At 42.6% G+C, this 230,238-nt stretch overlaps 20 protein-coding genes and 4 long non-coding RNA genes across 33 annotated transcripts; 15 read left to right on the forward strand and 9 right to left on the reverse strand.

Annotated features, from left to right (window-relative positions):
- The first annotated feature begins 3,090 nt into the window (after positions 1–3,090).
- LOC148317556 (uncharacterized) lies at positions 3,091–11,662 on the forward strand. Its single transcript, XM_088285292.1, has 17 exons — positions 3,091–3,147; positions 3,423–3,471; positions 4,065–4,103; positions 4,186–4,362; positions 4,565–4,716; positions 4,846–4,935; positions 5,004–5,070; positions 5,962–6,125; positions 7,383–7,488; positions 8,012–8,041; positions 8,142–8,318; positions 8,509–8,663; positions 8,731–8,820; positions 9,631–9,675; positions 9,777–9,879; positions 10,250–10,413; positions 11,321–11,662. Exons 2-17 carry the CDS (start codon positions 3,423–3,425, stop codon positions 11,474–11,476), a joined length of 1,764 nt encoding a protein of 587 aa, XP_088141418.1. The 5' UTR covers positions 3,091–3,147; the 3' UTR covers positions 11,477–11,662.
- Positions 11,663–13,219: 1,557 nt separating this feature from the next.
- LOC148317557 (carbonic anhydrase 4-like) lies at positions 13,220–16,358 on the forward strand. Its single transcript, XM_088284833.1, has 9 exons — positions 13,220–13,278; positions 13,506–13,578; positions 13,884–13,910; positions 13,990–14,160; positions 14,649–14,797; positions 14,868–14,963; positions 15,047–15,122; positions 15,204–15,367; positions 15,711–16,358. The coding sequence occupies exons 1-9, from the start codon at positions 13,228–13,230 to the stop codon at positions 15,909–15,911; spliced, it is 1,008 nt and encodes a 335-aa protein (XP_088140959.1). The 5' UTR covers positions 13,220–13,227; the 3' UTR covers positions 15,912–16,358.
- Positions 16,359–16,422: 64 nt separating this feature from the next.
- Positions 16,423–22,522, reverse strand: mmp25b (matrix metallopeptidase 25b). Its single transcript, XM_088283884.1, has 11 exons — positions 22,395–22,522; positions 22,214–22,296; positions 21,451–21,583; positions 21,133–21,277; positions 20,434–20,732; positions 20,031–20,213; positions 19,341–19,425; positions 18,911–18,993; positions 18,670–18,822; positions 18,263–18,556; positions 16,423–17,413 (listed from the first exon to the last, which is right to left on the reverse strand). Exons 2-11 carry the CDS (start codon positions 22,286–22,288, stop codon positions 17,151–17,153), a joined length of 1,713 nt encoding a protein of 570 aa, XP_088140010.1. The 5' UTR covers positions 22,289–22,296; positions 22,395–22,522; the 3' UTR covers positions 16,423–17,150.
- On the forward strand, positions 18,263–20,902 carry LOC148317559 (uncharacterized). 2 transcript variants are annotated; one of them, XR_015840004.1, is made up of 5 exons: positions 18,263–18,410; positions 18,499–18,655; positions 18,739–19,094; positions 19,533–19,609; positions 20,479–20,902. It is a non-coding gene; the product is annotated as an uncharacterized LOC148317559 (long non-coding RNA). The 2 variants fall into 2 exon arrangements; XR_015840005.1 differs by lacking the exons at positions 19,533–19,609; positions 20,479–20,902 and adding an exon at positions 19,674–20,223.
- Positions 22,523–23,704: 1,182 nt separating the features above from the next.
- pax10 (paired box 10) lies at positions 23,705–31,029 on the reverse strand. Its single transcript, XM_088283893.1, has 8 exons — positions 30,862–31,029; positions 29,842–30,068; positions 29,560–29,775; positions 26,763–26,845; positions 26,318–26,474; positions 26,125–26,198; positions 25,858–25,990; positions 23,705–24,858 (listed from the first exon to the last, which is right to left on the reverse strand). Exons 2-8 carry the CDS (start codon positions 29,945–29,947, stop codon positions 24,758–24,760), a joined length of 870 nt encoding a protein of 289 aa, XP_088140019.1. The 5' UTR covers positions 29,948–30,068; positions 30,862–31,029; the 3' UTR covers positions 23,705–24,757.
- Positions 25,088–30,941, forward strand: LOC148317561 (uncharacterized). The gene is made up of 5 exons (XR_015840003.1): positions 25,088–25,239; positions 25,808–25,998; positions 26,100–26,222; positions 29,548–29,780; positions 30,676–30,941. It is a non-coding gene; the product is annotated as an uncharacterized LOC148317561 (long non-coding RNA).
- Positions 31,030–35,181: 4,152 nt separating the features above from the next.
- LOC148317562 (serine protease 33-like) lies at positions 35,182–38,033 on the forward strand. The gene is made up of 6 exons (XM_088283891.1): positions 35,182–35,567; positions 36,024–36,136; positions 36,337–36,413; positions 36,772–37,043; positions 37,214–37,365; positions 37,534–38,033. The coding sequence occupies exons 1-6, from the start codon at positions 35,522–35,524 to the stop codon at positions 37,789–37,791; spliced, it is 918 nt and encodes a 305-aa protein (XP_088140017.1). The 5' UTR covers positions 35,182–35,521; the 3' UTR covers positions 37,792–38,033.
- A 212-nt stretch (positions 38,034–38,245) lies between these two features.
- On the reverse strand, positions 38,246–43,540 carry mapk7 (mitogen-activated protein kinase 7). The gene is made up of 7 exons (XM_088283875.1): positions 43,175–43,540; positions 42,373–42,645; positions 41,811–41,976; positions 40,217–41,655; positions 39,015–40,084; positions 38,677–38,807; positions 38,246–38,552 (listed from the first exon to the last, which is right to left on the reverse strand). Exons 2-7 carry the CDS (start codon positions 42,641–42,643, stop codon positions 38,405–38,407), a joined length of 3,225 nt encoding a protein of 1,074 aa, XP_088140001.1. The 5' UTR covers positions 42,644–42,645; positions 43,175–43,540; the 3' UTR covers positions 38,246–38,404.
- Positions 43,541–44,211: 671 nt separating this feature from the next.
- Positions 44,212–45,953, forward strand: vkorc1 (vitamin K epoxide reductase complex, subunit 1). Its single transcript, XM_088283895.1, has 3 exons — positions 44,212–44,489; positions 45,056–45,165; positions 45,513–45,953. Exons 1-3 carry the CDS (start codon positions 44,308–44,310, stop codon positions 45,722–45,724), a joined length of 504 nt encoding a protein of 167 aa, XP_088140021.1. The 5' UTR covers positions 44,212–44,307; the 3' UTR covers positions 45,725–45,953.
- Positions 45,954–47,295: 1,342 nt separating this feature from the next.
- Positions 47,296–62,734, forward strand: LOC148317565 (uncharacterized). The gene is given in 46 exon segments (XM_088285245.1): positions 47,296–47,350; positions 47,961–47,981; positions 48,057–48,219; positions 48,305–48,573; positions 48,680–48,825; positions 48,904–49,198; positions 49,462–49,624; positions 49,699–49,967; positions 50,053–50,198; positions 50,280–50,535; positions 50,609–50,771; positions 50,846–51,114; positions 51,211–51,356; positions 51,435–51,889; positions 51,965–52,257; positions 52,339–52,484; positions 52,564–52,882; positions 53,270–53,432; positions 53,518–53,786; positions 53,893–54,038; positions 54,115–54,409; positions 54,673–54,835; positions 54,910–55,178; positions 55,264–55,409; positions 55,491–55,746; positions 55,820–55,851; positions 55,893–55,981; positions 56,084–56,325; positions 56,422–56,567; positions 56,646–56,868; positions 57,283–57,447; positions 57,553–57,698; positions 57,778–58,096; positions 58,484–58,646; positions 58,726–59,000; positions 59,107–59,252; positions 59,326–59,641; positions 59,998–60,160; positions 60,235–60,503; positions 60,596–60,741; positions 60,819–61,122; positions 61,215–61,386; positions 61,552–61,817; positions 61,902–62,008; positions 62,396–62,579; positions 62,697–62,734. Coding segments are annotated over 46 exon segments (9,192 nt in total).
- A 90-nt stretch (positions 62,735–62,824) lies between these two features.
- LOC148317566 (integrin alpha-M-like) lies at positions 62,825–71,603 on the reverse strand. The gene is made up of 30 exons (XM_088283874.1): positions 71,495–71,603; positions 71,032–71,134; positions 70,855–70,952; positions 69,955–70,025; positions 69,764–69,878; positions 68,702–68,829; positions 68,486–68,628; positions 68,235–68,385; positions 68,003–68,153; positions 67,667–67,740; positions 67,484–67,598; positions 67,136–67,272; positions 66,843–66,989; positions 66,543–66,752; positions 66,291–66,424; positions 65,871–66,013; positions 65,640–65,794; positions 65,429–65,554; positions 65,271–65,344; positions 65,070–65,211; positions 64,593–64,691; positions 64,402–64,481; positions 64,243–64,329; positions 64,112–64,181; positions 63,937–64,035; positions 63,763–63,843; positions 63,581–63,691; positions 63,386–63,499; positions 63,202–63,312; positions 62,825–63,118 (listed from the first exon to the last, which is right to left on the reverse strand). The coding sequence occupies exons 1-30, from the start codon at positions 71,529–71,531 to the stop codon at positions 63,017–63,019; spliced, it is 3,408 nt and encodes a 1,135-aa protein (XP_088140000.1). The 5' UTR covers positions 71,532–71,603; the 3' UTR covers positions 62,825–63,016.
- A 2,163-nt stretch (positions 71,604–73,766) lies between these two features.
- On the forward strand, positions 73,767–76,550 carry aldoab (aldolase, fructose-bisphosphate A b). Its single transcript, XM_088283889.1, has 7 exons — positions 73,767–73,877; positions 74,619–74,737; positions 74,933–75,199; positions 75,306–75,466; positions 75,528–75,786; positions 75,992–76,191; positions 76,396–76,550. The coding sequence occupies exons 2-7, from the start codon at positions 74,626–74,628 to the stop codon at positions 76,486–76,488; spliced, it is 1,092 nt and encodes a 363-aa protein (XP_088140015.1). The 5' UTR covers positions 73,767–73,877; positions 74,619–74,625; the 3' UTR covers positions 76,489–76,550.
- A 1,534-nt stretch (positions 76,551–78,084) lies between these two features.
- Positions 78,085–81,245, reverse strand: LOC148317568 (chymotrypsin-like protease CTRL-1). Its single transcript, XM_088283890.1, has 6 exons — positions 81,096–81,245; positions 80,310–80,327; positions 80,057–80,219; positions 79,395–79,663; positions 78,763–78,911; positions 78,085–78,688 (listed from the first exon to the last, which is right to left on the reverse strand). Exons 1-6 carry the CDS (start codon positions 81,148–81,150, stop codon positions 78,389–78,391), a joined length of 954 nt encoding a protein of 317 aa, XP_088140016.1. The 5' UTR covers positions 81,151–81,245; the 3' UTR covers positions 78,085–78,388.
- Positions 81,246–83,905: 2,660 nt separating this feature from the next.
- LOC148317569 (uncharacterized) lies at positions 83,906–93,488 on the forward strand. 3 transcript variants are annotated; one of them, XM_088283878.1, is made up of 14 exons: positions 83,906–83,929; positions 84,871–85,054; positions 86,327–86,641; positions 87,385–87,678; positions 88,340–88,645; positions 89,172–89,282; positions 89,680–89,841; positions 90,099–90,413; positions 90,491–90,541; positions 90,726–90,980; positions 91,186–91,530; positions 92,130–92,390; positions 92,470–92,745; positions 92,903–93,488. In XM_088283878.1, the coding sequence occupies exons 2-14, from the start codon at positions 85,003–85,005 to the stop codon at positions 92,929–92,931; spliced, it is 2,772 nt and encodes a 923-aa protein (XP_088140004.1). In that variant the 5' UTR covers positions 83,906–83,929; positions 84,871–85,002; the 3' UTR covers positions 92,932–93,488. The 3 variants fall into 3 exon arrangements, with proteins under 3 accessions (XP_088140004.1, XP_088140003.1, XP_088140005.1); XM_088283877.1 differs by lacking the exon at positions 83,906–83,929 and having other exon boundaries at positions 84,828–85,054; XM_088283879.1 differs by lacking the exon at positions 83,906–83,929 and having other exon boundaries at positions 84,828–85,054; positions 90,183–90,413.
- On the reverse strand, positions 84,146–87,680 carry LOC148317570 (uncharacterized). Its single transcript, XR_015840007.1, has 3 exons — positions 87,581–87,680; positions 87,406–87,487; positions 84,146–85,141 (listed from the first exon to the last, which is right to left on the reverse strand). It is a non-coding gene; the product is annotated as an uncharacterized LOC148317570 (long non-coding RNA).
- A 324-nt stretch (positions 93,489–93,812) lies between the features above and the next one.
- LOC148317571 (uncharacterized) lies at positions 93,813–97,910 on the forward strand. Its single transcript, XM_088283882.1, has 6 exons — positions 93,813–94,041; positions 94,997–96,655; positions 96,935–97,130; positions 97,226–97,269; positions 97,357–97,448; positions 97,523–97,910. Exons 1-6 carry the CDS (start codon positions 93,997–93,999, stop codon positions 97,581–97,583), a joined length of 2,097 nt encoding a protein of 698 aa, XP_088140008.1. The 5' UTR covers positions 93,813–93,996; the 3' UTR covers positions 97,584–97,910.
- A 1,041-nt stretch (positions 97,911–98,951) lies between these two features.
- LOC148317572 (protein pop-1-like) lies at positions 98,952–101,457 on the forward strand. The gene is made up of 8 exons (XM_088283894.1): positions 98,952–99,236; positions 99,326–99,370; positions 99,856–99,917; positions 100,007–100,078; positions 100,333–100,492; positions 100,569–100,676; positions 101,008–101,056; positions 101,330–101,457. Exons 1-8 carry the CDS (start codon positions 98,952–98,954, stop codon positions 101,455–101,457), a joined length of 909 nt encoding a protein of 302 aa, XP_088140020.1.
- Positions 101,458–101,765: 308 nt separating this feature from the next.
- Positions 101,766–105,458, forward strand: LOC148317573 (uncharacterized). 2 transcript variants are annotated; one of them, XM_088283880.1, is made up of 9 exons: positions 101,766–101,962; positions 102,050–103,999; positions 104,075–104,120; positions 104,195–104,341; positions 104,635–104,724; positions 104,823–104,948; positions 105,040–105,144; positions 105,268–105,318; positions 105,395–105,458. In XM_088283880.1, exons 2-9 carry the CDS (start codon positions 102,140–102,142, stop codon positions 105,436–105,438), a joined length of 2,469 nt encoding a protein of 822 aa, XP_088140006.1. In that variant the 5' UTR covers positions 101,766–101,962; positions 102,050–102,139; the 3' UTR covers positions 105,439–105,458. The 2 variants fall into 2 exon arrangements, with proteins under 2 accessions (XP_088140006.1, XP_088140007.1); XM_088283881.1 differs by having other exon boundaries at positions 105,040–105,132.
- Positions 105,459–105,987: 529 nt separating this feature from the next.
- On the forward strand, positions 105,988–112,188 carry eif3c (eukaryotic translation initiation factor 3, subunit C). The gene is made up of 23 exons (XM_088283876.1): positions 105,988–106,140; positions 106,782–106,899; positions 106,972–107,037; positions 107,128–107,317; positions 107,527–107,652; positions 107,797–107,848; positions 107,985–108,100; positions 108,330–108,460; positions 108,563–108,713; positions 108,806–108,909; positions 108,984–109,125; positions 109,205–109,330; positions 109,441–109,534; positions 109,614–109,801; positions 109,891–110,115; positions 110,206–110,397; positions 110,558–110,729; positions 110,940–111,099; positions 111,200–111,265; positions 111,379–111,466; positions 111,573–111,738; positions 111,929–111,970; positions 112,041–112,188. The coding sequence occupies exons 2-23, from the start codon at positions 106,802–106,804 to the stop codon at positions 112,118–112,120; spliced, it is 2,775 nt and encodes a 924-aa protein (XP_088140002.1). The 5' UTR covers positions 105,988–106,140; positions 106,782–106,801; the 3' UTR covers positions 112,121–112,188.
- A 3-nt stretch (positions 112,189–112,191) lies between these two features.
- On the reverse strand, positions 112,192–115,616 carry prodh2 (proline dehydrogenase 2). The gene is made up of 9 exons (XM_088283897.1): positions 115,242–115,616; positions 114,524–114,714; positions 114,275–114,401; positions 114,018–114,170; positions 113,807–113,950; positions 113,564–113,730; positions 113,012–113,122; positions 112,826–112,914; positions 112,192–112,742 (listed from the first exon to the last, which is right to left on the reverse strand). The coding sequence occupies exons 1-9, from the start codon at positions 115,482–115,484 to the stop codon at positions 112,570–112,572; spliced, it is 1,398 nt and encodes a 465-aa protein (XP_088140023.1). The 5' UTR covers positions 115,485–115,616; the 3' UTR covers positions 112,192–112,569.
- LOC148317576 (uncharacterized) lies at positions 113,810–115,945 on the forward strand. Its single transcript, XR_015840006.1, has 3 exons — positions 113,810–113,902; positions 114,014–114,741; positions 115,252–115,945. It is a non-coding gene; the product is annotated as an uncharacterized LOC148317576 (long non-coding RNA).
- Positions 115,946–116,878: 933 nt separating this feature from the next.
- On the reverse strand, positions 116,879–120,288 carry tbx6 (T-box transcription factor 6). Its single transcript, XM_088283883.1, has 8 exons — positions 119,952–120,288; positions 119,637–119,856; positions 118,865–119,132; positions 118,612–118,755; positions 118,439–118,509; positions 118,306–118,364; positions 117,927–118,224; positions 116,879–117,844 (listed from the first exon to the last, which is right to left on the reverse strand). The coding sequence occupies exons 1-8, from the start codon at positions 120,019–120,021 to the stop codon at positions 116,896–116,898; spliced, it is 2,079 nt and encodes a 692-aa protein (XP_088140009.1). The 5' UTR covers positions 120,022–120,288; the 3' UTR covers positions 116,879–116,895.
- Positions 120,289–122,142: 1,854 nt separating this feature from the next.
- fbxl15 (F-box and leucine-rich repeat protein 15) lies at positions 122,143–158,257 on the forward strand. 4 transcript variants are annotated; one of them, XR_015840001.1, is made up of 7 exons: positions 122,143–122,275; positions 122,828–122,981; positions 123,215–123,717; positions 124,258–124,435; positions 138,699–138,863; positions 156,927–157,112; positions 158,174–158,257. XR_015840001.1 is itself a non-coding variant. In XM_088283892.1 (4 exons), exons 1-4 carry the CDS (start codon positions 122,253–122,255, stop codon positions 124,439–124,441), a joined length of 867 nt encoding a protein of 288 aa, XP_088140018.1. In that variant the 5' UTR covers positions 122,180–122,252; the 3' UTR covers positions 124,442–125,176. The 4 variants fall into 4 exon arrangements, 1 of the variants encoding a protein (XP_088140018.1); XR_015840000.1 differs by having other exon boundaries at positions 122,180–122,275; positions 122,825–122,981; XR_015840002.1 differs by having other exon boundaries at positions 122,180–122,275; positions 122,825–122,981; positions 123,236–123,717.
- LOC148317579 (paired box protein Pax-2a-like) lies at positions 146,291–168,977 on the reverse strand. 3 transcript variants are annotated; one of them, XM_088283887.1, is made up of 10 exons: positions 168,521–168,977; positions 167,425–167,590; positions 166,414–166,611; positions 163,687–163,766; positions 163,433–163,552; positions 156,898–157,073; positions 154,111–154,225; positions 149,301–149,402; positions 148,080–148,166; positions 146,291–147,558 (listed from the first exon to the last, which is right to left on the reverse strand). In XM_088283887.1, exons 1-10 carry the CDS (start codon positions 168,561–168,563, stop codon positions 147,446–147,448), a joined length of 1,200 nt encoding a protein of 399 aa, XP_088140013.1. In that variant the 5' UTR covers positions 168,564–168,977; the 3' UTR covers positions 146,291–147,445. The 3 variants fall into 3 exon arrangements, with proteins under 3 accessions (XP_088140013.1, XP_088140014.1, XP_088140012.1); XM_088283888.1 differs by having other exon boundaries at positions 146,291–147,577; XM_088283886.1 differs by lacking the exon at positions 168,521–168,977 and having other exon boundaries at positions 167,425–167,636.
- Between the last annotated feature and the right edge of the window lie 61,261 nt (positions 168,978–230,238).

Genomic DNA, 230,238 nt, shown 5'->3' on the forward strand with positions numbered 1-230,238 from the left:
TAAAAATATCCTGTCATAAAAAGTACAAGAAAATAAACTTTTCTCAAATTTTCAGATGGAGCAATGCTGATATTGCGAATATTTATAAATATTTCCTGAATAGATGCTTTTAAATTTGTCTGATTCGTAACTTTATGAAATGATGACTTTATTTTACTTGAAAAAAAAAACAAACATTTTCATGACAAATTTATAATTTCACTTTATTGCTGTAATATGAAAAAAAAACTTTCTAAAACTCCTTTGTAAGCACCTGCTGAATCTCCACCTGTTTTATTTTTAACAGTAAAGAAAATAGAAAAAAAAGGAAATCGTTTGCATTTAAAATGTAAACATGCTTTCCTTTGCACACAACAACGATCCGCTTTTCGTGCGCCTCGCAAGATTCCAACTTCTGATGACGGGCATGAAGTAGTTTCTGCTGCAAAAAGTGCTTAATGACGGGACTTTTTGAGTTGAAAATATGTTGTGCTGGCTGAGACGTTTTTATGAACCGGTTTTGATGTTCGCGTGTCTAGAGCTTCACTTAATTCTTGACGTAAGAGGAATGTGTCACACAATAGAAATTAGTAACCTGCCCAATCACAACGCCCTCAATTTGTGACCTCATGAGGTATTTGAGGTCCAGGTGGTTCAAAAAATTTTTTTTTTAATTTTTTTTAGCGAGTCTGTAGCTCTCGCGACCAATCGGCTGCTTGGATCTTTAAACTCATCCAAACACGCCTGGTAAAAACTCCTTCTTTCCTCTTTCCTGGCGTGATGATGAGCAGATTTCTCAATTTAATGCATTAAGCGCTGAGGACTTTGTGGAGATCTTGAGTTGAAAATGAGGTAAGCCAAATAAGGACAGGTTGGAACCGGTTTGCCCTTGGCAGCGTACAAAAGGACACTGGCACCAAGTTTTGAGTTAATCCGCACCATGAACAAGATGTCATTAAAAGGAAGGTGGAGCACATAAAAGATTATCCTCCTGTCCAATTGACAACAACCTCTATTTGTATGCGTGTTGTGATCCTTGTTATATTTTATTTTTTTTATTTTGTTTTTTTTTTGCTCCATTGGCAATTCTTCCAGCATGTCTGTAAACATCAGCACCCGATTGCGGTCTTCTTCATCAGATTTAATCAAAACATTTTAATTGAACTCATTTCACATTAGTTTTGGGATTCGTTCAAATAAGTCTGAACGTTTCCAAGTGGGAGGGGAAGTACACTATGTGTTCCATGAAACATTGAGAACATTTTAATGAACAAGGAACTGTGACGTCTTGATTCATTGACTTCCAAGTTCCAAAATAAATGCGACAGTTTTTATTTATGAGACGTCTGCCCCAATTGGTTCTCTCTGGATGAATGTGACATTCGTGAAAAAAATATCATTGGGCTTTTGTTGTCTTGTTTTCTCGGAACGCGTCGCTTTTTCTCAAATAGCGCCGGTTTAAGTTGTGGAGTTGTAGTCCCGAGAGTATCATTTTGCTTCTCGGGTGTCAGTTTACGAAAGAACTTAAAAAAGTAGTCTTGTGTTCAAACACGGTCGAGTGCGCCGGAAGACTCGGCTTTAGCGGGATTTCACTGTTGTTTATGTGGCCCATTGTGGCCGCTCGCCTCAAAAGATACCACTTGCTTTATTGTGGTGTCAGAATTCTTTGTTGTCATTCTTGTAGACCACCAAAGCGGAACCGGTCAAGTGAGTTGTTAATGCTTATCATTGGGTAAACATGCATGGCCTTTTTGTGCAACTATGGAACTTCAGGGTGAATTGCGAAAAGTGGCATTAAAAGGATGAGGGGAATGGTAATGAAATAAAAAAAATAAATCAAAACTCCAATGATGTCTTTTTCTACCTATAATATGCACTTTCTCGACAATAAGCAGCTTCTTTTTTCCTCGATTTTGAACCACGGTGTGGCTTTTCTGCAGATTTTCATTTCACCAGTAGGGGCGCTATATAGTTCAGAAAATACGCAAAATAAATCTCGATTTTTTTTTTTTTCTCTCTCTTGGGTCTGTTCTGTTTTAATTAGCAAAGTTTTTGCCGTGTTAAAAGGCACTGTTTCAACAATCTGTTTATGGACCTTGATGTGCATTTACAGAACAAAATCGTTCTGTACATGCAGTGAACAACATTTTTTTTTTCAACACAGAAAACTGCGGCTTATAGCCAGGGCATGCATATTATTTTTTTTTATATTTTTAAAAAAAATTATTTTTACAAAAAAATAGTTGCTACGGCTTATATACAGTTGGGCCTTATTCCTGAAAATACGGTCCTCATAATGCACCGAAAATTCTCTTGTGTGCTCTCTGACAAAGTGTTAAAGTCTTTCACTCTGCGTGTTACAAATTTCAGGTATAATTTTTTTTCTTTCTTCCTTTTTTTTAATTTTTTTTTTACTGTAAATAAACCCATCGCAACGAGAAGGTGAGAATGGAAAGGGAGAAGGGCAGCGAAGAGCGAAAGAGTGGCTGGGCGTTCTCTTCCAACCTAATTAGGCTTCATTAAAACTAGCTTTTTTATTTTCTGTACATTCTGTTTCATTATATTATATTATAAATATAATATAATGATAATTTTATACATTATATTTGAATTAATTAATCAGTTGCATTCATTTAAGTGTGGAAATGAGGCTTGGTCTTTATAGTGCTATTTAAAAAAACAAACAAATATGTGTGTGAGTGCAGGATCAATTAATATTAAGGACGTCGCGTTCCATTGTATGCATAAAAAACACTCTCCAAATAGATTTTGCTTGAAATGAGCATTGTTATCATATCAGATGTTAGAATTTTGGCTACTCAGTGTCATTTCAATTTGGGTGACTGACTAACATAAAAAAAAAACACTTTATTGTGATAACACAGCTCTGACTGAAAGAAACAAAATAATTCAAATCCGTGGTCGGGTTTCATGTCTCCCCGATGCAGGTTAAATGTTGTCATTGTACACAGCTAGGGGGGGGGGGGGCCCTCCTCTCCCCTCCCTCAAGCATCCGTCCCACTCTTCATCACCACCTGTATTGAGACACATTTGCCATTTGGATGTGTTTTAGTGTTCATGAATATACTCAGATAAGGTGAATATATATATATATATATATATATTTTTTTTCTTAACAAAGTAGGGACTGGAGGCCCGATTTCTAAGGTAGGATGCTCCTCTCTCAAAGCTTCCACGTTTGATTTGTTTGCAACTATATCAATCGGCGTAAGACGTCTGATGCAGATTGAGTGTTTCGTGGCGTTTTACTGGCAGATTGTGTGAAATTAGATGACGAGTCGCTGCTCAGACCGCGGAGGAAGAAAAAATGAGTTACCGAAGGTGTCATTATTTATGTTGCGACCAAGAGTTAGGCATGGTGATAATAAATATACGTAACTTGAATGTCATTTATCGTTCTCTCTCTCCCTTTCTCTGTAAAGATGCTTTTCTCCTTTATTGTGCTGTGCCTGAGTGTGATGATAAAAAATGGTGAGTGAAATCAGTCAACATTTTTTTTTTTGCTAGGGGTTGGGGTTGTCATTTCAATTATCCGGAGGTCAAATAAAAATATGATGCGAGAACTGAACGCATGTTGTCTTTATCATTAGGTACGATCTTGAGGGATTTTTTTATAACGGTTCCGATGTTTGCAATTGTCGGGTTAGGCGGTAGATGTGGAATTTGATTAGATTCAAGTTTCTTGATGTTACAGTACAAGGCAAAAAAATAAAGAACGAACAAACAATATTGGTAATACCTATAGACAGAATATGAGAACTCGCTCGTGTTTTGTTTTGACCAAATATCGTTCCAAAATTTTGAACACGTTTTCTTGAACATGGCATACTTTTAAATTGAATTTCCGTTTGGCTAAAAAAAAAGTTGTAACCTGTATCTCCACACAACTGACACATTAGCTCTTCCTAATCACAAGCTTTCTGCTATGCCTGTCAAAGTATCGATGCCATAGTATCGGTATCATTTTCAAAAGTACGCACTTGGCAATGCAAATAAAACCAAGATGAAGGCTGAAGAAGCCACATTTATGCTCATTTGTATTTTCCATCTTTTTTTTTTGTCAGCTGCTCCCAGCGCAGATACATGGTGCTACACAGGCTGTGGTGAGTAAGTGCTCATTTGTGACTGAGTGTTTAAAAAAGTAAAGCTTGATGGTTTGGAATGCCCCCCCCCCTCCTTAAACAGAACACACGCCCAACCAGTGGCAAGAGCTGGACGGCTCTTTCTGCGGGGGTCGAAGGCAATCCCCCGTCAACATACTGAGCAGCCACGTTGAGAGCGATGAAAAACTGGTCCGCTTCTCGTTTGTCAACTTCTCGTCTGAGAATTCCCTCAAGGCCATCATAAACACAGGACATACAGGTACAAAAAAAGGTCAAATGTCGGCCACCGTTTAAACTAACATATAGTTGATTACAGACAATGAATGTCGTTATTAATTCTTTGAGGTTCTATTACAGCTCATATTTTCGACAATTCCCATGAAGTCCTTGAAGCGACATAAAAACAAAAGCGACTAGCCTACAATGATCTTCTCTGTCTCACCTCTGCTTCTCTTGCCAAGCCAAATTCTTACTGAAGGACAACGAGGTTGAACTGAGCGGAGGAGGCCTCAACGGCACGTATTCCACCATCCAACTCCATTTCCACTGGGGCGACACAGAGCACCATCCCGGGTCAGAGCACACCGTCGACGGGCACAGATACCCAATGGAGGTACACTGTGTGTGTGTGTGTGTGTGGAGCAGTATTTTTATCGAGTTGACTAGCTTGTTTTAATAAAAAAAAAAATAAAAAAAAGAGAAAATACACTTCCGTGAAGTTAAAAGGCGTCCTCCTTTGCAGATGCACATTGTGAGTCTGAAGAAAGGCCTGTCGGTGGCGCAAGCCCTTGAAGATTCCGCCGGCATCGCCGTTCTTGGTTTCTTTATCAACGTATGTGCAGTTGAACAGCAAAGTTGTGTTTCTGGCTCACTAAACTTTCTGATGATTGTCCCTCCTAGGCAACTGAAGAAGAAAATTTGTCTGGTCCGTGGAGTGCCTTGACTTCTTACCTTCTGAAAAACACAGGTACAGCTTGAACAACTTGCTCGTCCGTCCTTGAATTTATTCCCAGCTGCTCATCTCTGCTATTATGATTTAATTCAAATTCAGCTATAAATAATTCCAGAATAGCGCAATGAATAAGAAAAATATGGCATTAAATAAGATAATGGATGAGAACTTGGACACACATCAAGCATAGAATATATAAAAAAATACAGAATATTCTTATTCTTCTTATTATTATTATTAATAATAATAATAATAATAGGGCGGCAGAGCGGCACGGTGGCCTCACAGTGAGAGACAGCATCGGGCGTGGGTTCGATCCCGGCTCCGGCCATCCTGTGTGGAGTTTGCATGTTCTCCCCGTGCCTGCGTGGGTTTCCTCCGGGTACTCCGGTTTCCTCCCACATTCCAAAAACATGCATGGCAGGCCGATTGAACACTCTAAATTGCCCCTAGGTATGAGTGTGAGCGCGGGTGGTTGTTCGTCTCTGTGTGCCCTGCAATTGGCTGGCAACCAGTTCAGGGTGTCCCCCGCCTACTGCCCGAAGATAGCTGGGATAGGGTCCAGCACCCCCCCCGACCCTAGAGAGGAGAAGCGGGACAGAAGATGGATGCATGCATAATAATAATAATAATAATAATAATAATAATACATTTAATATAATAAATTTGATAATTTACAAAAATTAAAAATAAAACATTTTTGCCTCTGTCACGTGGAAGCCCTGTCCAAATATGGTCATATATTCTTTTTGGGGTAAGTCCCCATGTCATCTGTTATTTTCTTTTATGCATTATTAATCAATTTCAAATGTTGCAAGTTGCTTCAGAACAAACCTATTAACTAACTCTCTTGGAAACTCCAATTATCTGACATTGTGTATTTATGTATTTTGCCTTTGGCCACAGGCTCTGAAGTCAATGTGACACACGCCATCTCCATCGATGACCTCATTGGGGATGTGAACCTCACCAAATACTACCGCTACATGGGCTCGCTGACTACACCTTCTTGTAATGAAGTGGTAGCCTGGACGGTGTTTCAGGAGCCCATCAGCGTGAATAAAATTCTGGTGAGTCACGAAGACTGAAAAGTTCAAGTTGTAGCCTCACTTCACTCATCTTTTGTTCGAGTATCTAAAACAGGGGTGGGCAATTAATTTTTTTTTAAATTTGGCGGGCCGGATTAACGTTTAACGGTCCGCATGTGGCCCTGGGGCCGTAGTTTGCCCACACCTGTATTAACTGGTTCCAATAATATTTTTTTGTCTAGTCAGATTTCAGCCTTAGTGTTGCCATGTCAATTTATGTAAAAAAACAAAATGAAATGCTCTGACACACAAAAAAAATGCCAGCTAAAAAGAAATATATTGTCAAACAAACTATTTTGTTTTTTCATATCGGTTGCACTTAAGTTGCTGCAGTTTAATGGCATTTTCTTTGCTTACTGATGCTGATCACTACACGTCATTCGCAGCACGTACAACCACTCGTTTTATTTGCTGTCAGAAACGCACCATTGTAAAGCTTAATTCACTACTAGCCCAGTAAAAAAAAAAAGGATTTTGACGTATTTAGCCGTCAATGGTATTGAATGAGTTTTAAACAAACAAAAAAAAAAAAATCCTTGCCCGTGAAGCCATTGTGCTCAGAATTCTCCAAATATTTTCTACCCGTCTTGATTTGATCCTCACATTGTAAAAGTACGGCACAGCTGCCAAGTTCACGTCACCCTCGACAATTTCTCATAAGTATCTCGACGGATTGACTCCCCTCTGAAGGCTCAGAACTAAAAGATCCCATCGTTTGTTGAACGCGTTGCCAAATGCCATTCATCTCCTCGTCATCTGATGGTGACGGCTCCCTTGGCGTTCACAATGCTGTCCTCGCACGCTTATGGGGGCTCGACTGGGCGGAGCCCGGTGACCTCGACCGGTTTGACGACTTCTGTGGCACTTTGAAAACATGTCTGTATTCTGTAAACAACTCAAGTCATAGACAAACAGACGATTTACACATCAAGGCGCTGACATTTGTCTTGAATTCTTTGTTGCAATATTGGTTTGCATAGATTCAATTAAGCTTGAAGGCCGGCACGGCGGCGGATTTAGCGCATCCGCTTCACAGTTCAGAGATTACATTTTTTGGATTAAATGAAATCGTCAATTAATCAGAGCGTTATTCTGTCCCAGCCAGACACATAACCGAAAGAAAAACGCCACAAAAGTCAAATCGTAACAGTGTGTGTGAGTGACAGCTGTTATGCAACGACATCATCAACAATTACCACTCGTTTAATTACACCCTACTTCCTCCTTATCTGCTTTCAGCTTCATCAGTTTCCCTTCAAGACGGGCCTTTCCAACGTCTATCGCCCCATACAAGACCTCCATGGACGCCAAGTGTTTTCTTCTCCGGGTGTTCTTCTACCGCCCAGTGAGTTGGCGCATGTGGATATAAAAAAGACATTTTAAAGCAGTAATATTTTAGAATTAATTAATTTTTATAATATTGTATAATTAGAGTGCCTCGTTGTTAACCACGGAGAGAGAGAGAGTTAAAAATAAATAAATAAATAATTTATTCATGTCTAGCGCAACAGCAGGTGGGATGGACATTGTTTTTTTGCACTGGTTTGGCCACGTTAGAGCGCCTCGTTGTTATGTTGAGGAAAAGCGACCTGCTTGTCAATTTGTGGTTTCTTTCTTTCTTTCTTTTTTTTTAACCATTTCAACTTGGCAGGGTTGTTACCGAAACATTTTTCTGCGGTTTGTCAAATTTGGATTTAGATTTAGATTTAGATATTTTCACCAACAGGGACTTTTAACTTTTTTATTTTCCGATACTTTATTGAGACCAAACTTCCATTTTCAATTCATGCAAATTTATCCATTATTTGCTGAATAATTTAAACAATTTTAAATATTTGAATTTGTTGCATTGCTTTCTCCCACCTTAGGTCATATTTGGTGCTATGATGACGATTGTGGTAAGTCGTTATCCAAGCTAAATCTTAGAATAGCGACGTACGTGGAAAATAAAATTCGCCAAACTGCGGAACGCTTATCATCCTCGAATCTTCTTCGTAGACTTCAATCCTACCAAGTGGCACCTTCTGCCCAATTCCCACTGCGACGGCGAGCGCCAGTCACCGGTCAACATCGAGCTGAAGAAAGCCGTGAAGGACGAGCGCCTTGACGGCTTCTCGTTCACAAAGTTTGACGACAAACATGTCATCAAGTACATTACAAATACCGGACACACAGGTTTGGAAATGCCTACTGACTTGAAAGTTAACGGAGTATGAAAAACTTATTAGCGACAGTGCGGGAATAGCATTTTTGTTTTATTGTTATTTTAATGGGAAATTGAGGATTTTGCCCCTCACATTTGACGATCAAATAATTAAAAAGTGACATCTCTAATCAATTGTGTGTGTGTGGTGTCCCTTTTCAGTGAAGTTTGTACTCAAGGACGGGGCTGTGGAGGTTTCCGGGGGTGGCCTGGGTCACGTCTACTCCACTCTCCAGTTCCACTTCCACTGGGGTTCCTTATCCCAAAACTCCAAAGGCTCCGAGCACACGGTGGATTCCAAAAGATTCCCGATGGAGGTGCTCGGAAATCTCATCATAAACTGTTATTTATTGTTTTCTGAGATTTTATTTTTGTATTTTTGAGGTACACATAGTGAACAAGAGGAAGGATTTAACTCTGGAGGAGGCGGTGAACACCACAACTGGCCTGGCAGTTTTGGGATTCTTTATTGAGGTAATGTGAGTGCCATTATTGGGGGAAATAATGATATACAAGCGATTAGCTATTATTGATTTAAAATGTCCCGAAAAACTACATTTTGGAATCACACTCGGTATCTTAAACGCACATTATTTGACAAATTGTTTATGGCATGACTTGTCTAAATGGTTCATTCCTTGCACGCGCAAATTTTTTTACCCTCGTGGGGAGAAGCAGGTTGGATTTTGTAATTCCGAACCAGACAAACTGCATTTTTCAGATTGTTTGTCGTTGTTTTGTTTTCATTGAAATATTTTTTTAGATATAATTGTATTTTTTTTTTTTTTTAGCTTTGAAGTTCAAAAGGAGGAGCTCAACTTCCTCATCTAAATTCCTTATCTGAATATTTTCCAAATGGCCCGAAACATTTTTTAAAAAAAGGAATGGCTTATTAAGCAACAAAAAAAATTTTAAACGGCAGAGCTATGTTGAGACAAATTGCGTTCCATGATACCAGACAATTTACGAGTTATTAAATTTATTCATATATATATATATATATATATATATATTATTTTTTTAATTTTATTTTTATTTTTTTATTTTATTGAGTACACTTTGCTTTCATGTGCTGGTGCTTATAACGTTACAATATAGCAACAGATATTTGAACACAAAAGGTGTAGCTACACAAACTAAAATGAATTAATCGTGATATTGGTTGTTTCGGTTTAATTAACATTCTGATCATTTATGTTCCTATGTTATGTGTTTTCTATAGTGCTATTTTTCTTCTTTGCATTTCAAAAGTTTTGTGACTTAAATGGTGCAATTTCTTTATAGGCTGCAACTAAGAAAAGTGGCGGCGCTGCTGGGCAACATGAAGACGTGAGTGCAGAAAAAAAATGTTGCCTAATAGGAAAGGTTCAAATAATGTGATGTCTTGGATTAAAAAAAAACTAGCCAATAAATAACAATTTTCAATATAGTCACATGACTCCTCTGATGACTCCACTGATGACTCCTCTGGTGATTCAATGACTGGCACCTGGAAAGCACTGAGCAGCTATCTGGCAGAGATAAAAAACATTGGTGTGTGCAAGTATATCTTTGTATGATTTTGCATGTGCAGACCCGGATTAAAAACACCCCCTTTACAATTTAGTTCTCCAATACTCTGGGGCATATTTGGCATATTTGGCAATTTTTTAATTTTTTTTTAATTTAATTTTATTTAATTTTTTTTTATTTTATTTTATGGCAATCTTTCTTATTTTTTTAATTTTTTTTTTTATTTTATTTTATTTTATTTTATTTTGTTTTATTTTATTTTATTTTATTTTATTTTATTTTATTTTATTTTATTTTTTCTGTTCTAATATTCCCTATCTAAAAAAATGTAAAAGTATTTTAATAAAACAAAAAAATTTTATTTTTTATTTTTTATTTTTTTGGAATACAGGCTCACAGGTGGAGGTCACGGAGGAGCTGTCTCTTGCTGAGCTTCTCGGCGATGTGGACCTCACCTCTTACTACCGCTACAATGGCTCATTAACCACGCCCTCGTGCAACGAAGCGGTGATTTGGACCGTCTTTAAAGATTCAATCAAGGTGGACCACAACCTGGTAGGCGCCTCATGAAGGGTGTGAATGTGGGCGTGTGAGGAACAAGTAGCGCAATTATCAGATTAAAATAAAATGATAGGGCTTTTAACATGCCTTACAGAACGTGTATTTATATCGACCGTCACATGTAAAATATTTCTTGATCCGCAATCATGAAAGTGAAAAGATTAAGACTTGTAATTCATTAATTCATTTTAGTTAGATTTTAGGTTGTTGGATTATTTCAGGAGTGGGCAAACTTTTTGATTGGTGGGCCACAGTGGGTTCAAAACTTTGACACAGGGGCCGGACCAGTGGCAGATGGAGTGTTTTGGTAACCTCACCTCATCAGACGGAAAAAGAAATTTGTGTTTGACACACCCGAGTATTTAGAAAATAAAACATTAACAAGGTTTCTTCATTTAATTTTTTTCTCAAATTTGGCGGGCCGGATTAAAACGTTTAATGGACCACTTGTGGCCCCCGGGCCATAGTTTGCCCACACCTGGATTATATGATCGATAAATCTAAATTTTAAATGATGTCCAGTACAGCAAATATGGACTCAAATCACCTCCTGTGATGCTCGTTAGCACATATCAGCTCGATACTGATCAACTGCGTGTGTGACTGAGGTGAGTCGAAGACATTCTGTTGCGCGCTCGGCTGATCAGTATCTGAACGACATGTTACAGGACATAAGTCAAAAGATCTCATTTTGTTGATTACATAAAAGTGTCCATGGAGTTGCTTGCACGTGACAAACTTTTGTAAAAAAAAAAAAAAAAAAAAAAAAAAAGGCAAATGTTCTGTTCTGTCTGTAAATATTGATAGAAATAGAAACCCCAAAAAATGGAAACTTGAGTTTTTTTTAAGAAAAATAGACCAGAGGTGTGTTGACAGACTCTCACGCTTTGTCGTCCTCCAGCTGATGATGTTCCCGAACCGGACCGGCTTGGGCGACGTCTTCCGGCCCACGCAGAATCTTCATGGCCGGAAAATCTACACCACGGCTGCGGGCATTGCTCTTAAACCCGCTGTTTTCTTTGTGTTTCTGGTTCAGTTCTGTCGCCTTCTCCTGTGATTGCTATTTCTGGTGTATTTCATCTTTAAATCTTGTTGTCAGGATATAGTGTCAATTTTGTTGACTGTTTGAGCACTTTATCAGTCAAACATTTCAAGACCTCCTACCTGTAATTGTTATTGGTACTTATCCATGTGTGTGTGTGTGTGTGTGTGTGAAATAAAGTACATGTAACGGCAGGACATAGCCATGTTTAATTTTTAGTGGTTTTATTTGTTTTCATTTTGTCAAGTTTCTCTTAACTCAGGGGAGGGCAAACCTTTTTGATTGGCGGGCCACAATGGGTTCTAAAATTTGACAGAGGGGCCGGACCAGATGGAGTGTTTTGGTAACCTCACCTCATCTGAGAAAGAAAAATAATTAATTTTAAATGAAAATGAATAAAAGCATTACAACAAAATATCCGTGTTTGACACACCAGAGTATTTAGAAAATAATTAATTTAATTATTTTCAAGTTTGGCGGGCCGGATTAAAACGGCCGTAGTTTGCCCACGCCTGTGACTGGTTCCAATAATAATTTTTTGTCTAGTCAGATTTTAGCCCTTTTCAAGTAACATCAAAATTGTTCAGCTTTTGGTTGCACAGCCCTCATCTATTCTTTTCCGGATGAATCTCTACACACCGGAAATGTTGTGAATGCAAATAAAGATGAACTAGGAAAACCACAACCACATTTCAGCGACTTGCACCGTACGGGTTATTGTGATTGTTGTAACAATTATTGTTGGCAAAGGTCCAGATTGATGTAACATGAGCATGCATTGTGTGACAGAGCGTCGAAAGCTATCACCTGTCAAAATGAACTGAAAACGAGTGAACCCACCAAGGTCGGTTCACACCGGAGAACCCAAGTTTCCGTCTTGGAAAGCTGGCACTTTTTGGGGAGGTGACTTGAAACTTCCAAATCCTTTAGTGGTAATAGTCAAGAGCAGTAATGACATAATGAATGGTATCTCTGTAGGCTATACAATTAAGCCAACTAGGTCACCGCTGATTGCCAATTACGATGACAGTCTCACGAAACCTGCCTGGTGACCTTCTGTAGCGATAATGATAATTATATCAAAACATGCAGACGTTGGTTCACGGTATATGCACACTGAGTAGTGTAATGTCTCTTGTGTGTAATTTACGTTTTTAAAACGGCTTGCATGAAAATAAAAGTTTTCCTCCCAAAAACGTAATCGTGTCAATCATCTAGTTTGCAATCTGTAACTATGATGCATCTATAAATATGTGGACGGAGTGTATGAGCAAAGCCGTTAAAATATATTAAAATTAAAATATATATGATTTTGCAAGTCATGGTGTCCCTATGTTTGATTACCCTGTCAGAATTTAGCTTGTATTTTTACATTACAGTTATTTGATTTTCGTCGCAGTATGTACATTTTTAAAAGAGGAAAGTTATTGTAATAATGAATAGAATGTAACTGTAAAATAATTTAAAAAATGAAATTAAAAAAATTAGGCTACATATATACTTTTTTCACCTAAACTTCCCAGGTTGACAGGTTAATTTGCTAATCAATAACATTTTAATAGTGACATTCACAGCAAAACTCAGATTTATATCTCTTGCTCTGGAATCTACATGTGATGTCTGACGTCTAGGAAAACAAAATAAAAGCCAGAAAAGAATGCGCTCGTATCGAAAAGAAACTTGTGGGTTGGGCTAGGTGGAGGATAGATGATAATAGAGACTTTTTTTTCCGCCGACGAGCCGAGCATATAAAAGCCGAGGAAGGAATGATGCCAAGGTGGCACACACACACACACACACACACCGCTGCACGAAAGGTGAGACGCGACGATGGATTGTTCGAAATTTTACGCATTACATGGTCCGATTTCTTTGAGATGATTTATTTTCTTCTTCTTCTTCATTTATTTTTTTTTTTCTATTTCGCGGCACCGCTTTTTTTTCGTAGAGTAAAAAAAAAAAAAAAAAAGAAGCGGTTGATTGACACTGACTGGATAACGCTCCCCCTGTGTGTTCATTTATTACACTTTCATGATCGTTTTAGATGAGGTGCTTCTTCATTATCGTTGCTGCTTGCAGCCTTGTAGCGGATGTCGACTGTGCCGGAGCCTCAGTTGGTAAGAATTTCTCAACTTTTTTTTGTAGCCATCGGAGGTCACAACACTTCATCAATGTTGTAAACACAGCAATGAATTTACCCGTTACATTTCTTTTCCAAAAGTCGTATGGCCCTCTGGTGGCTTGCTTAAAATCGCACTGATGCCAATTTAGCACTTTTTAGCATCAAAGTAAAACCTTCCACAGCCTTCCATTATTGCCACTTCTCGCTCTCGAAATGACTCAAAATGATCAGAACAACACACGAGCTGGAGAATGAGACACTAATTTTCGTCTGCCTGGTTCCTTTTCACCTTTATCCCAGCTTGGTGTTATCACAGCCCAACGTGCAGTAAGTAGTCACCTTGTCTTATCTCAGCTTCCTCATTGCCGTTTATTGCTCACCCTCAACCGCTTGGTTCTCCTTCCAGATGACGCCCAATGGCCAACCATTGTGCCAGAGTTTTGCAATGGAAGCAGACAGTCGCCCATTAACATCGTGTCCTCGACGGCCACCATGGATGACAGCCTGACTGAATTCAGTTTCGTGAACTACAACAATAATAACATACTAGATAATATAACCAACACTGGCAAAACTGGTGAGTAGCTGAACCTCATTTACATCCGAAATGTGACTATTTCCTCCATGAGATTGCGTTATTTTATTCCTGATAGTCTATTCGTTTTATTTCTCCGTGTTTTATTGCTTCCCGTATGTGTATGTTGGATTTTTCGGGTTGATCAGATTCCTGCCTCTGTGCTGCAGTTGCAATCTAATCTGCTCAGCTTGCCGGTAGATGTCATTTGACTCATTCACTACCAGACGAGTAAAAAAAAAAAAAAAAAATAGATCTTTGACGTCTTTAGCCGTCAATGGCAGTGAATGAGTTAATCAATATTTTTAACAATAAATTATTATGGAATGCTACTGGTCTCCGTGAGAATTATGTATTTTACTCAAATTTTTCATGTTTTCGTCATTTTATTTCACTGTTGGATTAAGGTGAGCAAGCCCGACATTTTTTTGTGTTCGGCTGCAAACCCGTTTGGACTTATCGATCCGTTTTCCATCCCATCTCCTTTTCAGTCAAAGTCAACTTCAAATCCGGGGTGCAGGTTTCCGGAGGAGGTCTCCCCGAGGTCTACGATGGCCTTCAGTTCCACTTGCACTGGGGCAACCGCAGCGGCGTGCCCGGTTCAGAGCACACCGTGAATGGCGTTCGCTCCCCCATGGAGGTGAGCTCTGAATTTACCGCACCCGTCTCCGACCGTGCAAATGTGCTCACTTTTTTATTCTGGCACACAGCTGCACATCGTTAACATCAAGTCCAGCTTTAACGGGAACACGACTTTGGCCGTCAATGATCCCATGGGAGTTGCGGCTCTTGGCTTCCTCATCGAGGTTAGACATTGTCATGTGATACGCCAATGTACATACTTTAGAATTTAATTTGATGTCATTACATTTTTTTTTTTTAAATGTAGGTTCGGCCGAACACTTCTGGTATGCCTGCCAGCTGGAATACCCTCACCCAATACCTAATGAACATCACATTGGCCGGTAAGGCCACACCCGACCCAAACATGCCTTAAATTACGAGCATTGCCTGTCAAATTGGAACAATTTATCATTTGTCATCAGATCAAATCGTCAGTATTGGAGAAGAACTCTCACTGGATGATTTGCTGGATGGAGTGGATCGCTCCCAATATTACCGCTATCTCGGCTCGCTCACCACACCCGCCTGCTTTGAAGCCGTGGTCTGGACTGTTTTTAAAGATACCATTAAAGTCAGCGAAGACTTGGTGAGTTTTTGTGGGATGAGAGAGAGAGAAAGAGAGAGAGAGAGAGAGAGACAGAGAGAGAGAGAGAAAGAGAGAGATAGAGAGAGAAAGAGAGAGAGCAAGAGAGAAAGAGAGAGAGAGTGAGAGAGAGAGAGAAAGAGTGAAAGAGAGAGCAAGAGAGAAAGAGTGTGAGAGAGGGAGAGAGAGGGAGAGAGAGAGTGAGAGAGAAAGAGTGAGTGAGAGAGAGAGACAGAGAGAGAGAGAAAGAGAGAGAGAGAGAGAGTGAGAGAGAGAGAGAGAAAGAGTCAGAAAAACAAACCAATCAACGCTCCTAACTTGCCAATGCCTCTCCCTTCCTCCCCAGATCGACAAGTTCAGCACAATGCTGCACATCGGAAACGAAACATCACCAATCATGGTGGACGTGTTCAGGGGCATCCAGCCGGACCTGCCCGTCACCACTCGCTCTACGCAATCGGGCTCGGGCGGCACCAGCATTGCTTCCGTCACTTGCGTTTCCCTGGGCTTGTTGACACTCAGCCTGTTACTGGGGAGTAGTTACTAACGCAATGTTGATCTCTCGCAGTGAAACCAGTTTGCGAAAGTGGCCTGCCTTCGCTGGCACGTAATTATCCCAACTGTTTTTTTTTTTTGTTTTTCCATCAATGTGTCTGTGAACTGAATCGACCATTTGAATGATACTGTACTGAATGCAACATACTGTCTTATTAATTCCGCATGTTTTGATGCGGGATGTCTTATATATAAGGTCAATGTAAGCCAAGAGATAAGATATGATTCTTTTGTTTATTTTTTTTTTATCGTTTTAGCGGCAGCGGCCACCAGCCCGAACATGCTATGTGAAGATATTTATGATCTTCAGTTGATTTGGATCAAGTTTGTCCTCTAATGCGCTACTTGCATACGTATCACAATTATTACTGTACGTGAATTTGTGTGCGTTCACTGAAACAGGAAAAGAGGAAATGATGAAGGTTGATTAAAACAAAAACAACTTGATGAATGAGTCAGCTGCACTCTTGTTAATAAAGTCAAATCACAATGTACACTACGGCTTTTTATTTTCTGCCCGGTTGATCATATCTCAGATGTCAATAAAGAATTGTGTGCCTACATTTTGTGAATAAAAAAAATTGGATTTGTTCCTGAAATCAAGGGTGGAACTTAAGTGAACTTTCCCATGCCAATAAATCATTTCTAGGAGGGAGGAACCAGCCCATTAACTTTCAGTTTCATCTTTTTCCTGTTTCATCAACCCAATACTGTGCCAGTTATGAGTTCCCGTAGGAGATATTAATTAACTCGTTCATTACCAGCTGAGTAAAAAAACAAACAAAAAAAAAACGTATCTTTGACGTCTTTAGCCGTCAATGGCAGTTAACGAGTGTTGTGCTGCCACAGGCAAGTGAGATTCCTTTCACAATGTCCTGCACGATGAATTCTTCTGCACATGTGACCCGATATGAGCCAATTTAAAACCTTTTCCATTCCCCTTTTAATGATAACGTTCACAAGCCGACTTACATAACTGACTGACATCCAAAAATAATCGCTGAACAAATCCATTCATCACAAAGACAACATTTTCCACTTTTGATTGACACGGTCATACAGCTATTGAACAATACTGAATATACAAAATATTTTAAAATACAAAGAGGGGCGAATATTTTTGTTATGGATCATTGTGATCAAAATACAATAAAAAAAAAATCAAATCAAATAGTTCACACTGGGGTGATTCAGAGAACGATTGAACACGCAGCGCAAACTGCACCACAGCTCATATTCCTATTTTATTCACAAATTCCTTAACGGCCAGTAAAGCAGACACCAGGAGGAAGTTGCTGGTTAGAGAGGAAGACGAGCCTGTGAGGTCGCAGCGGCATCTGTTTGGCCCGTCGGGATGGACCGGGACCGAGGTCGAAGGGGCGGCGGGACAACGGAGCCAGTCCACGGCAATGGATTTGGGCTCGACGACATCTTGGTTCATGCCACCGCTCTTCAGCACCCAATAGTGGTTGTCTTTAAAGAAATAGGCATCACCTAAGGAGAAGGAGAAGCCTTGTGATTGGCTGTACAAAAATGGATGCATGTGAACAAACAAATATCAGTGAATATTCCTCTTAAAGGGGAAGTCAAGTGAAAAAAATTTTTTGTCTTGGCAATTATATGTTCCATGAGGCCTCACTCGTCGTCGAAACACATTATTCTGATTAATAATGCATTTATGGAATATTAATTAAGCAGCAAAATCCACCTGTTTCAAATCAGGGGTGGCCATTTTGACATTATTGCGCCCTCTGCTGTTGACTGAAAATAACATCACAGTGCCCAAGCGCTCAACGTCACATGACCAAATGCAGGAAATAAGCGAGGCGTGATTGAGAGAGTCACTGGGAAGTCATTTTCAGTCGACAGCAGGGGGCGGTATAATGTCAAAATGGTCACCCACTCAGCTGGATAAAAACTGGTGGATTTTGCGGCTTAATTCACGCTCCACAAACGCAATATTAATCAGAATACTGAGTTTAGGCCGCATTGAAAATCTAAAAAAAAAAAATAAATTCACTTGATTTAGATTGCTTTGTTGAACTGTATCGGCGTTCTTCCCCATGACATCCGGAGTATGTGACGTGTTAGTTATGTGGTTATCAGTTGATAGGAATGCGACGTTGCAGACCAGCCTGTCTCGTTGCAAAATTCCACAGTGCGGGACCAATAAAGGTTATTGTTTCTTATCTCGCACCACTGTCAGATAGAAAGATTCTATCTCGACACTGGTCACGTCTTGGCAATCGTGGCATCTGAATGTCACACAGTCCCGAGAGGAGAATTCTGCGACGCTAAGAAAGATGGGAACCACCGGTTTAGCCGGGCTGTCAGTGATGTTACCTTCGCCCCAGCTGATGATGTCATCCATGAGGGTGGGAACTCCGGTCCAGAGGCTGTTGTCACGTGGATAGCCCGACTCCGGCTGCCTGGTACCCTGCTGGACTTTTCGACTCTCATCGAACCTCCAGAACTCGCCTTGGCTGAAGAGGTAGGTCTTGCCGTTATGAGCCCAGATAAAGGCGGCATCCACTCTGTCCACTAACGCTCCGCTCTTCCTCTTCATCCCCCATTCGGAGAGGGGGCGAGGATAGCCGCTCATGGCCACCGTGTCCTTGAAGACCCAGTACTGAGATCCTGATTGAGAGTGGAGCGCAAGTAAACACTTATCGAACCCTAACCATTCACAATGGCAGGGAGTGACCCCGGACCTGGACTTCACAATCTTTAACTCTGGTCAGATTTCTCACCAATAAAAAATAGGATGCTATTGTCGCTCTTCCGCTCATACACAGCGTCAATCTTTTTCGTCCCCGCAGGAAGTCCGATCCAAAAGTTTTTGATCTGAGCCGGATTGAGCGACACCAGAGAGCCGTCTCGTGAGGTCCTCCAGAATTGATCACCTTTTCTCAGAAGAACACAGAATGGGAGTTCAAGTCAGACTTGAGTGATACGTGAGGAGATTTGTGGAATTCATGAGATTATTTTTACCTTTAAAGAAGAAGACCTCCCCCCTGATGTTGGCCACCGCGTCGAATCCCCCCTGACAACGGTCATGGACTGAGGGGTCAGACCTGAGACAGCAGAGGCAAAAACAAGTTACGCATGTTGCATTGGAAGAAGTTTGAAAGTCATCCACAAGAGGGCGCCAGAGCGACACTCGGAGCCACTCCAGGTTTTTTCCGACCGATTTATTGACTTACTGACCTACTTATTTCACATTCACACTACTAAAGCATACTGCATTTGATTGTATTCATTTTACTTTCATTATTGATTTGATTTTTAACTCCTCATGAAATAATTTATGGCGTTCAGACCTGATTTGGGCAAAATAGCACCTTATCTATATATATATATATTTTGTTTTCATCTTTTTATGCTTGTTTGTTCGCTAGTTTGCAAATGTAGTTTAACTCACGGCTTTGTTGGTTTGGTTGGAGGAGGGCTGGGCAAACGAGGGAGGTTAGGGTCAACACCTCCTGGTCGTTCACCCTTCTTGCTGCCTGTAAAAGAGCAAAGTTGGCAAGCGTGTTATCACACAGGATGCCGGCACCTTGTCATTTCAAAACTAAAACCGTCCTATAATTGTATGCGGTTTGTACATTTTCAGAAATGCACCTGAACAAACAAATGTTTCCAAGCAGTACAACATACGAAGTTAGATTACCTATATGTTTTACAGATCTGGTGAGTCTGATAATTAATTCCACATATATGATAATTGCATCTGGTTTATGTCGACTTTTCAAAGGAGGCCAGTGAGTCATCATGATGAGAGGCGGCAGTAACACATGATCAAGATGACATTTGTGGTTACAAAACAGTGATTCAGCAAGATTCCATACTTTGCAACACAATTCACAAAAGGGCCTCGAGGCCTTTGTCTGTACGAAAAAAGGCAAAACGGCAACACAAAGGGGAACTACGGACGGTTTCGCGGCATTGGACTGCCTAACACCTGCGGCACCTGCGACAACGTGCTTGTCTTGCCTCCTCATCATGGAATGACTCATGGGAAGTAACTGGAGACCATCATGCTCAAATCAAGACAGAGTCAAGAGAGAGTTTTAGTTTTTTTTTTAAGTGGAAATCCGTAATAGTGACTAACCATAAAGCTGCTGAATGGCAAGTCTGTCATCCAGGGCCAGCTGGTAGTGGATAATGTCTCCCACGGGACCCTGGTAATACGGCCTCATAATGGAGGGGTCCGAGGAAGAATGCGACAGGCCCAGCGCGTGGCCAAACTCATGCACGGCCACTGTGAACAAATCTGTGGTGCCGCTGGTCTCCCCTGTAGGCAAAATTATACATGCAATGAATATATACATATATATATATATATATATATATATATATAAAAAAAAAAATATATTTTTTTTTAATTATTATATATATATATAATATTTTCTTTAATTATATATATATATATAGATATAGATATAGATATAGATATAGATATAGATATAGATATAGATATATATAAATATATATATTGGGGAGGAACACTGTACCTCCATAGCTCCACCTCTCATGGTCATCAAAATGTGTATCTCCAGACACGTCGTCCCTGCCAGGGAAGAAGGCGTGGGCCAAGGTGCCCCCGAGCCCGTCAAAGGGGTACCCGTCATCGTGCAGCAAGCGGTTGAAGGACACTCGGATGTCGCCGCCGCTTGGCGCGCTTCCGCTGGCCAACTGACGGAAAGTCAAAGGGGCCGCGTCGCTCCAGGCTTTGAAGGCGTGCGTCAGGATGTTGTCCACCAAGGTGGAGGGCAGGCTGGGGGAGAGGGACGGCGACGGGTAGCTGTGGATGCTGCAATGGGGAAATTGGCGAAATATATATTGATGGTGAAACATCTTTATTTTTTTCCTTGTATCGTTTCTCTATCAGATGTAAGAATTTTTACGCACTTTTTATGTCACTCTAATTAGCCCCAAGATGGTGCCAAAGCCCTAAAAGTATTCATTGGTGTCAAGGACGTATGTTAAAATTATATCAAATTAAAGGACCTGTGCACCTTTCTATGTCCAAAATTTTATTTCCGTTGTCTGTTTGAAACTAAAGGCCGACAGCCCACAAGCAACGGAGGTCACGCAGACACATCACCAAATGAGACATACTGACCGGTGCGTATTGATTTTGCAATTGAATCTCGACTCTGTATTAACTATGAAGCCCACATTGGGAAACAGTCGTCTCACGTCAAACACACCTCCATGTCAGATCGTTCTTGTGCCACTTAAGTCCTGACAGTGCATATCTTCTTCTCCTCCTCCTCTTCTTTAACATGTCCTCACTCCCGACAATATCGGGAAGGGAGCATCGTGGCGTCGACATGAGCTGAAGTGTTTCACCGTCTACAGGTGGGGTAGATTTGGTCGGAATAAGAACAGATGTAAGAAGTATTTTCCCTTCACAGGGACATGAAGTCACTGGTTTTCATAAACCTAGTTTCCCGAGGGGGAAGTGTGATTCTTTTGACTCCCATTGAAGTGAAACTGGAGACGACACAAAGTCAAAGGCCGTTTACCGAGAACGCCGGTTTCGCGCACGCCGCCGAATCGCTGCATGACCCGTATGGCTTTCTCGATGCCCTCCTTGGTCTGCAGCTTACTCGTCCGGGGGTCGGGCGGAGGGAGATAGCCATACCGGCTCAACCAATCCTGCAGCGTGCAAAACCAAGAAGAACAAAAGAGGAACTGCGGTCATGTGTGGTTTCCTCCCAACATGATTACCACAGCAAAATATTGCGATACGGAAAAACAATAATATGTGATTCCATCCCTGGTGCATTATTTCACTTCCTCTCCCATATGTGATTCTCTCACGTAATTTAATGATGTTATCGGATGGGTTGCCTCATGGTTAATATTGCATGATTGTGTCCCTGTGGAGGGAGTTGCGCAATGATGTGACGGTTTGGGCCGTCACTATAAGTGATTAGAGGGTGCGGATGCCAGGTGACATAAACAGACTTGTGTGATGTGTTCATGAATCTATGTCAAAACAGGAAAGATGTGCATCTCTTAGAAGTGATTTCGAAACAAGCCCTTCCCCATGCGGTGCCACTGCCAAGCGCAAAATTCAAAGGAAGCCACCAACCACATTAGTATCGTTACAATTTGCGCTTCTTTTCGTATATATATATATATATATATATATATATTGGTTAGCATATTTAACAAAGTTTTAGACAGCGTTTGCAAGTTTCCAAAGTAATTCTAAGTGTGCAGCAATGAACAAACAAAATTTATGCTACATCTCAGTTCCAAAGTATTTTTATCATCACTCACCACTGCTCTGCTGTATTGCTCCGGCTCAGCTGATGCGCATGCAGCCAAAGTCAAAACCATCCAAATCAGTTCCATCACAGTGGCTGCAAACCAATAACACATTGTATATACTTTTTTTTTTTTTTTTGTACATCTTTGATTGTTCCCAAAAAGCCAACAAGAAGAAAACAACAATGCTCACCGTGGGGTCTCTTCAGAAGCAGTCTGTTCTCCTGAGACTAGGATGGGCTGATCAATGAAGCATCAGTCTCTCTCTCTCTCTCTCTCTCTCTCGCTCTTTCTCTTGCTCACTCTCTGTCTCGCTTGTTCTCTCTGACTCAAATTCATATGGGCTGTGATAATCCACCCCAGCCAAGTGTCTACAACCACAATGATACCCACAAGGAATAATGCATGAAGATAATACTAATAATGTTTATAATAATAATAATAATAATAATAATAATAATAATAATAATAATAATAATAATAACAATACCACTACTACTACTACTACTAATAATAATAATAATAATAATAATAATAATAATAATACATGATGTGGTGATTTTGGTTGAAATTTATATTTATTTTCTTTTTTAATTCAGGACCTCCGCAGTGTTTTGTACCAAACGGTCACACCTGCAGTTCCACCAGTGGCCTGTTGGTGGTCTCAAGTTATACGCAATTGTGGTCAGGTTCTCCTGAAAAGGGAGCGAAGAAGAGCTTACGGTACTTTACATTGGATTCAAACAATTAAATTAAGTCCAATTATCGTTTTACTTTGTCATACTGCCTTTTTCCACCTTTTCTTCCTCATGAATCATAATTATTCTCTCAGAAAACCTCACTTAAATTCTGTTGTTACATTTTGACTTGTGTTCTTGAAAAACACAGTTAAGTTGTTTTGAATATTTTTGAAAATACAATTAAACTTTTTAACATAATCCCCATACCCCTAAAAACAGCATAAATTCGATTTTATTTTTATTTTTTTTGGCGAATTCATGTTAGTGTATTGAATGTATTTCTGTCCATACATTGGCTAACATAAATTGATGACGCTGCATTAAGACCGCTCAAGCCTCTCACATTCACATCTCAGAAGGCCATTACTGCACCATAGCGTTCCCCAGTGCGGTGTTATCTTTCTTCTCAACCCCCCCCCCAACCGACTTCCTCTTCATCTTTAATTCCTCCTCATCCTCAGCGGCCCGTGCAGAGTCAGTGAGTCATGCATGCCATTAGCACATGACGTTGTCCTATTAATGGTGCACCAGTTTACGTCATGTCTACGCCGGGTGGTGGTCCACCCTGTGTGAGCCCCCCCCCCCAGCTGCTTATTTGAAAAAAAAAAATGAGCAAGTTAAGGGGAGGCTACTAAATAGGTGCAAAGTTAATGTCCAAAATTGTGAGTCACACCACGCCTCTAATATTAAAATTTTTTGCCCCAATAAAGTCCTAAATCCCACATTTCATCATCCGTCGTGTCAAAAATGAAGAGCGCAGAACTTGCATGGATGACGCACAGTTTTATTTTCATTAAAGGGATCCAAGGCCTTCACGAAAGGGTTGACTCTTGGCAGCTAAACAGTACTAACACAACACAAACAGCAACGGAAACTACACCGAGGACCCGTGAAGTGAAAAGACAAATAAATAATTGCAAAGACAATGGCGCCAGAGCTCAAACTGAGTTGCATCCCCGAAAACCAGCAGTCAGAGGAGAGTGAGCAGCACATTTTGCACAGAAACATTTCCCAATGTGGCTGATTGTCTCATGGTTACGTTTGGTCATGCACGGTTTCTAATGTTGCCATCGCAGTGTTGCGGTATCATTTCACAGGATTTCCTCTCTGCCCAACTTTGATTGTCAGCCTGAAGTTCACGCAGGCAACCTTGATTGTCAGCAGCTCAGAGAAGCTTCACTAGTGATATAAAACTTTTTTTTTTTTTTTCATTCAACTGAATTTTTTTTTTTTGGTATAGAAATCCCTGTAACGTGTTACATCTGCATATTTTGCCATATAGTTCATTTTGGATGAAAGAATGAGCACATAAATGCTACATTCATCCCTCCGGTAACATTTGACAAAAGTCCACACGTCATCATACACGGATGTATGTACAGAAACACGCACTCGGAGCAAAGTGTTGGGATGGAACCTTCATTTTTGAACGGTTTTCAATTGACCTGAAACCAAATGGATATGTAGTTAGTTGTTACCACTGAGCTGCTCGTGGAACAAGGAACTGTGATTGTACTTTACAATACACTACAGACATTTGATGACATTTACTTGCATCCTTCGGTCAAGTAGTCCACACCTTGATTTAATTTTAATCCTAAACTAGTTTTAATCCCACTCTGCAGAGCAAGTAAATTCAAAGCAAATTGCAGTAGTGTATCATCAAGTGTAACCAAAGCTGCTCTTGGATGCGTTTTGTAAACATTAGATGCATATCAGGGCCTTCGTCTTATTTTGGAAAGCTCAGTCCTGTGTTATCCCTTATTTTTCTTCTGTCTTCTTTTGTGTTCTTCTTCTTTTTATGATGGTTTTTCAATCACTGTAATCTGGCCCAGTACTGGCCCAGGTTCTGGCTCATGCCCTGCGGCTCAGTTCCTGGAACCTGCACTGGCACCGAGACGCCGGGTGATATCAGGCCTGGGGGGAAAAGGGGCACAGGAAGAAGACGTCAGTGTGTGTGACGTCATGTGCGCGTACGTGTGTAAACCACTAATATTAATTCAAAAGAGCCGGTCCAAGGCATAAACCACCGAAAAATCTCTAAAACCTGTAACACGTATCATAGGCCACCAGGGGGCGCCCAAGAACAATCAGTCGTCAACAGAGTATGAAACAAAGGCAGAGTAAAAAAAAAAATAAAGGTACATATAGTTTGTCTGTTTAGCTTTTCTGGAACTATTTTGGAATAACTACTTGTGGAAAATAAATACGAATGTGCATTAATTGTTTAGAACTGTGTATAAGACCAGCAAACAGAAGTCGAGTAAATGCGGAATTAGCAACACTTCTTATCGAGAGGTAAGTTTATCGCCTCTTTTTAAATTTAATTGATCGTACATTCCCAAGAATAAACCTCCCAACTGGTAATTTTAATGCTATAGCCTGTCTTAATGATGATACCAACGTAGCGACCATGGCTAACGTTGACTTGTCTACAACGCTAATGCTGTTGTTTTTGGTTAATTTCCTTTTTCGATTTTTGTAAAAAAAAAAAAAAAAAAACAATTATTCAACTTTATATGAAAACATTTTTGTCACCTTTTAGGTACGACTGTTCACATCAAGATTTCACTACTTGCTTTGCATGTCTTTGTATATTCACTCCATCATTCCAATTGATTTTTACAATTTGCTGCTCCAGTCTTTTAAACCAACAACAGAGGACACTTCTACGGTGAATATTTAATGTTCTGCTTTATTTATTTTTGGTCAGTACCTAAAGGGTTGCAGTTATTCTTATGTTTGCCACTAGAGGGAGACTGCGTACCAAAACTGTACAGTTGAGTTTATGGCAGGTGTATGGCTGGTCAATAATCAATTATTATTGACAGGAGTAGAGTGTCCCAATGATTTAATTTTTGCTTAGGGCCCCATGAAGGCCTAGGACATCTCTGTCAATCGATCATCAGCACTCACCAGTGTTGGAGTTGGCCGAGGGCGCAGTCTGCAGGTGAGGGGAGGAGTATGCTGATGAGTCAAAGCTGCGTGGGGCAGATGGAGATGGAGGCAACATGCAAGAGTACGAGGAGGCCGACTGCGGAGGGATGGACTGAGAAGGTAAACAGCAAAAATGGAGGAAAGAAGATGCACTGAAATGATTGTATTCTAAATATATTTTTTCAAATACATTATTTTGTTGATGTCGTGCTTTGCAAAAGTGCTGATGCAGGACTAAGGACTAACCTGAACTCCAGATGAGAAGACTGACAGCGAGCTGTAGCTGGGTAGCGACGACTCAGCCTGACTCAACATGGACCCTGCAGGAGAAGAGATGCCATCGAGTGAGCACACACACATACACACACTCAGGATTCTTTGAAAATACGGACAGTTGGGCAGGTGGGGGTGAGGGGGGCAGGTGGTCATGTTGACCTACCCGAACTGCTGCCGTGCTGTTGGTGGTAGACAGACGTGTTAAAGGAAGTGGTCAGGGGGGCTTGACTCTGCGAACAGGAAGTAACTCCTCCCGACCTCCTTTGGTTGCGCAGCTTCTCCTCCCGCCTCCACTTGGCTCTTCGGTTGGAGAACCACACCTTGGCAGAGCAGAGCGTTGATGATCATGATCATAAAACAACGACAGACCGCTGTCTTTTTTTTTTAATTAATATTTGACATGACCGACAACGCTATTAAAAAAATAATAATGGGGCAGTCATAATAATGTTAATAATAAATAGTATACATAAATCTGTGATTCCTAACCATAGTGCCATTTTTTTTTAATTTCCTAAAAATAATGCAAGTCATTAGACAAGCAGGATACTTTTTATGTCGGTAATGATGATGTTTTGTAAATAAAGTGAAGGTTCCAATCCGCTCACCTGTATCCTGGCCTCAGGTAAATCAATCTTATTGGCCAGTCGCTCCCTCGCAAAGACATCTGGGTAATGTGTCCTTTCAAATTCTGTGGGGGAAGTAAACATCACATGGTGAGGTTCAGATAAAACTGCAGATGCTAAAAAAAAAAAAAATAAACAAAATGAAATTCTAATTACTTAGCATCCATTCGGACTGCATTTTTTTTCAATTCCCTGCGTCAGATCGGTGTTGACTAATTCAACTTTCCGTGGGAAACACAAATCAAGGATGCTGAGAGATGTATCCTTACAACCATTTTTGAAATATTTATCTGTTGCACTTTATATGAATTATTGATGGTGATGGAGCACGCCGAAAGTTCAAACGAAAAGGATTCGTGTTGAGAAGCTGCCTAAGCATTTTTATTTCAAAGTAGGGCGACTTGGAAATCCCCGCAGGTTTGAGTTTTGTCGTCAACTTTTATTTACCAAAGTCAGGGTCCCGGATACCAGCATTTGTTGCTAAAAATATATATTCAGACCCACAGACGTTGCCAAGAAAAATTGGATTGGATCGGCTCTTATTTGTGTACCCAATTGTGAGAATTAAAAAAAGAAAAAGTTAGATTGTGGAACGTTCCCGCCATTTTGGTTAAGCTGTATCTGTGGTTAACGTAATCAAGGTTGTGCAGCCACGTGAGTAGAGACAGCATTTTAAAAAAAGCAAGAAAAAGAAGCAGTTTCTTCTTCTCAGTTTACACTCGTAGGTTGTGCTGGCTAGCCGCCACAAATTTACCAGCTACTCTTTCGATCAAGTGTTTTTTCTTTTTTTTTTTTTTGTGCTCGTCTCTTAAGCATCTTGGCGTGTTGTGAAAAGTGTTATACACGTCCGATTTTTGCCAAGCCAAACGATGCAGCGAGACCTCGAACGCCATTCTCATATTTAGCTATTTCCTTCTTTTATTTCAACAGTAATACATTTCGGCTACGCTATTCCTAGCAGTTTTCTTATTTTATTACGCTTATCAGAAAGCTGTCCAGCCAAAAAAAAAAAGAAAAAAAATGTTTTCACAGTGCCATTAAAAACAAAACTGTGCCTTCCATGGTCATGCCTGTTCATAAACCAAAAATAGCCTAAACCCCCCCAAAAAAATAATTAATTAAAAGTCACTTGCTAACCGAGCTTGCACTGTTTTGCTTGATTAATACCTCATAATCTGTGATATTTAATAACAATACTTGATAAATAAAACACGGCCACGATCAATTACTTGAATGTTGCCCCTTGATAAATTGGACGTTTAACACGTCCGTAACGCATCCATATTGTACAAGATTGCAACACAAACCTGATGAATTAAACCTGTCTGGCAAATTGCTCTAATTGGCTTGGTTATAATTGGCGTGTGTGTCAACACATGATTGTTATTGTGCCTTGGCCGTGCACTGAGGTCAGTGTACCTCATTAATGTCATTTGCACAGAGTGACCACAGTGATACACTTCCACTCGGCTGAGCAGTGGACATTGCGTCCTTATTTCGCTCAAGGGCCCGCTGCAGCCATATCCAGTCAAGGGTGGCGTTCTGATGCCTCTATATATGTGTGTGTGTGTGTGTGTGTGTGTGTGTGTGTGTGTGCATCGCAGACTTATCTTACTGCATAATGCATGCACAGTAATGATGCATTATCAAAACTCCACTGTTTATGCAGCCAGAGGCCTTTTTTGGGGGGGATATAGTTGTGGTCTTAATTTGATTTCATCATCCGTGTGTAAGCAATCAGGGCTCATCGGCGCAAAATAAGGGAAAACACACTCGCTGGCCACTTTATTAGGTACACCTGTGCAGTCTAATGACGTGAAATTCAGGGGCTCGTCGGGATTGAGGGTGTTAGTGATCACTTTTGCAATAGTTTTAGGAGCACTCAAATATTTTTGGGGAAATAAATGTTTCATCAAAAGTCAGAAATTAACTAATTTGACATGTTAGTAAATAAGTAGTAAAATGCTTTAGTCTTTTGTAGTTTTTTTTGTATAAAGGTCTATTTGAAAATTGATGGATAATGATATTTTGGCATTTTTAAAAAATAATAATTTGAGTTCAAGCATTTTTGCACACTGGCGTGTTAACCATTCTAGAAACAGGATTTTGGTAATTGCGAATGTTTTTTAATTGAGCATTCGTAGCATAACGCTAATATTATTTGGTGCTCTAATATGTGTTTTGCACGATTTTCTATTATGTATCATCACAAAACAACAAGGTGGTTGCATTTGGGCCTTCATGTAAACGACCTTTCATCACTTTTAAATTTTATATATTTTTTTATGCAATAGTGGATTGATGCTTATTAATGTGCACTGTAAAAAAAAAAGTTGTGGGAACTAAAAATTTCAAGGCCACAAACTGCGATACAATTTGAAGTTGTGCAATCCGACAAAATATTTTTAGTTTTGCTGTTGTAAAAAATGGCTTCCCGCAAGAAATACGAGTTTGCAAAACTGATTGGTCCTTTTATAGCAAAAACAACTCGGCAAATTGCTTACTTTGTTGTGCTAAGACTGGTCTCATAAATGTTGAGAATTTATACTTGAAAGATGTTCCAATTTAAATGATTGTTTTAGTCCCCCAAAAATACAAGTTGTATTTTTTATTTTCGATTTTATTTTTTACAATGTGGCCTAGCTAATTAAATGTTTCTAATTGTACTGCCCCTGCCATTGCCCTCAAACCAACCCAGCGGTCAGTCAGCCCTGTGTGATGTCATGTGACTGGCCGTAAAGCATGCCAGCGTTTGATTTGCGTGCAGGCGTGCCCTGACCTTTCTCCAGCGCCTCGATCTGCTCCTGCGTGAAGCTGGTGCGGTTCCTCTGCAGCTTCCTCTTGAGCTGCAGCCTCAGCTGAGACTCCTCGCCCTCGTCCCTATCCACGGGCACACCACCCCCTCGACCCGCGCCTCCTCCTCCGCCTCCTCCTCCTCCGACTACCGCATCTCCTCCCATGCCGCCTTCCGCGTCCAGCAGGCAGCCCTCGGACACTGAGGTGAGCCGAGAGTCATGAAAAGGAACTTGAACGTGCATTTTTTTTTTTTTTCAACTCTCACCTGTGCTGTGTTGCGTCTGTACACCCGTGGGGTCATGGTACCAGTTGTTAGGCCCGCTCCAATTGGAACCACTCTGCAGGTTCAGCATGGTTAACTTCTCATACATACTCCAAGTGTCCCAACCACCATGAAGACCAAGGCAGCAGTCCTGCTGTGTGCGTGCTCGCCCCTGTTTACTGTCACTTTGGGCTCCTCGCGCCGTCTCTTCGATCCTCCACCTCTCCCTCCTAAGGGAAGGAGCAAGGAGGAGGAGGAAAAGAAGGAGGGGTTCATATCGCATGAGTTCACACATGGCCGGCATTGTGGCGAATTAGCCTCATGATGACAGACAGAAATGGAGTTAGTTACATGCCGGCTGTCGTAGTGTGTGTGTGTTATACATTGGAATGCTGGTATACCTTTGGGAGCCCAGATACATTAGAAGCCACTCTGAGCGCCGTGGCATTTATTATGCTACTCGCTTTTAGCTTCGCTGATAACGCCGAACATGCACGCACACACACACACACAAATATACTGAATTTGGATGCTGATGCACACGCACACGCGCGGAGGTTCACTCTAAGCACATTAAAGGACAACAAAGTTTGTCTTTTAACAATTTATGCCTGAATGAATGCAGTTCGCTCCGTAATGTAGCGTATTCAATGTACACTGACTGCAATTCATGAATAAATGACATTTTTGAAGAGACCTCCGAAAGTAAAGCGGAAAGCTCCAAATACAATGCGAGAGACAAAAATGATAACAATTCTATCATGGTACCTCGGAGCAAATTTTTTGTCCTAATTTTGAGACGAATCCTCCTATTTCTTTCTTTCCTCACGTTTTTAGGAGACGTTGCAAGAGAGAATTTTCCACCCACAACGGCAAAAGGTCACAGGTCACCCATCTCAGCGCCTGACCCCTTCGAGAGCCGCCGTTCGTTATATTTTCAACGCATCGTCCTTCTCTCCAAACGGCAGCGACACGGACGGAAAAAAAAACAAAGAAAAAAAGTAAGTAAAGTTTTCAACTTACAGAGTGTCAAGGTGTGTCGACGCCGGGGGTCCCGTGTACCTCGATTCCCCTGTTCCCCCCTCGTCCCTTGTTCTCCAGCTTTGTTGACAATACCGTGTGTGTAAAGGCGAGTATGGAGGAGAGAGATGGAGGGAAGCGATGGAGAGAAAGAGGTGGTGTGGGTGGGATGGGATGGGGGGGTAGTGCTCTGGAGAGAAATGCGTCTGCGGGCGCTCTTGTCCTCGGAGCGATGGCGAGAGAGAGGGAGAGAGAGAGAGGAGGGGAAGGGAGGTAGAGGGCCACCGAGGGGTGACAAAGTGAGTCAACATCAGTGTCAAGTTTGAACTTAATGCCAGGGAGAGGAGGAGGGGAGGCGCACACATACAGAGTCCAGCATGAGGCGCGCATAATGGAGAGACGGAGACGATGAGAAATACATGCAGGAATCCCATTTTGAACATTAAAAGGCACGTCAATATTGACCGAGGAGACGACGCTGTTTGTTTCACGTAAACTTGCACGCGTGTATTTGAGCCACAATCAAGTACCTGACTGAAAAACTAATCCAACGGGGGTCCATCGATTTCATTAAAAGCATAAATAAATTAAAAACTATTAAATGAACTGACTGTTATATTCAAGTCTATGGGATTAATAAAATGTATTCTTAGTTCGTGTAAGCTGAATTTCATTTTAGCCAATTCACAAAAATGTGATGAAAATTATATACCATTAATGTGATGATGATAATAAAATTACACTGTCCCCAAAATGTAATGTAACCCCAATATTTGAAATATTTTGATAAATTCACCAATAAGTGGTTTGTTCAAGTAGAACCAAACAATGATGTAAATTCCTCTTAAAATTAATTCATTGCATAATAACAACAAACACATGCAGTACACTGATTGCCCTTCTGTCTGTTCTGTTTCGGCCTTCGATGTGTCGTGTGAATTCATTCAAATGACAAAAAGAGACAATGAACGATAGCTTGGACATGCAGGTAAAATTTACATTAATATAATAATGTAAAAAAAATTAATAATAATTTTTAAAAAAAGTAAATGAAGCCGTTTACAGAATACAGTGACAATGAACAAAGAAACTGTGGCTTGTAGTCCCGAAAAACAGGTAGGAAGTGCTGCCGACTGAAACTTGGCCACACACACAAACACGTTTACTAGGCAATTAGTGGACTGTCGTCCCGCTCCAATTAAAAGGAGACTTGGGTTTATATTTATTTTGAAACGGGGGGGGGGAATTGAAATTTCATTTTAAAAAGACTTTTTTTTTAGTTCAATTTCACACACGCAAGCACAAAACACAAACACACACACACACACACACACACAAAGCCCCACGTGAAGGCCTGACACGAGGTGGAACTAATGACGCAGGTATGACGGTACGTATGCGGCAGGAAGCGGCGTGGAAGCGTGGTTTAAATATATCTCTTAGCTGGAAGATGGAGGCAGAGGCTGGAGATGGAGGGAGTGAAGAGGAAGTATGTGACTTTGGGGTGGGTGCAGGGGCTCGGGGATGGGGAGGGTGCCAGCTTGTTTTATTTCCGGTTGACAAGACTTTGCGCTCCCTTTCTCTCTGTCGCTCCCTCTCTCTTTCATACTCGCCTATTCTTTCGCCGCTTACGCCCACCCACCCCCAAATCATTGCCCTCTTCCACCTCTTTCTCACTTACTTACTTAAATCATTTACAAATTATAGAACCTTTACCAAAACAATGATTTTAAGAAATGAAGCCTGTCAGCGTTGAATTATTTTTAACGTACAGTATTTTGCGCTTTATTATAACATATAGGATTGAGTCATGTGATCTATGTGAATTCCGACTGCACAGTAGGCCAGTGGTTCTCCAAACTTTTTGCACCAAGCAATGGCTTAAAAATATTGAACTCTCCAAGTGCCAGCATCATCACATTAAAATACAGTGACATTATTTTATTCTTAAAGTGTTTTGTAAACCACTGTCATATTATGCACTTTGGACCTCAGCGCTGCGCTTAACTATCGGAAAATAAACAAAATGACTTATTTCATGATTTAAATCAAATCAAGTGCACGTAAACAAAAATGTTCTTGATTGTTTGCAAATAAACACTTCTTAGAAAACATTTACTAAACACTCATGAACACTTTTTCACCTTCAATATTTCTTCATATCAGAGTACAGCTAATTTGAAAATTTAAGTAAAAAAATAATCTATACGTCTGGAGTTGTGGGTTTAGTGATTAAAATACAAACATTTGCACAAATGGAGATAGCAAAACTTTTCCACAGCAGTTGAATAAATACACCTTTTTTTTTTTTTTTTTTTAAGTAAAGAGAGGTTGAGTCGCGAAAGCCTTTCTTTTATTCTACATGTAAAATCATTGCTGCATCCTATTGTGTTGCAGTTGTTGGAATGTGGCCTAACCTATGTGATCCCTATGTGCTGAGTGCAATAATGTGTGAGCGTGTGAGTGTGTGTGACGGCGCGTGCTTCGCTGCAAAGATTCATGTAGCTCCGGGACATGCTTTTTTTTTTTAGTGCATCTTGTTAGTTCATTCCTGTCACCTCTCTCTCTCTCTCTCTCTCTCCCTCACCATCCCTTGCTTTTTTGGCACTGAAGGGGGGATGTGGAAAGTGGGGGGGGGGGGCGGACACAAGGAGGGGAGGGCGATGTGTGCGTGTGGAGGCAGTCGCCATGGTTACAATGCCACGACAAATATTCATCAAGACGTTAAAATAAAAACAAACGGGAGTGCATTATAATTGCTCTTACTGACTGGCTCCTGTAATGCATTCATATATAATGAGTTAGAGGAGACGAGTCGGGACGACCACGTGTGTTCGGCCGCGACCAGCTCACCTGTGGCCACCTGGCACACTAATTCCAACTTGTTGTGTTTTTTACCTGTTTATGGAATCCCCTATGAGGACTCTCTTTTCCTTTGGTCCCCCACCTCCATCCCACCCACCTCCATCCCTTGCTCTTCCGCTACTGTTGTGTAGCCGCAGGCCACAGTATGATGTGTCCTCCCTCTGTCCCTCTCTCCCTCTCCCTCTCTCTCTGTCCCTGTCACCTTCAATTGCTCTGTGAAACTAGACACACTGCCTGGGGGCACGAGAGAGCCGGCGAGCGAGGGAGCGGGGCAGGAGAGCAAAAGAGAGGGAGAGAAAGGGAGAGACAGACAGCTTTTAAGACAGACAGAAGGAATACGCATTTGGTGTCATGTGAATAAAGGAAGTGACCCACAGACCAATGTGGAGCAAAATCGGCAATATGTTGTTTTTCTTCGCCAAAGTCCACCGAGAGAGGTTTAGGATGCGACAGTGGCGCGATGGCTCACAAGCTTGAAGTGCCATGAATGCAATCCAGATCAAACGGATCATTATTGATCATTTATTTTGTCTTGATCAAAAATTACCATCAAGAAAAATTGCTTTATTCTTTAAAAGCAGAATAAAACATGGGTTGAACCAAAACGTACCTGTATATGAATCGGTAAATGAGTTGCGATCGAAATGAATTGTTACACTTGAAAATGTACCATCCTTGTATCATATCGCACCATATTAAGCTACTTTTTTTTTTTTATATTAATTTCACGAATACGAAGCTCACAAAGGAACAAATTGTAACTAAAAAAAACTCGAAAGTTTGGATGCACGTAAATCAAAGCACAGTTTTGGAATTTCTTCCTTAGGCGCCCGTTCTGTGGTCAAAATACATGCTTAGCAGGTTTTCACCACTATGGGACTTGGGAAACATGAGAAGGGTATTACTCCATCGTGGGAGGTTAACTTTTAACAATAGTCATGTAACTAAATTGGCTGTTGGTTTTTTTTTGTCATAGATGAGATAAAAAAATATATGTCTTTGTATAAATAGGAAAAAAGCTCCCCCTTTTTTCATGAACAAATTGTGAGGTTGCAGGACATTTTTTGTCAATGTTAGCAACTTTTCTTCGCACATGGTGGACATGATTCGGTTTGCAAGGTGACTTTATGTTCAACCCAATCTAGTTAAAATTTCTAATCTGTTTTTACATCAATTGATATTTAACTATGACCTGGTGCATAACTTGGAAACACACAACTATGCACAAAATATGATGACAAATGAATTATAAAACATAATTCAGCGTTATTCTATAACTAGCAACTGTTTCAAAAAGACAAAATACTGGTTGTGCTTTCACCCAAACATTATGAAAGTTTTTTTTTCGTCATTTTACAAACAGTTTCGGGTCCTGTGGGTTCATTTCGTGGGAGGGGCTTCCGCTTGCATTCCTCGAATTCTATTGGCTCAGGTGGCTTTTCAAGGCGCTTTTTTGATTGGTCCGTAGCTCAAACAGGTAGCTTGACGACTGAGGGCTAGCGTTTCACTTTGGAATGTGGCCGAAACTGCTTCGGTCTGGACCCGTTAGTCGATGTTACTACACGACGAGTCCACACGAACGAAACCGGGAGTTATTAATCTTTTATTTTTCCCTTTTAAAAAAAAAAACACATTTGCTGAATTTCTCGTTGAAAGGCCACCCGGGCGGGAAGGTCGTACGCGAACGCCATTTACTACGGATTTTTTAAAACAAATTTCAACACCTGTCCTGGTTTAATTTTGCTCCCGTTTGGACTGTCCTACGACTTCTGACGGACACTGAAAAAACAGGAGCGAAATGTCGCAAAAGTCTCAGTTTATTGCCACTTTGTTGGGCTTAACAGGTGAGTGCACATCTTTGCATCTTCCTGGTCGTCGCCATGTCAGTTTCTTTGTCCCACTTCCAATATATGCTGTTTAAAAACATAAACGGACCTTTGTTAATTTGGGATGACAAATATTACGTTTAATTGTCATTTGTGTAAAATTTAACACGGTAAGACTATTACTATTACTAACACCAAACTAGCCCACTAAAAGCACTTTATGAAGTAAATCCAAGCTTACTGTATTATTACTTGCTCTGATATGAATGAACCCATTATATGTTCCAATGTCCTTTAAATGCTAAGTCATTGTTTCAGAAAAACAATCATAAAATACATTGGCAATGTGACGTCAATGACTAACATAGCTACAATGCAGATAGCGTCTATCTCTTGATCGTTTTCGCTTTTACGGAGAGAAATAAAAGTTCTTCCTTTTCCCAATAAAAGATTCTCCTTGATATCATCCTGTAGGTTTTTTGGTCTCGTACGCCCAAGATTGCGGGAGACCGGCACTGCAGGAGAACAGGATTGTCGGTGGGATGGACGCCTCAGATGGGGCGTGGCCGTGGCAGGTGTCTGTACAGGTGAGTCCCAGAAGACTATCCACGAATGTTCCTCTTCCACCTGTCCCCCTCAGTCTTATCTAGTGTGTTTCCAAGCGGTGTTAAAGTATCTTGTTTATCAAGCTGACCTGAGGGAGAGATATCTGCTTGTGATGCTGAGGTGACTCATTGTGTGGGTGTGTGTGTGAGTGAGTTTTTACAATTTCCTCTGTGGCCTTCAGAAAGATAATGGTCATGTCTGCGGAGGCTCCATTATCACAGAGAACTGGATCCTATCAGCAGCTCACTGTTTCCCCAAGTAAGAACACATACACAGTCTCACATATACCATGTTTAGGGTTCCTATGCAAGTATGGAATTTTATTTAATTAATTTCCCCTCTAAGACAGTTTACTAGTTTGAATAGGTTCATGTACTTGGTGTCAATAAGATTTAAGGCCTCATTTCTTTGTATGTGCTGTATTATCTACAAATAGTTTTCTGGAAATTATTTTGTGTCATAATCGCATACATATTCAAAATAATGAAAACGAGACTTTAACCTCTTTTGTCACAAAGAAATCAGATTCCCCCCCCCCCCCCCCAAATTATTATGAATTACATTTTAAGAGTTGCTCATTGTGAACATTGAGTGCACATTGCTAATCTTCTTTCAGTCCATCCGATGTGAGCTCGTACACTATTTATGCCGGCTGGTACTTCTTGAACAACTTAAACCTATACCAGTCGGCACACCGTGTCAACTACGTGGTGATCCCGTCCGGATATGTGGAGCCTCACAGCGGTAAGGATGTTGCCCTGGTGCGCCTCTCCAGCCCCCTGACCTGGTCTGATTGGATCCGTCCCATTTGCCTGCCTGCCTCTGGCATGCTTTTTTCGGGCGGCATGGAGTGCTCCGTCACCGGCTGGGGGGACATCCGCAATGGTGGTGAGGCTCCCTTCATATTTAATATACATTTTTAGAAAATAAATATATGTTAAAGAACAAATATGGTAAAGGTACTTCGGTTCATACTCCATATTTGTTGTTGAAAACAAGGAACAGATCTGTAATTTGAAAAGCGATTTTAAAAGTTCCTCTTTTGCCTCTCTGCCCAGTACCGCTGCCAGGGGCGGGGCCTCTGCAGGAGGTGCGAGTGCCAATCATCTCGCAGGATTCGTGTCGTGAGATGTACCAGATAGAGCAGGTGGACATCTTGTATGACATGATCTGTGCCGGCTACCAGGAGGGCGGCAAGGATTCCTGCCAGGTACTGTTAGATCAGCTCTTTCGGTTTACACAAATCATTGCACGTACACGATAGGCTACAATGGTACGTTGAATTACAATTGCGTGTAAATATTTCCCGTTACTGCACAAGGTACCCATTGGTTGGTATATATTTGTTTGAACTTGTACCACCACCCTGTCCCATCAGGGCGATTCGGGAGGGCCCCTTGTCTGCCAGATGGTAAACGGGACCTGGGTGCAGGCAGGAGTGGTGAGTTTCGGGCTGGGTTGCGCCGAGGCCAATCAGCCAGGTGTGTACGCCAGGCTCACCAGCTACTCCAGTTTCATCAGCGACAACATACCGGAGGTCGGACTGTACGGGCGCGCTCATCGGCACCGGTTCGATGGGGCTGCAATGGCGGTGCTCGGCTGTTTGTCCGCCATGCTGGTCCTGCATTGGCTATAAGTAAGCTTTGACAAATTGACTTTTGGGTAGGTAAAACCGGGCCAAATGAAGAATCTCTCGTAACTTGCAACTCATATGAACATGAAGCAATATGCACCAAGAAATGTAATATAATTTTTAAATTTGTAGTAGTGAATCAAGTGTGATTCAAAATGTTTTGATACATTTGTACTTTAAATGGGAACTGTGAGCTGTATTCATTTTGATTTTGTAATAAATGTGATTCAATACTGTGAGCCCTACAGCTTGTGGGCTGAAAAACTGATTTTCAAAGGAAGAGCGATCCGAAGTTTAAAAAAAAATCCACAAATGATCATATTTTTGATCATAACATTTTTCAAATATTGTTTGTTGCTCGGAGGACTAGTAATGCTTTATATTGGAGGCAAACAACTATAGTGTGTGGGTGGTGCGTCAAAAAAAAACTAACACTTTTTGTTTGTATAAAATACAAAACAAATTCGAATCATTTATTAACATTCACAGGCTGACAGTTGATTTTGTGGTTTTAGGTCTAGAAGACCAACATAAAAAGAAACTGCAACGTAAAGCTACTTTTAAATTAATTCATTCAGTCAGAAAATTCCTACATTCAAACATGTGCGGCACTCAGTCAGGCGTCAGGTGGAATGGAATCAGTGAGGATCATGGGAGACCCGAGCTGGAGCTCCTGCTGCAGCGACTCCAAGTCGGCCGGAGTCATTCTGTGAACTTCGCTCCAATCGGATAAAAGCGAGGCGGAGAGCGGAGCAGAATCGTAACTGTTGAAGGCAAACGAAAAGTCGCAGTTGTACTGGCATGTGCATAACGTACACTACGCGACTTTTTCTGTTAAACCTGCAATTTTACCCGAAAGCCAAATATCCCGAATAGTTTATGACTCACCTGTCTCGGTCGCAGTGCTGCAGTTCCGTAAGCGACTGCGTAAGAAGATCGTCCAGGTCGAAGCCCACCCCATATCCTGCCCCGCTGCCTTTGGGAGTGACAGAAAACACCGGGGGCAACACGTCCTCAACCTGAGATGGAAGAACACAAAGTTGAAGCCACTTTTGCCATTCTGAGCTGCTACCCCATTGAAACCTTCTACGTAGGACTTCAACCAATTGGCCCCGACATTAGGTACAACTGTACAAAACATCACCAACTGTCAGACCTTGTAAAAAGGTGCAGTACCCCACCAACCCCTTCGCTGCCTATCCCCGTCCTCCCGGAATGAGACGCACCTGAGACTTGGAGAGCTGCAGTGTTACTGTGTGGATGTCAGGAGCGATGGAGGGGCCCTGCTCTGCCGTCTCTGTGAACCCCAAACTGGGATGAGCTTGCGTGGGGAGCCCTAAGGCCCCGCAGATTTGGTTTGCAGCCCGTGGCCCCAATTTGTCCCCACTGGAAGAACACAGCTTCTCCCCGGTCCCGGCATTAGCAACCAAGAGAGAGACGTGATGGTGATTGTGGCCGCCGATTTCTCCGTTGGCTTCGCTGGTGTTTAGTGTGGTCGGGCCTTTGGTCAAAAAAGTCTCCAGTGGTAGCAGCTGCGTCTGAGAGTCGGCTAAGGCTTGACTTTGCATCGGGAGAAAGTTCTGCTGTGGCGGTGTCCTGTGCGATTTTGCGTGTTGTGATGATCTGGTCTCTAATTGCTGTCCGCTCCAATTACCGAAGCAGTTGAACCCACTTGGGCCGCCGCTGTCGTTGTGAGGTTTGAGCGTGTTGTTCTTAACAAAGCCGCCGGAGACGGCCATCAGGTCCACGCAGCCGCTTACAGCAAGGACGATATCTGCTGGTTTCTTCTGGCTCATTGAAAAGAGGAGTTGCTGGTTTTTGCCTTGAGGCGGGTGCAAACTGGACTGACTGGCTCGGACTTGAGAGATTAGCTGCTCGTGAGATGGAAACTTTGTTGTTCCCTTTTCAGGTTTGTTGTTGGGTGAACCTTGAGCGTTGTCACCCACAACACAATTCACATTAAAGTCTTTATTCTTGCCTCCCTCACTGTTAGACGTGTGGGATTTGTCATTGCGGCTGTCCATCATCTTTGTCCAGCGCTGCAAGAGGCTCTTATCGTTGTCGCTCAGCAGGACCCCGCCCAGCGAGTCCCCACGCCTTCCCTCTCGTCTCTCCTTCTCCTTCAGTTTCTTCTCCCTCTCCCTGGCTCGTTCCTGCCTCTTCCTCCTCTTCTCCTCACGCTCTCGCTGGCGCTCCTGAGCAGTGACCGGGCGTCGCGACTCTGGATTGGAAACCACCGAGGATGATCCTCCTCCCCCAGTGGCGACCTCTGTCCCCAGTGCAGCGACACCTCCATCTGAAATGGAAATTAGAAAGATTAATTAGAGATCCAAGCCGGGTTCCGTTTATAGCCTGCTACGTATTTTAAATCGAAAATTAAATCAAGCCTGCATTAAAAAGTTATGAGTTACGGGGGGAAGCAACATACCAACCCTGGCTTTATTTCGGAATAAAGCTGCTTTCAGAGCTGCTTTGGTGTCTTCTGATATGGCCCCATCTTTCCTGGGCCCCTCCGAGGCACCTTGGGGAGGCTTCTGGTTCATTGCCAGGGACTGTGAGAGGCTGTGGGACAGTGACTGAGCTTGGGCAGCGGACAGCGAAAGAGAAGGCACAGTACTGGCTAAAGGTGTCATGGAGGAAGAAGGCTGGTTCTGGTTCTGGTTGGGCACAGGCCGCCTTTCCTGCCCTTCATTGTCCCGCATCGCATCAGCGTCGTGACTGGACACGGGTGTGGTCAAATCGATGGTCTCCGGCTGGCCGCTATCCGAGTTGGCGCTGGGCATGTCCACGTCGACCGGGCCGCTTTCGCGTTTTGTGAGGCACGGTAAATTGATGGCATCTTTGTTACACGTGTCCATTTGATTTGTGAACGTCCGGTTCATTTCGGCTGGTCCTCGTTGCTGCGCTAATGCCATCTCTCTCGATTGTGAGGTTTTCTCGTGTTTGCCGAGAACCTGTGCGGACTCGCTCAGGCTAGTCGAGGAAATCTCAGCGACACACTGACTGCTTTGCGTGGCGGCGGCTCCTCCTCCGCTTCCGCCATTCGCCCGAACCAAGGGCCGAAACTGAAGCCTCTGCCGCGAGCCCTGCTTGTTCCTATGAAAGTCCTGGATCTCCACGAGAATTTCCTCTTTGATCTGCTCCTTGCTCATGGGAAGCTTGTCAAATTCAAAGTCGAACGCCGGCACGCAGATGGGCTCGTCGTCGGGATCGTGGTACTTGGCCAGGTACGGATGTTCCAGTGCCTGAGTCACACTGATTCGCTCACGTGGGTCAAAGCGGAGCATGGACGCAAGCAGATCCAAAGCCCCCGGCTCAGCTTGGGGGTACAATTTGGCTAAGGACACGGGAGATTGGGACGGAAGACTCTGAACGTAGGAGCGCACCCTGTCGGCTCTGATAGCACCGATCAACCCCTTGGGAGGGGTGCCCAACACGGACAAAATAAGCTGGAGCTGGTGGACGTAGTGCTTGCCAGGAAAAAGCTGCTTTCTCCCCAACATTTCCGCAAAGATGCAGCCCACGGACCACATGTCGATGGCCAAAGTGTAGTGATTCAGGGACAGGAGCAGCTCGGGAGCTCGATACCATCTTGTCGCCACGTATTCGGTCATGAACGAATGCGATTCCTCAGGGTGGGAGCTCAGACCCCTGGCCATGCCAAAGTCGCCGATTTTTAACTCGCAGTTCTCGTTCACCAGCAGGTTGGAGGGCTTGAGATCCCGGTGGATAACGTTGGCAGAGTGCACGTACTTAAGGCCGCGGAGGAGCTGGTACAGGAAGTAGCGCGTGTGCTCCGGGGTGAGCGCTTGGGCCGAGTGGATGATCTGGTGCAAGTCACTCTCCATGAGGTCCAGCACCACATACCTGCAAACACAATCGGAATAAGAGAAAGTGAACCAGAGAAAAATGCCCCCTTTTGTACTCGGGTAAAGGATTTAAATCAGTATTAATAATTGTTATACGAACAGAGGAATGCTTCTTGTCACATTATGCATTTGTGTCATAACTTGAGTACATACACAGACTTGAATGCTGAGTGAGGAAGTTTCGGCTGCAGGATGTCTTTGATGGCGATGATGTTGTCGTGTTTGAAGTGCTTGAGAATTTTCAGCTCCCTCAAGGTGCGCTTGGCATTTGTCACCACTTCGAAGGCGTTGGAGATCTTCTTTATCGCCACCTGCTGGCCTAAGGTACGTCAAGCATGTGAAAGTTTGAGTACAGTATTGCACATCTTGTCTGACTGCACAAATTAGTTTTTGGTCAAGTTGAACCCCAGCTAATTTTTAATTGGTGGATTTTTATGTATAAAGGCAAGTGTGAATTTTGAGTTGCATGCATTCAGAGTACACGTTGGGCGGCAACATACAATAAGAGGCAGAGAAGGTCCCTTACTAAGTGCCAGTAATAGTAATTGTTTCCACAGAGTAGAGAGAATATATGCAAGTGGTTAATTTTGTACAGTATGGTTTAGGAATCAAACTTGGGTTATTTCACAGGTGGGTCTGGAAGTTCATTTATCTGCCATAAATTGTCTCTTTTCTATGCATACAAAATGTTGATTTCAAGTCAATTAATCCGTACCGTTATCTCGTCTCCTGGCAGATGACACGACGCCATAGGCACCGGTGCCGATGGTTTCAATGACATCATACTCCTCGCCCACATCAAACTTCACATCCAACGAGTGCTTCTTGAGCAAAGCCAAGTTTTTGGCAGTTGTGCTGGTGTCTGTGTTGCCGCTCATCGACTTGACCGCATGCTGGTTCTCGTCGCCTTTTACGTCTGTCATTCTTTCTGGCGCCACGGCCACAGCTTGACAGTTTTGACCATCCCCATGCTCATCAGATGACATCTCTGTGGAAATGAGAGGGACACGTTATGATCAAAGGTAATATACAGATTTTGTTTGACTTAATTGTGAATGTGGGCAGAGATTCTTTATTGGGTAAATTGAGACTATATCGTCACTATTTCAGGATAAAGATGCAGTGTGACATTTTGGTTTGGTGGTGTGCAGTGAACGTAAACTATGTGCTTCTAGTTCCACTTTGGCCCATTCAATAACAAACTAAGCAACTTTGTTCAGTTAAATGACCGACAGATGACGCTGAGGAAATAACCATTTATTCTTTGACAGCAATGAAGGAAGCACCTTCACATACAACACGCTCTCTAAATTGAAATCTCCTTGTAAGTTAAATAAAATAGTAATGCTTAGCAACAAGCCAAAGATTGCAACGTCAGAAAGACAGTACAGTATCTCCCCATCTCTCATGGCAGGGGCGTAGCCTTGTCAACGACAAATAATGGAAGTCACTGTCATTTTTGACTAAATGTAACCAATCGTGGAGCTGTGTTTCAGCGTAACAGAACAGTCGTTCACCTTTCGAGCTCACCCAAGCGTCCGTTAATTGAGCCTTTTTAATCCTTCGGTAGCATAGCAGCGTATTGTTTTTGTCTGCCGTTTCCTTGTCTTTATCTTCTTCTTCTGTGACCTCTCAAGGCGGTCGCCAGGAAACAACTTGCACGACCGCCATCTGGTGGACAGAAAAATACACCCGCGAGTTTGAAAAGCGTTCGCTTTCACCCCGTTTTGCGACACGGGCCGTTTTATGACTTGAAATACAACAGCACAGCCTGGTTTATAATCACGTCGATGTTACTGCAGCAAATCTTAAAAAAAAATTGAGGAATTATTTTTGGAGGAATAGCATCTAGTCCAAGGCAGAAGTTGTGCGTGTCCGGGAGGTCTCATAACGGAAAAATACCCCACGTGACATTATGATTGGCCTGTGTGGAACCAATCAATGTTAAGTGACGTCATGCTGCACGCTCCAATCGAAATAGAGAAGGCAGGATACAACCCTCATACGCTACATTTGCTTTTACGATCTTTTTATTTTGCAATTACATTTTTATATTAATTTAATCAATTATTCACAATCAAACTATCTGTATTAGCAAATAATTGAATAATCAAACTTTGGTTTAAGCAAAACGCAATGATAAAGTATATGTAGCGAGATCATTACATGTCAAATGACAGTAATCATTGGAAAGATATGGAAATTAAAAACCACATAACTTTATCTTTGACTGATATTTTTTATCACGTGAACTAAATCCGCAATGTAAACTTAAAGTGCATTTATTGAACCATGTGCAGTATTTTTGTGTTCCCATATTGGCTAGTAGTTGCATTGATGAGGTAAATTTACTGGACATAGCGAGTATTTGTACTTGAGTGTGTGGATATAACTAGGAACTTGCTAAATAAATAGAATTACGCCACTGCTGTTCCCGGTCTGGGCCAAAATCTGGCAAACCAATGAAAAGGAGGGGCTAGAACTCTACGGCCAATCAACAAACGAAAAGGCGGATTTAGAACCGACGAGCCAATCAACTTTTGAAATACGTGGACGCACACGTTCCAGCCTACATTTGCTGCTTGCAATTTTATTCCTTGCTGGCGAAGGATTGGACGTCATTTTATTTTTATTTTGCGTGGATTTAGACATGGCAGCAGCAGAAGGCATGCCCAAGTGGGATAGAACAGCGCGCGTGTTTTTGTGCGTCTTTGGTTTGATTTTGTCAGTTTACGCGCTTCACGTGGAATTGTCCCGCGAGCACGACCCTGCATACAGAGCGATGTGCGACCTGGGAGAGTCAGTCAGCTGCTCCAAAGTTTTCACATCCAGGTGTTGTTTATTTTTACCGCACTTTATCGAGTATTGAAAGAATGCGCCCGCTGTCCACGGTGATGCCGTCTTGGAGGTTTGACTTGCCCGTTTTGGTCGAAATCCGCGCCCCCCCCCCTCTCTTCGCCCTTTAGTGCCACGTTTTAAAGCCCCCACTCTCACGGAGGACTTCTCACCTAAATCGAAATCTAGCGTCCTTATCTTGTATCACCTCCCACCTAAATTCCATGATTTGCATCAGCAAGATTTTTGTGGGCGCAATCATGCCATAATTACATTTTTACATTAGGTGACAGAGCATTGGAGTCCGTTGACCCCAAATTGTGTAATGCACTTACCTTGGAGGTAAAAGCTTGTTTGAGTTGTTAAAATCTATGTCTGAATTTGACGTATGTAAAGCACTTGGTGAGTCCTCGTTGTGAAAACACTTTGCACTCATAATACAATATACAAAATGTCTTTATGTGCTTATCCCTTTAGTTAATGTTCTATAGCAATATATTCATTTTTATACAATTTATTTTTCAGTATACGTTGCTCATATGTTTTCATTTATCTTTTTACAGATGGGGACGTGGTTTTGGCTTGGTCCAGTTCTTTGTTGCCCAAGATAGCCCTCTGAACCAGCCCAACAGTGTTCTTGGAATCATATTTTACACTCTGCAGTTTGGCCTGGGTTAGTTTGCTATTTCCAAATGACAGAGTACGGTTACTCGATACTATGTGTGGTTGTAAGCAGCAACAACAACAAAAAGCGGAAACAGGAATGTTGGTCTGCATTCCAGCTGAATTCGCTGTACGCTAGTTTGCATGGAAGTGAATGTTATACTCTGCAAAAATTGTTTTTTATTTTTAGTCATTTTCTTTGTACTGTAATTGTTAAAGGGAAAAACTATTTTTTTCGTACCTCGCCAATCTATATATATATATATATATATATATATATATATATATATATATATATATATATATATATATATATATATATATATGTGTGTTTTCTAATTCTTGTTTTTGTCACAGGTCTTTCCCTGTCCAAAAAGGCCGCTCTGTTTTTGGTGTTCTCCTCCTGGGTGTCTGTGGCGGGCTCCCTCTACCTCGCTTCTATTCTAGCTTTTGTCCTGGGAGATTTCTGCATGGTGTGCGTGTCTACATACATCGTCAACTTTGCCTTGCTCTACACCAACCTCAAGCGAAGGAGCACGATCGAAGGGAAGAAGGAGAAAGCAGGCTAATCCTCATTCCAAAAAAGGTGTTATATTCAACACCCTTTTCTCTCTCCTGGTCCAAAGTAACGTTTCCGGTGTTACTGCCTTGTTTACCCCTGCTGAGACTTTTTTACAAAAACAGGATTCATCTCATTTATTTTTTTTTCAGTTTACAGTCAATGATTTTAAACATGTTTGTTGTCTGTTCTTATGCATTTGATAATACTGTGTTGAAAAATAAAGTTGACAGAGGTTACTGTGTTTTGTGGAACTCAAATAAGATTAAAAACTAATCATAAAATCGTAGCAGCTGAAACAAAATTAAAATTATGCTAAGGGCCTCCTTTGGCTGTTGTTGTAGTACTCCAAAAAGCCACAAGATGGCGACAAAGCACGGAAGGTAATACGTCTATTGTACAAAGCCTTAAAAATGTCAATCAGATTTAAAAAAAAAAAAGAAAAGAAGAAATTACTGTTTTATGTTACGTGGGTTGTTTTTGGGCTTCTTCTTTGTTGTATTTGTTACCAGAATTGCTTGCCAGGCCGGATCAAAGGCTCTCATGGCTCCACAGCTTTCCCACCACTATTTGAAAGAATGCAAATGTCCCTTGATGACCGTCTGACATTCTTCAGCACACCTTGCCTTGGCGGAAAAGTAACTTGGTCTGTCTGCATTTTCGTCTCAGCTTTTAGTAGTTTTTACACAAAACCGGTTGTTTCCGCCCATGCAATTTGCACATCAACATACCGGTAGTTGCTTTCACAGCGAGGCCGCCCCTGTATTGGGGAAGGCTAAAAAAAAAAAAAAGTGAAATTTAAAGAGAAAATTCTAGCATGCTTGTAAAATCAGTTTGAGCCATAATCAAATGCATTTGCAGATAATGGTGAGTATTCAATTGGTTTTCATTTTATTTTTAGCGAAAACAGTGGCCGGTGATCCAGTTTGGTTGCTGGGTATGCCTACACAAAAAACTTTACACAAATAAGGTTTTGAGTTTTTCCATTGCATGATTGGCGGGTTTAAATCAGGGCGTGTCACCGATCTTTTTTTTTGTGATTAAAGCCTATACAAACCATTTTAACTTGTCTTTAAAGTGCCTAGTTGTAGTTATCGCCTTGTGAAAGAGCCCTGCCGAGAAAGATGGAAGTGCGTGAGGAGGGAAGAAATGAAAATGAAAATCCAACTTGACCTTCAGTGTCAGCATCGGTGCTTCAGACTGGCAAGGTGACAAGAGTGCCACGTTGTTGGCCGCGAGTTGAAGCACATCATGAAAAAAAGGTGGAATAACGAGGTTAGATTGTCTGGGACGATGCAGATTTGATTGACATGTCAGTAGCAAATAGTCAACGACTGCAATTTACAAAGAGCCGGAAGGATGCACATTTCTTGGTCGAAAATGTTGTTTGTCGACTCTTTGAGATGTCAAGTATTTGTAGTATTTACCACAAACATCGTAAGCTAACTGATGATCGCAATGGAAGTGATGAGAATCGCGTTGTGGGTGATTGTGCGTGTGGGAGGGGCTCGACTCATAGCAGGTGACTATCCCACTCAAACTTAAATACGGCGAAGCATGCCAGATTTGTGCATTTACACAATGGCTTGGAGGGAATGGCTCAATATATTGGTTCTGGTCAGCTTTTTAACTGCAAGTAAGTCGCACTGAAATTCTGTTCGGGTTTGAGAATTAACAAGTCACCCAAATATGATGTAGTCATGCTTTGGTGATCATTTGGCAAACCTGAGCGGTGGTTAGATGTGGTGTAATTAATTGTTTATATGTAAGTGATTATTCTCCTCATACACTATAATAGAATCCTTTGTTTAACGTTTTTTAAATATTTTTTTTATGATTCCTACAAATGATTTGTATTTTGTGATGCATACGATATTAGATTAAAAAAAAAAACATTTCGACGCAACTTTTGTTTAGTTTCTGTGTCATAAAATATAAGTTTATAATATATAGTATTATTGAGAAAATGTAAATTTAGGGTTATGAAGGTCAATTTAAATCTAAAAAAATATATATATCATAAACCAATTTATATATGTGCTTAGTTTAATAATTGCCACGTCTAAGTTTTTCAACATTAAAGTCAAAGTTAGAAAAATTTTTTGGAAGGAGCTAACTGCTTTAAATATGCTGTATATTTTTCAGAAAATGAAGTCACTAATAGGTGTGTTTAGCTATTTAATGTCAACCAACCTGTTTTGAACAAGAAATGTTTTGTGTGTGCGTGCGTGTGCTTGTTTCCTCAGTGTCACATGCTCAGCTGGATGGTAAGTTCACATTTATATTTATAAGAATTTCTCTGAGTGAATCAACGAGAATTCATCATAACCTGCCTTTCCTAGTGTGTGGCATTCCTCTCCTGAACACAAAGATTGTTGGCGGCGGTGATGCTCGAGAAGGAAGTTGGCCCTGGCAGGCCAGTCTGCAGAATTCCGGCGTCCATATTTGTGGTGGTTCGCTCATCAACAACGAGTGGGTATTATCTGCTGCCCACTGTTTTTCCAGGTAGGTCACTTTAACATGAAGACATTTCGTCTGTATCGCTTTTGTTTGGGCCGTCTAACATTTGACACTTTCTTTGCAGCTTAAGTACAAGTACCCCCGGGTGGGAAATTTCTCTCGGTCGTCACAACCTGCAGGAAAAAAACTCAAATGAAGTGACCCAAACTGTGGACGCAATCATTTTGCATCCCGGCTTTGACATTTTCAGCTTCGACAATGACATTGCTCTTCTCAGACTCTCCTCACCAGTCACATTCACGGATTACATCAGACCTGTGTGTCTGGCAGCCAATGGCAGTGTGTTCAACAATGGTACTGATAGCTGGGTCACTGGTTGGGGAAGAGTCCAGGGAGGAGGTAAGGCACAGCAGCCTTTCGGTAAAGTCGGAGTAGAAATTCTGTCGGAATAAAACATTGTAATGAAATGTGTTTTTTCCTAATCCACTGCCGGTGTCTTTTTTAGAGTTACTTCCCTCTCCTCAAACTCTACAAGAAGTAGAAGTCCCAGTTTTGGGAAACAGACAGTGTAACTGCTTAAATGGCGTGGGTTTGATCACAGATAATATGATCTGCGCTGGTTTTCTAGAAGGAGGAAAAGACGCTTGTAAGGTGGGTCACGGCTGGTTATTTATTTATTTTTTTTAGGTAAAAGATGTAATGACAGACAATTCCCGTTTGCATCCTCAGGGTGACGCAGGAGGTCCAATAGTGAGTGAGCAGGATTCTATCTGGATCCAGTCTGGAATCGTCAGTTTTGGATTCGGCTGCGCTCTGCCCAATAAAGCAGGAGTTTATACAAGAGTGTCCCGCTACCAGTCTTGGATCAGCTCCCACATCTCCTCTGATGAACCGGGCTTTGTGCCGTTCAACTCCAATGGACTGGATGCTGACAGAAACTACGCTTGTCCTGGTCTGCCGCCTCCTCCAACTGAAGAACCGGCTACAATTGAAGATCTAGTGCCGAGCCTGTCAAGTGCTGAATGTGAGTCATAATCACCGTCGCCTTGGCAAAATACTCTCCATTCTCATGACACAATGTGATATCCAGCATAAATATATTTTTGGCCACTTTAGAAATGATAACCACTTCAGTTCCACCCCCAAGGGTAGGGAAGCAAAAGTGGTGCAGCAACTTAGAAAAATGACAGAAGCACTTTGAGTTCTTGATCAAGTTGGTTTGCTGTTGGTCAGCATTTTGATTTTGCGTGAGTATCCCCGGGCTATAATGTGCCGGAATGTTTGCAGTGTGTGGAATACCATCGCGGAAGAACAAGGTAGTTGGAGGAAAAGTTACCTTCGAAGGAAGTTGGCCGTGGCAAGCTAGTCTGCAGACTTTTGGTAACCATGTTTGTGGCGGCACTCTCATAAACAGCGAGTGGGTACTCTCTGCTGCCCACTGCTTCGCCAGGTGGGTCAGCCCAACATAAAGCAATACACCTTTTTTCTGCTCTGACCATCTAACCGTTGGTATTCTCCCCATAGCATTAATACCACTGGGTGGTCAGTTTCTCTCGGTCGTAGGAACCTTGAGGGCATCGAACCAAACGAAGTGACCCGGAGTGTTGCCGCCATCATTTTGCATCCATTATTTGACAATTCAATTTTCGACAATGACGTCGCTCTGCTGCAACTCTCATCTGCAGTCGAGTTCAATGCCTATGTTAGACCCGTGTGTTTGGCGGCCAATACCAGCGTGTTCAACAATGGGACTAAAAGCACGGTCACCGGTTGGGGATCAGTCCAGGAAGGCGGTAAGGGACTTCTTCGGTTTTACGTAGCATGTAACTAAAAAAAATAACTAACTCTTCATCATATTTGTTGACTATACTTCATTAGTGCCTCTCCCGTCCCCTCAAACGCTTCAAGAAGTAGAAGTCCCAGTTCTGGGAAACAGACAGTGTAACTGCCTAATTGGAGACGACTTAGTCACAGAAAATATGATCTGTGCTGGTTTTCTAGAAGGAACCAAAGATGCTTGTCAGGTAGACTACTTCTCATTTCCGACTTGGTTTTAAAACCTCAAAAGATATCTCAACACACGATTTTTCTCTCCACTCCCTCAGGGAGACTCAGGTGGTCCAATGATGAGTGAGCAAGAGTCTATCTGGATCCAGTCTGGAATAATCAGTTTTGGATATGGCTGTGCTCGACAAAATAAACCAGGAGTTTACTCCCGAGTGTCCCGCTACCAGTCGTGGATCGACTCCCACATCGGTTCTGATAAACCGGGTTTTGTGCAGTTCAACTCCAGGGGACTGGATGCTGATCGCAACTACACGTGTTCTCGAGCAGCTCCTAATGATCTGCCCAGTGCTGAATGTATGTTCCACTGCACATACATTGCATGTGAGACTGGATTCTTCTTGCATTTTAGTGATTTATTTTTTGGCAGTGTGTGGCAGCCCAACACTGAAGACAAAAATTGTGGGTGGTGAAGATGCTCAAGAGGGAAGTTGGCCCTGGCAGGCCAGTCTGCAGATTTCCGGTCGCCACGTTTGTGGTGGTTCGCTCATAAACAGAGAGTGGGTGATGTCCGCTGCCCACTGCTTCTCTAGGTGGGTCAGCCTCACATGAAGACATCTGCATTTCTTCTCCTTTGACCAACTAACCGTTGGCATTTTCTCTTTAGCTCAAATACCTTCGGATGGGAAATTTCTCTCGGCCGTCAGAACTTGCTAGGAAACAACCCAAATGAAGTGACCAAAACTGTGGCCGCAATCATTTTGCATCCAGGCTTCAGCATTTTCAGCTTGGACAATGACATCTCTCTGCTGAGACTTTCCTCACCAGTCACATTGTCAGAGTACATCAGACCCGTGTGTCTGGTTGACGGTGGTAGTGTGTTCAACAAGGGTACTGACAGCTGGGTCACTGGATGGGGAAGAGTCCTGGAAGGAGGTGAGGCTCTGAACCTGCAATAAAATGGACTTTTCCTTCATAAAACTTTGGAATAAAATGAGTGTGTACCTGATACACTGCCAATGTTTTGTTTAGTACCTCTCCCCTTCCCCGCAATGCTACAAGAAGTGAACGTCCCAGTAGTGGGAAATCGACAGTGTAACTGCCTACTTGGAGTGGGTCTCGTCACAGACAACATGATCTGTGCTGGTTTTCTAGAAGGAGGGAAAGATGCTTGTCAGGTAGACTGATTCTAATTTCCTACTTTTTGTTTTTAAGTACAATATATTTTGACCGACAATTCCTCTTTACATCCTCAGGGTGACTCAGGAGGTCCAATGGTGAGCAAGCAGGGTTCTATTTGGATGCAATCTGGCATCGTGAGTTTTGGATTTGGCTGTGCTCGGCCAAATAATCCAGGAGTTTACGTACGAGTGTCCCGCTACCAGTCGTGGATCAACTCCCACATCAGCTTTGATAAACCGGGCTTTGTGCATTTCAACTCCAGTGGGCTGGATGTCGATAGCAGCTACACTTGCCCTGGTTTGCCTCCTCCTCCTACTGAAGGATCAGCTACAATTGAAGATCTAGTGCCGAGCGTATCAAGTGCAGTATGTGGCATCACACCACTGAACACAAAAATTGTTGGGGGTGGAGATGCTCAAGAAGGAAGTTGGCCCTGGCAGGCGAGTGTGCAGAATTTTGGGATCCATGTTTGTGGTGGTTCGCTCATTAACAGAGAGTGGGTGATGACCGCTGCCCAGTGCTTCTCCAGGTGGGTCACCCAAACATGAAGACGCATAAAATTCTTCTGCTTTGCCTATCTAACCACCGGCATTCTCTCTGTTAGCACAAGTATCCTTGGATGGTCGGTTTCTCTTGGTCTGCGGAACCTACAGGGCAACAATCCAAAAAGAGTGTCCAGAAATGTTGCCGCAATTATTTTGCATCCAGGATTCAACATTTTTAGCTTGGACAATGACATCGCTCTGCTCAGACTCTCTTCACCGGTCTCGTTCACAGACTACATTAGACCTGTGTGTCTGGCATCCAGTGACAGCGTTTTCAACAATGGCACTCACAGCTGGGTCACCGGTTGGGGAACGATTGAGGAAGCAGGTGAGGTACTTTACGAGTAATACGGTAAACTTTCATAACGATTTTGTAGTAATTGCACATGTCATTTATGAATCAGACCTGATGTAGTGATATTGTATGATTTAGTGTCCCTGCCCTTCCCTGGAACATTGCAAGAAGTGGAAGTCCCAGTAGTGGGAAACAGACAGTGTAACTGCCTGAACGGAGTTGGTGAAGTAACGGATAACATGATCTGTGCTGGTTTTCTAGAAGGAGGGAAAGATGCTTGCCTGGTAGAGTACTTTTTTTCTGCCTCTTGGTGATTAAGTGTTGAAATAAGTTCTGACTGACATTTCCTCTTCATATTCCCAGGGTGACTCGGGAGGTCCAATGGTGAGCAAGCAGGACGCCATCTGGATCCAGTCTGGAATCGTCAGTTTTGGATTTGGATGTGCTCGACCCAATCTGCCCGGAGTCTACTCCAGAGTGTCCCGCTACCAGTCGTGGATCAACACTCACATCAGCTCTGATAAGCCGGGCTTTGTGCAGTTCAACTCCAGTGGGATGGATGCTGATAGCAACTACGCTTGTCCTGGTCTGCCTCTTCCTGTCACTGAAGGACCACATACCACTTTCACAACAGCTGCAGCGGAAACCGAAGTTCCAGTGCCCAGCATGTCAAGTGCTGAATGTGCGTCACAATCGCCACTACGTTGTCAAAATGCAATTCATGTGAATTAATATGAATCTTGATTTTGAATCCTTTCAATTTAGCTCCCGTGTTATGGCTGAGAGTGTTAAAGTGATCGGATTGTGGTTCTGCTTTGGCACACCCATCAAAATTGTGTTCTAGTTGCAATTTAGGTGTGTGGTCCCATTGTGGTTTTTCCCAAAGAGTATAGTGTCAAAAGTGGTGCCATAAAGCAGTCATTTGTCAAGTTTGAAAAATGGAAACAGGCGAAAATGGTGAAATAGTGTGTATATCATCAGTATTGTGTAACAATTACAAATAATTGACATTTTCTGGATATTACATATAAAATATCACTGGGATGTAATGAGGTCATCTGTTTTGCAGCGTGTGGCATTCCTCTCCTGAACACAAAGATTGTTGGCGGCGGTGATGCTCGAGAAGGAAGTTGGCCCTGGCAGGCCAGTCTGCAGAATTCCGGCGTCCATATTTGTGGTGGTTCGCTCATCAACAACGAGTGGGTATTATCCGCTGCCCACTGTTTTTCCAGGTAGGTCACTTTAACATGAAGACATTTCGTCTGTATCGCTTTTGTTTGGGCCGTCTAACATTTGACACTTTCTTTGCAGCTTAAGTACAAGTACCCCCGGGTGGGAAATTTCTCTCGGTCGTCACAACCTGCAGGAAAAAAACTCAAATGAAGTGACCCAAACTGTGGACGCAATCATTTTGCATCCCGGCTTTGACATTTTCAGCTTCGACAATGACATTGCTCTTCTCAGACTCTCCTCACCAGTCACATTCACGGATTACATCAGACCTGTGTGTCTGGCAGCCAATGGCAGTGTGTTCAACAATGGTACTGATAGCTGGGTCACTGGTTGGGGAAGAGTCCAGGGAGGAGGTAAGGCACAGCAGCCTTTCGGTAAAGTCGTAGTAGAAATTTTGTCGGAATAAAACATTGTAATGAAATGTGTTTTTTCCTAATCCACTGCCGGTGTCTTTTTTAGAGTTACTTCCCTCTCCTCAAACACTACAAGAAGTAGAAGTCCCAGTTTTGGGAAACAGACAGTGTAACTGCTTAAATGGCGTGGGTTTGATCACAGATAATATGATCTGCGCTGGTTTTCTAGAAGGAGGAAAAGACGCTTGTAAGGTGGGTTACGGCTGGTTATTTATTTTTTTTTTAGGTAAAAGATGTAATGACAGACAATTCCCGTTTGCATCCTCAGGGTGACGCAGGAGGTCCAATAGTGAGTGAGCAGGATTCTATTTGGATCCAGTCTGGAATCGTCAGTTTTGGATTCGGCTGCGCTCGGCCCAATAAAGCAGGAGTTTATACAAGAGTGTCCCGCTACCAGTCTTGGATCAGCTCCCACATCTCCTCTGATGAACCGGGCTTTGTGCAGTTCAACTCCAATGGACTGGATGCTGACAGAAACTACGCTTGTCCTGGTCTGCCGCCTCCTCCAACTGAAGAACCGGCTACAATTGAAGATCTAGTGCCGAGCCTGTCAAGTGCTGAATGTGAGTCATAATCGCCGTCGCCTTGGCAAAATACTCTCCATTCTCATGACACAATGCGATATCCAGCATAAATATATTTTTGGCCACTTTAGAAATGATAACCACTTCAGTTCCCACCCCAAGGGTAGGGAAGCAAAAGTGGTGCAGCAACTTAGAAAAATGACAGAAGCACTTTGAGTTCTTGATCAAGTTGGTTTGCTGTTGGTCAGCATTTTGATTTTGCGTGAGTATCCCCGGGCTATAATGTGCCGGCATGTTTGCAGTGTGTGGAATACCATCGCGGAAGAACAAGGTAGTTGGAGGAAAAGTTACCTTCGAAGGAAGTTGGCCGTGGCAAGCTAGTCTGCAGACTTTTGGTAACCATGTTTGTGGCGGCACTCTCATAAACAGCGAGTGGGTACTCTCTGCTGCCCACTGCTTCGCCAGGTGGGTCAGCCCAACATAAAGCAATACACCTTTTTTCTGCTCTGACCATCTAACCGTTGGTATTCTCCCCATAGCATTAATACCACTGGGTGGTCAGTTTCTCTCGGCCGTAGGAACCTTGAGGGCATCGAACCAAACGAAGTGACCCGGAGTGTTGCCGCCATCATTTTGCATCCATTATTTGACAATTCAATTTTCGACAATGACGTCGCTCTGCTGCAACTCTCATCTGCAGTCGAGTTCAATGCCTATGTTAGACCCGTGTGTTTGGCGGCCAATACCAGCGTGTTCAACAATGGGACTAAAAGCACGGTCACCGGTTGGGGATCAGTCCAGGAAGGCGGTAAGGGACTTCTTCGGTTTTACGTAGCATGTAACTAAAAAAAATAACTAACTCTTCATCATATTTGTTGACTATACTTCATTAGTGCCTCTCCCGTCCCCTCAAACGCTTCAAGAAGTAGAAGTCCCAGTTCTGGGAAACAGACAGTGTAACTGCCTAATTGGAGACGACTTAGTCACAGAAAATATGATCTGTGCTGGTTTTCTAGAAGGAACCAAAGATGCTTGTCAGGTAGACTACTTCTCATTTCCGACTTGGTTTTAAAACCTCAAAAGATATCTCAACACACGATTTTTCTCTCCACTCCCTCAGGGAGACTCAGGTGGTCCAATGATGAGTGAGCAAGAGTCTATCTGGATCCAGTCTGGAATAATCAGTTTTGGATATGGCTGTGCTCGACAAAATAAACCAGGAGTTTACTCCCGAGTGTCCCGCTACCAGTCGTGGATCGACTCCCACATCGGTTCTGATAAACCGGGTTTTGTGCAGTTCAACTCCAGGGGACTGGATGCTGATCGCAACTACACGTGTTCTCGAGCAGCTCCTAATGATCTGCCCAGTGCTGAATGTATGTTCCACTGCACATACATTGCATGTGAGACTGGATTCTTCTTGCATTTTAGTGATTTATTTTTTGGCAGTGTGTGGCAGCCCAACACTGAAGACAAAAATTGTGGGTGGTGAAGATGCTCAAGAGGGAAGTTGGCCCTGGCAGGCCAGTCTGCAGATTTCCGGTCGCCACGTTTGTGGTGGTTCGCTCATAAACAGAGAGTGGGTGATGTCCGCTGCCCACTGCTTCTCTAGGTGGGTCAGCCTCACATGAAGACATCTGCATTTCTTCTCCTTTGACCAACTAACCGTTGGCATTTTCTCTTTAGCTCAAATACCTTCGGATGGGAAATTTCTCTCGGCCGTCAGAACTTGCTAGGAAACAACCCAAATGAAGTGACCAAAACTGTGGCCGCAATCATTTTGCATCCAGGCTTCAGCATTTTCAGCTTGGACAATGACATCTCTCTGCTGAGACTTTCCTCACCAGTCACATTGTCAGAGTACATCAGACCCGTGTGTCTGGTTGACGGTGGTAGTGTGTTCAACAAGGGTACTGACAGCTGGGTCACTGGATGGGGAAGAGTCCTGGAAGGAGGTGAGGCTCTGAACCTGCAATAAAATGGACTTTTCCTTCATAAAACTTTGGAATAAAATGAGTGTGTACCTGATACACTGCCAATGTTTTGTTTAGTACCTCTCCCCTTCCCCGCAATGCTACAAGAAGTGAACGTCCCAGTAGTGGGAAATCGACAGTGTAACTGCCTACTTGGAGTGGGTCTCGTCACAGACAACATGATCTGTGCTGGTTTTCTAGAAGGAGGGAAAGATGCTTGTCAGGTAGACTGATTCTAATTTCCTACTTTTTGTTTTTAAGTACAATATATTTTGACCGACAATTCCTCTTTACATCCTCAGGGTGACTCAGGAGGTCCAATGGTGAGCAAGCAGGGTTCTATTTGGATGCAATCTGGCATCGTGAGTTTTGGATTTGGCTGTGCTCGGCCAAATAATCCAGGAGTTTACGTACGAGTGTCCCGCTACCAGTCGTGGATCAACTCCCACATCAGCTTTGATAAACCGGGCTTTGTGCATTTCAACTCCAGTGGGCTGGATGTCGATAGCAGCTACACTTGCCCTGGTTTGCCTCCTCCTCCTCCTACTGAAGGATCAGCTACAATTGAAGATCTAGTGCCGAGCGTATCAAGTGCAGTATGTGGCATCACACCACTGAACACAAAAATTGTTGGGGGTGGAGATGCTCAAGAAGGAAGTTGGCCCTGGCAGGCGAGTGTGCAGAATTTTGGGATCCATGTTTGTGGTGGTTCGCTCATTAATAGAGAGTGGGTGATGACCGCTGCCCAGTGCTTCTCCAGGTGGGTCACCCAAACATGAAGACGCATAAAATTCTTCTGCTTTGCCTATCTAACCACCGGCATTCTCTCTGTTAGCACAAGTATCCTTGGATGGTCGGTTTCTCTTGGTCTGCGGAACCTACAGGGCAACAATCCAAAAAGAGTGTCCAGAAATGTTGCCGCAATTATTTTGCATCCAGGATTCAACATTTTTAGCTTGGACAATGACATCGCTCTGCTCAGACTCTCTTCACCGGTCTCGTTCACAGACTACATTAGACCTGTGTGTCTGGCATCCAGTGACAGCGTTTTCAACAATGGCACTCACAGCTGGGTCACCGGTTGGGGAACGATTGAGGAAGCAGGTGAGGTACTTTACGAGTAATACGGTAAACTTTCATAACGATTTTGTAGTAATTGCACATGTCATTTATGAATCAGACCTGATGTAGTGATATTGTATGATTTAGTGTCCCTGCCCTTCCCTGGAACATTGCAAGAAGTGGAAGTCCCAGTAGTGGGAAACAGACAGTGTAACTGCCTGAACGGAGTTGGTGAAGTAACGGATAACATGATCTGTGCTGGTTTTCTAGAAGGAGGGAAAGATGCTTGCCTGGTAGAGTACTTTTTTTCTGCCTCTTGGTGATTAAGTGTTGAAATAAGTTCTGACTGACATTTCCTCTTCATATTCCCAGGGTGACTCGGGAGGTCCAATGGTGAGCAAGCAGGACGCCATCTGGATCCAGTCTGGAATCGTCAGTTTTGGATTTGGATGTGCTCGACCCAATCTGCCCGGAGTCTACTCCAGAGTGTCCCGCTACCAGTCGTGGATCAACACTCACATCAGCTCTGATAAGCCGGGCTTTGTGCAGTTCAACTCCAGTGGGATGGATGCTGATAGCAACTACGCTTGTCCTGGTCTGCCTCTTCCTGTCACTGAAGGACCACATACCACTTTCACAACAGCTGCAGCGGAAACCGAAGTTCCAGTGCCCAGCATGTCAAGTGCTGAATGTGCGTCACAATCGCCACTACGTTGTCAAAATACAATTCATGTGAATTAATTTGAATCTTGATGTTGAATCCTTTCAATTTAGCTCCCGTGGTATGGCTGAGAGTGTTAAAGTGATCGGATTGTGGTTCTGCTTTGGCACACCCATCATAATTGTGTTCTAGTTGCAATTTACGTGTGTGGTCCCATTGTGGTTTTTCCCAAAGAGTATAGTGTCAAAAGTGGTGCCATAAAGCAGTCATTTGTCAAGTTTGAAAAATGGAAACAGGTGAAAATGGTGAAATAGTGTGTATATCATCAGTATTGTGTAACAATTACAAATAATTGACATTTTCTGGATATTACATATAAAATATCACTGGGATGTAATGAGGTCATCTGTTTTGCAGCGTGTGGCATTCCTCTCCTGAACACAAAGATTGTTGGCGGCGGTGATGCTCGAGAAGGAAGTTGGCCCTGGCAGGCCAGTCTGCAGAATTCCGGCGTCCATATTTGTGGTGGTTCGCTCATCAACAACGAGTGGGTATTATCTGCTGCCCACTGTTTTTCCAGGTAGGTCACTTTAACATGAAGACATTTCGTCTGTATCGCTTTTGTTTGGGCCGTCTAACATTTGACACTTTCTTTGCAGCTTAAGTACAAGTACCCCCGGGTGGGAAATTTCTCTCGGTCGTCACAACCTGCAGGAAAAAAACTCAAATGAAGTGACCCAAACTGTGGACGCAATCATTTTGCATCCCGGCTTTGACATTTTCAGCTTCGACAATGACATTGCTCTTCTCAGACTCTCCTCACCAGTCACATTCACGGATTACATCAGACCTGTGTGTCTGGCAGCCAATGGCAGTGTGTTCAACAATGGTACTGATAGCTGGGTCACTGGTTGGGGAAGAGTCCAGGGAGGAGGTAAGGCACAGCAGCCTTTCGGTAAAGTCGGAGTAGAAATTCTGTCGGAATAAAACATTGTAATGAAATGTGTTTTTTCCTAATCCACTGCCGGTGTCTTTTTTAGAGTTACTTCCCTCTCCTCAAACTCTACAAGAAGTAGAAGTCCCAGTTTTGGGAAACAGACAGTGTAACTGCTTAAATGGCGTGGGTTTGATCACAGATAATATGATCTGCGCTGGTTTTCTAGAAGGAGGAAAAGACGCTTGTAAGGTGGGTCACGGCTGGTTATTTATTTTTTTAGGTAAAAGATGTAATGACAGACAATTCCTGTTTGCATCCTCAGGGTGACGCAGGAGGTCCAATAGTGAGTGAGCAGGATTCTATTTGGATCCAGTCTGGAATCGTCAGTTTTGGATTCGGCTGCGCTCTGCCCAATAAACCAGGAGTTTATACAAGAGTGTCCCGCTACCAGTCTTGGATCAGCTCCCACATCTCCTCTGATGAACCGGGCTTTGTGCAGTTCAACTCCAATGGACTGGATGCTGACAGAAACTACGCTTGTCCTGGTCTGCCTCTTCCTTTCATTAAAGGACTGCGTAACACTATCAGAACTGCAGCGTTAACCGAAGATCCAGTGCCCAGCATGTCAAGTGCTGAATGTGCGTCACAAAATCACCACTATGTTGTCAAAATGCAATTTATGTGAATTCATATGAATCTTGAATTTGAATGCTTTCAACTTAACTCCCGTGGTATGGCTGAGAGTGTTAAAGTGATGGGATTATGGTTCTGCTTTGGCACACCCATCATAATTGTGTTCTAGTTGCAACTTAGGTGTGCGGTACCATTGTGGTTTTTCCCAAAGAGGTTGGTGTCAAATGTGGTGCCGTAAACCACTGAGTTCTCACGTTTAAAAAATGGAAATATTCATTTCTTTCTTTCCCTTCTTTCTTTCATTTTCTGGATATTACACATTCAATATCAATGGGTTCTAATGAATGAATCTGTTTTGCAGTGTGTGGCTTCCCACCCTTGAACACAACAATTGTGAGTGGTGAAGATGCTCAAGAGGGAAGTTGGCCCTGGCAGGCGAGTGTGCAGATTTTTGGTAGCCACGTTTGTGGTGGTTCGCTCATAAACAGAGAGTGGGTGATGTCCGCTGCCCACTGCTTCCCCAGGTGGGTCAGCCCAACATAAAGCAATACACCTTTTTTCTGCTCTGACCATCTAACCGTTGGTATTCTCAATGTAGCACGAGTATCTTTGGATGGTCGGTTTCGCTTGGTCGCCAGAACATACAGGGAAACAACGCGAACGAAGTGTCGAGAAATGTTGCCGCAATTATTTTGCATCCAGGCTACAGCGTTTTAGACTCCGACGATGACATCGCTTTGCTCAGACTCTCGTTCCCAGTCACATTCACAGATTATATCAGACCTGTGTGTCTGGCATCCACTAGTAGCGTGTTCAACAATGGTACCGATGGCTGGATCACTGGTTGGGGAAAAGTCAAGGAAGGAGGTGAGGCATTGAACCGTCGTGAAAAATAGTGTTTTCCTTTTATAAAACTGTAAAATGCGGATTATTTGATACACTAACATTGTCTTGTTTAGTGCCTGTTCCTTTCCCCGGAGCGTTACAAGAAGTGGAAGTCCCAGTTCTGGGAAACAGACAGTGTAGCTGCCTAATTGGAGTGGATTTAGTCACAGACAAAAAGATCTGCGCTGGTTTTCTAGATGGACGGAAAGACACTTGTCGGGTAGACCACTTATTATACTTTCCTCCTTTTTGTAATATGAAAATATTTTTTTAGACACTTTTTCTCCACACCCTCAGGGAGACTCAGGAGGTCCAATGGTGAGCAAGCAGAATTCAATCTGGATCCAGTCTGGAATCGTCACTTTTGGATTTGGCTGTGCTGGGACAAATAATCCTGGCGTTTACCCAAGAGTGTCCCGCTACCAGTCGTGGATCGACTCCCACATCAGTTCTGATAAGCCGGGTTTTGTGCAATTCAACTCCAGTGGGATGGATGCTGAGAGCAACTACACTTGCCCTCCACCTCCTCCTGACGTTACTCCGACAGAAGAACCAGATGCCAGCTCAACACCACCAAGCACATCACTATCAAGTCCCACTGGTTACCATGTTTTACATGCTTCGAATGTGAACTATCTGTTTCATTAACTCACCCTTCTCTTGCATTTTGTTATTTTTCCTCCCCTCATTTAGATCAAGTGTGCGGCACTGCGCCTTTGAACAATCGCATGCAAGGTGACCGTGGATTTGTAGCGAGCGGAACTTGGCCTTGGGTTCTAAGTCTCTACAAAAACGGGGCTTACACTTGTGCAGGAACTCTCATCACCTCTCGGTTCATCCTCTCTTCTGCCGAGTGCTTCTCAAAGTATGTCCGCCGTTTCAGTTCTATATCTTATCAAGGTATCAGACTCTCTTTTGATGTTTTTTTTAACTTGAAATTAATTTGAGGTTAAGTATTTAGCCATCGGTTCCAATTCAGAGGGTTTGTGTAAGAATGATTTTATTCTAAGGCTGTACATGCTCTACACAGCTCCGCTCCAACTGCCAGTGACTGGACTGCATACCTGGGACAGAAACTCGTCAACGGCGTGGAGGAGTTCGAAATGTCTTCAGCTATTGACAATATTACTATAAGCAAACTGCAAGGTTCTAACATTGCAGTGCTGCATCTAACAAAAGACGTCAGACGGAGTGATTATCTCCAGCCTGTGTGTTTGGACATCACCGATGCAAGATTTTTCCCTGTTGGAACCCGGTGCTGGACGGCTGGCTGGGGACAGGGCAACCAAAGTCGAAGTGAGGACTTTTGGATTTTGTCTATACAAATGACTTAAAATATATTCACATTTTGTTCACATGAGTTTTGTCTTCTCTCTGCAGGCGTTGAGAAATCAGAACGTCTAAGAGAACTTGAAACTGTTATAGTCAGTTGCGGGAGTGCCGGTTCTCAGGAGAGCATTTGTTCTTCTGCCTTGGACCTTCAACAGGTGCATTGCTTTTACTCATGTTTGCAGTTTGTCTTCTTCCCCTTTGGGCTTCACCTTATCCAGGGATCGTAACGACGAATCATCCTCTTCCAGCCGTCCTTGTCCTCTGCATCTTCTGTTTCAAGTCAAATTCATGCCTTTACATAATCTCCTCTTTGCTTCCCAACCTGGTGGCTCAATTTCTAGCAAGCTTCATATCAATTTACTCCTCTGAACATACCAAATCTTCTCAACCTGGCCTCTCGAGCTTTATCTTCAAACCCTCCAGTCTGGGCTTTCCTTCTGATGAGCTCATTCCTCCATCAAGTGCCGTTTGTGAAAAAACGCCGGACTTACCTTCTTTGTGCAAATTTGGATGCTTCATCATTGCCGTAATTCTCTTTGTAGGGGGATGTTGGTGGCCCTCTGATTTGCAAGTCAGACTCAACGTGGTTCCAGGCAGCCGTCGTTACGGCAGGTACTCGATCCCCCCTCGCCAACATAGAGGTCTTTTCCAAAATGTCGCATTTTGGATCATTCTTGAAGGAAACAGTTGGCGACATGCCGTCTCCTGCGGCTACCTCCTCAGCTGGTGCTCGAGGTTTCTGCACATCCTGGTTGCATTCTTTCTTTGTAGCATCGACTTGTGTCTACCTGGTCTCATTCACGTATCTTTAAGAAACTTGAAACTCTGCATTGACGCTCGTAGAATACAGTGGTGATACACCACTCAACCCCTTACGATGATGCACTTACTTCTTATAAGGGCGTGGATTTTGTTTATGATTATTATCATCATCATTGTGAAGAATTTAAACAATACAACGAAATGCATAATCACATATGAAAAATGATAGATATTTTAATGACATTGTTATTGATGTCATACAAATGCAGCCGTTGTTTAAGCTTATACACACAAAATAATAGTGCAAAAATGTCATTCTGTATGTTCTCATCAATCGGACAATGACCTCAGTGTTTTGGGCACTTTCAAGCAAAAGGCTGAAGTTAACTGAAGCAATCGTATTACGAATGCGTGAGTGTGACCTCGTCATGCACCGGGCCATCTGTTTCTGTGCCGTCGGCATCGTTCATCATCTCCTTGTATTTACTCTTGAAAAATCCAGCCTGTGAATACAAAAATGTTGGAATATTATCAAGATGCATTTGTGTGATATATCCATTTATTTCGTGTGTACTTATTTTCTCACCTTATAAAGAACAGCTGAAAGTATAACCAATATAGCCAGCCCCCCTAAGGAACCACCAACTATCTCTTTGGTAAAGTCCGGTTGAGGATACACTTCCACCTCGGTTTCAATCTAAAATGATAATTAAAGTCGAATATCATTTGAATCGACACATCCGAGCCATTCCAGCTTGATGCAAAATTACCTTGTGCACGGGAGGATTGTTATTAGATGATGTCGAAAAGAAGATGTACTTGTTCTTGTCATACTCCAGATTGGCCGTGGTGGTCAAGATGAACTTGGCTTTGTCGAGTCCAATCTGTTTGAGAATAACAGCAGAAAGGAGGTCAGTGCAATTGAAGAGCTTCGAATCCGTTTACACACACGCTTGAGGCACTACCTGCTGGAGCCACGTGGAGCTCATATTGGCTGATATTTTGTACTGTTTGCCCTCTAGCCTTCCCATAAACCGATGGCACTTGAATACCCGGCATGTGGCCACCGAGCAGTCCTGTGGGACGTCCGAGCACATTTTATGCAGTCGAGTCGAATGATGTGCCCGAAAACAAACGGTTGTCTTACCACTCGCTTGTATTTTTGCATCTGACCGACCAAATCAGAGACATTTGCCGTTTCATCATTGCTGTATTGACAGTCTGGAATCTGAAATGGAGACAGTTCACGTCACTTCAGCAGCGATGCTCTCCATGAACGTGTTCAAACAGCGATCGTAAGAGTGGCAATACGATGCGCAACCTGCAAAGAGCTCAGGTTCGCCCAGATGTCCTTTTCGCCAAGTTTCACGGGCACCCTGATCACCACTGTGACGTTAAATGCTCGAATGTTGTTGGAAACCTAAATCAAAGTCAACAGTTGCGTTTCAACAAAATAATCAATCAACCCGAGGCTCTCCTCCTAATAATGACTTTACCAGAACGGACTGCTGGACTGATTTCTGCTCGTCATTATTTCCAAAGGTGAAATTGACGTGGCTGAGGGAACTGAAAAGAAATGTCTGATGAAAGTTACGCTCACATTGTCGTTGACTGTCCAAAGACATACCTTGCCATCGTAACAAAAATGCTGTACTTCACACCAATGTCTTTCACTTGGTAAAGTTGGCTTAAATCCGAGTGTTGCTCGTTCCCACTAAAAATGAGACAACAGTTGAATTGTGCCAACTAATAATAGCGGCGTTCACGTTGGTTTGAAGAATTCGACCTTGTTGCATTTGCTGTGACAAAAATGCTGCTGTCCAGTCGGCTGTTGCTTTCGATGCCGTAGGAAACCACAAAGACAACCTGAAATGTCAGCATTTGTTTTGGGTCTCCGGAGCATTAGAATACAAATCTCTCTCAGAGGTGGCAAAAGTACTAAGTACTCGGTGGTTTTTACATAGCAACAAAACAAACCGTTGAGTTACTCCTGAAAATAGGCTTGTCAATGGTACAGTCCGTCTTCCCCCGAGAGAGGCCACCTTCACTGTCCAAGGAGTTGCACTCAATTCGTCCCTTTATGGGGGAAAAAAAAATATCCAGAATCATTTCTCAAAGGTTGAAGAGAGTCAACTGGACTCTTCTTGTTTGTTGATGATTTGATTTTACCCTTGATCCAAAAGACTTCTTCAGTTCTAGAGTTTAAGAGTCTAATGAAGAGGCATTCCTTTGAAGACAATAACATCCAAATTACGGATATTCGGCAAGACCACTTAACAGAGGATGAGGTTTGCCTTAACCGGGCAGAGGTCTCGTCCACACTTAAAATTTAGAACCGAAGACGCCTTTTGGATTAAAGTTCAAACATTTTCCACAAACAAAAAGAGTCCACTAGCCACCATTTAACCCAAATGGTGGTAGCAAGAGCGGAAGAAGTTTTGTTCATGTTCTTACCTGCAGTATACTAAACCTCCTGTAGGAGAACTCGGCTGGGTACGTGAGAACAACAAGGGTGTTGTACGAGTTTTCCCCCAGGTTCTCCACGGATACGGTGACATCCAAGAGTTCATCGATGCCCACTTTGACCTCCAACGATCTGCTCCATGATGAGAGAGGTCAAACATTGCCGAAGCGGAACTAAAAAAAATGTTTTACCTGCTAAAATTGAAATGCAGCTTGAGGTTATCTACGCATTTTTTGTCAAGGCCACAGTCAATCTCAAAGGCCAACTGTGGAGAGCAGATGACGGGTGAACAGTTGGAAGCGCCGCATGAGATCTTTGACGGTTACAAAGGCACAGAAAGCTGCCTCACCGGATGAATCGTGGCCATCTGGGCCTGTCTGTCCAGACTCGGGCTCAGGTTATTGGCGGCGGGCAAACCGTCAAATGTGAATCTGAGCTCATTGTAAATCGGATTCGCAGCGTCTTCTGGGCAGGGCTGTGAACATCGACATGGTGATGCAAGAGACACTTGAGAAGCACGGGAGCCTTAAACGGGCCGTCGGCGCCCTCCCACAACTCACTTCGATCAAGAAGTTGACACTGAAGCATTGTGTCACGGCTAAATCGAGAATCATGCTCCCACTCTTTTCTCGGTTTTTGCCGCTGATGTACGCTCGGTTGTTGGGCACCTTGCGGGTTGCGTCCAGCGTTAAAGTGTAATTAACTCTCGCTGACGCTGTGACATGTTCAAGTGTCGGCGTTAACATGATGCAGACGCGAGTGGTTGAATGAAGAATTTGAGAATCGGGCACCTCTTTGGACGCTTGAGTGTCTGTTCATCACAAAGCAGATATCGGCCACAAAATTCTTTGCGTTGTTGCAGTCGGCGTTTTTCGTTGAGACTTGCTTTGGTGTGTAGGACAGCATGCTTTCTACCCGCACGACGGGTTTGGATCTGGAAACGCACAGAGGGTGATACAAATGATGCTTTGCCCGGCTAAAACAACGGGGATCGCCAAGTATCAAAGCGCAAGGCTGAGAGGTCTCGTTTCGATTTAGTTTGCAGGAATACGCAAAATTGGCCGTGCAGTGACAATGTTCTGGGGTTGATTCTCAGCTCAGACTTCCCGCATATTAATTAAAGGCTACAATTGGTCGAGTAAAGCGAGCAAGTCTTAACATCTGAATTGGCTGCCGTAAAGCAATGACGCAACAATTGAGAATCCCTTTACCTGAGTAAGACGACTGTTCCTTTTGAACCCACCGCAAAGTCAGGCAGGTTGTCCCCACTCAGGTCCCCAGAGGACTGGCTTATGGACGTGCCGAAGAACCTGAGTCCTGACTTCAATTCTGAGCCTGCAATCCTCTATTGGAACGAATCAGTGGAAAGGAATCATTCATTCATTTATTTTTTAATCAGTCAAAAGACGATGTACAGACTGTGTGTACTTTTGCCACTGCTATGTGTCCGTTTTGTAATTCACCTGCGAGAATGTAGTAGAGATCCCTGTTCGCTCGCCATGAAATATGTAGACGCCGCCTTGTCCGTCGTCCTCCATCGGCGCACCGACCGCCAAGTCATTGAGTCCGTCCGCGTTGAGGTCAGGCAGTATGGCAAGGGAAGAGCCAAAACGCCCTCTGGGGGATTGGACTCCTCTGAGGACTACCGGAGAGTCGAACCGACACTCCACTTTCTGGTCGATACGTGAAGATGCGCCAGTGTTGATTGGATTGATTTGTCAGGGGGAAGTAAAAAAATCAAATCAATTCTCGAGGTGGCTCACCATGCCAATCATGGTGCAAGCGTAAACCCTCCCCTCTCGATCCACCTCCACAAACATGGGGGAAGATATGAGGATGATATCCGTGCTGGCGTCCCGATTCACATCCATGGCGCAGACCTCCGCCCCGAAATATTGGCCGATCTGATACTGCATCAACAAAAAACTGTTGTCATACAGAACATCTCTATTGGACCATTGTTGCTGTCAGGCGTCCCGTAGCCTTGTCATCTTATGTCCGTCAGACACTTGATATCAGGAATGAATACGTAACGTGTAACAGTGAGAGAGCGTACCCGCCACTTGAAGGGATCTATTGTTTGTTCCAGCCTATTTTGGGAAATCACCATCACAACTCCTCTATGTCGATATCTCGGAGCACCAAGTACCGTCAACCTTGCATAGCGCGTTTCGGCGACTGTCATGGAATAACCTGGAATAGAACGAGAAATGATGTGCAATGTGGCTACAGATCCAGCAGATGGTGCTGTTTGACTGGTGACTTGGTGAAGATAATTAAACAGCGCTCAAATCCTTATTACACAAGCTTGCCATTTTTTTTTTTTTTAATTCAGTTGTGATTGAGCACAATAAAGCGAAACAACGCAATCAATCCATTTCCCAAAATATCCTCACATTCGTACCCAGATAGCTATCAGGTTCAATGTTCATCGGCAAATAGGAACTTGCGCCCTGGCCTGTGTATGTTTGGAAGCCTCCCCTCCATTCGTTTGCCCCGACAGATGCCATCTGCATTCCCTGGAATGACCACAGAAATAGAAGGAAACACAACGATTGTGCTTTGCCTGTGTGCTGTGTTTTAGTACCCCAGGCACGTAGGCGGCACTGAAGCCCCGCTGAGCCATCTCCAATTTGAGGGTCTCGCCGCTCGATTGAGAGCCTGCCATCATGATGGAAACATGCATTACATTTTAACAATGTCAATTCTTTCTACTACAAAGAAGTTACACTGTTATGAGAATGCAATCTCCTGAAATATATTAAAAAAAAAATATGGTAATTTTTTTACTTAATCCTATAAAGAATCCAATAAATTGATTGACTATTTTTCTTAACATGGCATTGTAAAAGGCCGTTCATGGATTTCTTTGCGGAAGAAAAACAACACAACGCGGAACGTTATGCGGAATTTCTGTCAGTACCTTCGATAGCAAAGATGCTGTCCTGCAAAGTCTGCCGTATTGCATCGAGCGCGATGAAGTTCTCCACCCGAAACACGTGCTTTGTTGAGGGAGAAGACGCAATGTTGTCCAGCTCCTGCTTCGCCGCCGCCTTGTTAAATGCACGGCCCACCTGACCCCCAACAAAAATCAAATAAACATGGCAACATTTAAGAATGTGAACTTCCAACTTCCAGTGTGAAGTCCAACTCACCCCAATAGCAAATCGAACAATTTTTTTGGCTTCAGCTGCAGCTACTGCTGATGGCAAGTTTTTCTTGTCACTAGATTCTCCGTCTGTGATGACTATTAGAATCTTCTTCACTTTGGGCCTGGAACCTCTGCTTTCCACAAATACATTATCCCTAAACCAACACAAATAGCACTTTTTGAGAAAGAGTTTGTCATATTTGCTTTGTATTCCGATTGCATAAGAGGGTAGCGGAAAAAAAAACAACAACTTACACAACACTTCTGATGGCTCTGGCTGTTTTTGTCCCTCCACTTTGCTGTCTTATTCCAGCAATGTCATTTCTCCAGGTGTTAGTGTTGAAGTTAAAAAAATAATTATGGATGGCGGCATTGTTGGAGAATTGGATTACGGAAAACTTGGGGATACAGAAAAAAAAGATGTGTAATAGAATATATGCAAAAATACAAAATAGTCTTACAATTTTTCACCTTGGAATCTTTGCCCAAAAAGGACCCGATGAGATTAATGACAAACGTCTTCATTTTTACAAAGTCTGCCGCGGCCACGCTCCCCGAGCCATCCAGCAGAAATGCGATGTCTGCTTGACTTGGGCACTCTTGTCAAGAAAAAGAAGAAGAGGTTTTTTTTTTTTTTTTTTTCTTTTCATCACACTGAAACGATACCATTGGAGTCTGCGCTAAAACGATCTGGTGGCCGTTTGGGAGTGATAATAGCTCTCTGGCACCATCTAGTGGCTTTAATTGGATTTGCAAGAAACCACCTCACCAAAGGAAAAACGACCAATCATGAGAGAGCAGGTGTGTGGGACGAGGTGTCACTCATAGCAGACTGACCCGTTTGGGATGCAGGAGCTTTGCTGAAACTACTGTGGAATATCTTCCACAAAACAAGTCTCCCTCAGTTTCCAACAAGACTAGTCAGGTAAGTCCTTGACATCTATTTAAAAGTATTTTGTTTGTTAAATGTGTATTTCACTATTCTATAGCCTCTGCGGATTTGTGGAAACCAAATTTGTACGCACCTTGATGTTGATGTCATAAACATTTCTGGCGGACGAAGGACTTGAAAGGACTTTAGACAAAGGACTTTATAAGTCGATCGTTGGTGCACGACAAGTTAGTTACCAAATTAGCTGGCATGCCAAAGCATTTTTTTTAATACTTGGCTTAATAAAGATACGATAATTTTCTAACCAGTGTTAACAGATCGCCATTCTCAACATCCCGCTGTCATCTTTTTCAGGAAGAAGATCAAATTCACACCTCTAGCAAATCGGAACACAAAAGGGAGTTGATTCAGAAGCAACGTGGACTTATCTCAACGGGTACGTTTATCACCTTTTTTTGCTTTTTAAATAAAACGGATTATATTTGGCGTTAATGCTTACTCCATTACGAATAAGTTATGCTACCAATGTAGCAACCATGGCTAATGTTGGCTTGTTCGCATTGCTAATGCTATTTTAGTTTTGCTCGCACTACAATTGTTTAAGTGTATTGTTAGACATGCTAAAATAAAAAGTGCAGCACCGTCAATAGAAGAAGGCACAGGAGGTCCGATGTGGTCATAACGGTCTATCTGCAAGCACATGCCGTTGTACATGGTGATGCTTCCACAGTCATTTGGGATGGTTGGACCACATGCCTGCAAGGGGCCCGTTCAGTGGCGTGATGAGAAACGATGCACACGGCACTGACGTGCAAAACCACTTGTGACTCACGATGGTGGCTCGCGTGGATGGATCAATTGTCATGGCCAAACCAAGAGACATGTTGATGGCAAACGAGGGCACTGTGAGGGAGAGAGTCGGTGCACATATCTGATGAGACATATCTGAAGAGCTTATAATGTTAGGGAATTAGTGAAAAGTAAACGCTCCACTTTTTCAGAATATTACTGTTGCAAGAAGTTTACAGTAGTAGTAGTATAATATGAATGATTCATATCTACTATGGTCTAATTTTGCCTTGGGCCCAATGGAGTCATAGCTCCGCCTATGCCTCACTCACCCGAGACGTATAATAATAGATGCCTGAGGGAAAAAAAAAAAGAAAAAGCAGGTAGTGACTGTTAATTACTAGTTTATGGTTTTGTTCACAGGCAGACAATCAAGCTCCCCTCTCCAGTGCAATACAACAATAATTTAATTAAATATATCAAATAGATTAATTAAAAGATTAAATAGAAAATAAATATAAAGTAAAATGAATATTAAAAATTAAATTAATTATTAATAAATTAAAATGTAATTTATTAAAAATGTAATATATTTATATAATTTATATATATATATATATAATATATATGAATAAAATTGATTAAAAATTAATTTACAAAAAATAAAAATATTATAAAAATAATAAATAAAACCCACTTGAGGTAGTTCGCAACCCAAAAAAAACGGTCCGCCTATCAAAGCACATTATTTCACGTGCAACCTTCAGCTGCTGCAGCCAACGCGAGTGACGTCATGCATGTTGTCAAAGTGCTCTCGGAATAGTCGAGTTGAGCTGAGTCAACCAAGTTTATAATGGCTACCGTCATTGAAAAGCAACAATAATATCGTGGCCTTATGACTGATCCGTGAAGCGTGAAGGATTATACAAAGCCTGTCGCTCACCTGAAATTGGCAACACATTGCAGGACTCTGTGGAGCATTTAAAGATTTGCCCTCTTCTGTCTTCGGAATACTGATCAAGCGGTGCGCTGATCAGCAAGCTGTTCAAATACAACCAGACGAGCGATATTGTAATAAATCCCAACAAGACGACAATTTTAATTCAATTCTTTGACTCACTCGGCTTGTCTTTGCACTATCTGGTATCCAAAACTTTTTGCGGGGTTCCTCAAGGTCTTCCAAGCCACAGGGTCAATATTGAAAGCGACTGTCGTTTTAAATACTGAGAAGAAGCACAAAAAAAAAAAAAACTAACTAAAACCACTTGTGAAGTCGTGCTGATGCTGATATCCTACGTTGACCTACAGTAAGACCATATATGGTGTAGTGAACACTATCACCAGGAAGAGATGGTGTTTAAAAGATAATAATAATGAATGGAATCACAGATTTAAAGTCACTGAATTAATCCAATTGCGAGTAATGCTGTTTTAAAAATCATGAAATAAAGGAAATGACTTCTGCTTGATTATATCTACATCATTTCCAATAATTAAAGACCAACGTGTGCCCAATGAGAAAAAAATATGGACATTTATGTGATCATTGTCCGCCCGTTCAAATCAAGAGCCTTTTATCTTACCTGTCAGGAAAAGTGTCGTTGAAGTGAGCCAGTCCATTGTGTGACTGCACTGAAATGCTGCAAACGCTGCAAGGCAATAACACAGGAAGGCGTTGAAGGCGAAAATGACACAATCAATAACGTGACTGCTAAAAGAGGCGGTAAGAGGAACTCGGATGTAGACGGCCATGTCACCCACACTGCCTCTTAGCGAGTATCGAACGGCGTCAAATAATCTTTTTTTTTTTTTTTTTTTTTTCAATCTTGACAACTTGACAATTGGAACTGGAGTGATGTCCATTGCCGCTCTTTTGTTTTCATTGATGTTTTTTCACAGTCTTGCTGACAGATCATTGCCACAAATAAGGAATGAAACTGACTTGTTGTTTCATTCATCACCAAAGAAACCAAAATAACTCCTTTTGCTTTTACTTCCTCTGCGGCGTCTCATGCCATTGTTGGAGCAGGAAGTTACACATTGCGGCAGCTGTGCAAAATTCAGACATTTGTGCAATATCCCCCTTTTTCACCTTCTCATTTACTTAGTCACACACTTAAATTGCTTGCGTGTCGGCATATTGATGATTGAATATTATGTGCAGTGACACGAAGCGAGCATTCACAGCCATTAGTATATATATATATTTTTTATTTTTTTAATTATTTTTTTTTTTTAATCCTATTTGAAAGTCACAGAACGATGGGACAAAAATGACTCGTTATGACGTTCCATCTCTGATCTGTTTGGTTGTGAAAGTTCAGTCAAACTGTGGTGGCCTAAACAGATGTGCAGTAGGAGGTCACATCATGGAAAATGTCATGTGAAATTATATTCGGTGTCGGGGCGGAACTTGGCTCGAAACGATCAAAACTGTGCACGTTGATTTGTCATGACCACAAGCTACATTTTGGGAAGTTGAATTTTTTTTGTCTTTTCTGCTAACGTGACTTGCACATCACTTTTTTTCCCCCCACCCTTAGAATCGGTCAAAATAACGATATTAAAAAATAAAACTATTACTACTTTTTCTACCGCTTGTGTGTATAAGGGCGTATACATGAACAGGTTAAGTCAGTCGGAAGTAAAAAAAAAAAATGATAAAAAAAAAAATGGCCGTGTCAGTGTTACAAATCTTGACGCCCACGTGCAACTTTCTGCACGACGACTGGCCGATCAAAGCTTGTGCATGTGTGACCTTTACGGTGCGTGCCAACTGACCCTGACTTCCTCCCACCGAGAAAGGATGACAGGGAAAGGTCATGGAAAGGTCAAGGATCAGCTCGCGCTGCCTTACTGCAAGCAGGTTGGATTACTAAAAAGACATTTAGTGTCTCGCAGTTGATGCATTTGCAAGCTCGTCGTGTGTTTGCGCTAAAGTGCAGTGGTTCTCAGAATAGGGTCCGAGGACCAAAGTGAGGTCCGCCAGTCGTAGCTTGGGGATCCTCAATATAATGTCAATTTTTTGGCCAATTGAAAGCTCTGATCTGATTGTGACATCAACTCCCCGCCACTTTTTTCAAATTGCACTTTATTTCACATCGCTGCAAAGATCGTCTTTTTTTTTTTTAAAGAAAATGGTTGTATTACAACACAGGAACAGTCTTTTTTTTTTCAAGAATGAAAGGTGTATTTTATATAGTGTTTCGTCCCCCCCCCCCCAAAATAAATTGTGTAATATCACTTCAATAAAGTTGTGTGATCAAAATTGTTTTTTTTCCTTTAAAAGTAGGCAATTTTGAACTTTCTTTGGCAGTGAATCTCAAAATTTTCACACCAAGTACAAACTTGAAAAAAGTTTCTGCTCTCCAATTTATTATTATAAGCACATACAGTCAAGTATTTTTTTTTTAAAGTGCTTTAATAATGATTCCATTAAAGCTGTATTACACGTTAATATCATTGAAAATTGTACCTAAATAAATGTCAGTAAACACAAACCGTCTGGAGAGATTAAATGCAAATGTATTGAGCTTTAAAGTTAAATACAACTGAACTGAGCTTGGACAATGATTCTTTCTCACACCACTAGAGGGAGCCCGTATACCGCTAACAGTGCCTCTAACGCACTTTGTCCTTAGACTCCAAAAGTGAGAACCGTTTTTTTTTTTTTCTTTCTTTTTCTTTTTTATTTTCTTGCTTTCCTTCTGCGCCGTTTTGCCGTCTCACTAGACCGTTTGCCCTTTCGCTGGTCACCCGCCACCGCACCACTCCAGCCTGAGACGTGCTGAATGTCACGAGCCATCTCTGGTTGCGTCCTGTTCTTTTTATAGCCGAGCAGCTGAAATGTGAAGGGTCACAATGGGAGGATAAATACGCGGGCCAGCCAGCCCAGAGGGTGTCGCAGACGAAGGCCACTTCTCTACCTCCCTCTTTATTCTCCCAGCTCTCTTTCTGATCTCAAAGGTAAAAAGGACAAGTGTGATTTTAGTCACTTTTCTGTATTTCGCGTGTATTCAAAACATGCGCATGCACTTTTCCGTTCCACTCTGATGCAATAATTGACATTTACGCCTTATTCATCTCTCACTACCTTAAAAGTACCAATATCCGCCTTCTTTAAAGTAATGACGTTAAAATAAATGTATATAAGAGTTAATCTGTTGCGGCATGTTACGACATAGTTGTTAAATGTCCGAGCATGCCGTGTCACCTACTACCATAAATATTTAGCAGTTAAACCGTGATTGAAATAAGATGTTCAAATAATTCATAATTAATTCAGAAATCTTATGCTATGATTGTTTGCAGGCGTGACTTTTCCTTGTTTGTGCTAAGTTAGAGTGCATGCATTGCTTCGTTGTGTAAATTTAGTTCAGTCTCGTGTTGTCGGTCGGGGGGGGGGCGGTGAGGCGAGGCATGCAATGGAAGACCCGGAAAGGTCACGGATAAGAGGGAAGAAAATGGAATAGGTCAGACACATGCTTGTGGGCGTCGCCCAAATGTAAGTTGGTGGTGGGGGGCGGGGGGGGTTATTAAAAGAGTGACCAACCAGACCACCACTTGTCAGCCATCCGGCAGGATGTGCCGCAAACGTGCACATTGATGAGGTTTTTTTTTTTCTTTGAATCACAAATTCAGCAGATACTCTTCGATTTAACCTCGTTTTGCTCAATGTTCCTCTTTCTTTCTTCTCTCCGTGAACAGAGTCAAGATGCCTCACGCATACCCCTTCCTCACTCCTGAGCAGAAGAAGGAGCTCAGCGATATCGCTCACAAGATCGTCGCCCCCGGCAAGGGAATCCTCGCCGCCGATGAGTCTACCGGTAAAGATGACCCTTGCGCTACTCTTCCCCGTACACGTTTATTCTTTCAAATCAGACACTAAGCTTATTGTCTTAAAAAAAAAAACATTTTTTTTAAATAGTCCGAATAGTGATGAAGTATCCAAGAGAGTGAAGAGAATAGATTTCGTTGTCTGGCTCGGGTGCTCTCTAATTCCCCCCGGTTGCCCCCTCCAGGAAGCGTTGCCAAGCGCTTCCAGAGCATCAACGCTGAGAACACCGAGGAGAACAGGAGGCTGTACCGCCAGCTCCTCTTCACCGCAGACGAGCGCGCCACCCCCTGCATCGGCGGCGTCATCCTCTTCCACGAGACCATGTACCAGAAGAGCGACAGCGGCGTGCTCTTCCCCCAGCACCTCAAAGAGAGAGGCATGGTGGTGGGCATCAAGGTCGACAAAGGCGTCGTCCCTCTGGCCGGAACCAACGGCGAGACCACGACTCAGGGTGAGCTCAGACGACACCCGGGGTGCTTTCACACGGCAAGCGTGCGCTAACTTAGTGCCAGTTTGTGAATTTTGAAATGGCGAGATCTTTTTTTTTTTTGCACCAGGTCTCGATGGACTGTATGAGCGCTGCGCCCAGTACAAGAAGGACGGTGCCGACTTCGCCAAATGGCGTTGCGTGCTGAAGATCACGCCCACCACTCCCTCAAGACTGGCCATCATCGAGAACGCCAACGTCCTGGCCCGCTATGCCAGCATCTGCCAGATGGTACGCCGAGAGTGCGCTTCCATCTTTAATGACCTTACATAACGCTCCATAATCTCCTCAGCACGGCATCGTGCCCATCGTGGAGCCCGAGATCCTCCCCGATGGCGACCATGACCTGAAGCGCTGCCAGTACGTCACCGAGAAGGTCCTGGCTGCCGTTTACAAGGCTCTGTCCGACCACCACGTCTACCTGGAGGGCACTCTGCTCAAGCCCAACATGGTTACCGCCGGCCACTCCTGCTCCATGAAGTACAGCAACCAGGAGATTGCCATGGCAACCGTTACCGCCCTCCGCCGCACCGTGCCCCCCGCAGTCCCCGGTGCGACAAACCGCCAGGGGGTTCTCAGACTTTGGGTTTACAAACTCCTCCCCGCACTTGCTTTCGGGCCAATTATGAGCTCTGATGATTATTGATACTCATACACGATTTTTGTTCTTGCAACCAAACTTTTTTTCCCAGGCATGTCATGCCATGTTTAATTAGCGTTGGGCTCAAAAACGGTTCTTTTACTCTTCCTGCGTAGGCATCACCTTCTTGTCCGGTGGCCAGAGTGAGGAGGAGGCCTCGGTCAACCTGAACGCCATGAACCAGTGCCCTCTGCACAGACCCTGGGCCCTGACCTTCTCGTACGGACGTGCCCTGCAGGCGTCGGCCCTCAAGGCCTGGGGCGGCAAAAAGGAGAACGGAAAGGCATGCCAGGAGGAGTTCATCAAGAGAGCTCTGGTGCGTGTTGGCCGAAATCCTCGCACTGTGTATGCGAAAAGTACAAAATACTTGTGTAAAAAAAAAAAAAAAAAATGTATTCAGGTAAACGAACAGTAGAAGATTCAACTCCCTTTAAATGAAAAGGTTTCGTCTGAGATGTGCTTAAGTACAAATTTTTCTTTTTTATCGATTTTTACAGATTTCTTTTTTTTCCTCTTGCAGGCCAACAGTCAGGCATGCCAGGGAAAATACGCTTCCTCTGGATCCAGCGCTGCCGGCGGAGAGTCCCTGTTTGTGGCTAATCACGCTTATTAAAGCAAATCACCACATTCAACACCCTCTCACACTCGCGACGCCAGTCGCTCGGCTCTCTTAGTCACCTCTCCGCTAAAGTCAAGCGTCTCGCTTGAACGTGAGCGTGGGAAAAGCTCCTCGTCTAGGTTGCCGCAACCGTAAGATTTGCCTCCATTCCCTTGACCTTTACGCCGATGCACACCTTTTCTCAGGTGAATATTCCCGCACTGTTTTTACACAGGTTGTACCACTTTTCGTTGAATCGATTCCATCCGGCACAGTGATGTCATTTTTACCGGTTCAATGGAATAAAGTCTTTACCCTTCTTTCTTGTTTGACTTCTTTCTTGAATAATTATTCAACATTCTATGTTAAGGTCGCAATCATGTTATGCATATATTGGACATTATTTATTTATTTAAAGGGGAAGTGAAAAAAAATCTTACCAATATTATGTTCGAAACGCCTTCGCTAGTCTTCTGATTAATATTGCGATTGTGGAATATGACTTAAGCGGCAAAATCCATTTTCAGCCACCCTCGGGGGTCGGCCATTTTGTCACTTTCTGTCCCCTGAAAATGATATCGCAGTTACTCAGGGCTCAGGTGACGACCAATCACGGTTCACCTAGTTCCTGAAGCTGAGCCATGATTGGTTGTTATCTGAGCCTTGAGCCTTTAGTGACGTTGTGTTCAGTCCAAATCACATTTTGATTCTAATTTTGTTCCAGTTGCCCATCCCTGGCGGAAATAGATGATAGCATGATACATTAGTTCCTAAATGCACATTTTGGACCATTTAAGTGAAATGTGATCAGTTCCATCAGGTGGATTACTACTACCGTTTAGTTTTTTGGCATCTCTGTGGCAACACTCGAAAATGACAAGGAAGGTCATTTAACACTGGAAACGTGTTAAATAACCTCGCCTTGATGTTTCTCTCTTTTTTTTTTTTTTAATCTTTTTAACTTGAATGGGCTTTGAGCTTTGTTACGCGTTTGGTGAGAGAGGAACATTGGAATGCTGTCCGACAGTTTTTCACTGCGTTGAGTGTGACAATGGCATAAGCCTGAATTCATTCATGTTTGCATTTCCTTGACGCAACAACGGAGCTGATCAAAGGACACTTATTTCAGGACTCTTATTTCCCACGATGACGCCGTATTTTATGTAATTTTATTAAATGATGTGAAGAAAAATAAGCTTTGTCAGATGTTTTTTTTTTTTTTTAAACAGATACCACTACTGTTTTTAAAAAGTTGAATTGAATCATTACATAATGACAATGGTGAACAAATTTTTCTTTGTGACTTACAGGGTGATTCACAAAAGTGTCTAACTGCTGCAGTGCTTTGCAAACTACTGGCAAGGAGGACTTTTTAACTAAGGTCAGATTTTTTTTTTTTTCCCCTTAATTGTTTGACTGATTGCCATCGCACGTGCACGAGTACAGAGCAACAGATAAAAGTAACAACCCATCCAAGAAACTCTTGAAAAACAATAACCAACAGAAGCAGACAGAACGAAAAGCCCGGCGAGACTCATCCTTTGTTTTCAGCGTAATTGCTCATAATTTGCAATAATTTCCCCACAATTGACCAAATTAATATTCAAGTCATTGAGTAATCACTTGTTCTTTATTTTTAAGCATAGTAATCAACACATGGCAACATAATCAGTGCAATCGCCGGCTTTTTTCTTTTTTTTTTTTTAAACAAGGTCTCATATTTAATGGAGTCAATGCTAATTAGGAATAAAATAAGAAATGTAAAACAGTAAAATCAGGGAACTGCATAAACCTTCACAGTGTTCTTAAGGTAATTATCATACTTTGGTGGTGGGTGTGGAACGGAATCATTGGATGCAAAGTACCGGTAAGAATTAAGAATATAAATTAAAAAAAAAACAAACAAATCAGTCAGTTACAAAACCTGAATGGCCAGCAGGAAGAGCAAAACGCTGAGGCTCGAAAGCGTCGCTGTGGCCGACGAGTTATCAAACGGGCACACAAAGCTGTCGTCTTGGTCTACACCCGTCGAGGTGTAGGTGACAAAACTAATGGTGGCCCCGGCCACTTGCGACGTAATCCAGTCCTGGTAGTATGACACACGAGCGAAGACTTCCGGGAAAAGCCCGGTGGCGCAGGGTATGCCGAAACTGGCCAGGCCCGCCTGAATCCACACCGAGCCTTGCTTACACTGCACAGGTCCCCCTGAATCACCCTGAAAAGACAAATTGATAACGACTGCTGAAGCTCAGAAGGTTTGACGTAAAGATAACACAATGAGACAAAAACCTGGCATATTCCTTTGCCCTCCTCCCCTGCGCATATCATATTGCTGGTGACGTTTGCGTTTTCCACCAGGCTGTAGGCGCAGCTGCATTCCCGGTTTCCGATTATTGGAATTTCGACCTCTTGCAGTCTTTCAAAGGCCACATTTGGCTCTGCAGGAGAAGCAAAAGTCAACAATGATGAAGTGGAACCTCACTGGACATTGCAATTATGGTCCGGCAATTTTTATTTTTTGGGGTACAATTTGTGACGTTTATTTTGTAATTGTGTGTAATTCCACGGTCCACCACAAGGTGAATGTATTTTTTTTTTTTACACCAGATTTGAAAGCATGAATATAAACGAAAGTACTTCAGATCATTTCATCTCATCTTAATTTTTATTGAGGATTATTAAATGTCAAATCCTCTTCTTTGACCTACAGAACGCAAAGCAAACACTAACCCTGGAAACTTATTTTATATTGTTCCTGTTTGGCCGTGATGGCTGCTTTAGAGTGCCTCATTGTAGCTGTGAGTGTGCAAATGTTATAGAAAGTGACAGCGAAATTTTAATTAATTAATTAATTAATTTTTTGTTTTGTTTTTTTTTTAACTGTCGTGACCTACTCAAGACAAGTGTGACAAAATACTCACCATCAGCCCCCAGTCTTCCCCATCCACTACCCCAGCAGGTGGTGCCGTTGTGGAATTGGCTGGAGTTACTCGCCATGCAGATGGGTCTGATGTAGTTATTGTAAGTGACGGGGCTGCTCAGCCTCATGAGCGAGATGTCATTTTGAAAGTTCTGGTCATTGTAGTCGGGATGGACGATGATTTGGGCCAACGTGCGGTTGACCTCATTCGGACTGGTGGTACTTTGATTCTGTTTTCCAAAGTAGAGGAGCCAAACACTAAGGTCAGTGCTAGAGAAGAAAGAAAAAAAGGATGAATTCACAATTAATGATGCTTTTAAACATGTTTTTTCTCATTTCATACATTATTTTTTTAGTGGTAATTAAAGTGCCATTGACGGCTAAAGACGTCACAGATCCATTTTTTTTTTTGTTGTGTTTTTTGTACTCGGTTGGTAGTGAGTTAAAAGACACGTGAAGATCATGACGATTGACTCTTAACTACTTATGGATATAATTCATGCTCTACTCATTGTTGTAAATGGGTGTGTTATTTGAACCTTGACCCCAATAAGGCAAGAGCTGGAAACCCATGACGGCATTTCATCTACCAGTACATCTATTCTGTTATTAGGTTGCATATTTTTATTTTGCCACCTGCAAGAATGGACGGACAGTAATTACCTGGCGATGCAGTGGGCCGCCGTGAGCACCCATTGCTCGCTGATGACGGTCCCGCCACAAATGTGACTCCCGTTCACATGCAAGCTGACTTGCCAGGGCCACGAGCCCTCCGGAGCATCTTCACCGCCGACGATCCTTGGGTTGAGCGGTGCCGTTCCACAATCTAAGCCAGGCGGCAACAAAGCGTTACTGGTGCTAAAATGCTGTCATGTGGCATCGTCGTCATGGCAATGAAGCATAATGCGGAACCTACCCTGAGCTTTTGAGCCACCTATTGGAAAGAGATGAACAAAATAATTGGTATTATTAACTTTCCAGTGTCAGTGTTTGAACTTAAAACTGGTCATCGTAAAATAAACAGATTAATTCATTTTCATTCATTCAAAAATGACTTGGGCAAATGTGCTCTTACGCGAATGAAATGTAATATTTCCGTGAATATTCTGATCGAGTCGGATGGGCCAAAAATGACAATTTAATTTTTTAATTTTTCACCGGATGGTCATGTTCGGCTAATCCGTTTTCTTATGCTTATTAGTTGACTTTAACTCGATTAACTAAATCATTAAAACAAGTGATGTGACTTTATTTTGACCTCCCGATCACGATAACTGATCGAAAATGGTTGGCGATGATAGCGATAAATTCATGACATTCATAATGTTTGACTGTGTAATAATTTACATTTTCATTTCGATTTCACTTCATCAATGTGGGAATATAAAAACGTCGATTCATTTCTTTGGCAGGGGGAACCGACTAATCACGGATTTTATTAAAAAATGAAAACATCCAAAATACAAAAGTCAAAGCTGACCATTAAAATCCGACCAGGTTTTTCTTTCAACCCAAGAATGAATACAAATTCCCATTCAAGCTGCATTTTTGCTACTGTCGGACACGCTGATCCCTGCGGCGAATCATTGTTAGAAGAGTTTTGTGTCATACAATATTTCCAAGGCAACCAACCGACCTGGCCTTCAACAATTTAGATTTAAACGGAAAGCGAGCGTAACCGAACAGCCGCGTGCGCACCCACCTTGAATTATGAGTAATACCCCCAAAAGGAGAATGCACGTCGTCCGCAGCATCATGTCGTCCCAGTACGAAACAAAGATTGATGCTTTGTCTTCCTGTGCTTGTGTGTCTTTTATTTATACACCAAGCCACTCCTATAAAACCAGTTTGTGTCATGCTCGATTGTATTGTGATTGCGTACAATGTTCGTTTCAGGTACGATGGCATCTTATCTGGACTGCTTGTCTTTTTTTTAATTTTTTTTTTTCCCGGAGATGTTTATGAAAAGTAATCACATTTTAATACGCCAACTTTGGAATGCGCTCCAACTGGTTTTGATGGTCTGTCGTGAATGACATTGCTCCCATATGCACTTTGACCATCGCACGTTGTTGTTAATAGAAGGTGTCTAAACTCTGGTGAAAGTAGTTAAAGTAAAAAAAAAAGCAGACTTATGTACAGGAGTAAAAATGACTTTTATTGGGGAGGCTCAGTTGGTAGAGCGGATTGTTCGGTGTCTAAAGCAGGTGTGGGCAAACTACGGCCCGGGGGCCACATGCGGCCCGTTAAACATTTTAATCCGGCCCGTTGAACTTGGAAAAAAATGAACTGAATAAACCTTGTGCATGTTTTATTTTCTAAATACTGCAATTTTTCAAAGACATATAATTTGTAATGATTTTGTTCACTTTCATTTCAAATTGAATGTTTTTTTTTTTTTCTCCGATAAGGTGAGGTTACCAAAACACTCCATCCATCTGCTCCTGGTCCTCTGTCAAAATTTTACAACCCATTGTGACCCACCAATCAAAACGTTTGCCCCCCCCACCACCACCACCAAAATATGAGGCCGGACAAGTCTTACCTCAAATACAACAAAACCATAAGCGAAACATAGTACAACGTCGACATTCTTTTTCAATAGCTTGGCAACGATAACACACCATGCTATAGAACGCAGTTGGAGACAGGCCAGCTCAGTCTGAGAAAAAAAGAGTCAGAGTGATGCTGAGTTGTATCTTTAAGAATGTATTTTCATTCGTGTTCATTGAAATATGTTTACATGGTGCCAAAAAAAAAAAATGTTGGGGAGCGGTGCGCTGCGCGGAGAAAATACCTGAAGTCTGCTCAACTACAGGAAATCTTTTAAGTCATTTAACCCCTGGCTCGTGCTGAGGAGAAAAAAAAATCGGACTCACGTTTCAATAGCTTTGCGAACAGAGAAAAAAAAGGGGAATGATTTGGAAATTTTAAACATTTACAAGGTTACACACAAATATACAACATATAGAGAGTTATTATGTAACATGTATACTGCTCAAAATGCTCTTATGAAAGATTAACAAAGCGACAATAATGACGCCGCAGAAATTGTTCTTGATGAAAAGGATTGGACTCACCCCACCCTTAAAAGGTGGGGTGAGGTGAGGTGCGGTGAGTCCAAGAGAATTGGACTCACCTCTCCCGGGAACCGCCTATTCCAACTCCTTTCACCGACATCCACGGCGCCGACTTTTGAGCACATGATTAATATGAACATTATGTGTAATTTGTTATGTGTTATAAATGATGCAATTGGACAAGCCCGCCTTATAAGAGCAATTGTTCAAACAAATTTATCTAATCCTATATTTGCACAACTACTTCTGTGCTCCATCACATTCTGATCGGGTCATTTGACTGTCTTCCTGGATCATTTGCAAGTGGGCAGATGTGAATATCGGGCGCTGACACACTCTTTCCCAGACAGTCTTGGGACGTAACTGAGTATAAATACGTTGTTACGATACTTAAGTAGAAATAGGATTACACTTTGATATTTATATTTCTCACAATTTTCATATTGCAACAAAATGTAAACTAAGCGCCTTTCCTCAGCACTTTCTTTTCTTTTCCCTTTCTTTTCATCTTTCTCTTTTCTGGATCTCCTTTCTAGCACCCTCTTTCTCAGAGTTAATGCTCAATGAAGTTTAGGAAAAGGTCCTAGCGGGAATGAGCAAAATACAGGATGTGTTCGTCACGCTCGACCTCCCGTTTGTGGCCAGCAGAGGGCAGTGTTGTGTGACGCCAGGCTAACGTCGCCCATTAGCCAACATGCAAATCTTTAATTGAGGTGCAGCCATACAGTAAACCAAATAAATTAAAATACAATCAAAACAGAATACAAACATAATCAATATTCGAAGCACTCTGAACTGTACGATTGTCGAGTTAAACCCACCTAAAAAAAAGATTAGAACATAACAGTTAGTCAGTATTAGAGACTAGTGAAAATAGGAAATTGTGATTTCTGGCTTCACCTGCATTTATCTGCCAGTGTCAATTAAAAGTGAGAAATATTATCTTTGTAAAGGCACATTTTATTGGGCCTTGTGAAATAATCTTATCTTGGTTTTCGAAGTCGGACACTCAACAGTATTATGTATTGACTATAGTTTTTGTAATGTGTGTGTGTGTGTGTGTGTGTGTGTTTTCCCACGTTGCTTGTGGAAAATATTTATAATATTTATCAAAATTTTGGGGGGGTCGCTGAAACTATATATATTACTATTTTTTTCAGTGCTTTTGAATGGCTGTTAATTAAACGCAGATTTTCGCGACTCGCATCCCGTCGACTGCGAATAGCTGGTATATCAACATCTTGACAAGAGACAAAATGCAGTTAATCAGTTCTCCTCTATCTGTCCCTCTCTTTGTTGACTCTTTATCAAGCAACCGACTTGATGAAAGGAACAAGATTGTCGAAAGAAGAAAGAAAAGAAAACAATACATCGCGTCGCGACCTGACATGCAGGCTCAAGATAGCCAAGGCAAACAGTCGAGCGAAACACAAGTGCCTCTTGAAACTGCTCTCAGGTGCGTGCCTTCAAAGTTAAGTGGAACAAGTGAAAGCAAAACGCTCTCATTGCACACACCCCAAAACAAACTGAGCTTGGACTAATTAGACTTGGAAAGATGATTAGTGTTTCTGTACAGCATTTAGTTCCACCTGCGTGTTTTTTTTAACTGTTTTGAATGAAGCTGAGGTGTTTTTTTTTTGTTTTTTTTTACAAAAATGCCAACTAACTAAAATTACATTTTATGTTTAGAAACAGGGCTCTCTTCAAGATTTTTTTTTTGTCTACCGGGTCTAAAGTGTGGCTTGACTAATATGTAGGGGGGCAGAGAAAATAATATAGTTTAAAATATCAAATAAAATAAAAAAAAAAGTCCATTGTTTTCATCTTTGTTGATTAATTTCACACATGAGCATTCAGAGTTTATTTTAATATTACGGTATGGCTGTAATTTGACAGTAATTTGGGAATATACCACACCATACTCCATTAAAAAAAAAAAAAAAACTAAAACTAATAAAAACTAAATATTTTCCAAAAAAATAATTTAAAAAAAGACAAGCCCGCTCTAGAATTACTTACTCAATTTAACAAAAAACAAAAGGCAAAACGAAACTATATTAAAAAATCCCAAACAATTCTCTGTACGGGACTGATCCAATCCAAAAGAGAATGTATCCTTTTTTTTTTCTCTGTGGAGCCCAAAAGTAACACCAGATACAAAGGAGTTGCAGTCTCGCAAGAGTGTTTGCCCACATAAGCTCAGCGGGATTACGTTTTGTTCACGGCAACACTGCACCAATGTAAAGTAGTCCCAAAACGTTGGCCGGACGCCATTGTGAATTTTAAGTAAGCGCTTTTCTGCACTTGACTTGTCCCTGCACATCTCACTTCTTCTTCACGCTGCATCACTCCAACGGGGGACATCCACACATATCACCGGCCTCCTTTTTTTTTTAGTGGCCAGGGGACTCTATTTCTTATTTCCCATGCGGCACGTCAAGCCCACCCCACCCACTGTCACCTCACTGCTCTATATAAGACAGCAAGAGGGCCTGATGATAAGAAGCTGTTCTCAAGACAAGCCCGGCCATGCGGTGTAAAGTCCTCGTCTATGTGGTCTTGTTGCACCTCATAAACAATGGTGAGTATTGTGTCCTCGCACAAAGGCTGCCTTGTCGCTTTGCTCTCCTGCACTGTACTGGACTCCATTGAAGTGAACAGGTGACATCTGAAATCATAAGGAGTTTTTCTTGATGTTAATTCTCTTGGATTTCTTTTTTCTGATGGCTTTAAATGGCGAGATGTCTTTTTTGTGCCGATTGTTTTGGGATGAATAGTGGTTGAAAAAAGGTAGTTCCGTATTGTGCTAATCCATATTGATGTACTGAAGTGGAGCGACATGGTTTTGGTTCCTCTTGCAAATTGTCGCTTGATGATTAATGTTGAACTGCATAGTACATTATTTCGCAAAAAAAATCTTCCTCAGTGTGCTTTAATAAGAAACTAAATATCTCATTCACTGGCAGCCCAGGTAAAATAAAAGTACTTTTTGGCGTCTATATCCGTCAATGGCAGTGAATGAGTTAATGTAGTTGATTTTTATAGTACAATATGTTTTGGCTGACAATATATTAACCGTAATCGTCTGAGGATGAAGCGATGCACTCGCTTGACTTGTGTAACGTTCCCACTCGGTGATGGTGACTATGTCTCCCTTGTGACTGGCTGGCGACCAGTTCGCCCAGTCAAATATATATATATATATATATATATATATATATTCATTTATTATTTTATTTTATTTTATTTTATTATTTATATTTATTTATTTTTAATATATCTATAAAAATGTAGAATTTTCTTCCACTTGGAGTGGCTTTAAACAGCTCAGAATCGAGTCACCCGCATCTCAACATAAGCACTGTAAAAGTTGACTATAATAATTTCTCTGATGTGATGCGACAAATGACTGTAATTAGAAAGCCTCATTTAACTGCATCCAGCAAAGCCGTGTGTTTAATAACTCGTAAAAAGCATCTCTTTGATTGTCATCGTTCTCACGTCAAGTGTTTGTGGACACGTGCGGTCCTTTTTAAAAGCCAAACGGCATTCGTCTTGGAAGTGTCAGCTGTCACTTGGTTGTTATTGGCAAACAATTAGGTCACGGGATGTACAAACTTTTCCACTGCACGCTTTTATGTTTACTGACAGGTATTTATTGTGCTGGTTACTAATTAAGCTCATCGCTGTGAAGGGTTGACTGAACGGCTTTATATTCACTCAAGAACTTAAAAGCAAGGATCAAAAGAAAGAACGTGGAAATTGTAAGAAATTACAAAAGCTTTTCTTTAGATTGATTCACGAGCCACTTCACTGGGTACACCTAAGTACGTCTTCTTTTATCTTTGAACAGCGTCCTCTCTTGACGTCCAAGCCCGACCAAATACAAATGCCAGCCTCCCTTGCAACGTGACCCTGAAGTTGGACCGAGTGGATGAGGCGCTGGTGGAAGTCAGCTGGGTGAGCAACGGCTCAGGCGTCGCCTCGTTCAAGAATGCCACCGCCTGGATAAAAGATGGCTTCTTTTGGACCACGGGCCATTTCCTCAACGGAGACTTTTCAGTGACCGTTCTCGGCGTCGGCTTGAGCCTGCAGGGCGTGTATGAATGCACCGTCCGCTACAACGCCTCAAAGCTGCACTCAAGCACCGTTGCACTCAGCGTCATTGGTATGTCGGTGGCGGGGTTTTTTTTTTTGGGGGGGGGGGTTATTTTACACTCAACAACCCAAACTCCTGTTCGAATGAGACCAACAGCATTAGAGGGTTCTCTTAGTTCGTAAGGATCAGTCAAAAAAAGGGTATAAAATAATTCCCAAGGGTAAAATTGATGAACAGACGAGAAGTAAACTGGTGAGCGTGGCTGACAGGGAAATTGAAGGAGCTGCAGGAATTTCTGGAAAGTACTGGCTGTCTGGGCTGTGGGCTTGGGTAGCAAGATGGAATCATTATCTTACAAAGAAAACCATCCAAACCTGGCTGAAGTTTGCAAACACACTCTCCAAATGTGTTATTGTTTGATGAAACCAAGGTTAAACTTTTTAGCGCATCGTTCCAAAAGTTATATTTGCTGCAGACGCAACTCTGCTCATGAGCAAAAACCTAAAACATTTTTCTTCAGCTAGAACTGGGGCTGTCGTCAAGGAGGACAGTAGAGATCAGTCAATGCTGATAGACAACATGAATGATGGAAAACATTTGGAAATGAATCTTCTGGATCTAGTTTGTCTGTATGAAAAAAAAACAGTCATTTAAACGGGGGTGTGTAGACTTTTTATAATCATTGTGGCCACTGACCACCCAATGCAATTTGCTCTCCTATAATCTAACTCCCATGTGTTACAATTCGCTTTTAAAGACGACAAATTTTCCGTTGCGTGAACCAACTCTGTGCCTTCTGTTCCCCTCCGAAGCCCCCCCATTTGTGTCAGTACCTCAACAGTGGATGTTGTTGGGGGCAGAGAGCCAGCTGGTATGCCGCGCAGATGACTTCTACCCTCCACCTGTGGCGTTCACCTGGACCAGAGACGGCCAAGTCATTCAGTCCAGCATGCAGCTCGACGGGGAGAAGACCCCCGATGGCTTCTACCGAGCCGCTGCCAACCTTACCTACTTCCCGACTCCATGGGACCAGAACACCACTTTTGGCTGCAAAGTGACCCACAATGGCACCAAGCAAGAGCTCAAGTTTCAACTCAACATCACCTGTGAGTGCAGTTTTTGATTTTGGACACAAAAAAAGGGTCTTTAAGCAGAAATGTATGTCGTCGTCTTTGCCCTGTGTTTCTTACCTGTCGCTAAAAAGCAAAGTGTGGAGAGTCTCTGTCGCCAAAATGGACAGGTGCAGTCAGTGAATGGGTTGATCACTTATTGCCAACCCACACGCTTTCTATTATAATTCCTGTCATCTTTACTTTTGGAAATGTGTTTCTTCTTTGACAATCACCCCATGTTTTTCTGGTTCAATGAAAACTCATATGCAGAGTACAGTATATTTTATGGGGAGCTTCAAAACCAAAGGCTTGAAAAGCCGTGCGGTGCCTTTGTGGCAAAAAATGTACCTACCAAGGATTATATCCAGTTTGGTAGCTTTCACATGAGCAGTCTTAAAAAATGCCAAGATGCAATCAACAAAATATTCTGAGTCATAAAGTTTCAATTCCTTTGCTTTGTTTTTCTGTTTCCACTTCACGGATGTAACAAAAGATGCTAATCATGCCACGACAATAGAACCGGTTTCCAATGGAAACAGTTTTGGAGCAAATAGCAATTGATTCCAAGATTAAAATGTTAAATGGGTGTCAGATGGCTAGTGTGGTTGAGATCCAGATGTTACATTCCAGGATGATTTATCCGTGCCCTCCTCAGACTCCCCCACTGTCAGACTCTCAGCCGTAAAGTCGCCTTCCGCCGACAGTCCTCTCACCCTCTCCTGCCACCTGGAGAGCTTCTATCCGGAGGAGATGTCCGTCTCCTGGCTGCAAAACGGCACCGTCCTCCCCGAGCCGCCCGGCACCGAGCAGAATCCGGACGGGACTTTCCGAACCACACGCTACTTCACGCTGAGCCAAGAGCAGCGGCGGAGAGGCGGGGAGGTGGAGTGTGCGGTCGACCAGCCCGGTGTGGTGCAGCCGGCCCGAGCCTCAGCATACCTGGAAGAACTGGATCCGCAAGGTGACATTTTGTATTGTAAATCCTGGACCATCCCATCATGCCTTTCACAAGCTCACAATACAATATGTGGTCATTACAATGTCGTTTTGAATTGTATTCATTGTTTAGTCCAAGACTAATTTACTCAAAACAATTTTTGGATGTGCATCTTTGGGTGACAATTTTCTGTACAGCTTACCAAAAAATGCACTCTAACCTCAAATAATAAATTTAATTGAAACTTCTCCAAACATTTGAATACACAGGTGCCACTATTCAATGGTTCAGTGTTTTTTTTTTTTCACAACATTTCGTCCAAGGGAAAGGCAAGGTCAAATTTACAACAGGTTTTTGAACAAACAAAATAAACAGACACGGTCACACCTGCGTGTCTTCATTACTGTAAGTGTCCAACAAACTGTGTAATTATCTCAACTCATCTCACATTATGAAAATATCATGAAAGCATCTTGTTTGGTTTGTCAGTTCACACCTGAAGTACCAGTGGAATATTTTTCATTATCATTTCCTGTTTTTTTTTCCTCAGATGAGGCACCGGTGCTCACAAAATCTGCAAAGGCATCCGTGGCAATGATGTGTATCTCCCTGGTGCTTGTCTTCCTGTTGTGCTTTGGCTTTTCTTGGAGGCGAAGAGATGGTGAGGGAGGCCTTTATAATATAAATATATAGAGAGAAATATTTATTTTATTTTATTTTATTTTATTTTATTTTATTTTATTTTATTTTATTTTATTTTATTTTATTTTATTTTATTTTATTTTATTTTATTTTATTTTATTTTATTTTATTTTATTTTATTTTATTTTATTTTATTTTATTTTATTTTATTGGGACTTTCATTTTCACATCCTCAAAAAACATTCCACTCTTTTTTTTCCCCCATTTTATTTTTCAAAAAGGCATATTTTTCAAACCTATTCCCAACACAAGCCATGTGAATATCGATTATTGGAAAATGTAATCGGCCAATATAAAACCGAAGAGTTGACTAAACTGTCGTATGTCATGTCTCCATTTTCTCCGCTGCCATTCAGAGAAACAGAAGTCTCTGGCGGTGTCGGGAATCATCCTCCCTCCTCGCATAGTTGTGGGCCAAAAGGGCCGGGTGAGCGTGAGCATTGAAGGCAGGAGGGTGGACCGAGTCCAAACGGCGTGGTTCCTCAACGACATGCCCATCTCCGACACCTCCCTCACAGGTAGGATTGTCACGCGATCCGAATTGACTCTTTGTATTGTCTCAAAGCGGAACACAATTCAAACAAACATCAGATCGTCACACCGCATTGCACACCAAAGTTCTTGCGTACCTCCACCGACACTCTCCATTCCAACGGGTTTATTTTGGGTCGATGGTCTTTTGAATTCATGTTTTGTATTGCTTAACATAAATAACTGACATGCTATGTGCTCTCTTGCTATTCACCTTCATTCCGCTAACAACGTCCAACTGTAGGGACCTCCAGAGCAAACTTTAACTGCCTCTATAACCCTCTAACCACCATCCATCTGCCCTACGGCCTAACTCTCACTTCACCAGCGCCGGAGAAAGGCCCTTTGCTGCCCTCCAGAGGAGAGATGGGTTACTACAAGCTGCATTCCCAGGGCCCTCTGCACTCGACAGCGAGTGGAGTCCAGCAGCTGGTCTCGTCGCTGACGTTCATCCCGCAGATCTCCATCCACAAGGGGGCCGTGTTTAAGTGCCAGGTGTCCTACATGGGCAAAGACAAGATTGTGATGGAGAGAGCGTCCGAGAGGTTCACAGTTCTATGTGAGGAGTTTCTATTCATTGGCGTGTGAATGCTGAAAGATGCAACTGTCGTATAACATTTTTTTTTTTAATTTTAGCTGCACCAGAGGTTTCTGAAATTCAGCTGGCAGAAACACCAAACAACTCAGGTGAGGCAGACGTTTAACAAAATGTATTCATGTGACCCCTGTGATTGACTTCCAATGCCATTACCATTGAAAATTTGGGATATATAAATGTCCCAATTATATTTTGAATATGCATTGGCAATCAAAAAAAAAAAAAAAAAAATGTTCCTGAATGTAAATTTCAGAGGCAATTCCTGTTTTGCAGAGGTCATCAGCATGACCGTGCGAGCGTCCCATTTCCACCCGGACGTCATCACCTTTCGCTGGTTCTGCCAGGGGGGAGAGCTGAGCCCGGTGGCTTCCCAAGCCTCCACCTCCCCCCGACCCAATTCCGAAGGTTTCTTTTCAGCCTCCAGTCAGTGCAAACTGCCCCGAACTGAATTGGAACAGGGAGGCACCAGAGTGTGGGTCAGCGTCCATCACATCGCCCTCAAGCAGCCGGTCACTCGGGAGACCAGAGGTCAGAAGGGCTCGGTGTTAAACAGAAATATATTTTGGTCACATATGTGCGAGTTGTGAGTAAGTCGCAAGTTTTAATCTTCCAGTTACGGCAGTGAAAATCAAGCAAGTCAAACCGAGTCCTAAAATGACCAACATAAATTTGACTCAAGTCATGTGACTTGTCAGCCACTTCTGAATAACACGTCCCACTTTCTTCCACGCAGGCTTCATCAAGCAGCCACGCGTGTCCGACATTTCGTCCGCCACCTCAGCACCCGACCAGATGCTAACCTTGGGGTGCGAGATCACAGATTTCTACCCGCCCGACATTACGGTCACTTGGCTGAAAGTGAGAGGGGGCGAGCGAGATGACAGCGAGGACGAGGTGATGGAGGGCGGCGAGCTGTGGGGCCCCGTGGAGGTTCACCCCAGACTCTTCAGGACCACGGCCACTTTGAGGACCGCCAACAACCGTGAGAAAACACAGCGAGGGGGAGGGATTAAATGCAGAGTCGAGCACCTTTCCCTGCAAGAACCTATTGAGAGACTTTGGAGAAATGTTGACATTGGTAAGAATGAATCACTCCCTCTTTGCTTTTTCTTTATACCGTTATTTATCCAAGGACGGGCGGTGACGTTCTGATTACCAACAATTCATGAATACAATATACGTGCAAAATGTCAACATGGAGCAGAATTATTTCAAAAGGTACATTCAGTATTATACCTTTTCAAATATGAGTCACGTGCATATGGAGTGGGACAAAAGATTATTCTATTTAAATGGTGCACAAACGGGACAACTGAAAAAAATAAAATAAAAAAATAAAAAATAAAAATATATATATATATATATCATATAAATATATATTTTTTATTATTTTATCACCTCCTGTAAGTCATTTATTTTTTGTGTATTTTTGTAACATAAGTTAAATATTTTGAGGTGTAAACATGTAAAACAATAATATAAGGAATTAAAATCATTTTTAAGATGTTATCATCTATCACTATAAATTAAATTCAATTCAATTAAAATTTCACACTTAATTCACTGCCGACTTCATTATGAAGAAACAGCACCATCTAGTGGACCGAGTGTGGAATCATCTCTCTTGGCGTTTAATGGCAAACCTTTTCTGTGTCAACGTTTGTGTGCCCCGCTCAGTTGCTCCCAGCATCCCTTCATCCATTTCGGTGTGTTGGAGCAGCGAAGGAGTGGGCGTATTCTCTCTCCTGCTGAAGGGGGGTCACCCCAAGGTCAAGTTACTGTGGACGGCCGGGGGGACCACACTCTCGCCGCTCGAGTCCAATGAGACGGAGGAGATGGGAGATGACGGGCAGAGGGAGCTGAAAAGTGTGTGTGCCCTCGAGAGGTCCACACAGGCGCCCAGGCGGAGTGACAAGCGGCGGAACGGGCGTGGAATAGGTCATACATCCATCGAGCCAATTCCATACGTCATGTAGTGTCCAGTCCGTAATGTCCTATCTTGATTTTTCCATTCCAGAAACCAAAGCAGCTGTCACATACCCGGACACTGAAGGGATAGCATACATTGACGAGAAAGTGGACGGAGAGAACAACAACAATGAGGAAACCAAGTCGTCAGATGGGGACGAGGGCAATGACGACGATGACGAACGAGAGGAAGACTCCGGAGCATTATACATCAACCGAGTTAATTTGACGGATGGGAGCAGGGAAAGTGAGAGATCTCGCCTGAGAGTTATTGTGGAGCTCACACACCCTGCGCTTCAAATTCCTGTTTACAGAAGCTGGACAGGTAAGACAACACAGGCCCGTGGTTTGTTGTTGGATGAAGATAATTTTAGAGCAGTGTTATATTAAATTACAAGATTTTCTCACATTTTTTGCTCTATTAAGAAAATTTTACTATAATGGAGGTGTTCTTATTTTCTTCATTTTATCCTGTCTTTCAGAGCCCAATGAGGAAATATCGTCCATGTGAAAATCTTGACGGGAACAAGAAGCATTATCCGATTCAAATATTTGATACACTTTTTAGTAAATAATATATAAATGTTTAGTTTTGGTATTTGTCGCTGGCAAAGGTGTTGTTTCCAGTAGTTTAGGTGTTTATTTATTATATTTCTTTCACCTGCTTGATTATTTGCAAATGTCTGTATTTTTTTACAAATATATTTTACGATAAAATCCCATCATGTGAATTACTATCGAATTCAGCAAATAAATCTTGACTTCAATTTGGGGCTGGAGTGAGTCGACGGTTGTTTTCCGTTGTGTGTTTGGAAAGAATTGGAAATAAGTCGTCATGCAAACTGTTGATAAGTTACTTCCCATTTCAAATTAAACTTCTCTTTTTGTTTATTTATGTTATTCGGACACATCACCGCAGCACAGCTGTCAAAACACAGGTTGTTGTTTTTTTAAGTTCCTCTTGCCAAGAATGGCTGTGCAATGCTAATAGTTACACACAAGGATGTGGTATGTTGGTGTTCTTTTGAAACTCGCTGGCCCCCCCCCACCTTGCCTATTTTTCTTGTTCCTTATTTTTACAAGTTGATTTTATATATACATATATATATATATATATATATATATATATATACATACAGTTTTTCATGGCTTGTTGCCTTCTAGTTTTGTTACTTTTAATGGGCCACATAAAAGCTGATCCGGCCCCCAAGCCTTCAGTTTGACACCATGCCAAACAATAAGCAATGATAATAAATGTGAAGTCTTTGAATTAAATCTGAATTTCTTTTCGCCCATAAAGGCTTGATTCTTATATAAAAGACATGTGAATGGCGAATAAAAGAAAATACGTCTCGATCAAATGTTTTCTTCTCAGCTGTGTTTAATCACGCTCCTCATTGACCGGAAGAAGCGTTTGTATTATGAGGAACTGGGGCCAGGCTGATGAGAACAAACTTTTTGTCGCCGTTTGATCTGGATGCAAACCTCTGGCTAGGCAGGAGGACATTTGTGCTTTTATTACGAAACGAGCAAAAAAAAAAAAAGTTGAATTCGGATGCAACGTGTCATTTTTTGAATGATGGATTCGGCCAGGATCGCAGGGACGCTGTGGAATGTTTTGGTGAGCGGACACGATGATTTCTTGTGTGTCTGTTTGGATTAATGTGGCGCTAGTTGAAAGGATGAAAACGTTTGGTCTAAAATTTGTAATCTCTGATTACTCCAACATAAACAGTTACGTAAGAGCGAGAAAAAAATTGGTAGTTGACGTTCTAGCATTTTGCTCCAAAATAAAATGGTTTCATGAATTAAACATATACACATGTTTTTTTAACTTTAACACTTCTCTAATCATTCATCTTTAAACTTTGGTTTATTTTCCGGTCTTTCGCGTTGTCAATTTTACGCGAAGTCAAGTTTTTGTTGTCCACATCCCTCCGGAATGCAACTTCCGCCTCTACCGGAAGTGCCAAAATAAAGTTACTTCGATGTGCTCATTGTAACTTCGTTTTTGACACCTTTCGCCTCTCTTTGCGTGTTGACGTCCGTCCTCGACGGTGCGCGTCTGTCATTTGTGCGTCACAGCGCTTGGCGCAGGTGCTGCCCGTCATCCATGCATCACTGTGCGTTGAATAATATTACTAGTTTTTTTCTTTTTTTTTTTTGTCCCTTCTCACACTTTCTTCTCCCGCTTCGCCGTATTTGTTACATCATCACCGCTTGTTCCCGGATTTCCATGCAAATGTCCAATGTATGCGGCAAACAACTTTCGGTTCTGAAATACGGGACCGTTTCCGCAAGGCCAAAGGTGAGGTTTAACAGGGAAGCAATTATGTCATCATGACATCAATGTCAATTCGACAAAACGTCAGTTTAAAATATTGCTCACTCACAGGCACAAGGTGATATTTTTTTATGCATGCTGTCAGTGGGATTGTTATTTTTTCCCCCCCCGGATAATTTGTAATTCTGAGTTTATAAAAGCACTAATTGCCATACTCTAAAAAAATAGTCTTGAGCAAATGACCATTTATGAATCAGCGCATTAATGTTTAATCTGTGTGCCTCTTTGTCAGTACTATTTAGCCGGAGCTGTCAACAGATTCCTCAGGCCGGAACCTTCAAACATCAGTGATGATAAGCTCCAAGAATCCATCGCTCAAAGTGGTTCTGGTGGAGATGGTCACATTGCCGGCGTTCATAAGGATCAGTCTGACAAGGCGGCGTGTCAGCTGAATGCATCGCTGCCTGCTTGGGCCGGAGAAAAAAAACTAAATTCTGAAATCAAAGTACCTGAGCAAGTGAATTATTCTCCAGAAGAATCCGTGGCAACATTTTGCAGTGTCGCGCATTTGAGTCCGACCATGGGCATCGAAAATTCAAGAAGGCCGAAGCCTCAGGAGAAGATGAAAAACGCTGAGGATTTGTTACTGCTGGCCTCTGATAGAACTGAAGATCAGTTGGAGGTTGGATCACAGCCTGAAGGATATGAGGACGATGAAAACTTGTCTGCAGGCAATCACCGAACGGATGAGGTAGAAGAGCAGGGCACCAAAATAACAACAACAGACGCCAACAGTGACGACGACGTCGGAACTCTTAAAATCGAGATGCACTCAAATGTCAACGGACAGTCCGATGCAAAGACGGGTGAATCCGAACAAGTGAGGAAAGTTGAGGGGGCGCTTTTTAGTCTGGACAGCAATGACAGATTTGAGGAAGAAGTAACTTCTGCGCTAGCGGTAAACCCCGAGGCCAATACGGCACAGGAAAACCGTCCCTTAAATTTACGTGATGCGTCAGAGCAGCTCCATACGCCAACATGTGAGGGGTCACTTCGGCGAGCGGAGAGCCTTCAAAACGGCATCGGGGCCAAATGCCAAATGAATTTTGCGGTTAAAACAAAAACCACTTGCGCGAGTCCAAACATGGGAGTCAAACTCCCGGAGCGGGAATTCGGTCCACCTTGCAGCCTAACTGACGACGACATGGAACAACTTCAAGTGGCGACTGAAGCAGTTGAACGGGAACACGTATTACGGTTGAACGATGCGGCAGGCGACAACAACGAAACCCGAAGAGAATTAGTCGGTGCCAAAGAGTGGATGGTGGATGTGGAAAGCGCCCTCACGGGATCGTCATTGGACAAAGGTGAGATGAAACCTGAGAGGTGTGCTGGAGAAGACGCAAGGAATGATGTACAAGACCAGAGGTCAGAGGAGGCCAAAAAACGTGAAACTGATGACATTGTGGGGACGGTCAATGAGGGTTTAAAAGACACAAGAACCACTTTGCATCTCATGACAACTCCGACAAGTAACACCGAGGAAACAACACCCACCTCGGCCGGTCCGCATCAAGATGTGTTTCTCGATACGGAGATACAAACTGCTTCACCGGCAGCGAACTATGACGCCGAACAAGAAGAGTTCTCAAATGAGTCTCTTGAAAAGCGGTACCACTTGGAAAGCTTCACGGTGATATCATCGCCCGAGTCGGGCTTCTCGGACCAGTCCTTTGGCGAATCCCAGACAGCCGCTTGCGCCAGGAAAGCGGCAAAAGCCGTCGCTGCTTTTGCAGTTGATCAAGACGTTCTTGAAATCAGTTCATTGGAAATCCTAAAGACGGATTCAGAGGAGTCTCCAGAGGAACTGTCGAAGTTTGCGCTCGAGCCTTTAAAGATGACGATTCCGCAATCATTGGACACGGTGGACAAGCCCAAGGGTGAACTTGAGGTATGGTTCCCTTTCGTTTGGTTCTTCATCACTGAATGGCGCCCGACGGCAGACCACCTTCCAGAATATTTATCGATTATCATGAAAGCGATATGGAAACGGTACTGTTAACTTATTGCGTATTGCAAACACAACTTAAGATGCTTATTTTGGCTCTCAATTGCTTCTTCACACAGTCTCTCTCTCTCTCTCTCTCTCTCTCGCTCTCTCTTGTCACCCCCCACCACCCCCTCATCTCTGGCAACCACCTAACCCTCATTCTCATTATTTACATTGCAGGTGAGCAGCTTTGTGTTGAACTTTGCCCCTCAAAGGTCACGAATGGCCGTGAAAAACCCTCGCGCCAGGCCACCAAAAGATCGGCACTCCCTTCTCCAAAGGCCCTCGGTGGATCCTGTAAGCGCTCCACCCCCGCCAGCATCCAAAATTCCTGTCGGTGTTCATGTATTGGGAGGCTTGGGATTCAAACTGCCTGGTGGGTTTCTTGCAATTAATAACACACGACCGGCTTGGTTGATTTATTATGATTATTTAGTTGGCAAATAAAATCACGTTGTTGATCTTTTAAAGGGCTTGGAGCGGGTTTTCCTGTTGTAAAAAAGTTACCAAAAATGGTAAGTGAAGATCAGGCTCATTTTTGGAAGCATTGTCATTGGTTTAAACGTTTGACTTTTCCACATTTGAACGCTCGATACCGACAGGAAGCTGAGCTGAAACCCGTGCCGACGGCCGATGCCACCAAACAAGCTGAGGTGCCGCCTAAAGCAAAATGGATGCCGCCAAAACAAGCCGGGTGAATACCGAGTACTTTGATTTCATTCAAGGCTTTAATAGCAGCGCGTTGTTTACTTTTGGTGTTGTTTTTAGATTTGGAAATCCATTCATGTCAGAGCTCAAGACCAAATTGAAGAAAGCCACCAAAAACTGAGACAAACTGTACTTTTTTTTTTTTTTTGTGAATATCGGGGTATGTTGTAAAAGATTGTTTGTGCAATGATGAATATAACGGCACCATTTTGTGGACATTTTGTAATAAACTAAATCGAAAGCACCCGTTATTTTTGCCATAAATGTTGCGTGAAGTTGTAAATTTTTCAACTTGTTATAAGTTGCCGTTGTATATAATTTTTTTTGTATCTCGAGGCTGTGATAAGCATCGGGGGTTGTGTTTAACCATCAAAGAAATGTAACTGACTAACTGGTCCCTTAAAGTCCAGAGTTCCCCCCCAAAAAAATAAAAAAATGTTGTTGTTGCCATGGTGATTGCAGTGATGACATCACAAAGAGACCAAAGGGATGAAAGACACGAGCAGGTGGGTTGGTTCTGCGTGCGCTAACAAAGTCTTCAAGATTTGAGACAACTCATTAACAGCTCAACTTTTGTCGGTAGGTCTGGGGGGGAAAAAGGTCTGGAAAGCCCACTTTGTTTTTTGTTATAAATTAACAATTTATATGCTCTGAAACATTTAAGAGAACCATTTTATTTGCGTCAAGTTTAGAAATAAATAATATATAATTAAAAACATTAGTTGTTTTTTTTAGAGTGAAAATGCATTTTTCAAATGCTCATTTTGAGCTGTGATCCTGACAACTTCCTGTGTTCCTAAGATTTGCTGTGATATCAAATAAAGTCCAATAATGTGTGTACAGGGTCAACTTGAACAACCACAAAAAAAATCCAAAATATTTGATTAAATCTTTTTGTATTCGTTAAAAATATCTGTCATTTAAATGGAATGAAAAGCACGAGCTGCTTTGTAGTTCATCAAGTTCATTTAATATTCAATAGACATTGGATTTAAGACTTTGCAGATGGATACCTAAAAAATCGATAAATTTCAATATTTTTTTCAAATAGTGTGACTTATTGGTTAGCTACCCACAGTGAAATATTTCAAGCTTTTATTTGTAAAATTAATGGAAGACAAATCCAATATTTGGCAAAATGAGATTGTGACACTCAATATTCCTTGAGTACTTTTGTCGAGTCTCCTTTTGCATCGAGGCGCGATGTGACACTCAATATTCCTTGAGTACTTTTGTCGAGTCTCCTTTTGCATCGAGGCGGCGAGGCATTGAGGTGGTCAACCTTTGACACAGTTCAAGTGTTGACCAAGTTGCTTTGATATCAGTCTTCAGTCTCGGATAAGGGGCGATTTTCAGACTGAGGAAAACCTCTGAAGGTTTTTGGGGGTTTCTTAGCTGACAAGACTGGCACACCGATAGTGTTCATTTGTGTTATTTTTTTTTCTCTCCTTGAATCATGCTTGCTGTCTTATCACATCAGCGCCATCCAATGGATCACGATGAGCTCTCAGACGAGCTGGGCACTTTTTGCCATCAGGACATTCTGGCTGACGCAGCCCACTTCTCTTCATCCTCAAATCTTCCTTCGCTCCGAGAACCGTCGGGAGAAAGCATCTACACGGAGCTTCGGACTGTAGAAGGCGAGGTGGACGGCTCAGGCGTGTGGTTCCCCCTTGGGAAGATGCTGGAGGTTCCGCCGCCGATGATGACAATGACTCCCGTTTTCGAGCCGCCGCACTGTCCTGGTTTGATGTTGCCTTGCAGCCATGGCCTGGTAGGATACAAATGTCGATACAAAATGATATCGCTTAGAAATAAGAAAAAAAAAATATGTGCTTTGTCGGATTTGCTTTTCTTCCCCAGTCTCTTCCCTATGAATGGTGTCCAAATCCCTTTGATTCTCAATTGGTAAGACACTTTCTTTTTTAAAAAACAATATACATGCAGATATTTTTTTAATTGAAAATTTTGATTATAAGTGGTTTTATTGAAATTACTATTAGCATTTTGAATGTTACCATAATCATATTGAATTTAAAATTGTATTATAAAATGGTATAGCCTCGCGGGCCAAATATAATTACACTGCGGGCCAACTTTGGCCCGCGGACCAGAGTTTCGACACCTATAATTATAAGATGATTTTTGACAAGAGTTGGTGTGTAAACGCTGGACTGGTTACCAGGCAATCACAAAAATCACAACCACAGATCATTGTTTTCCCCCTATGGAAAGAATGCGGCTCCCTAAAACCTTTCACCACTTGTCAAAAACATCCTTAACGGCCACCTAATGATCCTCGAGGGCAGCACTGCAGACTTTATGAGAGTGGTGCATGCTCGCCTTCTCGTGTGAACGCGGTACTCTGCAATTCTGCATGTTTTGACTTCCAGGAGGAAGAACCAGCAACGATGACGCAACCTGTGGGGGTGAGCTTGACTCCGATCGGGCATGTGTAGGTGAAAAGAGGCACATGTCCAAATCCGGTGCCACGACTTTGCTTTTTTTGTGTTGCCTGTTGACACACATGTCTCATCAAAATAGGAGCAAAAATATGGCACTAAGAAGTCACGTTCCATGTGTGGCTGCCTCTTCAGCAAACACCTCCAGAGCGCTGTAAGTATTTTTTTTTTATTTAAAATAATAACATTAGAAAAAATAATTGACACTCCCCCAAAGAAACTCAACTATAGTGAATGGCGAAAGTCCTTTTATTGTCGAAAACTGAGGACTTTTGAGAGAATTGCAGCTAACTTTTGGTTCTTTTCTAAAAGCAAGGGATTATGACTTGCGGTATATGCATATTTCAATGAAGATGCTGCAATTCCTTCAGACATCACCCATGTTGAAATGTGCCGTTCCAGTAGGAGAGGGGAAGGTGACGACGTACGGGATGAAAAGAAAAGTGAAAAGTACATCAAGAAGCCGCTAAACGCCTTCATGCTGTTCCGGCAGGAGCAGAGGCCTAAGGTTGTCGCTCTGCTCAACATTCGAAACAGCGCTGATGTCAACAAAGTGGTCGGGCAGATGGTAAGCGTGTCACACAAGCGTCTCAATACTGTACCTGCGACCGTGTGTGTCACTGAGTGATGTCATATTTGCGCAGTGGAAGTCACTGACAAAAAAACAGCAGAGGAAATACTATGAGCTCGCCGACGCTGCAAAACTACTCCACACTCAGCAGCATCCCGATTGGTCCTTCACCGATAACTATGTAAGTCTTCACGGAAAAAAAAACAGCAGTCCGCGATATTTATTATTAACAGCCAGAGCTGGGCACTTGACCCTTTTTTTGACGGTCAGCCCCCCCGCCCGCCGGCTGTGAGCTATGTATCGTTCCATCCTCGGAAGAGATGCTAACGGCAGAGATTCATTTAAACATCCTTTTCTTAAAGATTTGTCCCCCCCACACGTCCAAAAATGGGCATCCGGCCGGGCTGGAGGCCGGACTGAACTGCCCAGCTCTGTCACCATTTTATATTTATTAATTACAGTAACACTCGTGACCTCCGCTCGAAACTGAGGGAAATGTTTGTGGGTTTCAGGGTAAGAAGCGGAAGAGGCAAAGGGTTAAAGTTCATGACAACGTTCAAGGTAGTGTGGAATCTCATCCAACAATTCCGATGTATTTATCCCTTTCTGCATTTTTTGACACTACACGTACACAATTATTGTTTTATATTTAGTTTGGACAGTCAAATAAACTGGGAGCGGTAATGAACAGTCTGAAAGGTGAAGTCAAGCCTTTGCCATATGTCCTGTATGCCCCCACCACTAATGGTCATTATCAATATCAAGATGTTACATTGCGCCACAGGTGAATCCTTATTCCAGTTGTTTTCGTTTCCCTTTTTTTGTTTATCACAGAGGACTCCCACCAGGCTGCGAGGCAGGAGGTAGAAAGCGGCGACACTCGTGCAATAAAGCAGGACAATCATCACACGGCGGCCAAATCTCAAAAGCAGCTGCGGGTGATGCTGGAGTTGATGCTTTAACCTGGTGGCCTTTCTGTTTCTTCAAGGTTCAATAAAACACTTTGGAATAACGCATTTGGAATGATTGTGTGCTTATTTGATTTAAATTTTTTCCTGTTGTGTTGATGCAAAAAAAGTAATTCACCAGTCATACCTGAGGGGTATTGTACGAAAAATAATTTAAGCGAATGTTGTCGAAAACGTGTGAACTCAAACATGCTCCACATCAATGCACCAGGGGACGCTGTTGTCAGATTTTCGCCGCGTGTGTGCAGTTCCCCAAAAAAGGCAAATGGGGGCAGTGTAGGCAAGTGTTATCACACACACGAAGAAGATACTCCCTTTTGTGATTGGTTGGGATATTCTTCAGAAAAGTTTTAAAACACGAGAAGTGTCGTTGATCTTGTATTTATTTTAGCGTCTAAAATCACGTGATTTTTTTTCTTTCGTGGATGCTGTCAAGACTTTACGAATACATATGAAGTTAACGCGACGGAGATCAACTTCGAAGAGGAAGTCGAGTCGGGTACGTTTATTACGCTTGTCAACGGACAGAAAACATCTCGGTAGTTATGCCTGCTAGGCTATCATGCATTGCACTTTTCATCCTCAGGCTGCAGATATTTGAGGAGATGTATCTGCCGGAGTCACGTCAGGGCCAATTCAGGTCTATTTAGTATCCACCAACAGCAAAAAGTCCACTATGGCTGACTTAACAATGGGATGTTCTTCTGTTGTGGACAATCTGGAAGCGGATGAAACAAAACAAAAAAACATTCCCTCAGGAGTAACAACATCAGAGAAGAAGCAGTACTTGGATGAGAACTACTTCCCAGATATCAGTCTTCTTGATGTCACACAAAATGTCGACATGAATCACACCAAGGATGAGTTATCTCTCCTTAACATGCCAACAACGCCTCTAACTGCAAGGAAATTGGGTACAAAATCTGGTAAGATCGTGGAAATAATGAAGAACAACTCTAAATTGGCTTCCTTTCACACGCCAAGGATGGAGGTCAAACCAAACGGCATCCAAACTCTCAACTTGGACACAAATGCTACTATGATTTGGTTGCGTGATGAGAGCTTACCGAACATTACTGATTACTCATTTGATTCCACAATGCACCAGAGTATAAACTTTACTATAAATATATCTCCTTCTGACATGCAATTACTTAACAACAGTGCACAGGAGCCATCCGTTGAGTCTAATTTGGAAGGCGCTCATGAATCGACCAACAAAACTTCCCAGCCTACCCCTTTAATTGCATCTCAAATGAACCTCCTTCAGTGCAAAGAAGAGGATCCGTCAACACCAACTAATAAACATTCCACCTTGGGGGGTGAACCTACAGAACAGGATGGCCTGCTCTCTGCGAACACAGCTGACTGCAAAACCAGCGTGATGAGTAATAACAGCACAATGAACCCGTCGACAGAAACGACTCTTAATGACGGTCGCCGCAACACGTTTGAAGCCAAACCTCCACCCAACACCACCATGTCGGAGAGCAACCACAACACCTTTGATGCAAATCCTCCCCCTCAAACGAATGGAACAATATCTGAAAGCAATTCGAGTGGCAGTCAGCACAACACATTTGATACTCAACCTCCCTGTTGGTCTAACGGAACGATAACTTTGTCAGACAGCACTTCGAGTGAGCGTCATCACGACACTTTTGATGCTAAACCTCCGGCTCACTCCAGCGGAACAGCAACGACGTCCGAAAGCAGTTCGCGTGACCATCACCACAATACCTTCGATGCAAATCCGCCCTCTCGGACAAATAGCGCACTCGCCATGTCGGAAAACGGCTCGAATGACAGTCATCACAACACCTTTGATGTTAAAACGCCATCCAAGTCCAACGGGGAGAAAACAACACCGGAAAGCAGCTCTGGTGACCGTCACCACAATACCTTCGATGCAAATCCACCTCCTCGGTCCAATAGCAGTTTATCGATGTCAGAACATGTCTCCAGTGACAGTCACGCCAACACCGTTGACTCGAAACCTCCCTCTCACGCCGGCCGCAGCGCCGACGCCGATGCGGTTGAGCCGCCTCAAGGCACGTTTAATGCCAATCTCGGCGAAACATTGGCGCCCGAAGCGAGCCGCTGTGAGGCTGAGCATCATTCTCTGACCTCGAAGCAAAGCTCGGATCCAGAGAACAGCAGCAAAACCTTTAATTTCAACGACACCCTCGATTTGAGGCATGGAAATTTTGTCACGTCAACGCCGTTGACAGATAGTAAAATGGCCCCCTTCTCCGCCCGCCAATGTGACAGCAAATTGCTGCTGTTTGTGGAAAAACCCAACGAGGATACGGTCAGTAAGCCGGAAGTTCAGCCGACGCCCGACGTTGCGTCCAACATCTGTGGTCCAAAAATATTAGCGGCTCAACCGGCTGCTAAATCACTGCTGCCTTCCTTGAAAGCCACATCACTGCTGCTCAAGTTCAAGCCGGCCACGTTGCTTCCAAGACGAGGCGAGAATCTGGCATCGGGTCTCCACTTGCCCAAACAAATTTTGTCCACTCGCACACTTCACGAGGTAAGTAAAAAGAATACATTGGAAGAATCCAATTCAAGAAGGACTTTTTTTTTTTTTTTGTGTGTCTTTTTTAAGAGTTCAGCAGTGCCCAGCTCTTATAACCCGCGACCAACAAACACAGGTAAGTATAGACTCAATTCTCATCGTTGCGTGCTTGGTTTCGTTTTGACACAAACTCATCTTCTGCGCCACCAGCGTTGCGGCCAAACGCACACCCGCCAAAGACTGGAGTAGAGAAGCCGCAGTTGGCTGGAAGACCATCAAGCATCCCGAAAGGACCCCCACTTCTCAGGCCGCCGTCAATACGAAGCAGCTCACTGGCTTCAAGTGCTGATAAGAAACGTAATTACGATGATGTTGTGATACACACGCTGCACCATAGACACTCGCATAATTCATAAGGTGATATACACATATACGATAGTCGCCACAAGTTGGGGAGATAACCCACTTTTTTGGAATGAATTGTGCTCTTTGTTCGAAAAGAGGTGACATTAAACTGTTGGACTTTAAAAAAAAAAAAAAGTGTTCACCTGTACAGGATCTTGCACATTTTTGGTTTATTCTGAAATTCCAAACCAAAGACAAATATGAATGGAATTTTTAATAAAAAAAAATATTGTCTTCCTCCTTAGCGTCTAATACTGCAGTTCACGTTGCCCAACCCAGGAAGCGTGACTTGAGCAGAGATGCGCCGTTCGGAGTGAAAAAGAAGACAAAGTCGGGTAAAAATGGAAGGGGGAAAAAAAAAAAGTAAATTCCCCGAAGAATATATTAGACGGCTATGACAATGACTGCGTGGTTGCTCTTTGTGCACTTTCAGATGTCCCCACACCTTCCAGTAACATTGTCGCACCAGGGCCAGCCGTTGATGCGTCAAGTGCCATGAGAAGCTCGAGGCAGGCTTCACAATGTCAGCGAGCGCCAACGGCTAAAACCGCAAAAGATGGTTCGTTGAAATTGATCGAAATGGCGAATCATCGCCTGGCGGAACCCGTCATGTGATTTCAATTTATTTTTTTTTTTTTTCCTTTCTTCAGATGCAGCAGTGTCCTCAGTGGCTGCTGAGTCTGTCAGCAGGACCAAAAATCTAAAACCACCTGTGAGGAGTCAGAAAACTCAGCTAGCTAAAGGTTCAAAAGGCGGTACAGTAGTTTGAATCTGTTGATGAAATTTACTGGACATGACATGATCCAAGCCCCCCCCCCCCCCAGCCTAAAGTCAAGATTGTCATTGTATTTACAATATGTTGACTCATTTTTTTACAGGTTGTGCTAATTGCGTTGTGCTAAAAGCTGAAATAGAGCGACTGAAAGAAGGTATGGCTGGCAATGCTCCAGTTAGTACAATTTTATTCTGTATGTCCTGTTAATGATAGTCTTTTTGTTTCCACAGAACTAAAGAAAAGGATATCTGAAACTGCACTGAAATCAACTTGAAAATGTTTATGTATTTTTCAAATTATACTTGTATTAATAAAATTGGTGTGACATTGCTCGCTCTGGTCAGTTCTTTGAGGAAAAAACTTTGGCCAAAAACGTCTACCTTGGTTTTATTGGACCATATAGGCCACATTAATAGTATAAAAACGTTTTCATTTTTAACAAAGGTGTTTAGACTTTTTATATCCACCATGCGTTTGCGCTGAGGTTATTTTAGTTAACGAAAACTAAGAGAACAATAATTTGAAAAGAACATTTTAATTTATTAACTAAATTATGACAATTCCATTTTCTCAATGTTCCAGAGTACTTTTTCTCACTTAAAAAAAACATGTAACAACTGTGAATGTCGTTTAAGAGTTACAACTGTTGATAACTTGACATTAAACTAAAGTGTGGCCCAAAGGATCATATTAGTGGAAATATGTTTTGTTTCAATAGGTGCTGTTTATACTGGATAATTGTTTTTTTTGGTTTGTTTTATTTTGTTATTTTTATAAATAAATTGACCTTCGCCGATAGGGGGCGCTGTAGCAATGGCTTGACCAAAACGTCGATCTCCGTCACTTCCTTCCCCGGCGCGAGTGACCCGCACGCAACGTCGCACGTTTTCTCCGTGCCAACGCAACAGCAAAACTGGATTTTATAAACGCCCAAACAACACAAAAGCACCACATAGCCCATTTCACAAGGACATAGGTGAGTTTCTGTTAGGAAATTAGCTTCTCACTAGTCGACTCCTGTTCGCTTTCGCACTGTGAGGCCCGAGTGCTAGCGGAAGCTTATCTTAGCATTAGCCCGCCACAAGAGCGAGCAATTACTTTGGAAGGTAAACATGTCGTTGAATCACACGGTTGTAGTTAAATTACAAACGACCTGATGACAAATAACCTGTTGAGGCGTTTATTTACTATTGTCATTTGAATAGCTTTATTGATTATTTGTAAACGTCTTAATTCGAGACTAAGCATCTGCTAACGCCATTTTAAGTTACCTCACTACAGTTACCGGTCTTGTGGAAATGAAATTCTAAATGGAACTTTTCGCTGCGGGGACTCAGAAAGTGCCTCAGACGGTGAATGTTTTATCAGGCGTAGATTTCATGGAAACCACAATGTGTTTTCTCAAGTGCAAGTTGGAGTTCTTGTAGTCTGAAATGTGTGCATTTTCAAGCAGACCGAGACATTGCATCTCGTAGCTGTTCAGATAGTATATTAATGGTGAAATTCTTTTTTACAACTGCATATTTTGCATCGAACAAGGCAGTGCAAATTTTTTAGTGAATGCAATTTTAGCCAGGCTGGTGCGATTACTTACAATCTTCTGTATTTATTTTGCAGATTGAGCCCTTTCTTCAGCAATGTCTCGTTTCTTTGCAACCGGGTCTGACAGTGAGTCAGAGGAGTCCTCGTCGGCAGATGAGATCGCTCCCAAAGCACCCGGGACCACGCTCAAGCAGTCAGTGCACTTATTGGGTCTCGCCAGTGTTGCGATTTCAAGCCAGCTCATAATGTGTGTTTGACCCCACAGGTCGCTGCTGCTCAGTGATGATGAGGAGGACACCAAGAGAGTCGTGCGCAGTGCCAAAGACAAAAGGTAGCATTTTATTTTATTTTTCCGGAGCTTAACTCGACTTTTATCCTATGTGCTTTAACCGTGTGACTTGAATGTGCTCCTGTGTCTTAGGTTTGAGGAGTTGACCAATTACATCAAGACTATCCGCAATGCCATGAAGATCCGTGACATGGCCAAGTGTTTGGAGGAATTTGAGCAGTTGTGTCGAGCGTTCCTCAAAAGCAAGAACATAGTAGACAAAGAGGGTGTTCCACCTTTCTACATCCGTCTTTTGGCAGACCTGGAAGACTACCTGAATCAGGTCAGTCCTTTAGTTTCCCACCGTTTGAAATTCTCTAGTACTTGAATCAGTTTTGAATTTTCAGTTTGAAATGTGATAGTCGGAGTGAATAGTCTGTACTGTAATTTCTACTCCTGCTGCTATTGTGAAAAATAATATTTTTTAACACCCTGTTAATTAAAAAAAAAAAAAAAAAAATTCATGTCAAGTTTTAAAATGGATTGTTTCAGCTTTGGGAGGACAAAGAGGGAAAGAAGAAGATGAACAAGAACAACGCAAAAGCCCTCAGTACATTGCGCCAGAAGATCCGCAAGTACAACCGGGATTACGAGACGGAAATCACGGCTTACAAGGAGGTGATAACATGACACACATGGCATATTCACCAACAAATGATGACATACCACTCAAATTTGTTATTTTATCCGAATTGCATCAGCTGTGATTGTCGTTTCGTCTTACTGGGGAAGGAGATTAATCTCTCAATAAACTTGTCGCAGAATCCTCAAGAGTCCGCAGATGAAGACGACGACAAGGGCCAAGATGATTCAGGTCAGCCTCCTTTTAAACGTCTTCCTCTTCATATTTTGGACAATGTATCACTGTTCATGTGAACGCTTGTATTCCTGTGAGAAAGTCACACTCAAATAGACAGAGATTAATTATTCGTGTTGTTTTTGTTCATCAGGTTCATCCTCTGATAGCGATGGCGATGATGGCGTGTCTGCTAAAGCCTTCCTGAAGAAAAAACCTGAGGCCACACCAGACGCTAGCAAGTTCCTCAAGTCCGCCAAAGGATCCGGGGTAAGGAGTTGGAATCTTGCTTGATTGGCTGTTAGTAATTGCGTCAATGGCTGTTGAGTCTATTTTAAACAGTACATCAGCATTTTTGTTTTTGTAAAACCACACAAACCCGAGTTGCCCCGTCTGATGTGTGTTGATGGATGTCAACGCGTAGGCAGAGGCTTACGGTCCAAACTTTGCGGCAGCTTTTAAACAATTTGTTTGACTTCAATGTTGTGGTTATTGACAGGATGAGTCATCCTCCAGTGATGATGATGAAGATGACGAAGACTGGGGCTCCGACACCGTAGACACGGGCAGTGAGAGCTCTGACGACGGAGAGGGCAAGAGTGCGTCTCTTGCCATGGTCTTCCTCAAGAAGTGAGTCCCCCCCCAGTTCACGGTTCATTCCGTAGTTGAATGTTACATGTGATGACACAAGTCGGGCGCATTCCGTCCTAAACCGTGCCACAATGCGTTCAGGGCCCATGCACCTGAAAAGAGCACCGAAAAGGTGGGGAAGAAGAAGAAGCTGAAGAAGAAAGAGAAACTGGAGGAAGAGGCTGAGGAAGAGGGAGGTGAGGAGGTCGAGGGAGGCTGGGAGAAAGTGAGGGGAGGCGTCCCTCTCGTTAAGGTGAGGCTAAAATTTCTAACCGGCGCGTTTTGTTCTGGAATCATTCACACAAAACACAGGCTTTGACGTTTACGTTTGATTCAAAACATCAGGAGAAGCCCAAGATGTTTGCCAAGGGGACTGAGATCAACACAACTGTGGTGGTGAAGAAGCTCAATGAGATCCTGCAAGCCAGAGGCAAAAAGGGCACCGACCGGTAATTACTCAGTGCACGTCATCCTCATCAAGTAACACGTCAAATTGTACCTAAATGCGCGCTCCTTCTTGCAGAACTGACCAGGTTGAACTACTCACTGCCCTCGCTGGGATCTCCGCAGAACACAACCTGGGTCAGGGCGTCCTGGTTAAAATTAAATTCAACGTCATTGCGTCGCTGTATGATTACAACCCCAACATGGGAACTTTTATGAAGGTAGGAAACTCTAAGACACTCTAGATTGATGTATGCATCAATTGACACTTGGCTCTTTTTTTTTTTTTAAATCCATCAGCCGGAAATGTGGAAGCAATGTCTGGACTGCATAGATGATCTGCTGAACGTCCTGTATGACAACAGTAACATGTTCATCGGGGAGAACATTGCAGAGGACAGTGAGAACTTGAACGTCTCAGATCAGGTATGAGCAATCTTGCTTCTGTTAAAAAAAAAAACGCTTGCGTTGTTTACGTTGTTGTAATAACGTGTTAGTTGCATGATTTTCTTTTTATCTGGTGTTTTTTTTTTTAGCCTTTCAGAGTCCGTGGCTGCATTTTAACTTTGGTGGAGAGGATGGACGAGGAGTTCACGAAGATCATGCAGAACACGGATCCTCATTCACAAGGTAAGCGACACAGTTTCAGAAGATTTTATCGTTGAAACATGAAACAGACGAGCGATGATGGTTAAACCTCTGCCCGTAGAATACGTGGATAATCTCAAATACGAAGGCCGTGTGTGTAACATCATGGACCGCCTGCTTAGCTACTTGGAGAACAGGGGCACCACGGAGGACATTTGCCGCATCTACTTGCGTAGAATCATGCACACCTACTACAAGTTTGATTACAAGGCTCACCGGCGCAGCCTGGGCATCCAGGCTGAAAGCAAGGTGAGAAAAGTAGCATGTTCATCGCTGTAAAGTGTCGGACAAGCTTGACAGTCGCTCTTAAAAGCGCTTGCACGTCCGCTGTCACGTAGTCCCAGCAAGACCAGGAGGAGAGCGAGGGCGAGGACAGCGCCATCATCATGGACCGTCTCTGCAAGTTCATCTACGCCAAGGACCGAACCGACCGCATCCGTACGTGCGCCATCCTCTGCCACATCTACCACCACGCGCTGCACTCGCGTTGGTACCAGGCCCGCGACCTGATGCTCATGAGCCACCTGCAGGACAACATCCAGCACGCCGACCCTCCCGTTCAGGTGCGCACGCGAGCCCTTCAGAACCTCGATTCCGACCGCCCTCGTCATGACATGACATGACGTTGAACCATTTGCTTTCTCTCATCATAGATCCTGTACAACAGAACCATGGTCCAACTGGGCATCTGTGCCTTCCGCCAAGGCATGATTAAAGACGCCCACAACGCCTTGCTGGACATCCAGTCCTCGGGCCGTGCCAAGGAGCTCCTGGGTCAGGGTTTACTCATGAGGAACATGCAGGAGAGGAACGCTGAGCAGGAGAAGATTGAGAAGAGAAGACAAGTCAGTCAAATCACAGTGCACACACACACGAAAACTTACAAAATAACTACAATTAAACAGATAAAAAAATCAGCAATGTAATAAAAGAATTGCACATTTTTTTTATAAAAAAAAAGAAAAATCTCCTTCGTGCTCATCATCAGTTGTGTGTCCATCACAGGTGCCCTTCCACATGCACATCAATCTCGAGCTTCTGGAGTGCGTGTACCTGGTGTCGGCCATGTTGCTGGAAATCCCCTACATGGCCGCCCACGAGTTTGACGCCCGCCGCCGCATGATCAGCAAGCAGTTCCACCATCAGCTGCGTGTTGGCGAGAGGCAGCCGCTACTCGGTGAGTCGAGAATCATTTACTTGTTATATTCTATCTCGTCAAAGAGCATTTAATTGTTCTGCCTGGCGCTGTACGTTGCTGGCATGAATAAAGGAACAAAGATATGTTATTTGTGTTAAATCATTTAAAATTAACGCTAAATAAATTGAGTAATAATCTGGCAATATCGTGGAAGGCTACTTAAATTTTGCGTCTTTGCATTCCGCCCAGGCCCCCCGGAGAGCATGCGCGAGCACGTGGTGGCGGCCAGCAAGGCCATGAAGATGGGCGACTGGCGCACCTGCCACTCCTTCATCATCAACGAGAAGATGAACAGCAAAGTTTGGGACCTGTTCCCCGAGACGCAGCGAGTGCGCGAGATGCTCGTCAGGTTCGCAGTTTTTAATATCCGTCGTCGTCGGACAGTTTGTGAATCGCCATGTTGGACTTTCATTGTTTGCTTGACGACTGCGATGCGTTGGTTTGTGTAGGAAGATTCAAGAGGAGTCGTTGAGGACGTACCTCTTCACGTACAGCAGCGTCTATGACTCCATCAGGTCAGTTTCTTTATTAATATAGCCTTTGGGGTTTTCATGGTTTAGAATTAAGAAGAGAAATTCTTGGACTATATACATCCAAATGCTAAAATTCTGTGTGTTTTTTTTCTTAGCATGGCAACACTATCAGACATGTTTCAGCTGGAGATTGCAACAGTTCACAGCATCATCAGCAAAATGATAATCAACGAGGAGCTCATGGTAACGTTACATAGCCTCTACTGACATGGATGCCTCCATTTAAAAAAAAAAAAAAAAACAATTTTTTTTAATTGAATTATTTCCTGTATCATTCGCCTGCTGTCAGGCCTCTCTGGACCAGCCCACGCAAACTGTGGTGATGCACCGCACGGAGCCCACCTCCCTGCAGAACATGGCGCTGCAGCTGGCCGAGAAACTTGGCAGCTTGGTGGAGAACAACGAGCGCGTCTTCGACCTCAAGCAGGGCGTCTACGGAGGATACTTCAACAGAGGTCAGCGCGGTCACACTCGAGTTGCCTGAAAAAATCAGGCTACTTGATTTTTTTTAATTTTAGATGTGATCTATTGTTTTTCTAAAATGATGCATTGCCCATGGTAAGAAATAGCTTGGCGTATTGTGCCTTCATTTTAGATCTATTGCGATGTCACTGCTCGACTAATTGTTTGCGCCTTGCTTTGCAGATCAGAAAGGCGGATATCAACAAAAACAGTCGTACCAGAGAGGTATGTAGAGCAAATGTGCTTTTTATTAATCATTTTGGTCGTGAATAATTATTATGTGCCCGTTCCACAGACGGAGGGAAGGGCGGTTACCAGTCCAAACAAGGGGGCTACCAGCGAGGCTACAGGAATCAGAACCAAGGCAACTATTGATTTTGGAAAGGTTACATTCCGTTTTGACATTAAGCACCATCTGGCTGCAAGAAGCTGTTTTGGCTGATCCTGAAAACAAGTGCAGTTTGTTTGAAGTGATCAGTTCTAAGAATAAACCACCTTCAATAGTACTTACTCTTGTTACTTCCTTGCTTTTTTTTAAGCACTCTTGGACGTGCTGGTGAGTTATGACACTTAAAAAAAAAAGTCACGCAAAGTACAATTAAATGAAACTAGATCATTTCTCCTGACACTGTTGGGCACATCGTTTGGGAATTACTAGCTTGAGGTGAGTGTTGTCATTGTAATGAAGCTCAGAAAATAAAATATTTACATATTAAAATTAAAGTGCTCTCACGGCCAGCATGTGTCCCAGAAATAGAAACATTTGCTGGCCATTGCTTCGAAAGTAATTAACCTCACTAGTTGTGCCTTATTTAAAACACTTTTTAGTGCGCTCTCATCATGAGTCTCCTGTGGAGCTCCTGCCTGAGCAGGTCTCGCTCCTTGCGGATCCCCTTCAGCACCGTTTGGTTCTCCTGGGCCCGGCGCACCAGGTAAGGCAGGGTGTCGTCCACTGAACCGTACGGGACCGACTTGTACACGGCGTATCCCTCCTTGGCTGTGGGGAAGAGGAGAGGGGTGTCAGTTGCTATGACAACCGCAGGTGAATGGAATGAAGAGAATTTGATGGTGATGTCTCACTTAAAGTGAGGGAAACGTGGTCACACATCCCCAGAAGCTGACCGAAACACACAGACCCGCTTGGTTTGTCGATGCCCAGTTCCTCAATCCTGACGGTGATCAAATAAGGGCTTAATGACGTCTCACATTCTAAAATTCGTAAATCCAACTCCTTCCACAGAATTTCAGATGTCCACATGGACTCACCATTTGGCCGCCCGCCTCACGGACTCCTCGTTGTGTGTGGCGACGATGATCCTGTAGCGTTGCGGGTCCTCGGCGATGAGCCTCAGCATCACCTCCAGCAAGCTGTTATAACTGTCAAAGAAGGAGGAATTATGAGATATTATGTACACGTAGCAACTGCTACAAAAAAGTACCGTATATTAAAATGTGAGAATTATTTGAATCTCAGAATCTTCATATCATATCGTGTCACTCTTTATTTACTTATTTTTATTTTAATTTTTCAGGCCAATCAGATTTTAGTCTCACTGTTGCTATCCCAGTCTAATCTGCCCATGCCGCGTCTCAATTTTGTCGTTCTCTGATTGGCTGGTTTGAGTAAAGTTTTCCTGATATATTATTTACATGTTTTTCAAGTTTTGTCATGTTATTAGATAAATATTGTCTACATCAGTGTTTTGTTACAGTTTGGATGATTAAGCTCCTGTATTAAAAAGGCAATTCGTCAAAACCAATGAAAATGTCAAATTTGATTCAAATAAGCTCCCTGGCGGAGGTAACCATTGTCTTAACTTGTCGTTTGTGTCCTCCCAGCAGTCTTGGACCGGGTCTGGTCGACCCTCCTTCACCGCCAGCTTCCTCTCTTTGTCCATGTAGGCTCCTCGTACCAACTTGACCCCCAAACAGAACCCGCCTTCCTGGGACTGACGGATCGCCTGCAGCAGGTCCGTCCTGGTCTCCTGAGAGCGAGTATTTCCAAACCAATTTATTTTCTTTTGTGGACCACGTAAAGTAATCCAGGTCTTGAATTTTTACCTTCAGGTAACACTGGAATGTGTACCAGATCCAGGCACCGTCTTTGTTGAACTTCTTCATCATCGCCATGGAGACAAGGGACAGGGCGGGGTTCATGTAGGTGTACTCCGCATCGACCAGGACCCGCACTTTGTTCACGCTAGCCTGAGGGACACAAGCCAACATGTTGATCACGTTTTCTTGTTACTATTCCGACCTTCGCCAAAGGCACCTCGGCTATCCTGTTGAGTCTCCGCAAGCTGCAGTGGAAGTGCGCTGCCTCGCTCTGCTCCAATCCGGGGAACTTGACCTCCTCGCCATCCATGGCTCTGACCAGGAGATCCAAGTCGTACGCTTTTTTAGAAATGACTTTGGTGAGTTTGACCTTGTGGACACAACGAATCACATCTTTGAATATTTTTTTTTCCTCCCATTTAGTGAGCAATGTCTCAACATTTTTGTAGGTTTCTATAATGATGCCATACTTACGCAGAGCTCGGGACTGAGCAGGGCCGTGACCTTCAGTTGCATCATGGGATCTTTGCTCCATGCGTTGCTGTGCGACATTCGCACACATTCCAACATGGCGTCCATGTTCTCGTTATATCTCTTCTCTCTAGGTGGCACAAACGTATTGGTTGAGAATTATTGGGGTCAGCTCTGAATAGCTGAGGAAATGAATTCGGCCCGGTCGTAGTTTCTTCTGGGCGCTGATCATATTTAATTTTTGCTCCTGACCCTGTGCTCTCGCCGAGGTCCTCCTCGATGGGAACCGCCAGCATGGGCCTCAGCCCCAGCATGCTCATCTTCTCCATGGACTCAGAAATCTCCTTCTCGTTCTCGCCGGCCACAAACTGAGCGTACACTGTGGATCTCATCAACGAGGAGAACACACGCCTGCCCAGAATGATGCGGGCCGCTGACATCAGCTGCCAAAGAGGCATTTACAAGGCCAGGTTATGCTCTTCTTAGAGTTTTTGAATCTGATACAAGATGTTTTTTTTTAGTTAGATTTGGAGAATTGGAACAGAAGGATTGTGACCAGGGACAGTTCGCGATTGACATTTGTATCATTTGCTGACTCCCATTTAACATTAGTTTGACGATGACTGGTTCATTCTGAGCACAGGTATATGAGGGTGTGCAGACTTATGCATAAAAAAAAAAATCAGTCAGAAATTAAAAATCAATTGAATTATGTTATTCACATGAATTGAGAAAAAGTTTTGAAACATTAACTTTGTCTCATGTTTTAAAATCAGCAAAAAAAAAAAAAAAAGATGCGTAATGCGTAAGCCAAGTGGCATGCCACTCAATGTGTAAACAAAATAGCAGAGACCTTGGAATGTTGCCACCAGTTAGTTGCACGTCTGATATCGTCATGAACTGCTCTAAAAAAATATCAACATTTATTTATTTAGTTTTTTTTTAAATCCATCGTGATCATGTGCCTCACCTTGTTGCAGTTATTGACAAGCACCGGGAAGGAGCAGAATCGGAATACAGTCAACGCACGAAACAGCTCTCTCAGGCTCTTCACCCGGAACGCGCTGGGATCCTCGAAGGCCAAAGAGGCGACCTGGAAGTTTGGCGGCTTGTCTGCAGCAGCAGTAGCCTGAACCATCCTGGGGGAGGCCGTCGACATGAGTCGCGTGGAGAGCAGGTAGAAGCGCGAGGAGCACAGGCGAGTGCACATCATCTTCCCTGTGTGGAGTTCACTTCAGGATTGCAAAAGTTGGCGTCGGGTGTTCCTTGTTTACCAGACTTTAGGCATGTTCCAACGTCAACACGCTTGCCGGCTGAGAAAAAAAAAGTATGCGGCTTGTCAAAACCGGTCCTGTCAGAAAACAGAGATTATTTACATGTCGTTGAGTCTGACTGGTTAATTAATATTCGCTTCGCCTTGGGCCACCTTACCTCAGGTTCATGCGAAGTTGGACATCTGCGCAAATTTTTGGAGAATTAGCCCCAATTTTTTATTTTTTTTAATCTTTCCGCCCACCTACTGGTTAATGAATGACTGTGGAAATTAGAGCAAACACCAAGTTGACCCTTGGCATCCACGGAAAAAAGCGTACCCTCGGTCACATTATCTCAAGATATAGACGGGCGTCTGTAAAATAGTTGCAAATTTCACATTTTAGCCCTTAAGAAACTGGGTCTTCTGCTCAAAGACGTTCATTACTATGATCATGCACAATGTTTGAAAATTGTATTAGATCAATTATTTTGTACTGGAATATTGTTTTTTGTTTCTTTTCATTTCATGTTGAAAAAAAAATAGAATCCCAAAACCACCGTTTTTGTGAGAGATCATCAAGTGTGCGACGGGAAAGTCTGCAATTTGACTTTATTAGTCGGAAATGAAATGCTGAAAACGAGTCCAAAATGTAACGATGGTTTGATCATTACTTATTTATTACAAGTCTTGTTTTTTTATTACACATATGGTGACTCCAACACATTTTTTTGTGATGTTTTTATTTGTCATTGGATTTTTCATTTGTATAATATAGCCTCTGGATAATTCGACTGCAGGTACTCAGGTTTTTTTTTTTTTTTTTGCTTTTTTAGCTTTCTATTAGAAATTTTCAAGGCACAATATCAAACAAAAATCAGAAGTATATTTCATGAAATAGCGATTAAATTAACCTTTGCAGAAAGTTATTTCGTCATCATTGCCGTGAAGTTCGGATAGCTGTTGCATCCAACTTTGCATCTGGTTGTTCTCTAAACTTGGGAAGAAATGCAAGGTTAATTGTCAACACACGGCTGTTTGGGGTTGAGTTACATATTGAGAGGGCGTCACTTCGAATGTCTGAGAGAAAGCCAGTCAGTAAGTCTGCAGAGAAAATGATTGACCGAGCAGCCTCGTCGTGTCTGTGAAGTGACTTACTTCATGTTCTGGAGCATGCCAAACATTTGCTGGGGCGGTAAATTAATTAATTAATTTATCTTACATCACAGTAGTAGCTTTACAATGATCTATTTACAAATCTTTTTTTTTTTTCCTCTTTCAGTTTCTCACACACTTAAAGATGATGATGTTAGACATTGCTAATTCCACCTTAAAAGCGCTATCAAGCCACAAACAACTCTGCCTTTTTGTTTTAGAACACAGCCCTAGCGCTCACATCCAGGTAGGAACCTTGACCGTGAGCGTGTTTATGTCTGTATAGTGGCCTGAGGGGGATGGTGAGGGATGGGTGAGGGTCCTGGCGTAGCCGGATTGGGTAGGAGGAAAAGGCCGGGTAGATGGTTGGGGTGGCAGGTGGGATGGGGAGGGCTGGTTCCAGCTGGGGGAGCAGGGAGGGGTGGTGCAGCATCATCTCCGAGCGGTAGGGGCCAGCGGGGGGGAACTGGGGGATGGCGCCCAGCTCCACAGAGGAGTACGAGGGGGCCACATTGTTCAGGTTTTGAGGTTGAGCGGTGGAGGGGAAGCAAGGGGAAGGTTGGAAAGGCAGGGAGGAAGATGGGTGAGGGAAGGTGGCAGAGAGGCCGGGGGCTTGATTTTGCTGGGTCAGATTGGAGAGGTGAATGGCCTGGCATGGGAAGGACCGGTTCTGCATGGGTGCTGGGAAAGCAAATGGTGCTGAGGGGACACCCAAAGCGGGCTGGGGCTCCGGGTTGGATGGGAGACTATTTGGATAAATGAAAGCTTCCCAAGTTTGCTTGGAGGGTGAATTGTGGCTACTGGAAAGGCTGTCATCTTGTTGCATGAGCAGCGACATTTGGTCCTGGGACTGACATGGAGGAAAAGAGGTGTCGGCTTCCGGGTTGGACGACGGTATCGGGTGATAAGAGGGGGAGGTGGTGTCGGAGGAGGAGGAGGAGGATGGCGGTGGAGTGGGGAAGGTGAAGGAGGTCTGCTGCAAAGAGGGCGAGGCGGTGGCGGATGCGGTGGAGAGGGTGGGGGAGGCGGAGAGGACGCTGGGGTAGTCCATGGGGGGGTCGGGTGGGTTTGACGGGAAGTTCGAGGGCTGAGGAACAAAGGAGGATGAGGTGGTCTGAGTTGCGGGGAAGGCGGAAGAGAACGCTGTCTCACTCAGGGAGTCGGAACTGTGGGGAGAGAACATATTTCACGTTGATGCTAAATGATGTTGAACCTAAATTCTAATTTGTTGCTCCCTCATAGACATACCTTTCAATTATAGTATTTATGACCTCACTTCCTGTCGTTTCCTGCATCCCGGCATTCATGGAGAGGCTTATATCAGGAATCTGGGAGGCCATGAAGGCCTCGCCGAGGTCCAGCGGCTGCTCGCGTACGAGACTGTCCTGAAAGGGCGTGTCCTCGGGCGTAAACCCACATGAGGGCTCAGCAGCCAGAGGGGGCAGAGAGGCCAAAGCGAGGGCCTGCAGGTCTGCTCCGGTAATGTTGGTGGTGGTGACAGGGAGAGTGGGAATGTGCTGAGTGGAGTCACATGGATCGCACTTCCCTGTTGGGGAGATTAAAAATTATTGGATGGCGTCATAAGTTGTCAAAGGTTTGAGACCGATGGTATAGATGACCCACTTACCCATCGTCATGGTTTCCGTCATGTCTGCTAATTTTCGCTTCTGTCTTGCATCTCTTTGTCTGTCGAGGAAAAAAAAACTTTTTTAGACCACGTGCACTGACTCGAAGCCAACGTGCCTTTATCGTGAATTTACTTTTTGCTATTCATGCCCTCCTCACGGAATCCTTTGGCAAAGGGGTTGGAGTTTATCTTCAGTTCTGTGATCTACAAAACAAAAAAATAAACACAATTGAAGAGCTTAAAAAAAATGAATAGTTTAGTTCGCGGAACCAAATCGGTTGCCCTGCAAAAGTTTAGCGCTACTACCTTGCTGTTCTGGTAGGCCGTCACCGTGATAAACTGGGTCTCGGGGAAGACGAAGGAGTGCTGCCCTCCGCCCCAACTCAGCATGTCCCTGGCCTCGATCACGTGCATTCTGGGCTGGTAGCGATGAAGTGAGTGGAGGATGATCTGGAAAACGAAGAAATGTTGGAATGTTACGTCTTAGAACATTTCTATCACGACTCTCCATTATGTGGTGAGATAAATATGCTCTGTGCTCCATTTGTGCGCCACCTACATGGCCCTGCGTGTCCAGGGTGTTGTTGGTGAGCTTGGCGTAGTGAAAGGAAATGGTGCGGCTCTGCCAGTGAGCACCCGTGGCGGGGGAATCCGGATGGATGAACACGCGGTCCGGCAGCCTGGCTTCGGCCCCGCCCACCGCCTGCCACCCGCCTCCTTGGAAGCGATAGCGCGAGTTGTCCAGCGGGATGATGTCCAGGAGGAGAATGTAGCGTAGGGATGGGTTCAGGCCCGACAGCTTCAACTTCATGCCCGGAAACATTCGTCTAGGAAGAGAGTGAATGGAAAGGCGTGATTATAGGAAGGTGGAGGGGATGTCGAGATTTAGATTACCGGTATCTTGGGTTCTACTTTATTACGTGTCACAAATACCAGGCAATGAAAAGCAAATTGTACAACTAGTAATACTGCAGTAGTGCTGCTACAGCAGGTGTGGGCAAACTACGGCCCGGGGGCCACATGCGGCCCGTTAAACGTTTTAATCCGGCCCGCCGGACTTGAAAAAGATTAAACAAATAAACCTTGTGAATGTTTTATTTTCTAAATACTGTGTTTCTCGAAGACATATATTTTGTTGTAATGCTTTTTGTTCACTTTCATTTAAAATTTAATTAATTTTTTTTTCTCCGATGAGGTGAGGTGACCAAAACACCCCATCCATCTGCTCCTGGTCCGGCCCCTCGTGTCAAATTTTACAACCCATTGTGGCCCGCCAATCAAAATGTTTGCCCACCGCTGGTCTACTAAGTTGACATCCTTTCTCCACGCACCTGCCCTTTTTGGTGATGATCATCTCCGTTCCCACCGAGCTGAACTGCTTCCACAGGGACGAGTTCTCCAGGTCCATCTTCACGTCGTCTTTTTGCACTTGGGCCGTCGGCTCGCCGTGGAGGACGGGCGGGGGCGCCAAAAGCCTCCCTGGGGCCAGTGCTTTGGCCACACCGTCACACGTTGACGGGAAGAGCGGCATGTGGGCAACGGGCTCTCGATCTTTTGGGAATTGCGGAGAAATGTTGGGAATGAGCTGCAAATTTTTCGGAAAATCGAGTTGAGTTATGTAGGTTGGAATGCGCAGACACTCTCACCTCTGTAGAAGCGGTCTCCGATCCTCTGAGGGCCCAGAGCCAAACCGGGGTACACGTCCACTCCAAGCATTATGTGCCTCTGCGCTCTTCAGCTGGGGAAAAGTCGTCGTCGTAGTCCCCCTCCCCGCTGCTTACCTTTAATCAATTCTTCCTTTTTGCTTCTGCTCTCGGTGGCCTGACGTTCAGCAAATGCCTTCAGCCCGATTGTCCGCTGTTTTATAGGTGTGTGGCGGCTCACACGTTGGAGGCCAAATGGCCACATTTTCACACCAACCTCCTTGACGCCTACTCAAGCTAACCATTTATCCAGCTATCCATTTGAATGAATTGATTGTTTTTGAATATTTATACTTCTTATGCGTCTTGATTTATTTTTAGTTTGTCTTAATAGCCCTTCGAGGGATTGGCGTTGGAAATCAGCACCAACTCTGAACGCTGTAAATTACATTATTCTTGTTCGTCTATGTTCTAGTACTCAAATAAACAGGGAAGAAGAAAATGTTCATGTATTCTAAAAGTCTCCTACTAGTAATGATCTTGAAATATGACATTAAAAATCACATGGTGTAGGAGAATCCCTATTTTAGAAACTAGAAAATTGGAAATATTTTCGGAATCCATACAAAATTCAGCATGTAACATGCCTGTTTTCTAATTTTAATTGTAACCATGGATAATAAATAAATAAATATATTGAGTGGTTTATTTTTCATATTGTACATAGGAAAAATTCATATGTAAAGAGAGTCAAGTCCACACTTGTGCTATTTGATCTTTATTTTTTTTATTTTTTTCATTTAATTTTAGAAACTCCCGTTCGAATGTATCCTCACCGTCACAATTAAAAGTACCGCATACGGTTTGTGAGCGACGCGCTCAAAACAATCCAAACTGCATTTGCGAAATACAATAATTCTCGTAACGCTTTTTGGTCCAATTTTGAAGCGACAGGACAGATGATGAAGAGGAAAAACCTCGTTTACAAGCAGATCCCCTGCAGCTCACTGATGGCCCGATGACACGTTTCTTCCTCTCAGCTGCGTCTCTGTTTAGTCCTCAGTCAGTGGGGAGTCTTTGGATGTTCGGAGGAGAGGAAGCCAATCGGCCAGCTGGCCGCAATTTGGCCACGCAAACAACCGAGTCAAAAAGTTGATGCTTCGACGTTTGAATGCTTAAAATGGAACACACACAGTGCCCTTATGAGCATATTTTTGGCAGATATAATGTGCTTGCACAAGTGTGCACACCCTCCTATAACTGGGGATGTGGCTGCGTTCAACAATCATATTAAATGGGAGTCAGTCAGCACCCACGTGGCATCATTTTAAATGCCTCTGCCTAACCCAAAACACATTTTTATTTTTGATTTATTTTTTTTTAATTTGACATTTTGTGGTTAAAACATTGCATGACCATTGACAAATATTCAGCAACGCCATGTCCATCACACTATTGTTGCTGTGTGCACCAGCGACAACTGGAGTCAGGTAACAGCCAGGAGAGTAAATGTTGTTGTAGTTGTTGTTTTCTTTGTCCATTTGTGTGTGTGTGTTTAAAGACTTGAGGGGAAGTTGAGGTGTAAGTGTCTTTTATTAATGCTTTTACAAACTAACAGGTGGGTCCCTGTAACAGCCAGTAATGTGGGTGCTACTTGTGTTGTTGTCTTAATGACGCTTGCATAGGGAGAAAAGTGCAGGTGGTGGTGGGGAGGGATTCCAGTGCATTAAGCATTAGCACTATCCTGCTCCTTGACATGCAAGTGCTAAGTAGTTTGAAGTGAATCTTTGTTTGATTAATGAGGTCGAAAGGTCATCACACTAAAAACACACTCCTCTGTGAATTAGTGGAATCATGCATTGGTCAAGTCACTTGCGGTGTTTGGAATCACTCCCTATCTACAACCAGTGTTTATAATATGTAAATATGTTTGTTAGTTTAATATATATTACTGTAAGTAAAGTCCACCAGCTAGCATTTTAATAAAGAAAGTTCAATTATTGTTGCATCTGAAAAGGAACCAAATAAAAGAAATGTTGAACTTAAGACAGGGGAAAAAGGCGGTATTTAAATGATATCGGCGAATTTGTCAAATGTTTTTGGAATGTGGAATGATTTTTTTTTTTGGGGGGGGGGTGGATTCTGGAAACGCACTTTCAGGTGGTGGCAGTTGTGGGGGCCGGACTGCAGGTGGCGCTAATCCAATAATCAGGACGTACATTACCGTCGACGAAAATGGCTGCGACGACGAGGAAGTGGTGAATTCGTACGTTCGCGGGTTTAAAAATACTCATTCAATTTGGCATGGAGGACGAGGCTGACATAACGTAAGAGATATTCATTTGCACTTTGTGAAGCACTTGGACACTCCAATTTGACACACGGGGCGTCCTGTGTCTCATTTACATAGAAGCGACAAGCATATTACTCTGAGACGGCAAACGTGCTCGCACTCGACATAAATAAAAGTACAGATACTCGTGTGCACGAAAAAAACTGGTAAACTGACGCACATTTGCTCGAAGTAGCCAAGAAAAAAAGAAATGTAGTACAGACTGGCATGTACGTACAAAATAAAAAGTGGAAAAAATGTACCGTCAAGTATAGACACCAAAACCCCATTTTTACGGTGTTTTTTTAAACGTGAGGAAAAGTAAAAAGTGGCCAGGAAAATAAATATTCTAATAAAGCATAGATACCCAAAACAAACAAACAAAAAACCCTCTTCACCACAGTATCGAAGTACAATATTTGTACTTGTCACGAAGTATTTGGACTTGTTTAACTGTTAAATAATATTTTTAATGCAGTGAAGACTTTCATTACATGGCGTTCAATGTTCAGGTTTACTAATTTACTATTAACTTCTTCTCCAGCAGATGTCGCCTTTTGACGTTACCATGGGAGGACGTCCTGGTCTCACATATTTTATGCTATTTATCTTTGAGACAGCTTGTCGTCTTGCAAAGAGTGAGCAAGAGATTCCGAGCGCTCATCCGACTCTTCTTTGTCAAATGCACGAGTTTTGAGCTTGTAAGTATTATTCATGATGTGAATTATTTCATGACTGTCCAGAAAGCGGTGGACAAAGTGGTGCTCAAGGTTTTTTTTTGTCGACTAAAAAGATTGAGAAAGAGAGAGATTTTTTTCAAAATTGCTTCTTTTAGTAAGAATAATTAACAAACTTTTATATAAAACATAAAAAGTTTTTGGGGGATTTTTGAAAAGAGATAATATCAGCTAAGTAATCATTTGGGCCCTGACAGGTTGGACTGTGTATTCCAAAGGAAGCTTTCCGCTCCCTGGTGAAGGACAACACGGTTCTCCGCAACCTGTCACTTGAGAGCTGCTCTTCCTCGCTGACAGACGAGGAACTGCTGCCCGTGGTCAGCCGGAACCCGCGTCTGCTGACAGTGGACGTGAGCGGCTGCATGGGCCTTACCCGCCATTCTCTGGTGGCCTTGTCTTTGACCTGCGTACACCTACGACACCTCGCTGTGGCTCGTTGCGACTTTGTGGACGGCCTGTCCCTGCGCAGCCTGGCTGACCACTGCGGGGCGCTGCACTCGCTCGACCTCAGCGGCTGCTGCCGGCTGACGGACGAGGCCATCTGCTACCTGGCCAAGAAGTGTACGCGGTTAACTTTTCTGTCATTGGCTGTAAATGAAAATATCACAGGTGAGTCAGTGGAGGCGGTGGCCAAGAACTGCAGGGACCTGGAGCATCTGGACTTGAGTTGCTGCCTGCGAGTCAGGAACCATGCCATTAGGTATGCATCTTTTGTTTTTATTTTTAAAAGCACACATCAGCTTTTCAAATCTACTCTGACTTTTCCAGTAATGTGTCTTTCCCATTGCCCTATTTCAAATAAAACATATCTTCCAGCACATCACCTGTATACAGGAATAATGAGGACATCTGCTCACAAATGTACTTACACGGTGGTAAATTTATATTTAAATACATTGCTAACTTTTTTTTCTCCATCTATCAAAAATAAATGCCCCCTCAAATAAACACACAGGCAGCAATTATGAATCTGATTTTTAATTGGGTCACTCAAAAAACATTAAAAAAAGATAAGTGATGTGCCATTTGGAGTCTGTTGCTAATTAAAACAGCAGCGCATGCCTAGGTATATATGAACAGTCTCTTGAGATTAGTTGAAGATTGCAGTCTTATGTTGTGAAAATTATTTTAAAGCATGACAATGTTAATAGTTTGAACTTTCCAGTAAATTAATAGATTTCCTAGTTGCTCCCGAAATGTTGGGTGCGTCCGTAATCTGAAATTACACTGCCGTTTGCAGGACTGTTGCCGAATATTGCCCAAAGCTGCAATGCTTGAAGGTAAAACACTGCCACCATGTGACCGAGTCCAGCTTGGAGCTTCTGCGCAAGCGCAACGTGTTTGTGGACGTTCATCCACCACCAGGGAGGGAGTGGCTTTCGCTTGCTGAGCACTGTGGTCCTTATGTCAATATCCAGGTATAAACCATGTTCACACTGTTTAAAAAAAATATGTAAATATTATGCTTGTTTGCTGTTGGCCTTTCGCCCACTTATGAAAGCACTGAAAATGTAAAAGTGTAAAAACCATCGCAAAAAATGATGTCATATCATGAGTCAATATGATTGTATTCTGTTTGAAAAAATTTCATTTTGACTTCACCTCTGGTTCCTTTCTACAAATGCTTTCCTTTTGACTTCTGATTGTCAAAAAATGAGTTTTGGCATTTTAATCAGCAAGTTAAAAAAAAAAAAAAAAGAAAGAAAAAGATAACTGATCCAATCAGAAGATGAACCATTCTATTTCAACAACTCTTTTACTACTGTACCGTCGAGCCCCGCTATTGGGACCGGGACCGGACTGGGCCACCAGGAGCCCAAATTTTAATTTTATGGGCACGCATTGAATTGCATCAAAAAAAAAAATATCGAACCCTAAAAATTCTCCCAAACTGCTTTACTTATGTTAGTTTACATTTATCACATTTAATAAGAGTGATTTTATATTGAGTTGTTTTAGACGCAAATGCATTTATTTTTAGTAATATTATGGCGCTTTAAAGAGTTATTTAAAGTGAAGTAAAGTTTGTTGCAACGCATCAAGGTTCATTTTAAAAGAACAAATCCCTGCTATAATCTTAAAAAAAATATCTTTAGGCTTATGGAATGAACCCATTCAGCTAGTTTTTCTGTGTTGCAAAAAACTTTCTGATTCTAGTCGTTTTTATACACGTACATTCTTAATAAACTGTAACGTGCAAATAATTATCTTGAGATTTATGAGTTTTTTTCTGTGTCTGCCGGCATCGGCTGAAAGGAGTTGTTGGGTTGAAATTATTTCAGACTACATTCATCATACAGCAGCGTAATTAGCATTGATCTGCAGGACTGGTGGCAGGGGGGGGGAGAAACATCACTGTGTTATCTCGCATAATATCATTTCAGTTTGAGGAATTTGAGCGGTGTCACACTACGTATTTTGTCTTCCTGTTAATATAATTTTTTCTTCTAAATTGTTAATCTTGTACTCGGTATAAAGCTCAAGTCTGAGTACGGAGTCATACTCACTAGAGAATTGACCCTTGAACTGGTGTCCTGCTGCCAACAGAGGTCAGCGTTGAGCCATAATCACAGGTCACATCTTGTCAAAGATGATCTGACTCCTAAAAAAATGCTTGCGTTCAAAAGTTGTTCTTTACTTTTCCAATTTTAGTTTATGACCACCAAAAAATACAAAGGGAATATGCCATCTGTCATTTTGTACTTCACCTCCAAGAAATGTTGAGCCACAAAGGACAACACAATGGCTGTCCACCTCAACCTTAATGACATGAACAAAGTTTCCATGAACACGGTGATGAGGGGAGAATCCGCATGACTGAGTTGCTGATCAGACAAAATGAAACGCATCTCCACAGGCCAAGAGGATCCAGGAGACGCCAGTCCAAATTACTTCCCGGCCCAATTTGTCGTTACTTCATTAACCGAGCAGCTTTAGCGCACGGGTGGGAGGTTGTGACCCCTCCCATCATGTTTTCTAAAGAAAGTTCCCTATGTGGAATACCAGCGGGGGCTAAGGATCTTTCTGGAAAAGAGCTTCCTGAATAGGAGCGGTCTTGCTACCTCTGGATTAGAGGAGATTCTATGTGGAAGTGCAATATCCCGCTCTCATCTGCTCATGGAACTATCTGTCTGCGATGGCCCGCTAATATCCACAAGGGGATCAACCGCCATCCACAGCTTTGAGCCCCCGAAAGCCGTTCACCAACATTGGACAGCAGATAAGACTGAGTGGATCATCGGGACTTCAGATATGGCCGTCTCACTTTTATGTGGCTGTTTGCCATACGGTGCATCTTTCTGGATCGTCTGCGTAAGATTCTCAGCCATCAGGGGTCGTACTGTAGAATCGAAGGCCGTCGGACTTGTTTTGGGTGACATTTCACCTTTAACCCAAAAAGTTAAGCTCTATTTGAATTGCCCACAAATTTAAAACAATGTTGGCATTATCCTATGTAATTATTGTTCAATCTTGATCGTATAATTTTAAAATGAAACGGCTCCATCCTACAGACTTGCCCTCTGGACCGCAAGGATGCAATACCGTATCTGGCCAGACGAGGGTGCGCTTTCTTTGGACTGTCAATGTCAAGGTTCTATGAGAATATTTTCCAGGTTTTGATCTCGTTGGGGTATAACCCGCTTTGGACTCTTGACCTGTAGCACTTGGGAACTTAACTGTCGATACCGTCTTTGGAAAGTATCCCGTCCAATTACGAGCACTATGAAAATCAGAAGGGACAGGAAGGACGGTGAGGATGCTTTTTTTTCCCCATGCAGGTGGTTTAGGAATGTACTTTGCAATGACCTGAAGCACATGGTGACCCAAACTGAAAGACCACCACGAATCCAACTATATTTCGGCTGGTTCTACCGCTGAAAGGTGGTCCACCTAAAAGGACCTTAGGCTCCCCGCCAACGTGCCCAGGGTCTGTCAATTAAGAAAACACAGAGCAATCTGTGGCTGCTGAAAGAGATCCTCTGGGCCAGCTCCCGGAGCTGAGAGACGGCCTTTTGTTCCTAGGCATGTTTCACATAGTTTCAGAGGCCCGATAAGCGCGGGCTCCATGAAGCCCTGCATTATGTTTGCCCACTGTGAGGTCTCAGAGGGGACGAGGAGTAGTGAGGCGGCTCTCATCTAAAAAGTAATACCCCTTCTCGCCACAGGTTAGGTGGTCCTGGGGCCTGGCCAGGGGAACTTTGCTGAGTGATCCCCGTGCAAGTGCCTTGGTCCCATTACCTATTTTCTCTCTCCGGGATTCAATTGGGAGCAGTAGTCGATGTGATCAGCGGTATTTATTAGAATTTTTATTTCGGTATTTAAAGTTATTTAAGTAAACATCCAGCCAGGTTAGGTTCTTAAGCCACGTTTTTAAAAAATTTTTTATTCCATCCTCTCGACAAAAAGCGCGACAGATCATTTCTTGAAGTTACAACTTGGCAAACTCAGAAACGTTACTTACCAAATTGTGCTCTACTACAGTTTGCTGGAAGCTTTGTGGTGCTTTTTATGTCCAGCCTGCGTGTACACTTCCATTAGACAGCTTTAAGAGCATGCCGAGTGCTCTTGAAAATTAGTTTCTTGTGGCAGCCTCCTCGGATGCACCTCGGTCTCCCCAGCTGGCCACCAGGGCTTTGTCAAGACGGCGTGCGCTGCTTTAAGCCTGCCGCCTCTCAAGCTTGCCCCCCCCCACTCCTTCCCCATTATGCCGTACGCAGTCGGGCAGAAAGTAAAAGAACCTCTTCTGCAGTCATGAGGCCGCACTGGCGTGCAACACAGTTCAGTGTTAGATATTTGTGATTCATATAAACAGAAGGGAGCGCACTGAGCTTTCACGAGAGAACAAAATATAATTGGGGGATTATATAAGTGTCCAAATCCTCCACTAAGGATTGAGTTTTCCTTCAATTGTGTGTTTTGGAAAGACCTCACAGCAGAAGTGACAAACACACTGACATTCAAAGTGCTATTGGACACTTTTAACGCCTGAAGTCAGTTTGCTTATTTATGTGCATTGTTTTTGTCGTTTAAATATTTGGGCCTATTCATTTCTTCCCTTTTTTTGTCCCGAACATTACTCTTTGATTTCGGAATCTTTGACGTTGGGAAATAAATCTTCGGCGTTCCAATGCACTTTTCTGCGCATTTTTCTCAAGCCGAAGTAAGGAATTACAGACTTTGAGTCAAAAATCGAGGCAGTGAAGTTGACTGTTAAACGTTATTTGCTGCGTTATTCAAGTTTGTAACGTGACTTTTATTTGCAGGTGCAAATTGGACTTTTTTTCAATGCACTTTTCCCCGCAGAAGTAAAAATAAATAAATTAAATCAAACTTTTCTGCACGATAGCCAACAGTGGGGTTGACGACTAATGCTCGCCACTACTCCGATAACGGCCCGTAAAAAATGCAGTGTCCGGGAGGTTAAACAAAACTGTAACTTTGGAGCAAAACGGCACCTTTACAATAATACTAATGCTCAGTTTTTTTGTTTTTTTTTTAAAATAAATAAATGCTAGAAACACAGACCCAACCCTCCCCCCAATCATATCGTATTGTATTTATTTATGGGTTGCTTCGACAAGCTCTTCTACCACTCCAAATAACACCAGCGGTGCACTTAAGGGAGCGCAGTTCAACATTTACACAGCGTTGCTGAAATCAGATTATGTATGGGCTCAATTGACTTAATGCATATAAAGAGACTAGATCCTATTAATGAACAGGCCGCCCTCGGGCGCCGGCCCGACCCGAGAGCAAGCTAATCTGGCATGCAAATTAAATCCTGCCTCCGTGTGTGTGTGTGTGTGCCCGCCAGTTTAATGCCATCCATTACAGCGTTTGCACTTATTTATATATACTATTATAAAAGAATCGCCTCTGAAACAAACAGAGGGAGGGGGTTTGCTCTGATATGGTGCCTTGCAAGCGTTTTCTGCTTTTGAAATGTCGCCCCTACGGACAGAAGGCGGAGCAGGCAGTCATTGGTGCAGCTTTTTACAAACTTTTTAAGGCATGCAGCCCGATTTTATTTTATTTTGGGTTAAAACATTTAATAGTGTAAAATGCACATACCGTATTTACTGTGTGACGTCTTCTCTGCATGTCAACGTACATTAAATAAAATAGTCTGTCATTTTTTTCCTGTAATCTTGCAAATGATTTTCAAATTCTATTTCATTGTTTTGGGATTATTTTGTATTGTATTTATGTTTTGACAAATGTCACCAGTTATTAAAAAAAATTATTGCGAGTCACCCCCACCTCAAACTCAAAATTTTAACTAATACTGGATGTTGATGTTTTTTTTTTTCTGGTTTGGGTTTTTGTTGTGATGGCCATATTTATACTTGGTGTAACCAACATTAAAACCAAAGCACTTTCGACTAAAAGTTGAATCCAGCCTCGTCCAATCAAGATGAATTCAATCCTGAGTTTGTTTTTTGTTTTTTGCAGTGAATTGAATATTTTCTGTTTATCTGTCACAGGGGGTTCCCTGACAAATATAAATAAATAAAACCTTCCCGGCGCAGGTATGCTTGAGTATGTGCACCTCATTTCAAGCACAATTAACTTGAAATGGAGTGCTGCAGGATCAATAGTCCCCATTTGATCCAGGAGGGGGTTGTTGGGGGTGGATGTCACTCTATGGAAATGGCACACATATGGTAATACCGCCAGTTTAACAACAACTCTGAGAATTTACTGTTACCGCTTTTTTTCCAGGGCGACGGGAATAACAAACAGCGGGACGCACTTGGGAGCCATCCTCTCTTATCCCGGCTTCAATTAATCTTAAAGAGAGACGCCATTTAAAGCTAATGAGCAGGGTGTAAAACTAATGCATGTTGCGACTCGGAGGATGCCGACGAGGACTTGCTGTATATTGCGGAATTTGACGCTTTTTTGACCGCAAGCAGCTCGCCTTGCGACGCGGCATAAAAAGAGAAATGAACACATAAACAACAAAAAACAGAGCGAATCAAAGCCTATTCCCCGACGGGTGCTTATATGAAATGCAACTTTCAGGCGTCATAGACAACCGCCCCCCCCCGCGCCTCTCCTCTCCTCGCCCCGCAATCTTCCCCCGGCTCCGAATGTGGCATTTATTTGCAGGACTCTGTTTCAATTTAAAGGGAATGGCAGCCGAAGGAGGCACAGGGGACAGTGTCTCATCACTGCCACTTACCACTCTTCTAGGCCTGCTGGCGGAGGAGGGAAACCTCAGCAGGCAGCCCCCCACTTAAACAGTGAAGACCTCCACCAGTCAATGTCATGTACGGCCCGCTGATAGCCTCGTATTCCCAATCCCTTTTGGACGCATGTTGACAGATTCACAGCGTCTGGAAGAACATTGCGCGTATTTTAAGATCGTTAAAGTAGTTCTCTCCTGGTAGATTCAACACACGGTTAATTTTTTTGTCTCGTAGTAATACGCAGTATTTACAAGAGCACGGACTCGCGTCCAAAATCCGTGCTCACTATTCATAACTCAAGTGGGTTACCAATTGTACTTGATGAAAAAAATCCAAATTGATCATAATGGCCATGTATAAACCAGAAAAAAATGCATTCTCTCTTTTTACAACAAAAATGCAAATGATCAATTAATGATGCTCATGCTTAATATGGAGCCGTTGAGAAAACAACCTGACCCCAAAAACAGCGTGACTTTCACGTTTCAAGGACGTTACCGCGAACATACGGGCATTCCTTGCCTAAAGGGTTAATGGTTGGCGGAAGGAAAACAAACTGGTCCGAAAATAGCAACGCTACTTTTTTAGCAATTGGCTCATTTGAAATTCAGCATCGCGCCCATACAGTGCTGACGATGGGGGGTAAATTAGTGCTCCGAGATGAATTACTGCGCCAAAGGGAAGTCACACGTGGAACTGGCATGTCATGAGTGGATGGGCAAAAGTATTGGGACACATTTCCATCCAGGAGGATGAAAGAAATATGTCGCTCATTTCGCAGGTTTTATTCTTCAGGGAGGACATTCAGGAGTTGGAGGGAGTCACACGTCTAATAATTCGTAGACAAATACAGTGCAGCCTCTGGATTGCGAATTTTGTAATTAAAAAGATTTAAATTGTTTTAAGTTGATTTTTCATTCAATTTGCTTTCATTATTTTGTTTGATTGTATTGAGGATTCAGATCTTCAGTTTTTTTTTATTTTTTATCCCTTATACAAAAGAAAATCACGTTTTGCATTTTTTACCCCAATTGTGAATCGAACCGCGACCTTAAAACCCCACAAAAACAAAAAAAAAAAAAGATTTTTTTTTTTTGGGGGAATACTTTTTTTGTCTTAAAAAATGTAATTATAATAAAACGCCATTTTCCAGCGATACCAGTAAAATGGCGCCACCTCCGCATCCCTCCTCCACCTCCCTGCTTCCCGTTTTCCTTGCGAGCGCCATTCATTTTGATTTCAATTAAAGATCCTGAGTGTGACTGTTGGAGAGAAATTGCCTGCCTTTTTAATTAGCTAGTCTAAGTTGGTGGAAGCAATTGTTTTTTTTTTTGTTTAGTTTTTTTTTTTCTTCCCCTCAGCACTTTGCGTTTGATGAGCCCGCGACTGCCTTTTTATAGCCATTCGTGAATATTCTTTTTCACTCTTGCGTTTGTCATTCGTCACTGTGGGAATATTCCACGCCTTTCTATGACTGCTGTTGGGCCTCTCCGTCCGTGCATTGGCTATGAAGAGGTCAGTGCAGGTTTAGGACCACATGGTACGGCGCAGGCCGCTGCCCGCCAGTCAATAATCTATTACGAAGCGCCCGCCATCCCACCCCCAACCCACAGGCCCCCCCCCCCCCATCCCCAGTGTGACTAATGCACTGCACAGAGATGGCCTCCCCGAGGTTAATGCTGCACCGCTGACCCCGTTCCCCTTCTGACAAACTCTGTCACCGCTTGATCGGCAAAAGATGCTCCTCAGCCCAAAAGGAGGGGGTCCATACATCACAGCATATCGTGGCAGTCCCCAGATATCAAAACAATTAATGCCCCGAGTGGCTGACAACTGTGTAGACGTGACAAGGGACCAAGCCTTAACGCATTGAGTTAAAAATTTGCGAGTAATTGACGTCCCTTTTATTTTTTTTCTGGTATTGTCGTGGGTTTGAATATTGTCAAAATATAATCAGCTGCCTATTTTTCTGATGGGGTTGGAGGCGCTCGTAAACGATGTCTGCCATCTAACGCTCAGCACAGTTTAATTGCGCATTTCCGCCACCACCTGACGTTGTCCTTCCACAGGAAAGAAACCAATGTGAATCGAGGGCGACTGTGGTGTTGTGAAGTTAGCTTCTGCCATCTTGTGGCGGCGGTCTGAAGTGCACTCGGATTGAGAAGTCCAAACATTTGTATCTCAAGGCGTCGATTACATGCTCGATCACAGAATGAATTCAACTGATGTGGATCAGAACTTCATGTTCCTCTCTAGGATAGATTCTTAAAGGCACTCCTTAAAGTGCCCGCCCACCTCATTTGCATGCGGCGATATTTGCACTCTGGTTACGAGTCTCGTAAATGAATCGGTGCACATGGCACTGCCATGAGAATCCACGCCATTAAAAACCACGTCTCTTTGTGTCGCCGTGGCGCTCTAATAATAAATCACCTGTCTCCTCCGCAGAGATGCTCGTCATTTGAAATTCTAGCACCGGGCCCTGCTTTGAGGGTGGGCGGGGCCTCGCCGAGCAGACGGGAATTAGCCGCACCTGAATGACAAGGCAAAAAAGCTGCCGCCCCCAGAGGGACTGTGATCTACACACAAACTCCCTTTTAATAGACTTACACCTCATTTGGCCTCTAAAGCTTGTTGAAGGGTCCCTAAGGACCAGAGGGAGGGCGGGAGGGAAGGGGGTTCGGAAGGCGGGCCCCTCAGAGGTCAGCGCCGCCGCTCGCTGTAAAGCAGCTGCAGTGAAAGTGGGAGCTTGATTAGACGGCCATTCACGCCCAGAAGGGGACCGTCGTGCGGGGACAATGCCACAGTTTCCATTGCAAAACAGCAGCCACCATTTTGGCTGGAGACCACGAATGGTTCCAAAGGTAGAATCTGCCGAAACCAGAAAGGCAGGCAGCATTTGGGCATTTATTTAAAAAAAATTTTTTATCCCACTTAGATTGTGCTTAGTGAAGTGTCCTGTGAGTTGAAGAAAACCCCAAACCTCTTCATATATATATATACTCCAAAAATATGAGTCCAAATCCAACACACCAATTAGTGGGTTCTGTTGGACGCTTTATTAATTAACTTTACTTTAAATTCTGGAATAAAAGTTTTCTCTCTGGCCCCACATCATGCGTGCAGCGTCAAGTAAATTGTAATTGGCTAGAAAGAGTTATAGAATGTGTAGTGACAGTTTTAAGCACAGTTTTATTGAAATATTTACAAAGTAGGATTTTATTTTGACATTCCAACTTGATACATGGCGGGGCTTTACCAACAGCATCATGGATTTAATATGGATTTAAATCTTGGATTAATTAATGTTGTAAAATAGAGCCTGGCAACAATAAACGTCAACAAGCAAACATTCTCAAGGACACGCGGTGATAAACTGGCGTTTCATTGTGTTTATATGCTTAGCTTGATGTTCTCATCACTACTTTTTTTTTTTTTTTTCTTTTCTCCAATGACATCCCGCAGCATTGATGGTTAATTATTTCTGAGGAGAGACCTCTTTGCATAACTCCTCGGGTTAATTCCAAAAAAAAGTGTTTTTATCCCCCTGCGCATGGGGGGGGGGAGTTGAAGGGGGTGTAAAGTTTGCATTTTAAGTGAGGCGCGTTGCTGCATCCTCACTTCCTGAGTTGAAGCGCAGTCGAGGTTAAGTGGTCCCTGAGCTCGCGGCACCTATCTCAGCCCAAACATGACAGCTGGGGACTTGACTGTTGCTATGGAAATTGCCTTCCCACCTCCTCCTCCTCTTCTTCTTCTTCCTCTTGGGTGGAGGGCGTGGGGGGCGTGCTTGTTCATCCACCCCCCCAGTGCTTGCAAATGCCCCCGACTGCTCATTTGAGACCATACAAGTCCTCCCTGCTTGCCTCTTTTCCGTGTTAACACGTCAACTTCGGTGTTGTTCTGCCCCGTTTCAAAGTGCACGGAAAATGGCTCCGGGTGTACTCAGACGCTTAGCTCGGATTTGGAGCTGGAACATTTCCTAGAATGGGCTCCAGTGCGATGGAAGTGTGCCTTACTACAATTAAAAAAAAAAAAAAAAGATAAGCACATAATGTTTCTTGGTAGTAATTATTCGCTGAGAAATCTGCTCTAAAACGAACCGAATTAAACAACACAAAATCAAGATGAAATTCCAAATTATTGCGCAATATCTTAAACTATTGTAACCCTGCAACAGGATCGGATATCGACGGTGTCCTTTTCTTAGCGAGCTCATCAATTGCCTCCAGCACTGTTCCCGCAACTTCTCACGCCCCCTAAAAAAAAAACAACTTTTACATTTCTTGAAACTTTAAATCGACGGCTTTGAGTTTGAGTTCTCCAAGCATCTCCTCGTGACCCGTGAGTCCCAGCTTACGCTCAAATTTGGGGCGGCGTAATGAAAGGATCATGGCAAGACAGCAAGTATGTGATGAATGTTTAAATTGGTTGAGCCGCAAGGCCGCCGCATCAGAGTACATCTCTCGGGCGGATGAGTCGGAGGGTCTTTTACGCTCATGACTGTAATCCCCCGCGAAAAATGGGCATTAAGTGAAAGTAATTGCTCTCATGAACATCTTCATATATATATATATTTTTTATCTTTTCATCACACCTGATGTTCGCGACTTTCAAGGGGGGAAGTTAAACTGTTAGCTTTCAGTCAAATCGGTCTTTTCACATAAAAAAGTGGCTTTTATCGTTGGAAGAAAAATGGGATTTACATTGTATTACGTTCTTACTGTATCTTTTTATCATATTTGAGTGTTATTTTTCCCTCTAAAAACACAAGCCAAAACTTTTTGTTGGGGTTTTGGGATGCTGGAACGGATTAATGGAATTCCCATTCATTTCAATGTGGAAATGTAATTTGAGAATACGAGGGTTTAAGTTATGAGCCTGGTATCGGAAGAAATGAAACTTGTATCTCAAGGCAAAAAAAAGAAAGAAGCTTTTTTATACATGATATTATGCATTTATGTGGTTTTACCGCCCACTGATGGCGAGCATAACAATGTTCAAAGTAATTCCTACACAAAGTTTTTGAAGTTGGCATACTTGGCAATTAATCTCTGTCCATTAAGAGTCTTAAAAGTTGTGAAAGTATCACCGGCGTATGCGTGCCAGCCCTTATCGGCCGAGCTCCTTTCCCCGGGGCACAACGGCAGAACGCCGGCCTGCTGAGAACACACATGAGCGGTCCACCAAAGGGCCCGAACCCCTCGAAACATCACCCGTTACCCACGTAAACCCCCCTCCCACCTGCTGACATTGCATCCATCTTGCCGTGTGTTGGCACCGCGCAGCAGCAGCTCGCCTCCCCTCTGGAGCCTGTAGACCATCACGCTCCGATTAGAGGAAATTTGTACCTCAATATTGTCAACCTCCCGCTTTCCATGCCTGCGCCTGCACAGAAGGCAGGGCCAGACATTTGGGCGGCGGCCAAACCTTCCCGACCACATGTGTCGAGCTCGACCCCCCGCCGCCGCCGCCGCTCCTTTCCAGCTTTATAGCCTCCCGACCGATGGGACAAATGCCGGGTGGCGGAAAATAAACTTATCTCATTTGGATGACAACACGTTGCCTCAGGTTATAATGTTGCACCATTCCCGGCGAGGCGGACGGGGTCAATTGTACGTTTCCAGCTCAACCATGGAGTCTTCAACTGCGAAAATGCCCTGACAGTGAATTTGGAACAATTTGCCGTATTGACTCCCTTTAGTGCAAAGTATGACGCTGCCGTTTGTATATATTAGGGAAAAATCCGGAGGAGGATGTAGTTTCTTTGTCAGTGTTTTCTGTGAGCTTTCCCCTCCAGAGTGGTGGCTGCTCGACATGATTGATAGCCCCGGTAGATGATCTCCAATACAAAAGTCATTATTGAACAGCAGGGCTGCCGTTGTGTGTCTCCCTTTTGATTTAAGTAGTATATTTTCATGATCTATAAAGAGGCCAGCTGGAGAGAAAATGGTTTGCTCTCAAACATTTAGTGTCTATAAGCCATCGCGCTCATGATTGGGGAAATGATTGCTACCCCTTTTACGCCTTTTTCTTTCGTCACGGTCGCATCCGTTGCGCCGAGCAAATTGGTAATAACCGGCTAGATTAACCCCAATACAATGCTGATTAACATGAGCTTGCTCGACTAAATAAATTCTGCAGGGAGTGTAATTGAACTTATCGGGAATATTTAAGCGCGACTGTAATCTTTCTCCAATTGTGTGTGCGTTGGGTTGTGTAAATGCGGTCTCTAAAAAGTGTTAATCACGCCTTTGTTTTAGGGCGCAAACACGGCGACTGTAAATGGAAAACCTGCACTTGCACTATTGTCTTTTACTTCGGAAGCATTTTATCGTTGAAATTCAACTGTTAAGCAGTCATTCGATAAAGCCCAGCTAGGCGCCGTGTCAACGACGCCTTTGACGGCTCACTGTTGGCCTCTCACGTCATCCTAGCATGAGAGACAAATTGAGAAGTTAGCTTAGCGCTAGCTAGCGGCTCTTACGACTCAAGTTGATAGATTTAAAATCGGTCCAAAAGAGGACTCTGGGTTTGTCGTTGCTTGGTGTAAGGCACAGAATCCTTGAGATTGTGTCAGTGTTCATCAGGTGTGGGCAAACTACGGCCCGGGGGCCACATGCGGCCCGGTAAACGTTTTAATGCGGCCCGCCAAACTTGGAAAAAAATTAAATGAATAAACCTTAATGTTTTATTTTATAAACACTCTTGTGTGTCAAACACAAATATTTAATAAATGTATTTTTTTTTTCTCCGATGAGGTGAGGTTACCAAAACACTCCATCCTTCTGCTCCTGGTCCGGCCCCTCTGTCAAATTTTAGAACCCATTGAGGCCCGCCAAACAAAAAGTGACCCCTGGTCTAAATGAAGGCCCATGTATTGTAAGGTGACTAAATTTAAATTTTTCGACAAAAATACAATTAGTAACCCGTTCAAGTTGATTCCGGACTCGCTGATTAGCGCAGAATCACAAATTGCTCTCAATACTTGAAATAAAAAAAAACTGGAGTAAAACGCACAAGGACCATTCCATTCAAGATCCTTCAAAGTCCCTCTTAAAGCGACCTTTCAGGACCTTTTAAGCACACATTCGTTTCCATCGCTCTGACAAGCCAAGAGTCTCCGCGCAAAAGAGCCGAGGAAATAAAAAGTCCTTTAAAACAGCCCAAGGCTGTCATTGCGCTCAAATGAACTCAATTTCTTCTGCCCGCTTCTTTTGCGCCACTTTTACAAAGTCTTAATTGCTTAATTGCTTAACCTCATTCTTTTCCATTTCACTCGAGTGCCACGAGCTTGGCGGTGTGATGGTGGCCTTTCCTTGGCGTAATTGGCGGTGCGGGGTGAGGATAGACCTAAATTGGAAAAGACCGGACAATAGATTAACAGAAAGGAACGCCATTAGCCAACGATGGCTAAACAATTTCCTCTCTACTCAAGTGTTTTACAAGCTATTCCGGTAGTTAGTCTGCACTTCTTTGTTTCATTGATCGTAGTCCTTAGTCACCAATTGATAAACTGGATTAATCTTCTACCTTTATCATCCATACTTAGCATTTATTATCTCATCTTTTTGCTCTTTTACGATTTTGTTAAAGCCATCGTGATGAGACCACCTGAGAATGTCCTGAATTAAACCCGTACCGGAGTTCAATAATTATTGTTAATGTCAGCTAGCTAGACTTAAAAACAATCCTACTCCTTTTCCCGCATCAGACTATAAAAATAGCAGCATTATGGATACTTCAAATGGTAAATATGGATGGGTGAGCAAAAATCATGAAGTGGTTAAAAAAATAAATAAATAAAATAAAAAAAGGTGTTTTAACTGTCCAAAAAAACCGAACTGTTTTTCCGAGGATTAGCATTGGTTAGCATGTCTTTTTATGGATGATCCGTTTGTTTTGTGAGAGCACTAAACGCTAAAAAGTTCAACATAACCAATCACCGTGATGTCACATGATCACAAATTCGCGGTTAGGGCGCTGTCATTCAAATGTGCAAGTTGCTTTGGTTTGAACGCCACGCAGTTTGCAAGCGGCGCTTTTCCTCTTGACATCCAAGCAGACATCTGCAGACATGAATCTGTTCACTGATCTTGATCAGCAAAGTCTGTTTTCGCACTTGTGCACTGCGTCATGTGAAAGTGAATGACAGGTGCATACAGTACAAAAAAAAAAAAGAAAAAGTCCCTCAACACGGTGGGCTTGCATTTTAATTAAAAATGCAAGTGGCAGCATTTATCCTGTTCTTTATTCAAAGCTTTGTCAGTTCAAATGTGACAAACTCCACCTCGTGTTTCTTTTCTGCCCAAGTCAGCCAAAGTTTTCCTGCGTCAGGTTAATCAGGTCTAATTTAAAATCCAAAATTCCTGACGGGACATTTTCCGACCCCCGCTATTGGCGTGAATGTTCTGCATGGCTGTTTGGATCAAAGACTGGTTATCTCTTTTATTGAGCTGTTCTAACCTCTGTCCGCTCTCATTACGGACAGGAGGCAGTGAATTTCCCGGCCAATCAAGACTAACGGCGGCAGACAGGCACGGGGGCCGCGACGCTTTAACGAGGCGCAATGCAAAGGCGCCGAGAACACGTCATGGCAACCGCTCCACCAGAGTCAGTGGATGAGCTGCGAGCATTCATAAAATCACAAGGAAAGGTAAGCTCAATGTTACAACTTCAGCACATCGGAATACAGTTGTTACAAAGTAGTTAGCATATCTTTTTTTTTATGTCTTTGAAAAACCACAGTATTTAGAAAATAAAACATTAACAACGTTTATTCATTTAATTTTTTTCCAAGTTCGGCGGGCCGGATTAAAACGTTTAACGGGCCACATTTGGCCCCCGGGCCGTAGTTTGCCCACACCTGCTCCAAGTGGACCATACGTTGGTACTCAATTCTACTTTATTTCTAAAGCACTTAAAAAAGAAAAAAACAACTGACAGCAGACATAAAGAAAAAAAAAAAACGGACGAGTCCCAAAAACGTTGTGAACTCTAAAGTAGTTTTCCCACACAGATGAATGCACCAACGATAATGGAAGGGTTTGGTTTCTGCTTTATTTCTGAAAACGCATTCTTCTTTGTGAGACCTGTTATTGTTTCTGATGCGCATTACCTCCATCTACAGGACATTTGCGGAACATCATCAAAAAAAAAAAAATAAACGACCCACGTTATGTGTGGTTTTTCTGTTTTACAAAAAAAATGGCCAGAGTGAGGTTGCGAGGTGAGGCTAAATCCGAGCGTTCTAGCTCTGAGGCGCACCAGCTGTGTTTATAGATTCCCACTGCACCTGCTGGGGTTACTGAGCGAGTGCAGTGAGGGATTAAGCGCAGGGGCACCAGGGGGTAGGAGGGTGGGGGCGTCGGGAGAGGCGGAACACGGAAGAACGGCTTGGTGTGAAGGAAGCATGTCCAGCACCTCCCTGGTGTCCCCCTCTGAGTTTTTCCCGTCGCTTGTGACTCGTGTAGATTTGGAAAAAAGTTGCCAGAGGAAGACAAAAAAAGCATCAGTTGAGATTTTGGGGTCTGTTTTGCTGGAGCGTGCTTGTTCTTGATTACAACGTTGACATTTTACTTGGGGATGAAGCTGATTAATGTCGGCGAGCATAGAAACGCAGCGCTCAGCACTTCTCGTGATCACCGGAGATGGATTAGGAAAGAAGGCTTTCAAATTGAATGTACCTCTCCCCGCTCGGCCCACTAATTGTGCCATTTACCACCACTTGAGTCAGTGACCGCCGCTATTTAGTCAAACTAATGATGATGCACAGTCAGAGTCATCCCCTGATAATTAAACCCGGGCTCCATCTCTTCTTCGGTATTAGCGTTTTTTTTTTTTTGTTTTGTTTTTTTTTGTCCCTTTTTTTATTTGGGCAAATTAACAGTCGTGTGGGAGAACAAATCGAGTCACTTAGTTCCTTTAAATTACTCGTGGCGTTGTTAGCTGGGAAATGACTCCTACCCACCCCCCCCACCCCCTTCCAAAATCCATTTCCTGTCACTTATTGATTATGCAAAATTAACATCCTTGTTTTGAGGGTTCAGGCAGGTGAGCTCATCAACACACTTGTCGTATAAAAGAGTTTGCTACAATTTCAATTGTTCTAGTTGGTGATTAAAAAAAAATAAATAAAATGCTCGGGTCAGTGGTTGCACTGCAGTTTCAGTTTATGGACACAGATCAAGTGTTACAGCACCATCAGAAAACTGCAGGGGCAGTGTTGCAATTGTAAGCGAATCATCAACATCAATACTTTGTCATCTGTTCATGCAACGAGTGCAACAGCAACTTGCTGCCCCCCCTCCAGAAAAAAAAATCAAACCCAACTTCACATGAAGACTTTTCCTTTGCAGCCTAACACATCCACTCCCAAAATAAAACCCTCCCGCGTGTCTCTGAAAAATGCACGGCATTTATTCTCCGGTGCCGAGCGACAGGCGTAAGTAAATGAATAAATAGGCTGATGTTGAATTTTCCCCTCACTTGGCTCCACTGACACAAATAGGATCTACAGTAATTTATAATGCTGTTAGGGGAGGCGGCTCTCGCTGGAAGCGAGGTGCCTGTCACCTCTCGGAGGACCTGCGGGGCTCCGACATCCCGCTTTGCTATTCTTCTCGCCCCCTCCTGAAAGGCTAAGTGACATCAAGCCTCGTTATTATCATCACATGCCACATTTGTAAGTGGTTAGCCCGCAAATTGTGATGAAATAGGCCCAAGCCCCTTCTGAGCTGGACTTTGTGAAATGTTGGGTGCCAAGAATGAGGGAAAAGAGGGCTGGAGCTTTTTATTTCAGTTTGTCTTAAACCTACTCTGGACGTAATTGTGGTAGCAATACACTTTAGTATATCTCAGCTATACTTGCATGTTTTTGTCAATTTAAAAAAAAAAAAAGTTTCAATTCGCATCCATGAATTTCTACGCATTTTGTTAATTTTACACTTCACCCCCTTTGAAAATTTGGGAATAATCCACAAGTCACGATGTGCTTATTGACGACATGCTATTAGCCTAAATTTTATGCATCTATATCTCATTTATTAGCTCATTATATGTTAAAAACTCAGTCACGTTATTTTCAGTTCAGTCACTCAAAATCAGGAGTTGCAATAAAATTAAGAAATGGTAGTTTGTGTATGTGAATTGTCAGCTTTTGACTTTGGGCTGGACACTTCAGTTTGATCTGGAGGAGTGGCAATACAAAAAAAATATAAAATATAGATCACATGTTGACCCAGAGTGCCCACGCTCACGAGGTGTGCATATAATGAGGATTTAAATCCCTTTTTGGCGTCAGCGTCAAATTGGGGAAATTCAAGTTTTAAACAAAAGGACCGACATGCCCCCCCGCCCCCTCTCCAAAGCCCCCCCCCCCCTTTTTCTTCCGTGGTGTTGTCCTGGTCTACTGTTTCTCTGTCACATCAATTCCTTCGAGGGTTCATGTGACAAAACACTTGAAAGTTGCTTTGTCCCTCCTCCTTGTCACGTTACACTTCTTACTTCTCCTCCTCCTCCTCCTCCTCGTCTTCTTCCTCCTGTTGTCTGCGCTGTCAGCCCAGAGCGTGGCACCTGCTCTCATGTTCCTAATTAGTCGCGTTTAATTAATTATGTGCGTCGTCTTATAGCTGGAGATGTCTTCGAATGAACAGACAGTTCATTAGGTACACCCGCGTGATCGAGATGAACAAAATCGACAATGGCGTTTTGGGTCACTTGGAAAATGCCATCTTTTTTTTTTTTTTAAACAATAAGCTTTTTCTTTTGTTGAAATAATATAACATAATACAAATAAGGGACCTTTTACACAGTAGGATTCTGATTCTGCACATCCACTCAAATTAATACCAAGTCTTGCATTCAATGCAGGTGTACCTAATGTTGTGACCTGTGATATTGTCAAGCATTTGCCGGGATGTTTTTAAGTCGTAGTAAAGGTGAAGGGACACCTGACGTCACTCTACAGTAGTTGCATCCCGGCGGCTACAGCTGCTGCTCCGGCGTCCTTCTGTTACGTCGGGATGCCGAACAAAAGCTCCCATCAAATATTTACCGACCCGGTTGGCATGACACAAACGGGGAAAGATCAAGCTGATCGGCTTGATGAGGTCAACCCTAACGCTCATCGAGTTTCCAGCAGAAAAGACCGAAGTGGACTCAGTGGTCACTCAGAAAATATCTACCCACATCAGTGAAAAGCAGATATGCATTTTTTTTTTTTTTTTAAATACGAACAAAAATACATTTACTTGTGCTTGGCTCGAAAGTTAAAAAAAAAAAAAAAAAAGTACAAAATTATGTTTTTCTCAGACTATCCCAAAAAACACTTTACACACATACAGAAAATTCAGATTCTTGTCAGTAAAAACGGTGATGCTGCATTTAATGGTAAAACTTAAAAATATTCAAATGGGGGGTATATAATATGCGTAAATATACATATTCCTTTTTTGTGATAAACTGAGGGCAACGCCCAGGCTGCAGCGTAGTCCAAATTTAGACAGAACTTGGAGTGCTACGGCATGCTAACGGGCCCGTAAACTGCTAAACACAGTGAGGTTAAAAAAAAAAAAAAAAAAAGTGCAAATAATATCGTTTTCGAAACAACAGCCCCATGAAAGTTTTCATGAGAGACCCAGCGTAACGATACAACGCAAAGCCAGTCGAGTTGTTTTGGGAGGCGTCGGCGTGACAACTGATTGCAAACAAAAATATTTGTCCTGGCCTCGCATATTTACATCTGCTCCCGCTTTGACTGAGCTTGCTTCCTGGAGGACCCGTTTGCCGAGACTCAATGACAAGAAGTCGAGTTGACAGGCCCGGCGTGAGACAGTTAAATGCCCCCTTGCCGCTCTGGATAATTAATAAATAAAGTACCAGGGGAGTCCTGTCATGGCTTCCTCTATGACAAGGGGCTGTCTCCAGTGCACTTAAGCATTAAATGACCAATTCCTTGTCAGACGAACTTCCACCGCACTCCCCCGGCGCCCTGCTTCTCATCGCCGCCGCCTTCGCCCCATGCACACGCGCCCGTATCGCTTTCTTTCCGACGAGAGGCGCTTTGGCGCCAGTTTTCCAGCGACTGATGGCTCAAGTTCATTTCTGCTGAATTAATTGGTCCCTGAATGAATTGCGTTGACAGGGCAATTCATCATGTGTTTGGGCTGACAGTGAGCGCGGCCGAGGAAGGAGGAAGTCTGGGGTTACGCGGGGAAGAAGATGGGGGTTGATGATTCTTAAGACTTTCCAGTTCCTCTCTGGGAATATTTCCCAGCTGCCCCCCGCTTGCCAGGGTCTAACGCTGAGGCTGACAGCTGATTAGAGGGCCGCCTCTGTCTGTTTTGTAGGGTAAACCCGGCCAAAATAGTAGCCCGGCCAGCCAGGTAGAAAGCGTTAATTGTTTACTGGCAAAGAAAGTCACCCCTAACTGATCCACCTTTCAAAATTAGTCTTTGAAACATCTTTTTTTTTTTTCTTCCAGATAATTTTTTTTTTCACGGGTGAAAGTTCAAAGCAGAAAGTTTTTTTTTTTTTTTAGTTGCATGACCTCTATTAAATCCAACAAATGGTCCTTTGGCTCATTTTGCAATTTATCTGGGCCACTAAATTTTCAATTTTACTTAATCTCGCTGGATTTTGGTGAACAGCATCGATTTATTTTTTATTTTTCAATGCCATCAATAATTATTCAACTGAATTGGGAATTCGCCATCAATCCAAACCACTAAATGTGAGCTACATCCATGCAGACCTTCACTGGGCAAGGAAATCTCATCGCCTCGCCACCTCCAAGCATTTCAACCGTCGTTTTAGTCATTTTCTTGTCTTATTCTCGCTAGCTTGTCAAGCACTTATCGGGCCAATCAATGCTCACTCATTAGGAACCTCCCCTCAACTATCCCGCCGATGTCCTCGCACCGAGTGGAGAATCACCTCATAATTGGTGCTCAGGCATCATAACAAGCTAGGCTGCCCCGCTGACACGTCCGTACAAACAGGTCTAACACGCCGATTGATGGATAGCGGAGAATCGTATTACATATTGCCACATCCAATTAGATACAGCACATAAAGCAGCACATCCATTCCGCCCTTCCCACCGAACGGCCGCTCGAGGAATATGAAGATGTGAAATGCATTTTCATATTTCCACGCCGCCGTCTCGCCTTGTCACGGGCGAAAAGAAAAAAAAAGAAAGATAACATCCCGAGGATTTATTGTGCATTTGACACGCCACTAACCAAATTAGCATTTGGCCATCGCAGCATATTCATAGCGTGCTCGAGTACACGCGGCGTGTGCAGTCAGCAGTTAGAAAGGTCAACAGCGGTTCTGATGTCGTCCTACATAAGTCAAGTACACGCGTCCTAAACTTACTTCCATGTGGCGCATGTCACATCAACATTTGAGGAACACTAAACACAAGCGTCAAAGGTATCTGTAATTAAATAGTAATAAGCGCAATTGTCCTCATAATGGCTTCAGTTGACTGTAAGCACTCACATCATATACTGTATATTTCCATGCCGCTGTCTGCCATGTGATGTGGAGCAGTCGAGTTGCGCGTGATTGACAGCTACATCCTGGTTCACACTTTGTTGCTTTCACAGGAGAGAGAGAGAGAGAGACGCCAATTTTGACGGGAAAGCGACACGGAAAAGTTTCTAAATAGAATAAATCTGCTTTGGGAATTCTGAGCCTTTTTTTTTTTTTTTTTTCATAACAAGGGCTGTGAATGACAAACTCCTGACACTTCACTAGTGTCTTTTGAAAGAAACGACAATGTTGAATAAGCAAAAAAAAAGTGCAATGCTAACATCTCAAACCTCAAAATTGGCTGTTTAAAAAAACAAAAAAACTTATTTTCTGTCCACAAGCTGTTCAAACGTTCTATGTTTCTCAAAGACTTAAATTGTATAATAATGCAATTTTTTTTTTGTTCAGTCAAAAAATCAGGAGCTTTGTTCATAAAATAATGTTATGTTGTGAGTGCATTAACCGAAATGCTACTATCGTTAGGCCATACCGATTTTGGCCTGAGCGTCAGAAACTAAGCCGTAGCTGGGAATTAGCACTGGTCACTTAGCTGTGTGTGGTTTTGAGGGCTAAAAAAAATGGCCTCCTACTGTACACTTATTTTCCAACAGTGCACTAAATGTCCCATTAGTGCTGTCACATGTACGCCGTGCTTTTTATCGCAGGCCCAAATCCTTCGCCAATTGCACACGGCTAATCGAGACGCTGTCCGCCGGCTGTAAATCAATAAGGACGTAACTAAGTCGTACCAGGCGGAGGGATTACGGTGAGAAGAAAAGAGTGAGAATAAGCTTCCAGAGAGGGAGAGGAAGAGGGGGTGGTTGAGGAGGGATTTCACGCATAAATCTAGCGGCTGCAACTTAAGCGCAAATTGAATTCTGAGGCGACGAGAGAGAAAAAAAATTAATTCGACTTTACAAAGCGGCGAGAGGGAGAGGTTAAACACTTTATACGCTGCTCGCTGATCCGAATCGGAGAAAACATTCCGCGGCTCCCGCCTCTGAGGCACGTGATCGCGGTTACACCTGAGAAGTCGCTTCATTTGTCTCTAAACAGGCTCGTTAGTAGGAGATGTTTATACAAATACATTTTTTAAACGGATTTATGCTCTAAAAGAGCAGGAAATAAATCATGATGTCTGCTTTTTTTTACTTCTAATTTAGGGTTGGGCAACATGCGGCATGTGGGCAAGATATGGACCACCATAGCATTTAATGTGTCCTGACATGACCTCGGAAGAATAATTATCAAAAGCGTCAAATGTTTTTAATGACTGTGTAAAATAACATTTATTTATAAATGCATGATTCATGTTTAAAATTTCTAGAGCCTGGAACGAAAGTAGGACCGGTATATGGTTTTTTTTTTTTTTAAATATTTGCTGAAAATTAAGATATATAAATAACAGCCATTTTTTAGGTAAAAGATTCCAGACACTTTTTTTTTTATTATTATACAAGTGTGACCAGCATAAATGAAAGAGATAATACCCATGAACATGAAAGACAGTTCTTACTGTATTTACATGAAGTGTTTTGTCACACACACACGCACACACAGACACACGCGCGCGCTCCTACAAATGAACATTAAATAAACTCCACCCATTGTACCTTTAACTGCTTCATATGCGTATGATGACCACCTGCACTGCATAGAATTTAGACATTTAGACTTCCTCATGAAGCGTGTGGCTTGTCCCTAATAATATTAATAATAATAACCATGAAAAAAAATAATATTAATAACACTGATCTCAATGATAGTCGGCCTGTAAATAAACAACAAAAAAGTCTTTGGCAAATGTAAACTACATTCAGTCAAAAAAAAAAAAAAAAGATGGCTGAAACATGAGGACGCTGAAGCTCTTGAATGTTTTTTTTTTTTAAGGCATTGACCTGCTTTTTCACTCCATAGCCATCAGCACTGACTTTTTAACAATTTCTCCTTTTATTTAATTTTTTTATACTCGACATTGGGCGTTGGCGGTTGGATCCTGTCCTGCCAAAGACTTGATCAACTTAAATTAAAACATCCAGCAGTAGTGCATGTTGTCGAGATGCGTCGCTTTAAGTGCCAAACCTAAAGCACATATGCATAAAGGATTCGTGCATATATAACAACGCTCCAGTGTTGCAAACCTCTGAAAATAGTGCAAAATCAACAACAAAAGTAATAAAAAGGACACAAAAAAATTTGCCTTTCAAATCCTTGACACAGCAGTTTAGTCCTCTAAATGATTGGAAAAGGAAACAAAAAAAAAATCAATAAGAATACATCCACTTGCTTCCAGGGCGACGCACTGCACTTTTTTGTTTTTTTTTTGTTTTTAAGTGGTTGATTGTGTATCACAGAGTCCTAATCTTCTCACGGCAGTCCGCCTTGCTGGATCATGAATGAAAATGCAGCCGGCTCATCTCGTGGCGTTCCCGTTCTGCTGGAGTATTTAAGGGAGGACAAATAGGAAAATAAAAGGCCGCTACAACATTTTTAAGCCCCAAACAGTCCCTGCTGAGAGCTGCCAAGCAAAGGAATGTACAGTATTGATCCACGATGGCTGATTTTAGTTTTGTTTTTTCTCACTTTTCCGCAACCACGTTGAAGATATCTTGAATACCCCCTTAGATTTATAAAAAAAAAAAAAAAAAAGAAATGTCCAAAAATGTGCCTCATCATGTGAGCTCGGTGTCCTCGCTCTGCTCAAATATGGAGGCTGAGGCGCCGGTCCTGCAGGTTGATTTGGTTTCCATGGTAACTAGGGGCGGTCATAGGCAGCGGCAGCAGTGGGTGGGACGGAGCCTCTCGATGCGGCACTATAATAATAAGGGGAACCTGAAAGTTAACAGAAGAACGCACCATTTGAAACAATGAACACAAAAAAAAAAAAAAAACAACAAATAAGAAGTTTACTTCATGTTGAAAAATCTATTAAAGCTACGCGTATTTTCTTGACATAACGGGGTGTAAATGGAAATAAAAACTAAAATAGTGATAACTGCTGAATAATGTAGAAAACGCAAAATCTTATTATTATTATAATTATTGAAATCTCTCAAATATTTTATTTCAGCATTAATTCAATTCATAATTGCAATAATTTAATTACAATCATTTTTAGAATATTGTGAATGTAAAATTCCGTTTTATTTGATTTGTTCCTTTAGCCTGACGTCGCATGCTTGGCTAAGAGGACGAGAGTACCTCCCAATTTAATTTTTTAATAGTGTTATACTCCAGTCCTGAAGACTTTTGACGAAACAGTAGCGAAAGAGAACGTGGAATTAGCAGTAAGCTAGCAAGCTACTTAGCACGCTAAATAAGCCGCGGTACTTACTTAGTAACGCGGGATTGCTGAATCGCCAAGCTTCGTTGTAGGTGGTGTACTGTGGATGACTGTAGGGGTTCCCCGAAAACTCACTCCCTGCAAAACAAGACAACAAATCAATTAACATTTCAATGCCTTGGGAAAAAAAAAAAACAACACCTTTTTTTTGTACCCCAAGCCGCCATTTCTCATGGCAATTGAGGGACCAAAGAGGGGGTGCAATAGTCATCGACGTGTGACCGTTCAGACACGTAATTTATTTCTTTTTCATTTGGTTTAAGTTATGCAACAGTGAACAATACAGGAGGTGACACTGAGGCCGCCTTCCTGCGTCCCATTTATAGATATCTACCCATTCTTCTTCCCCCGTTTTTAATTCCGAGCCGGTCTACTAATAAATGGCGAGTGTTATTAATAAACTGCTTCATGCATACATTTTGGATTCAGCGCCATAAATCTTTCGGAGCTTTTCGCCACAAAATTTCATGGGAGAAAGGGAAGTGTTGGTGTGCGCGGCAGCGACGGTTCGACACCTTTGCTTCCTTTACGAGACAATAAAGGCCGTAATTTATATGAAGCCGGTGAAGAAATGCTTTGCTTTAACAGTGTTTGGCGCCGGACACTAAATCTCATTCCTAGTGTGCAGGGTGAACGGTCTGGAACGTCGCACGATAACTGGAGCGTGGCGACAAAGTTGAGGTACGTTTGTCTTGGGGGGGGGGGGGGATTGGCAAAATTTTATTCATCAAACTCGAGCAATTCCAATTCAGGACTTTGCTACTTCCTGAGTGAAAACGATGAACGATTAGCTTCAATGTCTCGGTGTTATAATGCTTAAAGCACAAACGGTGCAGCAACACATGTGAACAGACAATACTCATTTTACTCCGTGGACAAAAACTCTTGGAATGATTATTACTGCAGCTTACTGAGCAATTGCGAGTGTCTTTTTCACGTACGTAAGTCTGTATATTTTTCAAAAGTACTGCCTTCTGTTCAGCGGTCATTTTAACGAGCTGATGACACTCAATGTGCCTTACTAAACCAAACAGAAGTTTCACACAGATTTATTTATTTATATTTAATGGACCAGATAGACCCGCAACATAACATGAGATTTGGATATGATCGTCATAATGGAGGTAATACTTTTATGACTATGCACAGTATGCATACGTCAATTTGGCTTAAAAATGTCAGCAAAAAGTCAACTTTGCAATTGGCGCTTACCAGGAACCATTCCAGCGAGTGTGGAAGTTGGGTAGCTGCCCTGGCCTGTGGGGGGAACATGAGGGGGGTACCCGGGTAATGTTGTGTTGGCCATGTCTCGACCTAAGCAGACAGAAGTGACACACATACACACACAAAAAAGACACATGCAATGTTGATACTTAAGCAATTAGCAATAAAGGTTTGCTGGCATTTAAAAAAAAAAAGAAATAGCAGTAGTTTTTTTTCCTGCATTTGTAGTTTTGTTGAATCAGAAGACTTTGTAAACAGCAAAAGCGTTCTACAATGGATTTAAATGTTCAAGACAAATGCCACAACTGCTCAGCATCATGACAATTTTGTAGCTTTTTATTCAAAAATCGTAACAAGACACTTAAAGCTGCTTTGATTTGTGAATAGGATGAAAAAAAAAACAAGTACTTTGAAAGTGATCCAAATAGATGAATATCGTTAAGCCATATTGTGGTCAACGTTTCACACGTCGCGAAGACGTTACACTCTTTGCTGATTCAGCTGTGTTGCGCTGCGGCCTTTCGGCGGGTTGAGCCCGCGGGCCCCCTCTGCGGAGCTCCACCGGCGCGTCTGCACATATTCAGCTCTGTAATTGAGAGTGACGGTTCGGGTCGTCCTCGCTGGCCTGCCGGGATGTTTTTTGGAGCGCGGCACGTAACCTCAATCTGCACAGGCGCCATTGTGGACCAGTGGCCCCGCTATATTGTGGTCGGCGAGGGCTCAAAAGGGGGAAAAAAAAAAAACGACTCTCCCGATAGAACTTTAATGAGGACAAGATGCCACAAAAAAAAGGGTTGTCTGCGTATGAAGCGTTGACGTCCATGTGGAGAACATTTGAAATTGTTGCGCCACTTCACCTTTATTAAATTTGCCACCAAGGAGGTTGTGCGTCACATCACGCGACTCCCTAAAGATGCAACACAATTTGCATAAATCCCCGCAAGCGCATGCCAAAGCCACAGGTGGCGCTAAAACACCGACCTGTGAGGGCGTAAAGCTCAAGTTAATCCTGCCATGACTTTTGAGCAAAATTTCAAATTAGGTGAAATAAATCAAGTTCAGAGGTATGCTGATAAACCTACAAAAATTCATTCATCCGGTCAATTGTTCACTGAAGAGACTACAAGTCAAAATGCAATCGAAAGGGTGTGTATAAAAGTAAGATGGCTTTGTTCTTAAAGATCAGTTTGGTAAATGTGCATAAGAAGGAGGCCATTTTCGGTTCACAAAAAGAATTCGTTTGCCGCAAGCCAGTGCGCTCAAGTCAAAGGGAGCCGTGGGAGTGTTGAGGGTGGGTGGAGTGTTTTGGTTCGCCAGCGGTGAGGCCTATTGTGTGTGTGTGTGTGTGTGTGTGTATTTGAGACCCACTGGTAACAATTGTCACAAGTGAGCCGAGCATGTCTTTGTATCATGGCAGCAGATGTAAACCCGTCACATGTTTTCAAGTAAAACCGCCACTGAGTTTGCGCGCAGTTTGCATCAGACATGAGAAGCCGATGCCAGATCAATGCTAACCGTGGTACCGATCCAACGTTTGATCAGGACATCGATGCAGCCCTTTTCGGTTAACCCTTCATTGGCAAATTTGATTGGCTGTCTCAACCTTTAAAAGAGGAAGTCAATCGTCATTTAGTCGTTGATTCCCTCCGCCGAGAAGGATATGTTGCCTTTTTTTTTTTTTTTTTTTGTCCTCCAGTTGGAGAGGCGGCCATCAGTTGGGGAAACAGCCATGATAGCCTCATTAGCTGCGTCCTCGCCTTTTGTTGCCTCCTCAACGGAGATTCTCATTAAGAGACGAGCTTCTTTATATTATTCTTTGTGCCTTTTTTTTTTTGACAGTCCTCTTACATTGAATGCCAGCGATTCCAACTATGCTTGATTTGTTCCACCGAGCGTAATCTGTCTTTCTTGGCCGAATGCAAACTTCCTTGGCGGAGGTAATCAACAAGATAATCCCTAAAACACGATCAGTTTTAGCGACCCAAAAATCGAACCATTCTTTCTTTGGCGTGGCACTCAATTTTTTTGACTTCCAATCGCAACACTTTGGATTTCGGCTTTGGCAAAGGCGAAACAATTCCGGAAAGTTTTGAGCATGACAACAACAAAAGCAGCAGCAAAACTTCATCTTCATTTGGCAGCGGCGCGAGGCCATTAGCCGACTGCCTCTTTAGTTCGATGCAGTCTAGCATGACAGGGACACCTTCATGTTCGCCGCCACAACCGCAAATCTTTGACCTCCATCTTTGAGGCGTTCACAAGCCAAAAAAATGGGAGGGGGGGAATCCCAGCATCCTAATTAATTACAAGGGAGTAAAGAATGTTTGGCGAGCCAAATTACTTTAAATCCCCAAACACTGTCTGAAAGTCGCTCATTATCAAACGCGTGCTCAAAGGTTAGTTTGCTTTCGTGATAGCAGACTCATAATTCATCTCGGAAGGTGTACGGACACAAAGAGCTTTGTCCAAAACAATGTGCATGGCAAAGCGCTAGGTAGCGCTAGAACCTGACTCTGAATTCTAGCCCAAATGTTTCACTCCAGTCCTGTAGCTGGCGGTAATGCACTTTATGAAAATGGTTGCAAAAAGTTTGTTTTAAATACAATTTTATGTGCAGGAAGCTTTGTCACTTCCGCATTTGGCCCCGATGCATGCGGACTGTAATTGTTGAAAGATGATGTTGAAACAGGCAAAAGTGAAACTGATGGTGGAATTTTATTTTCGGAATTTTATTTTCCGAACAGTGTGATGTCAAGATAGGTTTTAGTGGCCTTAAAGAAAAAAAAAATTATTTTCTCACCGTTGTTATAGGAACAAAACACAGTTGGATTCTTGTAAGCTTCGCCAGTTTTTCCCAGACAAACGTTTGTGTGAAACAATTGTGGTTGACACACACTTTGAAGGCCTTTGGAGGCCTCCATTAGCGGGCCCAGCAGGGAATAACACACTCTCACTTTGTCAGTCTGCATAGCTGAGAAGTGCCAAACTGCCATTGATTGGCGAGAAGAAAAACACCTCAGCTCAGGAACTCGCAATAGAACGAGTGGACAATCGGCCGTATCGAAACCATCTCGACATTGACGAGTTGAAAATACACACACACACACACACACACACACACACAAAAAGAAAGTCCTTCACAAATGGAGCCTATTTGAATTTTAAGCAGAAGACGGCACACCTCGGCTGGGATTCATCAAATAAAATGACTTCCCATATCAACAATAGAAATTACCTGACAATATGCAATTATCCTAGCCACATAGTCATGGAGCCTTATACGGGGTAAGAGGGACTATTTAGCAGGTTAATATGGAGGAAAAGGAGAGAGAAGACCTCGCCTCTGAATTTCGATGGTTCGCACAATGGCCTTAAATCCTTTCTTAGTGGAGCCTGCTGCTTTTCAAGCGCCTAATAGGATAAGCAGAGGACACAAAAGATTTCTATCCGTGCCGTCACAATCCCGATCTCTGGCCGTGACTTCATGAATCAAGTCTAATAGATTATGCAAATTCCAGGGGGGGCATAAAATCAACATGATCAATGACTTCAGTTGGGAACACATCCGAGAGTCGGATGCGAAATCTTAAGTTTCCTCCTCTCGTTAACGCACAATTAATTCAAAATTGGATCCCGGCCTAAATATTCCGCACCATTTAGTTACTTGTGTTTTTGGCTTCGAGATGCGCTGAAAGGCATTTAAATCGCTTGTGAGTAATTCTTAAAATTTGGCACAATGGGAGCTTCATGACTTTGACCTCAAAATGTTCTCTTTCCTGCCAAGAATCAGCAAAGAGCCTAAACTGTGAAAGGGACAGGTAGGCCCCCAATTTGGAGTTTCTCCACCAAATGTGAAGCGTGCAGATAAACTGGTGACAACATTGCTCGATTTTCTGTAGAATAAATTGAACAATAAGTTCACAAACTCTTTGGCCTTCTGAGAGAAACCCATACAAAGTGGCTCGTGTCCCAAATCATTTTTTTTTTTCATTGATTCCGTTATATTTACTGTATAGCCTTCCCGTCTTTTCATCAAAATATTTATCGGCATTCTGATTTAACTTCAGTGGTAGCGTAGGTTACTGCGACACGACAGTGCGTTACGGGGTGCATACAAGTTCAGTTTTCTTCAGAGATTTACAGTGGTACTTTTTTTTTTAAGATCTCATTGTAGTGTGGCGACCAGCAAAAGAGTCGTGGTAACTTGGACTAAGCTCAACAACCGTCTCGCGAATAGCAACAAGCGACAAGAAAACAATATTTCAATTAGCCGTGCAATCATTAACTGTGATAAGGAGAGAGGTAAGCTACGAGATGGGGTGGGGGGGCAATTATTGTGTGTGTGTGTGTGTGTGGGGGGGGGGTGCTGTTTGTTGGGTGACACAGGAGGATGAAGTAAATGATCACGGTGTTAGAGTGAGGCGGCGGAGGTGTCAGAGCGTATTTACCGAGGCGCATTACTCGTGTTCCAAGACGTACAAACCGCCCCCCCCATCACCGCTCCCCAATTCCACCGGCACCCCATCCCCCAACCTCCAGGTGACAAAGTGAACAAATCACAGAGGCAGCCAACCAGCAGTCGCTCCCCCCCCCCCAAGCACTGATGAATCTGATCTAGTGACACCCAAAGGACCTTGTCACCGTGCCCCAATTTTCCGAGCTGCTTGCTCAGCAAAACAACGCTCGGACGACAGATGTTAAAACTCCGAGTGAGACTGCATTAAGAAAGCCTTCACACTTGACTAGTTGGTTTCACTTTTTAATGTTCACACATTCCCGTACAGGGGCTTGATCTTACCTACAGGGTAGCTTTGCGACACGCTGGGGCCCAGCTCCGGGTTGGCGTTGGACGACAAACTGGGCTTGACTTCGTCCAGGCTGGAATTGAGGCCAGGCAGCGCGTACTCATTAGCCTGAGGGAGCGGACAACGGCGGGGTTACGCAACCAGACAATACCTTGATGCGAGCGCCGGCCTCCAGTATACATTTGTAAGAGAGCATTGTGCCAGTGGAGGCCGCCACGGAAGCATATCATGAATGTATTTGGATATTGTCTGAGAGGAAGTGGGCTTTCGCCGGATTTGCATGGCAAGCCCAGGCGTCAGCTGGCCTTTTGTGCCGGCGAGTCTTCGTCTTGAGCGGATCCGCTTTGTCGCAAGCATGCCATGTGGCCTCCCTCCGTGCGCAGGACGCCACCCACCTTTAAATTTGGACCGCCCTCCCTATGAGCGGCTTACATGGTTTTTTGTCACATTTTTAATGTTGTAGTCACGCTTGGGGGTTTAACTTTAAAGGGTGAGGTTGCAGGTTCTCTTTTAAGATTTGAAGCTAGATTTCCAGCAACCTTAAAGGGGATGTCAAGTGTAACATTTTCGTCTTCACTGTTTTATTACTTTTGAACATATTAGAGCCCCCCTGAAAAATATCTTTCAATGTCGGGAAGGTCATTGCCTAATGTTTTTGTCTCATGCTACTTTTGGTGTAAAACTAAGAATTCTTTTGTCATTATAAAATGTATTTTTTTTTTTTCGGCCAAATATTAAAAAAAAAAAATAATTCACCACTTAATTCTTTGCACATTTTTTTTACTCATTTTTCAATCTGATCTTAAATCCAATACAAAATAATTACTTTTTTTTTTTTCCCCAGCAGCTGTTAGAATCTTTTTTTTTAACCTCCTTAATGAGATGAGACTTCCGGAGTGGGACAATGTTTGTCCGAGGCCCGGTCAGGGACTGTGGGCTGTGTCTCTGTGGTCCTGATCCCATGAGGTGGGAGAGGGGGGGGGGACTAGGCCTGTGACCCCACTCTTGTCTCCTTCTATCGCCGATAAACTCTAATTGTCTGCTACAACTGTTGGCTGGCACAAGGTCGGATGTTTCGCTCTATTCGGCAGACGTTTTCTCATGCAGATGGGATGCGGCGGCGTGAAAGGGATGACCACATGGCAGGCAGAAGTGTGGGAGGGCTCCGTCCATTGAGAGCCGCGTCGCCAGGATGGCTTTTTAATGCATCACTACAGCGCCCAGACACTTGGCTAATAGGGCCACATTTTGCACAGGAAGAAGGGGGGTGGGGGGAGTGCCCCCCCCCCCCCAATGAAAGGGAAAGTGGTCTGATTAATATTGCATTAAATTAAAACTGATTTTTCTGGACGGTTCCTTTTTTAAGTCAAACCACCACGTCCCCACGCCCTCTCTCCATGCCGAGCCTTTTAATACTCTCCCTGACGCTCTTTGTGATTGCAAGTCATTTCCAATTGGTTTTGGTATTGATCTTCCAGTAGAAATCAGTTTTGTAATTAGCTGCAAATTAGGCCCTCTTCTGGAGGTGAGGCCTGTCCCACTGATTTATCACCTGCCTAATTCGGCCCGATTGGAGAGAAATTAAAATGAACTCAATTAGGCCGCTGCTTTTAGCTTTTTATAGCGCCGGCTTGTCGTTTGCGGGGAGAAATTAATAGTCTCTTGTTGTTTAATAGTATAATGAATGTAAATAAAGGTTATCCGTTGTAATAAAGCCACAGTTTTTTTAATAAGCGGCGTCGGGCTGAGAGGGCCCTCACTTTGGAGGGGATGGAGGCGTTTGGTCAAAAAATTATCCGACGACGAATGCAGAATTAGGAAATTGTGTATATTGATTGATTGATTCCCCATAAGTCACACCTTCTGTCTCTGATTGGTTGTTTGTCCTCAAGCGTGGTGGTTTTTTTGTCTAACAAATATAAGGCCATAGACGGTTTATTTAAAAATATAAATAAATTCACTGATCAGATTTAGATTCATTCATCATATTCATTTACTGTCAAGTTATAATGACCGATAAACAAATATGGCAAAAAAATAAAAATTAAATTGTTGTAACATATTGAGAGCCGAAACTATTATGCAATTTGACCTTTCCACAGGAAATGCTTAAGTTGTTGCCGTGCATTTGATCCATTACAACTTTTCATTCATAACATTTTCATGTAAATTGCCTGCAATATTCTCATAGCTATTCTTTTTTTGCAGAATATTACAACTTTTTCCTCATGAAATGATGACATTGCGTTTTCAATGACTTTTTAAAATATTTTTGTTCAATTTGACATTTTCTTGTAATATTGCTTAGTTAAATAATTGACTTTTTTCATATCCTTATACATTTTTGATTTCCCCCCCCTATTACAGCACTCATAATAATCCAACTTTATTACAGTAATTCTTTGACTAATATTTAAAAAAAAAATTTTTTTTACTTTTCTGAGTAGCTCAAATACTTTTTATATGGTATATAAATCACATATCAATGCATTATCAATCAGCAAATTTTTCATGAACGAAAAAGCAGCAATACTTTAAATTCCCAATATCACAGGTAGCTTGCAAATTAAGGCAAGAGGCATGTTTTTGATTAATTCCATGTTGATGTACTGTTATTCTCAATTATAGGCCATGCCAGGAATGTTTTTCATTGCAAAATCAATCAATTCCCTCCTGCCGCTTTTCCTCATGGTGACCACCTCAGCCGGCTTTAATTAGCTACTGTATAAAAAGTGCTCAATTTGAAAAAGAAGAAAAACGAAACAAACAGTTCCACTAACCTGTTCTGGTTTGACGTGATCCGATGTAGGGAAGACGTCCGGATACGAGGGTCGTTCAAAGACCCGGTCCAGCGCTTCCAGCTGCTGCTGGGTGAAGGCGTCGGCCCTCAGGTGTTTCCGTAAACTCTCCACACTACCCTGAGAATCACTGTTTGGACCAGAACCATCTGAACCATCTACAAGGAGAGAGAGCGACAGTCGACACGCTGGCCCCGGTAACAAAACTGACCCACCCGCCGTGTTTGTCAAAAGTGTATTTTCCGCAACTTTAGTGGCTGGACTTGTTCATTCATTCAACAGCAGATTGGCGGACGAAGAGCTGGGCGATTGCCCTAAAAATGTAATCCTTGATTATATAGACAAAGTGCGTGTCTTGGTAGGCACTGCTGTTTTGGTTAGCAAATTTAGCATGAACTGAGATCATTGCACTTAGTAGCTGGGTTGGCATGGATTGCCAATTTGTCTGCTGTTTCCGGAAATAAAGTACTGTACTTAAAAAAGCGTCACTTTACAATCCAGTATTCCTGCTCGCTACTAACCAGAAAGCATGGAGTCCTTCACAAATGCGTGGTTCTAAATTTGCGGTAGATTATGTTCTCCCCTGCGGTGAGAGAGGTGTGATGTATGATATGCAAGCGCTTTATTGATTGTCTGTTCTGGTGGCAAGAGGGAGCAGAAATGGACTCGAAATGAACATCCTGCCTCAATTCGTTGCGCCTATAATACTCGACTTAATCCCTCCGTTTTGCACCCTCCCTTTATAGAATTCACTTGATCAATCATGTCAGCATGCTAAAACCATTCGGGAGGGTTATTACTGAGTGTTTTTCACGTCGACCGGAGGGTGAAGCAAATGTGCTGATAGTTGGCATGCTTAGTTGACTAAAAACATTCAAAATCTTTCAGTTGTCACTTTATATGGAAGTCATTTTGTGGTTTTACAAATATAGGACTTGGAACAAGCAATTTTATTTTAGCTTATGAGTCCAAGTTTGTTGTTGCTCTTTGATTGTGACTTTATATAGCAATTCATTTTTACTATTAAAAGTTTAAAAAAAAAAAAAAAAGAATTGGGGGTTTATTGGACCGACAAGGTATGATTGAATTTCAACGAGCTTCGTTGATCATTGAGTGACTCCGTTAGCTTGCTGTGCAAATGAGAAATGACCAAGCTCCCGTTTTGGCTATTTTCTTTTTAGACGTTTTCTTATATTTTTGCCTCAATCAAAAAACGTAGATTATTGTTTCAAGTCATTGGTTTCCAACTCCTCGCCAGATCAATAACCTTCCTCGCGTTTGTCCTGAGCCACCGTGGGACGCACTTCCCACGCTCTTGGTATTGACGCCATCTTGATTCCCAGCTGGCAAATCAACTACACCGTTGCCATGGTAGTTGATTCCTCTTGTTTACCATTTTTTTAAATTACACTTCTTCATCTGACTCTTAATGCATCGTTATTGTATGACAATAAGTTCCCAAGGTGTTTATTGACCACGACGGCAGTGGAGTCTATTCAAGTTGACATCCGTCCGTATTAACGAGGGAGCCGCCCCCCTACCAGATCAGATAACCGCCTCGGCACGAAGACGCCTCTCTGCGGGTACACCACCTGACAGTCACGACCCCCAGCAGGAGGTTCCAAGGAGAGTGGTACGTCCCGCCAAAGGTTTTAAAAAAAAAAAAAAAATGCAAACAGCAAGACTAGCTTCTTTCCTCACATTGTGGTGAAGAGCTTTCAGAGTAAAAGTGTTTACACAGTAAAATAAGAGCCGCCACCTTAAGGTCGCAACCCTTGCCCTCGGATGAATAGTTTGATCCTTGCAGCTGACTTCCTTGTTTAAATAACATGTCAACACGCATATGCTCACCTACCCCCGATGTATTGTTGTCATTTCACCAAAAGGAAAATCAAATCAAAACTCATTTGAATCAAATTAGAAGAACTCAGATGCCGTTGGGGTTTTTTTGGGGGGTATTTTCCCCATCCTAATTGAATTCTTTGATATGATCATGAATGATTACAAAGTGTGTTCGTTCTGCAACAATAGTGTTATTATGAATCAATTAGATAGCGATTAATACTCGGGTACAAAATATGTCTAATAGGCATATTCAATACTTACATGATTTGGCTAACTCGTTAGCTACACAGTCGTATGGTTTTATAATCGGCTTGTGGGTTTTGGGCCCCCGAGCCACAGTTTGGCCACCCCCAAGTTAAATGAATTGTTTTGAATTGCAATTTGATATGTGATATTTCCATAAGGCTTCAGCGAGACAATAGTTTTCAAAAGCGGCCCACGCCATCGCTCATCCTCCACGCGGCACCTCATGACGCTCCCCGATGAGGAATAATGAATATCGCTGCATCCCGAACGAGGAATCTCATCCATCCATTCTCGCCGGCACTCGCTTATTGAAATATGGGATGATCGCCTCGTTAAACGTATTGCCCTATTTCGGCCATAAATCACAAATTTAAGAAGCCGACGCAAGGCTGACGTCGCAGTTTGTCGGCCGGGAAGAGTTACTTTGTACTGCTGCGTAGTAAACACACGTGTTGCAACCGTTAAACGTCAACAAATGCATTTCAAATTTATTATTTTTTTTTTTTAGTTCTTAAAATTGTGCAATTTTCATAGGATTTCTTTTTTTTAAATAAGTCGTAACCCAGAAAATGTAAATATATGAGCATTAATCCCTAATATTTTAAGAAATGTTTTTTTACATTTGTAATAGGAAGAAAATAAATACATTCCAGCATAACTATATTTATACACTTCCCTCGATAAGCCGATGTTATTTGACTTTTTCTCAAAATGGGCAAAAGGATTCGGGTTGAGCAGCGGCACCTGTTGCTTTGGCATGACCATGACACGTTACAGATGTTGAGACTTTCTGGAGAGGACATTGTATGATGGTGCAAAGGCTTAAGAAAGTGTCTCCTTTGTCTTTGCTGAAAGCCTTTGAGCTCAGTAGGTGGGGGGGGGGGTGTACATGGATGTTAATGTGTGCTGTAATAGCTTTTCTCTGCCACGGTGCACATTCTAATCCATGTCACTTTAGTAGAACGCCTGGACAGCCGTGGTCACTGAAGGAGCCATCTTCCGGGCTCCCTCCAACAATGGCTGCCAAGTGTAACATGCTACTTTTAATTTGCCGCAGCACAATGGCTGCCGATAATGGCTCTTATGACACCTGTGTCCCTGAAGCTCCTCTGGCCCGGCCCCAGTGTACATAAACGCGTGTCACTGCGCATTATCTCGACATGGCCGCCGTAATTTGGGACCTTTCTTTTTAAGGGCACTGCTGACTGGGAAACTTACTTGGCAGAACGCCACGGGAACAAATACTCAGCCGCTCTGTTTCGCACTAACCCCGCCCCCTCCTTTGCCGCTCATTCCTGTGTGTGTGTGTGTGTGTGTGTTTTTTCCCCGAGCCTTGATAATGACTTTCGCCATAATCATCACGCGGCTTACCGAGTTAAATGAGGCCTCGCTGCGAGGAAATGCGGTCGCGGCATTTACTGACTGTGGACTACAGCCTAGCGAGCGGTGCACAATATGTACGAGCCGCAAACGAGGCCACGCAGAGACATTAGCTAACACGGAGTGGCGAGCAAGCAGCAGTATTTGATGACAATTTGCTTCAAAACTGCATTCCTGCAGGGCTGTTGGATTGTGACTGATCATCTGCAAAAATGACTCTGCACTCTTTATGGGGTTCAGCACAAAAATGCAACAATCAACCATCTTTAGGTTTGGTCAAAATAAAAAGTAGCACAATGTTGGACTATTGAACAGCAACATATGCATGACCCCAAATTAAAAAACAATGGCGAGCACTGTTGCGACAACAGATTTTCTCATAATGAGAACATGTTATGGGGGTTATGTCATGATTTCCGAATAATATTTTGTCCAACAAAATGATCACAAGCAGACGTGCTCTAGTTGGCAAGCTTTTTAAACTTCTAGCAGTTGGCACTGTTGGGTAGGGTTTTATTTCCAGCAAGTGGTACGTTGCATTACAGTTAGCCACGGTACAGTTTCGGCGTAGTAGTCTACCAATAATATTTTATATCTTAACACTCGCATGTGAAAAATGTTTCGGGGCAGGTAAACCTAATGCCACTTATTTTGATTAACGTCGAGACAGCATTTCATCCATCAACAAGTTGAACAATTTGAAAGAAAATGTGACAATAAAACAAGAAGCACATGGTTCCGCGAGTGTTCTGTTTTGAGTGAACTTCATCAAAATTCGCGAGGATGTCGTATAATCATCTCAACGCAGCCATCCTCCGCAAATGAACCAACTGTACTGAACGTTGTGACAGTTGGATATTTTGGAACCCTTCAGCAACGTGAGTCGACTGAATCGAGCCGTGTTCCAACGCCTGACAAATGGCACAAAATGGCGTCACATTAGGAGAGTCATTTGAGACCACGGAAGCACCTGGAGGACCTTCCCTCAACAACGGAGCTCTTCTTCCTCGGCACTCCAGCTTCCTCTCTGTGCCCTTTAATATCGTTCTGCCCTTCAGTAGCAATCTGCATGAAAATGTGCACCTTCCATCATTCCAGACATTACGCTTAATATGAGGGGTCCTGCGACGGCTCCAAATGAACTCTGGAAAACACCAGACGCTCGCATTATGCCCTCGCCACCGCATCTCTTCCCTTGATTATGTCATTTGCCGTGCCCACGTCATGCTGGCTTTTATATCTCTGCCAGGAAATCTACCTCTGACAGGTCATTAGTCACCCCTGCCTTACCCACCCCCACCCCCCTCAACACACACACATAAAAACATCAATCCCCCCCCCCCTCGATATCCCACAAGCGGCGGAACAAAGACGAAGCTATGTCGACAACCGCCGCGCTCTGATTAACTCTCATTCTGGAAAATAAGGCACTTTGCATCATTCCGAAACACCTCGCAACACCAATGGATCTCTTTAGCCATTCTCATCAGCTGCTCATGCATGTCGCGACATTAAGGAAGGCCTATTGCTTACAGAACCAATAATCTATTAAAAGCCCCAGGCCTTCTTCCAGCCAATGAAGGCACTTTTGTTTCAGGAGGCAAAGGAGGAGGAGGAGAAAAAAAAAACAGAGCTATAGCGGCTTTCTTGACTGACCTGGGTGGTCGGCTACATCATCTTGACATGTAATTATCTAAAGCCCTTTAATCACTTCCATAAAGATTAATTGCAGGAGACAACAGTGGAGGTCGTGCCTTCAAATCAAAAAGACTCCTCGGCGGATTGACACAGCAGTGTAGCCGAGTTCAGGTGTTTTATTAAGGGTCATCGCCTGGAACGCTGGCGCCTTTTAGAGCCGGACTTGCAACTTCAGCACAGCGCGTAAAGAATGATGATCTTTTGGGAGACATGAAACAATTCGGCGCTGTTGGGAATGGTGCTGCAGGAAGAATCCATTTATGCCCTCAAATCGACAATGATGTAGATGGAGTTAATTGGACTTTGAGCTCACTGGATCTATTTTCGGACCTATGGTATCACGACCCAGCTTTAAAAAGGGATTTGTCGCGGGTACCATTGGAATATTTGAAGTTTTGATTTGTCTGAGAAACACTGTAGGAACCTTTTTTGGTCTCTCAGATCTACCTACAGCTCACAGGAATAACTTGACTGGACTGTTTTGGGTCCAAGGGATCAGAATCAAGATGAAAAACAAACTTTGAGGACAGGAGTGCCTCAAAACGACACAAATCAGCGAAGAATTGTTGGACTCTTTGTAGTCGTACATTTTTAGGACCAATGTTATGACAACAAGTAACGGGTAGAAATCTACAAATCAACATGGATTACTACTAGGCCCAATGGATCAGGACCAACTCTGAGAATCCAAAATACAAGTACCAGTGAAAATCCATTCCTTCTCAAAAACGTCAGAAATCGAATAAGCTGCATGCTTCGGCAATTCATTTTCCCGGCGCTGGTGTCACTGCAATTCCAAATTTGAATTTGCCTGTGCACGCTATTGCGACATCACAGATTTAACAGCAAATGAAAATGCATATAAGGGAGACCAAGATGGAAAAGTCCAGGGTCCAAAAGCAGAGCCATTGAGAACGCCACCCCAGTGACAAGCCATTGTATCCCTCAGGGTACAACAATGTACCCAATTGTGTCGAAAAATGTCAGATGCCACGCTTACTGTAGGACTCTCTCAAAACTATACCTCCTCTTTGCACCCTATAGGGATAATCTGAGGTGGCGGTATGTTTTAAAAGATTTATAGATGAAGACCTTGCTGGAAATGTCAAGGGCATAGAAGCAGAACCTTTGAGGACACCATGCCAGTGACGAGCCATTGTGTCCCTAAGGGTACAATGATTTATCTTTGGGGAAAAAAAAAATACCAGACGTCGAACCGTAGGCTTACAGTAGGAGGGATAACTATTTGTATTTTGCCAAGTTCTGAAAATGTCAAGGGTACAAAACAGACACCCCAAGACTTGACTCTCTTTTTAAAAAATCATTTTTTTAAATAACCATATCCTACCTTCGTCTCTTTTCCTCTTTTCACCGTTGGATCGCGGAATACCCAGAATGCCGTTAATGGAGTAGGACCCCGCAGGGTCGTTGGAGGCGCTGGTTACTGGTGGAGACACTGTGTTTGGCACTGAGACAGAAGGAGGAAAAAAACTCATCAAGACCTGCTGCGAGTCCATTTCGAGCTCCCGCTGATGCCGCTGATAGCGCTGATGATGATAATGGTCACGGTGGCGGCGATGCTGCGAGAGGGGAGATCGCTACCTATGGTATGGCCTGGCGCCGACAGGGACGTCCCATCGGGCGACGGATGGAAGGGCTGCTGCACTTTTGTTCGGATGATCCTGGAAAACAAAGTCGAAGCAAGTATGGAAACAGTTTGGAATCAACGCTTGAGCTGAAACAAAAACGTGAATTCCGTCAATCTAGGCGCCAACATCATCTGATTATCTCAATGCGGGAAGCCGTATCGGCTACGTGGAAGTGGACTCGCGCAATGCATTATCCGACTTGCTGAGTTTGGTGTGAAAAACCGATGAATGCCGATTCACCAATTTTGACAAAACCATGGAAACAAAGGCTAGACCACCATTGTGCCATGCCGTGACTACTGGAAGCCCCCCCAGACCCCTGCAGGACCAGCACCACTCTACCTCCCAGCATGCCGATGTGAATGAGGCCGCATCGATCGGAAAAGTCCGGGATTAGGCCACACGGGCAAAGAGATGCAAATGGGGAGCTATAAATTACAAGTGACAGGAAAGCAATACTTCCTTATTGCCCCCCCCCCCCCCTTCTTCGGCGCTTGCTGCCGTTAGATTTGTTCCGTCTGAGCGGCAGCCCTGGGGAGAAGGTGGCCTGTCACAATAATTTGTAAACTCTCAAACTACTTATCCGTTCTTCTTTTGCTGTTTTTGTACCAGATGTTTGCTTTGTTTTAATGTCAGTCTTCTAAAACCATTTTTGGGGAATTAGTTAATGTACCCCCTGAAGAAATATTAAAATATTTGTTTATGAATCAGTTGTATTGACCGATGCACCGAACCGTTCTCAACACATTTTGGATAATCTGAGTCCGTTAGCTGACTAGCTTAGTTGCCCAAGTTATTTTGTATTAACTTACTTGAATAGAAGCAATAAAAAAAATATCCATATGCTTGTTCTTGTTCTTCTCAGTCGTCCACACCATATTAATCTGCAGTGATTGTATGGAGCAACTGGACTTTTTTTTTTTCTTCTTATGTATTGTTTTTTTCCATTTTTCAAAAACATTCAAAAATAACTCTGGCACTTACGTTATTCGGCGAACATTATTTAATATTGTAACAACATGAAACATTTACCAACGATACCTTCAAATAAATTCCACCATTTTACACCACCACTGATAGAAGTTGAAAGTGTCTGATGGAATTAAAACTCTTCTATATTCAATTTCCCACATAAACAAAAGGAGGCTCCATCTCGAACCATTTAATTGGAATTGAAAAAGGAGAGTAAAGAGTCTTTTTTTTTTTTAATGGCATTAATACATACATTTTGGATTTATCGCACATGCGCGTGTCTCGGTCGCCTTTTTAAGTGAGCACAGAGCATGAAATGAATTTTCTTCAGCCCTTTCTTATTTAAAAGATGTGTGTGTGTGTGTGTCCACACTCTCGCCCATCAGCTCATTAAAATGTAATGCCTCTATGGAACAGTGCGTCTTAAGCAAAGTTCATCACTTGGGATGTGTGTGTGTGCGTGCGTGCATGCCCGTGTGGGTATCAGGAAAATAGATTAATATTTAGTTACATATGGACAATTGTATATTGCAGTCCGAATTTCTGCCTTTCTGCAAAAATAATTGTAATCCATTTTGATGTCAATATTGACCTTTTTTTTTGTCCCTCTTGAGGTGCCTTCAAGGTGTCTTTTTTGTGATGAAATCAAGATTGTGATCAGTTACCAATAGCTTGTTTTCCTTGAGGTAGCAGTTTAGTTTTGTTTATGCATAGGGTTGTGGTTTGCATTCCTAACATTTTTTTACCCTTTTGTGTTGCCATATAAGGCCACGAAAATATTAGAAACATCTCCAAGATTCACAACAAATATGTACACATGTTGGCATGATTATCTTGATTAAAAGCTGGGCATTATCCTATTGCAAGATCCCGATTTTCCACAGTACAAAAATGATGCCTTAAATGCACCACCACACACAAAAAAGGGACTACATGTTATTTTATTTAATGGGATTCATTCCAAGCTCCCCCCCCCCCCCAGGCACCACCACAAACACCTTCTTCTTGTTTTTAAATCTTGCAGACAGGCCTGCAGTGGTGGCCCCGCCCCCTCCCGCCACTGCACGCATGCTCAGAAAGACAATTGGCCTGCTTTATGGCGCCAAAGGGGATGTGGTCACCCAAATATTGATCTCTGATTGCTTGCGGGACCACCAGCACCGAGTGGGCGAGTGCAACGATCTACGGCCACTTCATTAGGTACACCAAAACGAGCTGTTTGGAGCGTTTACAAAAATACGATGGTTTGCATTACTGCAACATGTCTAATATTTTCACCCTCCGTTTTGTTGGACACAAAAGAGGTGGTCCTAAACCGTTATTTGTAGCAGAATTATGTGGTCAGAATATTCGGAAACCTTTTCGTTTATAAACATAATCAGCAAATAAGTAAAATGACGTGGTTTTTACTTAAGTCATCCGGAGAGCTGTTCCTAATATTTTGACCCTCTTGATTTTTTTAAGCAAAACGACAGGGTCAAAATATTAGGAATAGCATAATATGTCTATTTGAACTGTAGTCATATTAAATGTGTGCAAAAGGAGTTAAACAAATTTGCATCGCGTGTCGGAGCACGTTAATGACCTGCATACACAACCCTAATTATTTTACATGCAATGACGTATTTATGATAGACATTTTGCACCACGTAATAAAAAAAATTATAAAGAATTGCTAATTCCCACCATGGCATCGGTGCACTCTTACCGGTTAATGGACGAGACGCTGGGCACGGTGTCGTTGTCGCAGATGCCCTCAGCCAGCAGCCTGTCGCGGATCTCCCACGCGAACATGGTGGGGTTCTGCCTCTTGTAGTCCGCGATCTTGTCCACCACCTTCGGCGTGGCCACTTTGGGCTTGGAGCCCCCGATCACGCCTGGTTTGATGCTACCAGTCTCATAGTACCTGCATACGCAAAAAAAAAAAAAAAGACTCAAATATTTATTTAGTTTGTCCTTGTGAAATCTCTCAGCAACTCCCCCGCAACGTGTCAACATTTTAATGGACATTTTTAGATGCAAAAGAGTCCTTATAAATATGTGGCAGGGGGCGTAGCTCAGGTAGAAAGCATCCAGGGGCAAGTCACCTGATCCCCTTTCCCAATGCAGTAATATTAAAAATCATTGCTTGCCTCCACCATGCACATGTATTCTGCTTTGAAAAAAAAAAACACATTAATAAACGAAGTTACTACGGAGAGGGTGTCAATTTTGCGCATTTACATTATATTCGTTTGTTCACAAAATGTCTGCAAAAACCGCCATTTTCATTTTTCACAAAATTTGTCGAAATTACATTTCAGTTTGATTTTTTTCCAATTCAAAATAGTAATTTTTTTCCCCCCGACTTTTATAAATTAGCAGCACTGTAATTTCGAGCAAATGCAAAATTATGTTCATTTAAAAACATTAAATGTTTCCATTTCGGGAATACAAAATAAAATAGCTTTGTTTTATTTTCTGTTCTAAACAAGGCTTATTTTACTGAAACGTTAAAAGACGGAGTGCCAGTTGAAAATAACGAATTGACGCATTTATTCCTTTTTACAAGCAATTCAAGAAACTACTACAATGCTAGTAAGCGTTTTTTTTTTTTTTTTAAAGCGTAAAATAGGACATTTTTCACAGCTCCCACAAGTGAAAATGCATCACTCACGCTTACCCAAGTGAGTGCTTAAAAAGCAAAAATAATCCACGCCAATGTGAATTTGGTGCGTACCTGCCGAGGATCTTGCTGACGCAGCCGTGGCTGACGCGCAGCTGTCGGGAGATGTCGCACGGTCGAACCCCCTGGTGGGCCAGCTCCACGATGCGCTGGCGCACCACGTCCGGGAGGGGTCTTCCGTTGACGAACACCCCGCCGAGCTGGTTCACACCCCCGTGCCCTACGTGGGAGACAACAGCAGCACACACACACCGGCAGCCTAACATTACATAAAGCCGTAAATAGCAAGAAAATTGCGCGATCGTGGTCGGAGGATGAGGCGCATTCGTGCAATTTCAGAGTCGAGCTAAGAAAGCAGAATATATTCGTCTCTCGAAAAAATCAAATAAAAATAAAAATATATTCATGTACTCAATTGGCCATCACTTTGTGCTATTCTAAAGCAACAGTATTAGCCAAGTTATATTTTGTGAAAGCTTTGTGCACGTTAGGAAAGACTAATTTAATTAATTGACATTATAGGAAGGAGGCCACGTGTCCCCAAATAGTCCCAGAAATAAACTAAAACGTTTTTAGTCGCAAAAAAAATGTCTACAAAAGGCCTTTCTCTCGTCATATAATTCAATTTATAAAAAATCCTGATGTTTTTGTACATCCCACTCCAAAATTAAATCAAATCAAAGTTTACTTAATTCTCTCCATTTTTTCTTCCGAAATAAAAACAACAACTTTGCCCCATGCAGGCCACATGCAACAGCTTCCCTCTTCATATTAGGTTCCCTTTCACAGCTTAATGTTAAATAATTGAGCGAGCTTTAATAACTCATATTACATTGCATATTATTTTGCCAAACGAGGGCAACACAAAAAGCATCAATAATTCAATCCAATCAAATCATATCAAGTTGCACGTGCGAACTGAGTCATAATGTTGCACATATGTAAGGTTTCAGTTGACTGTAACGCAGATGAATATTTTTGACACTCTCAGACATGCTCCATTTGCAACTTTATATGATTTACGCAGTTTAAAAAAATTAAACATGTTGCTGCGCTTGTTTGCTTCTGCGATAATAATAATAATAATAATAACCATAATGATTAAAAAAAAAAAAAAGAATATAAACGAAACTGGCGTTGTGGTACTTACGGTGCATGGCCGCGAACGGGTCCGCTTTGCAGTGAATATCCATTGGATAGCAAAGGAAAGAAAACAAATCAACCCAAGCCGCCGTGTCGCCTGCTTACAAATGTCAAGGAATACAAAAAAAAAATCACGATGCTGTCGCCGCCCCCCCACCACCGCCACAGTAGCACATATGAGGGCCAACTTTGCACCCCCTTCCTCGGAAAGAAAAGACCGCAAAAGTTGCCTCGCTACCGGGGGTGCTGTCCGCTCCAGGGGCTGGCAGGTGCGTCGCCCCCCCCTTTGGGTTCAGCGCCGCAGACCGAGCGGGAAGCTCATCGCGAGGGGGGGCAAAGGCTCCGGTGTGCGTTGGGAAGCTCGACTCGACTTGACTCGGTTCGGTTAGGTTCGGTGATAGCTCCCCACGATCCGTGCGCGGCGGCCGGCCCCCGCCCCCGCAGTGCAGCTGTGATGTGCTCCCGTGGAGGTTTTGCACCAGGAATGAAGCCCTTGTCGGTGTATGCGTGCTTCTAAAAGCGGCAAGCCTACACGCATACACACACACACACCACAAGCCCCCCCCTCCCACCTTCGCTGTACACCCCCCTCCACCACTTCTCTCCCCCCATGCTTGACTTGTCAGACAAAGACAGTACATGCCAACACGCGCACACGCGCACACACGTGGAAAAAAAGTCCAGATGAGGAGGTCTGACTCATTTACAGGAAGTGCATGACCAAATAAGGAAATAAGGAACGTCCACCAATCTTCATAACCCTGATATTAAATTTGTTAATCAAAATTAATTATATTTGGAGAAATAAAAAAGTTCAAACTTTCATATTGACCATAGTGTACATTTTGCTGCTAATTGACTTAAAATATGCATTCTATCTATTTTAGAATGAATTTGTGCCGTTTTTTTTATCATTACTATTTTGTTTGTAGATGTCATGGCTATACATTTATTCTTAGGATTTTAGGGTTATGGTAAAGAACCTAAAATAAAATTAAATGTACATCATGTAAACATTTTGTGTGGCAACATGAAAAAAATATATGTAATAAAAAAGAAAACATAAAAGTTAATCATCAAAATATGACATCAACATCCTCGAAATATTAAAACTATTCCCAATGTACAACATAACTTTTCTCAAATTATTCCTACCTAAAAAATTCATATTCTGAAACACACACACACACAGCTGTAACAAAATGTATTACTTAAAATGGTATTTTATTGCCTAGATATTCTAATATATACGAAAAAAATATTCCCTAAACATATCATAAATATGACAAAAAAATCCTAAATGAATCTTCCATGAATACAAAATAAACACTTCAAAAATAAGTATTCCAAAATTACTTACATATTCATGACTATATATATTTTTAAAAACGTCATAAACATTCCTAAAAATAAACACTACATAAATATGAATTGGACTATGAAAAATTACATACATGCATTCCAAATATATTTAAATATTGATTTAAAAATTCTCTATTCCTTAAATATGACAGATATTCTAGAACGAAAACAAATGTAGTTCATTCCATTCCCCACCCCACCGCCCTCCAAATGTTAACTGTGGGCGCACGTTTTACATGAATATTAAGCTAATTGTGTCCAAGGTGAAGAAGACAAGACGCGATCATGGCCTTGATGTCCTCCCCTCCACATATTCACGAGCATCACCATCCTTCTTCTGTAGATGGCGCTGTAGAGTTTCACAAGCACCAAATTTCCTCTCTAAAGTCACAACTTGGTGCATCTACTTCCCTCTTATATATATATATATATATATATATATATATATATATATATGATTCCCACTAGAAAATAATCAGATCTAACATATTTAAGAAATTCTACTTCTATTTAAAATTGTACAAATCTATTATATGCATACTAAAATGTCAAATATATATTGCTTACATTTTCATGCCGATAAAGATGCACTTGTGTGTTAGATGATGCACGGGCAAATGTTTAATATTAGAATGCAATTGCCAATGGAATCAAATTAAATTATAAAGATATGTTAAAATAACTCTGACATTTTCTGCTATTTTACTATTCATATTTGAATAAAGGCTGGGATCGGTGTACGTAATTACCACTGCATGGTGATGTTCGAGGATGTTGTTTTTTTTAATTATTATTTTATTTTTTTATTAATATTATTATTATTCCATTGTTAGTGTTTTTGGACAGAGCTTGTGCTACAATATGTTGCACTATAGGCTGTAATTTCACGGCTGGTTGCACGTTTCCCTTAAAGCAACATCCCTTTTTTTTTCTTTTATCTATTCACACCCCCTCTTCCTCCTCCTATCCTTAAGAACCCCCTTCTCTTTCACCCCGCCCCTTCTTGGACCCCCATAAAATTAGCCTTTTTGGTGAGACAAAAATGTTTTATTGTTATGATATTTTGATATGAGCTACATTATGGGGGGGGCAAGTATTATTATTAATATCACAAATTTTATTATAGTTTTCATGTAAAACTAAATGCCATTTTCATTGATTATCACCCCTAGTGGAAAAAACATGACACAACATGATAATAATAATACTGTATAGATTGCGAGATATTGACAATCAACAAAAAAAAAGAAGTAAAAATAAATAAAACATGAACTAACGCGACTTTGAGGAGACACTGCTTTGTTCGAAGACTTTTTGCACCCTTAGCGCAGTCAGACACTTTTGAGTTTGAGATGCCCCGAGTGGAGCCAATCATAATCTGAATTTGCATCTAATTTGCATATGAACATGAATAAACATAAAACACAACATACGTATCACCGAATCTATATTAAGATTAACTTGCACTAAAGTGACGAAATCCCACTAAAGCACTCAAATTAAATGACATAAAAGCACCTTAAGACTTCAAATCCCCTCTGTCTTCATTCATTATGCAGATTTGAACCTAATTATTAAATGTGCCCTGCAGTGTTGGATTAAAAATAGGATGCTTTCATGTAAAAAAAAAAAAAAAAAAGTAAAAGTCTTCCTTACATTCATTTGGAGTGATCATACTACAGGGAAGATCAGGTCAACCCTTTCCACATGGATAGTTTCAACGAGTGCACCCCTTTTGTCGCATAGTCTTTTATTTTGTTATTTTTTTGTCTCAATGTCATACACGTGGAACATCTACATTTTGTACTCATAAGGATGATATAGATGGAAGCAGGAGGGCTGCAGCTGCCCCCTCTCCCCATGGCAGGTCCTGTCTGGCTGTAGGAGAATGGCGTCCCGCTGTGCATGAGCCCGAGGGGGTGTCCCAGCCTGCCGCCCGCCAGCCGCCTGCGTCCCAAGCTGACAGCCAACAGCTTCCAGTCGCATGTCGGCAATATGGGAAACAGAGCTCGGGTCCATGTGGGCGCATAATAAAGACACGGGGGGCTTTCAACACACAAAACGTTCCGATTCGTCCCTACAATTTGTAACCTTTCTTTGTCTCCGCTGAGGTATTCATTTAAACCCCTCTCATCCGTTTAAAAAAATAAAATACATTTTAGCGCAATTGTTCTCAAACTTTTTAGCACCACCTAAAATACGCTAAAGTGTATTCTTAGAATGTATTTTAAATATTTTTTTAAAGCCAACGTAGCATTATTCGCAGTTTCGACATTAGCATTCTGCTTAATTGTATGAAAAAAAATACTCATTATTATATTAAGTTTCAATAATAATTGTGCCAAATCTTACAAGACAAACTTTTATAAAAAGATGTAATGTAAATGTATTTAAAAGTAAAATACAACTAAACTTGTGCAAGAACAGGCAACAGTTTGAAGATTTAATTCAGTGATTCTTTCACGTACCACTAGAGGGAGCCGGAGTACCCATGCATTAAAAAGAATAAATCACATCCTCAGATTAGTCACTCTAATCTTTTCCGTGACCTGAAATATTTTTGATGTGTGTCGTTTCGGACACTTTTGGTCTACCGACTGACCCAAATCATTTTGTTGCCCATCAAAATATTTCGTGGATGTGTGGGAATCCGCCGCCCCCGTTTTGCACACCACCGTTCACCAAGCTAGCACTGTGTCAGAAACGGCTACATTTCTGATCGTTTCCAATCAAAACGAAGCATTATGACGACTATAAAGGCAGTCCTTTTACTTTATTGTGAGAATGATGTTGCAGGTTTACGACCGCGCAAAGCTCCCGATCACTCCCCTAAATGCGTCTTGTCACCTTCAGCAGGCGTCACCATCATGAAAATGGCGACCTTGATGCACGGCCAAGTGAGGCTGGCTTCGCCTCCCACTCGCTCGCCCATCCGAAGGGACGGCGGATTGTTTAGCGCTCGTAAAGAAGCCGGTACTTTGGAATGGTGCTTTCTTCCCGTATGTGTGTGCGCGCTTTGCGGTTGCTTGTCCTCAGGCAGGCGAGCGAGCAGACTTGATTGTCTGGCGGTCCCATAAGAGTGTTTAGTGCGCGGAGACGCGGATGTTATGTGCCGCGCTTATCATGTAAGGTTGAACTTTAAAAAATCCCCTCCGTGCCACCGTGATGTTATTGCCACCTCTCTATGTCTGTTACTGCTTTATTGTCATTGCTTACTTCTCCACTCGAAAGGCCGAGGCCATAAAAAAAATATCTATAGTTTGATGGGCTTGAGAAAAAGAAAGGCATTGTTTGGTCCTTTTTCGTGAGAAATGTGCATGAATGCATCGTTTTAGATGCGAAACAAACTAATGGGCCGTCAACCCCGAAAATGGGATCATGACCTTAACCACGTGCCCATGGGGCGACATGTTGCTAGGCAGAATTCGTACAACACAAAGATACGTGCATTTATTTGCCGATTGAATCACGACTTGGTGTGAAAAATGGACATTTTTTTGCTCACCGAACGCCATCTGCCAGATTTGAATTTTTGAATTCACAGCGCCGTTTGTTTGGCACGAGTGCAACCGTCCCCACCAGTTGTTGTTTTGCACCTCAACTGGAATTTGCAATTTTTTTTTTGTCTTCATTGGATATTTCGCACCACGTTGTTTACGGCGGCATCCTCGCCAGCTTTTCATATTCAAACGAGCAAAGGTTTAATTACCAAATGATGACAGTGTCATATGGTGCCGTGATGGCGCCGGGGCGGCTAATGAATGCGAGGAGGGAAACGAGTGCGGCGTTTGAGCGACGGCGGGATCCAAAGAAGAAGCGAGAGCGAGAGAGAGAAAGAGGATGGGAGGAAAAAGAGGGCGAGACAGTAAAACATGTTTAATTTGTGATGTTCCGTGGCTGCTCATGGATTAAGAATTTTCAAGTATTGTCTGCCAGATGGAAACGACGCAGGAGGGGCGGCGACATATTTACATCTGTATATTATCAACCGCAAAACATTCCTCACGCCATTTTGGTTTTTTTTCCCTTCTTATTTGAAAAGTAGTTTGATGAATTATGAGGGACTCTTAATCTCCATAAAATGTTTTGGAACTGCTCGCACATCAGGGATGATTTCACGTCAGTTAAAGTGCCGCGGAAGAAACGCACAAGCTTAACCAGCCGTGAGGCCGAATGACGTCGTATTTATGGGCGCGCATCTCACATCAGTGCTTTTGTCATTAGAATTTGGGCTTGCACTTTTTTTTATAATAATGCCTTTATTAGTCCCACAATGGGGAAATTCGAGATTCGAACCCAGGCCTCCTGGGGAGACTGGGTCCTGAACGCGGCGCCTTAGACCACTCGGCCATCCTGGCAGCCACGAGATTCGAACCCAGGCCTCCTGGGGAGACTGGGTCCGGAACGCGGCGCCTTAGACCACTCGGCCATCTTCGAATGGATTTCTCTCCGATCAGAGATTTCTTTTTCATTTTATTTTACTCCACTTTCCAAAATAAGACAAAGATGGACATTCAACCCCCAAGAATCGTTAAAAATAAAAAGTATTTTTAAAACAGTCTAATCATCTGCGTTTAATTAATATCAATTAAGATACAAAATAAAAAGGCCTTTAATTTTGCACATTTTTAATGAATTGGCCGATTTATCGGTAATCAGAAATTCTGCTAAATAACAAAAATTCCATATAAGTTGGACCAGAGTTTTGACGGCCATTTTTTTGGCTCGATCCGCAAAACGGCAAGTTGTGGTGACGATCCTCATAAAGGCGCAGATGCAAGAATGTTTTTTTTTTCGCCGCTACGGTCCACTCGCATCGGGGGTCGACAACAGTCAATAGTCGATGTTGCTAAACAAGGTGGCTCAGGTGTTGTGTTGCCAAACACACAAACACGAGGCCACTCCGACTGCATGGCGCCGGTCCCGTGGCTTCCCTCCCCAGGACGGGGAACATCTGTCACGGCGGCTGCCATCTTCCTCGGCGGTCACGGCATCACGGCGAAGGTGGCGGGCGGGCGGGCGGGCGGGCGGCGAGCGAGCGCGGCGACACGGCACACATGGGCGCCCCCGACAACAGCGCTCATTAACAGGCAAATGGAGCAGGAGCGTGCTGGCAAATTGAGCCAGATCGCCCGGGCGGCCAAAAGCCACAAAAATGCCAGTCTCTGTCCCTTATCCCAAAAAAAAAATAAAAAAAAAATTAACATTTCTAATCATGTGCCCGGCTAAACATTATTCTTCATGATTCAGATCATCCATGCTCGGAGTAACTCGCGCTCTGCTTGGGTCTGCCAGACTTGGACGCACTGCTCGGCCTTTTGTGACCTTCTTTTGGGCGAGTGGCAAATCCATTCGGAAATCATCAGCCGTGAGCCAGTTGCACGCAGAGACGAGCAGTGCAGATAGGAAATGGAAATCCGGAAAACCGACAGCCTGTTTGGCTGGGGGTGGGGGGGGTTCTTTCTGAGGAAACCCCTGCGTAAGATTTAGCAAGCGGTCCAAAACACTCCATGAAGTAATTCATGAAGTGCTTTGACGCAGACGCTTTTAAATCCGGAGAGCTTTCCAGGGTTTACCGTTTTAGAAGAATTTTTAAATGACAGTAAATTCACCGTTAGTCTCAAGTTTGGAATGGTGGCATAAACTTTACATTCAGTCTGACGACCCCCCCCCCCCCCCAAAAAAAAAAAGGTCGCCAAGGAACAGCAAGCTTGACACATTGAATTAATTAGCGCATTTTGTTTACAGAAGTGCTCTGCTGTTAATTAATCCGACGACTGCGTGAGCGAGGTACTTTCACGGCAGGTGAAGTGGACGTCTCGTCGGATTTCCGTCAACAACTCTCAGCTACGCACGGGTGAGGCTGTTCGACATGATTGCTGATTAATAACGCCAATTAGAAGTTTCAGTGAGGCGTGATTGAGAAAAGAGGGAGGCCTTCAACAGGAATAGGAGTCGCTTTTATTTGCTCGTATTGGACTCCAAGCGCCAAAATGTAGACCCGCCCGGTGCTTGAAAGGAACCGCCACCCTCCTGAAAGTACAAGTAAAGTTTGTCCTCCGAGTGCTTCGTCACAGAAGAATCGGTAACAAGGGACTCGCGAGGCCTCTTGTTTGGGACAATGATGTATTTAAGGCCTTCCAGAGGTCAGATGGACTTTGTCCGCAGCATCACCTACAATCAATAGTGTTGATGCGGACTCAAGTGAGGGCGGGGCCAGAGAGAGTCCTCCTCAAAACAAACAAGAATGGGAACTGCTCAGGCCCGCAGAAGAATGACTAGACAATGTGGTACCGAGCCCTGTAATCATTTCCCTGGTAGTATTTGATTTTTTTTTTTAAGTATAATTGTGAATGGATGTCATAATGAGGTACGGTTATTTATAATTAATATTAAGCGGGTGAAGGTAAAAAGACACAAAAGTGACATTGGTTTTATTTATTGTAAAAGATAAAGTCTCACTTTTTTTTTTTTTACATTAAAATGTATTTTTCCAGATTATTTGAAGGTGCACAACTTGTGGCCCACATTTTGCTATTTATGCCTCTAAAATTGATTAGTTAAAAAGTACTCAACTTCTTAATCAATTTCATTCAAATATAACTTGATTTATTGTTAAGTAATGAAATTATTTGTAACATTATCAGTTTCATAGTTAATTGAATTGTAAATAATTACATAATAATGAGGATTATTTTATTTTTTGATTTATATATATATATATTTTATATATTAAATAAATTATATATTTTTTTATTTTATATTTATATTTATTTAGGTTTTTGGAGTTCATAAAATCTTATCATTACAATAAACCTTTGTACACAAATTACATATGCATTTTTTATTCCCTTTACCTCAACTGACCTGAGCCAACGGTCTATTTTAAAAACCCATTGTGGCCCTTGAATGCAGAAGTATATTTCGAAGAAGCACATTTACTGACATGCAAACTTTGAATCCAAATAAAATCGGGATCTGTCTTCTGCGTACAAACTTAATCACAATTTTGAATCAAACAAAGCTCCCCTCCCGATGTATTTGTTTTATTTTAGCATACATTGTAATTCCGCGTCCAAAAGTAGTCCGTGTTCCATCACGCCTCGGTGATCTTGGGGCCCAACGAAAGCGATGAATGCCGAGGTTGTGGTGGGTGTCTTTTTTTGAAGAATGCGCTCAGTCATTTCGACAACACCTCGCATCCTTCACAAATAAATGGAGGCCCCCCCCGTCGCTGGCTGCAAAGTGAAATAGATCACGTTTTGAGAGCACAGAACAGTGAGATTGTGAATATTTAAAAAAAAAATAAATAAAAAAATAGAACGGTGCTTCCCTCTGTGAATATAATCCTTCCCCACCCCTTTTGGAGTTCGTCATCAATATTCACTCGTTCGGCATTGACGCTGGCAGCAAATTCTTGGATGGATGTTCTCCTTTTGTCACTGCCAGTGAGTGCCTGGAATGGAATTTTAAATGAGAACAATTCCCACTCACTTTTTTTTTTTTTTTTTTTTTATGGACTCTGGTCACATGTCACGTTAATGATGGAGAACTTTTCAATTTACCCCACGTGGCACTTCGCCACAATCCAGCCATTAAATAGGTCAGGGATGAATGTGCATGGTTTACCCTCGTCTCCATGAAACAGATGGGGGAAGCCGGCGTCGTGTTGATAAAACCTGCCGACGCATAATCAATAAGAATTTATAACAAAAAAAAGATAAATAAATGAATTCGGCTTGATGTGCCAAACAAAATTTAGCAACGAGCGTGATGAAGACATCTCAGGTAGCCAGTGAACCCGCTAAGTGCGGGTCGTAGGCGGGCGGCCACCTTCCGCCTCGTCACTGACCCGCGTCGGAAGCGAGCGTGGGTCGACGACACCGGCAGAACCCTGTGACGGGGACGCCGCCAAACTGGTGTCAGCGTGTGTCAAAAAAACGGGCCTATTACGGCGCGATTAGCGTGACAAACAGGCGCTGGTGTAATTTGATTAGTGCTTGTCCATAACTGAGAGGCTTGTGTTTTAAAATATACTCGGTTGGACCATTAGGGGGCGCCACTAGGGCTGGGAAATTCATCAATCTTTGAGTTTCTGAGAGCTCTGGCAAATATTTCTTTAAGCAACTGTAATTCCTGCTAAAAAAAAAGAATAAATGGTGCTTTGCGCCACCAGAGACAAGATGGCGCCAAAGCACTTTTTTTTTTTTTTTTGCATTAGACAAGGCTGTGGCCGAACTGAATGAAGCGCCTCCCCCGGGCTTGGTGAACACCAAGATGCCACAAGATGGCGCCAAAGCAATATTTTTGTCTTAGACATGGCTTTGTCCTAAGCCTAAAGACAACAATTACGCACATATTTCATAGAATAATGGAAAATGTTTTTAAAAAAATAATTCTGCAAATAACAATCCACAAATATGCAGCGCTTCACTGCATCAAAAAAATCTGTGGAAGTTGATGCAAGCAAATCAGAAAAATGATCACTAGAAATCAAATCATTGGATGAAAAAAAAAACATCGCCGTTTGCATTTCTCTCAGGGAAAGTGAAAAACCTGATCAAAAATGGAAATAAGAGTTTGGACTGTGTGCGATTCAAACCTTCAATTCCAAGTTGTTGACATAAATCCTGATCATTTTGTCATCAAAATGCTAATGAGCGGGAGGCGCTGACCTCTCTTTGGGCGTCAGCTGAGGTGAGGACGTTTGTCGGCGCTCAATGGCACTCGCACAATGTTGTCGCGCCTTTGTCTGCATTCATATCAAAATGAAGTTCTCGGAGGCCCACGCTGATCAATCACGGCGGGGCTCCAGCTGTTCACCACTCTTTGGCCCGTCTTCAACAGCCGGCCTTACAAATTGTCCCTGAATGGTGTCGAACGAGACCACCCCGCCCGCCGCCCCAACTCCACCATCCCACAATATTCTGCCCCCCCCCCTACACCCTAGACGCATGCCTCCTTGCCGCCTTCTGCTCGCCGCTATCAGATGGCCCGCTTTGCATTGTCGCACGGCTCACCAGGATTCGCTCTATCTTGGATGCACGCCGGCTTTTATCGTGTGCTCCGTGATGGCCTGTGTCCAAAAGTGCTCAGTGCACTTTTGCCGTCAAATGGGATTATTATGCTAAAGCGCTAACATCCTAGTTAGGCCTCTCTCCCTGCTAACCCGGGATGATGATGATGATGATGATGGTTGTTGTTTAAAAGTAATGCACTGTTTCTGGTTTGCAATTGCTGTGAGTAGGGTGATTAAAAAAAAAAAAAGTAAACCAAAATGATGTTCGAGTGATTTGCAGAAAGACATTTGAGGCTACAACCAATTTATTAGTTATCCTCATAATATAATTTGTATAAATATAGACAACAAATATTCACATTTTGGTCATCCTAAACGATGATGTCGTGACGTTGAAATGACATTTCTCTTTAATATTCAAGCACGATTGCCAAAGTCATTTTCCAACAGTTTCAGAAACTAAAAACACAACAAATTAAAAAAAAAAATGCCCATTACCATGATAGAAATGACAAAAAAAATATTTTAACCAGCATGTTAGTTGTTTTTCTTTGATTGATATTGTGACAATAAGTTAAAAATGGTCATTTAGCTAGTAAGCTAACAAAATAGTCGTCTTATTTTTTCTCAACCAAAACACTCCCTTAAACTCAGATCTACTTTTGAGTGACGAAATAGCAAGTGTGAAATCTTTGTGTGTGTGTGTGACACCGATTGGTTAAGCTGAACCACAAGCAAAAGTGTTATATCCCTTCGAATCATTTCAAAATGCCCAGAAATTAATCAAAGAATTGTGGCGAGCGCTTGATTGGGGTCAATGGCACAGCAGTGTACGAAGGCAGTGCCGAGCCCCGCCATGATTTATTACCGAGCCAGCCGCACATATTATTACGAAATGAGTTTATTAGTTTCAGAGCGAGTGTGACAAGCTCCATCGAACTACATGAACGCCTAATTTGCTTCTGCGGAAAACATTCCAAGAGCTGCAATAGTGAATAATTACAACTCTTGCGCGCTCATGATTTTGCAGGATTCATTTTTATTTATTTATTTATTTATTTGCGGCATTCGTCATCACGGCAATAGCGATGTGTGTTGTCACCATGTACGTTAATGAGAACGTTAATTCATGAGTTGGGCGACATTAGCATGTGAGAAAGTGGCTAGCGGTACGTTAGCATGTCTAGGTTTTAGTTAGCTAGTGTCAGGGAATATTCTGTGGATGAAATGAACGTGATAAGCGGCCATGTCAGGCCAAATGATTCATTTGAGTTCTGAATGAGTGAAAACTAGCGACCAAATTGGGATTTCCTGTCAGAACGATACTCTCGCGGAATAGAAAGTCGCTGCTAGCACTTTAGAAGCAAAGTAGACGTAATACGCGACATTATGGTGTCGAGTTTCACTTCTTTTCTCGTTTGGACTCAAATTGAAAGTGCCTGTTTGAAATGACAGTGGCATTAGTAGGATAAATATTCCATTTTTACCTGCTAACCGGGCCGGTATTAAAGATCTTTCTCCTCCTCCTACCGAAACAAAAGCGCAATCAACATCCAAGGGCTGCTGCTTGTCAGCCGCATACATATAAAGATAAATGATATTATGTTGAATCCCACTTAATGACGCACTTTTAATTTTCCGAACACGGCCATTTTCTGGCTTGCGAATCAAGTGGAAGGAGCTAATTATGGATGGGGGGGGAGGGGAAGAAAGAAATGCTCATTTTCGGGGATAATGGAAGAGAAATGTTGCAGATTAATGGCGCTATTTATCTTTTTTAAATTTCTATCATTCCCTCCGGTGATGGCGGTGGTGCTCCCCAAGGAAAATATTCATAAAATGGAATTGAAGTGTAATAGGTTAGCACCACTTCTTCTTAAATTGAATTTTGTGCCATGCAATTTTGCTTTTTTTCATTTTTTTTTTTTGTGTGTTTTGTTTTGCACCATATCTAAAATAGAGAAGGCTCATGTATCTTTGTCATGACATATGCTCTATTCTCATTTCAAATTATTTAAAATATAAAAAAAAAAAAGAAGAAAAAAAAAAACCAAAGCATTTTCCCAGTGTCTGCTGACAACACCGCCAAGTGTCAGCCATGTGTTTCCATTAGGGGCCCCGGGGCCGTCCAGGCGTTTGTTCGCTCTATTATTTCCCATTTCAGTCTTTTATCTTGATTTAAACGTGAGCTTTCCTGAACATTTCCAACCTACCAGCCTCATCGTCCACCCCTCCCTCCCTCGTGCCTCCGTCGCCGCTCAATTCCCCTTTTAGTCAGTCAGAAATGCTGTGGTGGCGTAGGCGGGGGGCCCTCGGGGGGGGACGCCGTGTACATCGGTTCAAGGTGGAAGAGCTATCTTTAGACATGCAGCGTGTTTGGAAATATAAAAAAAGAGGACCTGGAAAAAGGACAAAGTATGTGTATAGATTATAACTTTCTAAATACGGCATTGAAGTGTTGTTCTTGCAAATTTGCTCTTAAGAAATTGAGGGAAAAAATGGCAAAATAAAAAGATAAATGCATATAAATTTATTTATATATATATATTTATGACAAAACACATTTTCTTATGAATCTATACTTTAATTTGTGTTATGCTATTTTTAATTGATAAAAATATGCATTATATAATTATTTTCTTATATATATTTTCACTGCGTATAAAAATTGTTATAAGTGGTCAAATATGTTACAAAGTCTGTTTAAAAAAATATTTATTATATAAATAAATAAATATCAATGCACACTTAAAGAAAACTCAGAGAGTTACAGATCATTTTCACCAAAATGTAAAGAAATTAAAATTTTATAAGGACTTTTTTTTGCTGTAAAAAAAATTTTTTTTTTTTACAATAATAGAGTTTAGTTACGGCCACCATTTATAATCCTGTTAATGTGCAATTCCTCTATAATAATGTTGCAATGCAGGCAAAATAATCTTTTTGGGACAATCTCTCTCAAAAAATGCGTCTTTTTTTTTTTTAAACCTGTAACTATTTTTAATGTTCAAAGTCTGGCGTGCTTTGGTGTTTCATGTGAATGACACCAAACAATCAAAACGCATTTCAGTTAACCAGGAGGCGTGCATGTGTCCAGTTGAAACTCTTCATGACGTTTTTAAACAAGTTTGTGTCCTGTGGTCGCTTCTTAAACAATACAGACAGAAATATGATTGCGAAGTCTGTCAGTCTCCCGTCACGTTATAGCGTAAACGCTGAGAAATTGGGATGTTCCGCTCCCCACTCAGTCCGGAATTGATGACATTTTGTTCGGGCACGGCGCAAATGTATCATTTCTTGGGCGCCATCCCCTCAAGGATTGTCCTCATTTTTTCTGCCTTTTTCTTCCCTGCCTCAGATTCCTATTTAGAAATTCTATGAGCTGCAAACCTTAAAGAATATATAACACACAGGGACGCTCTCCCAATCCTGACCTGTTTATGCCGAGTGCAGGAGATGATAGGCTGTCAGGCCCCCAGCGAGAAAAGGCCCCCCGAATGAGGCGAGCTATCCTTTAAATTGCCACGGTGATAGTTGCAGATAATACCAGAAATAAATCAGACGACGTTGGCGGAATATTTCATTTGTTATCCATATTCCTTGTGGGCAAAAGGTGTGGGGGGGTTGGGGAGTGTGGGGGTGATAGCAAAATGTAAAAGCGGCATTTTTTTTTTTTTCCTTTCACCCCTGTGGAATTGCAGCACTTGAGATGCTGATTTTCACGTGTGAAGACAAAGTGCATACGAGCTGCCAGCCTGCCACAGATAAATTCACCAGGCACAGACAATTACTGCTTGTAATCTTGCACTATTTATTTATTTATTTATTTTCCATTCCTGTCAGGCCTTCAAACTAAAAGATACAACAGTTTTCTAACACTGCCGTCATTTAATTGCATTATAAACCTGAAATCATGCTCGGGAATACACGTGTGGTCAAGCATGTTGGTCACGATTTAACATTTTGTAGACTAATTTTATCTCTTGACTAATCTTCTCTAATTAAAACTGGCAAGAGATTTGTAGCCACTCAAACAAAAAGGTACTACGCCAAAATATACATTTAGGACTTAAAATCTGCACAAACAACACAGAGTTATTAAACTTATATAAAGTGCGCAATAGTGCACTAATCCTGATGTGCAAATAATGTGTAATGCGAACACACTATGAATTTATGAGATTATTAATTGTTTACTAATTACACATGCGACGGAGGCAAAAAAAAAACCTTTGTGGTAAATATACACATGAATATTAAAAAAAAAATTGAATGAAAGTGATTTAATAAAAAAAGTCTGCACAAATACCCCCCAAAAAAAATTTTGTTAACTTATTATTATTTTTATTTATTTTTTTAGATATTACATTTTCCGCGATTTTCAGTGTCTCATTTGGATAGCATCATAAAAAGTTTATTTTCCAAGATCGGCCTTGGAACAGCAATGACTCGATCTAATCAGCCAAGTTTGTTGGACAAATTCTTCCAGACCATTATATTATTATTTTATATTATATTTACAATTAAATCCAGTGACGTTCATAAAAAACTTTTTTTCCTGGTCCGTGCATTATTTTGTTCGAAAAAACCGACCAAATTCTCTGCTGCGCGTCCCCGTCGTCTCGATGGAGTGGCCCCGTTATTTTATTAATAAGTTGTTTTGGTGGCACGCTGTGCTCCTTTTGTCGCATGGCCGTACATTATGTTAGCGAGGTGACACCTCAGACCTCCCACCACCCGCGGGTCCCCCCACCCGCGATGGCACTTTTAATCTTTATTTCGCCGCGTTCATCCTCCCCAGACCTCTCGTATGTGCGCTCATTTCTCCTTTGCCCATTTTCGGCTAATTTCGCCGCCATCTGCCCCGAGCATCTGTCGGCCATGGGCGGAAGAAAAAGAGACTGTGTTGGTGGTGGTGGGGGGGGGGGGCTAGTACGGAGGGGGGGCGAAAAAAAAGAAAAGAAAATGTTGCTTTCATTCTTCTTCTCACTTTCTTCTAAGGCCGCCGCCCCTCTCTAAGGTCTTTTAAGTCCAATTCTACATGTAAACCTCGGACCTGCTTCCTCCTCCCCATGAACATACACGAAAGAGGGAGGTGCGGGGGGGGGGCTCTAGGGAGGGGGGGGAGTCATATCCTTTCCATGTCCGACCGCTTAGTCAATAAGCACTGTCAACATGAGTGCACAAAAGATCAGAAAAGTGCAATTGTAATTTTGGGACAACGGCAGCCAGCTCACATAAGGCGAAAAAAAAAAGGTAACACCCCCCCGCCCCCCCTCACCCCTACCCTTGCCTGCTAACCCCCCACCCCTCCAAAAAACATTTGAAAGGGTGGCAGATTACAGACATTCTTTAACAGTGCTGCAGTTACCACGGAGAGCTCCTCACGGCCCTCAGAAGGGTGCACCCCCCCCTGCCCCCCTCCCTCGCCCTTCCCCATCTTTGTGTTGCTCGTGTTTGACCGACACAGAAGCCGTCATAATCTCTTCCCCCGCAGGGACCTGCGGCGTTTGTTTGGCAGCCTCTACAAATACATTGAATCCCTTGTCTGCGCCGCTGTAGCCTTTTGCCTGCCGTCTAATTAATGCTTTTCATCCCCACTTCCTGTTCATTGTTCGAGTCGCCGCCTCCCAGCGGCTTTAATCCCAGATTTAAAGCGAAAAAGTCAGCCCCCCCTCTGTTTGAGTGGCCATATAGGGATTAAAATAGCACATGATGACTTTTGTACATATTCATTGCATCTTCTCCATTAAAGTAAATCCGCCAGCATGCACTTGGAGAGGTCAGGCGGGATGTTTGCAGTGACCAACGTGGTGCCCCCAAAGGGACCCCAAGAGCAGTCGCTGAAAAACTCACTTTCTTGAACGGAGTTGAGGAGAGTTGATCTGAAAAGAAGAACATATTGTCATTGTTAGCTTTTGTTTTGTTTTTAGTTTTTTTTATTTATTTTTTTTTTTTTACGAAATGTTAGCAAGCTATACAATGTCTTCTGATACGAACAACTTCTTTTTTCTGTCACAGAGTCGATCTGAAAATGTATTTTATTTAATTTTTTTCTGGAGATTTTAAGTAACCACCAGTTGCTAAAAAAACTCATCATGTTTTCTCCAATGGAATATAGGCCGAAGTTCATTTGAAAAGTTGAACATAAAAAACAAATTTTTTTACATTGTTATATAGTGAATCCCCACGATTCACCGTTGAGATTTTTTTTTTTTTAAATGTAGAACCTAACTATTGGAAAATATTTTTTGTAATTTTTTTTTAACTGTTTGCTAGCTATACAGTGAACGCCGCCAATTTACAGTTTTTGTTTTTTTATCAAACCTGACTAATCACACATATATTTATGTACCAACATTTTTAAAGTTTTTATTTCTTTTTTTGTCAAGGTGCTGCCGAAACGCCCTGCTCCTTCGAAGGCACCATGTTATCAGAGGACTATCTTAATTCTTACAATGTTTTCTGACAAAAATTCGTTGACTCGAAACAAAACCCAAAAAGCTTCCCAGCACGACACGATAAAATTAGCCACTTCCTCGTTCTTGTTTAGAACTTTGTTAGTGTTTGGTCACGCTCGGCGCTTTTTACTGTATGTAAGGGAAGGCCGTTTGCTTTAATGACGCGCGCTGAGCACATCTCCATAAGGACTGATCTACGGCCAGCGTGGCCAACTATAGCAGCTATTTATGGCCCCTCCCTCTGCGAAGGCGCCGTAATTGGCTCTCCTGGCGTGCGCCCTCCCCCGGTGGGCTCCGCGGGGAGCGCTCCGCTGATAACTCGCCGCATTATACGCGCTAACTTTTCACCAACGGCTAACGCGCTCTCGTCTTTATTGCGTCGCCTCCTAATGGCCATCTCCGAGTGCCGCCTCTGGCAAATAAATAGAAGCTGACACAGTAATTTACTCAAATCTCCTCAACTGTTTTTTCACCTCTTGTCTCCCCCTCCTGAGATTTACCCTCGCCGGAACAACAATTATTCCCGAAACGCGCAAGCTTTGTGCCTGCAGGGTTGCGGAATGAACATAAAATCTTGGTGAAAATTAAAATATTTAAAGCTTTTGGGAGCGCTCGCTTGGCAAAAAAAAAAAAAAAAGAAAAAAACATTAAAGCTTTGCGCTCCACAAATTAACCTTTCTCTAATAGGGGCAATGGCTCTCATTTAGAGACGCACAATTCCCTGCAGTCTCTGAATTTTGTCATCACAACCAACATGCCGGCACATGATCTCCATTTCTATATCAAACACAGCGTTTTGTGATGCTGCATCCATTTTGATTGGATCTTTATTGCACTCGTATCAAAAGTACTGTCCCTTCCGCAAGCGAACCAGCTACTTCCATCCCGCCTAGCTGTATGTGTCCTACGAGTCATATTGACGAATATGAAAAAGGTTTTCACAAAACCATTGGTGTCCCAAGACTTTTGCACACGGCTGTACCATTTCAACGGCATTTGTCTCCGAGTCGGGATAACAAATGCTCGTCATATTTCAGCTTCATGGTTGCCTCATATTTTTTCATCCATTTGGTTTCGCCCTCGGACGACTATTTTCAAAAAATTGGAATGGATTTGGATTGGGGCCCCCAGAATGCACCCAAAAGTGTCCCAGATTGCCGAATATTGCGCTGCTGGCCCACTTTGTTGATGGGCTCCAGTCCGTCTGACATAAATACTCCCTCACAGACACACAAATGAGAATTGCCCCCACGGGATCCAATGAGTCTATCATACTTTGGCTAAACATAGACTGGGAATTAGTTGACTGGATAATCAATTTGACGGAGTGCCTCGCAGCAAGGGGGTGAGTGAAAAGCACAGACGTGAAAAAAAAAAAAAAAACGCAACTTGTATTTTCAATCGAAATAAAACAACTTGTGTTCTCAAGGCGACCAGTTGCCAACAAGACAATGTTTGTATATATATTTTGTTTTTGTCTTGTTTTTTTTTAGCAGCAAAGCAGGTCAATGTTGAGCACCTCGGAAGCAAAATGACTTGGGAATAATTACTTACTATAAACTGCGGCCTCTCCGGGGAACAATTTGCCGAGCCCAGATGGCCACCAAAATAGGATTTAGGTACCACGCGCCGCTCACAAAGGGATAATCAATTACCCAAATATCAATGGTGGTGCAAATGGCAGGGAAGGCGTCTTGGAGGAGGACGTTTGAAAGCTGATCTTTCTTCATCATTTTGTCTGTTTGTCACATTTGAGAGGGTCAACGTGATTCAACACAGTCAGCGCTATTTTATTTTTTTATTATTTCACCTGAAAAGTTAGATATATATATTTTTTTTTTTTCTTGGGTGGAGGGGGATCCTTACATGTAATTAAGATGTCAGGAAATGTAAATGAAAGGTTTTGGTAAGTTTCCGTGACGGTGATTTTTAATTCATAGATCATCTTCTTTTTCTTGACTTGCTCTGACTAGCTCATTAATCTAAAAATGCCCCTCCCCCCCAAAAAAAAAAAGAAGTAACCTTTGCAATTAGCAAACGGCTTTATCTCCTCCACCAGACCTGATCAGAATTAGCAATGTTGGAATTTGTTACAGGACTCCAAACGACTCATTTGCATTCTGATGTTATTGTACCCGTCACAAATTCATTCCTAAAAAATACTTTGACATCATTTTGAACAGCCAAATATGGTTTATTATACTGCATTTCCCCTTGGTGGATACAAGTATCCAAGCCGTAATATTAATCTAACGCTTTAGCAGGTCCACATTAGTTTCCATGCAAAGTGAAACAGCAAAAAATAATCTTACCTAATGAGAACAAATGATAATGTTAATGAGTTGTCCAAACATAACAAATGGAAAGAATTACCGCCTCCAAAGCTTGCTTGCGTCATTAACGCAGGATAAAAAGGAAACAATGTCGGGAAATAACTTTTGGGGGTGGGGCTGCGGTTGAGCTTCTGGTCAATATTGATCAAATATTTGTATGTAGCCAAGTGTAGCCTATTTGTATTATTTATTTGAGCACTTGAAATTGGTCAAACTAGCTCAAGTGTGCAAAACCGTCCAACTGGATTATTTTAGGTGATTATTTTTACTTCCTATCTTGTAAATATGAACATTTTCAGTTGAATTGTACTGGTTATAGCTCACATTAATGGTGGGGAAAGTTTTGAAGTTTTTTTTTCTTGATAGCTTGGATTTGATCAGGGGTATGTCGACTTTTTGTATTGGACCTTTGATTTTTTTTTTTTACTCCCAGCCAAAATTTAATTCAAAAGTGACACCGAAAAAAAAAAGCAAGCGTGAAACATTGTAAATTTAAACACCAACATGTTCCAAACCACGTCCAATATCTTAATGTTTGCATATAATGTGAAACGCCATGGACGGGCTAACAGAAATTAGACTAGATGTTACCGTCATGAACTTTAAAAAACTGCTACCGGTAGTTTGACAGACATGGTGCAGCAAGACATACAAACAAAGCATACAACATTACTCACAGACATTTTCTTTCTGCCCTGTAGGAACGATCACTTAGTTGGGGCCCTTCTCTGCCTCTTCTTCATGCTGCGATCTATGCTGCTGCTCTTCCAGCAGAATTCACTACAGTGGCACGTTGTGGTACTACAATTAAGGTGAGCAACTATCGATTCGGATTGCCCGTGCCCTCTTTAAAAAAAAAAAAAAAAAAATGGTTTTATGAAAATGCAAATGCCGAACCACGATTCAGTGGGCGAAGACTGAAATATACTTTTTGCTCACGTCATCCATTTTTCCGCGATCTTACTCCTCCATTTTGCGGCAGCCTTGCTCGGGAACTCTGGAATTATGTGATGCGGGCAGTTCCTCCCTCGCTCTCTCCCAACGACCACGACCTTGTCTGCGTAACGCTACTGTTAGCCCTCGGCCCTGAGCGCTCCCAACACACACTCAATCACACACACACACACACTCTACTACACTCCCTGTAACCACACGGCCGCCGCCACCGCCACTATCTCAATTTATATTTTATCTCAGACTTGACGGAGAAGAAGGGAGGATTTGTCTTGATCGTCCTCTCTCCCTTGAGGAGGTAAATCTTGGGACTCCATGACGGGCTAGTCTTAACCACACCTAACGTATGATTCATGTTACTGTACATAAAACAAAACAAAAAAAGACAAAAAAACAGTAAAGGTCATACTCGGCAAACCCTCTCGATTTTCCCGGGAGTCTACCGGATCGCACTACTGTTGGTGTCACGTTTCGGTATCCCGTAGTTTGCTCAATTCCTGCCGTTGACATTTGTTTAGATTTATTTGTTTTCATAATGTTGGAGATTTGTAGCAGCAGTGCATGTCTGGACTCCGTTCTAGATTCAAGACTACATTTATATTAGTTAGAGGTGAAGCTGACATGAAAACCAGAGAGATGTCAATGGGTTGGAAACCGTAGCTCATCATTTACAGTGACGGGCAAGTTTAGGTTTTGCAGTGTAACGCTCGCATTTCAGAAACTGATATTTGACACAAATGGTGAAGCAACACACATAGACAATATCACAAAAATCACAAGCATGTAGCCTTACATTACCGCAACTTACTGAGTCCCGTCCAGTAGTTGCGATACTCTTCTTCAGTTGTGTCCACGCGGCTGGATTATACTCCCCCTGGTGGCCAAGTTGCATAAACCAGAAGGAGCCGCCATGAATGAATCCAAATAAAAATATCCAAATGTGTTTTTGCATCTCTTCATGAGTATCAAATCCGTTTACTGTGTTTCCTAGGCCAGCTAACCGGCTGGACTCTGGCGCGCTCTCTTAACGGTGACGATGATGCACCGTAATGGCCGAGTGTACTGGCCAACGTGGAAGGCTGAAAGTTGTAAATATAAAAACGATGTGGCCTCTTTAATCACGCTGTAATCGGCCCTCTGCGCACAAGCATCCATGCATGTTGGACCACAGTTCTGGAGAGCAGAATGCTCCGGATGACCCCAGCTGCACCCCGTTTTGCATTCCCCCCCCCCCCCGCCGCCGCAATTCTCCACCATAAAAACACAAAGGAGTTAATGATTGCCTTTGTTTTGTTGCAAAGCAAATGACAACAACAAATCCATCAAACTTAGCCGCGGCGAGCACATCAGCCCTTTTTTTTTGTCCAGCTCACCGGAGGCCTCAAATGCACATATTGCTCCCCTAACGCCCCGCCCCCCCCCCCCCCACCCTACCTCCCTCCTTACCCACCGAGCAGCAGTCCCTCCGAGGCCGCGGCCGACTTGATAAATGGCCAGAGCGGAATTCCCTGAAAGGGGAGTGGCCGACGCTAAGCTACTTCATCCGAGCGGTATCCCTCTTTTTCTGGTCGGGACGAAAAAAATCCCATACCCCCAAAAAAAACTATGAAAAAAAATGTGTATTTCCCAATCACACAGAAAATCTCCCAAAATTGCAAAATAAGTTTTCACTGTATTAGCGACAGTCAAGCAGTAGACGAAAACGCTAATGAGTCCTGACGCACTTTAGCGCAAATAAATGTTACTTTTGCTGTCGAGAGAGTCACGTGCACACTGCAGACAGCTGATCAAGAGCAACATGATGTATGCAAGTATGTAATGTGTGTAATCATATTTATCACACAACACTTATGGCAGAAAGCTATTAATTTCCACCCCCCTCTCTCGGCCTGCCTCGTGACACTTGAACATAATGCATCACCTGCTTCTCGCAAATGACTATTCCTGCATTGACAGAGCATTATTTTCCTTGTTATTTTCCCAAACTTTCTCGGCGACGGGTAAATGGCCTCCGATGGAAATTTCGCCGGGGAAGAATTAAGCCAAAGTGCGCGTTGCGTGCTTAATGGGAAAAATAATTGCACGTCAGGTGAAACAAAGCATGCGGACGGACGCAATTACGCATCTTTGTTTGCTGTTTATTTCGGGGTTTTTTTTCTCAATTTCCCAAAGAACACTGAACCTTTTTTCCGAAGCTTGACTGAAGAAAATCATTTCAACGTTGAGTTTTGCGGGGAAATGACCAGATGGCTACGTGACGTTGGTTGCTGATGACCGGGGTTCTTTCCCTTCTTCCGTGCTAGTTTTAATTAAAATGCCTTGTCAAAAACGACGATTTAGGCTAAATGGATGGCACGCGCGCTGCTATTAATAAGCCGTCGCTGACACCGCTGTTAATTAGCCTGACGAGTCGCGATCGCACGCACGCATCTTCATTATTAACGTTCACACGACAATGGCCTTAAAATGTTGCTTTGCGGTTTCGGCAACTTTTTGTGGAACTTCCTGTTTTGGGACATTCGCTGATTTCTTGGTTAGCCTTTGTTGATTGCAACTAACGCGCTTACTTTTTGTTCCACGCTACCAAAGAGAACTACATTATTTTTCTTTGATGACCATGTGGCTCAATCAATTCATTTTTACTCGCCATTCCCAGTTAATTCTCATCATTTTGCAGGTCAGAGGAGACTTTTTGGGAGACGAAATCATTTCCGTAAATGCCGTTTTGTTTGCGCCGATGCTGTTCATGCGTTTCTCAGTGTGACAGCGTAGCCATCTTCATTGTCTTTGTCCTTACTTTGGGCCAAGAGGTGATAAATAAAAGCGCCGCTTGTCCCCTTCGACTGAGTAATGTCCGACGCTTCGCTCTGGGCTTGATATGATGACTTATATCTTGATTCCAGGAGAGTGGACATTTCAATTTTTTTCCTGTAATGTCGACGTTTTATGACATGGTCGCGTATGATTCCACCCCGCCGATCTGGACCGGTTTTGCTCTTCAAGTCACACGACTGAATAACCCGTTTTTATTGAAATAAATGAGCGCTTGCGTCTTTAGTTTTAGATTTACACTCCATTTTCAGACTGGAACAAACCACACGCTTTCCTTCACAGGGGGCGGGCGGGGGGGTCGCGTATGTTAATTGTCATAGTTTACGAGTGTTTGTCCGCACTGTTATCCTTTGTTTTATGGGAGTAAAGCGCGTGCAAGCTCAAAGTCAAAGTCAATATGATGAGGTATTAGCCTCGGCAGCCATTGTGCTCACGCGTGTCAAGGTCGGGTCACCGCGGGCGGGATCGTCTCTCTCTGGCGGCTGCGTCTTGCTGCCGTGGGGGGGGGGGGGGGCGGAGTTGGGGGGCCCGCACATTATTTGTGCTCACCTCATCACTGCTCAGATGGGCTGTGCAGGGCTAGTCGTAATAGCCTCTTTAACCTTCTAAATGATGACAATTGTGGGCTTTAATAGACGCTCACGTACGAACATTTTGGAGCCCACATTCGGAAACGCATTTTTGAATGTTACTTGAAATCAGACTCAAATGATTGAGGTCAATCCAGGTTGAGGATTGTTGGGCACACTCGACAATGTTTTTTTTTTCTTCCCCATCCATGTTTGACTTTTAACTCAGACCTTGTGGACTCCCAAGTGTGGAATTTCCTCCTTCCCCTGATGAGTCTTCCCACATGCTTAATGTACTCGTACTCAAAGGGCAGCCATGTTGTTTACTTCAGGGCGAGCCAAGAAGGCAAAGGGACGGGATGCATTTGTCCCAAGGTGAGAAGCAGCTCTCCTCAACGTTAAATAAACACTCGCAGACCTGTGGCGAGCGCAACCCCGGCCACGGTGAAATGCCATTGGCGTGTCCAGATGATGGAGGGCTATTGTTATCTATCGCCCCTGCACTCTGCTGAGGCCAGCCGGGAGGTCGCTATGGGCTCGCCCACTCCCGCTAGCTTACACCTCGGCGCCAAATAAAAATCTGCAGACCCCCCCCCCCCCCCCCCCCCCCCCTATCACAACATTTGATCTGGAGCAAGGGCGGAGGAGAAAAATTAGCCAATGAGGGGCAGCGTCGACAACTATCCGGGCTTCGTCTGCACGCTACACTAAGCGGCGATGTGTATTTCTGCGGATGATTCAATCGATAGCATTTTGACAAGACTTGTTGGAACATGCCTCTTTATTTGACGCCGTTGCTTCCTGTCGGACGGAGCGCATTCATCAAGCTGTCACCCGATGGAGATTGTTCTTTAGTGGTGCGCTTGATAGAGGGCGACCATTATGATGCATGTCGATAGTTTGCGGAGGTATCGACGGAGCACGCGACAAAAAGCAGGCCCTCGCGCCTGGTTAGCTTCTCCCCTTAAAGTGCAGAGATGAACATGTCTCGCTTTTGTGGTCAAATGAGCTTTTGAAGACACAATGTGTTCCCTTCTACCCTACTATCATCGATTTAAAAAAAAAAAAAAAAAAGTGGTACTAATTCATTTACCATTGACGGCTAAAGACGTCAAAGATTTATTTATTTATTTTTTTTACTCGGCTGGTCGTGAATGAGTCAAGTCTGGTGAAAGCATCTGTCAGCATCTTTCTCTGGAAATTTCTGGTTCATATTTCATCCTCGTGGCTTTGGAGGACAACGATTTCAGAACCCGCTTGCGATTACTAATGAGCTGCGAGGATAAAAGCCGAAACAAATGATGAGCTCTACCTTTTAAATTTGATCGCGTGATTGCGGCGCCGTGAATGTGCACTCAGCTGTGACCACACAAAAGAACTATAATACGTCAGTGATTATTTACACCCTCCCTGGAAAGTTTTGTCCAACTTGGCTTTTGGATTTCGCCGTCCACAATTATTCCCTCTTGTGCATCCGCGCAGGCACGTGCATATAATTTGTGACTGCCTCTGGTCTGTAGGACAGATTATTAAAAGTAAAATTAGTCTTTTGCTATGGGATCTCTCTGGTGGGAATTGGTGAAGGGGTCTCTCGCGAGGTTTCATCGCTAATAGAAGTTTCGGGGGGGGGGGGGGGGACTGATGATTTGAATGTGGCGTGGCGTGAGCCGCGACGCGAGAGGTTAACCGTGTCTCCCCGCGGAGATCTTTATTGGATTGTTTAGCAGCAGAAAGATCCTGTTTTTGTCAGAGGAACCCACATGGGTGACGGACAGGAAGTTGCTTCTGTAGGGGAGAGGAGGAGGCGGCGGCGGAGGAAGAGATGTTGGTCGCGTTCACCTGATGGCCGTCGGGCGCGTGTGCTCCCAGCATGCTTCGGCGGCGGCGTGCACCAGAGGGGAGTCGCAGCGCAGCTGAGAGCCTCGGCTTAATCTTATGCATCATTAAGCACTCAGCGGCAAGCCGGCGCTGTTCATATACATCATCCACGCTTAATAAACATAATGATGACATAAGATGTAATTCTAGATGAATTTTCATTTTATAGGGAAATGGAGAATTCCCGTTGAAAAGGAGAGAGAGAGAAGGAGTGGGCTCGGGGAGCAAATTATCTGGGAAGTACGAAATAAATGATGTTTTGCTCCAGATTTCCTAAATGGATGAAGGTGGCCCAAAATGGGCGTTTAATTTCGTTCCTAAAGATGAGAATTGATTGACAGTTAAGTGTACCAAGACCCCGCCAAGAGAAAAGGCTTCAATACGTAATAAAAGCTAACCACTGTGGTTATGTTGACTTCCCAAACTCTTCGATTTTCAAAGGTCATGTGTGATGTCTCTTATGCAGCGAGGTGGGCTGGAATGCGAGGCTTAATATTGGACTCAAATTGGGTTTAGGGTCCCAAAATGGAACATTTAAGCGAAAAAAAAAAAGAGCCTTAAAATACAGAGGAATCACAAACTTTCTTTTTGCTTTTACAGTGGTCTTGCATTGGGGCCAAGTGGGGCATCCTCCAAAAGGCTCTTGAGGTATGCTTACCACCACCTACAGGCCCGGAGTGGAACATCATGGTCATGATTTTTGATCCCAACAAATGGACATGACGAGGATTGTTCCGCCTTTGTGAAGGTCTGCGCCCCCAACTGAGTGAGTGCCGGGTTCATGATTAACAATCGCATTTAATCTAGCTCTCATTCCTACTTTTTGAAAGACAATTGTTCATTTTCGACCATAGCATGTTAGCAGCTGGTGGACTGCGCTTCATTATAGACATAATCCACCTCGAGTAATCGTGAAGGAATGTGCTTTGGAACCCGCGCTCATGCAAAGTGACGAATGGATTGGAGCACAATGTAGACTAATGGAGCCGTGGTGCTAATTAGGCCGAGTAGAGGCGAGCTGTGCTTAAATGTAAATGGATTGAAGCCGAGAAAATGATGAGCTCCTTGCTTGCAATCAATAGCAAAGCAAACAGAATCTATGGGAGCGCCAGGAAAGCGGTTGGGGGAGGGGGGGGGTATTCATACTGTCCATTACAGGAGTCAGGTGGACACTTGGTGGACACTATATTAGGTACTCCTGGATTTTCCCATGGAAGCCAAATCAATAGATCTGTGAAAAGGATAATCTGACAAAAAGTGTTGAATAGTTAAATAAAAATAAAAATGTTAAAATAAAAAAATTAAAAATCACTAAGAATTGGTTGAAAAGCAAAAAAAAAACTACAACGTCCGCAGGACAAAATCTAATAATAAAAACCATATAATTAACCAAGAGTACAATAAAATAATGAAATAAGTAATAATAAATGAAAAATACAATAAATAAAAATTTTACAAACAAATTGTAAAATTAGATTCAAGAAATTGAAAATAAATTTTTGAGATAAGAACATTTCAAACCAAAAGCACATTGCTGCCACAGCGGAGAAAAAAAAGTTGAGTTGATACGTTATGTTAAAAGCACAATATGAAACTTAGCAATATGCTTTTCAAATAGAACACAGCAATAAAATTGGTCTTTGACTCCTTGGTCATTTTCTTTCTGCTGCGGTCAGAAACAATTTCACGGCGAGTTACAAGCCACTTGCATATTTAATTAGCTTGCGGTGGAAGGTTAAGGTGAGCGTCCGTGATGTGCTCACCCTGCCGGACAGGCAGCCTTCCATCATTGATACTCGTCTCTGCTCAGCCGTTGGTGTCATGCTGGATGTAAACACTGATTAGCGGCAGGAAATGAAGCCCTCACTTTGTTCTCCCGTGTCAGGGCGCAGCGCGGAGGCCACCGTCGTTGTTTGTCGACTTCTTTCCACCTGAGCACACCGTTAGCTTGGCTTTACAGCCGTCATTTAGATAGCGACTTGATGACATGCTTCTTTTTTTTTTTTCCCTTCAGTCTCCTCTCTGCTTTTTGACTGTTGTGTGATAAAAAAAAAATGGTGAAACTGTTAAATTACGAAAATTCTGCATCATTTTGTCATATTATAAAGTAATATACTATACAGTTCTATTTTCATTATTAGAAAAAATCCACATTAAATGAAATAAAGCGAGGCTGGAACAAGTTATAAAGGGTTAAAAGGAGGTACAATCGTGCTCTATGTTGACTTGAGCAGAATACACAAATAAGTCATTTGTCTATATGGTAAAGAAGGCCGCAAAACATCCCCACGTGTTCTATTTCATATTTTGCATTATTTATCATACCCGTAAAGTTCACAATGGCCCCGATACTTTCCGGCGACGGAAATTGCGACAAACTGCTCAATTCCGACGACGACCAATCCACTCGGGCGCACACCGCCGAGCATTTTTCTTACTTTGCGTGAGGAAAAATGAAGTGTCAACATTTAATGATAGATATTTGCATTGCGATACAAATGGCGTCCTTGGCCCTAAACATAAGATATAGATCCATTTTATAATGAATTCAGATAAAGCGTCCCTTTTTTGCATTTTTGGGAGTTGCGGTGCCGGCGCCAGTGACCCTGACGCAATCGACTGGATGATCAAGACATCCGTCATCTATCATTTCCTGACACTTTGTAGATGTTGCTTAGGTGTCGTCCCCCCCACCCCCCCCCTCACGCTCCACCCTCCCCCCTTTTTCCATCTAAATGAACGTGCAACTTCTGCAAGTTGTCTCACTTCATTGTTTTGCGAGGAAACACAGAACGGCGCGCGCGAGGGGCAAAAAGACATTAGAGATGATGTGCTAGCCGCATGCGGTCCAGGCCAAGTATTTATAGCCCCGCTGGAATCTTGCTGCGCGCCGCTGATAGCCGAGATAATGGCGGCGAATGGGACGCGGCGAGCTGTTCTAATGACGCCCCCAATGAGACAAAGCGAGCAGCGAGGATAAATAAATGTTAGCGCCGTTTTTTTTTGTGTTTTTTTTCCCCCCTCATCCGCCGCCGTCGTTTGCGCTCTTCGTCTTTCTTGATGAGGTCACTTAGAGACTGAGTGAGCAGAAAAAAAACAAAAAAAAACAACGCGTGTAAAATTAGTGCTTGTTTTTAATTTTCAGATACTTTAAAAATCGTGCTTGAATGCGTTTGCAAACAAGATATCACGTCGTTAGACATGAATATACAAAAATTGTGCTTCCTTATGGGGTTGGTTCTTAAACACACACAGCATCACGTGGTGCAGAAATTGTGCTCAGGCATTTTGTATATAACGCTGCTTAAAATTCTGCTTTAAGATGATCAAAGTCACCATACTATGTAATTAAGCATATATAGAATAAGGATGGGAATAAAAGCTTTGCTAAGATTGCTAGCTTAAAATAGAATGTAGCATAGCCGCAAATACGTCACTTGTCATATCGCCGCCTCCATGCTTTTACAAGCTTAGCAAGGAAGGGCTTGATTTTAGATCCAAATAAATGAGAAAAGGCACCAGGCTACTACCTGTTGGGTATCTTAGCAACAGGTACCGAATATTGAGTGATTGTGGCAGGGGGGCCTAAATTCTTGAGCATTCCTGCACCTTACCCAGCAGTGAACACCCTAAAAACCAATATTCCAATTAAGTACCGATCCCTAAAAATCGACTTAAGTCCAATAAGTACTTCATTACTTCCCACCACTGCTTCACAAAGCTAACAATGCTCAATTTTGACTGCCACAGTCCAACCGTCAATCGACATTTTTTTCATGCCTTTCAAAAAAAAAAAGAGAGAGAAACAAACAAACCTCAATCCATGCTTGAGTCGGCGATTCGTGAAACCTCGGGGTCCTGTTTCCCAGCCTCGATTGGGGGAAGTGGGAGGGGGGGGGGGGTTCTGACGACCGCCAAACAGCCCCGTCAGCAGCGGGTGTGAGTGCTCCGTTTTATGGGCGGCGTCATGTCCCGCGTTAACACCGATGTCACCGTTTTAGAGCTCTTGTGTTTTAGCACCAGCCTGCTAATTGAGACGACAACGACCATAACAATGACATTGTTAGCCAAACGGCCCGTTCTAGACTCACGTCTGGCTCTAGTCAAGGACGTCCGACAGGGACATTGGGTGCAACCTTGAAATTTAAGACACAGCGGGGGGTCCGGAGACTCCTTTTTACAGTGGCAGGTTTTGTATATGGTACTTGGAACCAAACCGACTATTCTACTGCTTATTTCAAGTACTACCACTCTATAATTTAAAAAAAACAAAAAAAAACATCAATATTATGAAAAAAAAAATGCAATATCACACTTCTGAATTGTGCCATTTGAGGCTATTAAAGAATCAATATTCATCTACGCCTAACCCTATAAAAACAATTTAAAAATGCATCAAACTCACAAGTGATGATGTATAACATGTAATAATGCGGACAGATTGTTGCAAATGTGCTCGGATGTTTTGGCTGGAACAGTTTTGCTCTTACCGATCAATCTGAGGTCAGAAAAATGCTGTTGTTATTCGGGGTCAACATGTTGCTCAGCCTTTCATGCAGATGGTGCAGGGTCAGTTCGGGAGCAGTGCCCCTGTTCCCAGCCACAGGTTTCGGACCAAATCGTAGGTTAAAAAATAAAAAAAATTAGTAGGTTGCATCAGGAATAGTTCTGGTGCAAAAATTCATACGCGAATAACTTGGTATGGTGGCTCCTGATTGGACAAGCCAAAAGTCATCGCAACAATAATGTGACTCAATTAGCTGGTCCTGTGAATTTCTGAAATTCTGTTTAGTTAAAAAAACTAAAATACAAGTCGTGATTCTGAAGGCCCTGAGTTGATTCGATTGAAATGCCAGCGAAGGATTGCTGAATTAGGATTAGTCGACTAGTCACCTAGTCGATTTTATTTTAGTCAGTTGACTTGTTTTTATTTCGGTCCATCGTGATAGAGGGTAGGGATCGCTATATTGTGCTGGGAAAAAAATCTCTCTGACTATCAATTAATCAACTTCAACTGGACTTTTATCCCATTATAGTCGACTTCAAAGAATGTTGAGTTGTTTGATAGCAGATTGTTGCTGAAATCCGATACACTCTACCTACACGTGCTGGAAACCATAATAAATGAAGAAAGCTGACTGTTGGGAATAGATGAATATGATTTCATGAAACAAATTTGCTTGTGAGTTTTTTTCAGCCTGCGCCCATTGCCGTTTGAATTAGCCACACTGCACTTGTTTTGTCAAACTGGATGAACACGCACCGAAAATCAAGTTCGATTAGCGCCTTTGTCATTTATACTCCTTGTTTACACACTGTCGCCGTCCTCGAACATCGCCACCATCGTGCATATATAACATGTTAACAAGATACATAAACAAGAGCAGATGTTAGAATCGCCACCGCCATGCCCGAAACTGCCTTTCGCCATCAATTAACGCGCGCACGTAGCGAGCGAGCGTGTTGTTTTCCTCGCACAATCCAATAATAGGAATGCATATGGCGAGCGTTTTGATGAACATAATCGGAAAAAAAAAAATAGCCGACGTGATTTATCATCTAAGTCCGAGAGACAAAAGAAGAGAGCGAGAGAGCGCCAGATTGGAGCCTGAGGACTCAATCCACCTCAACATATGCCGCCATCGGTCGTCAGGCCTCTGAGCGTCTCGGAGCCTCGTTCCCGTTGATATTTATCGAAAAACATTTGACTTTATGAGCGGCATTCTTAATGAGCGCCTATCGACGGCGTAGCGCCGCGCCGGCGGATGACGCCATAATTCTACGCATAAGCATCGTGGCGCCGCGCACGTGGGCTCGTAATGTTGGCCTCTAATTGGGATTTACTCCCATTTCTCTCCGTCAATCGCGGGCCGCTCGCCCCGCCGCCTGCAAAGTTTGATCACGATCGACGTTTATTCCCCATTATGGTTAAAATCATTTTTCAGTGCTTCACATTAACCGTATTTTTCCATGCAGGCCAATAAAGAATGGGGAGGGATGGACGTGGCAGCTGGCCAAGCTTTATAACGCAAGACTTACATCGGAAACACGCTATTTTAGCTTTGCAGGCTGAAGGAACAAAATATGAAGCGTCTATTTTCACTTTTTTTTACCAAAATAAAAAGGTCATATTCATATGCTGATCGTCAAGGCCTTTAATATGACGTGTGACTTGGTACGGTTTGTTGCAAACAGATTTTTGACCTTGTGACTTCAGGCCTTAGAAAATAGAACTTGAGTGAGTGAGTGAGTGAGAGAGAGAGAGAGAGAGCGCACCTTTTGCAAACATCATTCCCATCTTATCTACCTTGATCAAAAGCTTGCGACTAAATGTCGTTCGTATATTTCACCGATACCAGATGTGTTGTTGCTACTTAACACACGTAGTCTATCGGTTTTCTCCGAATGATCACCCCCACCCCCCACCCTCGCCCACGTCGGTGGCGAGTTAGATGCATTCTACTGATTGTCTCCCAGTGAGGAAAAATCCATTTGGGAGCATCCTGCGGCTGCGGGGCCTTTTTATTGACATATCAGATGGGACATTGGAGGAGAAATTGGCCTCATTTGTTTCTCATGTCACCTTAATGGCAGATCTCTTTCAAGGGGGGCAAAGAATCGACGAGACTTTTTGGTCTCGGTGAGCAAACACTCCAAACGGTTTTATCGGTTTCCTCTTACTTGTACGTGGATGGCTTGTTGCTTACGTCTTCCGAATACTTGCCCTTCATCACAAATCGAACTTTCTCCGAGGCCTCAAAGCCTTTTTGGGATGCTTAACATTCATTGTTCTCATTCTACCTTAAGGTTTCTCGTTGGTTTGAGCGAACCTCGTCGCCGTCTTCTTGACTGAAGTTTCTGCAGACTTGAACAGGTGTCAAGCTCGCACAGATGGCAGCATAATTAGCATTGATTCTGGCAGGCGCGCACGCCGGGCCCGAGGTCTAGATGGCCGTGACGACCAACTAACCTCCCCACCTCTTGATGGGCTTCCGCCGGGACCGATCGAAGCTCATTTGACTCAGGGAAGGACTTCCTCACCGGAGAGGAAGAGGGACGCTTGCTGCAGGTACAATCGCAGAGTAGAACGATAATGACCGAAGACGGATTTGTATGATCTGTAGGTTCCCCCACGTCACCAGTCGCCTTTCATTCTGCCGGTTTTATAACAGAGTGAAACAAAAAAATTTAATTAATTAATTAATGACTTTTTTTATGAGGACCCGACCGATTAAAAAAATTAATTAATTAATTAAAAAGAGAAAAAAATAATTAAATTTAAAAAAAAAAAAAGAAAAAACGTTTTTTCTTTTTTTTTTGCAAATTCCATTCATATATTTCTATGTTATCCCGTTGGGTGGATGTAAATTGATTTTAGATTGTTGTGCGTCATATTGTGGTGTTGTCATTATGAAGCTCTGACACGCTTTTGTTTTTGTGTGTTCCGTCCATTGCATTTTCTCGTCGATTTAAATAAGGAATCACAGAATTACAAAATATCTTGATTCTATTATGCCATTATTATCGTAGCGGTGGTGAACAAGTATTGGTTGGCGGCAACAACGTGACGCTGGTCAGGTGTCAGCGTTCATTATATTTGGCTAGTGGGATTTGCATAATGCAAGAGGCATCAAATTAAATTTGCATAATTTCTTTGATTACACTTGTTATTAAACGTGAGTGACATTGATTTACAAAATGGCCCCATATAAGGTTAATGGTGGATGTCACCTCTTTGCGCCTCTCTCTTTTCTCAATTAGCGTTAAGCTTTGTTTGGTCTGTCATATATTTCCCATGTCCTTAACCGTCACCTCTGCTCGGCTACCGTCTTATGGCAGCTTGTGGGGGTGGAGGTGGGGGGGCGCGAGGCGAGGGGGGGGGGGTCCTTTAATTATGTAAGGCGGCAGAGTCATTGCAACAGTATGAGGTGGGCCGCTATTGACAGACACCAAAGTGTCATTTGTCAAGGAGGGGGGGCATTGACAACTTGAGTGCAACGACGCTCAATCAAAGCTGCTTTGCCGTTATAAGAGCTCGCTGTTGTTTTGCGTGAAAAGGAGCTCTTTCCAAAACAGCCTTTAGAGGCGTCGTGCAGAAAGGGCTTCAATCTCTTTGCCCATTTCATCCTGATGCCTGTGCCTTTTATTACTCGGCGGCAGCAATGTTACCCGAGGTAACAAAAAAAGAAAAAAAAAAAAAAAAGGAAGAAGCGCACATTGTTGGAGATATTGTCGGAGGTTTGCAGCCATTTCCAGCGGCGTAATGCGTTATTCCATTCAAGCAATGATCAGGTAGTGTCGGGATGAACGGGAGCTGTTCAGCACCATTACAGCCCCGGCATTATTACATTATCGCCGCTCTTTAGCGGGAGATTGGCTGTGTGACCGCGTTCTGAATACACTCATCCCGCTCTCGCCGGCGTCAATTGCAGATTGGCTCATTGACTTCAATGATAAAATGTAAAAATTGCCAGTGGGAAAAGGGGGGAGAACGTGGACTCCTTCGGGTACTTCTCGGATGTTGAAAGACTTCCATCTTCTGGAAGCAAAGTCCTGCACGGGTTTAGGGAAAGTGGCATTTATACACAAGAAAACCTGTCAGTCTTCATTTTTTTTTTTGACAAAAAAAAAAACTAAAACATGCACCTTTTATGCGGATCATTTCAGCATATTCTGAGTGCACAGATTGCCCCCTCGTTGCTCTTTAATTGTGTGATGCATCAAGCGACCATCAAGAATGTTCTGCATGAGCCTTAATTCCATATTTAAAAAAAAAAATTTATAAATCCGCTGATTGGATGTAGGCAGGTTATGGTGAAAACGAAATACGGCTAATGTTATTTTGCACGTCGCCCCACAAAAGGCATTAATCCCGGATAATTACCTCGGAAGGAAGCAAATAAAGACAAACTAATGGCGGGCACGACCATCAATTCCCCAACATTGAAGTGGGATGGCCTACATTCTCATGCAGGAAGAGTCCAGTTTGCTCGGCTTTCTAGGCCGGAATGCCTTTTTAAGTGTATATTATCCTGTCCTTGACTGGGAGAAATCATTAAGGCAAATTAGACTATTAACATCCTAAAGAGCATTCATCTTGCGGATCAATATGCTCTCATCTTCTTTAGAGGACCCTTTGGTGTCCTAAAGCCATTATGAGACGGATTATGGGAACGGTCAATTCATTACATGCAGATAGCAGAATAATTATTGACACTGGAGCCGCAGCTAATAGCCTCAGGTGAAACTTTCCAGCTTCTTCAATGAAAAGGAAAAAAGTCGACGACGGCACATTTCCAGACAGCTTTTCTATAAACATTGTGAAGATGAGCAACAACGTTTGTGGGTAAAAATGCAAACTATATAAACCCTTTAAGCCAAACACAATAATTCTATGCTGTTCCTTAAAGGGGTGATTTTTTTTAGTCTTTTTCTTTTTTTTTTTTTTAACTGCAACACTACTAGAAACCATACTATGTGGAAAAAGAATTTTAAAAAAATCTTTACACATTGCTAAAAAGAAAACATTTTTGCTGTTATATAATATTAGAGATTTGTATAAATTATTATTATTATTAGAACAGGGGCAGGACGTCGTTGACGCTCCATTCTATCTGTGCGGTCTATCAACAAACGGCTCGTGGACCAGTACTGGGCCGCGGACCTGTGGTTGCGGACCACTCCAGATATTTTCATTTTAGCCAAATCGGATACGGAGTCTCTTACTGAACCCAATGTGAATCAAAACATGACTTTTAAAACCAATTTATGTAGTCAATTTTGTCTAATTTGCGACAGTTTTTGGTCTCTAGTCCAAAAATAAAAATTAGTGCGGCTAAGGTGTAGTTGCAGTTTTAACATCAGGGTCAGCTCCAGCTCACCTTTGTACCTAATGAGGACGAGCGCTTTTGAAGATGGATGAAAGCAACTTTAGTGGGAGGCCGGGAGCATCTCACATAACGCAATAATTCCTGACTGTTGCGTGCAGTCAATGTTTCAAAACTTTTCTCCGCCCCCCCCCCCCCCTCCCCTAGAAATCGCCTGTATTTTTGCAGCCCCGACAAGTGTAAGATTGCATCGCGTCTCTCTATTGTGCATCCAGGAAGAATAATGGTAGCATGACACGGCGGCCCCGGGAGGCCCGCTGACATAATGTTGATTTGATGAACACGACGTGGCACCATTATCTCGCCGTGAGCCTTCGTCGGCGTGTTGACTTTTGTTCAAGGACCATAAATCTCCTCCTCCTTACGTCGGGCACATAAATGACTTGCCCCTCGCGCGTCGCTTGTTATGCTAAAAACGCCAACCTCAAAGTGACCGCCCGACGGGAATAATAAGCCGGGCCCCAAAAGAAGCGAGCGGGACTTCCTTCTGTTCCCCATATGGACCCATTGTCTTGGTAATGTCGAACAATGACAACCCCCCCTTGAGCCCCCCCCCCCCAGCAGAGCACGGCTCCGGACCTGCTGCCTTGGGCCCCAGAATACACTTTTGTTTGCACACATGACTCAGGGCGGAAATCAAAAGTCTGCACACCCTTGCTCGAATGCCAGGTTTGAAAAAAAAAAAAAAAATAGGCCAATTATAAATTATTTCAATACTTTATCGAGGGGCAAATTAAAAATAGTCAGTCACTTTCAAACTCATGTTAAAAAAAAAACGTCAACTCACGCCTTCAAAGTACCCATGCCTAATTTTCATCCCTTTTTGGTCCCTGTTTTTCCTCCTTTGAATCATCCGCTCAACGGGTATGACATCCCCTCTTGTTACATTTACAACTTTGTCAATGACAAATAATGTGTTGGCATACAACAAAGTCGCTCGTATCATTTTGTGGCGGACATGAGGACATTTTCAGCATGGCTGCCCGCACACTCGCCCCACAGCCGTGCCCGTTTGTGTGTGAAAAAGGCGCTTTGTTTGACCCGAAGGTGCAAAGCGAGTCGGCGCTATCGGTTTCGTCTGCTGAGCCATAGATCGAAACGGAGGCAGAGGGAGCGTGGTGGGTGGAGGGGGTGTCATCAATTATTTCCTGATGTGTGACATACTCTTGTACCTATTTTACTGACCACCGCTGTTTTCTGCCTGGTTGGCTCGTGTCTCTTTTATCAGCCCATTACCGATGGAAGCACAGGAAGTGAACATGTGTGGGGGTCACATGATCAACAACTTCAACTGCTCATTTGTTTTCGTTGCACTACATATATACATGTTTTTATTTATAAATACATATATACATATCTCTTTTTTTTGAACAAACAGAATCCTAAATAGCTATTTCTTTTTGTGTGTTTTTTTTTTTTTGTTTTTTTTTTTTTTGTTCAGTACCACCTCACCGGCAGGGTAATGTGGAGAGGTACCGACGCAGCATTTCACTGGCGATGATTCATGGCGTGGGGCAGCCACAAATTGACTTGCATGCAAGAAACGTAAACGGAAGCAGAGACGTGTGATGGAGAAGCTCATTTCTGCCCGTAAATGTCTTAAATTAGCCACACAAACTCACATGGCCAAGTGGGGTTTTTTTTCACCCCTATTGCCATGACATTTGGGTCTCATCTATTATGCACAGTCATTTTGCAAAGACCCGTGAAGACTTCAACTCGAAACATATCAACTACTAAATTATCTTTCCCAACTGAAACGAATGGAAAAGCCATTAAATGCCTGGACGCCAAAATTTACCTCCAAAAAATTACAGAATTTTTAATGAGAATAAATAACTCTACACTACAATGTTGTACTTTTTTTTAAAAAATTACGGCAATAACACCAGGGGGCAGTATTGTACATACAGACAGACTCCGCAAAGATTTGATGATGAAATCCAAACTGAGCTTCAATCTTAGTCAGTTTGCGCAGATGATAAAGAATATATGCCTGTGAGTGTTGTGACGGGTTCGGTTTGCAACGGTTCTTATTTTCTTTTTTTTAAAGAATTATACATTGTACTACTGCTATCGTGGTCTTAAGTCGAGTTGCCGCTTTACTGCCAGTGGACAAGGGGCAAATAGCGTGTTTACCTTAAACTGACAAAAAGGTGTGATGATGCACGAGCAAAGTTGATCTGCAGGCCATCCAAAGCAAAATAAGTGGATTTTATTCATCTATTTACGCGTCTTTGGAGCGTTTCTTCATCACGCTCCGTGTAGTCAGTGTTCAGCACAAGTGGCCAACAGGGAGAGTTTGTTTTCTAATAACAAGAGCCGGCGCTCCCCCGAGGGACAATTACAACGTTGTCAGAGTGAAAGGCGCTTTCAAGCTGCTGCTCCTTTTTTTTTTCTCCTCCCCTAACGCGATCATGTTTGCCCCCCGAGCGAGGCCGGCGGCTCTCTCCACGTCGCCCTCTTTTCATTCCTCTCTATCGCCATTGATTGAGGGCCCATTTATAATCACAGCAGGAGGCGCTCGATTATGAGTGTGAGCGAGAGTGGCCAAATAGGGCTAAGTGGTAACAGGGGGCCAATACCTCAGCCACGGGGCTCAGGGCCGTTTAACGTTCAGCGGCACACTCACACTCAGCCAAGGAAGAATTTTGGAACGTGTGCAAAATTTTAATTGTGCAATTTAAAAAAATATATTTATTTTACATTTTCCCATGATGGTAGTTTTTCACCATGTATTGTGAAGACCTTTTTAATTTAATTATTAAAATCCAATCCGATGTTTACATGTAATAATTTTGTGCAAAAAGTCATGGATGGACTGGCTTAATAGTTTCACACCAACTTTGCCTTTTTCGTTGATGTTTTTTGTTTAGTTTCAGAAATAGAATTAGTTATTAATAATAATATATTTTCAAAACGCTGTCCTTAAAACATTTTTGTAAGGCAAGGCAGCGCAACTTAACGTGCTTTACATGATTCAAAGTATAAAATTAAAAAAGATTTCAAAAGAAACAGAACATTTCAAAACAAAGTACAGAAAAAGACTAAAATGACTAAAAGGAACTACAGATCAAATAAAAGATTTTAAAAATCATTTTTGAAGTGCTTTAAGAGATCTCATAAGCATAAGAAAAAAGATTGGCTGTAGTAGAAATGTTGCCAATTTTCATGGACCACATTGTAGAAAAGAATTTTTTTCGCAATATTTGAAAAAGATTTGAAGCCATTTTTTAAATAAATTGTTAAATATTAATATTATAAAATATTTTTTGCAAGTGTTCTCTAAATGTATGTATGTAAAATTAACATATTTTGAAACATGCTCATTAAAATGACACAGCAGCAATTTCTATTTTATTTTTGTATTTAAAATAAAAATTATATCTTTTTTTTGTTTTGTCTTTTTTTTAAATCGGAGATACTCTACACCATTAGTTGCGTTTATTTGACTTTTTTTTTTCCAACTTTAAAAAAAAATCTCACCTCCTTTTCTTATTTTTACCCCCTGACTATGAAAGGGGCATTTCGTTTCAAGGCTTGTGAGTGTCTGATGGGGTCAGGCCACCGTAGTTGAAGCATCCCCGCGGTGGCCCGGCTCGTCGGCCTCACGATCTGCAGGCCCACGACAAGAGCGCATTGTGTCCCTCCTTTATTTTGTCAAGTCTTTCTTCCTGCTTTAACCAGTCAGCCATGGCTTTGCGCGGTTTGTTGTGGCCTCAAGATCAGAAGGTGGAAGCTGAATAATGTCTTGCTATTCTTTAAGGGGGGGGGAGGGAGTCCACGCTTGGTTGATTAGAGAACAGCTTTGACAGACCGCCTATGAGCGATGGCTTTTGTCCGGTTCACGCACAAAGAAAGGTACGTTCAGAAAGAGCTTGGCCAGGCAGATGCGCCTCCTCATTTAAAGATTACGATAACTTCTGAAATTTCCACTAACAATTTTTACCGAAGACTATTTTCTATCTGTGATGGTTCAGGTCTGCAGTGTGTGCAAGACTGGCATTTGAGAATTAGCTTTTCATTTGACCAATATGTTTCGAGAAGTGCTGCCATACTGAAACAAGCCCGTCTTACAAAAAAACCGGGAAGGGGTTTTTGGGTGGTTCCACGGTCGCGGGATGATGACTCCAGGGACCCCCAGCAGCCTCCACGGCCTATTTGTTCAGCAGAATGTGTTATTCTGTCACAGCAGGCCTGTCACAAGTGAAATCATTTAAATGGCCAATCCTGTATTTAAGCCGAATGTGAGCAGGCATGGCTGGGGGGGGTGAAAGGGGTTTGGACCCGTTGGAGCAGTTGTCCTGTGGGAGCTGATTTAGTGCCCCCCCCCTTCCCATAAGGCAACTCTCGGAGAAGCATCAGTTAACAATGCCAGTCCTCATTCTGAATTCTAATTTTTGGAATATTAACAAGTAAGACAGAGGATTCTTAATCTGGCAAAGTGAATTTACACCATTAAATTGACATAAATAGAAGCAAAGTGATTCCAGATTTCCGCCAAGCTAAAGGTGCCAATTGGATTGAGCGAAGAAGAGGAAACGCCAACGAGGCAATCCAAAGAGACAGGTTCTTCAGGCACGGTCGTCAGATAAATCCAATTTCAAACTTCAAAGTGGCTTGTGGCAGAGGAAGTCTAATGAATAGCATAATCCCGTTGACCCTTTCAGGCCGGAAACGCCATGGATGACCCTCAACCGGGACTGTTGACTAGATGGTCCGGTTTCTTTCTGGCATTGTAGTCAGATGGCATTCAAAGTGGTACGGTACCTAAATGTAGTAGAGCACAATTTTAGAATTCACACAACTTGATGTGGGGGGGGGGAGAAACGCAGCTTCATCGATAACACATTTATATCAGCAATTGGATCCAGAAAATTCTAATGACATGAAGCCAGCAGGCTAATGCAAGACTCCACTCTGGCTTATTTCTTTTCGACGCAAACGCACTTCTAATTACCGATGTGACACGACCCACCGTGTTGACGCTCGTGCATCATTACAGATTATTCGCAGTGAGTAATAGCGCACGGGCTGAAATCCAATAATGTGATTCAACAATATATTGGACTGAATTTGTGGCCAAAGAGAGAGAAATGCTCAAATCAAAAGATTTCCAAGGCCTACTTGAGAAGTCATAAAAAAAATGAAGGACTAGTCGCGTTGGTGACTCTCCACCCTCGATGACGTACGATTTGTTTATCAGATTTCCGCTCGGAACATAATGGCGGAGAAGCGTTCGCAGCTGTGAGGTAGATGACAAGCTCGCACCCTCCCTTTATATTTCTTAGCACTTCCTTTGTAAACAAACCACAAAGAGAATTAGGAACGTATCATTGTGTGTCGTTCCCAAGAGATGAGCATTAAGCAAAAGGCAGAATTACCGCGATCTTTGATATCGCTTGCAGCCATAAAAGACCCCTCCCTCTGTGATTATTATTAGCCGCGATGGCAGGGAACGTCATATTAGCAACGGATGCCCGCTAGTGAGCGAGATTGTCCCGAGTATGAGCCTGGCAGGGAGCTCTCTTTAACTCTAATTCACATTAGAATCCGATCGCCCCGCTAAGACCTCATCAGTTTTACGAGCGCTCGGCCCAGCCAGTCTGGCCATGTGTGTCCCATTGAGCCAGGCGGGCCTCCGTCATCACGCGCCGCCATTACCTCTCCTCCTATTCGTTTCCTATCAGTCCGGCTTATGGCGAGCAGTTGGGGGGCTTGAAATAACTTCTTAGGTTGGGGTTACTCTTTTGCAAAGTGTGCTGGTTAGCATTTTTTTAAATATATATATATATATATATATATATATATATATATATTATTCAACCACACCTACATATAATTATAATAATAATAACAATAACAATAATGAAAAAAATAATAATTATAATAATTAAACACCAAAATCTATATGTCAGCACTGTGCATTTTCATACGAAATCAACTCAATTTCGCAAACTGTGCAGAAAGTGCATGCGGGCATAAAAAAACTTTGGAGTACTTTAATAGTTGGAAATCTTGAGGGGCGAACGCTGGCTGATTTGTCGCCACTCAGCAGTACTTTTCCCTCTTAATGCATTTTTAATATCCTTAATGACAGCAGAAGAATGATGTCATTAAGAGTTGATGTTGGGGACTTGAACTCTTCTCGAGGACCTTTCCTTGCTTTTTTTTTTTTTTTTTCTTGGTCATAATTTAATATAGATTAACGCCCCGTGGTAATGAGCAAGGCCGCCACTAAAAGTCAGATCAGGAAATATTCTTAATAAAGCAAGCGTCCATTTTAAGGCCGCAAAAGACACGAGGATTAAGACTGTGTCCCTCTCGGTAATTTACCGACTGGACCTTGTGTGCCGCTCGAGTGTGAATCAATTTGTAAAGGATAGTTAAATTTCTATAACAACCTCCCCTTTCTTCACACTTGATGAGCCCACATCAGCTATTAAAAAATAAAATGTAAAAATAAAAAAAATAAAAAAGGCGTCCTATGAAGATGATCAAGAAGAAGGCCACTGATAAAACGAATGGCTGCGCCGAACGGACTGACCTCCCTTTCTGTGTTACCGTGCATGTGTGACAAGCATAGAGAGACGCATAAACAAGCGTGGAATTTAAAATGAATAAAACAAGAAGGGGGGGTGGTGCTCGGACACTGATATCCCTTGGCAAAACTGTTTTATCATATTCAGCAAAGGAAGAGCCTTTATTTTATTGATTTAGAGGGGAGGGGGAAATCCCAGAGGCACTAAAAGGAACAGGCAATGATTAATGTCCCTCTCAGAAGGAGAAATTATATGGAATAAATTAAACTAGTGCGGCAGCAAATTGAAAAATAAGGATGTAAATGAGGTCTGAATGCTTAATATCTTATCCGGAAAAATAGTCAATGAGGCCCAAAAATGATGAGGGATGGCCAAAGAAACACGATATTAAGTCTAATGAGCGAGGCTACTGTCAAAATACACCTGTCAAATGGGATTCCACTGAAAAATGAGGATTTTTCGAGCAGTTGAGGAACCAACCCTGCGGGAAGGATCGGCAGAGGTGGCAAAGGTACTCGCACTAAGTACTTCAGTGTATTTGATAGATCAGACTGTCTTCGGTGAAAACAGCAGGGGACTCGAAATTGAGCCTTGTGGAACACCATACCAAAAAGTTCTATTTGCCAGGTAAGATGGAAGCCCCCACCGCTCATGCCTACCTGGTGCTGCAACCAATCCAACACCATATTGAACTCTGCAGTCAAGTCCTTGATAAATATACTCAAGTCCAATAACAAAGTATTTGTAGTCTTTTACTTCCCAGCGCTCGGAATAGAAATGCGAGCAGCACGCAAAATGTTCTTTTTAAAGTACATTATGGGCTCATTAGCATCTGCAACCACGGCAACAAGCGCACTCTACTGTAAGGTTCGCATCATTTTGACGATGGGATGCGGCCCTCGTGTTTATCACGGCCGCCATCTCATTTTTATATCGATGCAAACATGGCGCGCTTCATTCGTCCCTCGTGATTTTTCTTATAAAGGTCAAGCTGCTGAGGGAGCGTTACGACAATATTTGTCAACGTGACTTGTCGGCGTTGCAATTAATTCGCGTAGCGCAAAACAGCTCAGTCATTGCTTGGGCCCCTTGTTTGTGTTCATTCACGTTCGGCTGCAGCTTCAGTTCGAAATGCCATGGGTCCTTGGATTTCGTTTGGAGGATTTAATTTCCATTGGCATATTCTGGAGAATGAATAAAAATAAAGTTTTTAAGAATTTGGTTCCTCTGATTCAATGGAAGTGAGTGGTTCTAAAGATTTGGTTCTAAAGATTTGCTTCTAATGCAGATGTAAAACCTCCTCCCAACTGTTCAGGTGTGGCCCGCCGAGCCACCCCTCGCAACATATGTCCCCTTATAAGGACAATTAAAATCAGTAATGAGTATGAAATGTTTATTTCCCCTCGTGGGACATTTCAAGGACTCGTGTTCTTTGCATTGTGCTCGAAACCCAGGCTGTCGCCTCCATTGCAAAATTATAACATATCATTATGATAATAATCCAAAATATATTTTAATGGATTTATTTATTTCATATTTTTCTTGGGGAGTCGATTACTGTTTCTATTTTTTTTTTTTACTACTGTATTATAAAGTGGGCGGAGCTTAGCGTCCAACTATTTGCCATCGAATAAAATGTCACCTTGCAACTTTCCATGTTTTTGCAATTGCCCGGCAGGCCGTCTTTGGCGAACGGGCCGTAGGTTGCGGACCCCCGCTACAGGGGCAGTCAATCCTCTCTGCTTGCTGTTTACATTTGCCAGGCTTTGCGCTCGTCTGAAGGGGAAGCATCATCACCTTGCCTGCCTCAGTGCACGGCTCATAAAACTAAAGAAGCTGCGTGACAGTGAAGCGACATCTGCTAAACCGATCCGCTCGCCGGTCACAATATTAGGTACACCTGCGTTACATCCAACTGACATCCAATACTTGCTTTTATATTAAAAAAAAAAAATAATCAGTTTTGACAAAGACAACGAAGCGCATGCATACGTTGTCTGTGACGACTTCCAGTCCCAAAAACTTTGCTCCACTCCTCTCTACCAACACACTTAATAGTGCATTCACTGTTTTAATTGTATTTACACGAGCGCCTCGTCGTTATATTCGCATCAAGGTCATAAAACGGGGTCGTTGACTTGGATTTCTCGACATGATGCCGGTGGCGCCCTCATCCGAGCTGATTTTATTATGCATTAAGCATCTAATTGGTCGACCTCGCTGCTTACACGCCGCTATGCTGTCACACACACACGCACACACACGCGCGCGCGGGCAGAGTCTGCAGAGGTGATAGTATATGGCCCAGAGAGTATTTGTGTCAATGTCAAGTCAGGTGCCACACTCTAAAGTGTGATCCGCTGACACGGAAGCCATTTGGCTCAATCTATAAGCCTTGCATGAGTGACCGTGCGTGTGTGTGTGCGTGTGCGCGTGGGCGTGCACGGACGTGTGTGTGTGAGCAGATAACTCGTTGCCTCTGAACGCTGAACTTGAACAAACTCACATTTCACTCAGTTAGAGTTGCGGGAATTTCCGTAATGTAATAAAGTAATGTCGTTAATTTCTTGTCATTTTAAGAAAAAATGCTATTGTGGGAAATTGCGTTCTTTACCTTTGTTTCCGTGAAATTTTCTGATTCAAAAGTAATGGTGGTATTGTCGGTGACTACTTTTCTAATCACAATCATTTGTATATTTAATTGTGTACAATAATTGGTTTGTTTTGTTTGAAATTAATTTAAAAAGTAAAAATATTTAATTTTGAGATCATGATATTTGGGGAATAAATCATCTATTATTTCTTCAATATATATTTTAAACATTTATAAAAAAGAATAAAATGAATAAAAATTCGAATTTATGAATTGTTCATCCAGAACAAATTGTGACAAAAGGATGACTTTTTCAATGACTTTCCTGTGTGACGGGAAGTGCTGTATTTAGGACCCGATTAATCCACTTTCAGAAAATTCTTCATTTTACTTCATCACGTCTCGATAAGTTTGCTTCATTAAAACATTCATTAATACTATGTTGTTATATATAAACAAAAATGACCCATACAAAAAGCACATCAAAATTAGCGTGTAACTTTTTCCGCTCTTTTTTTATTCCCGTGTCCCACTATGGTGCTGTGTCGAATGCAATAGAAACGTAAACGTAGCAGCGGCGTGCATTAAGCATATTGTAACATTCATCACTGTCAAGCAGAGAGTTTGTAAAGATTTAAATGCACTCAAGCGTGCAACACACACACACACACACACACACACCTCTCTTTCTTTTTTTTTTTCTTTGTGCATGGGTGGGAGGATACACTTGCCAGTTTATTAGGTACACTTGGACGTCACCATCAAAACTGTTTGGCCAAGCGCTTTCACTTCAATTTCAATATCTCTGTCGAATTCGGCGAGATGTTGAAACATCCGAAGCTTGCTAAAAGAGTTCGAAGGCAATCCGAGTGTGAACGTGGCGTCTGGCACTTTTAGCATGCGAACAAATTGCCGAACCTTTCCGACAACCGGTGACAAAAAGAGAGGGGAAGGATGAAAGAAAATGTTTTATTACGCGTCCAGCGATTCTTTACGTGGCGTAATGAAATCATCAATAATGGCGAGTGGGTGGCGCGTATTCCACTGCAAAAAAACAAAACATTTAAGGGAGTTTGTTGATTTGCGCGACCGTAGGTCACCGATTCTCAAAGTGGCGTAGGCTCCCTCTGGTGGCACGCCAAAGACTTGCCGCCCAAGTACAGTTCAGTTGTATTTAACTTTAGCTCAATAAATTTTCATTTAACCTGTAAGAAATATTTGTGCATTTATTTAGGTCCAATTTTTGCATTTTAATCAAATCATAATGTTAGTGTCTTAAAATAGTCTCTTATTTTTTTTATCTACACTTTTTTTTTTTGTTTTAATCAGCATAAAAATCAAACTCAGACGATTTTTTTTTTTTTTTCAAAAATTATTCCCCAGTGTAATCCCTTTTAATCATTTTTTTCCTCATGTTGTCCATAAAGCGTAAACAACACGAGCGGTGTCAAAACACCGTCGCGTTCAAGTACATGACGGTGTAAGTGGGCGCAAGATTTACGAAATAGTGCCTGACAAACGCCGTAAACATTCCTAACGCTTCCGAACGTGATGGTGCTTGATCTCCACGGCCCGGTGCCCGCCTCCTAGACGGCGAGCGACTGGCGCGGCCATGTCGGGGGGGGCGAGGCAATCGACAGAACAAATGAGGGCAGCGGCGCCTGTCGCGTCGCACATTTCCCTGCGCTCTAAATAAGACAAAAGCCCGTTGCGGGGCCGGTGAGCAGAAAGCTCTTCGGAGGCGGCGAACATCTGGAGAGCGTTGCACCTCCACTGCACTGTGACCTTCGGCGCCATAAATCAGACCGAAAAGTGATTATGATGAGGGCAAAGTGATCAAGCAAAGGAAATATCGGCGCTTTTTTTTTTTTTTTTTGCATCGAAGCGAGTCAGGGGAGATGGCTTTTATTGCTCCTGCTCCACTAGCAGCATACCTGCAACGTGGGCAATATGTGCAACGCCGTGGTATGAATATTTAACAGACACAGATAACGCATAAAAAGTCGACGTGCGTGCCGTCGGTTTTTTTTTTTTTTTTTTTAATCTTCTTCATCTCATAAAAATTGTTTTGCATTTAGCTTTCTTTTCTGAAGTGATGTTTAGGACCACAAAAAAAAACAATGCAGCAATGAAGAGCTTGGCTTTTTGTAACTTGTCTTTATGCTCATAACTTTTTTGTCACTCTAAAAACAGTCAGATTTTTACTCACAGGATTCAAAATTATATATTTTTTTTGCATTGTTTGGCAATATTAAGACTGAATATTTTGCAACATCACGACTTTTTCTTGTTTATTCTCGTGGCCCTACGACTTTTGCGTCACATTGTTTCGACTTTTCACTCGCAATATTACGACTTTGTTCTTCTGAAGTGAAGACTTTTTTCCTCGTAAATTTGTACTTTTGTTCTTGTTTAAGTATTTTTTTCCGACAACATCCCAACTTATTTCTCCTCATGAATTATTCTCTTAACATTCTGAGGTTTTTTTTGTGCGATATTTAAACTTTTCTCCTTACATTACGCCTTTTATCGCAGATATTCTGACTTTATCGTCATAACTATGCGAGATAATCCTTAAAATATAACGACAATTTTGAGAAAGTCGACATGATTAGAGCTAATTAGAAAATGATCCTAAATTCCAGCTATGTGAGTTGATTCCGCCAGTTTGAGCATTTTTTTTTTTTTTTTAAACGGATCGTGATCTGATCAGCGTTTGTGGAGGTACCACGTCGTGACGTTTCCACTCCAGCCAGTCCATTACACGCCTTCTCTCTTGTGTCCATGTCGTGATGATCTGAGCATGATAACCGGTCAATACAGTCAGTCGTGTGGACCGGCGGGGGTTTGCAGCGATTGCGAACACCACCTGCAACACTTCCACTTTGAAAGGGAAAATTGCCACGACTGTGCAAAATTTTATGAAGTGTAAATTAACACGCGTTCATGGATGCTTAATTTAACGCAAAAATATATCCTATAAATAGAAATCTTGCTGCATCTTCGTTTCAGAAACGGCTAACGTATAATTCATGAAAATATGATCTGGAGACTGTTCCTCGTAGTGGAAAGCAATTGCTTAACAGAAAAGCCCGCGTCTCATAACAATGTCCTCCGCGGCGGTGACAAAGACAAAGTGCTTGCGTCGGGGTGACGTCTGAAAGGTAGACTCGGTGCCAGCGTTTGAATTTCACGTCCAGGAAGAGGCAGGCTGTCATTAAAAACTCTCATTTCTGTGTCAGGTGGACTTTCAGGTAATCGATCATCTTGTCACATTGATTTAATTTTGTCTTTTTTTTTTTTTTTCAAGTGAATCCCACTTGATTCCAATTAAACTTGGCGCTCGGGAGGAAAAAGGGAAAATGTCACGGGCTTTTTGTTAGGTTGTGGTCGTCGCCGTTGAAATCTGTTCGCTCTGATTTCACTTCTGTTGGCAACTTATTTCATTTGCGTGCAGCATAACAGCAAAATGCTGCTTCACCATGTTTTGTCTGTTGATTAACAAATATTAATTTATTGTGTTGTGTCTTTTAACAACTTTTAAATTCTCACGACATCTATGTAGTTTAATTAGCATTAAGAAAAGATGACTCGAACCAAAACGTCCGCGTGCATCGTGTCAGTGGCGCTGCCCCTCAGCCTGCAGCCTTTCTCGGGCCAGAGTTGCCATGGCAGCAGGGAAAAAAAAAAAAAAAAAAAAAAGGAGTTGCCCGCAGACCGCGCCGTTGATTAGCGGGCCGCCATCGCAGCACGCCTTGCTGTGACAAATGACTGACTTGGAACAATATCTAAGGCGATCAGGACAAAGCAGCGAGCATTTCAAGGCTCAGCAAGATTGTAATTCTCATTAGACTTCGGAATAAAAAAAAAAGTTCCAGTTGGCATTTTGTCCCATCAAGTGTTTCGTCCATGGGCGAAATAAAAGCAATAAGGGAAAATGATTAAAGTGATGATAAAGGCACGGCGTCTAAATCACTGTGGCGCCACGTCTGGGATCTATATGTCAGCGAGCTGCCATTCCCCCCCTCTTTCTTCATTCTCTCTGCATGAGAGGCGAGAGAAAAAGAGAGAGAGTGGCATTAAAAGGTAGAAAGCGAGGGGACGCAAATAGGCCTTCAGCTTTAGCGTTATTAATGACTCCTCAAAAAACGCCCGACTTTTCCAATCTCTGGGAGAAGCGCATGAGGGAGTCTACAGATGAAGCTGACCTTCACAATGTTCTCTGGTCTTTAGTTAAGAAATTCACTCGCCATTATGGCGTCATTAAGGAAACAAGGATAAAATTACTCCATGCTTAATGGCCTATAGGATCCCCCAGCAAAATTTGCTTCAGATCTCATAAAAAGAAAAAAAGGCGCCGAGCACACTTCAATGAATGATGAGCACTGGAACGAAGGCCGTTAAAATGTGGGAGCCAGGAGGACGCAACTTTTTTTTTTACGCACTCGGAATTTCTGCCCGATGAATTGCAACTTGTGATTGATTTTTAAAGAGGAGGCTGGAGCGCGTGTTCATTTTCAGCTCACACCACATGAAATGTTTTTTTTAGTTCAACTAGAGCAAATGCAGTCTCATGAGATCCAGGATAACATTTTGAAAAAAAAAAAACACACAAAACACAAAAGAAATTGTCCTAAAATAAAATCCCCCCCCCCCAAAAATATTAAAGCTTACATAAAATCTTGAAACTTTTCTTTTTAGAGAAGCGCTTTATCCTAAAACATTAAAAAGAAAAAAATGTATTAAAATTTTCTTAATTTATAGAAACATAACAATAATAAACAACTTTAGAATATATAACATCTTAAATATTCTCGTTTATGTTTAAAACAATCTCAAAAATTGCAAACTGCTAAAGCAGTAAATTGTCCAACAAATCAAATATTCTTTAATAACATCTTGAATCTTTTCTTATTCATAAAATGCCGTAGTTTGTCTTCTTCTGAAGAAACAATGCTTGCCATGACGTCCTGCTCACACGAGGGCAAGAAGAACACGTTCCGCCGTTTATTGAACACGCACTTGCAAAATGAGAACGCTCACAAGGAGCTGCCGTCGGCCACTGCTCGCGCTCACACGCCAACAACAGATTATGATGTTACTCCCGAGGCGCATTCTCTTCTATACAACGCAGTGCTCTATTTCGTTATTTAAACACTAGGGGGCGCTGGAAGTGCTTGATAGCCTTTCACTTCATTTCAATGGAAATTGAATTGAGTGTGCATTGAATAGAAAACCGATGCGGGCTGGGCTTAATAGTGCGTCTGTGGACGAAGAAAAATGTGGCCGCGGGCTATTGGAGCTTTTCATGGCCGCACTTTGCCGAGCTGCACCTCGCTCTCATTTGCGCCACTTATTACCTGCTGTCGTAACGCCGGCCCGATGCCGCGCAAATATCCAGACTTCTCGTAAAAAAAAAAAAAAGGTGGAGGATGGTGCCGCGGGAGAGGTGTTGTGTGTTTGTGTGTGCGTGCGCGCCGGCGCTAATGGCATTTGCTCTCTTTAAACTTTAATCTTTCCTATTAATTCGCTGCAACTGGAGAATGTACGAGAGTTAATGTCCCATGAACGTGTTTCTCACTCCGCAATCTCTTCAAGCTAATTACCTTCAGGTGCTAAATGGTGGGAAATTGCCATCCATTTGGATGAGAAAAAATTTCACCCCCTGCTCCCTAGCGAAACATTTTTTCTTGCCGGGCACATTAAGGAGGAAGAAGCGGCGACGGGGCAGACCTCCACCGAGGTAAACAGTCCTCGTAAAAGTAACTCTTATTTGATTCATTTATTTATTTTGTCAGCAGAGCGGCCGGCGCGGAGGTCAGTCGGAGGTCGGCAGGTGCGCCTCTTGATAAAGCGCGGTGCCGAACAGATGTTTGATTGGCATGAATCATCTAAACAACCCATTAGGAAGTTATGATGTGAAAGGATGCCAGCGCAGCGCGCCCGGGACACTTTTTAATTCTTGCAACTTGCATGGCCATTAAACTGGCAAACTTTGGCCAACTCTCGAAAACGTCCGCGCGAAATGATGAAACTTTGATAACTCGCTATCATGAAGGTGTGGACGACAAAGCACACATTTCACACGAGAAGAATCTTACAACACACCACCCAATAGAAATGTCACAAAAAAAGTATACATTCGGAAATATTTAGAAATCTGGCTCTTATTTTGTTGTGTAAAGAGCAACACGCGAATTGCACCTTCTGCATATCGTGTCGAAGAGCATTTAATTTTTTTACACATTGACATGGCATACAAATACAGTGCTGCTCAACTTCTGAATGGTGATATGCTTTTAAGAGCGCGTCAAACTCGTTCAATGTAAATGCCAATCATTATTATTTTTTTCTTAATTTATGGGATTTTCCCTGGATTGGTCGCAGCCAATCACAGGGCACACAGAGGCAAACAACCACTCACATGCGCACCTCCGGGCAATTTCGCTTCTTCAATGAACCACTTTTGTCCATAAAAATAATTTAAAAAATACAAAATTCTCATTGAAAAGCGTCTTAATTGCGAGTATTGTCATGTGCGTGTTGTCGTTTCATATTTTCAAGTTCATTCCCACTTTGGAGCCGTCGCTCGCTCGCTCGCTCGCTCTGGGGAAGAGTGGGGAAAGATGCATCACGGGAGGCGAGTAAAAAGGCCAGCTGGGATGGGTGGGCCACGTTGTGATCACTCACCTTCATCCCTGATTTGTAGTCATTATACCGACCGGCATTTGAAGATCAAAAACAAGGACAGGGAGAGTGATTGGGGACAGCGCACGAGAGAGAGAGAGAGAGAATGTTTGGTGGGGGTGGAAGTGAAGTGGGGGGGCAGCGGGCCGGTGTCCCAGTCGTGGAAGGCGGTGGCGGGTGGGCGAGTGGGTGGGGTCGGGAGGAGGGTGGATAAGGGTGATAGCGCCCTAAAACCAACCAAGCTGCAAAAGCAATGAATATTAAATCCCGGCGAGTCTAAATAGCTGCGGCGTCTACGTGAGGCATTACTGTATTATAATTTCAGATTTTGTCAACAGGGCGCGTCCGAGTGATAAAGTGATAATCCCGTCGTAAATGTTGGGGGAGAAAAAAAAATAGGCCGCTTTTGCAATTGGACAAATGCAAATGAGAGCGTCTTTTATTGTGATAAGACGCTCCAAATGCGGAGTGTAAATGTTTGGAGGCCCGACATAAATGAGCCCAAACCCTCACTGTGCCCAAATCCAACCCCGACTGTTTCCCTCCCTTTTTTTTTAGATTTAATTATCTTTTGTTGTTCTTTTTATCTACCTTCAAGGATTGTCCTCGGTGGGGGGTTAAAGGAATGGGAAGTGGAAAAGACGAGGGGGCGTCTGAGCACAAGCGCGGGGCTCGCTCGTCCTCCGTTTTTTTGGGTTTTTTTGATACGCCCGCTCGCGACGGCACAGCGGGAACTTCAATTCCAAATTGAACGGCGCACGTTGAAATAAATAAAGAAAAGCGGAGAAAACAACAACACTGGCACCGTTCCAAATGAAGTGAAAGTCTTTAACGGCCCCGCCGAGAGAAACGTCTCTTTAGTTCAGCTTAGTTGAGGTCGTTTTGGCTTCATTTAAACGCCCGTGTTTGATGATTTCAAATAAAATCCTAATTTCAAACCAGTTAGCCCGCAAATGTATGCAGACTCGGCGAGCGGCCATTAAAAGCGACAAACAGCAGCAAGACTTTTTTTTAGCGTTACTGCCTTGGGGGGGGGATTTGATACAGCTAACGCAAGCAGCTAGCTTCTTAGCTTTGTTAGCTTGTATGTAGAAGATTTGGCACTCCAAATTTTTTTTTTTTTTTTTCATTTGCCAGATATCTCGCCCGTGTTTCAATTCTAGCATAAGCCCCTGATGTGCAAACAAAAGTCCAATTTTAACTTTTTGCAAAGAAAAGTAAAGGTGTAACGCCACAAAAAACATGGCGGCTGCGACGCTTCGCCTGCCGCGCTGCCAAACTTGTCACCATTTAGGCGGCGATAACGCCGGCGGTAATTGCGTTTCCGGGAGAGCGGGAGCAGATGAAACATGCGCTGGGCAGATACCGCCGGCACGCCGCTCCCTTCTCTTGGAAAATTTCATTTTTCCACAAGGAAGCCATGAATGCGAAGGCTGAATCCAAATCCCGTTTTTCCTCTCTCTCTCTCTCTCTGCACTTTATCAGTGTGTGGCCCACCAAGTGGGGAGATGGAGGTAATTCATTCAGCTGAGACTCACCACCCTAATCCAATTTCCAGCCTCCCCCAGCAAGAGATAATTACAAGTATTAAAGCTGTTAGGACCAGAGGGGGGCTTCTCTGAAACTCTGCTGCAGGCCCTGCAAGTATCCACAGAGAAGAAAAAAAAAAAATGGCGCGGGGGGGTTGAGATGGGAGACGCCAAGCTAAGGTATTGTTCAAAACTACGAAAGTGTGTTAACTAATGAGGCAAAGGGGCTCTCGAGGTATAAAAGGACTCCCGTAGCCTCATGTCATAACACACCGCAGGAACTCTTCTTCTTAAGCCGGCGCCAACAATCGCTCATTTCATGTGGAAAGACGAGCGGAGCCTTCGTGCGCGCTCACTATGCAAAGAATAGCCTTTGGAATGTCCACCTTTAACGCCGGACGGACTTCGGGAAATGCGCCGCGCTTATTCGAGATCATTTGAAGCTGAAATGTTGCCAACGAGACGCTCTTATAGGTTTTAATGTGAATAATAATCAAAATGTCCGTCATCGTGCTGATAAAGTGCGACGGCGTCACAACTGTCCATCACTGGAAATTAAAAAAATAAAATAAAATAAATTGGTCCTAATTTGAAGTAGTTGGAAGAAAAAAAAATGTGCGTCATCGCTGAAGTCAAATGAGAAAATGTCGCTGTCCGTCATGACAGAAATAAAAATTCTCCCTCGTCGTTCTCGCGGGATTTCAAACCGCAGAACGCGACTGTCGGATGACGAATTGAGCGCAACAACAGGAGTTCAGAACATTCCGAGAGATTCAAAAACGATATTCAAAAGCGGATGTTCGTGAAATGATCGCTTGCCTGCCTCCTTGGAAATTTCCATTTCCTGACCGGCGCGCATATCAGAGCGAAATCCGCTTTTTTTTTCTTGAGACTCTCGCTTTGTTTTCCTTCCCAATTGGTCCAAGTTTGACTCCTGAAGATCCAATCCGCTCTAATTAACGGAAGCGGACGTGCTGCCCTCCCATTCAGCATTTCCACAATGGGACCTTCCGTCAAGCAGAACCGGCGGCAGCAACATGGAAGGCAAAGAATGGAAAATGCTCGCAAAAAAAAAAAAAAAACGGAATTCCAACTTTTTCACCCTCTGTCAATGCGAAAAAAAAAAATAATTCTGTTGATATGGTTCTGTCCAAAACATTCATAAAACTTCATTCCATCTTTGACAGTCGCAGCAAATGTGACTTTTGTGTTTAATTAGTATTAATAATCAATTTTGTTCTTTTTTTTTTTAATGGTTGTTTTAAAAAGCTGTTCTGTTTCTTCCTGATGCTTGAATCTGGTCAGACTAATTCAAATAAATACAGAAGCAGATTGTATGAAAGTAATTGAAAAATAAAATTGATGAAATGAGAGCAACAATTTGCACCAAATCATACTGTGAAATAGAATTTTTAAAAATTCAATTCCGGCGAAAAATTGTTGGATGAAACAGCAAATTAAAGGCATTTTTTTAATATAATTTTCTTTTCTGAATTTTGGTTCCCCAAAGAGACGTCGCGTCCCGCCAAGCAGCAAGTTTGAAGAGGCCCGTCCTCACTTGGGCTTCATTTCTCAGCTCTTCTTTTACGCTCGCTCTCTTTTTGGAACAGGGGAACTGCTTTTTGTCCCGGTGGGCGACCACGCCGGCCACTTCCTTGGACGTCGGGCGAGCAGGCGGTGGGACGCGTCACTTCAAAAGAAAATGAGGGTAAGCTCATTTTGGAACGATACAAAAGTGTTTACTTTAAGAATCCGTCGTGTGCTTCAGGTAGAATTGAAGGTAGATGCAATATATCTTTTGCGAAGGGGATTTACAATGTAGTCGGCAACAAGAGGCCTGCGATGATGTGCAGGTGCCCCCCCCCCCCCCAACAGCCCCCAATAAAGGCCCCGACCTTCTTTTCACGGCAAGATTTATCGAGGGGGCTCGGCGGTCAGTCTTGTCAAGCTTGTGTCGGTCCAATCCTGGAGTTTGGAGCGACTCGTTTTTAAGTAAGCTGTTCCGTTCGCATTAGGAGACTAAATGAGACCCAAGATATATTTTTTTATTATTATTTTTTTTTTTTGGGTCGTCCCAACGGACTCATTTTCGTTTAAGGTGACGTGACTCTGATGACAGGAGAGTCAAAGACGAAATTGATCCTTAATTGTTTTTTTTTTAGTGGTCCAAAGAAGGTTTTGAAATGGAGATAATGCAAAAAAAAGTCTTGGAAATGTTGTCGTCGTTCTTAAAGAAAAAAAAATGGAAAATGTTTTGTGTAATTTTTAGCTTTGACAAAAAAAAGATACCCTTAATTCAGGATATTGAATTCAAATATTAAGAAAAAAATACAGCTTCTGACATTTTATTAATCAAGCTGTAGATTAGTTTTCTATTAATTGACAAATTGGATAAAAAAAATATTTTCATTCCTTTATTAAAAAAGCAGGACATTATTTCAAATTGACATTGCAGAAAAGGCAAAAACATAATTGATTATGATTATGATTTTATTCCGCGACTTGTCAGAATTTTTTTTTTGCCGTTTGATATTTTGTTGTCATTAAAATAAATGCCATAAATGTGGCTTATTAAATTACATGACAAAATAGCACATTTTTATAGCAGAGTGTAACTTTTTATGGTCGGCATGTTGATGAAATGCTCCCTTTTTACAACTTGACTCCCGTCTGCTGCATGAACTGACCTTTTCAGTCCAACGATAAAGTTTGCATGGGAAAGTTGCTTGAACCTTCATTAAAAAGTGCTGACAGCCACGCGAGGACCATGTTACCACCCTTCTTTTTTCTTTTTTTTTTTTAATCTGATGGCAGACGTGACATCATCCTCATCCTCAACCTTTCTTTCAAGTTTTGTAAAATGATTTATAAGAATCACCGACTTAAATACAAATACAATTTCCATTTAAACCCTTTGAACATACAGTTCATGGTTTACTTATAGTATAGTCCAAGCACTGTTCAGTTGTATTTAACTTTTAAGTGCAATACATTTATTACATTATTTAAGAATGCTCAGCTTTTGAACATTTGGCTCAGTCTAATTTGAATTTAATTTTCATCTGTAATAGCATTTTTACTCAACCATTCTTTCATGACGTTTTTTTTTCTACTTTTCCTGCATTTAAATCTGCAGCGAACAACTTCTGGCGCCCCCTAGGCTGGAATCCAACATTGCAACATCAGAGTGTAATGTGATAAAATAGATGAGGAATGTAATAAAAAAAGAATCGAAGAATACATTATCAATAGTAAAGTACAAATACAATTGTCTGAAATAGCAAAACATTTCAAATAATTACCAATAAATTCCAAAAATTATTACTTACAAAATCCTTCATTTACTTACATTTATATTTTCAAGGATGTATTTCTTCGAGGAGGAAAAATTCAATTTATCATTTCATACAAAGTCTATGAATACTCTAGTCTTCTGCTGCCCTCTAGCGGTGAGAATGAGATTGCAACCACCACTGGTTTTGGCTTGCAAGGGCCAATATGTCAGAAGACTTAATGTTTATATTCTCAAGTGATATCAGAACAAGTATTAGGACTTATTCGAATCAAGTGCTTACTGTGTCGCCATGGCAACAGTAGAACAACACAAAAAAATCAAGTCCAAACACTGGAGACAAGTGTCTCTAACATCTGTTTCCTTTGTGTGAGAGTGGCGTTAGCTTTATTGCAAGCGGTATGTGACACACGCACACACACACACACGCACCCCCACACCCACACACACACACACACACCCTCAAAGAGAGACAGTGTCACAGCAGTACTTGTCTACATTTTGTACTTGCTGCAGGAAAATAATTGCCTTATCTGCAACTGTCAAAATGATAAATGCCCTGGAGAGTGGCGACAATTGACTGATGGAATTGGGGGGAGGTAGTCGTCATGATGGGAGAAGGGGAGGGCTTGAGTGTGTGCGTGTGTTTGGCTACTCTAATCCCTGATCTGAACACTTTGTATAATGCATGCACCCCCCGCCCCTCCAGTGCATTTGTTTAGACTTGTAGGGAAATCAATTGAACAGACGATCAATGTGCATCAGCAAGTCAAACAAACGTATTCGTTTTATGAGATGAGTGAAAAGTTAACAACAAAATTACTGTGAGCGTCCGTTGAAACTGTTGGTTCCCAACATCGCATTTTATTTTATTTTGCACAATTTATCCCCAAAAATGATGCGTCTAAACCATAAAAGATTAAATGTAGTTTGCTACCTGCCACATCTGGTAGTGCGACATTTCATAGCACGGATCCCCAATCAGTCATGCATTTCATTTGGGATTATCGTTGCAAATATCTTATCCAAACCTGTAAATTAATAAACATGTTTTGGGGAAGAAGAAAAAAAAAAATCAACGTCTTATATATGATCAGAGGAGACACGTGCAACAAGTTGACAAGCTCCCACATTCCACATCATTTCACTCGGTCACGAGACGCTAACTTCATCTAAATTATGAATTATGCCTCAGAAGTGATTAAAAATTGAGCAATTTCACTTTGACCTAATCTTTTTAAAAAAATGAAAAGATTAAAAAAAAACTCTTAATAACAGTGAGAGTGTGCATAAATATTGGAACAGGGCAACAAAAACATCTGGAAATGAGCAATCAAAGTGTTTGAGGAATGATCTCTGCATAATTAAGAGAGTGCAAATATCTGATCAACACAAACACACACGCACTCGCACGAACGTTGCCAGAGGTTTTGAACGTGGCTGACATTTAAATAATAAATCATTGCAATCATTGCTAAATGAGAGCAAAGCAGCCGGCGAAAGAGTCTCGTGGCCTCCCCGAAGGCATCTTTGACATCTGCTGCAGGAGCGTTAGTTATTCGTTCTAATTCATTGATTAAAAATTCACCTTCTTGCTTAATCTGCATATTTGTAGTCTCTGTCACCAGTGGGGGAGATTATCTGTAAAACTCATCTACATTTTTCATTATTGTAATCTTTATTACTTACTTTTAGTATCAATGAGAAAGAAAAGAAAATTGTGGAAAATTGTGATTCGTTTACATGCTTTATTTGTGCCACCAGAGGGCGCTGATCCTTCTTGCCAGTCGACGTAGTCGTTTCAAGTAAGAAAAATCATAAAATAATTATGTAATATTCTGTTTGTTGTTGGCTAGTTTTAAGGACAAAACAAAAAAATATTTATACATTAAAATAACACAAAGAAGTAGGAAGCATGTATATAATACGAAAAAGCAAAAATGTAAAATAAATGAAAACAAAGCATAGCAAATGTAATTAAAAGGAAAACGTATGTATGTACAAGAAACAAATGGGAGACAATGTAATAAAAACTTGATAGAAAATAGAAAAGAAAAGCAAAATTTAAAAAATAATAATTTAATTAAAAATTAAATTAAATTCGAAGATAATACAAAAATCACAAATGTGTAAATATAATCCAAAACAACCAAAAATGTTCACTAAAAAAAAAATGAAATAATAACAATATGAATTTTATTTCCCAATTATTCTAACCAGTGTCCATCGAAGCTGAGCGTGAATCATGTTTTTGGCTGATTCGCTCTCTCGAGGTCGTCTGGGTGTACCTAATGAAGTGACCGGTGTTCAAATTGTTTCCACGCATGTTCCTGGCATGTCACAAAGCGCTGGAGAACGTGTGTTCCCGAATTCAAGTGACGTTCCCTCCGCCCCGTCTGGACGCATGTGGCGTGTTCCCTTTGAACATTCCAGCACAAAGGCATCTCCGGCTCCTAATTGCCAGTGGAGGAAAAGAAGTGAGGCAAACAGTCCAAAAGAGTCACGGGTGTGCTCCGCTGCTCCCGTGCGCAGCGTCCGTCCGCATGCGTCCGTGTGTGATTGCTTCCTGGACGTCCAAAGCGAGGAAGTGTGAGGAATGAGGCCATCAAAGGGAGCCGGCGGCGCTAATCCGAACTTGATGGCCACGACCCGACAAGCTCGCATCCGGCAGGGGCCCCAATTTGGGATGATCACACCCTCACACACTCTTCCAATTAGTTCTTATTTTTACGGGAGGGGGGCAAATAGACCTAAGTGTTTATTATTATACAGGCTATCCACAAACTTTCTTTCCAATTTAAAACATTTACAATTTTCCTTAGATTGTTTTAAATTTGGGGAGGGCATAAAAGGGACAATAGTGGTGAAAGGCAGGAAAGCCAATTTTCACGACACCAAAAAAAAAATATTTGTCGAATTGCCCAACTTAACATTTTATTGAGGTTTGATTTTATTGAGTTCACGCAATTTTTTTTTTTTTTGTAAACCAATCCATCTGAGGGTGTTGCCATTTTGTCCTGTCCTGCCACCTGCTGTCGACTGAAATTGACGTCAACGTGCAAAAAAGAAAAACCGGGTGAGCCGTGACCTCTTATGGTGGAAAGAATCATCGCTTAAACACAGTTCAGTTGTATTTAACGTTCAAGTCTGTGCTGCCCACGTTACAAATGGTCCCTCATCTTTGTCTTAAAGGCAAACCTATCCGAATGCTCGGCCTTTGCAGCAAACATACAAGTGTGTATTCAGTTGGAGGGGGGAAAAAAAAAGTTGTCCGTTTTGACTGGAGCAGTAATTGCATCTCCCCTGAAATGTGAGGAATGCATTTACTGTACTGTACATGTTAAGTGCGACATAAACTGTAGCCTTGAGTGCATAATGACACACCGCTGCAGTTCTTGGGGGCTTTTAGATGAGAAGAAATGTTAGCTTGTGTGAGGCGTTGGCCTGCTGCTGTGTGTTTATGCTGCGCGTGTGTGTGTGTGTGTGTGCGTGCGCGAGCACCAGATAGAGAGCAGCTTTGTGTCAAGTGTCGAAGTATCAACAAGCTCCCACCACTTCCCCCGTGCGCCCCACCTTGTACAGTAAGCGATGAAGGAGAGGAGTGTGAGCGCGAGAGGGAAGGGAATGAAAAAAGAGGGGACGGGAAAGAAAGGAGAGAGGGATTTACTGTCATGAGGAAAGGAACGAAGCATAAGGAGGTGAGGAGGAGAAAAGGATGGAGAAGACGTGAAAGGAAAGAGGAAGAAGGAGGAGGAGGAGGAAAAAGGGAGATGAGATCAAGATGAAAGGAGGTCAAAGAGAGTGAAAAGGAGAAACAAGAAGAAGATGAAAAAAGGAAGTGAAAGGGCGGCGGCAGAACGACTTTGAAGCTCTTGCGACATTTTTCGAGACTTCCTTTTTTGTGTATTTTGAGTCACGTTCGGAAAAGTCATCAAATGTGAAGGAATGACATCGGGTATTTTTTATTGCTGTCAAACATCAAACTGAGGCAGATTAGACCTGACAGCATGTAAGCGTTCATTCAAGTGCGCGTGTGTGTGTGTGTGTGTGTGTGTGTGTGGTGAGGCCCACTGCGTCTCCCGGTGGACGCACACCACTAATACAAACGCTCGCCATTCTGTTTTTTTTTTTTACTCGGTCCTGTGTTACAAATATAAAATCCTGTAACTATATGTCTCCATGACAACGCCAAACAACAGGCTCCAGCAACCTTTCATTATGGCTCACGTTAAAATAAACGCGGTCGGTCACACCTTGTTCCTTCAAGAAGGAAAAAAAAAAAGAAAAGAAATCTGAATGAAAGGAATCGTCTTTGTCATTGAAAGGATGAAAAAAAAAACGAAAGGAGAGGTGCTTTTTGCACAAGCAAACAAATTAAAGAAAAAAATTGAAATGTGAGAAGAATGTCTGCTAGAACTGCTGAACTTTATGAGGTGCACTTTAGCGTAATTTTGAATGTGGCTGGTTACCGTAGTTCTGATCTGAGCCATTCAAGAAGCGGTTGTGAGCACTTTTGCAACCTCATTTTCTCAATCATTTATTTTATTTTATTTTTCTTTTACTTCCCCCTCAAAAATTACCCCCCCCCCCCCAACTTGAGTTGTAAAAGTTACCGCTCACATTTCTGGTAAAAAAAAAATAATCCACAAGGGGTGTGTAAACTTTTTATATCCACCGGCAACACGACCCAAAAGAGGCAAGAACGATTATTTGTTGAGGGGAGCCCGTCGAAAGCAGTTTCCCACACCCGTGCGGAGCAGCCCGAGGGCAAGATAGTGGCTCTCGTATTGTTATTTTTAGTGCAAAAGTGTCGTCAAAGTGGCGCTCTGACACTCCACTTGGAGCACCGCCAGAATGCCACAAATGGGAAACATCCATTCACTCCCTCCAAATGTCTGTTTTTTTTCTTTTCCTCCCAATTCTTTTTAGCCGCTTAGACAAAAGGAGGTATTGATGCGAGCAAACACTGAAGCTTTTTTGTGCTCCTCGGAAGCCCCCAAAATGGCGGCCCAATTCTGCGGCCGAGAAGGCCGAGCGCTTATCAACTACAAAATATGAGCGAGTATTTGACAAATTTTCTACCAGAAAATCAGATTAGCCCAATTAACCAAAATCAAATCTGCGACGTGTCTTCACGTCACATGCTTGTTGCTAGGGAGACACATGGTGCTGTTTCCATGACAACCTGCCGCTGACTGGTAGACTTTTATATTCATTACGTAAATACAATCAAACTTTATTTGTAAGTATTTTATCACGGCCAGTTTTGGGCAATTTAAACACATGAAATTATTGTTATTTTTTATTTTTTTTTTCATTCCACATCATTTCCTGGATATTGAATCAGACGACTCGGAAAAAATTGCTTTCATTCTAGACGCAACAATGTTGTCATTGGCTTTTTTATTTTTATGAAGGAGACGTTTAAAGTCTTATTGCACCGTCTGTGGTTTAAGAAATTCAATAATATACTGTATGAATTGAGCCGTTTTAAATTTTTTAATAATAATAATCATTGATGGTGTAATGGTCCACATCACTGCCTTTAATAATAAGTTGGGCTTTATTTTGTTTTTATGGTGCTGCAGAAAATACATTTGTGGCTTGAGCGCAGAACGGATGTGTCGAGCTTTTGATCGGGACCTTCACCGCCGTCCAGTCTTGCAAACTTAAAAAAAAAAAGAAAAGCAAAGCCCCACAAGGCCGTTGTTTGTTTAAGCCGGGGACGTTTTCGGAAGTGAATGAGGACAAATAAAATGAGGTCATCATCGCAGCGATAAACGCAAA

The sequence above is a fragment of the Idiotropiscis lumnitzeri genome, chromosome 20 (genome assembly GCF_059441095.1).
Source record: "Idiotropiscis lumnitzeri isolate Australia: NSW breed Sydney's pygmy pipehorse chromosome 20, RoL_Ilum_1.0, whole genome shotgun sequence".
NCBI classification, from domain to species: domain Eukaryota; kingdom Metazoa; phylum Chordata; class Actinopteri; order Syngnathiformes; family Syngnathidae; genus Idiotropiscis; species Idiotropiscis lumnitzeri.

What these genes read in the sequence shown, in the direction of transcription:
- LOC148317566 (XM_088283874.1), bottom strand. Translation starts at nt 71,531, where the DNA reads ATGGACTGGCTCACTTCAACGACACTTTTCCTGACAG. An exon ending in TGAACCTGATAGCTATCTGG is followed by an intron (nt 67,273 to 67,483) that starts GTACGAATGTGA and finishes GTTCTATTCCAG; the next exon opens with GTTATTCCATGACAGTCGCC. An exon ending in CTTGCACCATGATTGGCATG is followed by an intron (nt 66,753 to 66,842) that starts GTGAGCCACCTC and finishes CGTATCGACCAG; the next exon opens with AAAGTGGAGTGTCGGTTCGA.
- LOC148317573 (XM_088283880.1), top strand. Translation starts at nt 102,140, where the DNA reads ATGGCTGACTTAACAATGGGATGTTCTTCTGTTGTGGACAATCTGGAA. An exon ending in GAAAAAGAAGACAAAGTCGG is followed by an intron (nt 104,725 to 104,822) that starts GTAAAAATGGAA and finishes GTGCACTTTCAG; the next exon opens with ATGTCCCCACACCTTCCAGT. An exon ending in AGCTAAAGGTTCAAAAGGCG is followed by an intron (nt 105,145 to 105,267) that starts GTACAGTAGTTT and finishes ATTTTTTTACAG; the next exon opens with GTTGTGCTAATTGCGTTGTG.
- LOC148317568 (XM_088283890.1), bottom strand. Translation starts at nt 81,150, where the DNA reads ATGATGCTGCGGACGACGTGCATTCTCCTTTTGGGGGTATTACTCATA. An exon ending in GCGGCCCACTGCATCGCCAG is followed by an intron (nt 79,664 to 80,056) that starts GTAATTACTGTC and finishes TTTCTTCTCTAG; the next exon opens with CACTGACCTTAGTGTTTGGC. An exon ending in GGGAAGACTGGGGGCTGATG is followed by an intron (nt 78,912 to 79,394) that starts GTGAGTATTTTG and finishes CTTCTCCTGCAG; the next exon opens with AGCCAAATGTGGCCTTTGAA.
- prodh2 (XM_088283897.1), bottom strand. Translation starts at nt 115,484, where the DNA reads ATGATGTGCACTCGCCTGTGCTCCTCGCGCTTCTACCTGCTCTCCACG. An exon ending in TGGGAGGACACAAACGACAA is followed by an intron (nt 113,123 to 113,563) that starts GTTAAGACAATG and finishes CTTCTTTGACAG; the next exon opens with TTATAACAGCTTGCTGGAGG. An exon ending in CCACGTTTCCCTCACTTTAA is followed by an intron (nt 112,743 to 112,825) that starts GTGAGACATCAC and finishes TCTTCCCCACAG; the next exon opens with CCAAGGAGGGATACGCCGTG.
- tbx6 (XM_088283883.1), bottom strand. Translation starts at nt 120,021, where the DNA reads ATGCTTGGAGTGGACGTGTACCCCGGTTTGGCTCTGGGCCCTCAGAGG. An exon ending in CGGCCTACCAGAACAGCAAG is followed by an intron (nt 118,510 to 118,611) that starts GTAGTAGCGCTA and finishes TTTGTTTTGTAG; the next exon opens with ATCACAGAACTGAAGATAAA. An exon ending in ATAAATACTATAATTGAAAG is followed by an intron (nt 117,845 to 117,926) that starts GTATGTCTATGA and finishes CTCTCCCCACAG; the next exon opens with TTCCGACTCCCTGAGTGAGA.
- vkorc1 (XM_088283895.1), top strand. Translation starts at nt 44,308, where the DNA reads ATGGCAGCAGCAGAAGGCATGCCCAAGTGGGATAGAACAGCGCGCGTG. An exon ending in TCCAAAGTTTTCACATCCAG is followed by an intron (nt 44,490 to 45,055) that starts GTGTTGTTTATT and finishes ATCTTTTTACAG; the next exon opens with ATGGGGACGTGGTTTTGGCT. An exon ending in CACTCTGCAGTTTGGCCTGG is followed by an intron (nt 45,166 to 45,512) that starts GTTAGTTTGCTA and finishes TTTTTGTCACAG; the next exon opens with GTCTTTCCCTGTCCAAAAAG.
- mapk7 (XM_088283875.1), bottom strand. Translation starts at nt 42,643, where the DNA reads ATGTCATCTGATGAGCATGGGGATGGTCAAAACTGTCAAGCTGTGGCC. An exon ending in TGCCAGGAGACGAGATAACG is followed by an intron (nt 41,977 to 42,372) that starts GTACGGATTAAT and finishes GACGTACCTTAG; the next exon opens with GCCAGCAGGTGGCGATAAAG. An exon ending in CACTCAGCATTCAAGTCTGT is followed by an intron (nt 41,656 to 41,810) that starts GTATGTACTCAA and finishes TTGTGTTTGCAG; the next exon opens with GTATGTGGTGCTGGACCTCA.
- LOC148317572 (XM_088283894.1), top strand. Translation starts at nt 98,952, where the DNA reads ATGGATCACGATGAGCTCTCAGACGAGCTGGGCACTTTTTGCCATCAG. An exon ending in ATCCCTTTGATTCTCAATTG is followed by an intron (nt 99,371 to 99,855) that starts GTAAGACACTTT and finishes TTTGACTTCCAG; the next exon opens with GAGGAAGAACCAGCAACGAT. An exon ending in TTGACTCCGATCGGGCATGT is followed by an intron (nt 99,918 to 100,006) that starts GTAGGTGAAAAG and finishes TCATCAAAATAG; the next exon opens with GAGCAAAAATATGGCACTAA.
- LOC148317579 (XM_088283886.1), bottom strand. Translation starts at nt 167,636, where the DNA reads ATGTTAGGCTGCCGGTGTGTGTGTGCTGCTGTTGTCTCCCACGTAGGG. An exon ending in GGCGCCAGGCCATACCATAG is followed by an intron (nt 163,553 to 163,686) that starts GTAGCGATCTCC and finishes CTTCTGTCTCAG; the next exon opens with TGCCAAACACAGTGTCTCCA. An exon ending in ACTCGCTGGAATGGTTCCTG is followed by an intron (nt 148,167 to 149,300) that starts GTAAGCGCCAAT and finishes CTTGTTTTGCAG; the next exon opens with GGAGTGAGTTTTCGGGGAAC.
- LOC148317557 (XM_088284833.1), top strand. Translation starts at nt 13,228, where the DNA reads ATGATGCCAAGGTGGCACACACACACACACACACACACCGCTGCACGA. An exon ending in TTATCACAGCCCAACGTGCA is followed by an intron (nt 13,911 to 13,989) that starts GTAAGTAGTCAC and finishes TTCTCCTTCCAG; the next exon opens with ATGACGCCCAATGGCCAACC. An exon ending in TTAAAGTCAGCGAAGACTTG is followed by an intron (nt 15,368 to 15,710) that starts GTGAGTTTTTGT and finishes CTTCCTCCCCAG; the next exon opens with ATCGACAAGTTCAGCACAAT.
- LOC148317569 (XM_088283878.1), top strand. Translation starts at nt 85,003, where the DNA reads ATGCGGTGTAAAGTCCTCGTCTATGTGGTCTTGTTGCACCTCATAAAC. An exon ending in GTTTCAACTCAACATCACCT is followed by an intron (nt 87,679 to 88,339) that starts GTGAGTGCAGTT and finishes TGCCCTCCTCAG; the next exon opens with ACTCCCCCACTGTCAGACTC. An exon ending in CGAGAGGTTCACAGTTCTAT is followed by an intron (nt 90,414 to 90,490) that starts GTGAGGAGTTTC and finishes TTTTAATTTTAG; the next exon opens with CTGCACCAGAGGTTTCTGAA.
- aldoab (XM_088283889.1), top strand. Translation starts at nt 74,626, where the DNA reads ATGCCTCACGCATACCCCTTCCTCACTCCTGAGCAGAAGAAGGAGCTC. An exon ending in CGCCGCCGATGAGTCTACCG is followed by an intron (nt 74,738 to 74,932) that starts GTAAAGATGACC and finishes TGCCCCCTCCAG; the next exon opens with GAAGCGTTGCCAAGCGCTTC. An exon ending in AGTTCATCAAGAGAGCTCTG is followed by an intron (nt 76,192 to 76,395) that starts GTGCGTGTTGGC and finishes TTCCTCTTGCAG; the next exon opens with GCCAACAGTCAGGCATGCCA.
- LOC148317571 (XM_088283882.1), top strand. Translation starts at nt 93,997, where the DNA reads ATGATGGATTCGGCCAGGATCGCAGGGACGCTGTGGAATGTTTTG. An exon ending in GGACGCTGTGGAATGTTTTG is followed by an intron (nt 94,042 to 94,996) that starts GTGAGCGGACAC and finishes CCTCTTTGTCAG; the next exon opens with TACTATTTAGCCGGAGCTGT. An exon ending in ATGCCGCCAAAACAAGCCGG is followed by an intron (nt 97,449 to 97,522) that starts GTGAATACCGAG and finishes TGTTGTTTTTAG; the next exon opens with ATTTGGAAATCCATTCATGT.
- eif3c (XM_088283876.1), top strand. Translation starts at nt 106,802, where the DNA reads ATGTCTCGTTTCTTTGCAACCGGGTCTGACAGTGAGTCAGAGGAGTCC. An exon ending in GCATCCAGGCTGAAAGCAAG is followed by an intron (nt 109,802 to 109,890) that starts GTGAGAAAAGTA and finishes GCTGTCACGTAG; the next exon opens with TCCCAGCAAGACCAGGAGGA. An exon ending in AGATTGAGAAGAGAAGACAA is followed by an intron (nt 110,398 to 110,557) that starts GTCAGTCAAATC and finishes TGTCCATCACAG; the next exon opens with GTGCCCTTCCACATGCACAT.
- fbxl15 (XM_088283892.1), top strand. Translation starts at nt 122,253, where the DNA reads ATGGAGGACGAGGCTGACATAAC. An exon ending in GAGGACGAGGCTGACATAAC is followed by an intron (nt 122,276 to 122,824) that starts GTAAGAGATATT and finishes CTTCTTCTCCAG; the next exon opens with CAGATGTCGCCTTTTGACGT. An exon ending in AATGCACGAGTTTTGAGCTT is followed by an intron (nt 122,982 to 123,214) that starts GTAAGTATTATT and finishes GGGCCCTGACAG; the next exon opens with GTTGGACTGTGTATTCCAAA.
- mmp25b (XM_088283884.1), bottom strand. Translation starts at nt 22,288, where the DNA reads ATGGAACTGATTTGGATGGTTTTGACTTTGGCTGCATGCGCATCAGCT. An exon ending in GCGCGAAACCGGCGTTCTCG is followed by an intron (nt 21,278 to 21,450) that starts GTAAACGGCCTT and finishes CCCCACCTGTAG; the next exon opens with ACGGTGAAACACTTCAGCTC. An exon ending in CATCATCAGCTGGGGCGAAG is followed by an intron (nt 17,414 to 18,262) that starts GTAACATCACTG and finishes CCTTCTCCTTAG; the next exon opens with GTGATGCCTATTTCTTTAAA.
- LOC148317556 (XM_088285292.1), top strand. Translation starts at nt 3,423, where the DNA reads ATGCTTTTCTCCTTTATTGTGCTGTGCCTGAGTGTGATGATAAAAAAT. An exon ending in TACAAATACCGGACACACAG is followed by an intron (nt 8,319 to 8,508) that starts GTTTGGAAATGC and finishes GTCCCTTTTCAG; the next exon opens with TGAAGTTTGTACTCAAGGAC. An exon ending in CTGCTGGGCAACATGAAGAC is followed by an intron (nt 9,676 to 9,776) that starts GTGAGTGCAGAA and finishes TTTTCAATATAG; the next exon opens with TCACATGACTCCTCTGATGA.
- LOC148317562 (XM_088283891.1), top strand. Translation starts at nt 35,522, where the DNA reads ATGTCGCAAAAGTCTCAGTTTATTGCCACTTTGTTGGGCTTAACAG. An exon ending in CGTGGCAGGTGTCTGTACAG is followed by an intron (nt 36,137 to 36,336) that starts GTGAGTCCCAGA and finishes TGTGGCCTTCAG; the next exon opens with AAAGATAATGGTCATGTCTG. An exon ending in GGGGGACATCCGCAATGGTG is followed by an intron (nt 37,044 to 37,213) that starts GTGAGGCTCCCT and finishes CTCTCTGCCCAG; the next exon opens with TACCGCTGCCAGGGGCGGGG.
- pax10 (XM_088283893.1), bottom strand. Translation starts at nt 29,947, where the DNA reads ATGTATGAGAAGTTAACCATGCTGAACCTGCAGAGTGGTTCCAATTGG. An exon ending in TCTTCTCATCTGGAGTTCAG is followed by an intron (nt 25,991 to 26,124) that starts GTTAGTCCTTAG and finishes TTACCTTCTCAG; the next exon opens with TCCATCCCTCCGCAGTCGGC. An exon ending in CTCGGCCAACTCCAACACTG is followed by an intron (nt 24,859 to 25,857) that starts GTGAGTGCTGAT and finishes TTTTCCCCCCAG; the next exon opens with GCCTGATATCACCCGGCGTC.